Source organism: Telopea speciosissima, chromosome 6, assembly GCF_018873765.1.
Source record: "Telopea speciosissima isolate NSW1024214 ecotype Mountain lineage chromosome 6, Tspe_v1, whole genome shotgun sequence".
In the NCBI taxonomy this organism is placed as follows: Eukaryota; Viridiplantae; Streptophyta; class Magnoliopsida; order Proteales; family Proteaceae; genus Telopea; species Telopea speciosissima.
Window position 1 is genome coordinate 48,401,468 of NC_057921.1, and position 218,692 is coordinate 48,620,159.

Consider the following 218,692-nt stretch of genomic DNA (forward strand, 5'->3'; position numbering starts at 1 on the left):
GTCTCTACCAGAGGTGCCAATCTCAAAAATGGTTCATAAAAAGATGGTTCCATTATTAATGTTGTGGAACTTTTCACTATTAGAAAGCAACATAGAATATGGAAGCTAAGGAGAATCTCATACTTTCATATCCTTCAGTTGCAACAAAACCAGGTACAGAACCGTGCTTGCACTCATTTACTTGGGTAGTAGCTGGCGAAACCATGATGGATTTCACGATTTCACTTAGGGGGTGTAAGTTTGGCCTTGTTGGCCTAAGCCTATCTTGAGTTTGAACAGGGTCTGAGCTGAATTTTTCAGCCTTGAGGGTGAAATTTTCAGGCCTGGGGTCAGGTCCGGTTGGGCCAAGTTGGAGGCCTCAGGCTAAGCCCAGTCCTGTGTTAGGTTATGTTTTACCTTTAAAATTTTTGTTTTAAATGTAATTGCCTATAGATCGACAGTCTGACAAAAGTATTTTAACATTTTAAGTTTTTAGGTTAAATTGTAAGATAACGTCTCACCAGGGCTTTCATTTTCTATAGAATTATGAAAGCTATATGTGTTCAAGATGCGATGCCAATAATGTGTCTCTATTTTTTTAAATGCATAGAATTAGGGTCAATCAAGACCAACTCGGCCCAGCCCGATCAGGGTCAATTAAGGTCGGGCTGGACTGAGTCTAGTAGGGTTGGGCTTGGGCTAAGATATCTCAGCCCAACCTAACCCTGTTTCACCCCTAATTTTACTTCTTCAAACTCCCTAAGATCAAATGTAATGTAAACTTCTCAACATGACGAAGAATTATTGAAGATGAAATAAACAAACCTATATATGGTTTTAGTGCCATCATTAAAAAAAAAATTATAGAAACAAAAGTAAAGGTCCATCGCTTGAAACCTCCATAAGAGAAAATACCATCCAAATACATCAAACTACAATCATAAAACTTGAATACAAGAACATGAAATATATTCTTTGAAAGGGTACTGATAGTTTCGATTCCATTTGACACCTAACCGGTATTTTCGGTACTGGTACCGCTAGAAACCCCGTTCCATAATTGTCCCATTCCATTTATTATTTGGTATCAAAATCAAATCTCAATATTGTTCCGTTTATTAATGGGACTGTCCAATACTAGGTTTTAGCATGATGATTTTGGGACGGTTCTCGTTTCTGGTCCCAAATTGACACCCTTACTCTAGTCTCTCTCTCTCTCTCACACATTAATTCTTTAATCATTATTTCTCTCTCTTCTAAAAAAGTAATAAAATAATTCAATGTGACGAGGCGCAGTGTACGCCTTAGGCTTAGAGAGCCTTTTCCCTAAAAAAAAATTCAAGACTAAAGCTCTTACACACCTCGCCATGTGGATAGATGATGCAACTATTCTAATTGTTGGACAGAAATATCATTGTCTAGATTGTCCACTTGTTAAATTTTAGATTCTAATTCAACCAAATACCTCATAATGTATTGACATGCATTCCATGTATTATGGCTCAATACACCGACAATTATTATGCATTCTCCCATGGCCTTGGATTTTCAAAGCCATGTTTTGGGTCCCATTTGATTAGTCATATGGAAGTTATTGGTTTTTAAACTGAGAATATAGGACAGCTTCCTACCATGGGTGTGTGGGAGCTAGGCTCCCCAACCTTTATTTCAAGACCTTTTTTTTTTATTTTTTATGTGAGTGTAATGAACTTTGTTAACTCATTCTGAAACTTAACATGTGAGTAGAGATTGTGATGCCTTTCTATCCATAAAATTTAGACATAACTGAAAGGAATAAAGAAAGAAGTTGTTAACCTTCCCGAGCTTTCTTGGGTTTCTTGGATTTTAGTAAGAATGTGATGAGTAGACTGAGAAGCAAAAGAAAGGCAACTCCTCCAACAACACCCCCAATAATGGCGTTGTTCTTACTTGAACTTCCTATAGATGAACAAGAGTCCTTCATTAGCAATTTAAAAAAAAAAAAGTAACATTGGGGAACGGGTTCATGAACGGATGTACATGATCATTGAAATCATTCGTCAAATAAAAAGAGGGGGGTTTTGATCATTTCAACCCCCCTATTATCTCCATCCGACATTCTGTGCGTAATTGTGCATGATGCACAACCGCATACAAAACTGTTTGCCAAATTGGGGAAGGGGGTCAGAGGATTGCATGGGCTTTAATATGTCCAAAAAACTAAACTAAACTATTTAGGCTATGTTTAGATGTCAAGAAAAGAAAAAATTCAAAAAAAATTGAATTTAAGGAGAGATAGACACAAATCAATCATTGTATTATCATGATTTTTGTTTCGTAATATTTTTGCTTTTCTTTTCTATAGCCTTAGTTTGAGAAGAATGGACAAAACCTATTTGTAGAACCGTTGACCTAATAAACCAAAACTCTGTAGTTCGATGGTCTGATCTCAACCAAACCGGATGTGGTTCAGTCTCCGGTCCAATTATAATACCAACTTCCAACTTACCGGTGTTCAGGTATTGCGCTATATTCGTTATCTGGTTGTCCGCAAAGAACGCCGTCTGAGAATACCTCATAAAACACCCCGCATCTACAGCCCTCGAATCGGATTCTTGAACACAGATCTCGATGTTCTTATACGCTACAGATAAGCAATCCGCACACCCACTTTCACTCACAGTCTGCGCACACTGAGCCACACCGTACACTGCAGCACCACCGGAAGCAGCTACCGCGCTCTTCACTGCCGCAAAATAACCATTAATTTTGGGAGTCGCAGTTACGAGATCATTCAACAGCGTATTGACGGTAGTCTGAAAACCGTTCGTGCTAGTTGCGGTTTTGTTCCCGCAGATTGCCGTATTGCCTGGTTCAGTAGTCTGGTCGAAGAAGCTGCTGCTCTCAAATCTAAACATAGACAATGTGGATAGAGTCATAAACCAAAGCTTTTTTTTTTTTTTTTGGTTAGAAATAAACCAAAGCTATTTGCTGACTGTCTTTATAACGGTCATTAATGCTTTAAAATCTTGGGCCGGAAAATAGAGAAAAGGAAATTAGCCCAGCACCCAAGCAGGCGTCCGGTGAGGCATTTCAACGGCTGGGCTGGCTGGGTGTGCAGGGATGTGTGCCTGCACGGGGTTTGGTGTGTATCCCAGTGCACCCAACATCCTAGCCGTTGGATGCTTCACTGGGTACTCGTCGGGCTCGTAGGAGAGGGGCCGTATACGCAATCATAAATAAATGGCAATATGTTGGATTCGGATCGTCTCCTTAGAGGGCATCCCCCAATGAGTGCCCAATGAGACATCAAACAGTTGGGTTATGCCGCACACATCCCGGGGCATGACCAGTCAACCATCAAGATGTGTGACTTGGGCGATGCCCTCCAAGGAGATGAGCCTAATCTGTATATGTTGGTTGTATTTAGCATTTCTCAAATGGGAGAATTTGGAGAGGCAAGAAGCTGGTATTGTGGGTCCTGCTTATTACTTTGGTCTCTACCTTGGTTAAACCACCTGGTCCATGCCTGCATGTCCCCAACATTTTTTCAACCGAAAAGTCAAACAGGGCCAGAGAGGGTGTGGACGGCATGAGGACTATGGGGATGCATGATAATACATGAAAGGATATTTGATTGAACAATCATTTGAAGTATGACATGTGATTAATCTACACTATTTCCTAGATATGCAATGGTTTGAATTATTATGTTAATTTTTCATGTATGGTTCATAAATATTGGGATCGGATTGGACGATTCACCCAGATTGGATTAGTATCAATTATGACCGATCTCAAGATACGAACGATCCTTGAACTCGGTCACTAGATTTTTGATCCGATACACGTGCAATGGTTGATTTTTTTCTTAATTCATTCTTCTTGAAAAATTTCCATTTAAATTTATGATTTGGCTTACAATATGTGTCTATTTAGTAACTTCAGCCTAAATGTATAACACTTATACAAATACTTTTTTTTTAATTTTTATTATCTTTCTAACCGATATTAGCTGATTTCAGGATTGATCCAACAAAACCCTAATTTTGACCTATCCTGGTCGATTTTGACCAATCTGGATCAGTATGGGCTTTGACCGATCTTGAGATTACGAAGTGGCAAAAATAGTGCATCCTTTAAAGAAGCCCTTTCCAAGTAATGTGCTTGAACACAAATCTTCCTATTTTTATAGGATCCTCTAGGCGTCACTATGCCTAGTGAAGTAAAACTCTTCACTATTAGCCAATTGGTTAACAAGAATCTGAAATAAATATGAATCATAAAATTGTTATTCCGAATATTTGCTTTTCTTTTTCTTTTTTTTGTTTTTTTTTTTGGGGAGGGGGGGAGGGCATGGTTTGAGGAATCGGTATCAAATCGGCAAATTTGCATCGGTATTTGTGGAGACAGATATCGATTCCTGACCAATCTTGTATCGGTAGATCGGTATGGACTAGCATAGTGCAGTCTATAAGGACATCTTGAAGGTCAAATACTAAAATATCATTATCATCTAATATCTTATTATAGTAGAAGTTAGTGTCATTTTCAAAAAAATTCAACTTTGGACAAATTTTTAATGCATATTGAAATAGAATGTTTATAGAATTCTAAAATGTTTTTTTCTAGAGTTGAAATTTGATTGGTGATCATACCAAAAAAAAATTTTGATTGGGGAAAAGGTTCATTAATATCATCCATAACTTAATTAAGATGTAATCAAGAAAGACAATAAGTGCATTTGCCTACATATAATTAATTATATTTTTATAAAATATTAAACAAGTAATTGCAAAATTATGATGTTCAATGTGAATGTTGAAAATGCTAGCATAGTGCAGTCCGTAAGGACATCTTGTAGGTCAATACAGAAATATCATTATCATCTAATATCTTATTATCGTAGAAGTTAGTGTCATTTTCAAAATTTTCATAATTTTGGACAAATTTTTAATGTATATAGAAATAGAGTGTTCATATAATTCTAAAATGTTTTTTTTCTAGAGTTGAAATTTGATTGGTGATCGTACAAAAACAAAAAAAAGATTGGGGTAGAGGTTCATTAATATCATCCATAACTTAATTAAGATGTAATCAAGCAAGACAATAAGGGCATTTGCCTACATATAATTAATTATATTTTTATAAAATATTAAACAAGTAATTGTAAAATTATGATGTTCAATGTGAATGTTGAAAATGCTAGCATATTGCAGTCCGTAAGGACATCTTGTACGTCAGTACAGAAATATCATTATCATCTAATATCTTATTATAGTAGAAGTTAGTGTCATTTTCAAAAATTTCATAATTTTGGACAAATTTTTTTTTTGGGTACATCTTTGGACAAATTTTTAATGCATATAGAAAGAGAATGTTTATATAATTCTAAATTTTTTTTTTCTATAGTTGAAATTTGATTGGTGAAAGGTTCATTAATATCATCCATAACTGAATTAAGAAATAATAAAGAATGACAATAAGGGCATTTGCCTACATATAATTAATTATATTTTTATAAAATATTAAACAAGTAATTGCGAAATTATGATGTTCAATGTGCATGTTGATTTCACAGAAAAAAAAAATGTGAATGTTGAAAATGCTAGTATAGTGCAGTCCGTAAGGACATCTTGCAGGTCAAATACATAAATTATCATTATCATCGAATATCTTATTATGGTAGAAGTTAGTGTCATATTAAAAAATTTCATAACTTTGGACAAATTTTTAAGCATATAGAAATTGAATGTTTATATAGTTCTAAAATGTTTTTTTTCTGTAGTTGAAATTTAACTGGTGAAAAGGTTCATTAATATATCATCACTACACCGACTACAAGTATGTGTAGAAACAGGGAGATGTTAGCATATGCCGGCATACTAGTAGTGTTCTTCCCCTTCCCCGCCCCCTCCCCCTCCCCAACCCCTACCATCCCCCCCCAAAAAAAAAAAAGGAAAGAAGGATGTCGACTCCCTCATATTCTCTCTCATCCTTGACCATGTGGTTTCTTGATCAAATTGATTAGTGGTTTATTGTGGCATGGAGATTCCCCTCACATTACTGTAAGAATTCCTCTCAAAAAAATAAAAAGAAAGGGAACACTAACCGGTGCTGTGCCTCGGCGTGTAATTATGCCCAGGCATAGCCGTGCATGAAATGACTGGAGGACCCCCTGGAAAGGCGGAAAGGACCAGGGATGCGTCGGTCATTTCACGCGTGGTTGTGCCTGAGCGTAGGTGCATGCCGAGGCACAACATCGGTTTACGTTCCTTTTCCCAAAAATAAAATAAGGGAGACAGATCGCTGACTAGGACTCTAAAGTCTGCACGCGTGTGCTGGCCAATGTGATCGTGCATGCAAGCATCAACTTGGGTGGGATTTCTGTCTTTCCATAGGGCAACACAGTACTTTCACGTACTTTTGTGTCTAGGCATAGGACGCCTAGGAGCCACACAGGCCATGTAACCATGTAGCATTCTTTTCCCCATTTTTTTTAAAATTAATAATAATAAAAGAATAGGGAAAAAGTTTCTTGTGGGAGAAGGGAATGTGCAGCTCACGCTCAGACATAGTGGGGGCCAAAATAACTACCCTGCCTCCAATGGAAAGTGGAAATCCCACCCCCCATGATGCTTTTGTGCACATTCTCATTGGTTCCGTACGCTAGGACCATGCTCCCCATAGAGAATTTCCGGCCTAAAAAAATAAAAATAGAATGTTTTATACATAATCATGGACGTGCATGGTTGAGTTTTTTAATCATTGGATGATGTAAGGGTAAAAATGTAATTTCACATCCCTCACTTTCTTCCAACCAACCATTGAAGGCCAAAACCGTGCATAATAAGTTAAGGCCAAATGTTCATTGTGCCGGAGGACAGGCTGCGCCCAGACACATGGGGATGAGCAAAACACATAAAGATAGGTGAAATGACCACCCTGCCCCTTGAATGGCAGACCCATATGCCTGGGCACAGGCTACGCTGCGGCACACAGAACATTAGCTCATAAGTTAATAACCTTTTGCCATAAAACAAAGGGAACGGTTTCCATCAAAAAAACAAAAACCAAAGGGAACGGCAAATAATAAAAGAGGGCAAGTGAGATTGCAAAAAACAAAAACGAAAACAAAAAACTTACCTCAAGAAGCAGCCGTCAAAGATAACGCGAGCGCCGTTAGCCGCCGAACAGGTTCTGATTAGAGCAACGGCAGAATCGAAGCAAACAAGGCAATCGGTGGTGGAGAGGTAGTTTCTGCACTGAGCCATTCCATAGACTGGGTTCGATGACTGGCCCTGCTGAGACGTAGAGAAAAACGTTTTGTTCGGACCGGCAAGCTGGTTCCGGAGTTCCGTTAACGTGGCGTTTAGGTTGGCGTAGAACACAGGCAGCTCCGTCGCATTGTATTGACTGCAACCTTTAATGAGCAGATTGGTTTGAGGATCACAGAGGATTGGATCCAACCAGAGAATCACAAACATACATAGTTTACTAATTAGAAACAGTCCAATTCTTCTCTGTAATTGCATTTCTGGTTCCCGAACCAAAAAAAGCAGAAATCGAACTCAGAACGTGAGATCAAGAGTTCCAAATTGGGGAATTAAAAAAAAAAACAGAGCTTTCGTGAAAAAGAAGAAGAACAGAGATTTAACTGAAAAAGTCGATAAGGCTCTCTCGCATTTGTGATTCTTGAAAAAAAAAACCTGAAATCGAGATGAGATGTTGAGATTAGAAACGAGAGAAAGCAGACGAAAGCTGCTGAGTTGAAGAATTTCAGTTCTGAGTTTATAATTGATATGATTGAGCACAGCTAATATTCTTTCTATAATTAAGAGTTTTTTTTTTTTTTTGGGTTTTCTACCCTATAAATTGTTATTTGTAAATTATATAATTTAGGTCGTTGGATTGGAACCTCTTGTTTAATTGTTGGTTAGATTCTAATTTAATAGCTGCAGATTTCTGTAATCTAAAAGACGGGTGGTTGCAGCGAATTGACGGTGACAAAAATTCAGTCAAACTACATACGAGGTTCCAAAGCCTCCTGTGCAGCACCTTGCGTCGGCTGCACGTGCAGCGCTAGACACAGTGAGGCGTGAAGAGACCGCCTTACCCTTGCCCGAGCGTCTTGCTCGAGCAGGGGTGAGGTGATCTTTTCATGCCTCGTTGTGTCTAGCACTGCACGTGCAGCCTGGACAGGTTGCTGCACAAGATCCTTTTGGGTGGCCGTTGTGGCCGGTCATTCATAGCCATTATAGTGTATTTAAGTCTAAAGAGAATCTTCTAAATGGTAAAATAAAGCTCTAAAAAAAAATTAAGGACTTTAAGAGGGTTTGGGGTTATACATGGATGATTAAATGCATGAAGGGTATTTGATTGAATAAGGTCACAAAATTTGACATGTGGTTAATTAATCCAAACATAGATTTATATATTCAACATTCAAAATTGTCACATCATTCCGCCATGTGGATAAAATTGGGATCTTTATCCCCTTCACTTCTCTGCCCGACCTAGTTCCCTAGTTCCTCTAACAAGGGGAGAGGGGGGGAGTTGGAATAACCAACCTACCCCTGTCTAAACACTCTGCTTGGGTGGGATCCACCACCCTCTATTAGAGGAACTGGGGAATTAGGCCAGGCAGGGAATTGGAGGAGATAATCGGGTTAAGCTGTCTAATGCCACATTTGCCTAATCTTTCATTGCATAATACAAGATAAATTACAAGAATAAAAAAGGAATGTGGACAAACATATATTTTTTTTTGGTTCTTTTTAGGTTGTCTCAAGTACTTGGCATTATTCTCCTTCGAGGGTTTTGTTACTTGATGAGTTTTTTTTTTGGTAATAGTTGCTACTTGATGAGTAACACATAAAAAACAAAAAAAAAAAAACCCCGTATGTGCACAATTTGGGTGCATGTTGGTTAGTATTATAGGGACATTTCTAAGGTCTTGGTCCCATTGGGGAACTTTTCAAGAGATGAACTCATATACTTTCAAGTTACATTGATCAATATCTTATTCTTGTTTTTTGAGAGAATCATTTTCATTAACAAGCAAATGCAAGAAAAAGCTTAAACTATTCATTTTGAAAGAAGTTTTCCTGTGTGTGTCAAAGAAAAGTGGTCCCATATATCTAGGGTCATAAATGTCTGTCCCCTATTATAGAGGATCGAGAATTCTATTGTATTGTTCCCTGATACCCTTCTCTGCCCACCATCCGAATGTTTCGATCAAGGAATTCTCCATTGACCATGGTTAAAAGAAAACGTTCTCATCCATTTTTTAAGCTCAAGTTCAATATCTCACATTTGAGTTCTTAATTTTTATTTGTTAATAGAGAGTTTTTCTTTTGGAGGGATAGAAATTTTAAAGAAAGCTCTTCATATCCATTAAAACAATTTTTTGTTTTTTAAAAAAAATATTTCAAAAAGGAATCGAGAGGGGGAGCGGAAGACAAGGATATACTATGTGTGGAATTGAGGCTCGAAACTGAGACCGCAGGGAACGTAAGTGCCTACTGCGCTAGCCCATTCCTAGCGCAGCTGTTCACAAACAATTTTTAAAATACTCATAAATCTTTATTTGAAGTTGAAATTACCTCGCAAGCCTCTTCATTTTCCACTGAGTATATATATATTCTCATCGTAATTGTGGGGGTCTTTCATAGTCCCAGTAGCTTGGTGATGTTTTCGTTTGCTTCAAATGGTTAAGTTCTTCTTGAATAATGGAATTTGTTTTGGCACCGATAGCAACTCAAAAGAGAGTGAATTGGCAACCTAAGCTCAGAGGTTTACCTGCATGAAATATATTTTAATTTTTTGAATATTTTCTGCATTTTATTTTCATTTTAGAGTATTATCAAATAATAAGGGTATTCTTCATTTTCACATTTATATACTTTCCCACAAGTTTTATATTTAATTGTTCTGATGGTTTTAATATCAATAAGTATGTTTAGTATATTTTTCTGATTTATTCTATCTTTTCATTATTTCAGGTATTGTTTGGGCACTTTGGGTGTTTCATTAATTAAAGGCTTTTTTTTTTTTTGTATTTAATTAATTATAAAATTTACATTATTTTCATAAATGATTAATTATCCTTTTGTTTAGATATTTTCATAATTGTTTGTGAGTTTTGCATATTGATTCATTGTGACAGCAATGGATTTTTATCCCGTCCTCTCAAATGGAATCTTATCCTCCTCATAAGAGAGAATGAAATATGAAGTCACCACCTAGATTATGATTAAAGACCTACAAGTAAAATATGACTCCAAGGTAACCGTTCAATTGTGAGACCAAGTCAAGTTGCGGATTAAAAAAGGTGTTAGGCACCTTGGTCCACTTGGCTAAACTGATATTTTCATTTATTTGGTATATTTTATTAAGGAAAAAGGTTCTCTAAACCGTTGGAGTAGGAATTGAAATATTATTATTTATTAATAATCAATTCTAGAGGTTTTAGAAATTTTTTGTGTCTAATATTAAATTGTTTAGGTTTTCTGTATGCGACGTTCCAATGGAATAGAGTGGTGACAATAATTAATTCTATGTTTGGTCCCTTATATGATATTGAAAAGTGGAGGAATTGATCGTAATAAATATATTTTTGGGAAGCTTAAATGTTATATCTACTTTAGGTGTCTGTAAGTGTTAGTATATTTATTTAGAAGTAGAAATTTGGGCAAGCAGCTACACACCATTTGCATGTAATGGCATCTCCCACGCCAAACCAATGGACACATGGGAGAAAGTGCCTTACGATTTGTATATAGAGAATCCACATGGTCAAGGAGGAGAGAGTGTGTGTGAGAGTGGTGTACGTACTACATACATCCTTTTCTCTAGAGATCTATACATATTAGGAAACTAAGGTGGTGTTACCAAATGGGATCCCATCTCATGAGTCATTACCATAGTTAGTAAGTTCACGTATTAATTGCTATACTCGATCGTATAATTCAAATTTTCGATTCTTTTCGTATTCTATGGGGTAGCTTAATTCCATATGCAACTTTAAAAGCAATCGTATTAATCGTCGTATTAATTGTCGTATTAATTATTATATTAATACATATTTATGTATTTTATTTTAATTAAACAAAATAAAAAACTAAAACCTAAACCTAAATACCATATTAATTGTTGTCTTAATACATATTTATGTATTAATTGCCATATTAAATGCCATATTAATTGATTGTCTATTTATTATTATTATTATTATTATTGACCGAAACATGCTATTATTTGCTATGGTAGATTGTGGTTGATGGATTACCTATCAACATTTGTTTTAATAGACATGGATAAACTTAATTAATATATGATGTAGAGATCCAAAAGAATGGAAATAATATCAAATTGGAAAGACATATTGGTTTTAAATGTTCATGAATGCATGAGAAGATTAGAATTTAATTACATAAAAATCAATTTTTTCCTTGATTTTTACTAGGATAAACCCGTATTTTTGCTCTCATATTATTTCATAGCAACTGTATTAAAACACGTATTAAACACGTACCAATTAATTACCGTATGTGTTTTATTGTGTCGAATTTTTTAAAACGCACTATTGTCGTGTGAACCGATTAATTGCCGTACGTATCTGTTCCCATATTATTGCCGTACCCGAACTTACTAAATATGGTCATTACTAGTTTAGCAAGACAAGGATTAGGAAAAAAACAAAAAAAAAAAACAGAGGGGAAGGAGAGATAAACTAAAATTCTTCTGATTTCACATGTTTTTTTAAGAGAGGCCGTCAGATGTTGAAGATATAATCTACACATAACTATAAGAGAATCATATTCACCAGACCATAGTTAGAAATCCACTAATTCTTTATTAAATAATAATAATAATAATAATATATTTAGAATAGTTCTTTTAAATTTGGGAAAAGGCTGGCACATTGCTGGTATATTGCAAGCTGGCATCCGTTGTATCAATCTCTCTTTTCCTCTTTGAAATGACTTCCCTATCTCTTTTATATGATGTCTCGTTCTGAGCCTCCATTGGTGACGTCTGTTAGTTTTCTGCACTCGAGTGGTGTGCCTATCCTTTTTCCTTTAAAATTTTAATTAAACTCTGACAAAGAATTGAATCACTTCAATTGATTTCTTATGATAGCAATCCTAGCCTGAAGCAAAGCATCCATGTGAGTTTAACAGAAAATTTGAGTGAATTTAATAGAATTAAGTGAGTTGAAAATTTTAAAATAAAAATAGGTTATAGATTGTGATATTTGTATATCGCTCTCACATTCTCACTCCTCGACCATTTGGGTCGCCCTGTATACGAATTGTGATGCACTCTCTAGCACATACCCATTGACTTGGCATGGGAAATGCCATTACATTATGTGCTATATAATTATTACAAAAGAACATCACTAAATTAACTCCAAGTGGCTAAATATTTCCAATTGTTTATCTCTCATGTTGTCTGTCACACTATATGCTTAAGTGTATACTACACACAACATTTTTTTTTCTCTCTCTCTCTCTCTCTCTCAAGTGGCAAAACAAGGTATTGAAAAAGTATGAAAACATCCAGGACAACCAAGGGACTACATTGAGGTGCACAGATATACACAGTGGGGTACGTCTACATTTGAGAGGATACATTGAATCTTGATGTGAAATGATCGCCCCACCCCACCCCATGTGTCTGGGCCCAAACTACGCCTCTGTGAGCTTCGATGCAGAGAATATTGCCCCATACAAATATATCATAAAAATGCTGATCTAAAGCGCACTCACCTTTTGTTTGCAGATGATGTGTTGATCTTCTCTAAGGCCTGCTCTGGTACCATATCTGACATCATAGAGTTATTGAGTGGCTTTTTAGGCATATTGGGCTGGTCATAAACCATCATAAGTCAGTCATTTATATTGCTGGGGTTCCTGATGTTGAAAATGAAAGGATCCGGGCTATCTCAGGATTTTCTTTGATAACCTCCCTGTCGCTTAACTGAGCTTGCCTTTGATATCTTGTAAGCTTTTTGTGTATCATTGCTTGCTTATTCTTAATAAGCTTTCATAAGAGGCTTCAACTTTGGAAAAACAGATTATTTTATATGCAGGTGGATTGGAATTCATTAGATCAATTCTACATGCATATTAACTTTATTGGGCGAGTGCTTTTGGGATTCCTAGCATCATTGTCTCAAAAATTGAATCTTTGATGTGTTCTTTTTTGTGGAAGGAAAGGATAGCTCCAAGTATCTACACACATGTAGTTAGGAGTCTGTCTGACTCCCCAAAGAGGAGGGAGGGTTTGGCATTAGATGAGTTAAGGAGGTCAATTATGCTGCATTGATCAAGCTCATTTGGAAGATTGCTTGTGAAGAGGATTCCATTTGGGTTAACTGGATCTAATCCAAACCCCTCAAGAGGGATGCTCGATCTTTGGACTGCGTGGATTGCACTTTTTATTCCTCTTGGTCCTAGAGAGAAATCCTTCAGCTAAGATGTTTGGATCGCTGGTACCCTAAATGTGTCCTTCTATCTTGCTTTGGTGAATGTCCGGGAATTCACGCATAGTAATTCCTCTTTTTTTTTTTTTTTTTAGTTCTCACCAGATTCCTATGGTGAGGGAAAGAGACCTTAGCAGAGGAAGAGATCTTCACCATGTTGCACCAGATCTTGAAGGTCGTGCTTGGCGCCAAGTGCTCACTTGTTGAACGTTTGATCACAGGTTCAAGTCCTGGAAACAGCCTCTTTAGAAACATGGGTAAGGCTGCGTACATTTGACCCTTCCCAAACCCTGCTAAACGCGGGAGCCTTGTGCACTGGGTACGGTCTTTTTCATGTTGCACCAGATCTTCTCTCTCTCTCTGTATACTTAGGAAAATCTATTTTTATAACCGATCAAAGAAACCCCAAACCACAAAAAATAAAAGGACTTAAAAAAAAGAGGAATCCAATTGATAAAAAAAAAAGTCTTTTGTACGATTCAAATATCTATCATGTGACAGCTTGAATGAGACTCAAACTTTATGTACAAGCTATCCGAGGATTCCTTACTCACATTTCAAATTTCAATTCAAAGGGAATTGGTCATATGATAAAATAAAGTTTTTAAAATCAAGGGTTTCCAAAAGGGTGTCTAACAATACATAAGAGTATATGATTGAACCAGACTTTGAAATTTTATATGTATACATGCACCCATTGATTGGAATTACCATATAAACCTTCTACGCCAAACAATCAAATGGCTCATTTAGGAAATCCTTCTTACTTGGTTCATGCAAATAACTTTTTGCTAAGGACATCTACTATGGTAGTTGGCTTCAGGGTAGTGCAGTTGAGCCTAGTCTCAAGGAGGTTTTGAGTTTGAGACCGGCCTCTTACTTCTTATCTAGTTTAAGAATCACATACCCCTCTCCCACCCTCTCCCACCCTCCACCTCACAAGAAAAAAGAAACCTTCTGCCTACTTTAGGGTAAAAATGGTAATAAATAATTAGAAAAAGGTTCTTGGAGCCGCTGGGGTAGAATACACTCACACCTTTGTGTCTCTCTCCTCTTCACATGAAATTACCTTTCTGTTGTCCTATGTGCAATAGTGTCTTGTCACACTTCATTGATGTGCTCCCCTACGTCATTTGCTCAAAGAACCTCTCCTAAATAGTTTTATATAATTGTACAACAAAGTATTATGAAATAATTTATTCACATAATTATTACCTTAGTTTGAAGTAAATAATTTATGAGAAGCAGTTTTTTGTGGCGAGAGTGTGGCCTACGCCACCACTCCCATGAGTCTATCTCTCTCCTCTCGGACAGAGTTCTTTTTCCCATAATTTATTTACCTTAGTTTATTTATTGTGCATACCTTACAATAATTGGTGTTGTTCCTATCATCAATTAACCAACAAAATTATTAATTTTTTAATTCAAAAAAATAAAATAATTGAAAAACTGAAATAATTCGTAATAAAATTGGATGTCACATTATCCAAGTGTCGAGCTTGCAAGGCCGTACCGATCTGCAGTGCATTGCAAAGGATTTAAAAACTGAAATAATTCATAATAAAATTGGGAAAAAAATTGATTTGAAATAACTTGGTCCTCAAATAAATAATTGTGAAAATTTTGAAAAAATAAATTCCAGGTTTTTATTATTTGGATTTTCTAAAAACGATCTGAATTTTGTTGGTGGACACACCCATTAACTTGTATGGGTGGGAGTGGGAACCTAAGTTCTTCACATGGAAAGTCTTATAGTGCTGAAATTTTGTGGGTAAGTAGACCCCAAGTAGCTTTGCTTGCATGTTAAATTTCAGTTAAACGGACCTTTCGAATATCATATCGAAAAGAATACCTAGAGTAGGTGTTATAATAGATTTATTAAAGGGAGTGTGAATGACACCTCTATATGTGTATTTAGAATTCAATACCATCTTTTAATTATCTCTTGTCTTATTCTCAGAAGTTCTTTAAGTTAGGGATATAAAAGGATTTTCAAAAATAATTTGTCATTATCAGACGGTGTCATTGTCATGCATATATTTCGAGGACACATGTGAAATGATGGTATTTACTCTTATTGAAAAAAATATGTATAATAATAAAAGGACAAAAAATATATATATAAAATTACAAATTATTTGACATCTCTCATAAGAAAATCTCTTTATTAAATTTAGATTCTCTTCTTAATTACCAGAGCACACAGATAAGGGTTGCAACTTGGGCAAGCCCATAGGAAATCTGGCCTCAAACTTGAACCATACTGGGCCAGCCCTGGGTTTGTGGGCCTTATTGAAAACTCATCAAATGCTCAACCCAGCCCGGCCGAAGTTGATACCTTCTCTCCACTGCACATCCTTACTTGTTTCCCATTTATCTGCTACAGTTCCATAACAACTAAATGGTTAAACATTTAGACTACAAGCACAACAATGTACAAAAGGATAGGAACTTCAACTCAGTCAATAACCTTATTTGCAGATAGCTTGAGTGAAGAAGGATAGAGGAATTTCTTGATTCCAATGGCAATGGCATTAATCAACAACTTATCGGAGCTACATAATTGAATCCGAAAGATAGAGTACACGGCAACCCCATTCGGCCATATCGGGAGTCAATATATTGAAAAGGAACACCATCTTATACCACGACGGTTCGGTGATAGATTTCTTTCCGTGACAAATCCCTTCGCTGATGGCCTTCGCGCACTTCTTTGTACTCTCAACTGGAAAAGCCCTCAAAAGTGTCTGTTCAACATCCATATATTTCCAAATTGATTATCAAACCATGTTAGATTTTTTACAATAGACTTGAGTATGTCCAAATCGGTCGATACCAACCAATACACATCGATACGGTCATTAAAAGCCCATGTGACTATCAAAGTAATCAAACTATGATTTTGTTTTTGAGATCTGAGGTTGAAGGAGATTTTACATAAAAAAAAGATATTTAATAGTAAAAGGTAGGTTTAAGAAAAACTTGATTTTTGTGTTTAAATCATGGTTGTTAATTTAATTTAATTTTATTATAAATTGATAGATTTAAGTAAACTAAGTTAGTTGATACATCAAAGTATCAAACTTGATCATTTGCAACGATTTCTACTCAAATCAATGAAAGTCTCTTGTCTCATTTCACATTGTTCTATTTTTTAGTATTTATGTATGATACATGTTATATGTTGCTTATTTATATTGTTTTTTTTTTTTTTAAGTTCTCTTCAGATTGCCTTTTCCCACATTAAAAATAAAAAAATAAAACAATAAAAAAATAAAAAAAAGGAGAAAAAGAAGAAGAGAAGAAGGAATGGAAAGCGCATCTTACATCAGTGCAGTCTTGATTTGCTTCATCTGTGCCTTTGTGGACATATATTTACCTTGGGTGATTTCTGAACCTGCAAACCCTAGAGTGTCATATATGCACTATCGTGATCGAAACCTCTGGTCCCAATTCGATCCTCAATGTGTCATAAAAGTTTATTAATGCTGCCTTGGTTGCCTACATGCTGCAAAACACTAAGTTTCTGTTATTAAGCAAGGAAATTAATAAAGATCCATTACATAAGTACGATTACAATAAGAGAGAAAGAAAGCTAACTCGTGTTGTGCCTGATTGTGTACCTGCGCCCAGACACTGCCCAATGCGAAAAGACTGGTGCTACCTCCTGAAAAGGTGGAAAAGACAGGAGGTGGCGCTTATATGCCCAAGCACAGCACTGGGTATTGTTCCTTTGCCCTTATAATAATTAATAAGCATTTAAGGCAATTACACAATCATGATTACAAAATTTTATATATTAAAAAAAAAAAAAAACTGATTTTATTTTCTTTCACCTTACTACCAGACTTAGTCGAAGGTAATAATTGAGAAACAATAGAACAAAGATGAGATTTTCTTACTCCATAGATACTCATCCGTGGTGCGAAGATTGACCCGCTTATTGAAGCATATATTCACAATGATTTTGCCTCTGCTCCTTTTGAGGTGAGGAATTGCAAAATATGTTGGATAGATTGATCCCCAAAAATTAACATCATGCACTGAGATTCCAAGTTTTCTAAGGATGGACGTACTAATGTGTTAGTCATAATGTATGTTAGGTACTTAATCGATACGTCAAAAGCTTTAGAGCTGATGAATGACGTTAAATCAAGCCCTTTAGGCTCAGTCTAGTGCTCATACACTAGATCGAGTCACATTAGCTAGGCACATAACAATGTATCTTTAGAATACATATGCACCACAACATGCTTCTCAAAGCCTGGGTTGGGCTATGGTTGAGATTTCTAGGTGTAGGTGCATTGGGGGAAGATACACCCAGGGTTCCCTCTCTCTAATTTTTTGGGAGGAAGGGTCAAGGGGTTTCTTTTGGGAGTCACAAGCTAGATGAAGGTCTAGAATCCATAAAAATGTTTCTCCTTTTCATGAGAGAAAATGAACACTGATGAATAGGCACTAATCAGCCTAGAAATTGGGCAATTTGGATCCTCTATTGTCGAGCTGCCTGGCATGCAAGACCGTGCTGCCTAGACACGGTGCTACGTGCAATGATTGTCTTACCCCTACCCGAGTGCCTTGCCCGAGTGGGGGTAAGGCGGTCATTGCACATAGCACCGTGTTTGGGCAGCACGGTCCTGCCGGGCACGTAGCTCAGCAGTAGAGGATCTGGATCCAAAATTGGGTAAATTTCAGGTTACAAACATTGGAAGTGGGTTAGTCACCCAACCACAGACCCTTTTCGAGGTGCCAAAATTCAGTGTCTACACCAAACCCGAGGTTAGACTACACTAAAGCTAGGCTGAGGCTTTGAATTAGAAATTATTCTATTTTTTGTGTAAATTAAAAATAACATAAAATGACAAAAACAAACAGGTACATGGGAGGACGAAAGTTTCATACTACTCTCTTCAATGAATCTACCACACCTCAAATTTAAGAGATTTGCAACATTGGCTACTTCTTCGAATGCACAGAAGCTCCACAACCCGGCATTGCAGACCAGATGATCCACTAGCAAAACAGAAATTTCATAAATCAAAACACACTAAATTTACACACAGGATATCAATTAATATGCCATAAATTAAAGGCAAGTGTTTCTTTTCTTCGGTGGAGAACTTACATCTCCCAAAGTGTTTAACTGCATGCTTCAGCAATGAAGCTCTTGCACTCAATCAACTTTGGATACATCTGCAGGAACAACCAAGACATCAGGGGAGCCAAGCTGACCAGCCTTCTTTGCCACCTCCTTAAGCTTGTTTTCTCTTCTTGCAACAAGTACTAGATACGCTCATTCCTTCGCGTAAATCAATTTTTTTAAGGTCAGGTAATTGTAATCAAAGTTTTTTTTTGGTTAAATTTTTATATTAAGGGAGGGCAGCAAAAGATATTATTAAGAAAACATTGAACGAGAGTGTCTACGAGAGCCACCACACTTTAGACGACAAACGAAACCTAAATGCACCCGTGGCCAGAAAATGGGCTTCCCTATTAAGGGAATGGGGAACCTACAAAAATCATATCTAACTTGCCAAAATTGAGACAAAAGTTGAAGAACACAATTAATTAGAATGATTTTGTACAAAATATTGAGCATTTGCATGGACTGGTTACCTCGCCAATACCGGACGATGCGCCGGTGATGAGAACTACTTTGCCTTTTGCATTCTCTTTATTGAAGGATCTTAAAATGGAATGGATGAGCTTGAAGATTAAGAGGAAAGGGAGGGGAGTTTTTAACCTCTGCTGTTCGTTGCCCGAACAGCACAGTGCTATCCCCTCACATGGGGCGCGAAATGAGAATTATCAGAGGTACACCAAGTTCAACACCCTCTGAATTGAGTCCATTGGATCAGCAGCAGTAAAAGGCTGTAACCCCTATCTTTCACGCCATCATATTGTGAACTTAATAATCATATCTAAGTTAGTTGGAACTAATTCACGCGATTGTTATGACCATAAAAATATGGCTGCCTAGCATGCCAGTCTAGGTGGGAATCAAACCAATTAAAATTCAATGAGGTTTTGGTTCATCCCACACGTACACGTCATCATGGATGGATATCTCGTTAGATCGGGTGCAGAACCGGGTTGATCTTCTCATTCTCACTTCTAAGATAAAACCACTTCAATCACTAATGGGCACCCAAAAATGATTACGATACAGATTATCTAAAGGTAAATAGTCAATAGCCCAGAGAAGATAGAGAGCAGAGAACAGAAACATTTGTCTGTCGTCCGACGTGGCTCTGAAGCATATGGTTTCTATCATTTCTTTTTCAATGGTGAGCCTAGTGAACGAGTAGGTAAAATTATAAGAGGGTGTAAAGCTGTGGCTATACGTAGTTGCATGGAAATTGAAGGTGAGTACTTGGAAGTACTTGAGAAGATCTACCGGAAACCAGTTATTCCGGTAGGGTTACTTCCACCGGATGGATCTACCAGAGAGAATAGATTATTATGGTGAGGAGTGGAGTAAAACCTTTAAATAAATGGCTTCATGAAAAACAAAAAACCCTAAGTCTGTTGTATTTGAAGGGTTTGGAAGTGCATGTAAATTAAGCAAAGATAAAGTTGATAAGATAGCTTATGGGCTTGAGCTTTCCAATCTACCATTTCCATGGTCATTGATCATCAAACATGAATCAACGCGATCTGAAATTACAGGCGAGGTCGAAATTTTACCGCCGAGTTCCGAGGTATGGTGTGCATGGGATGGGCTCATCAAGCTGAAATTCTAGGTCACCCTGCAATTGGAGGATCTTTGTTTCATGCAGGGTGGGGTTCTATTATAGAAAATCTACAATATGGTCATAGGCTAATTGTGTTACCCTTGGTTTTTGATCAAGGATTGAATACAAGGTTGTTGGTAGACAAAGGCTTGGCTGTTCAAGTTGAGGAAAATGAAGATGGGTCTTTTAGTAGGGATGGCATTGGTAAGTGTTTGAAGCAAGCCATGGTCTCAGAAGAAGGGAAGCAGATAGGCCTCAAAGCAGCAGAAGCTGCTAATGTTGTCAGCCATCCAAGCCTGCATCAAGAGCACTACATAGGTGGGTTTGTCCAGTATTTGAAGACTGGGGTTGCAAGACAAACTTGATCTTCCTTTCCATGGCCTTTTATAATTATTTCTACAATTATATTTTAGGCCGTTGATACATTCAAAACAATTTTACCTAAAAAGATATACATTTAAAACATACAAAAGTAGTATAATGAAAAACCCTAAGAAATCCCTCCCTAGTCCCAAGACGAGAGATATTTTACCAATTAACCACAAAGTCGTAACCCCATCCCACGACTTCGCTTCTGACTTAAGGTTTCTGAGCTTGAGGTCCAAGAATTCCATTAACCACAGAAGTCGCAACTAGAACACCAACGAATTCAGCCCCCGCAACCACTCCAGCCTGAGCGAAACCCCCAAAAGCAGCAGCTCCGATTTCTCCTTCCGCGGCTACAATCTCCATTTCTGCCCTTTCTATTCCTCTCTCCGCGGTCTCCAAGCCCTTCTCCGCTGTCTCAATTCCTTCCTTCAGAATCTCCTCTGCTTCTTCCTCCGCTTTCTTCAGTTTCTTCCTCAATCCGAACAGTGGAATGTCTTGTGCCATTGCCCTCATTTCCATACCCGTTATTGCCGCCGTTGATGCCGTAAGAAGAAATAGTAACCGTCTCCGCCCGCCGGAAATAACTGCATGGTTGTCGGATTTCGGCAGACGATTGGGAGAGGAAGCGATGCGATGCGCCGTCTGGGCACGTGGGAGCGAGCATGTACTGAGTAGAGCTGAGCCTGCTGTTGCCATTACTTCTGTGTGGGAGCAGAGCAGAGCACAGCACAGCAAAGCAGAGCAGAAAGGCTTAAAATAAAGGCTTATCTGATAAATGAATAGCGTGGCAATTGGAGACTGGCAGCATTGGTTGGTTTTGCTCGTCAGGAAGTTAAATTACGAAAATATCCTCAAGTTTTCTTATAATTGACAAATTTCTCTTTTAGGCTCCCCCAAAAAAACACACACAACATTTAACTCGCATTGAATTATTTTAGGTTTTTTCAACCAAAAAAAGAATTATTTTAGGTGTTTATTAAAAAATATATATATTTTAGGTTTGTCCCCGACTCTTTTACATCCTTTTATTTGATTCAAATCACTCATCTGAATTTGAGCATCTGTTGAACATGACAATGCCACCTCGAATGACACTCTTAACTTATCATGTATAGGGGTTATGTCTAACTCCACTAGAATATGATCATTCCTAGTCTTGCCAGACATCTATCTCAACATTCTCATCTTTGCCACATATAGTTTATCTATGCGAACCGATTACACTATACGTCAGTCACACTTCTCCACTTCAACCATCCTATTTTAATTCTTTGAGAAACACCATCTCCTATAATGCCTTCTTTATTGACGATAGAGCTCAAATATCTAAGTAATCAGTTTTAGGTGTCTCCTTATCATCAATAATGACCACCTTGTTAACCGTCATAACATGGCTAAAGTTGCACATCATTATCTTAATATCTTTTGATCTCCATAACTTCAATTGACATTAATCCCTACTTTTGTCTCATCCACCAACACAATATCATCAACAAACTTGCCCTCTAAAAGAACCAATCATACCAAGGCTTTACACATGAATGCAATGGGAATCGAATCCCCCAAGTTTTGGTGTATAACGGTTCAGCATTAAAAGTAAAAAATGAAACTTTCATCCCTCTTATCATGCTAGCATAATCTTTTAAAACAACAAAGCAAAATAGGGTTCAGAAACTTCAACGCTTTGGCTAAGTTAAACTAAAAGCAGTCTTCAGGAATCAACATACATAATTAAGCACCTATGAAACAAAATGCAGAGAAAGATGCATTGCGTAGAACGGCTGGCTAAAGAACTACTTAAATTATTTAAAGTGTTTTTCTATACAACAGAGTAAATTCAAGCCATTCATTTAGACCAACTCATAAGGCAAAACACCTATGATGGCTCAGTTGACTAGGAGAAGAATTCTTGCCACATATGTTACAATCATATCCCCTTTCTTCAGATGTCCCTCGATTCAATACCAGCTTCGGCTTCAGTCAAACGGGCATCGTGCTCAATCAACATGTAATCACAAAGCTCCAAGAGTTGATCTGCCAGGGGAGGAATGCCGGGGTTACGCCCATCATTGTATGCGTGAGCATTGAAGGTGATCTGCCACACATCATGCCTGAATTCCTCTCTGGTCTTGTACTCCATTTTCCTCACCTTCTCCCTAATGGTGGAGAGATCCATTGGGTGTTTGATGATGTCCAGGTAGTCAGGAGCTTCCTTCTTGGACACTGGTTTTAAGAAGAGATATGAAACCTCAAATGAATCTTTAAGGGAATCCACTATTTTTTCCAAGATGTTTGCCAAACCAACCTGCGCAACCACACAAGAATATTTTCATTCATTAAATGCATAGACATGATGAAATGAACAAGTAGACTGCAACGCCAAGGACAATTGGTTCACATTTGTAGTTGCTTAATGGAAATGCTAGGTGCAGTTATTCATTCTCATATTAGTCATCTAAAACCTTTTAGTACTGACCATAGCTCATTACTAGAGGACCTGAGAATATAAATCCAATACTTGCTTTTGGACACAATTGTTTACTATAATTTATTTTCAAAAACTTGAAGTGGAAAGATAACAAGAAAATATCCAAATCTTGTTAGCTTGGTAGGAATATTTAATGGATGATTTGGGGCTGCTGACGGCAAAAGGGTGGGATCACATAAGGCCCCATCTTGCCATAGCATGTGTTGGTTAGGGTTCCAATGACCCTAACAGGATTGGTATGCAGAAGAAAGTGGGCCCTTCCCCAGTTATCTCGTAAAATCTGTTAAGTCACTTCCATGCTTGGTGAGGACAGAGTGGGTCAGGGTTGACCCATATTAAATGGGTTCAGGTCCACCAAAACCAATCAGTTGCCGAACACATGAACAGAAGGTGCCAGTCCAGCCTGCTGGTAAAGACGATGGCTTGTTGCCAGGTCTTGGGATTGAGTCCCCCACTCCCACCTTCACCCTCCTCTCCTCTCTCTTAAATCCTCCCTAATTCCCCAAGTGAATGTACTGATATCACTTTCGCAAAAACCATTTGAAAAATTAAATAAATAAATAACACATGACCAGATTTAGTGGTGCTGTGAGCAGAGTTAAACTTTATGGATGTATGCACTATGCAAATAACAGGGATTTTTAACTTGGAATAAGGCAGGGCCAAAAAGGTTACCTCTCCACCTCTACGACGCTTTGTTTGCTGGGAATTTTCTGTAGCATATCTTCCCACCTCAACTGCAGGACGCCTCTTTGCAGCACGATCCCTTTCTGGCATTCTTCGGTCATTTCTGCTTGCTCTTGGTTCCTCTAAATACTCATCTCTCATCTCTGCTTTTTTCTTCTTTTTCTTATTTTTAGCTTTCTGCCGCTCCCTTTCTTCCCTCTCTCTCCGCTCAGCTTCTTCATTCCTCCTAATCTCAGCAAGTCTTTGTTGCTCTTCTTGCAACCTCCTTTCCTCATAAATCCTCATTGTCCTCCTCTCCTCTCTCATCTTCTCTGCATATCTCCTCTTCTCTTCCTCTTCCCAAAATCTTCTTTCTGCAACTTTTCTCTTTTCTGCCTCTTCTTCCAATTTCCTACTCACTTGCTTTCTTTGCTTCTCAAAGCTTGACAGTTTGATCATTTTCTTAGCCTTTCTATTTTCTTCACCAAGACTGTTGAAAAGTTCTTGCTTGATCAGGTTTGAATTTGAAATCCCCTTTGGCTGTTTAATTATAAGTTTCTTACGAGGTTGATCCTTGTCTGTCTCTGTCACTGAGCGTATCATAATCGAGGGCTTGTGAGGTTCAACCTGTACATCTTCAGGTTTTGTCTTGTTGGAAATTATTATTTTATTAATCTTGGTGACGGATTTAGTAACATTTTCAACATCGATATTGACATGCTTTTCAGAACTCTGTGCGCTCCCAGGAGTAGTTCTCTCAGGAAGCTTGTCGGCAGGGCCACATTTGAGCTTCAGTGGAAGGATTTTTGGTTTTGATACAAAATTTTCAATATTTTCTGGGGTTTCCACTAGAGAAACTTTTGTTGCACCTTTAGGTATTAATTTCTTAGTCACAGTTCTTGGCTGGGGCTGGGCAGAAGGATCTAGAAGGGTAGATTTTCCAGATGCTTTTTCCAAGTCTGAGCTTTCAACCTGCATATCTAAATCTTCTCCATACTTGGGACAGTTTTTGTTGGTCCTCATGTGTCCAAGCTGATGCATCACAAGGTAGATTGTCATTACAAAGAATATGGTAATATCATTTAATTTTATTATTTCGTAATTACTTCACCTACCTGGCCACATGCTCCACAGATGAAATTTTCTCTCACTGGTTTATCCGACGGTTTCTTTTCCTTAATAACCTGGTTTCAAACAGGACAAATTTTCAAAGTTAACAGGGAAAATAATCAACCAATACACAGCACATGCAAGGAAACGTTTAGATGAAAACTTTGTAATTTAATACACTTTTGTTACAGAACCAGAATCCTGTAATCAGACCTAAAGAAAACAGAAGAGAAGAAGAGAAGAGAAAGAGCTGCGATCCCAATGGGGGAGACAGCCTGCACTAGAAGTTAATTAATTCTATCGTGGCTGCTCCCCCTCTTTATATATTGATCATGAAATAAAAAAGGGACTAGTACAGAAATACCCCTGTACCTTAAACAAGAACAAATAACGACTATAGCAAACTAGAAAAAAGAATAATAAGGACAGAAGACAATTCTGCCCCTAATACTCGAAACTTCCAACAGTCCCCCTCAAGCTGGAGCATATATATCACCCATGCTCAGTTTGTTACAAGACATACGAAAAATAGGAGCAAACAAGGACTTAGTAAACATGTCCGCCAGTTAATCTGACAAAGATACAAAAGGAGTTTCGACCAGCTTCTTCAAGACGGCATCTCTAACAAAGTGACAATCCACTTCAATATGGTTAGTCCTCTCCTGGAAGACAGGGTTACTAGCAATATATGTGGCTGGTTGGTTGTCACAGTACATCTTCACAGGTGTTGGCATAGGAAAACCCATCTCAAGAAGCAAGGAACGAATCCACATTAATTCAGCAGTAGTATGCGCCATGGCTCTATACTTTGCTTCTGCATTAGACCTAGTAATGGTAGTTTGTTTCTTACTATGCCATGTAACCAGGTTACCCCCTAAAAGGTACAATGCTCTGTAGTAGAACGACGATCATTAGCCGAACCAGCCCAATTGGCATCAGAGTACGCCACCAACTCCATATGCTTATTATGACGATAAAAAGTTCTTTACCAGGAGCACCTTTCAAGTAACGAAGAATACGAACAGTAGCATTTTAATGTGCCCTCTGAGGAGATTGCATGTACTGACTGAGTACCCCAACAGCAAAGGATATGTCCGATCTTGTGACTGTCAGATAAATAAACTTCCCAATCAAGCTCCTACAAGAGTGCACATCCTTGAGAAGTTCACCATCATTAACTCAAAATTTTTTATGAGGATCCATAGGAACATCCACTGGTTTTGAAGCAAGCATACTAGTGTCCGATAGAAGATCTAACACGTACTTTCTTTGAGAGAAGCTGATCCCCTTTCTGTTTCTGATCACCTCAACACCCAGGAAATAATGAAGTTGGCCTAAATCCTCAATCTGAAAATGCTGCTGTAAATATGCCTTAACTTCTGCAACACCAACTTCATCATTGCCTATTACAATAATATCATCAACCTATACCACCAGGACAACCAACTTGTTACCACGACGACGAACAAAGACGGAATGATCAGAATTAGCATTGAGAGAATCCACATTTGGTCACAGTAGCATTGAACTTCTCGAACCAAGCTTGAGGAAATTGCTCAAGTCCGTAAATAGCTTTCTACAATCTGCACACACGACCACTATTCTCCCCCTGAGCAACATACCTTGGAGGTTGCTCCATATAAACCTCCACGAGTAAGTCACCATAGAAAAAAACGTTCTTAATACCCAGCTGAAACAAAGGCCAATCATAGTTAACAGCCATAGAAATAAGAACACGCACAGAATTTAACCGAGCAACAGGGGAGAACATCTCAAAGTAATCTACACCCTAAGTCTTGGTGTACCCTTTAGTAACCAGACAGGCTTTTAGCCATTCAACCGACCCATCAGAATGGTATTTGATAGTATAAACCCAACGACACTTTACCAAGTCCTTACCAGGGGGTAAATCCACCAACCTCCAGATGTTACGAACCAAAAGAGCATCAATTTCAACATCCATGGCAGCCTTGAATCCAAGTAGAGTAAGAGCATCAGTGTGAGTTATGGGGATAGGATTAGTAGATAAAGACAGAGCAACACCATGGACAAACGATGGAAGATGAGACAATGAAAAACCGATTAATGGGGTAGTGGGGTACACAACCAATGATTTTTTAGTACATGAGCGTGTACCTTTACGATGGGCAATGGGCAAATCATCATGTACGGGAGGACTAGGATCAGCACCAGAGGTTGACATCAATACAGGAGTGAAGGAGGCGGAACAGTAACTTCCGATATAGGCTGCCCCATCGTCTTCCTGTGTTGCCTGGTATAAACCTTGAAGGGGGGGGGGGTCAGGGATAGGTACTAGGGATGGTATGGGAGCTAGGTCAGACTCAGTCCACGTGTCCTCAGACAATGTGGGTTGGTTGGAAAAGTATGATGTGCTTTTAAAGAAGGTTACATCAGCACTAACAAAGTGCTTCTGGGTAGCAGGGTTATAGCAACGATAATCTTTCTAAGTACGAGAATAACCCAGAAAAATGCACTAAGTGGACCTAGGTGATAACTTATCACTGTGAGAATGTAAAATTGTGACCAAAGCACACACATACACACCCAAAAACCCGTGGAAGTAAGCTAAAAGTCAGTAAAGTAGGAAATAAAATAGAGAACGGGGACTTTTCGGCAAGAAGAGAGGATGGCATACGATTAATCAAATAGCAAGCAGTTAAAACACCGTTACACAAAAATTGCTTGGGAACATGCATATCTATCATAATGGCACGAGCCACCTCTAGTAAATGACAATTTTTACGTTCCGCTACTCCATTTTGTTATGGAGGATTGGAACAACTAGTCTGATGAATCATACCATTAGAGGAGCAACAATTAGAAATTTCAGTTTGAACATACTCCAAAGTATTGTCAGAACGAAAAAATTTGAAGGGTAAGCCAAATTGAGTCTTTATTTCATTGATACAAATTTTTAATATAGATAAAAACTCTAAACGATCCTTCAAGATATACAACCAAGTAAGACGAGATCGTCCACAAATGTGACAAAGTAACTAAAAACCATGCCTATTATTTACCTGACACTGGCCCCAAACATCAGAATGAACTAAGGGAAATAAATTAGGACTACGGGAGATGGTTCGAGAGGGAAAAGAAGCACGATGATGCTTTCCCAACTCACAACCCTCACACTCTAAGCTAACCGGCGCCTTAAACTGTGGAAACAAAAGTTTTAACCTAGTTAAAGACAAATGACCCAACCGACAATGCCACTGAAAGGCAGAAACCCCATCAACAGTTGTAGTAGCAGTGGAAGTAGTAAGGGCAACACTAGAAATGTAGTACAGTCCATCTTTTTCATGCCCTCCACCAATCGTCTTCCTCGTATGAAGTTCCTGAAAGACATTGTATGAGGGAAAAAAGGTTACTAAACACTTAAGAGACTTCGTTAACTGACTAATAGACAAGAGACTAACAGGAAATTTTGGAACATGCAACATAGAGGAGAGATTGAGAGATGAGTTGATGGAAACTGTACCTTGACCAATGACTGGTGTAGGGGTGCCATCAATAAGAATAACAGGTAAAGTTCGGAATTAGGGGAAAGAGAACTAAAAATGGAAGACTTTCCAATCATATAGGTAGAGGCACCTAAATCAACGATTCAGGGTGTAGAAGTAGTAAGGAAAGCCGGTGTACCTGCATGGGTCAAAGTAACAACAGAAGAAGATGCCCCAATGGATGTAGAAGTGGTCTAGCTGCTGAACCTCATCATAAAGATTGGAGGTAGAACCATCACTAGTAGGTGGACCAGACTTAGAAGTCATTGGGAGGCACTACATCAAAACCATCATCAGAGTAGGCATGATTGGCCAACTATTTGGCCCATTCGGGCTTTGCAATGCTTGGCCAACAACTATCAATGGTATGACTGGGCTTTCCACAATAGGAGCACTATCTAGGAGAACGATCACCTTGCTGTCCACCATTACTACGCCTCCCTAAACTACGACCTCCACATTATGTACGACCACGACCACAGCCAGCATTAAAGGCAGAGTTATCCTTAGATGAGGATTCAGACTTTGTAGGAGATCCCATGCGCTGCAGCCTGGAGAAAATATCATTCAAAGTAGGGACAGCCTCCCCAGCTAACAAGTGGCCCTTTACAGCCTTTAGAGTTGGGTTCAAACCAGCAAGGAAGAAAGACAGGTAGAATTCATTTCGTGGAGCCTTGAGTTTCTCAACATCAGTAGTAATGGGCTAAAATATATTCAGCTCCTCAACATACCCTTAAAGGTTCTGTAGTATTCTTGTAGAGATTTGTCCGATTGCCGAAAGGAGAACATCTTCTCATATAGGTCATATATACGAGTCATAATCTCTTCCTGAGAATACATCTCGAGGTCATCCCACACACCCTTGGCTGTGGTGTGAAGCATGACGTTGGCAGCCACATCTGGCTCCAAACTATTCCACAACCAGATCTAAAAAATGGCATTATCCTTGACCCACTCATTGTAGTCCTTAGAGTCAGAAGCAGGAGGGTCAGAAGTAATGTAACGCAACTTGTCTTTAGCAATAATATAAACTCGGACAGCTTGAGCCCATAGCAAGTAATGGAGCTGCCCTCCAATTTAATAGAAGTAATCTGAACATTAACTGTATCAGTGATAGACTTAACCTCAGCCATAGTTTAAAGAATTGCCAAAAAATTCAACCACAACAATAATCACCACCAGCAGCAAACTCGATACCAGACAGGGTATGGCAAAAACCCAAATTAGATGAAGAATAAAAAACTTCAGCAAAAACAGCAAAGAATGCAGGTAATGGATTCAAAAAAACAAATAAATAGTAACCAACAGAGGAGATCAATCAGGCAGCCAAAACAAAACCCAAAAACAAACCAACACATAATATCGATTGGTTAGGGTTTTTGAGATAGGCACCAAAATTGATTAACCTGTAATAAGAACTCCTCAATCTTCAGCAGGGTTACTAGGCAGCAGCAATAGGTAGAGTTGATCCACAAAGCATTAGGTAGTAGTCATCAACCAGCCAAGAACCATAGAGATCAATTGCATAGAACAGTCAGGATTTTCTTGAAATCGATTCCAGGGTTTTGAGAGGACAATCTTCAATCACCAGGCATGAGAACTGTGGTAGATAGATAGGTAACACTCCATGAATGAGATTAGAAGTGCTTACTTCATGGTAGAGGCAGCAATAGGTGGCTGCACACCACAGGAAGCAAAACCGAAAAGAAGACCAGCAGAGAGGGAAGAAGAACCAGGTCTGACTACAGAAGCTCTGATACCATGTTACAGAACCAGAACCCTGTAATCAGACCTAAAGAAAATAAAAGAGAAGAAAAAGAGCTGTGATCCCAATGGGGGAGACAGCCTGCGGTAGAAGTTAATTAATTCTATCATGGCTGCTCCCCCTGTTTATATATTAATCATGAAATAAAAAAGGGACAAGTACAGAAATACCCCTGTACCTTAAACAAGAACAAATAAGGACTAAAGCAAACTATAAAAACAAAAGATAAGGACAGAAGACAATTCTGCCCCTAATACTCGAAACTTCAACAATTTTAATGCAGACAGAGCAAAGGAAACAAGAAAGTGTTCCATTTTAATGTGGTTGGATGAGGAGAAATAAACTTATTCTATACACAACAGACACAGGTTTCATGATATTCAATGAAATCCCAATTTCTTTTCTCCTCATGCTTCAAACAAGCAGGAGCTATGTGCACAGAGAGACATTGGATGTGAGAGTCTACTGGTTGGTAGTAACAAATAAAGACAGCAAGGGAAAACCATAAAGAGTTAGAGAAGATACAGACCAGCTATTTGATACTTTCTTGGATAGCAAATAGACAATACACTGCAATCCTTGCTCCTAAAAATGAAACCCTTTTTTTAATAAAATGTGGCAGAAAGAAATCCATCTGTACACTTTCCTTGAACAGGTTTGGAAAAGATGTAAGATGCTCTATCGGTGAATTAAAACTGAAAGTCTGGGAGAAAACTTAGCTTAAAACTTTGAAGAAGTGAAAATAAATTTATACAGTACTAACAGGAGATACAAAGTGAATCACTTTGAACAACAGTTTGTTACGTTTGTTAATTCATAAAATATAGAAGGCAGAGGGTTCTCTAAGCAAGCATAGGAGAGCGCACAAATGAGGTGCGACAGAACAATTTTGTACATAAGAGGGCAGTGAGGTCATTACATGTGAGGAGATAGAGAGGGTGCTAGTGTACCCTCCCTGGTGGCTCAGAGAACCTTCTCCCAATAAAAATTTACTAAATTAGATGCACCTTAGTATTACAAAGGACAAGCTGAGCAATACAAGTGGACGGACGTTTAGGAGGGTGGGATTGTTGAGGGAGAGACCATGCTAACCTTGGATCCATCACCCAATGCTTTTGCTTTCTTTTTTAGCAAACTCATCTGTGCAATATCATTCTTTCCATTTCCTTTTTTAGCTTTTATTTTTCCAGACAAATTTCTTTTAGCAAGAACATTCTCCACCTGCACCCACAACAATGCAGAATTCTTGTAACACAATTCCTAAGTTTGTGCCCTGAAAACAAACATATCTCCACTTTGAAGTAAAAATCTCATCCAAGAAATTGGATGAACAAATAATAGAAAAGCAAGGCAGAGATCAAATGGATGTAGAATGAGAAGTGGGTCACTACTACCTCCTTTGGATCACGAATGATGGTCTCTTTGGATATAAATGACCCATCATGTAGGGCTGTACGAATAACTTTCCTGGTCTGTTCTGTATTTTCAGCACCAAAACCGAATTGTGTGCCCAATCTGACTCCTTCCTGCTTCACATTTTTTGACTTTTTCTTCTTCCTCCACTCAGTCTCATCATCTAAGGAATGGTACACACATTAAACAATACATCATGATAATGCAGTCATCTCTTCATAAAAATGTTCATTTGATATAGGTTGGGCAGTTATTCCATGGTAATCATTCCTCATCTCCATTTAATTTAACATGTTTATAGCTAAAACTTCAGCAGGAAATGAGCAATATAAAAATATTTCTATGATCCTGGCAATAAGAAAGGAATGGCACAGGATAAGTAGTTGATTTGCAAGTCAATACTGGAGGATGAAAAAAGCAGATAACATAAGAAAAATGTAAAGACAAAAAGTAAACCACACCATTCTAGTGTCACAAGACTCTCGACTACATTATGAACCAAAACATTAGGAAAAATGTGAGGATTTGGTCATTGATTCCTTCACTAGCAACCCTTTATGGAAAGTAGGTATCCCTGTACCCCTCAATGCAATCAAGAGCATCTGTAGCTCCAAACAATAACACATAACCTTAGTTATTTTATCACATTATTTATTTATTTTTTTCTTTGACAAGTAAAACTATATAACATAATAAAAAAAAACTGTCTTACAAGGATGCTCTACAGACTTTAGCAAAACGATGTTTCTCTGCTTTTCGAATGAGAAGTTAACATGTTGGTATGTCTTTCAGAATTTGCATTTACAGATAAAATTGGTGTCAGTGGACATGATTCATGAATTTGTAGACAGCTATTTTTAGATATACGTTATTTTTACTAGAGTTAATAAATATTTGACCATGCATTGAGTGGCTACTAAAACAAGTTGAGAAATACAGGTTCAACCATTCTATTGTAGAAGGCCAAAATGAGCGAAATACCAAATGAAATGACCAAAATAAACGAAATTTCGACGAAACGGTGCCTTTTTTAGACTGAAATGAGTGAGATTCCAAAACGAAATGACCGAAATTTCGGTTGAAACATTGTATGTTTTAGGTTTCGATGTTTCGTCTCAGGGGATTCTAGCCGAAATTTCGCTGAGTTTTTGAGCTATGATTTAAGGATGGCTTCCCATTACCTTTTCTAAATGAAATTAGAGGAAATCCTCAGGAAAAAAAATTATCCACCACCTTTGTTTAACAAATTTTAGTTTGACAAGTTTACGATTACATGAAAGTTTAAATAAAGATTCTTTTTTCGATATAAAATTATCCACCACCTTCCAGACTAAATGAATGATAGACCTGAGGATCATCATCCTCAGTAGAATCCAGAATTATACAAATGTCTATTCATTGATCTGTGTCCAACAAAAACTGGAACTTGTACTGACAATTTCCCAACTACTGATCTATTCTTTCTGGTAAGCCATTGATTGATGAGTTAGTAGGGTGGCTTTACCATAGTTAGGAGGGATTGTGGTGGTCTTAAAACTTAGGTCCATAATTATATGTTTATCTAGACATGTTGAAACTCATGTTACAAAACCCAGTACTGTGAAGGAATGTTGTGCAAGTTTGTTATGCTTGTTCAATGTCGTTCTCTGTAATCTGAGAGAGGCGTGAGAATGAGCCACTGTAACCGTATTCTCCATTGATAGTGAAGCAGTACTCATCTCACCGTGGATGTAGGCAATCTTGCTGAACCACGTAAATCCTGCGTTGTGTGATTGTTTGTTTAAAATATTTCCATTCGTTTTCTGCAGCATTTCAGGTATTCATTTCTACAGTATCAAAGCTCAACTTATGTGCAACACAGGTAGTTTCATAAGAAAAATATGTGAGATAGTACCAAGGAACGAATATATACATACCATCCATGAGCATCCTGCATAACTCTGCTGCTTCTGCTGCTTCATCTTCAATTTCCTCCTCCACCTGCACTTCGGATGGATGCTTTCTCATTTTAAGTCCCCTAACCCCTTCTGCCTTGTCATGTTTGGATTCATAGTTACCTTCTTCCCCTTCTTCACACTCTTCTGCATCCAGCAAATTTTCCAGGTCCCCAGCAAAAGAGTCCAGATCACTATTAGCCTCTGAGTCACTCTCATTTTCATCACCCTCAGCAGCTGAAAGACTCTGGACTTGGCGATCCCAAATTTCTTGACATTTTTCTCTTGTTTGCTGCTGAAGCTGGAGAAATGACATCCGCTGACCACGTGCATATTTGCTGATAGTTGTTGGATCTACCTTGACCCCTGATGCAGCTTGTTCACTTGAAAGCTTGCGTATCATAGCAATTCGGTGCCACCTAGTCTGTTTGGCAATTTGTTCCTCAGGAACATCAAACTTAAGGAGAACCTATAATTGAAAAACACTTTGAAGTTAGAAAGATAATACATACAAAAATGAAAAGAAATTAAAAGAGATTTTCTTCATAAAAAAGTAAGCATACCATCAGCCAGACAACGGTATTATCTGAATATGGTCATAGAAAAGGGAAGAGAGATTGAAGAGGATGTTACCTACAGGATCAGAGTTGGGTAGACAAAGTGAAGAGGAACTTTTGAAAATTGCAGTTTGGGTCACATTATTGAGATGGTGCAGGGAAGATTAGCGAGATGGAAAGGACAAAGATTTTCCTTGTACAGTAGGGCAACGCACAGGCGTCAACTAGACGTGCCTAGGCAACATAAAGAAAAGCTGAGGGAATCTAACTATGTAGATTAACAAGAAGAATAATCAGAAAATTGATAAAGATCAGAGGCCAAAGGGCTCGTGCAATATGCAAATTGTACTTGATCAAATAAGAGAGTAATAATGTTCTTTATGGAAACATATTTAGAAAGACTTGCAAACAGGGGTATTTACAATAATTGCCAAATAAAAGAAATAAATAAAAAAAAGGACCATGACTAAAAACAAACAAGAAACTAACGTAATAGCTAGCGGTACAAGACTTCTACTATCTAAGCTCAAAACTACCCACTGGTTGAGATATTGACAGAACTCAAAACTGACCAAACTGCAAAGACTGAGCGAGAGAGATTTGAGAAAGAAATTAGATCTACAACCACTAATTTAGTGGAACCCCTGTTTCTGTTAATCTGCTACTTCCCTGCTCTACTTGGGACACCATCTATTAAATCTGTAAGATTTTTTAAGCTCCAACCTATACAGGTAAGGTCTTGCTTGGTCCTCTACACCATTTCCCCCCCGGTCTGGATAGATGCTTGGTCTTCAATATTATTATGGGTCTACAGGAGTCTTGGAAAACCCAGCCTAGATGAGGTTGAGGTTGAGGTAGGCTGGTACCTATGCTTCAGGCAGCCTGAGCAACCACCAACCAGGCATGTGTCTAGATGCCATTTCTGGTTAGGTGAACTGCATTGTAAGACATTATAACATAAAACTAGAACCAGAACAGGTCTAATCCCAGGCAGGATCAAATAGAAAACCCTCCAATAAATAAGAAAGCATATGAGGGAACCAAAAGAACAATAAGAACTCAAATGAGGGAACAATTTTCTTGGTTGAAGTAACAAATAAAACCCACAAATTTGTAACCTGTTGAAGCAACAATGATCTTGATGTGGTAATCTTCAAGAAATCGATGTAACAATCAGTTGAAAGAAATCCCAGCAGCTTGTAGCACTCTTGAGATCGATTCGAACAAAATTAGGGTTTGGATTCAAGAACCGATGGAAAGGGATGGGGGAATAGAATGGGCATCTCACCTATCCTATCTCAGGATTTCAACATTGCATAAGCAACTTTTTTATTTGTTCAAATTCGTGTACAATGCTGGCCTCCCTTACAAACTTATATAGAAGACTTAAAAATAGACTTAGACACTAAAAATGAAAGGTATAACCCTATCATTAACCATGGAAAGAGAACTCGGTTGAAACCAACCGAAACCACTGAGATATCTCGGTTTCACAAGAAACCAAGACGAGAAGTAGGTGGAGTTTAAAAAGTCACTAGTTTCGACCAGTTTCGAAAGGTTTCAACCTGTTTCGACTTTCGACAGAAACAGTCCATATTTCGCAAGTTTCGACACTCATGCCCATCAAAACTTGAGGAAACCTGGCTTGAAACCAAGACAGACAGTTATTTATGCCAGAGACCAGGACAGATACTTATTTATGCCTTATATCTTCATTTACTTAAGAGTCAACCCTCCAGTTCAAGAACAAAAACTGGATTTTTAGTGGTAGGTGCAATTTTCAACTTTTAAATGTTGGGGTTTTTCTCAAATCTAAAAATGGTAAAACATTACTAAAAACCAAAAGTGCGGTAAAATATTCATTTGTTTTGATGTCTAAATAAAGCTTTGAAACAAATCCAAGATTGCTTAAATCTGATTTATATTGAACGAGTTATGTTTCGGTCAAACCTTATTTGGTGTGCGTGAATGCTATTTAAAATCACTTTGAATGAAAATATTTTTTTTAGACATCAAAACAAGTGAATATTTTACCGCACTTTTGGTTTTTAGCAATATTTTACCATATTAAGATTTATAGAATTTTTAGATATGAGAAAACCTCAACATTTAAAAGTTGAAAATTGCAACTACCACCGAAAATCCAGTTTTTGTTCTTGAACTGGGTGGTTGACTGAAAAGAGAAACATGACGTGCCAGCAAATATGAAACAGGTAATATGCAATGATGGAAAATAACAGTGGGAGGATGTTTGGACAGGTAGGGGGAAGGTAGTCTGATCTATGGTCATATCTCTACATGCTCACGAATCAAAAGAACCTGCCAACAAGTACCCAGAGATAGAATACCAACTACTTCAGCACATTGTTGCCCAGCCTCATGTTAGAGGTCAGTGAAAAAGAGATGGAAGACAACAGAGTCTGATGTCTCCACTGGAAAAAATGCTTCCCTGATACAGCAATGTTACAAGGGTTAAATCAATCAAAGCTCCTGCTACACATTCCTGACTGACTTTGACTCTTTGAGTGGTGATTTCCAGCTGGGTATTTTTATTTGAACGAGAAAATAACAATTGATAATTCAAGGGCTTTATGATGTGTGTAGTGAACAAAGAGTTGGCTTTACAACTGTTTGTGTACTTCCCTACAGAATTTGGTGTGGATCTATTTCATTCGTCTGTTTGGTAGTCAAGAGAGATTTTTTTATGGCCACCAATTGATTTTATGGAAACGTTTGACTACTATTAAAGATGGAGAGATTTTTTTTATGGCCACCAATTGATTTTATGGAAACGTTAACTCCTACGAAAGATGGTCCCAATCACGACTTTTTTTTTTGGGGGGGGGGGGGGGCAAGGAAGCAGAGAAATATAAGGATCTTCAGAGGAAAAAGAAACAGCTCACACCTCCACAGCATTGTGATAAGTAAATCAGTCGCTTCCTTATGAAATTGTGATAAGTTCCAAAAGAAGAATCACAGGGGAACTTTAGAGTTTTATATGGATTTAATCTGAATGAAAAGTCTGGTTATATTCATATCTTTGTGATCTTTTTCAGGATTTTTTTTAGCTTGTGCATCTCAAACTCTGTTTTTATTTAACATGCTTTATCTTTTGCACATAGCATCGCATGGAAATTATGCAGAGATTTACCTTATTGTACCATATATAAATTTGGACAATTCAACGGCCATAAAATAAAGCATCTGCCTAGAATTCAGGAGCACACAAGTGTTCAAATTTCATTATTTTAGAGGTTCCTTTTCACATTTATCAGTTCCATACTTCATTTTGTGTTTAATTTCTTAATTTCCTTCCATGATTGGTATCTGGTGAGCATACAAGTGTTCAAATTTCATTATTTTAGAGGTTCCTTTTCACATATATCAGTTCCATACTTCATTTTGTGTTTAATTTCTTAATTTCCTTCCATGATTGGTATCTGACTATCTGGTGAGTGGCGAGATTGATCATTGAATACAAAAGTGTACCAAAAAAATTGATTTAATAGATTATCAGGTTTAGCATAAATCATACATTGATAATTCATCATAGGAAACCCTCATGAAGAGCAACACACCTCACGTGCTGCCTCCATGCTCAATCTGCGCAGATCAGCATCTGTACCAGTAACAGTTGAACCAACGCGAGGAGCAACTGCCTTTTTCTTGACTACAGCACTCGATATTGGAGCCTTGGAAGCAACACGGACATAACTGAAACCTAAGCCTCGACCAGATGGATCACCAACACCTGTAATTTCCAGACGCTCAATATTTTCCCGGTCCTGTAAACAGAGTAACCATGACAAGAATAAGTAAGGATTCAGCTAATAGAGAATGATAAGCTGATATTGCAATATGTCACACTATTTCAGGGATATATTCACAGGCACCTTAACAAACATGAAACAACCTTAAAAAACAAGGGCATACCCAATGCACGAGGCTTCCGCCACTTAAGGGGTCTGGGCAGGGTCATAATGTATGGAGCCTTACCCCCACTTCGCGGAGAGGCTGTTACCTGACTCGAACCCGCAACCACTAGGTTGCAATGGAGCAACCTTACCGTTGCGCCGAGATCTGCCCTCTTACTCCTTTTATATCTTAAAATTCTACAAGCAGCAGTAGTTTTGTTACATTTATGTATTTATTTATTTTAGGCATAAAAATAAGGTATGAGATTTTATTTGCCAAACAACAATCATCTCATTGGATAAGTATTAGCCCGAAACATATAAGGGAAGTGCCTCCAAAGTGAGTTCCAAATTACAAAATATTTATAGAAATGCCACTACATTCAATTGCAAGGGAATGACATTCTTGTAATATCTGAAACTATGAACTCTCCTTTTAACCATTGTTCGAGAACTCGTTTCGTTTCGGTATTTCGGTCGAAATATTGTATTTTTGTGGTATGTTTCGGTAGGTCATTTCGGTGGGTTTTAGGCCAAGTTAAGGCCTGAAACTTCATGGAAACCCTATTTTAGGGTATATAAACACATTTAAATGTTCAACTTGCAAAAATAGTCACCCAAAATGGTGTTTTCGATACCGTGAAGTCGTAGATCGGCTTCCGGTGTCTAACATATATTTATTTCATCACAAACAAACATATTGATCATGCATTTCCCTAAAAAAAACCAATTTTGAGAATATGATTTTACCTAGAATAGTGGAAAGGCTTCACAGATGTGCTAAGAAGTTTGAATCTTGTGTTCTCCAAGTGGTTCCGGCGTAGATGCGGCAAGGATTTAAATGGGAAGTGGAAGAATGAAGAAGAAATGAGCAAAAACCAAAAAACCATAGCTGTTTTGAAGTCTCGTTTCGACCGAGACTGACGAAATGTGGTCTTTTATATAAAGGGGTTTGACGAAAAATTCGAAATCTCGCGAGATTTTGGAAAAATCTCGAGATATCACGAAATTTCGAGAATTTCGTTCGAGATATTGTCTTTTTTCGATTCGAAGTAGCATTTCGTTTCGAGCAGCTCGAAATTTTTGAAATCTCGATCGAGATTTCGCGAGATTTTGAACTATGCTTTTAACCACACCCAGTTCTTGTTTCATGCTGAGCATGGTTTGAGATCTCGCCGAGTTTCTCGGTATTTCAAAAAACCGAGTCGATACTCCATACGCATTATTTTTTTACATTTTCTCGGCTAGATCTCGGTATCGTCTCGACCCAGCAGCTGTCCCATATTTTGAAGATATTTTCTTTATTTTTTACATTATAAGATTACAATTTCTCAACGAGATCTCGGTATCGGGTCTGGATATGGTTTTGACCCATTTTTTAACCCCTTTTAACCCATCTACCCCAATTTATAAAAGAAGCTACATGGACAGAACTCGCAAATCTCGGCGAGTTCTGTCCTAAGCCTCTAAAAAATAGGAAAACAACCATCTACCTCCATTTTCTTCCTCTTTGCTTCAAATCTTTGGTGGATTGCATGGTTTCAAGTGTGATTCAAGTACTAAATTGAATATTCAACTCCAACAGTCCAAGAATCATCACCCATTTGAAGATTTTTCAAAGGTATTTTGTAGTTTTCCCCAAATCTATTTTTTTCAACAAAATTTGTGCAATCTTTGATAGATTCATGTGGTTTTGAGATATGTTAAACATCTTTGGCCGATCTATCAATTGATGGAGTCGGAATTATTTTTCAGTTATTAAATATTTTATTATAATTTCTGAAAAAATAAATGATTTATTTGAAAAAAAAATTGAAAAAAATAGGATGAATAGTGATTGTTTGAAAATGATTTTCATATATGTTGAACAACTTGGGATGCTCTACAGCCTCATGGATCAGTTTTTTATTTTCACCTATTAAAAAATTATTTTATTTTTCATATTTAATAAAAATATTATTAAAATTAAAAATATATATATAATATTAAGGAAAAATACTTGTTATTTATGGAAAATTATGTACAACATATGTACATAATGTTCAACTTCAAATGGTGTCAAATACATCATTACATTAAATTTTTCTTATACTTTAAGGTATAAATATTTTTAATAAAAATTCTAAATATTATTTTTAATTAAAAAATAAATACTAGAGTTAGGGGATAAATAAGAGATAGTAATTTCATAGTTCTAGTAGCTTGACATTATGTTTAACAGTTATGAATAGCATACTTTAAGTCTTGAATACATTACTTTAAGTGAACCATGGTTATTAATACATGCTTTTTTATGTAACAGTGTAAAATATAAGACATTTTGTACACAATGTCTGATATAGCATGGCAACATGGAGTCCCGATGTCCGAAGACAAAAAGAAGTCCAAATGCAATTATTGTGGAAAGTTGCTATCTGGAGGAGCCACCAGGTTAAATCAACATTTGTCTGGTAGAGGCAAGGATGTTGCCTCATGCCCAAATGTTCCTAGAGAGGCCTGGTGTAGATGTTTGTGGAGGAGATGATACTAACTTTAGGCCTCCACCTGGTGAGTTTCAATCAGAGGCTAAATGGAGAATTTACCAGCAGAGTTTGGCAGAGAGTAGACAAAGTTTGCATTTGAGAATGTAAGAAGATATGAGCAGGCAAGAGGAGCTGGTGGATCTGGCTCAGCTGCATCAGTGCAAGAAGATGAGAGGAGGAAAAGCACTGGGACCAGAAATATATCACGACCCCCAACCCGACCACGAGCACATTCTCCAGATCCCATTTTTTAGCAGGATCCAACAATTTTTAGGCAACAAGATGCCTACCAGCCAACCATCCCGCAAATGTTTGGTGGTAAACAAGAGGAAGCACGAAAAGCCTTCACAGCCTGGAGAGCCTCCAGAATTCTTGGATTCCTTAAGTGCTATTCCCAAAGAAGAAGAAATTGTGAAAGCTATACACTCTCTCAAGGTCAATGGAGCTCCTGGCCCTGATGGCTTTAGTATGGGATTCTTTTTAGCTGCTTGGGACATCATCAAGTTGACCTTATTGCTGCCATCGAGAGCTTCTTCCTTAATCCCAATCAAGTCAATGGGATCAACCACACCTTCCTCTATCTTATCCCCAAAAAGGAAGGTGCTATTGCTATGAATGACTTTAGGCCCCTTACTCTCTGCAATCTTCTGCACAAATTCATTGCTATAATTCTTGCTAGAAGACTCAAGAGTGTGGTGGACCTATTGGTGAGTGATAACCAAACAGCTTTCATCCCTGGCAGGAACATCTCTGATAACATCCTTCTGTGTAATGATATTGTCAGAGATTTTGATAGGAAGAATCACTCTCTGTCGCTACTCCTGAAGATCGACATCCACAAAGCTTTTGATTCTCTTAGGTGGGACTACATTGCTCAAGTGTTGACTCAGATAGGGTTTCCTTTGCCCTTTGTTCACTGGATTAGCTCTTGCATCTCTTCCCCAAAGTTCTCAGTTTTGGTCAATGGCAGTCCGGCAGGGTACTTTGGAGCTTTTATGGGGATTCGGCAAGGCTGCCCTCTCTCCCCTTACTTGTTTACTATTGTCATGGAAATCCTATCCAGGCAGATTCAGCTTTGCACTGACCAGCAGCTCATCACTCCTTTACCCAAGTGTAAAGGCCTAAAGCTCACTCACTTGGCATTTGCAGATGACTTGATGATATTCTCCAATGCATCAATTGCCTCCTTAGAGTCTATTTTGCTTTGTCTCTAGCAATTCAAAGAGCTATCGGGTCTTCACATCAACCCCTCCAAGACCCACATCTTCTTTGCTGGAGTTTCTGATATTGACAAAGCTGCCTTCCTAGCCATTTCTGGGTTCCTTGAAGGTCAGTTGCCTGTCAAATACTTGGGGATTCCCTTGATCCCAGCTAGACTTTCTGCTCACCACTCCACTCCTTTGTTGGATATGATCCGGAAGAGACTTCAGCTCTGGAAAAGCAAGCTTCCATCTTATGCTGGCTCGTTGGTCCTCATTAGATCAATTCTGGAAGCCTCTTATATCTACTGGTCGGGTATTTATGGGCTCCCTCAATCTACTTGATGAGCACATTTATGAGTGAAATCTTAGTGCGTAAAGCATACATTTTACCACATTGGACAGAGTTACTTTGGTGCTTTCTTGTGTTTTTCAGGTTTTGGGCTATTCTGGACTATCGGGAGCTGCATGTCCCAAGTTACACATAAAGTTGTCATTTTTTCTTCCATGACTGTAAAATGACTAAATTTGGAGCAAGTTGGACGTGGCGGAACGCAAGTACGCATTCGTCTAGCCCACCGTACAATTGATTATTCTTTTCAACCCAAGAAAGGATAATGGGTCAGAAAGGAGCTATAGTGCAAGCCCATAGTCAGTCTACCACTGCCCAAGGATATTTTTGACATTATAGAAGATATTTCTAAGCAATGGTGGAGATCTACTGCAAGTACAGGGCCGTTTCGGCAATTTTGCATTCTTGAAGAGAGAGAAGGACTGCTACCCACATGGAGGGACCCACATTGCCATTAGATTCCATTAATTTTAAAGGCCCACAAGGTGTCCACGATTTTTATGGGCTGCATTTAATGCCCCATGATTTTTAGAGGACACATTGGGGATTTTGTTATTTGGTTAAGTGGAATCCTAGTCATCACTCTCTCTCTCTCCTCCAACTTTTCAAGGGCATTCCTGAAATTTCACTTGGGATAGATTTATTTTGAAAGATATTTTCTCATCTATGGAAGGTTGAAAAATCATAGATGCTTTGATTTTATTGCTTGGAGAAGATATCTACAAAGAAAAGGAAGCACAAGTTAGAATTATAAATTTACTTTTCTAGAAATAGAAAGTTTATGTAAACAATATTCTTTTCTCTCCTTTCTTTTTTTTTTTTCTTTTTTCTTGGGATTCAAGGCAATGTAAAGGAGGAAGGAGAAGAGAATATTCTCTTTTCTTAGGGAATATTTCTCTTACACTTCCCTCTTCTCCCTTCTCCCCTTTCCCCTATAAATACCCCCTACCTCTCTTGTAAATTTTGCTCATTCACTTAGTGAAATTTCTTCTCTTCTTCTCCTAATAATAGGTTTAGTTTATGCTTTAATTTCAATTTAAGTCTTCAATTGGGTTGTAATTTCTTAATTCTAGTTTAGGTTTTAAGCCTTCTAGTCTAAGTTCTTAAGTTGATGACAAGACTTGAAGATTTAGAAGAGGAGGCCATGGTAAGTTTATGCAAGTATTCAAGCTTTTCAATTACATTCATGCAAGCACATCCAGGTTTTACTATCTAAACTCTCAATCTCATTCTCCATCTCCTCTATCTCTCTCTATCTTCTTCTTCTTCTCCCTCAATTTCTTTTATTTTAATTTTATATGGTTGTGGTTTGTGGATGCATTTTTATTCCCTTATTTCTTTTTATGTGGTTAGTATGTGTGGCTGCATTTTTATTCCTTTCAATTCGCTTTAGTTTGATAGGTTAGATGCTCATGTGTTAGGACGCCGATTTAATCCCTTAATTTTGTTAGATGCTTATGAGTTAGGATGCATTGATTTTCGTTAGTTTAGTTAGTTTAATTTAACACTTTAATTTGGTTCACTTTGCATTACTTTTAAGTTAGTTAAATAGAGTGGCGTATATCTCCTCGTGTTCGACCCGTAGCTACGATTGACCCGTACGCTTGCGGTTTTATTTTAACTCAAACACTACTATCAAGGCTTTGGAAGCTCTTATGGCTTCATTCCTATGGAAGGGCTCTGACTCCTCAAGGTTCCTTCATCCCTTGAGTTGGACTGCTGTGTGCCTTCCCAAGAAGGAAGGAGGGTTAGGCATTCGTTGTATTAAAGAAGTGAACTCAGCTGGTATCATCAAGCTTCTCTGGAAGATAGCCTAAAAAAAAAAGAGCATTTGGGTGGATTGGATCTACTCAGGTCCCCTCCGCCATGATTCCATTTGGATTGCCTCCGCTTTATCTGATGCTTCTTGGGTTTGGAGGAAAATCCTTGCCAGCCGTCACTTGGTCCTTCAAGTCATTCGCTCCAACATTGGTGATGGTCAATCTACTTACCTCTCGCTTGACAACTGGCATCCTATGGGAATTCTTCTTCACCGGGCTACCCCCAGATCCATTTACTCCTCAGGCCTACATAGACTTTCTTTGGTTGCTGATCTTCTAGACCACAATGGTTGGGCTCCTCCCAAATCTGGCCCTATCCTCACTCCTATCTGGAATGAGCTCCACTCTGTCGCTAGAAGGGCTGCTTCAAGAGGTGATTGTGTTACTTGGTCTTCAAACAGCTCTTGCTCCTTCTCTTCCAAGGCTGCCTGGGATTTTATTCGTCTGAAAGACCCTTTGGTTCCTTGGCATAGACTCCTTTGGTTCAAGCATCACATTCTTAGGCACTACTTCACAACCTGGAGAGCCTTCAACAACTGTCTCCCTACTCAAGCTTTTCTTCGCAGCTGCCAAATCTTAGTCTCTCTTGCTTGCTGCCTCTGCCGGAACAATGATGAAGATCTGAACCACCTCTTCTTTGAATGCCCTACTGCAGCTGCAATCTAGAATGGTGTTCTCCTCAAATGCTGGCCCGCTCGTAGATGTATCCTTCCCTTCTCTAGAGAATGGATTTGGATTGATATGACTTTTGCTAGCTCCTCTACTTGTGACTCGGTCGGGAAGATGGCATTCTATGTTACCCTCAACCATATTTGGATGGAGCGCAATTTGAGAAAATGGACCTCCAACTCTCGGCCTTTCTAGAAGATTTGGGATTCCATTTCCTTTGAAATTAAAGCAAAGTTATCTTTACTTCCCCCCTCTTCTTGCATAGACACCCCTAGGAACAGGACCATTGTTCAATCCTGGGGTCTCTCCAATGTTTCCTTGGTTGCTTTGGCGAACGCTTAGGCTGGCTGCTTAGGCTCTCCCGTTTTGGGGCCCTTTGTAATTCTTCTTTCTTCTCTCTTTTGGTAATGAAATTTTTATTCACCCAAAAAAAAAAGTTCATGCTTTACCATGGCATTCCAGCCAATGTAGCACAAGGAACATACTATAATGCATTCCTTGATGCTGCAGGGAGGGCTGACCCAGGATGGAAAGGGCCTTCACCACATGAATTATACAATGTATATTTGCCTCAGGAGGTACAGGAGCTGAAAGATTACATTGATGGTTTGAAGCCAATGTGGGAGACATATGGGATTACTCTTATGGCTAATGGTTGGACTGGACCTACTAGACTGTCCATCATAAATTTCATGGTGAGTTGCAATGGGAAGACTGTATTCTTGAAGTCTGTCGATGCATCAAAGCATGTAAATACTTGTATAAGGAGTTGAAGCAAGTGGTGGAGGAGGAAGGAGCAAAGAACGTTATCCAAATTGTGACGGATAACGGTTCCAACTTTAAAAAGGCTGGAGAGAAGTTGATGAATAAGAAGAGTAAGAGGATCCGGCTCTTTTGGACTCCATGTGCAGCCCATTCTATTGATTTAATGCTGAAGGACATGGGGAAAAAGACTTTGGTAGCGGGTGTGGTAAATAGGGCAAGACAAGTGACAAATTTTGTGTATAACCATGGTTATGCTTTAGCCTTGTTGAGGGACAAATGCAATGGAGATTTAGTGAGGCCTGGTGACACTCGATTTGCCACCAATTACATTGCATTGAAGAGCTTTCAGACGAAGGTGTTAGATCTGAGGTCTATGTTTGCAAGTGAATAATGGTTTGGTTGGCAAGGTTCTAGGTCAGAAGAAGGAAAGGCAGCACAACAAACCATTGCAAGTGATGGATTTTGGAAAGACTTGCATAAAGTGGTTGCCATATTAGAGCCAGTGGTGGCAGTACTGAGGATGGTTGATACAGAGAAGAAGCCTACCTTGGCCCACATTTATGCTGCCATTCAAAAAATGAAGGAAATGGTTAGAGCTGCTATACCTCAAAGTGCAAAGTCCTACATTAACATCATTGATGAGCGGTGGGAGAAGCACTTGAGTCATCCATTACATAAAGCTGGTGTGTTTAACATACTTTACACTTTAAATGTTAAAACTTTTTTACATTTACATATTCAAAACCCAAAGGCATTAAGTCACTAACCAATTATATTTGTGGTGTCTACTTTACCAGCATACTATTTGAATCCAAAGTATCAGTACTCCCATGATCTTAGGCTAGACACAGATTTGTTAGTGGCAGTTCAAGCTGTTACTGAGAAGTTGGAGCCCAATCCAAAGATACAAGCTACCTACAATGATGAGGTGGAGAGTATGGGACTTTGGTACTTTGGTAGTTAGTTTATGAATGTAATTACTAAATAGCAAATACTAATGCCTCTAACAATGTTTGAAATTTAAAATGAAAATATATCAAATACTTCAGAGAGGCCTAAGCAAGTTTCGGTTGACAAGCTGCAGTGGAGGGTAGACAAAAGTCAGACCCTGGTTGGTGGCATGATATTATATTTATGAATTATAATTTTATCCCTTTAGAATGTACATATTCTTAATATTTTATATTTGTAATGCAGCCGACTGGTGGGTGCTTTATGGTACAAGTTCACCCAACCTGAGAAAAGTAGCAGTGAGAGTTCTTTCACAAACTTGTTCATCCTCCGAATGTGAGCGCAACTGGAGTACATTCTCATTGATACATTCAAAGAGGCGGAACAGGTTGGGTAGCGAACAACTGGAGTAGCTTGTGTATGTGCACTATAATATGAGATTAAGGTTGAGGCACATACGTGAAGGAATTGAAGCCAATGATAAAGAACCCATTGAACAGTCCAACATTTTTTAGGAGGACTCTGATGAAGATGAGGATCCCCTATTCCAATGGGTGAGGGATCGTGGTACACCCGATATGGATCAGCCTAGGGGTAGGCTGGACCCCACCATTACATCTGTAACCAGTACTGATGTTGAAGAATATATGTCGCAAGAGGGGCGTGCACATTCAGACTCACCAAGACCTTTTGAGCCTGCTATAGGAAGTCCTGCTGCTGATGATGATGGTGGTGATGATGACAGCAGTGATGGTGGTGATGATGGTGATGGTGGTGGTGGTGGTGGCATGCAGAGTGGTGGATATTATGATGATCTTCATGAGGGGATGCGTGAGCAGTACCAGCATGAAGTGGGAACGCAGGAGGACCCTGTGCGTTTCACAGGTGAGTCTCAGTTTACGCATGCCACTCAAGATCAAGACCATGGCCACACTAAAACATACAATAGAAAGAAGGGTCGTAAACACTTACATGCTCAGGATGATGACAACAGTATGAACACCATGCTTGCAAGTTTCGGAAGCATGAGTATAGATACTAGTGAGCATCAGTCATGGCATTCATCTCAGCATCATCATGGCTATGACTATGGCCAGGAGAGCACCGGTTCTGAATATAGTGGCTATGGTTAGTACGGGCAGTCAGCAGTTAAGTTTGACAATCAAAGCACTGGGTCAGGTTTTGGGTACATATTCCTAGTCCCAAACCAGCTATACATGCCTCAAACTCAATATAACAGTAGCAGTGGATCTCACACCTCATACCAACAGCCTCCCATGTTCCCTAGGATAGGGAGTTTGGTATATGTTGATTACAACACTTATATGGAGGTTGTGTCACACTATGCGCAACACTTCAGCAATTCTATGACATAGGAATTCTTTGTGGATCAATATGGGGAAGAATTGATTAATCGATCACATTTTATGTAACAAATTCAGAGAACATTGATATAATGTACTTTTTATTTGAATGTTTTGATTGATATGTACTAAATTGAATGTTTTGACTGCTAATTTGCTATGTATTACTAAATTATGTGTAGAGTAGGTTGTTTTAGTACGACTCGTCGCCTACCAACCTATGGTCCAAAGTGAAACTCATATTTGGACTTCTTTTTGGGAAATCTAGGCATGCCATTGTGTTTAAATGGCCTGAAATAGGCTGAATACCAAAATTCAGACCCAAAATATGTGTAAAACCCACCAAGTTGGGGGTCCGAGTAAAAAAAAAAAAAAATGCAGTAACTCGCCAAGATCTCGACTCGTCTCAGTATTTGGCTGGGCCGAGATGCCACCGAGACCCGAGTTTTAGAACCTTGATGCTGAGATTCGATCAGTGAGGTTGTGGGGTCCTCTGCCACTGGACCCACTTACGTGCATACAAGTCCACCAACTGGCAAGAAAACATGCCCTCATGGCAAAAGCAAAAGTCACTAACAGGTCGTTGAGGGGCCGCCGTCACTTGGTGAGATACTAGAAAGCTTGGACTGCCAGTGTGAAGATGCAGTTTGAGTCTCAGAGAAGCCACTTTTACAAACTTCATAGATTAGGGTTATTTTCAACCCATCCCTCCCAAGGACCCCACATGTTACAGCCAAGGTTTAAAATCTCGTTTCGTTCTGACCGAAATTTCTGCAATACCGAAATTTCGTCAAAATATGGTATTTTTTCTATGAGTTTTGCTTGGCCATTTGTGGGTGTTAAATACCAAAATGACCAAGATTTCCGAAATTTCCGAAACAAGATAACTGAAAATTTTGAAATATTGCATTTTTTCAATTCTATGTTGCATTTCGTTTTGACTCGACAGAAATACTCGAAATATTAAAAATTTCGACCGAAACAAAACGAGATTTTGAACTATGGTTGTAGCCCTTTCACCACCAGGTTGTTACATCCATGTTTCACCTTTTTAACTGACCAAAAATCCATCCTTGTGGAGCTTACACATCACACCTTGAGGAAGGGGGAACAATCACATCGTGCCATAGCATGGCATTTACCTGGTGAGTTAATAATAATAATAATTGTTGAAGTATATCGAGCATATAGGGCTTGAGAGAATCTTGATTAGAATATTCCATTGTTCTAATCGAAATTCCTCCCAATATGACTCTATTCTATTGTTGGTTTATGATTAGGTTTAGTCTAGTTTCTATTTTAGTCTCTATTTTCATTCTCCTATTGTAACTGGGTTTTATGGTATGGATCCTAAAATGATTAGGAGTCCTCTTTAGTAATCTAATTTAAATATAAATAAAGGCAGTGAGGGGAGGCTGTAAAGTTCGATCATTCTTGACAGCTCTCTCCTCTTCTTCCTCTTCATCTCTTCTCCTTCTCTTCTTACTCTCGGTTCTGGTTCTCTAAGTTTGCATTCAGATACATGGTATCAGAGCACAGCCATTAGTTGGTTTTTACTCTGCGATTCTAGTTTGAAGATCTTTCAAGTTTTTTCTTAAGGGGTGCAGCACCCTATGCTGCATATTGCTACAAATTAAACCCTAGATGAAGTTTTCAACTGAAAACTAGGTTTCTACTACTTACCTGAAGTACAAGATCAATTGGAGATAATCAATTCAAAGCTGTGGTTTCTTCTTGAAGACTACTGCTATCCTTATCTTTTATCCAGCCAGTAGATCATTATTGAAGACTGAAGATTTTATCTACTCAGGTGCTGCAAGGTATTTCTGTTATTATTTCTACAGTACCCTAATTAGGGTATTATATCTCCAATCGATCCAATATCCTGGTGAGGACTTTTGGAATCTGTTTCCCCTCTTCCAAAACAGCACTCGACTACCTATTTTGCGGACTTTTGGGGTTGGTAAACCCTAAAATTGATACTTGTTGAGATTTGGGTTCTTAAACCCTAATATTCCCCACTGCTGATTATGTTACTGCTGCTGATTTGGGTTCTTGAAACCTAATATTGCTACTGTCGATTGTATTACTGCTGGTTTTGGGTTGTTTTAAATCCTAATCTGATAGCTGCCGATTGTGCTACTGCTGATTTTCGGTTGTTTTCAAACCCTAATCTGGTTCTATCCAAGAGCCAATTGATATATTACTGCTGCTACTACTTTGATTGATCAATCCCCATTATGGCTGATCCTAAACCACCAATGGACAATGTCCAAGTTCAGATCACTACTATTAAACTCTCCGGAGTTTTGAATTATCCCTTATGGGCCCAGGCAGTGCAAGCTTACATTCATGCCAAGGGACAACTGAAATACATTACAGATGATCCTCCTATTGCTGATCCTAAGGACCCTTCCACAGTCACAGCCCATGATGAGTGGATGCGTGAGAATTCTATTATCAAGATATGGTTATGGAACAGTCTTGAACCTGCTATTGCATCCAATGTGATGTTTCATACTCTTGCTAAGGATGTCTGGAATGATTTACATGAAAGTTTCTCTCAAGAAAGAAATATCTCCCGCAGGTATGATCTCTATGAGAAGCTTTTCAATTTCCAACAGGGAGATAAATCTTTAAATGAATACTTTGTCAGTTATAAAGGGCATGGTTGAAGAACTCCAGATACATCAGCCACTCACTACCAATCTGGATCAGTTGAAACAACAAAGAGCTGAGTTCCATGTTGCAAAATTTCTAGTTGGACTATCAATCTGTGAAGGTTCAACTACACACAAGGGAGAAGGTTCCTTCTCTCAATGAGGTATTCTCTCGTATTAATTGTCTGGCTAATCCATCCAAAACTGATACTACACCTAGGACAACTCAGCTTTTGTTGCCAATCGTGGTCGAGGACGTGGTTGTGGCCAAGTCAGAGACCGTGGATGTGGTATTGGTGAACGAGGTACAGATTATCAACACATTGACAAGTCTTCCCACCAATGCACTTATTGTGGCAAACCAAATCATACTGCGGATACTTGTTGGGCCAAACATGGAAAACCTGAATGGGCGAATGAGTGCTAGATCTTGAGATCTCGGTGGGAAATCTTGGTATACAGACACCTATCTATGCAAACCTTGGTATACAGACACATATTTATGCCGGAAACCAGGATAAACACTTGTTTTTGTATTTGTATTTTATTTACTTAAGATATTATTCATAAATAAGCAAATACCCCCAATTTGAATCCAATAAAAATAGTTAAAAATCAAATTCCAAAAGGAAAAAAAATCAACCCCCTAGTTCAAGAACAAAAAATGGATTTTCGGCGGTAGGTGTAATTTTTAACTTTCTAATGCTGGGGTTTTTCTCAAATCTAAAAGTTCCATAAATCTTAATATGGTAAAACGTTGCTAAAAACCAAAAGTGAGGTAAAATGTTCATTTTTTTTTTATGTCCAAAAAAATATTTTCATCCAGAGTGATTTTGACAGAATTCGCGCACACTAAATTAAGTTTGACCAATACATAACTCCTTAAATATAAATCAGATTTAAGTAATCTTGGACTTGTTGGAAAGCTTTGTTTTGAAAGCTTAAGTAAATGAAATACAAATACAAAAGCATTTACTTCAATGATATTAGGCATCAATAAATGTTTGTCCTGCGTCTGTCCTGGTTTCTGGCATAAGGAGGTGTCTGTCCTGGTCTCCCACTAAATGAAACTCCTATTTGGACTTTGTTTTCGCAAAATCTGATAGTGCCATTGTGTTTAAATGGCCTAAAATAGGCTGAGTACCAAGTTTCAGACCCAAACTAGGTCTAAAACCCACCAAAACCAGGTTTCGAGTTGAAAAAAAAAAAATGCACCAACTCGACTGGGATCTCGATTTTTCCCAGTGTCAAGTTCTGAGTTTTAATACCTTGTTCTAAACTATTAGCTAAGTTTCTATTCATAATTTTCTTAGCTTGCAAGTAGTCTATTTCTGACTTGATAGGAAGTCACTGATTTGTGACCCAAGTGTTGGGCTTAATGCCACTCTATAAAATAGACACTTGCAGCCATTCACGCATAAAAATTCTATGAATGCAATCTGCTGTTTCTCTACAAGCTGTGCGGATTCATGGTGTTCATCAAGGTGGACTCCTCAAACTTGGGAGGCTTCCCAAAGGTGCCTCCAGTGGATTCCAGCAATTCATTCTTCGCTTCTCTTCTACAGTTCAATTCCACTTCAATTCTTGGAATCAAGTTCTAAAATTAGATCCAACAAGTCAAAATTCTCTGGTTTAATCCAGGGTTTTAAGTATCAGTAGGTATCAAACGTATCACACCATATCTTGAGGGAACCAACACAATACGATACTATTAATTAGAAGAAAAAAAAATTATCGTATTGCATCGGTTGATATGACTCGATACTAATTGACACGGTTCGCTATTAATCCAGACTTATCGATACTTACCTTAAAAACCTGCAGAAAAACAGAGCTGCGGTAGAGTGAAAATCCGAGAGTGGATACAGGTAGATATGTCCTTTGCTCGGAAGTCTTGTTGTGATGCGGTAGGCAAGCTGGGGTTTGGTGCTGCTATCCACCACATATGGTATGAGCGTAATCACTGTACATGGACCCCCCAAGTCCAACAGATCTGGGACTCCCATCATCTTCGAAGTCAATGCTAAGATTGAGGAGGCTCCTCTTCATGTGTCGTCACCCCAAGAAATAGTCTTATTGTTGCTTCTTGGGGCCTGCCCGCTTCTATTCTCCAATCCATTGACTCCCCTTTGTAAAGGCATGGCCTTGTATATTGTTTACTTCTTTGTTTTTTGGTAATGAATTATTTATTCAAACCCCCCCCCTAGTTAGCAAATTCGAATTCGGGAATTATTCAGACGGAGAATTATTCGGAATAATTTGTTTTGTTAATTTAAGAATTCGGTCAAAAAAGCGGACAAAATAAATTTCAGATTCGAGAATTATTCGTTTTATTAAAAAAAAAAATCGGACAAACAATTCGGACGTTATTTTTAATATTTGTAGTACATGTTTAACATTATCAACCAATTATCATATGTGCATAATATATAAATGATATAAAAATTGGGATAACATTTGTTTCATTAATCAAAAAGCATAACAAAGATTAAAAATCATAACCAATAGGATCTCCCTGTAAGGATCTCAAGTTAAACTTTGGGATGACATACTGTTCTTGACTATATAATTTTTTCCTTGATAAACCTTGACTATATGATTGTGATTAAAACATTAGGTCATTTTTTTTTACCTAAAATTAAAGTTGACACCTTTTGAATTGGTCATGGATATTTTATTGAGTCACGTGTGCCAAAATGTTTGTTCTTAACGATTCTATGGTTTTAAACCATCAAGTTTACCCGACCATTTTTTTTTGCTACTGACTACTAAGTTCTAACCAAGAATTTCTACAAAAAAAAAGGCTTCTAACCAAGAACTACATACTGGATAATTAATTTTTTTCTCTTTTTAGGCAGTCGTAAGTTTAGTTGTTTAATTCGCTGAATAATCCCTGAATTCGAATCTTTTTTTTTTTTTTTTTTGGTTTACCAAAAAAAAGGGTTTTTGAGTGTATTTTTTTTTAATAATGGTCGACTAATTCGGATAAAATTTGGATTCGACGAATAATTCGGTAAGTCTCAATAAAGCACGATCGTTTCCGAATCTTTGATTCCAATTCAGATTCGGTCAAATAATTCGTAAAATTCGGATTCACCAAATTATTAGTGAATAATTCGGCGAATTAAACTAGGACCCCCCCCCCCAAAAAAATGACTCTTGGAAACCTATCCAATCCAATAATTTTGCTTCGATTTGAGTTGGAGATTCCTTTTCTACATAAAAACGATTCTAACCCAGCAAATTGCATCTTGTTTCGATCATTACATCTCTACAAATCTCGGATTTAAGTGTTTAACCTGTCCAAGTGACGTAAGTTCGAAAACCCACCTTTTGTAGTTTTGTTCAAATCTTGCATTTCAACCCTGTTTTTTTGCTGTGAATTAATACATTTTAGCTAAAAGACATGATTCATTGCATCAAACTTGTTTATTTACATGAATTTGAGGATCAATTTGTGATTTTTTTTTTCTAAAAACTGGAAATAGATCTAGATAGGAAAATTTGTTATTTTATTATGAGATAATGAGTTGGAAAAATTATGAGTAACAGAGATGAGATCTATAATAGTGAATTATTGCAGTATATTTTTTAAATTTCTGTATTTATTTTAGGGGCAATTGCTATCACTCCCCTATACTCACCCTATATTTACTCAAAGTCACCTACCTTAAACTTTTTTTCTGATTCCCCCAGAAAAGTAAACTTTTCACCTCCCCTTCTCCCTTGGTGTTTTAAAATGCCCTAGTTACACCACTATTTCACTTGATAAACGTCTTCTCTTTCATTTATTGTTCTTAAATCCAATTGCTTTTTACCAAAAAAAAATTAAATTGCTTCATTCTTTTCACCTGGTAACTGCCCCTTGTCTCTCGGATTCTTGATTTTTAGACGTGGATCGCTTCTCTATAGTTCTTGGAGAGGACAAGTGTGGTGAGGTTCCTACTATGCATCAGAATCTGAAACACTCCCTGTTCTTTCTCTGCTTCTTTCATGTTACGCTTGTTCCCCTACTTAACCAATTCAAATAACGTCTTTACTAGCAGAAGACCTGCTGCTGCTTCGGCTGCTTGTGCGCAACACAAACCAGAGACAGAGACAAAATCATGCCACTACGGCTGCATGACAAGTTCGCACTCAATCAACAATGACCCTTTTCATTTTGCTCTGCTTTCTGTTCCTATTTTGCCTCCCCATGCCCCATCATGCCTGCCAGGAGCTCGATTATGTTTCTCTGCTGTCCTCAATCTACAGCCTCGCAATCCTTCCCAATTGGTTGTCTTCTTCTTCTTCCTCTTCCTCTTCTTTTTCTTCCTCGGATTGCTGTCTTTGGGAAGGTGTTTATTACAATGGCGATGGTTGGGTCACCAGTCTATCGCTTTCCCTCCGAAAGACTCTCTCTCTCTCCTCACCCACCTCTCTTACCTCAATCTTTCTCATTATTTCCTATCTGGCCCCTTCCACTCTACTCTGTGTCATCCTTTGATCACCTAGAGACCCTCTATTTGAACTTAAATCGTCTTTCAGGTGAATTGCCAGCCTCTGCATTCCCCAACCGTATGGATCAGTATGGGGGAGATCACTATGAAAATAATAGAAAGAGGGCAGTTCCTAACCCAAAAATTCAACAATTAAAAAGAAAAGGAAATGAAACGCAGCAACTAAGAATAAAAAAACAACATAGCATACTTGATTATAGATGAGAATAACAGAAACTGCTTGAATCTTATCGTAGTCCGGAAGCGAATCCGTGTTCGGAAAGAAGAACAGAGCATCATAAACAGGAAATTAATTCCCCGCCAACAGAATCAAAGGGAGAAGAGATGCAGGGATTGGAGAAGGACTCCTCTGCTAGGTACCCAATACTGAATCAAATACGACAATGAGATTTTTTAATCGAACAGAGAGGAATGACCTGCTTCTGGATTCTGCTGCTCTTTTATAGTTACTATTATTATAAGGTATGCAAGCAAAGAAAAACACTTCTCTGTTCTCTTTTCTTCTTTCAATCAAAAAACATTTAACATTTAATATAGGGAGGCAGGGACGTGGTCGGGGAAGGAGGGGATGGGGGAGGAATTGGGAGGCAGAGGCAGTGGTAGTGGTTTGGTTGGGGTGGGGTGGGGGGAACTGGCAGCTACTGTAGGAGAGGGGGTGGGCTTACCTGGATAGAGGGGTAATCCTGGGATTTAAAAATATCAAGGGAGAAGAAGAGGTGGAACTTTACTTTTCTGGATGAATCAGAAAAGAAGTTTTGGGTAGGGGACTTTGAGTAAATATAGGGTGAGTATAGGGGAGTTATAGTAATTATCCTTTTATTTTATTTACATATTGAAATTTTTACGGATACATTGATGCAAATAGGTCGAATATTGTTTGAAAATTTGTATAAAATACATTATGGACATTGATTGATTTTAAATTATTTTCTAGAAAATAAAAAATTATGAAAAAAGGAAAAATATATGGATACATTGAAGCAAATGTGTCCAATGTTGTTTGAAAATTACACGTAATATATGAAATACATTATGGATAAATTGCTTCCATTTTTTCTGATAATTTTATATTTTATATTTTTTTGTATTGCATGCATGTTCAGTCTATGCACAACATCATCTTAATTACACCTTTACCTGAGAACACTTCCAACTCTGAGTCCAAATCAGCCCGTAGCTCTTTATGGTATTAGACTATTAGTACATGTAAGAAACCTCATCCTTTATACATAATCAATTGAATACAATTTTTTTTTCTTATCATACCTTGTTCTCCTTTTTATACAAGGTATATTTTACATATTGCTTATTTGTAGGGTTTTATATTTTTTGCATGTAACATTTGCATTTCCATGCGTTACTTGACATTTCCACGAATATCTTTAGCTTATCTTTAGTGTATCTTGCGTCTCTCCAATATGATACGATACGTCTCAAAAAAATCACCCGTCTGATATGATTGTTATCCAATAAAAGGGTGTACCCAGTACACGAGGCTCCCGCCACTGTGGAGTCTGGGAAGGGCATATTGTATGCAACCTTATCCAATACCAATACTAAAATCCTTGTTTTAACCCTTCTAGCTGATACTCTACTTTCTAGTTGTTGCTGCTACCGATTTCCTAGACCAGAACTTGTTCATTCCTGACAAGTTTCTGCTTCCTTTTGTTCTTCGATAGTACTAAATTGCACAACGACTCAATCTGAATTTCAGGTTATTTGGACCTAGGAATTTCAAATTACAGAAAACCTCTTTATAATTATACCCTGATTAACGGGTTAAGTTTCAGACTTTCTGGTTGCTTTATAATCTGTTTATAGCATTCTTATCCCTGTTCTTGAGTTATCTAATCTGTTTATATTATTACAGATCAGTTAGCCCCAATTTTCCTAATCTGCCCCATTCTGGAACTATCTTCCTTTTATAAACCCTTGCAGTATTCCCAAATTCTATCAGAGTTAGGGTTTCAGATTTGCATCAGTGGGTCTTAGCTCCTTGGACAATAAAGCGGTGAGGCTCCTTGACCATTGGGAACTGATTCATTGCCTAATTGGCACCTAACTGGGCATTGAATTATGATTACCATGTTATGATAACATCCAGCCAATGACCACATATTACTTTTCTATCCAAGGGTTGAGAACTATTTTCTGCAGATGCCAACATGATTAAAAGGCTGTTGTCAATTCAGCATAAGTCCATAAATTCACAAAGGATAATGAACTTTAGAAGTTCACAAGTCACTGATTGGCATGAAATTGTAAATATTTTTTTGGTTCATGTTATAAAGGGCTCCCTCACCGATCACCTTGGTCAAATATCAAACCTAAATGAGCATATGTTGTATGGACCATATCTGTGTCCAGAGTAGTACAATATCCCAAGCATGCGACCAACCGTTAGTCTTACAGTGGATGCTTTTGGCACGTAATATTCAAACTTTAATCCATTTTTTACTCCTATTGCATATTCATGGGTTTGATATACTCTATGACATGGACCCAGCCATGTCTAACATTTCTCGCCTCATGGCAACTGATGAACTTCACAGAGTTCACTCTGCTGAAGATTAACATTTTCCTAATTTTTAATACCAAACACGCATCACTGTTTTCTAAAAGTTTTATATTCTGGACAAGAAAAGTTTTATACCCTGTGGATCAATAAATATCAAAATATTATTGGAAAAGAGAACCTAGGTCACATTCCAGTAAGAGGCAAAAAGAATAAGCTTGATTACCTCCAATAAACAATCAGCTATAAAAAGGACCATTTACCCAGTGCTGGTCCTGCCTATGCAGGGCCCTGGGAGGGGTAAGTTTGGAGAGGGTAGTCTCACCATCAATCTTTTTTGCACAAACTAGCTCTCGAGACTCGAACCCATACATTTTCCCTTGCTGCCTCAACCTTTTACCATTGCTCCAAGCAATGGCCCCAAATAAACAATCAGCTATACAAAAATAAATTTTACCTGACTAATACATGCAACAAAATTGCTGCTCAGGTTCCAGGGAGTTATCTGAAGTTCCCTCTCGATATGGGACGCCGCAGCAAGAGCAATGGCTTCATCTGGAAGTTGGTTCATTGCAGAAGAAAGGCCAGAAGGGTTCGTCAACTTGCTTATTCCTAAACGTTTTAGCCGATGGAGACCAGCTAGCATGCTTTCATAGGCACAAACCTGAGGATAGATAATGCATAAGGGCTCATACAATAAATGAAACAGTGAAAAAAAATCCATCACATGACCAATAAATTCAACTTCTCCAGTGTCAGAATGTAGTACCAAATCCAATTAAAAATTGGGGAATTTAAACAAACAGTCAGATGACATAATTGTAACTTCTGATGTAGACAATGATTAAGGGATTTCCTGGTCTAGAAAATCCTCAAACTTGACATAATAATTTACAAACATAATCCACTAAAACATCATATCTTTTTCTGTCTTAAATAACTTAAATTTAATTCTATCCTTAACTTCTCTGTGTTTATTAAGGACTCTGTATTGGTGCTCTAGACACCCAAGACACTTTATGAATACGATGAGAAATATCATTAGTTCACTATTAAACTTTTAAAATTCTAATCCTGTAGTAAACAAGGAGAAAAGATCAACATAACTTACAATATTAGAAAACAAAAAAAATGTTCACAAATTTAATGCATAAATATCAATTAATGATTAAATATGTTTTGGTTTTAATCATGCTTCACATGGTACATAGAGCAGAATGGCAAACAGAATTGGCAAAAGTTTTCCTTCACCAGTGGAGGAGGAAGAATCCCCTCACCCTGGTGATGTGACCATGTGATTGGACTCTTGTCCCATCATATACTCCCACCTCCTATTGTTTGGGGCGAAAGTATCCCTCCCCATGGGCATCCGATTGTACCGATCGATGCCCATGGTCATGGAATTCCACTTCCACATGGATGAAGGGAAACTTGGACCAACAGAATTTGTGTAGCTCACCCAATTAGTTGGTTTAAGCCTTTTAAGGTTTTGTGAAGTTGAATGCGTATATAGTAGAATGTCAAATTCAATGAAAGCTAGTGCATCTGGAAATCTGAGTAGGTCATAGTCATAGCCATAGGAACCCCACATCCATTTAATTGGTCAAGTTTCAGCTTAAAAAAAGTATGCCATGTGGTTAAAAAATGAGTACAATATTACACATAATTACATTAGTGCCACTATAGTTGAATTCACAATGACAGTCTTGTAGTTCTCTGCCTACACACTCACTTTTGAGTGATATGGCATCTGGTGAAGCTAACCAAATTCACTCATCTTTGCTCACATTCTAACTTAATTTTTCTTGGACAGCTATTGTGACGCCAAGGAGTGTCAATTTAACTGTTAGGTATATACGACAAAAATTAGAATACTAAAACTAAAAAAAAAAAAAAAGAGTACTGAATATAATTAGTGAAAGAAAAAATTTCTTAGAGAGCAAAAGACAAAGGTTTTTGTATTGTGAAGAATATTTATATTTACATTGACATACACAGTTACTTATCAATTAACTTATCAATTACAATACATACTACTCCCCAGTATGAGTAAATTCATTCATCCATGTGGATAAACAAAAGTGCATAAAGTCTTCTAAGCAGCATCATGCATGTTTCAAGGAATGAAGGAAATCATCCAGTGGTTAACAATTGAGTATTTTGTATAAAAGAGAAACGTAGGGGCAATGCCATGAAGTATAACTTACATTCTCAGGTGTTACCATCCTTCTGAGTTCTTCTTCCAATGGAATGCGGAAATTGTGTCTCATAACCCAAAACAATCCACTTGGTCGCCTCTGATGGGTCCCATATGCAAAAAGTATTGAGCATCAGTACAGCAGAGCGAGCAGTAAATATTGATAAATAATTAGGAAGTACCATTGTGCTCATAAGACAAAATATGGAAATAATCCCTGGGCGATGACAAATCAGGTTGCGTAAACTGAATTTAAACCAACTAGAGGGTTTCACAAATAAATAAATAAATAAAAAAGAAAAGCAAGTTTGAGACATGTTGGCAAAGCATATCCTGGACTTGAGCAGGAACAAAACATGATCAAAATGGGCCGCAGTCTCAGGCAGGCAGGTTGAATAGAGTTGTCACCATAGTTGTCAAGGCGTCGCCTAGGTGTCCAGGCGGTTTTGTTGGGGCCTAGGCAACAGCCGCCTTTTTGCAAGGTGCTTTGCACTGATTTTTAGTGGTATCGAACCCAGTATTGGCCCTTATTTATGCCAAATATCATTTAAGAAAATGTTATTATATTTATAATTTCATTTACTTAAGATATTATTCATAAATAAGAAAATACCTCCTATTTGAATCCAATAAAAATAGTTAAAAAATCAATTCCAAAATGATAAAAAGTCAACCCCCCAGTTCAAAAACAAAAACTGGATTTTGGCGGTAGGTGAAATTTACAACTTTCAAATGCTAGGGTTTCTCTAAAATCTAAGAATTCTATAAATCTTAATACGGTAAAACATTGCTAAAACAAATAGTGCGGTAAAATATTCATTTGTTTTGATATGTAAAATAATATTTTCATTCAAATCGATTTTGACAGTATTCGCGTAGACCAAATAAGGTTTGACCGGAACATAACTTCTTTAATATAAATCAGATTTAAGCAATTTTGGATTTGTTGGAAAACTGGTTTTGTGCTCTAACTAATACAAAAAGTCTCATGTAAAAAAAAAATCATTTGACTAGTCAAAATTCTTAGAGAACAAGAAAATCTCTCTAAATCGAGAGCAATTTATTTACTTAAAGATAAGATCATATTTTCTAAGAACAGTATAAATCAAATGTATGTTTTGATTGTTTCAAACTTCCAATAGCTTGCTTCTTCAGTTCTGCTGTCTTCTAGTTCTATGCTGATTTTTTAGACTTGATGTGACTTAATGTTATTTTTGATGACTTGATGTGGCTTAATGTTGATTTTTGATGACTTGAGGTAAATTAATGTTGATTTTTAATGACTTGAGGAGGCTTAATGTTGATTTTTTATGATATAAAGTATATATTGTAGCATAACAAAATATTGTAGCACACTAAAAAATGTTAGAAAAGGGGAGAAATAAAAAATAACACTTGAGGGCGCCTCGGTCGCCTAGGCGGGCACCTTGTCGCCTAAGCGTTTAGGCATCTCTCCACTGCCTTGGGTCACCTTGCCGCCTTGACAACTATGGTTGCCACCATTATGCAAACATGCATATCAACAAACAAATTGCTGCAGTGAATCAGTGAGAATGAACAACAAAAATACAAAAAAAACCTGTAAATCTGCACAGTGCTTTAGCCTTTTCCGTAGAAAGGATTCTGACAGATTTGGGAATTGTGCAGACAATTCATCAGCTCGAACACAAGGAAGCAAGCCACGCTTTTCATTGGCACAGAACTCACGGTAAATATATACCAATAGTCTGTTCCCTATATATGTCTGAAGACCTTTTGATCCTGGAGAAGTTACTTCCATGTGAGGCTCCTGAGGAAAAGCATGGTCTAGAACAGTTTAGACAACGTTCTTCGTAAAATGTTTCACAATAAAAAACTTTGTTTGCAAAAAATTAAATTATTTCGTCAAGATTAAAATAAAAAAATCTATGCATTAGAATATGAACTGAAGAAGCAAATAACCTTATAATTACTCCTTGCCACAGGCCCACAAGTATCACCCAATAATAGTAAGTTGTTAGGGTCCAAACATCTTCTCAACAGAAAAGAAATCATAGGTGAGAAAGGTAGATCACTTACTTTGCATCAAAGAATGAATTCAGGTTTGCCCATACTCTTACAACTACATACATCATAATTTCTCACATATAAAGAAGATCAGCTTTAATTTTGAATATTGTCAAAAAAATATTTTTTTCTCTAATACAAACTTAGAGTGAAAAAAAACTATAAAAATAAACGAGCAGTTGAGCACCTTAAGAGGATTTCAAATGTTAGTCGTAACCATAGTTCGAAAACTCGTCTCAAACAGCCGTCTCGACCAGGTCGAGATTCTCGAGATCTCGATCTTGCCGAGACAATTGGTTTTTTTTTTTTTTTTTTTTTTTGGAATGAAGTTTTGGTGAGAAAATGTCCACAGTTGGCTCCGAAACTTTAAGGGAAGTTTGTTATAGGTTAATAAACATATTTAAATCTTCAAATTGATTAAAAAAAAAAAAAAACATTTGGTGTTTCGGATTTGCACCCTTGGTTGGCAGTAAATGCCGAACCCTTAATGTAATATTGCCTATTCTATACATTGTTTGAATGATATGAGACATAATTGGCAAGTAAAACAAGTAAATTATGCAATAATGGATAAAGACACATAATATTGAATAATTATTTAAGAAATAGTTGACTTACAGTAAAAACCTACGAAGTACAGTGAAACAATGCACATTAAAAAGACACCCAAGTACAAATAGTATTATATTATGACTCTATGAGTACTAAGGAGGTCGAGATTCTCGAAATATTCAAAATTTCGGTCGAGTTATTCGAAACTATGCATGTTTTGTGTCTCGTATGTCATATTGTCTCGAGGAGCTCGAGATTCTCGAGATATTCGAGATCTCTCCATGATTTCGGCAAGTTTTTGAACTATGGTCGTAAAATATGCCAAAAGCAAAATCCTAAAAACTGGATTAACTCTTCGTTTTTTCACAACTCTTCGTTTTTTCCCCTGTGACAAGTAAATCATGTGTTGTAATGTAAGAGATTAAATAACGAAACAAGTGACGGTGATTTTCTAAAGGAGAACTAGTGTACAAAATTTGGAGATGGTAATTTTTGCAATCAACAAAGTTGCAATCACTGATTGCAAACTTTCTGCTATTCAGGTTTTGCTTGACCTTTACAGACTTTCCTGTAACTTCAAATAAACCTTGCACTTAAATAAATTTGTTATTCTGGTGCACGTGAAGATGGAGGAAAATAAAAAATACAGCAGGTGATCTGTTATCAGTAAAGGGATTAAGGCCAATTAAATTTTTCTCTACTGTTTGGTTGGGCAATTTGTTCCTGCCAAACCAGCATCAGGTCAAGTGCTTACATTCATTCTCAATCAAAGACTTGGATCTAGTTGTTTCTTGTTATCTACCATCTGATAACTAAGTCTATGGCGTTTATATCAATGGACAAAAGCTTGTACCTAAGAGCAGATATCTAAGATGTTGGAGCTCTTTGCAGGTTGAAGTCTAAGTTTGGTCACTTTGTCTAAGATATCTGTCATGAAAATTATTTGATGAAGCTTGCAGATAAGGGATTGTGGCATAGGATATGTTAATTGACTGAACACAAACGGTTAAATGTGAATTGTCTCTAATGATTGCAGGAATTATTGGAAGGGGGAACAGTTTTATGGTAGTTAAAATAAAGGTCCTATTGAAGCAAGTCCATGAGGGGGAAGTTACAAAGAGATAATTGAGGCTGAAAGTGTGCCAAGATGAAGACTTCTACATGGAATATAAGTTGTCTTTGTGATCCCTTGCACAGAAGCCGTGTACATGATTTCACGAGAAAAAATAAATTATCATCTACAGCCATGGCAAGAGAGGTTGATTATCCAATAGCAGGTGCTACTTTTGGGGCCACCTGCACCTCAGAAATCAGATCAAGGATTTTCTGCTTCTTCTTGTCATGTTCATTATCGGGTGCACTTGGAGCTGCTGCAACATGCTGGTGCTCCTCCAGTTCTCATAGTAAAGCCCTTCGCTTGCAAGTGCCACAAAAATGAAAAAGAGATAGAATTTTGTTTTCAAGAAGCTCTTTTAGGTTAAAAAAAACTGTGAATTGGTTAGCATTGCCTATTTGCCTGCAATGGAGCAGATTTCATTTGAAAGCAGAATTATGCATAACCTACCTCATAATATTTTGGTGAAATTTGAACGATGGGTAAAATCCTAATGACAAGGATTAAACAAATATAGGTCCGAACCTAGAGCAAGTCCCACTTTGAGTCCAGGGAGAGGTGGACCGGAATCAGTTCTATCCCTCTGGCATTTTTGGACAAAGTGACCAACTTTAGACTTCAACCTGCGCTCAAGCCCGCAGCCTGAGCATTTTATCAGTGCACCAAGAAACATCCACTAACAGGAGTTGAAAAAGTAATAAACAAATTATGCATAGATAAAGGAATTTTCATGTGACATCTAATGATAAAAGGTAAATAAGAATTTAAGGCATGTCTATTGTATTCATTTCTGCAGAGGTATCTAAAGAACTGAGAACATGAAATAACCAACCTGTTGCCCAACAACATCTATTCTGTCAATGCGCCTGAGAGAGAGCTTTCCCTTTGCAGAACGAACCAACAAATAGTCAGTTGAGGCCAATTTATGGGGAAATATGGGTGCTCTATACATGTTGGTTTCAAGAGATGACTGGCTGCATCCATGTTTGATATCTCCAAGGAAAGGAGATTTTTCAGCAGGATCAAGTGTGAGGGCAGTCCCCAGACTGTTGATTCCATTGCGCAATGAGGATGCAGTTTGGTCGCCTGGGGCTGATTTTTGATAATAAGTGCACAACCGTGCACCCATCCCAACATTGCCTAACAATAAAGGTCTTTCTTCACAATACCTGCAACATCACAGAAAAATAACCAAATAAATCTAATCTAACAGGGAACTCAACATCCTACTTCTCACCTCACAAGCAGAGTAGGATTCTTTCTTTTCAAGGAGCCTTTAAATGCCAAAGAATCCAAAAGAAGAAATATGAGTGGTTCACAGTCATACAACATGGGGTAGCACTATATGAAGAAGCATGAGATCATAGGAAGCACTCAAACAACAATCTATTTTATAAATGTATGCTTATATGGGTTACTATTACTTTGTTAATGGTATTTAATAGAAACCAGTAGGCTCGGGGGGACTGTTTAACAATCTTTATTGTTATTAGCAACAGACATTAGGTGGGATACTGTGTTAAGTGGTACTAGGGAATCTTTTGATTTGTTAATTCTTAATCTGTTTTTAATCCCTTGACAACTATGGGTAAAATAGAGGAAAATGTTACAAATAGTATTAAAGCAAGGTGGATGAAGTGGAGAGGTGATTCTGGAGAGTTCAATATTCCACTAAAAAGCAAAAGAAAATTAGGACAGATTTAAACTAGTAATGATCTATGGAGCTGAATGTTGGGTGGTCAAGATATAACAAAAAAATTAAATAAGTGTAGTAGTAATGACGATATTGAGATGAATAACTGGATAAGTAGTGACTACAAAGAAAGGATAAAAACTGAATACATTAAAGGTGATTCAGGTGTAGCTCAGATAGCTGTTCAAGGTGGCAGGGACATGTGCAACAAAGATCTCCAAATGCATTGGTGAAGAATGATATGATTCAGATTGCAGGAGTTAAAAGAGAAAGGTGTAAGCCCAAAATGACACGAGGATAATTAGTGATATAAGACACGACACCTAGTATGACCTCAAATTGAGTTGAATGGTGAAACAGGATCTGTGTATCCAACCCCATTAAGTTGGGATAAGGCTTAGTTGAGTTGAGCACTCTAATAACTTTGGACTGGAAGACATGTTTACATAACCAGCAAACCTTTAACAAAGTGTTTCACCATCATAACCTTAAATTCCTCCATCACACCCCACATTTTAAATTTGGTTTGTGAAAAAATCAAACAGAATCTCAATTTATTATAATAGAAAAAAAAAAAAACAAAGAATCCCTAGTCTAAAGAAATAGGTTAAGAAAGAAGTGGTGGAGCAAACCTGATGAAATTTAAATGGTAAACATAATGCAAAGACATATTGACATGACTTTAATTAAGGATCAATTTTTAAGAATCTTGGAATTTACCAGAAGCAATTTCAAACCAATTCAGCTTAGAAGGAGCTAACTTTTCACTGAATGGTAAAAGGATGCATAAAAAGAACTAACTTAATAGAATTGGTTAATTGCACAATAGTAAAAACAGTAAATTGTTGTTAAGAAAATTATATAAACAAACAATGTAAAGGACGGATAATACAAACGGACACAATGTAGAGGATGAATAATACAAACGCACATAAAACTTAGGATTCATCAAGACATCTATATTGACTAACCAATACAACACAATTCTTCGACGAATGTTTCCCTTTTTTTTTAAAAAAAAAATTAACCATTCCATCATTCCTTATGTACATCCAAAAGGGCATAAAAGAAATTCAAAAGCATTACTTACTCCATCAGAAAGACATGACCATCTTTCAAAGAGAGCTCTGATTTCTTCTTAAATGCTCCAGGGGGACGCAGAGACTTATTTTCACCAGGCAACTTTTGGGCTCTTGGCCACAAATGTATTTTTGTGCGCACAAGATGAAGGATAGAATTTGGTCGGACATTTTGTATGGCAAGAGATTTAGCATCTTCCAGTTCCCTTCCTGAATAAAATATTTTTACCTTTTCCGACGGTTTGAAATCTGAGGAAACATGATAGACAATATAAGTTTTCATATACATAATAAAAACAAAAATAGTTCCCATTCTCACAACAATATTAATAAATAGACAATTTTACGAAATAAAACTAGCAAACCAGCTCAGATTGTATAAAATTTCTTACGAAGGGGTAAACATGAAGAGTCTATCAATAGATAAGATACGCAACATAGGAGGGGCAGAGAGAGAGAACCGAGAAGTGTAGAACCTTTAGGAAAAAATCTATGGTTTAGCTAAACCAGATAGAAGCGACAGAATGTAAGGAAGACATGATAAAAGGCTTAGGACAATAGAAGATGGTTGGAGTGTTGGACAACTCAAGATAGGGTTTTAAGTGTGAAAGCACTGCAGGTTAGAACTAGGGTTTAGGAATGATAGGTGAATTGTAATGACAAGTGCCATTTAAGGACTGGAGAGAAGGTCAAGACATATGTGGTGGCTGGAGGAGATTTGAGATTTGCTAGGTTTTGACCAGGAAGTTCAGAAGCTTCTGCTTCACAACCAAGAGTTTTTTATGCAGTTGCCTTGGCCTGGCTGGACCGACATAACCCACTTTGGAGGCCCAAACCAAAGACTAGTCCTAAACCGGTTTTCTGGTCTAGAAAGGGCTGTAGTTCATTTAGGCTGCAATATCTATTTTAGTTTATTTTTATTTGAAATGAGTAGATTACATAGGAGCTTCGTAGGTAGTTTCCTTTCTTTAGCTATGGTCTATTTTGGCAGTTCCTTTTTGGTTTGTTTCCATTTTAGTTAGGTTTCTATTCCTATGCAAGGCTATTTTCTATTTATTCATTGTAATCATAGGAGAGCAACAGATTTGAAGATTTGAGAATTGAATAGTGAAGTTGAACTTGCTGGTTTGTGCAAGAAGTGATTGTGCATGTGTGTTCCCTCCTCTCTCTTTATCCCCTGCAACTCTGATTTCTCCCTAGTTCCCCTCTTCTCCTACAGGCCCTCCACCAATTTGGTATCAGAGCCAGGTTGATGATGATGATAGTGATGGCGAGTGTCAGTATTGCTATGTTATTTGCCCCCACTTGGCTGCGCAGAAAGTTCCTGTTAGAGAATATAGATGAAGAAAACCAGAACCGAGAATGGAGGAAGAAGAGAGAAAGAGAAGAAGATGAGGAAGAGGAGAGAACTGTTAAACTTATCAGTCTCCCTCATAATGCTTGTATTTATAATCTCAAATTACAATAGAAAAGGGAACTCCTAATCAGATTAGGAATTCCTAATCATGATAGGATTCCAAGTTACAATAGGAAAAGAACTAGAACTAACAATTCAAACTGAAACTAAGACTAACAACTCACAGTAGAATTAGGACTTGACATAATTAGAAACTAGGACTCCAACTCGGACTAGGAAAATAGAAGATACACGTATCAACCAAACCACTGTTCACGTGAACAGTGTCACATGAACAGTACTTCAACACTCCCCCTCAAGCTGGATTATACAAATAAGTAAAGAAAGAAGATCCAGCTTGAACTAAAAGGAAAAAAAGAACTCCATAATAATGCAAACACTCCCCTCAAGTTGGCGCATACAAGGTATCAATGCCCAACTTAAACAAAATGAGAAGAAACTAAGTTGCAGCAGAATCCAGCTTGACAGATGAATGTAGCTCCCAAATAAACCTTCAAGAACTTGAAATAATTGATCTTCAAAACCTGGACAGACATGATCAACAAACCGGGACTAGAATTTCTTCCAAAAAAAGGCAGCTTTTAACGATCTTCAATAGCTAACCAATGATGAATCTCAGATTGTCATAATGACATAAAATTTTGAAGTTAAATAACTAGAGCAGCAAGTAGCGGAAACGAGCTGAATTAGGCAGCGGAAAAACACTGTATCAACCCAATTGAAAGTCCTCAAATAGGCAACAACCAAATATCTTCAATACTCTTCAATACTTCAATCTTCCCCTTACGGCAAACTCAACCCAATAACGAAGGATATCCAATGGCAATGGTGGAGAAAACTGATCTTCTATGTTTTGCACCAATGTTCCTGCAAGTTTTGCGTTCTGCAATGTCTGCAGGTGTATTGTACATAATCCCCCCCTCACGTGTAGTAGTACACGTGGACAAATAACGGAGATTATGTCAGAGATAGTGCATAAGTATAAACTTCCAGAATTCTCCAAAGGTACTATGGGTATGAAAAAAGGAAGGAATGGCAAAATTGTAATTTACTAGAAGTTTCCAAAGGTGTTGTGGGTAAATACCAAAGGTATGGGATATGCAGGGAATTAAAATTATTGAAAGAGAACGGTGTTGAAAATAAAGGATGGCATGGCTGTAAGTTGGTGGAAATCCACTTTTAAATACAATCCAAGCCAAAGGGCAAACTGGTAATAAACCAGAATTTTCAAGGGTCAATTGGGTAGTCAAATAGGGGAATGGCAGAATTGTAATTTAAATAAAATCCATACATATATATATATATATGCATAAGCAAGGCCAAATTTAAGGGAGGAGTGGCAATCTAGTAATAAACCAGAATTTGCAAGGGGTCAATTTGGTAGTTAAAGAGGCAATGGGACATGATGGTAATTAAAATTATTGTAAGGGGACAAACTAGGAAGGGACAATAACTAAAGGATATGTTTGAATTAAGGGTAAAAGGAGGGGCATATATGGAATCACAGAAATTAGATAAAGACATGTAAGGGGGAGTCATCTCCTACCTCTTGATAGAAAGGAGAAGGCAGAGAACTGGAACCAGCGTATATCGAGAGAACTTCTCCATTCGACCGCCAATCACCCTGAAATTTTGGGTGGAGAATCGCAACACAATGCCATCTTGAATGCAAGCAACAAAAAGTTGAATAACAAAGGTAAGGTTGAACAAAAAATTCCTGAAACCAGATAAAGCGGTAGTTATGGTTTCAGGTCTGATTTCAAGGACATATCTCACTACTCCCTTTGAGTTTCGACCTAAAACTCAGTATACTGGGTCGCCTCCAAGAGAGGTAATGGTACCCTAAGCCGCGGGAAGAAAGAAGATGCAACTAACAGGATCAACTCGATTCTGTTGATCGACTATTACTGCCACAAACAGAGCATAGTAAAATTGTTGATTCAGCAGCAAATCGAGTAATGATAGCAGATCAGCAAATAGCAGCAATCCATAGAAAGAAATAAATCGTAACTTGCAATAGCCGAATAGCAGCGGAATAGAGCAGCAAATACCTATCGATGGAGCACAACATTAGTTCTTCAACAGAAATTAATAGCAGCCAGATTCAGTAATCGATGCACACCCAACTTCAGGTATGATCTTCAGACACAATTTCAGTTGTCATCGAAACCAGTATGTGAAACCCTAGTTCCTCTTCTTCCTCTATGAACTAGGGTTTCCTTCTTCAAACCAGAATTTAAAATCGACTCTCAAAACAGCAATCTTAGAGAGAATCAGTCATTGGTAACCTAGCTTTGATACCATGTTAGAGAATATAGATGAAGAAAACCAGAACCGAGAATGGAGGAAGAAGAGAGAAAGAGAAGAAGATGAGGAAGAGGAGAGAATTGTTAAACTTATCAGTCTCCCTCATAATGCTTGTATTTATAATCTCAAATTACAATAGAAAAGGGAACTCCTAATCAGATTAGGAATTCCTAATCATGATAGGATTCCAAGTTACAATAGGAAAAGAACTAGAACTAACAACTCAAACTGAAACTAAGACTAACAACTCACAGTAGAATTAGGACTTGACATAATTAGAAACTAGGACTCCAACTAGGACTAGGAAAATAGAAGATACACGTATCAACCAAACCACTGTTCACGTGAACAGTGTCACATGAACAGTACTTCAACACTCCCAATGAGGAAGATAAAGATTGGGGTCGTAACAGTATTTTTCAGACCAGGGTGCGATGCAATGGTATGTGATATGGTGATTGATTCAGGCAGTCGCACCAACGTTGTTGCTGAAGATGCTGTTTGCAAGTTGGGTTTAAAGACGGAACCTCATCCAAATCCCTACAAGGTTGCATGGGTGAACAACACAAATCTCAAGGTTAATGAAAGGTCTTTGCTCACATATTCCATTGGTGGACTGATTGATCAGGTGCAGTGTGATGTCCACCCTCTGAAAGTCTGCCACATTCTTTTGGGACGTCCATGGTTGTATGACAAAAAAGCCTAGCCACTCTGATTTCTCCCTAGTTCCCCTCTTCTCCTAACCGGCCCTCCACCAGTTTTTCAGCATCCATTGTGGGCTGTGGGCTAGGGTACACCCTTTGGACTCAGGGTTAGTCAATAAAAGGCAAGTTTGATGAACTGGACTGGATTAACCAACAAAAAAAATGATAAAATCCCAGGCCCAGAGATAGCAGACAACCAAAACTTAAACCTAAGAGACTCATGGCACGATGCCTGAAAACCTTTCCCCATAAGAAGAGGGAGGGGGTAGGAGGTATCTAAAGGGAAGCAGGTAAGTCATAAATGGGTGCAAAATTAGTGATCGAAATGAAAAAGAGGAAGTTAAGATTTTTCCGTTGCAGAAACCTATGAAACTTGAAAGCACAAAAGGAAAGAAGAAGAGCATATGCAATTACAGTTCACGCATAAGCTGCGGGACCTAGTCTTTTCTAATAAAGCTCCGAGGAAGAGTACACAGGTAAGTAGCCTAAACCTGATCAACATCAATATTACTCTCCCACTTGGTTTTCAACAAAAACAGTAAAAACTACTCAATTTCCCTCATTTTAATTCCTGCTGACTCAGAAACACTACTTTGACACCAACCCCCCTCCAAAAAAAAAATCTGGCTCAACCACTCAACCAATTCTGCATAATCACAAAATTACCATAAATGACTGATCACCTATTAAATTATAAAGTTCCCAGCACTCAAACTATTAACAGCTTTTAATGAAATAAATAAGGACAATCCAACGACTGTATGGTCCCATCAGTTAGGGAAACTCACACTTGGATCATACATCAGAATGGTTCCAAATAAGCACATTTGATTAGAACTAGGGCTTTGAACCCTTATTCATATAGACTTTAATGGGCTGCCCATGATCCTTATCAGACAGAAGGAAAGAAAGAGAGGGACTTGCCTAATTTTTTTGATGCTTTCGCCTTGACAGAAGTGATTGTCTCCTCCGCATCCACATTTAGTTTAGTACCCTTTCCTCCCATGCTCTTCAATAGTACTTTTATTGGTCCCTGCATAGATAGTTTCCCTTGTTCTTTGGCTGCCACTTCATTGTCATGTGGGTACCATAGAGCTTTTGGTCTATGAAAATTAGCAATATCTTTGCTGCGAAACAGGATACATCAGAATCCATGGTTGGCATCCTCTAAGCATGGGATAAGAATGTAGATCAACATTTAATGGCCTAAACGCATATGAATATGAAGCATATATTCCACTGGTATAATATGGAATTCATAACAAGACAATGTATTTAGAAATATCAAAAACAAAAGCACCAACTAATGCTTAAAGATAAGATGCAACTATAGGACACAAACAAAATACTGTCATGCAAACACATTTTAGGACTAGGAAAAGAAAAGGACAAGAAATTACAGTTGCATGGTAGAAGTATAAACTACTACAATTTCCAATACATGTGGCATGCTCTAAGCAAAAATTTGATTACCCAGTAAATCAAGGCTGGTAATGAGCCAGAACATCTGTATTAAATACTTGGCATCTTCCATTGATTCACATGCATGAATCTTAAAGTTAGATCTATGCATCACCTTTGTAAAAGACAGCATGGATCCAAAAAAAATTCATGCGTTAAAATCATACAGATTGAAGCAATAGAAAAGACAGTTAACTAGTGTTAGAACAAGACAAAGATGAGGAAAAAGAAGAGAACAGTATTGAGAAGAGAGAACACTCACAGTTTGGTCAGAATACCAAACCATAACTACCTAGCTGCATTATATAACTTATATGTGAGAGGAAATTACACGCCACTACAGACTACTAAACAGTACATAAAGAACTACAAAAACCAAAACTATAAACCCAAAACATCCCCTGTGTTATCACTAACACTATAGTAACCATAGTTGTCAAGGTGGCGCCTTGGTGTCCAGGCAGAAAAATAAGTACATGGCGGTAGGGCGCCTTATAGGAGTTAAGAAAGGCGACTGACTTGGTCACCTAGGCGTCACATAGGTGGCCAAGGCGACACCTTATCACGCTTTTTGTCCAAGTCAGTCACTTTTCTGTGTTTCAACTTCAAATTTATTATTTGATTTTATTCGATTTCTTAGCTTAACTTTATATTTATGTATTTGATTTTATTCGATTTATTAACTTGTATTGGCGGGTGTATATGGACTATCTAAACTGAGAAACATTGGATCAAGCCTATAAAAGCCATTTCCCATCTTCTCACGTCCAAAACGGCAAAACCCTCGACCTCATCTCTCGCGTGTTTGGGAGAAATCCAGTAACCACTGGCAGTGATGATTTTCTCCATCGATTCCGGCTCGAACAACTGTTCTCCGGCTATTTTCACTGCAATGAGTCTTCCTCCGGCTACACCGGCTCCAGCAAGGTAAGTAAATTAGTGTACTAGTGTTCTTCTTCTTGACTTCTTCTATGTTTTTCGCTTTCTTTTTCTTACGCTGCTCCATGTCCCTGCTCAAGTCTCCCTTCCCTAACTCCCTGCTCATGTCGTCTTCTTCTTTCTGCTCTGTTTTTCTTATGCTGCTCCCTGACCCTGCTCACGTCCCATGCTGCTGCTGCTTCTTCTTATCCTTCTCTGTTTTATTTTTTGTTAATGAACTAATGATGCTAATAGGGGCGTCAAAACATGCACCGAACCGACCAACCCGACCCGAACCAAACCGAGCTCTTATAGGGCAGGTTTCGGATTCAGCAATTGTACAGCCCTCGGTTTAGGCTCGGTTAAGGCTACACCTACGGTTCCCCGATAGGCCTAACTGTCAGGACCGAACTGATCCTATCGAGGAACCGTAGGTGTAGCCTGGGCATCTCACCCATCCTATTTCAGGATTTTCACAAAGGCTCAAGCCAATATTTCATTAATAAAACTCGTTTACAATGTTGGCCTCCCTTACAAACTGTTAGAGTTTATGTACTAGGGGTACTTTAGTACATGTCTATGTCATAAGTCACTATAGTTGTATTTTTAACTTTTATTTCTGTTTCTCTTTTACCTCCCTAGGGAGGTAAGAATGGTTTAATGAAGTAAATGGATGTTAGGAGTAGCCACTTCTAACATTCCACGATTCTCTCCAACTATCTTCTTCTTCTCCTTCATGCTGTAAACCCTTCCTCCATCACTAGGATCGATCATCTGTAAATCTTAACTTGGTATCAGAGCTTCAAGGTCCTCTGGATTGAGAGTCGGCTAGGGTCAGCCTTTTTTCTTTTACCTCTCTTTGGAACCCTTCTTCCCTTTAGGGTTCCATTAGGGGCTGTACAATGTGAAACAATACATCCCTTGGAGTTCCATTCTTTGATTCAATATAGAATGGAGGGACTGCAGATAATAATGAAGAAGAGTTGAAGCTCTAGCAGCTGCACCATTGTTACCACCAGTTTTTCCTCTTCTCTGTTCGATTCTGCCTGTTGGCAGCTTGGTTTGCTTTGGGGCTGGGCCCTTTTGAGTCGCCTTGAGGTCCTCTTTAAGGCCCCTAAGGTCTCAATTGGTACATGAAGCAGGTTTGAGAGCCTTACTCTCATCCACGATGCTGCACTGTTACTGCCAGCAGGGTATTTTCTCTTCCATTTTTTCTTCTGTTGAAGATCTTTATTGAAGCTGTGCTATCTTGTGTGGTTCTTAGCGACTGTGAGTGGCAGATTTGATTAGTGTTATGGCCTTGGATGATATGTGCTGCTGTTGTTTGGTTTGTGGAAGCATTTAGTTTGTTTTTTCATCAAGTGTATGCTCTTGGTTTGCCTGTTGCTTGGTGTTCTCCTTATTGTGGTTGGGTTGAGGTGTCTCCCCATTTATACAAGGCTTTATTTCGCATTCCCTTGAGTTGCTTGACAGTATGTCTACGGTGTCTGGGGCTGATTCTGAGGTCAGTGGACCAATTCCGGCCAGTGGTGTCCCAACTATGGCTTCCTTTGACAATCCCACACCCAAATATCTGTTGTGAAATTGGACAATACCAACTACTTGGATTGGTCCTGTTCAGTGAAGTTGTCCCTACGCAGTAGGGGAAAGTTGGGATACATTATTGGCTCTATCAAGGCTCCTGCTACAACTGATCCAGGCTATCTCAAGTGGGAGACTGGGAACTCCACTGTTATGACTTGGCTGATATTCTCTATGAAACCTGAGATAGGTAGGAGGTTTATGAGTAAGGAGACTGCGAAAGATATCTGGGACTGTCTCCAAGGTTTTTGATAGAATTGGTGATGCAGCAAAAGTGTATCAAATCCTCCAAAAATCATCCATATGAAACAGGGTGATAAGAGTATATCTGATTACTACAACATTGTTATTAGCTTGTGGGAGGAATATGATCACTATAACAACCTCCAGGTGTCCAATTCCGATGATGAGGCAAAGGTCTACAGAAGCTGAGAAAAGGAAAGGATTCTTATTTTGCTAGGTGGCCTTAACCCAGAATATGAGCCTCTTCGCTTGCAAATCTTAGGGAGATCTCCCTTTCCATCTCTGGATGAAGCTACATGCAAAGTGAGGAAACCAGGAGAACTACTATGGATATTGCTCCATCAACAGAGAGATCTGCTCTTGTTTCTAGTTCCAACAGAGACTGGAAAAGTGGAGGAAAAGGTCAAGGGCCAAATCGTGGAGATCACCGTGAGAGGTTTAAATGTGATCACAGTGGAAAGCTTGGACACACCAAGGACAGGTGTTGGGATCTTCATGGGCAACCCCCTGGTATGCGCGGTGGTTCATCTAATGCCCATGGAGGCAAGCGAGGGGGAGCTAGGGCTCACTCTGTGGCATCTGAGTCTGAGACATCTGGACCCCAACCTGCTCCTCATTCCCTTTCACAGGATGACATTGCCGCCCTCCGCCAGCTGATGTCTCACCTTAGAGGGTCAGCTACTGGTTCTACCTCTGGAGGGTCAGCTACTTCTGCCTCAACTCTGCAGGTCTCGTCTGCTCCTACTACTGCACCCACCTGGATTATTGACTCTGGCGCCTCTGATCACATGACTGGTGTGTCACAGTATTATGATTCCTACTCCATTTGCTATGGCCAGGACAAGGTAAGGGTTGCTAATGGTTCCCTTTCTTCTGTCTCTGGTAAAGGTAATGTGCGAGTTACTCCCTCTATTTCCCAGGAGTCTGTCCTTCATGTTCTTGATTTTGCTACTAACCTATTATCAGTGAGTCAATTAACCAAATCCTTAAATTGTTGTGTCACTTTGTTTCCTTCCTATTGTGTTTGTCAGGATTTGGAGACAAAGAGGGTTATTGGCAGTGGGACTGAAAAAGGAGGACTCTACCTTCTTGAACCACTGTTACCTGCTCAATCTACTGTTGCAGCTTATGTTTGTGGTCGGAGTGATCGTAGTACTTTGGAGTATGTAATGCTTTGGCATCAACGTTTGGGTCATCCCTCTTTTGTAGTTACGAGCATGGTACTAAATCTCGTTTCGTTTCGGTGTTTCGGTCTGACCGAAATTTCCGAAATACCGAAATTTCGTCAATTATGGTATTTTTCTGTGGGTGTAAAATGCCAAAAATGTCCGAGATTTCCGAAATTTCCGAAACGAGATGACCGAAATTTCCGAAATTTCATCGAAATATTCAAAATATTGCATTTTTTCATATCGGACTTGCATTTCGTTTCGGACAGGTCGAGATACTCGAAATATTCGATATCTCGACTGAAATTTCGCAAGTTTTAGTACTATGGTTACGAGGAGACAATTACCCCACTTGTTTACTTCTTTTCCTTCCTCTTATGTTTTTCAGTGTGAATCTTGTATTTTTGCTAAACATTGTCGCACACCTTATACTTATCGTGGTAATAGATCTACTGCATATTTTTCTCTTGCTCATACTGATGTTTGGGGGCCTTCTCCTACTACTTCTTTATCTGGATTTCGTTACTTTGATTCATTTGTGGATGACTTCTAGGTCTACTTGGACTGTTTTGTTGAAACAAAAGAGTGATGTTTGTGATGCTTTTAAGGATTTCTATCAACTTATACATACTCAGTTTGGTACTCAAATCCAGAGTGTTAGGTCTGATAAGGGGGGTGAGTACATGTATGGGGGGCTCCAACAGTTCTTTACTGATAATGGCATCATCCATCAACTGGCTTGTGTTGACAACCCCCCAGCAAAATGGGGTAGCTGAGCGAAAAAACCGCCATTTTCTGGAAATCACCAGAGGTCTGCTCTTTGGTATGCATGTGCCTAAGACTTTCTGGTCTAATGCACTTCTTACTGCTGCCTTTCTTATTAACCGGATGCCAACTCCACTTCTTGGCTCCAAATCCCCCTGGCTCTTCTTTCTCCTCAATCCTCAGTTTTCTCCTTGCCTCCAAAAGTCTTTGGTTGTGTTTGTTATGTTCATGTCAACAAATCAGCCCACACCAAGCTTGATCTCAAAGCTCTCAAGTGCATCTTCTTGGGCTACTCTGATTCAACCAAAGGGTATAAGTGCTACCATCCTCCTTCCCGAAGGCGACTTCTCTCCAAAGATGTCACCTTCTTTGAGTCTATCCCTTACTTTTCTTCCCCTCCACTTCCTGTGCAGGGGGAGAGTACTAGAAGTGAACAGGATGTTGATGTCATTCCTTTTCTATCTCCCTTGCCTACCTCCACTCCCCTATTCCTATTTGATATTGGAAAATACAAAGAAGTGGATGTTGTTGATGTTGATGGTGTTGTTGTTATTGATGCTAGTAGTGGTGGTGATGCTAGTAGAAAAAAGGAATACACGGGAATAAGATTCAAAGATGTTGTATTCACAAGAGGTGAATGCTTGTTGAAGGGAAAAGGAAAGCAACCCTAGTATGCGTTGAAGGGAAAGCAACCCTGCCAAAACCCCTCTTTGGATCCACATCCTCAATCTCATCCTCCTCAGTTAGGTAATTCTTCTCCTTCTGAATTAGATCTTTCCATTGCTATGAGAAAGGGGAAGAGAGCCTGTACTAACCCCATGGCCCAGTTTGTTTCCTATGACTCTATTTCTCCTACAGGTATTACCTTTTCCACTGCCCTTGAGTCTTCTTCCATTCCCAAAAATGTCACAGAAGCCTTATCCAATCCAAAATGGATGCAAGCAATGTCTGAGGAAATGGTAGCTCTAGAGAAGAACAATACTTGGACACTAGTTGATCTTCCCAAGGGGAGAACTCCAGTTGTATGGCATTGACTACCAAGAGACTTTTGCCTCTGGAGCCAAGCATAACTCAATCAAGGTTCTTCTTTCAGTGGCTGCCAATAAAGATTGGCCAATGTACCAATTAGATGTGAATAATGCATTTCTTCATAGAGATTTAGCAAAAGAAGTGCACATGCAACCTCTACTTGGTTTTCAGTGTCCCTCAGTTGAAAGGAAAGTGTGACTCTTGAAGAAAGCTCTCTATGGCCTCAAGCAGTCTCCTAAGGCCTGGTTTGAGAAATTTAGACAAGCCATCCTGAAGAATGGGTATTATCAAAGTCAAGCTGACCACACCTTGTTTATCAAGAGAGGTTACAGCTCTCATTGTCTATGTTGATGACATTGTGGTAACTGGGAATGATGTTGCGGAGATAAACAGCATGAAGTCTTATTTGGCTAACCAGTTTGAGATCAAAGACCTTGGACTCTTGAAATACTTCTTGGGTATTGAAGTATCTAGATCAAGGAAAGGAAACAACATCTGCCAAAGGAAATTTGTATTGGATCTTTTAAAAGAGACAGGCATGATAGGGTGCAAACCAGCAACTTCCCCCATTGATCCGAATCATAAGCTTGGTCATGAATGTGGTTCTTCTCTTATAGATGCAAGCAAGTACCAAAGATTAGTTGGGAAACTACTCTAGCTCTCCTTGACTCGACCAGACATCTCTTATGCAGTTGGAGTGGTGAGTCAGTTCATGCCAAGGTTCTAAAACTCGGATCTCGGAACCAACTCGATCTGGGAAAAACAGAGTCAAGTCAAGATCTCAGCGAGTTGGTGCATTTTTTTTTTTTTAACTCGAAGCCTCATCTCGTTGGGTTTTAGACCTAATTTGGGTTTGAAACTTGGTATTCAGCCTATTTTAGGTCATTTAAACACAATAGCACAATCAAATTTTGCAAAAACAAAGTCCAAATATGAGTTTCACTTCGGAGCATAGGTTGGTAGGCGATCATGTACTAAAATACCCTACTCTACACATAATTTAGTAATAGAAAGCAAGCAAAACATTCAATTAATAGCTAAACAACTTAAATAAGAATCAGAAATGTTAAAGTGATATATCAAACTGTTTAACAATGTTACAACTATCATCACATAAAATGACTTTGAATCAAGTATTCAGTCCTCACTAGTGTCACATAGTCTTCCCATGACATAGTGTTGTTGTAATGTTGCATATAGTGCTCCACAGCAAGCATATAAGAGTTCTGTCGAGTTAGATAAGTAAATACATAGTAGATGGGTCATTTCCATGGGTTAACCCGAGACCCGAGATCTCGGTGAGATATGGACAAGATGCCTCATAAAAATGGTTCAAAACGAGATCTCGAACAGAGATCCGAGATCTCGAACAAAGATCCGAGATCTCACACTTTTGGGACTCACCTAAGGTCTTGTCTCGTTTTTTCCAAAAACCGAGAAACTCGGCAAGATCTCGGCGAGATTTTACGAGTTCTCAAACTATGGTTCATACATGGTCCCAAAAGTGGACATCTGGATGCGGTGTATCGCATCATTAGATATGTGAAATCCTGTCCAGGAAAAGGCCTTCTATTCGCCAGGCATAACCATTTGCAGATTGAAGGCTACACAGATGCTGATTGGGCTGGTTCAATCTCTGACAAGAGATCTACTTCTGGGTGTTGTACCTTTGTGGGTGGTAATCTAGTTACCTGGAGAAGCAAGAAACAACCAGTTGTAGCTAGATCCAGTGCAGAGGCTGAGTTTAGGGCCATGGCTCATGGAGTGTGTGAGCTTATATGGCTAAAAAGACTACTTCAAGACTTGAGTTTTGAAACTGAAGGGCCAATGAGACTTTATTGTGACAACAAAGCTGTTATAAGCATTGCCCATAATATGGTTCAGCATGATCAAACCAAACATATTGAGGTTGATCGACACTTCATCAAAGAGAAGCTGGATTCTAGGTGCATTTGTACTCCCTTTGTGAAGACAGGTGATCAAGTAGCAGATATCTTCACCAAGGGTCTCATTTCTGGTCTATTTAGTACCTTATTGTCCAAGCTGGGAATGTATGACATTTATTCTCCAGCTTGAGGGGGAGTGTTAGAGTTTATGTACTAGGGGTACTTTAGTACATGTCTATGTCACAAGTCACTAGAGTTGTATTTTTAACTTTTATTTCTGTTTCTCTTTTACCTCCCTAGGGAGGTCCTTGTAATTTCCAAAGAACAGTTTAATGAAGTAAATAGATGTTAGGAGTAGCCACTTCTAACATTCCACGTTTCTCTCCAACTATCTCCTTCATCCTCCCTTCTCCTCTCTTCTTCTTCTCCTTCATGCTGTAAACCCTTCCTCCATTACTAGGATCGATCATCTGTAAATCTTAACTCAAACTTATATAGAAGACTCGAAAATAGACTTAAGACACTAAAAAGGAAAGGCCTAACTCTATCCTTTAACTAATGACAATAACAACAAACTCAGCCTTATCCCAACTTAATGGGGTCGGCTACATGGATCCAAACAAAACAAAGTATGGGAACCATAGTTTTAACCTAAAAAAAAAAAATATGTGAAAAGAGACGAGAGAGAGATGGGAAATAAATAGAGGAATGAAAGATGAAAGATAGTTACTGCTTATTTATGGTGGATATTGGATCCAACCACCTAACATCCTACGGTCAGACCTAGTTACTGCTTATTTATGATGTATGATGCTTCGAAATAGTAATTTGCATGTATCCTAAGTTATCCATGCATTTTTTAAGCATATCTGTAAAGTATCTTGCATCTCTCTAATATGTCTCTGAGACGTCTCTTACAAACCCCGTTCTGATATGTTGGTCAATATTGATAGACACATAGATGGTACACCTTGGAAGGGCTGACAAACATAATTGCCATAGCACTCAGGCAAACTAGGTGAGGCCAAGTTGACATAGAGGCTAGAAAAGTGTCGTATTATAGGTTCCATATTTCAGGTATATTTCCTTCATCTTATGGATCCGGGCACCTTAAGTTGATTGATCACCTTGGGCATCATGGCATGCCATGTTAGTGTCACCTTGGCATCTTGAAAGCTACAATGACAAACTTCCTCTAAGAGCTTACACTTCAAAATGGAGGTTTTCTACATTTTATCGGAACCAACAAAAATCTTCAGAGTGAAGAATCTAACTTCTACAGACACCAAATTTTAAATCATTCCAACCCAACATGTTTAATAGGCACAATCAAACAATAGCTCAACCACAGACCCTAATCTTGGCGGTGGGTCTTCAGTTGGAGATTGACAGATTCCTGTGACCCTTACAACCACCTGATTTTCTATCAACTCCATAGGTTCTAATCTGAATCTCCAAATGTTTCCTGAAACATCAATGAATATTCAAAGATGCAAGAAATTTTTCAATCATTTTGTGGTCCTCACAAGGTTTACATGCATCTATCAATATTTCCAGCACAATGCTATTATTGATTGACTAGTTTGCCAAGGAAATAAATATTTTAGAATCTAAGCAGAATATTTTTCAAACTCTTGAGCACAAGAATGGATAAGTTCCTTGGAATTTTCACTATGAACTAAGGATTAAGAATGACACAGGAACAAAGTTAATCAATTAATCTTTGTCGTTTTTTTTCGTTTTATCAGGCACTACCCCTTTTCAAGAAAAACATGCAAAAATACAAAATCACTGAACAATTGATTCGTGAAAATTATTACAAAGGTACTGCTTCATTTCTGACGTTCTAAAATAAACAAGAGAATAGCTGCATTTGGCCTGTTTCAACATGAAGTATATACTGGAGACAAGTTTATTTTCTAGAATCTAAGGTTCAGAAGTAATCAGTTAAATAATATGCTCCTGAAATTATATGATATGTTGCCAAAATTTAAAAATTAAAATTAAAATGACAAGAGATAGTGCTCTGAGGAAGGAGGAATACAGATGCGTACTTGCTCAACTTCGGCTTCATTGTTTGCAGTTTCACGGCAGGTATTGAATGCAATACTTTGACACCATGGGCTGCACGTTTCTTAGAATGTGATTTTAACTGTTGAGAAGATTTCCTGTTTGAATAATACTTGTCATTAGAAATATTGAAACGGCCAACAGATTGTCCCCCTTGATTCTGTAGATCAAAAGAATCCCCAACACCAGACTTTAGTGAACGGGTAATTATCATAGCCCCTGCATGAAAGCGAAGATGTCTACTATCTTTATTTTCTAAAATCTCAAAAAGCATCTGCTCATCTTGAAGATCAAGGATCAGTTTGGGCTTCATAATAGATTCATCTTGTTCCCAAATAATGTTGTCTAACCAAGATCCCTCCAGCATATCCATGTTTTGCAAGGAAAGTTTGCTAAACCGCCTTATAGCATCACCTCTGAAGAGCTCTTCTGTTTCTTCCCTAACTTCGGAATTATCCATTTTCATACGAGATTCCAACCTCAATAGTTGTGGATGACAATTCCTTTCTGAGAATGGAAGTTCATTCAATTCTGAAGAATCTTTTGAGCCAAAAGGTTCCACAAGAACGGTACAGCTACGCAGGAAAAGGCTGTGATCCCTCTCATCTGATTCCTTCTGGAGCTCTGGTCTCAAACTCTCTGGCTTTTCCTTCAACTCTGTTTCTGCACTAGTAAAAATTTCAGAGTCAGTTCCAGAGATTACACAACTCTCTGACTCATGCCTCACTGTAGGAGAACTGTCCCAAATAATTCCATCTTCCCAGTCTAGCTGATCAAGAGGGTAGAACTTAGGGCAGGAGGATGACTGCCATTCTGCAGAAAGATCTATAGTTGCACACTCTTTCATTGGCTCTGCACTAAGACACAAGTCTTCCTTTTGTTCATGAAACTGTGTAGGTGTGGTGCCAACGCCTTGCCAGAAACCAAATGCAGCAGATTCTGAATCACCTTCGGTGGCAAGTACATTATCATCTTGATTCACACTCACCTGTTTACCAGTAAATATACTCTGGCAAGAGCCCTTTAGGAAGTCCTCCTCATCCTCTTCCACAATATCAGAAGTATCCATAACCTCATACCTCTCTGAAATCATTGAAGAAACACAATAGTCACCCAAATGAAAGCTCAAAATGCAGATCCTAAGCTGTCTAACAAAGACGAACATCAGAAAGACTAGCATAAATACTCCCAACAGATAAAAATCCACCATGTCATTGCTGGAAAATTTTTACATCATCAATGAAGATGAAAAAAACTTACTCCAAAATACAAGATCTTGCCCACGTACCTTTAGGAATAGAATACCTAGGGTCCCTCTTATCTTTCTTCAAGGGCTCATGAACACCAAAAATTTCGGAAAAACGTAATATCACCATCCCGTCTTCTATACACAAGATGGGTAATGATGTCAAAGCAGTACCATCTAACGGCTCTTGCATGACTGGTTCATCCTAACAGATCATATGCAAGAACATCAGGAGGCAGGGAAAGAAAGGAAATAGGAAAAAAAAAAAAAAGAGAGGAAAGCAAACCAGAATTTAATGAACATTTAAGTAGTTCCGATCATCACTCTTCATATGAAATAATGCAAAATCTTTATAAATCAAACATGATCAATAAATTTGAGTGCAAAACCATAAGCATTATCCATTTATAAGGTCGTACCCAGTGCACGAGGCTCCCGCCACTGCGGGGTCTGGGGACAGTCATAATGTACACAGCCTTACCCCTGCTTTCGCATAGAGGCTGTTTCCAGACTCGAACCCATGACCACTTGGTCACAATGGAGCAACCTTACCGTTACACCAAGGCCTGCCCTCAAGCATTATCCATTCATCCTATGGGAAAATGCCTGACAGATGTATCCATTAACAAAGAAATAGCATGCACACAAATATGAAAAGCACACCAAATAGGAAGTTAGGTGACAGGTAATGATGACAACACCATAAGAAATCACCCATATACCCCCTCTTCCATAGGGTTGGAGTATTGATGATGCAGTATTCAGCTAAAAATAAGAGGAAAAAAAGATTCTCCCACAGTTTGGTTTCGTTTCGTTTCGTTTCGTTCACTATTGAATCAGTTCTCTGGTTTGAACCAAAACTCTGAGGTTCCAGAATTTCCAGGTTTCCTGGTCACTTCAAGAATCTGAAGATCAATCCAGTTGTGGGTTCTATATGGAATCTTATCTTTAGTCTATTTTGTTATTAATATGATAGTGGTTGACTGGATTAGGGACTATAAATCCAGCCATAGTTGTTATTTTTCATTCAGATATTAAGTCTGTTTAGGACTCAGCCTGGGGCTGGGAGGAGCTCCCTACTCAGATTTGGTTACTATTTTAAGTGTCCCAATTAGTTTAAACTCCTCCAAGTAGGCCGGTTAATGGGAAGAGAATTCCTTATTTCCTTGTCAATTTTTAAATTTTGCTTTTCTTCTGGATTTCTGAACCTTGCATACTTAACTTGAGACTGGTTTGATAAAATCATCGGACTGATGATACACTGAAAATTAAGCTTGAGTTGAAAGAATACAACATGAAACTCGATCCCAAGTATTCTATGACTAGCTTTCCCGTCTAGATGATTACTTTGACTAGTTTACCATGACGGAGGAAAGAAAATTGACACTTGTGCCAACTAAATTGATAAGGCCAGCAAGGGAATGGTAGAGATCCTATGAGCATAGACTACAGATTCGTGATACAGCACCTACAACATAGGCAGAGATGGAGGAATTGAAGAATTACTATCTTCCCCCCCACTTTCAGAGCTCGGCTGCACGCAAGCTCAACACCCTTCGACAGGGCAGGTTATAAGTTGATGAGTACAAGGAACAGTTTGATGCTCTCATCTCAAGCACAGGGGTCGATAAAGATAATATCCAGTTAGTCTCGAGATTCAAGTCAAGCCTGCATCCCGAGATTCAGAAGGAGCTTAATGTGCATGATGTGTATGGCATACAAGACTGTTTTCAGAAAGCTCTACTGGCAAAGGAGAATGTAAAGACTTCCACAAGGAGGTTCAATTCTCAAGCCAGGGAGTACTCCTGAGCCCTAGCAGCTGCCAAGCCCATAGGTCAATCATCTAGCACTCCTACAGATAAAGGCAAAGCACCCATGACCAGAGGCAACGATACAAAGTGCTACAATTGCAACATATATGGGCACTTTGCTAAATTTTGCCATATGCGAGTTGCGACTATGTTTGCGGAAGATGATACAGTGGAGATATGTCCACCTTTACCACCTGATGATAATGATGATGCGGACTATGGTGATGAGGATGAAGAGGAAACCAAGGGGTGTCAATGTTATATACTCAATTCCATTGGCTAAAACTGAAGAGGAGGACAATTATGAAGACACCAAGGAATTAGGTGCAGTTGAGGTTGAAGCATTAATTGAAGAGGACGATGACACGAATCTGCATGAGACAATGACCAATACAGATGTTATTATTGATGTGGAGATCATCGAGTTTGTGATTTCACCTCAATTCTTTGAAGAGAGAGCTCCCAGAGTTGAAGATTTTATTCCTTACATCTATGCACAACTAGAATTTTGTGAGGGACTCGTCAAGGCTGCTACCCACATGCTGTTTCCCCCTTGTCTCTCCAAAACTAAAGGTCAAGTTTTTTCAAGTCGAGGAGAGTTGACACAGTATTCAGCTAGAAAGAAGAGGAAGAAAAGATGCTCTTGCGGCTTGGTTTGGTTTGGGCTAGGTTGGATTGGTTCAATTGTGAACAAGTTTTCTGGTTTGAACCAAAACCCTGACATTCCAGAATTTCCAAGTTTCCTGGTCACTTCAGGAATATGGAGATCAATGAGCCTTATGTTTAGCTTACTTTGTTAGTAATGTGATAGTGGTGCACTGGATTATGTACTCTATAAGTCCACCCATAGTTGTTATATTTCATTCAGTTATTAAGTCTGTTTAGGACTCCCAAACAAAGCCTGCGGCTGGGAAGAATTTCCTTTTCAGACTTGGTTACTATTTTAAGTGTCTTAGTTTAAACACTTCCAAGTAGGCAGGTTGATGAGAGGAGATTTAGTTGTCAGTTTTAGTTTTTGTTTTTATTATTTTATTCCTGAACCAATCAGGTTTAGTCTTAGACTCAGTTATAAAAGAATGTCCAACAATTTTCACAAATGAAAGAAGCTTTTGCATTATCAGTTCTGTGAGATTCAGACCATATTTTGCTGTGAGATGCAGTTGTTAGAGTTTGTGCAGTAAGGGTATTTTAGGAATTAGTTTGTTAACTAGTTCCTTATATTATAATTTCCCTTTTTTACCTTTTACCTCCCTAGGGAGTTTTATGTAATTTCTTTCATATTATTAATGAAGTAATATAGGTCTGGAGGAGTGATCTCTCCGACAGACAACTTTCCACTGAATTCACTTCCTCTCCATTTCCTTGTCTTCTTCTTCTCCTCCTCTTTTTCTCTCATCTTCTTTCTTCTTCCTAACTTACATCCATTACCTAAATTCCAACTTGGTATCAGAGCTCTACAGTTCGAGAGTCGTCTTCCTTTTCTTGTTTCCCTATTTCCTCTCTTTGGAATCCTACGGCACAAAAGATTCCAAGGAGAAGGTTACTATGTGAATCGATTGAAGTAATATGAGATAGACCTTGTACAAAGCCTACATGAAAATTTAAAGTTCTCATTTGAGATTTTTTGAAGTCTACATTAAGTTTTTAAGCCCCTAGAGTTACCGCCAGCTTCTGGTTGCAGTGCCTCTTTCACTCTCTCTCGGCAAGTGTTTGAGCTGTGGTATGGCTCATTAGAATCACCCAGGGGTCCTCTTCATTTCCCATATGGTCTCCTTGGTTGCAAGGAGCTGTTAGTGCACAACTCTTCTTCATGTTGACTGCCAGGTACAGCAATTTTCAAATTTTTTTTCTCTTTGTTTGCATTTGGAATGCAATGTATGATGCCTTTCAGCTATGAAATGGTTGTGGAATGCCTCGTATGGTTGTTTGAGTTGTTATGAGATGTTGTTACCCTTCGGACTTTCGGAGGGTTTGTTCGAGTGCAGTTCTTTACATTTGGAGCTTGGTTTTTCCTTGCTGGAATTTTTTTTCAAAGTTAGACTATGTATTTGGATTGAGTGTGATATCCTCATTTGATTGGATATTGTGTATTTGAAGTGGGACTGCTTGGTGTTAGTGAGGAATGTTGTTTGAGCTTCTCTAGTGGTGTGTGATGAAGCTATACTTTCAAGAATGTCGTGGTGTTGAATTTCTTTGAGATGTTTGCGTTGTTTGGTTGCTGGACAATATTCACCAGTGTTTGAAAATATACTCTCATTTGACTTTAGGTGTCACTCCCATCTTGTAAGTGTGTTTCTTCAGCCTGTCTAGTTCAGTGAATTGATAGAGGTTGAATTGGAGAAGTCTTGCCTGAGAAGAACTGTCTTTGTTTGGGTAGTGTGTACTCCTCATTGGATGTGGGCATCATCCCCACTTTTTCCTGTATTCCAGCATTATGTCAGCTATTGGAGGAAGAGGCCAGGTTTCACCCCAAGGAAATGATAGGGATAGATTCAGCTGTGATCATGGAACAAGAACTCGCCGAGATCTCGCCGAGATCTCACTTAAAACTCGCTTTTTTGAGATGGCGAGACGAGATGAGTGGCGATACAGGTTGATTACAATATCTCGCCGAGATGGCGAAATCTCGGTTCGACCGAGATTTCGGTTCAATTAATCATTGGGCCCTTTATAAATAGTCCAGATCTCAACCGAGACTAGTTGAGATCTCGCTAATCTTGCTGGTCTCGGCAGAGAACACACCCCACCCAAATTGCATGGTTTTGCTTCCATTTTCCACTGGAAAATCGTCGGATTGCACGGAGAACCTGCATCCAACATCAAATTTTCTACATCTACAACAAATTCAAAGAATTTTGAAGAAGTTTGATGGATTACAAGGTAGTGTTCAAATCTTGGTGGTTGGGTTCCAAATTAATATATGTGACACATAATTGGCTGACCTATGACTTCATGGAGTTTAGATTATATTTTAAAATTTTTGAATTTCTTAGCAAAAAAATTTGAAAAAAAATAGGGTCAATAGTGATTGGTTGGAAGTGATTTTTTGTATGTTGGACACCTTTGGATGCTCTATGGCCTCATGGAGTCACTTTTTTTTCAACCATAAATTATTTTATTTTATTTTTCAGAAAATATAAATATGATAAAAAAAAAAACCAAATATTAAGGAAAAATATCTATTTTGGTTGGAAAATTATTTGCAACATATGCATTATATATCAAAAATAAAATGGTGTCAAATGCATCTTTCCTTTATAATGTTTTATACTTTAAGATATAATTATTTTTAATAAAAATTATAAATTTTATTTTTAATTAAGAAACAAATACTAGAGTAAGAGGATATATATATGATTTAGCTATTTGCCTATTTGATTATTTTAGTAGCTTGACATTATGTTTAATAGTTACTAATACATTAGATTAAATCTTTAATACATTACTTTTTTTATGTAACAGTGTAAAAAGTAAGAGATTTGCCACACAATGGCTGACCGTGGTGAGATAGCATGGCAACATGGAGACCCAATGTGGGCAGATAAAAATGAAATCCAAGTGTCGATATTGTGGGAAGTTGCTTAATTCTGGAGGGGCCACCAGATTGAAGCAGCATTTCTCTGGTGGGTACAAGTATGTGGCCAAATGCACACAGGTTCCTTATGAGGTGCAGCAGGCCATATCAAAACACTTAAGAGGAGGAAGATTAAAGAAGGTTGAAAGGGAACAGCAACAATGAGAGTTTGATGAGACAGTGTTTGAGAGAGTAGCACTAGAGGTCGATGCAGATGACTCTGATAGTGATTATAGGCCTCCTGGGGATTTTCAGTCAGAGGCTGAATGGAGACAGTACCAGCAATCTGTGGCAGCTAGTCGACAATCTTTGCATTTTGAAAATATGAGAACATATGAGCAGGCGAGAGGAGCTGGTGGATCTGGCTCAGTCGCAATAGAGTCAGTGCAAGGAAGTGAGAGGAGGAAAAAACGTAGACATGGAGAGGGGGAGATTCCTCCTCCTTTTAGGAGAGCACAAAGTGTGAGGGAACCCCCAGCCCCACGACCCCCACCCAAACCACGAGTACTTTCCCCAGATCCCGTTCTTCAGCAGGATCCCACCATATATAGGCAACAAGGTGCATATCAGCCAACCATCCCGCAAATGTTTAGTAATAAACAAGATGCAGCACGAGAAGCCTTTAGTTAGTTTGTGTTCTATAATAGCATCCCACCTAATGTAGCTCAGGGAACATACTATCATGCATTCCTCGATGTTGCAGGGAGGGCTGGCCTAGGAATGAAGGGGCTACACCATATGAATTAGCAGACAAAAGGGTTGAGGGAGATGGGAACCTTTACTAGGATACCATCATATTCCCCAGACGAGGGCTGCTAGCTACATAGTTGTTTAGGCACCTAGGCAAACCAAGGCGGTTGAGGGGGTCAAAAAGCAAGGCGACCCCAACAAGGCCACAAGGCGTCGCCTAGGCAACCAAGGCGCCTGAACGCCAAGGCGACGCCTTGACAACTATGGCTGGCTATGAGAACTGGCAGACAAAAGGGTTGAGGGAGATTGAAACCCAGTGGGAGATCTTTCGATGCCAACTGCAGGGGAACCCAAAGGAAAGCCACATCTCAAGGCGGCAAGGACAGAAGGGTCATCATGAGCTATGCCAAGGCCTGCAAAAGTGACAGAGAGCAGGGCGGCAAAACGATTGTTACTACTAGGTAAAGCAAGGTTAGGGACCATCGGCAGGTTCAGGCGACCCGCAAAATGGCCAATCAGAGACCCAGAAGACAGAATGTCTCTTGGAGGAGGGTAGCAGGTGGGATGGTGGTTTGAAATGGGAGATGCGATCGATAGAGGTTACAGGGTCATCTTCTGGGGCAGTAGAAGCAAACTTTAGAGAATAGAGGTTCGAGTGTGAACAAACAGCTTGCAGACCAAGCAGTGTAGGGGGCTCTAGTCGTCGAACACAATACCATGCTTAAAGGAGTAGTCATCCCCCATCATTCACCGTGATAGTTGAAGGCAGAGGGTCATTGGCGCTAACTTCGACGCAGATCCTTGCATACACAAGCTGGTTGTTCCTCATACTTCTAGCATCAGTGTAGAGAGGGGTTCCCACAACCAAACCCATTGTACTAAGCCCCTCTATGCACCAAAAATGAAGTGGGAGACCAGATAGGGAAATCCACAAGGGAATGGTGGACAGAACGACCCGATGGAACTGTAGCCGATGGTGCCATTGACGAAGAAAAATGGGCTTCTTCCCCACTTTCCATGGACCACCTTCAAGAGTGGATTTTGTCATGTTCATATGAAAACTTGAAAATGAGGAATCCATTGTTCAAGAAGAAGATCTCCAGGTTCCTTTGAACTCTCGATTGTTTAATTAGGGAGAGTTTTACAATATGAAAAAGAGGCCTGGAGCAAATGAACTGGCCAACTAGGCAATTGCCCCACAGTTTCACTTTGTTGTATAATAGTCCAGGGGGACAGTGTGCTAGCTTTGAACTTCCAACAATGGATGGGGAGATGAAGAGGAGTGGAAGATCATCTCTCAGCGGTGGGGCATGACTGAAGAGGGTGCTCCACTGGGGAGGAGAAGGGGTGACGGGTTGCGGATGAAGGCAGAGGAGAAGATGAAGGTTGGGGGAGGATAGCTTGGGGGATGGCAGCAGCACGAGGGAAGCCAGCCAGGATGGCCAGCATTCAGGGAGGGATCAGGCGGAGAGTCTCAGGGGGGGGGGGGGGGGCTTATCAAACTTATTTCTACAGAGATATCAAATTTCCTCCAAATTCACTTTCCATATATATAAATAGAAAGAGATAGACTAGAAACAACATCTCTTATGTCAATAACACCATCCCTGCAATTCTGATTTTCAGTTCGTCTTCTAACCCCTATCCTATTAGGTGACTTGGAATCCCATCAATTGAGATTCAGGAACACTTGGTAATTTGTACTTGTTAAGTGTCTATGATAACACATTTCGGCAATGGAAGCAACTTTATGTATGCTTGCAATATTATATGCTTTCATAATTTGATGAGTTAGATAATTTTACAGCATCGCACCAGGGAGGCCAGCCAGGATTCCCGGCACTCAATGAGGGACCAGGCGGAGGGACTATAATGCAAAAGTCGACCTCGAACCAGGGAAACCAGCGGGAGATCGAGTGCAGCCAGGGTCAACACAATAAGGATGAACAAATTGAATAACAGAAACTTTTACTGCTTTTTTTTCTGTTTACATATGAAAGAAGAAGATAGAAAGGATAAGAAGAAGAAGAAGAGGACATAGATAGATGAAAGGGGGTAGGGTCTCAGCCTTGGGTCTCTCACCCACAGCTATCTCAGCGGTTGAACACAAGTCTTCTCAGACCAAACACTTGCAAACAAGCAATAGAAATTTCATTAATCAAGTCTCAAGTCAAGTACAACTGATGGGGCCTATTTATAGCTTGGCCTAATAAGCTTCACAAAATAAAAAGTCTCAAAAATAAAAACCAAACAAAAATAGAAACTAAATCTAACTAAAAGGACACAAAGGACTGAATTAGAAACTTAACAAAATCGAGACTTCTAAATAAAAGCTAAGCAACTAAAATAGAAATTCTAACTTTGACAAAGTTTCAAAAATAAACACTATAAAATATTCTCAAAAATAGAAACTAGATGTCAAAAAAAAGGAAGCTAACTTGGTCTTCAATCTTCTAGAAGCTGTCCCATCGATCCTGGAGTGTCTTGTTGTCCAAGGCTCTAGAATAGGGCACACCTGATCTAAGCTGGGACCCACAACACTTTTCACGTGAACAGTAACTTTGTTTTTTGAAATCTGTTTTTGTCCTGTTCTTCAAGCTTTGATCTGCATCAGACTAGGGGGTACTGATCAGACTTTTTTTTTTTTTTTTTGGATGAATGAAAACTTAATTACGAAGAAAGGAGAGGGAATATACAAGGCCAAGGGCCAACAAAGCTGAAGCTAGAGACTAGCTAGGGCGCAAAATGGATAGAGGAAGACCCTAGGAGACAACAATGAGCTTGTTCCTTGGGGTATCCTTTACGTCAACAAGGGGGAGGGAACTAATTTTAGATGAAACATTAAAAAAGATGGCCTTCCAAATCTTGTCGAAAGAGCGGGAGTTGGACGTCCATCTTTTAAGGTAACGTTCCATCCAAATGTGGGAGATAGTGGCACAAAAGGCAATCTTGCCAACCAAGTCACAAATCGAGTTGCCTCCGAACGTCATATCAATCCAAACCCATTCCCTGGAAAGGGGAAGAGGCCTTCGGCGAGCAGGCCAACAGTGGCGAAGAACACAGTTCCAGATGGAGGAAGCAAAGGGGCAGGTGAAGAACAGGTGATCTGCATCTTCATGCCCATTCCAACAAAGGCAGCAGGTGGGAGAGACTTGCATGTGGCGATGAATGAAGAATGCTTGGGTGGGGAGGCAGTTTGCTAAGGCACGCCAAGCAGTGAGGTTATGGCGTGGGATGTGCCCTTTAAACCAGACTACTTTATGCCAAGGACAGGGGGTCCCTCTATGTCTAACCATGTCCCAAGCGGAGTGGGAACTGAATCTGCCAAAGGGGGAAGGGAGCCACAAGATGGTGTCACCTCTACCTCCATGACCAGAGGGATAGGGGGGAGGGAACTCCAAAGATCTGTGAGGGGAGGGGGGAGAGGGGGGGACCAAAAGCCTCTGGTGATGATGGAAGCCACAAGGGTTGATCTGTCCATTCCAAAAGCACAGATGTCACGGGGGCTCACAAGGGAAGATAGGACACCAGAAGGGTGCCATTTGTCAAGCCAGAGGTTGGTCTACAAACCATCATCAATCATACAAGATATAACGTCCCTGGCTATGCCTCACTTGGAGGATTCTACGCCAAACCCAGGAGGAGTCTGTCACTGAGCTAACAGTCCAAATAGAGTCTCTACGAAGAGGCCCATCGTACACCCAAGAAGTCCATATGCTGGATTTGTTGGTGAGGAGCTTCTATAACAGCTTGATAGAACCAGCAATGTTCACGTCTTTGATCCTTCTGAGACCAAGACCTCCTTCAGATTTGGGGATGTAAATGGAAGACCAGCTCTTGGGGTGAAGGAACCTGGCTGAATCCACACCTTTCCATAGGAAAACGCACATAATGGTTCGGCAGCCTTGATGGTAGCCTTGGGAAGGCCAAAAACACCATTCCAATAGATGTAGCAGGATTGAAGCACCGATCGGATGAGCTCAAGACGACCTGCATAGGATAAAAGCTTGGCTTTCCAAAGCTGCAGCCTCTTGCGAAGGAGGTCTAGGATGGGGGAACAGTGGTGGGCTGAAAGTCTAGCAGGGATAAGGGGGAGGCCAAGGTAACGGACAAGCAAGGTGCCAAGGGTAAAGCCGATGATGGAGGAAAGGGACACTTTGGTGGTATCAGAAACGCCAGCAAGGAAGATTTGGGTCTTGAGGAGGTTGATGCGGAGACCGGAAAGGCCCTGAAAAAGGTGAAGGGAAGAAATGATGGACTCGATGGAGAGGGGTTCAGCCTTAGAGAATATCATGAGGTCATTAGCGAAGGCAAGGTGAGTCAGGTTAGTAGGCTTGCCTTTGGGGATGGGAGAGATGAGATGGAGGTCAGTTTTGGATTGGATACTACGAGAAAGGACCTCAAGGGAAAGGCAAAAAAAGGAAGGGGGAGAGGGGGCAACCTTGGCGGATACCAACAGAGGAGGGAAAAAATCCAGCTGGGCTGCCATTGAGGAGAACGAAGAAGCGAGGGGTGGAGATGCAGAAGTGGATCCAGTTAACAAAGGAGGGAGGGAAGGACATCTTAAGAAGGACTTGGGAGATGAAATCCCAACGGATTGAGTCAAAGGCTTTGTGGATATCAATTTTCAAAAGGGCTGAAGGAGAGTGGGATTTACGGTCGAAGCCTCGAACAATTTCCTGACAAAAGATGATGTTGTCCGAGATGCTTCTCCCAGAGATGAAGGTGGACTGATTGGAGCTGACAAGGGAATCAATGACAAGTTGAAGGCGGTTGGCAAGAATTTTAGCAATGAACTTATAAAGGAGGTTATAAAGGGAGATGGGTCTGAAGTCAGACATGGTTGAGGATCCCGAAGACTTGGGGATGAGGCAGAGAAAGGTGTGGTTAATGCTTTGGATCTAGTGAGGGTTAAAGAAGAAGCTCTTGATGGCACTAATAAGCTCAGCACCGATGATATCCCAACAAGTGGAGAAGAAACCCATGCTGAACCCATCGGGGCCAGGAGCTTTGCTAGCCTTGTGGGAGCGAACAACAGAGACAATCTCAGAGTCAGAGGGGATGGAGCAGAGGAAGTTGAAGAGGTGGGAAGGGACGAATTTGTTGATTAGGTCATCATCCGGAAGGGTGGATTGGGGGGTGGGGGGGGGGAAGATACCAGTGAAATAGACCACAGCGTCGGATTTGATGGCATCCACAGAGGAAAGAACTGAGCCATTGGAGGTGGTAAGAGAGAGAATGGAGTTGGAGTTGGAACTGGCTTTAAGGGAGCGGTGAAAGAAGGCGGTGTTCGAGTCGCCAAGCTCGAGCCATTTAATCCGGGATTTTTGTTTAAGGAAACTCTCTTCTTGAGAGAGAGCGGAGGACAGCTCGGAGGCGGCAAGGATTTCTTCCTCAGCGAGGGAGGAGTTGAGAGAGTCGAACTGAAGGCGGGATTGGATGGAGGAGAGGGTGTCACGACAAGAGGAGACACGGGAGGAGATGTTTCCAAAAGTGGAGGAATTCCAAGCTTTAAGGGCCAATTTGACATTTTTGAGTTTATTAGAGAAGGAGAGGAGAGGGGAGGAGAAGGACTGGACAGGAATATCCCAACCGTCTTGAACAGTAGGAAGGAAGCCAAGATGGGAAGACCACATGTCAAAAAACTTAAAGGGTTTGAAGCCAAAGGATAAGAAAGGGAGGACAAAAAGAGAGATGGGGGAGTGGTCTGAGAGGCCAAAAAGGTAAAAGAAGGCATAAGAGGAAGGAAGGGAAGAGAGCCAAGGATCATTGGCGAGGACTCTGTCAAGCTTACAAGCTACTCTATTGAGACCAGAGCGCTTATTGTGCCAAGTAAGATCGACACCCGACCATCTGAGGTCGTTTAGCCCAGAATCCTCGAGAAAAGAATTGAAGGCATCTACAGTTTGGTGGTCGATGGGGGAACCACCCAACTTTTCAAGACTATAACAAACGACATTGAAGTCGCCTCCAATGCCCCAAGGAGAGGAGCCCACAGAAAGTGAAATGGTACGGATGTCGTCCCAAAAGGGGATCCTATCCAGGTGACGATTAAAGGCGTAAACCATGGTGAAAAAGAAAAGATGGTTGTGAAGATGGTTAGAAATGCTAAGATGAAGGAATTGGGGGGAAGAGGAGGAGACCGATATATGGAATTTGGAGGGATCCTAGAGAATCCAAATTCGGCCATTAGGAGAGTGGTCGTAGTTGGAGAGGAAGGACCAAGAGGGGGCAAGAGAGTAGGCAATGCGAGACGAATTGGGTTCAAGAACCTTAGTTTCAAGGAGGCAATAGAGGGGGGATTTGAAGGATTTGATGCAGGCACGGATCTCAGGTTGTTTGGCCGGGGCGTTAAGGCCGCGGACATTCCAAATGGTCCAAGGGATCATAAGCAAAGGGGGGGGCAGCCAACCAGAGGTGGAACTAACCCGAGACCCCGGGGGAACACTACGGGGCCACAGGCAGTACGCTCGCAAGGGGGGAAAGCAAACCAGAGGGGAGATGAGGGAGGGAAGATACAAGGGGGGACTGGTGTGGGCCTTAGTGAAACCAATTGGTGGACCAGGAACTGGTTCCTCTAGGTTCGGTCGAGATGGGTAAAGGGCTTTGGAATAAGTTAAATGGGTTAGATGGGTGGGCTGTTGGGTCAGGTCAAGCTAAGAAGTAGAGATATCAGAGGAAGAGTTAAAGTGGGATGGGACAAAAGGGGGTGAATGGTGAATAAATGGGACACATGGAAAGGGTAAAAGTTTACTTTTGGATGCAGTGGACCTCGTAGAAAGCGAGGGGGGGTATGGTTATCAGAGAAAAGGATTTGGTTTGGGTTAACAATAGGGGAAGGTGAAAGGGGTTTTGCAGTTGAGACAGCAGGAGGAGCCTGCAGATCGGTGCCAGAGAACTTTCGGGGCTCGGGAGGAGCATGCGAGACAACGACTTCACAATCGGCACAAGGGTCGAGGTTCTGAAGGGCTGCGAACCTGTTGTGGCCAGCGTCAGAAGATCTGCGTGGTAGGTGGGCATCGGACGACTCGCCAAGGATGGGAACCTTGTCAGAATCACGAAGGCTTTTCCAGTAACGGTTCCTCTTTTTTTCCAGCCATGGGAGAGTAATGGAGAACCTTCAGGCTCCAAAGGTCTGCCGACCATGGAAACCACTATCGGTTGATCTCCAATCGTAACAGCGGCAGAGGCGTTGGGGTTGTCCACAGTAACAGCGTCATCGGCTTCCCCCTCATCAACAGCCAGCGTGGTTGATGCAGGGACATCGACGAAGGCAGCATCCTCTACCACAGGGCCCAAGGCTGAAGTCGATGGAGACTTAGTACCCGAAGGACTAGAGCAGCATTGCTTCGATGGGTGACCGAACAATTTGCAAACGGAGCAATAGTGAGGCAGCCACTCGTAGAGAACTCTTTGAGAGAAGGAGTGTCCATCTTCTTCTTGAATGGTGACAAAATCTGGAGGAGGTTCGTCTGCATTGCTTTCGACACAGATACGAGCAAAGGAAAGTCGATCCATCCTCTTGGTGCATTCGTCAGAGAAGAGAGGCTTGCCGATGGTCGATCCGACGATACTGAGCCCAAAGGCACACCAATAGTGGAAGGGAAGACCCAACAGATTGACCCAGATGGGGATGGACTTAAGGTCGATTTTGCAGAGAGAGGAGCAGTGATCCCATTGCCGGAGAAAGATCGGTTTCTTGCCAACCTGCCATGGGCCACCCTCCAAAGCTCGAGTTTTGACGGATTCATCGGAGAACCTGAAGATGAAGATGCTGCTGGACAGCAGGTAGGTGAAGACAGCTCCTGCAGCACGCCACTGTTTTTGCAGAGGTTTTGACGACATGGAAGGGTGGACGGGCACCAAGGAAATGGCCACGAGGCAGCACTGCCATTTGGAGAGCTCGTCATCTAGCAAACCCTTGGGGCAGAAGCCAACTCTGGACTCATCGATGATAGAAGGGGGGACGAAATGGAGGGAGTGTCCAGCAATGGTGACAAAGGTATTGCCGGTGAAGAGGGAGCTCCAAGAAGTGGAAGAGGGGTTGTGTTGATCATGGACAGGGCTAGTTGGGGGAGAAGTGGGTGGTGCAGCGGATGAGGCAGTAGGACAGGCAGCAGTTGGGGCTGCCGGAGGGGAGGGGGGCATTGTCGGAGATCAGAGAAGGGTGGGCCGGTACTGATCGGACTTATCTTTACAGAGATATCAAATTTCTCGCTTGGCTGGTTCATAGTTCCATCCCTGCAATTCTGATTTTCAGTTCGTCTTCTAACCCCTATCCCATTAGGTGACTTAGAATCCCATCAATTGAGATTCCGGAACACTTGGAAATTTGTACTTGTTAAGTTTCTAGGATAACACATTTCAACAATGGAAGCAACTTTATGTATGGTTGTAATGTTATATGCATTCATAATTTGATGTATTATATAATTTTATGGCTCCTCATTCCCACCCACCCCTTTGCACCTAATGATTAAAATGTGTATCAGTGTTTAAAAAAGTCCACCATTTAGGGCAGATTTCGGCCATTTCTACCAGATCTCACCCTCTCCCTACCTTTGCTGATCCAACGATCTGGAAGGTTGTGGTGAAAAAAATGTTTAAAAAAAATAATATGATATATAAGAGTCACTAGAGTAGAGCACAAGAACAGATCAGAACTAGTGTTTAAGATTCAGGCACCATGATAAAGAGGTTTCAGGTCTGAGATTGCACCACGATATTCACTTAATGTGATATTTTTGAATGAAGAAACAAAGAAAATGGCATAATCAAAAAGTGAGAAAATTTTAAAAATTTACTAAAATTTTACCAAATCAACAATATAAAAAATATATATATATGCAAGATCACAAAATAAATGCTGCCATACTGCTTAATGTTAAAAGAAATTGACTCGGTGACTGGCTCATATAGTTGCCACTACTAGAATAGGGGAGAAAAAAGAAAATTATTACTTGGTAAGCATGTGTACCAATCAACTTATTTGTCTTTAGAGGTGTGATCCACAACTTAATTGGCTTCTTAGCATTCATCCATAAAAAAAAAAAAACAGAAATTAAGTAAAAATAAGTAAACGGACCTCCTGAAAATCCTCCAAATCAACAGCCAGATTTTCATCTTCAAAAGATTCAAGTGAAGGCACATTATTCTCAGGAGACTTCTCTCCCTCAGGTAGTGGTAATTCAAGAGAGTTACCTTGCTCACCTAAAATAACAGAAAATTAGTAAAAGTTGCATTAAACCAATGAAAATAATCCAAAAGTAGCAACAAATAGATTATCTAAATTTTAAATGCCTATGGTATCAAAAAAAAAAAAACATCATTATAATCAATTCTCACACATTTTCAAAATGATGGGATTACAAAGGCCCTCAATTAATATGCATATTTGTCATACGTGCAAGACCGCCTGGGTATTTCTTCCTGCATATATCTTCATATAATGTAGGTATTTTGGCATTCAAAGGATGGGAGAATTGATTACAATCCTCGTTTCCTCTACATTTTTCATTGCCTATCGATTTCATCCAAATATAACTTTTTTGTCTTTATTTTCCTTCTTCCCATTGTAGAAGATTGGAACATTCTCCCCTCCCCCCCCCCCCACCCTCATTCCCATTTTTTCGTTCCTATATTTTATTTTTTTTTTGTAATTATTTTTTTGGTCTGCATTTTACTTCTCTTCCTTGTACAAACCTGGAACTCTCTGGAACTCTCCACCGCCTCCCTCACCTTTCCCTCTTCTTTCCAATTTATGCCACCACCTAATGCAGGCCCAACCAAAAATTGGTCCCATTTTGATATCTATTAGGTATGGGCTTTTAATTCTTTTGGGATCTAAAGAGGTGTATGAAATACATATTTAATCAATAGTGGGGTACATTAAGTAATTTAGTTCAATTTAGTTTAGTCATTAAAGAGTCCTCTTTTGGTTAGTTGTGTGGACTCAGTTATCTAGAAGGATTAGGCTTCAAAAATTCTAATTAAATAAGTATTTTACAGTCCCTGTTAAGTTAATCTAGTTGCCTAAGAATTTTAAATTAAAGAGACTTACTTTTGCTTTCCCAGAAATATGTAATCCCCAGTGATGAAATAGAATGGATTAAATTTGTTTGATTTGGTAACTACACCATTTTTTTCTCTCTTTCCCACCTCCCCAAAGTCTCTCTCTTTCTTCTCCCTATAGCCTGGTCATCAGTTTTCCTCCCCAGAGCTGAAGGGGGTTTAGGCCTTCGCCAGTTCAAAGACTCAAACAAGGCTGGAATCTTAAAGCTTATTTGAAAGATTGCCTCAAAGGAAAAAAAAGTATCTTGGTGAATTGGGTATATCAAAGATATCTTCGCAAGGACTCCATTTGGACAGTTCCTATCCCCTCAGATGCTTCCTGGATATGGAGAAAGATTGTGCAGCTTAGGCCCCTTGCTCTAAGTTCTATTGTTTCCTTGATTGATAGTGGGGCCTCTACTAGGCTCTGGCTGGACAACTGGCATCCTGCGGGTATTCTTCTTCAAGTGATGGGTGACAGAACCATCTATAGCTTGGGTTCGGATAAATCAGCTTTGGTCTCTCACATCATCAGGAGTTCATCCTGGGATTCTCCTTCTACCTCCACCCCGCCTTTGGACCTCATTTGGGCTGCTCTCCCTCATATTCTCAAGTCCCCCCTGGTAGAGGTGACAAAACCATTGGGAAAGCCTCTCAATCTGGCAAGCTCAGTCTGAAATCTGCTTGGAATCTCATTAGAGCTCGGGGTGATTCTGTCATCTACCAAAATTTGGTTTGGTTCCCAAGCTTCATTCCCCGTCATAGCTTCACCCTTTGGCATGCGCTCCGCAAGTGCCTCCCTACCCAGGCTTTCCTCACAAGCAGACACATCCCAGTTTCCCCTTGCTGCATTTTGTGCTGGTCCGGTATTGAGGATATTGAGCACCTGTTCTTCAAATGCCCTTTCTCCTCGAAGATCTGGTCTTGGTATCTTGCTCATTGCTGGCACATCCACCGGAGGATCCTCACTTTTGGAGGCTCTTCATTTTGCGACCGTCTGGGTAAGCTTGCATTTGATGCTGCTATCCAGATCTTTCAATCAGATTTGGGATTCCATCTCCTTTGATATCAAAAGCAAGCTTTCGGCAATCCCTTTCCATCACTCAGGCTCTCCCCGCGACAGTCACATTGTATCTTCGTGGAACTTTGCCCCCTAGGGTTGTATCTTCTTGTTTTCTTCTTGGAATTTTGCCATATTGGGGGTTGTAATTTTTGTCTCTTAGCTCCTCTTGAGCTCTCTTTGTATCCCCTCCGCGGGCTTTTCTCTTTGGTTAATGCATTTTTAAATTACCCCAAAAAAAAAGTCTCTCTCTCTCTCAAGTTGCCTTCTTCTCTCTTTAGACAGGATCCTTTTCCCTCTCTCCACTATGCAATGGTATCGTGCTAGAGGTAGATATCAGATCTATTAGTGGGACTGATTGAAAGTTTTTGGCCTCCAAAATACCAAATAGACTGTAGATATTCAAAGGATCAATTTTTTCAACTCTGTCAACTCAGAAAAGAAAACTAAAATCCTAAACTACCTTTAACAATACAACAAACTTTGTAAATGAAGATTACAGTCGAACATGTTCCAGCTGTTTATTTACCAGAAACGGTGGTTGTGTGACACATTGATGCCAAATCACATTTTAGGGTAAAAAAATACCAGAATGGCACAAGTTGGCATACATTTCTAGAACAGTTCTACCCAAGGTTTAAAGTATCAGTATCGGGTATCATATCGGAAGGGTGATTTTAAGAGACATATCATATCGTATCGAAGACACGTATCATACGCTGCAAATGTGCATAGAAATGGTCAACAGATGCACAGAAATATACTTTTGGAGCAAAAACAATATAAATAAGCAATATATAACATGTATCATGCATAAACACTAAAATGGAGAGAACGTATAACGAAACAAGAGACTTTCATCGATTTCAAGAACACTTTTAGGTAAAAAAATCCCTTCTCAAAAACAATTTTTTTCATAGAAACATGATCTAACCTTGTTCTGTTGACTATGAAATTATTATATGTTATACAATGTCCACTAATCTATTGATTGAGCTTGATTCGACAACAACAACAACAACGTGGTCATTATGATGATCCGGCCCGACACTTGTTTCAGTACGAGCTTGTATTTATTTAATCTATGTGACTATGTCCCTTTCTAAGTTTCGAACACTTGTGAACAAACATTCGAACCATCACTATGTATGATTATGAAATATGAATATGATGCCTAATGCTTAAATGGTTTATGGTTTGATGTATTTTAATTCTTAATGCTTATATAAGTTGTTTTACACCTCTACTTTAATTATATGAGTTCTAAATATTGTGTGCAATAGCCTAGGGTAGATCTCACGCACGCTGTAGACTACCAACCTAGGGTCCGTAGTCAAAGTACCATTTTGGGTTTGAATTTGTAAAAACTAATGATTCCACTGTGTTTAGAAGGCCTAAAATAGGGTGAATGTCAAGTTTCAGGACCTATCTTGGCGATATGGCCACTGAAACCAACCATCGAGTTGAGAAAAAAAATACAAGATCTCACCGAGATCTTGGTTTCGTGGCCTGGCAAAACCAGTGGCGAAACCGAGATCTAAAACCTTGGTATTCAGTACCAATATCACTCCTAAGAATTTTAATAGTAGCTTGATATTATGTCTGAACCATTTTATGAAATAGTTGGAAACAATGGAATACTTCACTCTTATGTTGCATATAAACCCAAGTGATACGAGAATGGTAATCTATGAAAGTTACAAACCAACGATGACCAGAAATGGAAGTACAACAAGAGGGACCCTACACATCAGTATGAACCAAATGAAAAACAGCACTACTTCTTTGATTAACAAGAGAATAAGTAGACCGAGTTTGTTTGGCCATAACACATGCCTCACAAAAAAACTCTGCTCAATTACATTCTCTAACAAGTTTAGGAAATAAAAGAGACAAGATCCCTAGAGGAGGATGGCCTAAGCGGCAATGCCATTGATACAAAATAGTGGAAGAAGCTGAATGAAGCAAAGGAGGAGCTGTATGAAGCTGAGAAGGCAAGGCAATTGATGTAGAAGTACCCTCCAGCAAGTAGAGACCACCATGCACCCTACCCAATCCAATCGTCCTCCCATGCTGCAGATCATGGAAAATACAATGATCAGGGAAAAAGGTTACTTTACAATTCAAATCTCGAGTCAGACTACTAATGGAGAGAAGATTAGCAGTAAAATTAGGAATATGCAATATAGAAGACAATGTAAGAGAAGGAGAGCAGCTTATGGAACCCTTCCCAGATACAAAGGAGAGAGATCCATCTGCTACTCGAACTTTGTCTTTTCCAAATGAAGGGTTATACTTGTGAAATAAGTTGGAAGAACCTGTCATGTGGTCAGTGGCACCGGAGTCAATGATCCACGGAGTGGGAACAACCGATGCACAATGACCACTGAAAGGGATACCTGACTGAGCAAAATGGGAACCTGAAGAGGCTGGTGCAGAGGCAGTAGAGGATGCAGCGGAAGCAGATGAGGCCCTCAGCATGCGACGAAAGGCTTGTAGCTCCTCCCGGGAGAGACCCAATTCGGTAGGGGGTATTGTGGCAACCGTCTCTGTGTGATGAGCCTTGGTCTTAGGTTTACCCTTGGTTGTACGTTTGGCTTCAAAGTCAGCAGGCTTCCCATGGAGCTTCCAGCAAGTAGCCTTTATATGGAATGGCTTGTTGCAATGCTCACATCGCACAGCCTCTTTCGAAGAAGCATCCAAACGAGAGGAACTATCAGTAGTGGGAGTAGGGCTGGCCCCAACCTGGAGGGCTGATCGATCAATAGTAGGAGTGTGCAGCATAGTAGTTCGGCGACTCTCCTCTGAATGGACCAATGTATAGAACTGCTCCAAGGAGGGAAAAGGAGATCTGCTCAAAACTTGAACCCAAATCTGATCATACTCGACATTCAGACCAGCAAGGAAATCATACACTCGAATCTTGACCACACGCTTGCGGTATGAAGCAATGTTCGCAGCATTGGTAGGCTGGTAGTCGGAATAATGGTCAAGTTTCTGCCATAAGCTTCGGAGGACAGCCCAATACTGAGAGACAGATAGTTCCTTCTGGGTGGTGTCATGAACATTCTTACGGAGTTCATACTCCTGGGCATCATTCCCAACCTGACCATATGTCTCCTGCTGCCTTCTTACGGAGTTCATACACCTGGGCATCATTCCCAACCTGACCATATGTCTCCTGCTGCCTTCTTACGGAGTTCATACACTTGGGCATCATTCCCAACCTAACCATATGTCTCCTTCGCAGCAGCCCAGATCTGGGCAGCACTATCAAGCAGCAAATACCCACTAGAGATCAGATTGCATAGAGTTGAGCAAGTAGCACATCACCATGGAGTCATTGGCAACCCATCTTTTCTGATTAGGACCTTCCACAATTGGTTTCACAGTAGTGCCAGTGATGTGTCCAGTGAGGCCTTGACCTGTAATAGTCAAGTAGGTAGATCTGGACCACATCAAGTAGTTGGTGTTGTCGAGTTTGATCGCAGCTGCAAAGGGAAGATAATCACTCCGAGGTTGTCCATCAGAACTAGAGGTAGCGAAGGTAAGGTCAGAACCAGACATGATGATCCAAAATATTTTCAATCAGCAGCAACACAAAAATCGATTTCTGAAAATAGCAACAGCAATAACTCCAAAAGTACTCGATAGAAAGGGCTCAAATTTGGATTGAGTACTCCTCTATGATGAGGGAAGCTTCCCTAAAAAATCAGCAACAACAGACAAGGGGAACCCAAAAACGATTTGAGTGTCATGGTTTTGTTAGGGTTTTGAAAACCCTGACAGTTGAGATCGATTTTTGCTTGGAGGACTGAGGCTGTTGATTGAATGGTGATAAGTAATTAATAGAAACTGTCCAAGGTTTGCGGATGTGGATCTTCAAGAAGAGAAGACTCGATCTCCAATATCTGGTAAGACTCGATCTTCAAGAGATGAAGACTCTAAAATCGCAGAAAGGGGGCAGCAACTATCAATCCAAGAGTAATACTTCTAAAACATAATCTGATTGAGGTAGGTGGAGGACAGCACAAGATCAACTGATCACCTCATAAGTGCTGCCCTTTGTGCAGATTTGGTTCCAAGAAGAAGAGGAGAAGAAAAGGGAGATCGAAGGTGAAGAAGGGGGCTGTTAGAGAGAGAAACGCGGCAAAAGCGTTTGGGATGGCACAGCTAATGGTTGGTCGAATCACCTTAGTCTTTTCATTCATATTTAAGTATGTACCCTTATTTACAACTACCTACCAATAATCTTTAATGCTCTCTTGCAGCTGAATTGTGGTTGCAATATGGCAGAAATTCACCCAACCTATCCAAGACAGCACGCAAAGTGCTATCCTAGACATGTTCCGCCCCTGGATGCGAGCGTAACTAGAGTACGTTCAACCTCATACACTCCACAAGGCAGAACCAATTGGGTCTTACAAGACTTGAGGACTTGGTCTATATGCATTATAATATGAGATTGAGAGAGGAGCACATACGACTTGGCATGGAACACGATACAAGCCCAATCGAGTTGGCAGAAATATTCCAAGTGGACAAAGATGAAGAGAATCCCCTTAATTAATGGGTAATGGATCGAGGTGAGCCTTTATTAGATGAGGTTGGGGGTCGGCCCAACAGCGAGATTGCTTCATAGATGGATGCTGATGTTGATGAGTATATAACAGTAGAGGCATAGTTATCAAGGCGAGTGTGCCTTGCCGCCTTGATGGTGTCGCATTGATTTTGGACCCTCTAAAACACCAAAGTCACCTTGTTGCCTTGATAACTATACACAGAGGGCAGAGTTCATTCACAGATCCCACGTCCATTTGAGGCATACCCAGGTAGTAGTGGAACTGAGGATGATGAGTGGTCCCATTCTTCAGATGCCACTCAACCACCTACCTAAACTCAGGGCCATGGTGGTGATGATAATGATGATTGTGGTGGTGGTGATGGTGGGTGTTATGATGATGATGTCATATTAGCATCCTTACGCGATGAGGAAGATCAAATGATTCAGGAACCAGAGGGAGATCCAGAGCCAGATTCACAGGGGAGACAGTTTACTCATGCAACACAGGATGATGATCATGGTGCGCGTACCTCGAGAGTTTACAGTCGAGGTCCTCGCAAGCGGTTCGGACCTACTGATGAGGCATCTAGGATAGATATATCGAACTTGTCTAGCGCTATGGAAGCCATGAGTTTGAGGGAGACTAGAGGATCTGGGCCTTGGCGTGCGCCATCCTTCATAGCAGAGACCCCCAATCCAACATAACATCATGATAGTGGCTTTGAGAGCATCAGATCAGCATCACATGTTGAGTATGGACCGTACGGTGCTGGTGGACCATCCTTCGAGAGCACCGGTTCATTTGGATATGGTGGTGGCCATGGTGGATCTTCTACTTCAGTTGGATATGGGAGTGGCCATAATGCATCTTCTGCTACATATGGATATGGGGATGGGGTGAGATGCTGGGTCATCTTTTGTCAACAATATCTCCGGGTATCCAGCCCAACCATGTGTGCCAGCTCCATCTTCTTACAATCTTGGTAAGCCAATCCCTAGATGGGATATCTCAGACAAGTTGATGATGGGGCATATAGATGGGCAATTATGGACTTTCAGAATAATTGGGCCCAAAGCATGCCATGGGATACATATGTGGTGCATTCAGAGGAACGACTACGACATCTTCAGTGGTACGCAGCTCGTGGATTGGACCCACCAAGAAACTCCTTGTGGAACTTAGTGGGGAGTGTTGTATAATTTATGTTTTGATGGTTAAAATGAATTATATAATTTTATAGTAGTTTAACTATATGAGAACTCAGTATTTATAATAAGGCTAGTGTACATTGTACAAGATCATTCAGCGTACACTAGTAAACTTGGGTAAAAACCACAGCTACCATTTTGAGTGTTTTTTTTTTTTTTTTGGTGAAAATAGTTAATGTATTGTGTTTAGGCATTTCTATCTTGCAGAAGTACTCCCCAAGAATAGAAACCCAAAAAAAAAAATATCTGCCTCAAAAACACTACAACAGAACGGAAACGTTACCATACAGGCCCAAAGAGGTCGGAGAAAGAAGAGGGTAACCAAGCCAAGAGCATTCGATCGGTTTTGATAAACAGAGCAACAATTCAAAACAAACCAAATTCAATTATTGAATTCCAATATGTCTATGTCAATAGTTGCTTTTATATATATATGGAAAGACTCCTAATCACATCCTAAAACAGAAACTGAACTGAATTCATAAACTATCCTATGTTATCCAACTTCCATAAAACAAGAAAAAATAAATAATAAAAAAATCCCTAAACATCCCTTTTTGGACTGACCAGGTTTGTATCTAGTTCTTCCCAATATAGGTTTCCATATTGGGTCATGCCGTTCTAGTCACGATAATGCTACTGCATCAGGAAGACAGATTGAAGATAGAGAGATCTGGTGGCTGTTACTGAACCAAAGCAATAGCTGATGCCTTCTCAATGGAAGATATGATTAATCACGTAGCGTGAAGTAGCTGTGAAACTGATTACTTTCAGAAGCAGAGTCTCCAATCTCGAATGGTGGGTGTGCCACAGCCTCACGTTGAGCCTTTTTTTATTATTATTTCCTGCCATGAACAGTAACTTTCCCTCAACTTCCCTACAAGAATCTGATGAATTTTAATGGGTTTTTCAGACGGTACGGTGGGAAAGAAAAACGACCTTAAGGAATAACACTGGGAATCTAACCCAACACACCTTAACCAAACAAATTCATTTTTGAAATTCCAGGGAAAGTTGACAGACTTTCCCATATTGTAGCTTCCCAGCCCATCACCCATCCCCCATCCCCCATCCAAAGGCTGCTTAATGGTTACAGAGAATTGAAAAAAATATTAGAACTTCTCAATAACATAGTTTGATCACAGTTACCACATCAGCTATATATGACTTGTAATTCAACAGTTCTTCAGATTTTGGTTAGGTGATTCTTTTTTTGCAGTTTTTTTTTTTTTTTTTTTTTTTTTGGGGGGGGGGGGGGGGGAGAGTAAGGAAGAAATAGGATAATGCAGCACAAAAATTTACTTAAGTTTAAAATGTGCAGGTGGTTCAGCCATTAAGCATGTAGGTAACCATCGAGGAACCAATGTGAACCATTTATAGATATCAGATCCTTCAAAAAAAATAAGTCATGTGTGCCAAGGAATATTATCTAGCCAGGTGGAACAAAAAAACTCATGTCAGCATAGACCAAGAAAATATTGACAACAATGAAATTATTCATAGGAACTATCAAAATGACAGTCAAATTATATGGTGTTACCTGATGCGATTGGAGCTTCAGAATTGGTATCTAATGTAGCATTTTCTTTCTCAACATCCTCATCCTCATCCTCATCCTCATCATAATTTTCCTCATCAAACACAGAAGCTTTATTCTCCAAAGTAGACAGTGAAACATCAACAGAGAGATACTCCTTTGAGAACAAATGGTCTTCCTCAGTGGTCGCCTCAATCTCAGGCCCTTCATACTGTTCATCAATATCTTCGTAGTCAACAGCATCTTCAGCCTTCTCATCATAATCTGACAGCGGAATGATAAACTTAATTTAGTGAAGGTTATGAAAGCATGCATCAAAAAGATAACCATGAATTAGAGTAATTCTGTTTAAAAAACTGTCAAGAAACTAGTACAGAATCAAATGTTATACAGGTGACCTCTAAGGAATGCAAATTGGGTTCCTTCCAATTGATGGAGTGAGGTCAAGGACATGGATACGGCCATTGAAATTGAGTGGTGGTCATTGCGAGGGGAACATACAATTAATTTCATGATACCTCCTGACAAATCTTGTCTCTATTTTTCATATCACGAAAATCTGCAGGTGATGCATATATACTGTCCATGTCATTAAATCCAACATTTATTGTGAAGAAAAGGGCTTGGAAAAGGGAAAGAGAGGAAGAGAAAAGATTAAAGATGGCCCTCGATGCCTCGTTGTGGAGGAAGGCATTAGAGGAGGAGGGGAGAGGAGACGTAGAGGTAGAAGACGCAAAAACAGGAATGGTCGCCCCGGAAGAAAGGAGAAGGGAGATGATTTTATAGAGGAATATTGAAATGACCATTTTACCCTCATTTTTTAGCTATTAAAACATGTGTTCATAAGTGTTCAGTGCATAAAGAGAAATAAACACATTATGCAAATAAATCATAAACAGCTCCCCACCTCTTTATGCTTTTTAATTTATTTCTATTTAAAATAAATAAAAATAAGGGCTACATATCATACCAAGCACCCATGTTTATGTTTATTTGTCAGATAAACATAAATATAAATCATTCCAAAGATAGACTTAGATAGCAACCATGACAAAAAATAAATAAAGACTTGAAAGCCATCACAGTAATTTTTATACAAAAGCTTCCAAAGGCTTCTCACAAGAAAAAAAAAATGCTTAAATTGAGAAGCGAGTGTCATATTTCTTTTCTTGTTTGAGTTACATTCATCAATGAAACTTGGTTTATAGAAACAGAATTTTCATTCAGTCCCATTTGATTGAGTTGTCCTTCCTCAAAATAGGAGCCAATATATTGCATCAACAAAACACCACTCATATAGGAACTAATGGATCAATCATATTACTCAGTTAAGCATGAAACGTTGACCAAAAGCATCAGTTTTAAAAACCAAGAGAACAAATAATGACAAATATGAGATAATTCTGTCCAGACATAAGATCACCTTTCTCAGAAGCATCTGTAGGTGTTTGCGGCGATCTCGATGACAGCTACAAGTGGAACAGCTTCATTAGTGTAACAGGGTACGAAAAAGCGTGAAATACTAAGTCACCAGTTCATGTGCCACCCTAAATAGTCTACCCTGATTTCTCTAATATATTTGAAATAACAGCTACGATGTACAAAAATTAGAGATCTCCATAGTCCATACATCAATATCTGTCAATGATGGACCCAGTTTGTCAGCGAGTGCAGCAAGATGCTCCTTTGCGTCCTGAGTAGAAAACATTGCATTTCCAGCATCAGTTTAAAAAAACCAATTGATTTTTCAGAATAGTAACTATTGTAAGCCGATGTCATAACACATCTTATCATCAAATGCAACTATGCAACTAGGACAAGTTTCTTCTAACTAGTCCCATAAATGGCCCCAACCAACTCTTCAATCCATGTTTTCCAGCATTCCAACATCTTTTGTTACAGACATCCCCATTATTAAAATTGCAGAGATGAATTAAAACATGATGAAGGACAATGTCATATCTTCCAGGTAACCCTGGTTCAATCCAAGCAACTTTTCGATTAGAATGTCTACAGCTTAAGAGCAATTATTATTTAAGGGAGAAAGAACGCTAATTGGTGCTGTACCTCAGCGTGTATCTGTGCCCAGAAACGGCCCAGCGTGAAAAGACTGGAGCACCCCTGATCCTTTCCGCATTTCCAGGGAGGTGCACCGGTCTTTTCGCACTGGGCTGTGTCTGGGCGCAGGTACACGCCGAGGCACAACACCGGTTAGCGTTCCTTTTCCCATTATATTAAAAAAAAATTTTAAAAAAAAAACAATTAGTTTCAGAACATAAATGAATGTAAGTTGGATCAGTTTACATGTCATAAACTGTGTTTGAAACATTTTTCCTCCTATAGAAAACACTTAACAGTGACATAATGCAGAACATTGGCAATGATATACAATATCCTATCTTGATCCCAGACCCATAGCAAAATTGCAAAAGAGATGGGGCAAAATAAGTTCCAATCAGGAGAATGCAGACTTTACAAAATTTAGGTTTATTTCTTGGATGCATTTTTTACATTGTAAACCCCCACCCACCCCCCTTTAATGAATAACAGCAGAAATAGGGGGAAGAAATTACATTATCTCATTATGTAGAAAAGCATAGTTCAAAATTTCACCGAAATCTGCAAATTTCACTAGTTTCGACATGCCCGAGATGAAACAGAAGGTGAAACCTAAAAGCAGCATAATTTCAGTCAAAATTCCACTAATTTCGGTCACAAAAAATGCATTGTTTCATCGAAATTTCGATCATTTTTTTCATCCCAGTTGAAAAATTCGGTCATTTCGTCCGTTAGCCCCCAAAAATGACCGGTTACCTCCAGTATGTAGATGAGATCATTTACAGGGCAGTTGTGGAGACTACAAGCGTTTCTTCTCACATACTATCATGTGGCATGCTTTTGTCATGTAGTCAGAGAAAATGCAAGTCGGCTCCATCGGACCATGAGTGGACTCAATCTAGCTCGTCATAGTTTGATTTAGCAAACAATATTTTATTGTTGGGAGACTTGGGACTACGGTGTCTATGTTAACTGTAGTTTGTACTATTTCATAAATAATTAATCAATATTATGTTTCTTCATTCATGGTGCATAATTTACTTGTTTTACATGCCTATTTTGTCTTGTAGTACTAAAACAATGTGTAGAATAGGCAATATAAGGTATACAACCAAGGGTGCAAATCCAAAACACCACTTTGTGTAATTTTTCTTGCAATATGAAGTTTTACATATATTTATACAGGCTAAAAAAAGTATTCCCTGAAGTATTGGAGCCTAATATGGCCGTTTACCCACAGAAATGGCCCAACCGAAACAGTCTGCCAAAAAATACACTGTTTTCAAAGAAATTTCGGTATTTCAATCATTTTGGTCATCTGGCCTACCGAAACAAATTTTTGAATTATGTAGAAAACCCAATATAACAGGATGGACTGAACATACATTTCTTTCCATGTGCTGTGACTCATTTTCATTTCCTTAAGCTGCCTTTCCCACCAAAAAGTTTTTGGTTATATACTTCCACTGTCGGTACATTTTTATTTCATTCTTTCATCGCTAACCATATGCTTCTATTTAAAAAATTCCCATTATAGATGCTTGAGCAGCTTTGAACTAGTTTAAGGTAAGTATTATCACATTAGTCAACCAGTACCGTCAAAAATACTCCTGCTTCCCATAATTGAGTAAAAAATGGTTTACATAAAAGACTGAAGTGCTCAATATGATCACACAGGAAAGAGGTGAAGTAAACAAAATTAATATCAACATTCTTTTCCTTCGACTTCTCAAAAGCCAGCTTGTGTGCGATAGTACACACAGACCAACTCCTCTTGTTACCTGCACAACCTCCAACATGTATTTTGAATTTTAATATAACAAATAAGCACAAATAGCAAACAGAAACTGTTTTATTTCTCCTTTATTTGACAACTCTGAAGGTTGATTAGCGTCCTCTTATTAGGGGAAGAACATGATTCTAAGATGTCTTGAATAGTTCCTTATATATCTTTTAAGTAATGATGAGCCGAATGGTCCCGGCGGGGTTCGAACCCGCGACCTTCGGCTCATAAGACCAACGCTCTAACCAACTGAGCTACGGGACCTGCTTCTAGATTAATTGCATGAGTCACATAAACTCCCTGCTTTACCTAATGTTCATAGAATTCTACATCATAACAGGAAGCAAATACATCACAAAGCAAACATGGCACAGATTTGTTTGAAGAGATTAGTTTTGGGGACTAAACCTATTGAAACCCCCTCATTTACTGAGGTGGAATATGAAATGAACAAGATTCTTGAGGTCTTGAAAGGGTATGATAAGCTCACTTATTTATTAAAAAGAAAGAAGAAAGAAAAGGATCGAGGCAGTATAAGACTACTTAGAGGTTGCTATATTCAATCATGATACTTCTTGATATTGTATCTACCATTAGAGTTGTAAGCAACTTTATGCAATCATATAGAAAATTGCATTTAGATTACAATGGTTCAGATTCAAAGGCAACTAAAAGTGCTTCTAGAAAGGTAAGAAAGAATGCATGGCCATAGGGAACACAACCATTTAAATGATGTACATCGAATCAGTTCTTCAAGCGATGGGATTCAAAGTTTCTGATCCTGTGAAGATGCATTTAATGATTAAGCTACTATCTATATGATGCAGGATGAAAAAGGAGAACAAATTTGGTAGGTTCATACAGTTTAGAAGTAACTTAAAATAAATGGTGAGCAGAAAAGGGAAATTCATAAGACTTCAAGAAGCCAAATTAGATGTGTTCAATTTTGAGGATGTCCTTCAAAGGATCAATCTGACAAGTAAGCGTCATCCCGGTTAATTCCTCTCAAGTATCAAGACTTCAAGAAGCCAAGAAAGCCAGATGGTCACTGACCGATGAGCGTCATCTTAAACCTCCAACAGCAACAAATTGAAAGATCACGTCGTATGGAGATCACCATATGAGCTCAAGTAACAAGGATGTTGTGTCAACTTCTTCAGCAAGCGCAACAGCAACATTGTTTGAAGAATAGATGCTTAGGTTTCTAGAATTTAGGGATCGCACTTTTACTAAATTTTTTTAGAAATCCTAAGCTATAATGTGATTCCTCCATTAGTCTGGCTTAAATTGGACCAAGGGTTAAAACTTTACCTAAACTGGACCAAGAGTTGGAATCTTACCTAAACTGGACCAATGGTTGAAACCTCACCTAAACTGGACCAAAGGTTGGAACCCTAACTCTTCCTATGCCAAACTTGACCAAGACTTGACCTTATACCTTAGAATGGTTGACCATATGTTTGGACAAATCAAAGCGGCCTAGAATATCCTTGAACATCACTAGGTAAGTTGGTCAAGTCACCCGCTGGAAAAGTTATGCCCAAAAACGTATGGAAATATAAGCGTAGACCTTGAGGCAGAACCTCAGGTCGACCACAAGATCAAATCTGCGAAAAAACATATGTTTTAGCGGTTCTTTAACCGATTGACCACAAGTGGTCAAGGTCGACCGCAAGAGAGTCTGGGTAAAAATATAGCTGTTAGACTATAGGTCTATAAATAGGTGTTCCTCTCTATATTTAATAATGATGAACAAAATTGAAAATTGATCATATCTGTTGGACTATAGGTCTATAAATAGGTGTACCTCTCTATATGCAATAATGATGAACTAAATTGAAACTTGATCATATCTTAATTAAGGAACATCCTTGAGTATTTTGAGAGAAAGACCCTAAGATGTTGAAGACCATTCATCTACTCTTAAACTGAGTATCAGAAGGACATTCTAGTGGGATGTGAATGGTGCCCTAATTGCAGGTTTCTCAAACTTTTATGGTCTTAGTAGCAACACAATTGCTGAATTAAGAAGCTTGTGCGATGGTTTGAAGATGTGCGCGAGGTTGGGGCTTTAAGGACTTCCACGTTAAGTCTGACTCAACTACAGTTGTTGATATGGTTGCAAAAAGGTTCTGCGGCCTGTGGGGCGGCTGGTACTGGTTCATGAAGATCATCAGCTTGTGTGATTCTTTAAATGTGAGGGTCTCTTTCATTTTTAGAGAGGGAAACCGGGTTGCTGACTGCCTTGCTAACGTGGCTTGCGTCCGTGGGTAAAACCTAGGGGTTACGGAGGGGATTTTGTGTCCCATAATTTTGTTACTTTGCTTAGAGAGGACAAGGAAGGTTGCCCAGTGTTAAGATTGTAAATCTCTATTGGGAGGGTGAAGAGTTTCATAGAGAGGGTCTGATGCTATTGTTTTTGGTTTAGGGGTAAGGCGGTCTATGTCCCCCCCCCCTTGTAGCTTCCTATTATTTTGATTTAACAAAATCTCAAGGGCCTCCCCGGGTCCTAGTTAATATTTGGGATAAAAAAAAACAGGACATTCTAGAGGGGAGTCAAAGTAAATTATCTACCCTATCAAAAGGTTTATTTGCTTATGCTTTAATTTGCTTACCCATTAAGAGTTATTGAATGTTGAGTCGAAAGACTCAATTAGCATCACTTGTAAAGTGAGTGTGAGGGATTGATCCTCCGAGTAAGGATTGGGTTAAAGTTGTGATCCCAGAATACAACTTCGTAAGAGTTAAAGTTGTGATTCTAGAAAACAACTTTGTACAAGTTAAAATTGGAGCCCAGAAAACAACTTTGTAAGGGTTTAGTTGTAAGCCCAGGAAATAACTCTGTAAAGGTATTGGCACCAAGGGAAGCCAATTCGTATAGTGAAAAGCCAAGGGTGAGTAGCCCTTAGGAGTGGATGTAGACCAAGAAGACCAAACCACTATGAAATATTGTGTCTTCCAGTGTGATTGTTTGTTGTTTCCATTTTCCCTCTTAGTCCTTAAGAAGCATCAAAAAAGTTAGCAAATACATCAATACCCAGTCCCCCCTCCCTCTTGGGTTACCATACAACAGTCCAACACCATGTGCTTGGAGGCAACAGGCTTCGATCCTCAAAGGCATTTTACCACTATGTGTAGACATACATACTTTTGTTTACCACTATGTGTAGACATACGTACTTTTGTTTAGTCACAACAGGGGAGTGTCCCTATTGAGATATGTTTGGTCTTCTTTAGTTTTACTAGTTGGAGTCATATTAGATTAAGCTGTGCGTGTGTCTTGCATAGTTGTCAGTCACAGCGTCTAGGTGACCCAAGGCGTTGGAGAGGGCCCAAAATCAAGGCGAACAAGGCATCCCAGGCACCCGCCTGGGTGCCCAAGTCAACCAAGGCGCCTAGACACCTTGACAACTATGGTGTCTTGTAACCTACTCAGAGCCAGACTCTGATTTTGCTTGTTATTATAAATAGTTCATTGGCAGACCATGATAGGTGTGTATAACCTATCATGGGTTTAGCTCTCTCTTTTCTCCTCTCTCTTCTACTTTACAGATATTGGTTACAGATCCTAGTTTGTTACATGGTATCAGAGTTGTAACCAGTACTTGCTTTCTCTTTAATAGTTGTTTTGAGAGTCGTTCTAGGTTTCTAGTTTGAGGTGTACAACCACCTATGTTGCCCATCCCTTTTCTGAGGTTTGGGGTTGCAATTTTTTGAAAATTGATACTTGCATGGCGTGATGGTTGTTATTGCAATTCTTGGAGATTATTTACTCAGATTTGTTTAAATCTGACCATCATATATTTTATTTTTCTGAAGTTTTTTTTTTTTTTTTTTTTTTTGATGGAAGTGTAATCATACAAACCACACACCAATCCCAAAAGGTTAACCGACTTTTGTTGTCCAAGTAGAGTATAGTCTAAGTGTTAGATGTGGATTCATACTTAGAGAAGAAGAAGACTAAGAAGTTGTTGTCTAAGTAGTATAGTCGTAGTGTTAGATGTGGATCCATACTTAGTTTTTTTAAGAGTGTTTTTTATGTTTTTAAATTGAACCGGCCCAACCTGGTTGAACCAGTGGTTCAATTTAAGTGACCTGAGTCACCTTTTAAATTATGTAATTTTTTCTTTTATTTAAATCCACTCCACACTCCCACGATGTAAAGAGGGAGTGTGGGTTTAGTTAGTCGGCTAGGGGTCATTAAGACTCCTAGGCTGAGTAGGAGTAAGGCTTTTAAACGTATTTAAGTTAATAAAATTGTGGAGCTCATTCATTCTCCACTTTTTGAAATTAAAAACTGTTGTTTGCAAGCTGCTGCTTCTCTTCTCTTGTGAAGACTGCTTTGGGTGTGATCAAAGCAAAGTGGGATTGGTGTGTGATCCAATCGACACCTTGCGGTGTGAAGCCCGGATGGTTCGAACAAGCTTTCTCTCAATTTCTCTTCTTCAAGATTCGATTTTTATTCAAGTTTCTGCAGCTGCCTAGCTTCCACTGCATCTCCAAGTAAGTTTGAAGCCTCCCCAACCCCAATCTTCTTCTTCTAAACCCTCTACAGCCCAACCCTAACTTTCCATTTTTATTTTCTTCAATTTCCCTAAACCTAATTCACTCACGGCCATAACCCACCATCAGAATTCAACCAAATTTGGACCACAGCATCCTCACAACACCCCTTCCACTCGACTTTGACCTCTGCCCCATCCCACCATTAAAAACCCTAAATTCCCTTAAATCTTATTAAACCCAAAATCCTAAAATACAGCCCAGCCACATCCAGTCATCAACAGACCCCCATATCCTGGCCGAGTGACTCTCACCATGACTAGAGAACTCAAATTTAAACCACCTGCCCTAATTCCATTTATAAACCACCTGCCCTAATTCCATTTATAAACCCTAGATCCCCTCACTTCCATTCTTTTTAAAAACCCGAAACCCTAACCTGCTGTCCTTTGAATTCTCACACTTCCACTCATCAAAACATCACTGGACCAATACTGATAGACTCCCCTACACCTGCCTAGCAGAATCATACCCTCAAACCTTAACCCTAATTTGTACTAAAACCCTTTTTCTGCCCAATGAGACTACCTGTTCATAGCAGATCCTGTTGCTTTGGCTCCTAGTTGGTCTCCCTACCACCTAGTACTACATTAAGTAGAGATTACTTTGGGATCTTAACTCTAATTTGTACTAAAACCCTTTTTCTGCCCAATCAGACTGCCTGTTCATAGCAGATCCTGTTGCTTTGGCTCCTAGTTGGTCTCCTTGCCACCTAGGACTACATTAAGTAGAGATTACTTTGAGATCTTATTTGCGGTTGCTCCTGATTATGTGATTTATGTGATGCTCATCCTTCGTGATGCTAGTTCTAGCGGCCATATGAGAGTTGATTATTCTCTATTGCATCTTCTGCATTATTGGTTCAAGTGTAATGTTATAAGTGAGGGGAGATTGAAGATTAGTGTTATTATCTACAAGATGTCATTCCAAACATAAAGGAACTGCCGGAGTTCTACTACGGCTTGAAGATGGATGTGCACAACACAACACTCTTTCCTCTCTCTTCAAAATTCAAGGTCGAATTTTTTCTAAGAGGGGGAGAGTTTATGTAGATCGAAATATGAAGAAAAAGAGGCCAAAGCACTGTACACGTGAAAAGTGTCACAGCCCCTTATTTTGCCTTGGTGTGAATGCTACTAGAAGATCTTGTGGGGCCCAAGCCCAGATCATTTGAAGACTTTATTAGAAGACTCAATTTTGTCTGTGTGTGTGGGAATTAGGAGTTTAGTTTAGTTTCTATTTTTAGAATTATTCTCTTAGATATTTTCTGGTTGTCTATTAAGCAACCTTAGATCTTTAGTTTCTAATTCCAGATTTAGACAGTAGGTTTAGCTTTTATTTAGAAGATTCTATTTTTAGTTTGTTTCCTTTTCTTGCAAGTTTCTAATTTTCTCTTACTTGTAAGGGAAGCATAGCTGCTCATAAATATGTAATGCTCTTAGAGCGCCCCCTCCCCCAACCAGCGCCCCCCCCCCCCCAACCAGCGATTTAATGAATGATTGACTTATTGAGTATTGCTTTGAGCAAGTTTTTTATCCCATTGCGAGGATAAAGGGCAGGGAGCCTGGCTGGTGAGAGCCAAAACCCTTAGGGCTGAAAGAGCCGATCTCCTTATCCCCTCTTCTCTTCACTTCTATCTTCTCTTCCTCAGTTCCTCCCTCCCTTACTCGATCAAAACTGCTGTGCTGCTTCTGTGACTGCAATTAATCACTGTGATAGTATACATACTTTGAAGACTAAATCAAGCCTCTGTCAAGTTCTTATCAGTTGCTGCTGTTATACAACCTGAGGAGGCCCAAGAACACCTGTGGATCTGCAGTTTCAGCCCACTTTCTCCTTAAACTTTGAGCCTTGATTTCTCTGCAACCTGTACTCTGTTTCAGCAGAGATTTGGAGGACTGGATCTCACAACCCAGGGCTACACTCGATCCTGACTTGGAGTCCAAAATTCCCCTTGGTTTGCAAGATCTCCACAGACTGTATTTTTGAATCAGTCCTATTTATCAGCAACCCTGGGTCAGAATTGAGTGAGATTTGGAGGTTTTTCTACTGCTGTCTAGGCCTTCACTCGATTCCAGTTTGAGCACCTGCTGCTGGTTGGCTTGGTCTGTAGTACTTACTTTCTATTTTGGAGGCCTACCTTCTAATTTCAAGTCCAACTCATAACTCAACATTCAGCCATCAGAATTGGCTGTAATTTGAAGCACAGGACCTGATCAACCTCACCTCCACTCGACTTAAGTTCGGTGAAGTGCTATTGGCTAGTTTGCTTAGAATTGCTTACTTTCTAATTTCCGCCTTTCTTTCTAGTTTCTGTTCTGATTTACTTTCATTATTGATGAACTGCTGCAACTATTAACGATCCCCCTGTAGAATGGTTCTTTGTGAACCCTTTCTACATTATTTGGTATCAAAGCCTATCACCTCCATGCTAGGTTGATGTTAATACAAGGAAGATGAGGTCAGAAGTTCCTTCCTTCACTGAGCAGAGGGATCTAGTCTTCTTTGAAATTTGGACTGAAGCTTCTTTTCAGCCTCTTCTTCATTCCACCAAACTTTGGAGACATTCTACAGGCTGGATTGGTTTGAAACCCTAACTTTCTAATTCTGCATTTGTTTCTAATTTTGTTAGTGGGTGTTATTGGGGCTAGGTTAATCCTAAATTAGTCTGAGTGTCTTGTTAATGTAGTTCTAGATAGGGTAAAGCCCTACTAGAAGCCAATTAAACCAGGACCAATAACAAGAAACAAAGGGGCTGCTGGTTCTGCAGTTTCAGTAGGACAGAATGGCAGTTTTAGGTCAAATCTAGGGCTTAATGGAGTTAGGGTTTATGGGATTCAAACAAAAAATAAAGGGGATCAATTGGGGGAAAGGATTAGAGGGTCAGAAGAAGAAATTGGGTGTCAAACTTACTGGAGATTCCATTGGCAGTAGCTTGAATAGATGTGAAGGATAGAACCACCTTCGAATTGAAGAAGATCCTCCCAACCGTCACGGCGTAAGGAGTCAACCGGATTCCACCAGTCCCTTTCCACCTTGATAGAACCACAAGGATGCACACTCAACAGAGTAACACTCAACAGAGCAGGGCAGCAGCTATGGCAGCAAACAAAAAGCTTTTCATTAATCAAATTCGTGTTCAAGGCTTTGCCCCCTTACAACCTTATATAAAAGACTCAAAAATAGACTTTTACTCTAAAAAGGAAAGCCCTAACCCAATTCCTAACCTATTAGGTAACTTAAACTGACTAGGAAACTAAAATAGACTCAAAATAGAGTCCTAACGACTTAAAAACAACTTAAACTACTTAAAATAAAGAAGATTCCCTACTAGCCAATAGGATATAAGAACCTCTTAGCCAATAGGATCACTTCATTTAAATTAGACCAATTGAACCAATTGGATGCAACCAATTTAAACCGGTTCAATTAAAAACATAAAAATAGACTAAATATTGGGCTAATCCCGTATGCAACCTATGTACCCCTCTTTTAGGCCCATAAAAGTGGCCTATTACATAGAAAACCCATGGGATCAAAGGCCCAACATATATATAACCCAACCCTAGACTTATTTCTAAAGAAATAAGCCCATTTCGGTGACGAATCTGCATCACTTATAACCTACTCAAAGTCTGACTCTGATTTTGCTTGTTATTATAATTAATTCATTTGCAAGTATTGGTTACAAATCTTGGTTTGCTACAGTGTTTCTCCTTGTGTGGTGTTGTTTTCCATATGAGCACATCTTTTGCAATGTGGAAAAGTGATATGGAAATTCTGACAGCGGGATGTGCAGAGCATGAAACAAATCTGACATTCGATATAATCCTCTCATTTGAAGGAATACCCTCCCATGTCCATAAATCCCTACTGTAGTCCCATGAACATTCTTTGTAGTTCCAAAGGTTTCAATTTTCCAATTTTAGCACTTCGTAAAGTAGTCTAAATCTGACATGTGAGTAGGGGGCTTTGGGGTCCACAGCCTACAAATTTTCAGCCCCATCTGAACTGCCACATGGCAATCATAAAAGAATATGCTGCTTCAAAACCAGAACCAGGCCGGGCACGTTGATTCCCTGCTCTCATAAAATATATCATTATTCATTAAAAAAGTACATATATATTGAACACGGGCTTTGCTGTTCAGCAAAGTGTTTTGGGTCTCTAAGCCAGTTAAGCCAATAGGCACGAGGGTAGTCCCAAAGCCCCAACCCATGAGTTTCTTTAAGGAGATTGTTTAAGTCAGTAGAAGCCTTGTGTTGATTCAAAAAGGAACCACTAGACAAGTTTAAGTAGGTTCAGAATAAAGCAAGGTCTATAAAAAAGTTAAAATCCAGTTTGGTATTTTTGGTTTTATGGTAAAAGAGAAAAGGGATTCCTTCTTAGTGGGTTGATGGGGAACCTGATTTCTTCATGTTGCGGAGGTTGAAGAGAAGCATCATTCTACACATGATTACACCAAACAAACTTTACTGTTGCTGTTTCGAATCTGTCCTAGAGCTTTACTGTTGTTAGTAGAATCCAGCTGAGGAAGATTTTGATCAGTACATCCAGCTACCTATTGCTAGTCTATGTGAGTTCCATACAGCTATATTTCACAGAAGGACGAAACATAAAGAGGTCAAGTAGAAACATATTCTTCAGTTAAAAGCTTGTCATTTGTTGTGCTAAACCAAAAGAGAATCAGCCGATTTATTTACTACGAATTTAAGAAAGAAACACTTTGATTACACTTGTAGCAAGGTTGGGTGGAGTGGAGTGGATAACCAATCTTTATTTATTCCCACTACGATAATTATTTCCATGCCTTCTTTCTAAATTTCAAAACATAACGAATAAAGTTAAATGGGCTTGTCGATAATTATCCAGCAATTATTTCAGCAATGTGGGGCATTTAACTGTATTCAATCAAATTTCTCAAAGATAGAGAAAATCAATACACACACACACAAACATACCACTCATTTACATATAAACCAATCCACCTAGAAAATAAATCGAGGCGATTAGCTCTTAATGCCAACCACAGTATCAATTATGCTCTACTGTATACATGGAAGAATGCATTCCCAAGGGACACATGGAATTATTTCAATTTCCATAACCTATGTCAATCATTGGTTCTCTGAAGACGACGAAAACAAAGTATCTCAATTATGCTTGGACTGTAAAAGGACGAAGACCTAAAGGAGAAAGAGATTTGCCTCATCAAGGTAATCAACATCGAGATCGCCTGAGTCGTCAACATTTCCAAACATAAATCCCAAAAGCCGGTTCCCTCCACCAGCCTCCTCATAATCATCCTCGTCATCTGTAAGGCCAAAGATTCAACCCGTTCATGAGAGTATACCAAACGAAACCTTAAAAAAAATTGTAATTAATGAAATCTAAGGTGGATGCTATGTCGCTCGGGTCCTTTACTCGCCCGCCCCCCCCCCCTCCCCAAGTACCCGTGTCGACACCAGTCATTGGCCACAGACACGGGTGTGGGGTACGAGTCATGTGCTCCTCATCTACATCGGACACGGCTGTGTGTGTGAGAGAGAGCAAGAGAGGAAGTAACAGGGGAACAAGGGAAGAAAATTTAAAAGGGAAACCGTTGCAGTACAAAAGAGAAGTAACATTGGAAGAAGATGCGGGATAAAAAAACTGGGACAAGGAGAAGAAAAGAAAAGTTGCAAGGCGTACCTGAATGTCGTCGCTGCCCCCCATCCATCCGGCGGTCGGTACTAAGATTCAACTCAATTGTTGTGAGTATCACCTTTTTCCATTGGCGTTGGTAAATCGCAAGAATGAATGTGATTCCCTGTACTCACTCGTGATGAAAGAATAAGCCATTTCATCGGGTATGAAATGTCTTCTTTTGCTCAGTTGCTTCGCCATATCAAATACTCTGATAACATCAGAAGTCCCATTGGAATCTACAACACCAAAGAGCTAATGCATTTAGGGCAATTACAAATCCGATGGAAATTTATGGAATAAATTAGAAGATTTTGAATCGGAAAGTTGATTCTAGTCTAAAGGAAGAAATGAGAATTTGAAGGAGGAATACGCACAGGGCCTAGGACGACGGTGGGAGAAGGGGAATGAGGGGGCGGGGGTGGGGGTGGGCTGGGGATGAGGCGGCTGTCGGGCTGCTGTCGGGGAGAAGTGGGGGAGGAGATAAGAGGGGACTGGAGGGTAGAGACAGCGGGCGTGTGGATTACAACGCCGGAGATGCAGGCGTTTGCCGCGGGAGTCGATGCGGGGAGAGAGAGAGAGAGAGAGAGAGAGAGAGAGAGGGGAACACTGCCGTAGGGTTTGTTAATTGCTTCAATATTATGAATGAAATAATGGGCACAAAAGGTATAGTGAATCAATTCACTTCACTTCCCTTCGTGACACAGAAGATTATCCTAAGACCTTATATTTTTCTTAATTTCAGTTAGGGAGAAAGAACTCTACTTGGTCTAGGAGACGACGCATCTTTCTAACCGTTGGATTAGGACAACTCATTTAACACTCTTGATTTAATTAAAGGAATAAAAAAACTAATTCAATTAAATCATTAATCAATTTATAAATAAAAAAAACTTTTACAAGTAACTAGTATTAAGGTTTACAAATAAACGCTGATTTAATTATGGAAAGAAGAGAGAGAGGATTCATTTATCTACCTTATTATATGTTAATTCCTCAAAAATTTGTGTATTTGCACCCTTTTATAAATTCCAGAGGTGAAAAATTTGCAAATAGGGGCTTCAATTTTTCCCATTGTTAGGGTTCATGTGTGAACCATTTTTTTAGGGAAATTTTCACGGACACCCTCTGTATGTATATGAAATATCATGAACACCTCAAACTATATCAAAATATCATAGATAACTCTTACTCTCTAATTTTATTTCAACTTAGCCCACTCTGTTAGGTGTATGCAGTTAAGTCATTGTTAATTATTTTATAATGATGAAATTACCCTTACCATAGGATGAATTTCCCATAATACCCTTAAGGGTAAAACCCCAAATTACAAACCACTCTTCATCGTCTTCAATTCGTTGGTCTAAGGCAGAAGAAGCAAGAACTGGGAAATTGTGGTAAACCAATTATACAAATTACAATGGATGCAAGGAAGGTTCCCACAAGGATCTAAGAAAATTAAGCTCAGCTTAATCACTCTGGAGCTTCGTCTTTCCCTCTTGACTAATTAAGCAATTTTAATTTTGGAGATTTAGGTATTGGGGAGTTTCGAAATTTAAAAAGAGGCAGCAAAGGAGAAAAGATGGAAATTGTTGGAGGACTTCTTCTGGCAATCATTATCCTCTCCTGTAACTGCACGGTGCAATACTGCATCATGCGGCGCAACAAAGGCCATATGGCACAGTGAACCCCACATGGTGCACATGTCCTCTGCAACCACCGCACGATGCAGCATTGCACCGTGCAATAACTGCATAGGATAAAAATTCCTTCTTCTGGGGCCAATAGAGCAAGAATTAGTGGATGCGATTTTAGTAACCAAAAATAGAGTTCATCATTTCAAAGATAATCTGGAGAATCTGCAATCCACTCTGCAAACCATAATTCCTCTGATTGAAGAAAGCGATCATCTAAATAAGCAGATAACAACAGATCATCATCTTCATCTTCACCGTCCAAGAACCCGTATCGAAAAATTAAAGGTAGAGTTGGAGAAAGGGAAAGAGCTTATGCGGAATTGTTTGAAATTATCATTCTGGGACTGCTTCAGCAAGGACAGATACTCGCAACAAATGGTTGAACTGAATAAAACTTTGCTTGTGTGTTTCCTTACGGAAGTTTTGGCAGATACATGGCTTGTCAGTTAACAGATCCTTGTTGATCTCAGAGAAGGAAGAAACTTGATCAGTTCGAGACCAAAGGTTTCATGCGCTGATCAGTTTGGTCGGCGGCCATTTTTTTCTCTTACCATTCGCATACCACGTACCAGCAGCCCAACCCATGGCAACAGCAGTTAAACCCATCGCAACCTGAGGCCGAGAGAGCTGCTAGCCTGCGGTTGCTTGACAATCGGCCAAGGGCGATTTAGTTTTTTCTGCCATTTGCAGTCTGCGGTGACCTATAAATTCTAAAGTTGATATTTTAAGAATTTTTTTAAAAAAAAAAAAAGGAAGGAAAGTTGAAGAAGATGGGAGGATGGGATTCTATTCTTTATTTTATTCATTTAAATAACTACTTGCGGGTTAAAATGGGCATTTCAACTTTGGCTGCTAATTGTGCTTAACGTCAGGGGGAAGGTTGATATTTTGACATAGTTTGGGGTGTCTGTGATATTTCAAATACTTTTAGGGGGGTGTCCCTAAAATTTTAACAAAACAAAATTTTTTTTTTTTGATGAAAAAGATACAATAGCATTAAAATTAACCAGGAAAGCCTATACAAGAAGTATCGATAATGTTAACCCAGCGAAATAAAAGGTTAGAAAAGTTGTGTGTTAGGTCAGTAAGTTCAAAGAAATAATGTAAGCTGCACCAAAGCAAAAAAGAGTAGGTATGTTTTGTCAAAATGTCAAAAAGAGTCCTATTGCAGCACCATATCTCCCTTAGATCGATATGTTCTGCAATCGCAGCCCGCCACCCATGGAGGATCTCATAGAGCTCTGCTTCCAGCTCATCTGCAGAAGATGTTCGATCGGACATGGTCTTAACCCTGGTCCCTTTATAGAACAACGAAAATGTCCACTTGGCTATTCCAAGTTCGGGATCAAAAACTCCTGCGACCATCAAACCATGTAAGTCCATTGTAAGGTTATAGACAGAATCAGCAGAAAGTGGTGGTATAGGTGTGTGGGGTAGTGGAGATTGCATGTGATTCAAAACATGTGTGGGGGGAATCAAATTTAAATCACAAATCCACCGATTGATAAAATGGATCACTTGCATAGGGTCGGCCTGAAGGCCCCCAAATAACACTTTGTTCCGTACATGCCAAACAGAATAAAAGGTAATAATAAAAATAGAGAAAAACCAAACAAAAGATTGTTTTGTCATGGCCCTGGAGCCAGGAAAAGAAGCACATAGACATATGAGCGAGGGAGCAAACAAGTGTTCGGTTCTTAATCCAAGTGGGCCAGAAGCCCAGATTCGCTTTGTCCAATCACAAGATAGAAAAAGATGCCAAAGTGATTCCTTGTGAAAGCCACATAATACACATGAAGGCTCGACATGTATCCATTTCGGAAGCGAATCTCTGACAGAAAGCCCTGCATTTAAGACACGCCAAAAGAAAACTTTAAGTCGTGGATGTAAATTTAGTTTCCAAAAAAACTTCCACCATTGGCTAATCAGAGGATTCGGCAGAAAAGAAGTTGTAAGTTGCGTAGCAGCTAATCTGGTGGAGAATCTGCCAATGCTAGATAAATTGCAAAACCAAACATCATTGTCAGTGGAAATATTAAGTTGAAGAATCCTATTAACTAAGATAGCATAAAAGCAAGACCTTAATAAGTGTCCATTCCAGATATTGTTACTCGTGAAATCCTACACCAAAGATAGGTGTGTATACCCAGGGGGTTGAGGGAGAGGAGCAGTACCTGAGACTCCTGGTATCCAGGGATCATTGTAATCAAAGTTGGTGAATAGTTTTTGGATCAAGATCTGCTACGGCCCAGCTGCCCGTAGTAGCCTGTGCGACGTGATAGGGTCGTGCACGCAATGACCTCCTTACCCCTGCTCTGCAAGGCGTTGGGCAAGGGGTAAGGTGGTCATTGCAAGCACGGCCCAGTCTACGTCGCACAGGCTGCTACGGGTAGTTGGGCCGTAGACGATCTGTATTGATGGTTTTTACGTGCGAATAGTTTTTTTTTTTTTTTTTTTTTTTTTTGGGGTGAAGTGTGTGAATAGTTTTTTGTAAAGGTTAAAATCTTGCTATAATCAAAGTTTGGTGAAAAAATTGTAACCTCAGGGAAGAAATGAGTAAACACGAAGGAGATCAGAGTCACTAAAATTAGGATTTCCATATTACTGAACAAAACCCGGTATGAGAAGGAAACAAGGCGTTTACTTCTCTGGCGGAATGAAGAAATTATCTTTGTTTACTGGTGGAAAATCATCTAAGTCTGAGAGCAAATTTTCAATTTCGCAAGGCTCCATCGACCATTCGCGCGAGACAATTCTAGGACATTAATTAGGAATGTCCTAGAATTAAGCCGCCTTCATAGAAAAAAGGGTTGTTGTCGGAAAAAAGAAGGTTGGAGGGCCCTTATTAGTAGAGAGCTCTACGCTGGAAGCATGGGTAAGTAAATATTGTTTGCTTTGAGATGGTCGATGCAATTGTAAGAGGCATGTCTGAACCTGGAAGATCGAGAATTCGGTGGTGGTTGATTAAGATGATAGGAATACTGCATTTTTTCATACAGTTAGTCACCTCCAGAAGGAGGCATTTCAATATATAGAATTGTGAGATTTAAGGAACAACTCTGCGATTTCGTTAACGAAACATAATAATCCTATCTTTTTAACTCATATTTTGTCCCACTTTGATAGTCTATTATTCATCAAACCCTGTAGGCATTGATGAGTTTTATTGCATGTGTCTTCCCTAGGATTTATATATATATGTAAAATATGGGCCTTTAATTGGCAACCTTTTTCACTTTGAAAATTTGGGAGATTTTTTTCCAAATTTTGGCCTATAAGGCCCCACAGACACGGGGCTGTGCGCAATTACCGCCTTACTTCTACTCGGGCAAGGTGTTTGGGCAGGGGTAAGGCGGACATTGTGTGCTACCCCGTGTCTGGGCAGCACGGTCCTGCCGGGCAGCTCGGTAGTAGAGGATCCAAATTCTGGAATGTCAGAGAGGTTTTATCAATCCAATTGGGATGTAGTTGGGCCTGTACGTAGTTGTTGAGGCAGTTAAGAGATATTTTTCTCATGGGCATATGTTTAGCGAGTTTAGTAAAACTGCTGTTGTTTGTGCTATTTTGTGTACAAAGTTATCGTCAAGTGCTTAGTAAATAGACTGGAACCCACCCTTAACTTTTTGGTGAGTCCTTTTCATCCCAAAGCAATTTGGATCCTCTACTGCCTAGCTGTCCGGCAGGACCGTGCTGTCTAGACCCGGCGAGGCGTGCAATGACCGCCTCACCCCTAACCGAACGCCTTGCCCAAGTGGGGGTAAGGCGGTCATTAATGCACGCCTCACCATGTCTAGGCAGCACGGTCCTACCGGGCATGCAGCTCGGTAATAGAGGATCTGGATCCTTTTCAAAGTGCTTTTGTACCATCTCGATCAATTTTTTTATAACAATTATGTATCTCGTGAGCTTTTAGATGAAAAAACCAAAAGAAAAGGGGGTTTGTTGGCTTTAAAAACTGATTTAAGAAAGGCACGTGATAAAATGGAGTGGTGCTTTACTGAGAAAACTTTTTATAAAATAGGGTTTGATGGGATATGGGTAAACTAGATTATGCAATGTATTACAACTGATGAATATCACATTAAACTTCATGGAAAAGGGGGGTTGTTGGCTTAATGAATAAATGTAGAATCATTATCAATATTTTGCGAGAGTTGTTTAGTGTCAGGTCAAGAGATTAACTTCCAAAAATCTAGTGTTAGTTTAAGTCCTAATACTCGATCTTTAGTTAAAAAGGATTTTTGCCATTTGTTTGATGTTGAGGTGTCGAGTCATGGTAAATATTTGGGCATGCCTATTAATTTTGGAAAATCTTTAAAAAAAAAAAAAAAAATTGTTTTCCAATATTTTGGAAAGGGTTCATAATAAATTGTCTAGTTGGAAGAGCAGTTTACTCTCCCTTACTGGTAAAGAAGTTATAATTAAAGCATTGCTACCTGATTGCCAACATATGAACATTTGAAAGCTTCCAATTTTACCAAAACTTAAGCACTTTGTTTGGAAATGTTGCAAGCATGCTATTGTTGTGAAACTCTTATTGTATAAACGAAATTTAGCGATGGATTTCCTCTGCCCTGTGCGTTCTAATGACAAGGAATCTATCGAGCATGCATTGTTTGTATTTTTTTTTTTTGGGTTCCTTGCTTCGAATTGTTGGAGGGCTTCCCCTTTTAGACTTGACACAAGGTGTTTCAAAGGTCTTGAGATGTAGAAAATTTATTTTTCCCAATTCCTTGGTTGGGTAGATCAGTTCCCAGGTAGAAATGATGTTATTCTCCAATGGGTTTCCTTGTTATGACAGATTTGGAAAGCTAGGAATGATTTTTTTCATTTAATCATACTAATCTCTCTCTTTTCAGTCTTTCTCTCATTCTATAGAGGAAGGCCGCAAAGTAATTAGTAGGAACAAGGCTAAGTATAAAGTCTCTCCTATTGCTTTAAATATTTGTTAAGAACCTCAAAGAAAAGTTTGTGACAGAAAAGTGTAAGCATGGATGTAGCATTTCTGTAACATCTATGAAGGCAGAGGCGGTCAGAGATGGAATATTACTTCCTCATAGTCTGCAACTTCGACATATTATTATATTTTTCTGATTCTAAAACTTTAATCACCTTTCTTAATAAAGGAGATGTTTGTCTGGACTGGGCAATAGAGTTGATTGTTGTGGATATCTTGTCTTTCATTAGTCCCTTAAATGTGGATGCTCAGATTTTGGCTGAAGGAGCTTCTAGGTTGAATCTTTTGGTTGTTTGGTAGTTAAAGCCACCCCCTTTCATTGTAAACACTAATCTCATTTCAGGGAGGAACTTCTTGTCTCTTTTCAATTGAATTAGGTCTTGTACCCCACAAAAAAAAGAGTAAAATCTTGTCATTTCACTTAAACCTCTCTCTTTCTCTCTGGATTGTTGGTTCCTCTTATTGGTAAGGATGAATTGTTGGAAATATTATCAAATAATAAAAAATATAATAAATTTACCTCAACCGCTTAGCACTTGAATGAAGCAACCACGTACAGTATGAGAGCTTGATGCACGAACAATCATGAACGCTTGGTGGGGTTGAGTCGTGCCACTAGTCACTCTCCCTAAGATCATAGACACCCTATAGTGTAATACATGTTCTTTGCCAATCGAACTCCTAGATGAAACAGCCCCTGAGGCCTCTAATAGTAGTCACACTCACTTACTGGGTCACGTCAAGACACGCTTAAGTTGTACCCAATCAACCCAAGGAATGGAATAAAGAACTCTCAAAACAGTAAGCAAGAGGCCAAATAAGGCAATTAGAGAAAGGGAGAGAGAAAATGAGTGTGAGAGAGGTAGAACTTAGAATATCTTCTAAAGTGTCCATGACATAAACTATGTTGAGGTGTTTTGGTACAACCTAGAAATCAAAACCATTGTTCTTGATGTGATTAGGTGTTGATTTGATTAGCGGTGTCTCCTTCAACCATATAGAAAGCTTGCCAGCAACCATGGTAGATGTTGGTGATGATGTTTTCTAGGGGTTACTCAGTTGGATTGGTTGTTGTCTGAGATGTTACTATTAGGTGATTGCTTCATGCCAATGTCCAAATTTATCGATTCATAATTGCAATTCTATCACGAGATTGCTTTCGATGAATCATTTTACAGACAAATACTTTTCCTGATTGACTACATTAGGACTGTTCAGGAATTTTATCAACCTGGGAAAATTAAATTTAACAATTAGAGAGATGTTGGTTTTGTGCTCTCCTGTCCATTGACATCCTGATGCAGCAGAGGATGCATGAACTTACAATGGGCACAACGGTCTTAGGTTTCCAGTTAACCAGGTGGACAGGGTAAAAATTATTATGGAATTAAAATGGATGATGTGAGAGACAATTTAATCTGATATTAGTGAGGGCTTTGATCTGTGAGGTTTTTGAACCTGATATTGTTATTTTGTGTGCAGGACTTTGATTTGAGAGGTTTAAAGCTTTCATCTTCATTCTATTTGGCTTTGTTTGGAGCTATTGCATCAGTATAAAACCTAATGATAATCTACTACTAAAAATTATTTATGAAGATCGCATTTGGGTTAGAGATATATTGAGAATCAATCACTCCGTTACCTTGTGAATAGAGTTTGACTTCATATTTGGTAAGACTTTAGATGGTTAGATTTTCTTTTGGGTTTTGAAAACCAAAAGGAGACAATCTCAGTTCTGGTATTATAGAGATGTGGTACTGTTGCAAACTTAAATTTACCTTCAGATTAAACTTTTAAGAGCAAGTTTTTGTGTCATGCATAATTGTTCGATTGTCAACCATAAGTAGATGAATATTATCGGTTGATGTACAGAGCAATGTAGTTTATTTTTGTTCCCTGAGAAACCATGTTACTGCTGAAACTGAAATCAGAAACCATCTAAGAAAAATGGATTCCTTCCTTCTACAGTTTTACTTGTAAACTTTTCTTGAGCTGATAAAGGAAGAAATCCCTTTAGATTTGGATAGTAGAATTTTGTGGCTTTCAGGCCTCTAATCTTTATTTGGTATTCTGGATTTCTGGCGGATCATTTACTCGTGAGGATTTTTATCATAAAAACTCTTACCTGATTACCTAAAACCTACTAGCACATTGCCTTTAAGAATACCTTCTGCAATTTCACTTCTAGATCTAGATCTGTAATTTTACTTCTGGATTGGGACCATTAGTCTTGACTCTAACCTCAATTAGTGACCTCTTATTTGAATGAACCCTATTGCAATTCAAGGTCAGTAGGACTATGAACTGAAAAGCTATACTTTTGGATGCTAAAAGGCACTGTCTATATCTCTTCTGATTTGCGTAATCCCATGTCTGTCAATTCTCACGATTTGAAAAAATACACATATATTCCTTATAATGAGGTTATTAGTTCCTGTTAGGCTGATGTGACTGCTCATAACTTCATATTAGATTCTCAATAGGGTTGGATTGATGGGTCTGCTCATAGCATTCACATAACATTTTGAATAAAGAGGGATCCTCCTTTTATCGCAGGTTCAATTTTATGCTTTTGCGTGTGTGTGGACTTCTGGTAGATCAGATTGTAGGAGATTGTTTTCCTTCAGCTCCTTTTTTCCAACCTGAATCACTATAACTTAGCCCAGGATTCACATCTGAGCTGAATATAATTAGTTGAAGCATCAACCATGCACTCTACTTTATTCATTCTTTCAAAGAGGCATTTAAAGAGGTCGCAGCTCTGGGATGGTAGGGCTAGGTAATAAAATTAAGAGATTGGATATATAGCAAATAAAATTCACGGATCAGTATCAAATGTTTTGTAAGATACACTGTATTCACACTGACAAATCTGGCTGTATCACTCTCTCAATAAATGTACACCGAAAAATTATTGAGTAATGTACAAAAAGTATCAATCAGAAATTTGAAAATCAAAGCAACCCACACAACCCATGATCACCAAAAGTCAGTTAATTAAAATATGCAGCTAGCACGACTGTTAGCAACAGGAAAGTAATAAACCTTTCCACATCCAGACTCCAAGCAGAAGAAGGATTAGCGGGAGAACCTACTAGAGATGTAGCTCCAGATGGACCAGTCTGCAGTGCAATGCTGGAAGAACCTGCATTAAACATGACTAAGTGATTAAAAAAGCAATATCCTGAGGTGCAGTCAAATCTCTGGCAATTTCTTTATACTAAATAGCAGTGAACTTTCATATCCTTCAAGCACTCTACTGCACCATTGTTCATGAAATTTAATAATAATAACAAGGGAAAGAATTCTGACCATTGGATATTTTGGAAGTGATGTGAATTAGTCACATGTTTCACAATGAGATTCAATGTATCTCTCATATGTAGGCATACCCTCCCCTATATGTCCATGCATCTCATATAGTCCCTTGGTAGTCCCTGAGTTTTTCAATACCTAGTTTTGCCACTTGACAAACTCAGACTGGGCTGAAACTTGCTTGACAGGTGAGCATCGGACATGATGATTTCTTAAAGTTTCATACATAGAAGTAGAAAGAGAGACTAGAAACAACATCTCTTATGTCAATGACACCAGGTGATATTAAATGAATTGAATTGGGAAATGGGTGAAACAATACTTAAATAGCACCACTTCGATGTTTCTATGAAATGAGTCATGGAAAAAAGCCACTACGAAGAAGTTCCAAAGTAAGCTTCAGGTTCATATTGGTTGTAGGTTTAGAACAGGATTGAATTCTATGAGATCTAATCTCTGTTCCTTAGCAGCTCAGTGGTAGAGGCGTAGAGGCAGAGGACCTTCAAATCCACCTATAAAAAATAATTTCATTCCCCAGCAGAACTGCCACATGACAGTTATTTGGAGAGCATGCTGCTCTACTTTCAGGTGAAGGCATGCTTAGCCCCCCCGCTCCCAAAGATGATTCATGCTTCAAAGTAAAAATTTCATGGAGAGGGTTTCCCAACCCAACAGTGTGTGTGTTGGGGGGGGGGGGATCTCTGACCATACACCGATCATGGCATGGAATATGGAGAGAGAGTGTGTCAGTGCAAGACCCAATTGCTCAGGATGTGAAAGGACATGGGAAAGCATCGCCACACTAACAGTTTGGGAATCTTTTTCCAAATTTGCACCACTATCCACGGATTAAGTTCACAATGATCAAATACACACTTCTTAGTACAGCAACTAGTCCATTACTGCCAGGCATTCTACTAAGACTGATGCAGATAAATCACACAATGGGCTTATTTTATTGGAAATAAACCTTGGGTGGGGTTATTTATACATTGGGCCTTTGATTCCATGTGTTCTCTTTGTAACGGGCCACTTTAATGTGCCTAAAATGTGGGTACAAGGGAGACATACGGGATTAGGCTTAGTAGTAGCTTATATTCACGTTCCTAGGTTAATTAATGTAGTGGGTTTTACTTCCCTAGGTAGGATTAATTAGTCTTTTAGTCTTCCTAGCTTAGTAGTCATTATATCTTGTTTGTAGTTCCTATGTCTTGGAAACAACTTTCTAGGTCTTGGGGATAGTTTCTATGTCTAGGATTTGTTTTCTATGTATGGGAAATTCCAAAGGGGTTTTGGAATTCTAAGTGTCTCTTTAATGTTAGTGCATTGAACTCAAGATTTCTATCTCCATATAATGCAAATCCTGGCTGCTCTCAAAAGCAACCCAGACTTTTGAAGAAAAAAGATCCTCTTTTGAGAACCCTTGTGAGAAACAAGAGTTGTGAAACTCAGCAACCCAGGTGGGACTCCTTGCGGATTGGCTTAGGGTGGGATTCCTGCGGCTGGTAGACTGTTGGGACTCCAGCTCTACAACCTAGCTATCTATTTTCATACCTACCTATTCTATTCCAGATTTGATCTCGGCTTGCTTACCCTCTCGGGTTTGCATCATTTTGGTATCAGAGCATGGCTGAACAAGAGAATGACCTTGATTTAAATCCCTTCATATTCAAGACCGGAGTTCCACTGCCTAATGGAAGAACAGCCTTGTTGGTTGTTGGTGAATGATGGCGTGACAGCACCATTTCACAATCCGTTGTGGATATGTTGTCTCAAACAGGCGAGATATAGTCATCGAGCCTGCCAATCAAGTGATCGTTGAATTTGAAATGACCTCATACTATGACAGCGCTCAATGCCGAATCTTTCCAAGTTCAAAGAAAATTATCCGAGTTGGTCGTGATTGGCTAAAACAGAGAAAGGGTGAGATTGATCCGACTGACAATATTTGTATCCTAAGACCCTCGCATCTATGCAAGACTCAAGTTTTGAGAGGATTAAAGCCAGTAATGACCACACCAACCGTGCAACCACAGGAAGAACTGACTAGATCAACACAAGAAAAAGAAGCAGTGATTGAAGCATTGTCAACGACAGTTGAACACATCGAAGATTCTATTGAGATAGCATATGTTGAAGAAATTCAAGAAGAAGAGCAAGCTGAAATAGTAGATGAGAACGTGATCGATACATTCAACACTTCCACTGAAGCAAAGACTGTTGATGCAGAACCGAAGATTTATAAGGATACTTTTTCCACTATTGAGATAAAGAATAGTGAAATAATTTCTGAAGAATATGTGGTTACTCCCTTCGTAACTAAGATTCAACCAGAGGTGGAGGCTGAGAATATTGATTTTATTTTTCCGCCCAACTGTTTTGAGGAACATGAACCACAATTGCACGAACACATCCTTGACTTTAGAGAGCTGCCAGAACATTGTTATGGGCTGAAATCTGATCTCCATCACACCAAGCTGATCCCTTCCTTGACCAAAACTCGAGGTCGAGTTTTTTCTAAGAAGGGAAGAATTGATGTAGATAAGTCACATAATGGGCTTATTTTATTGGAAATAAACCTTGGGTGGGATTATGCATACATTGGGCCTTTGATTCCATGTGTTTTCTTTGTCATGGGCCTAAAATGTGGGTACAAGGGAGACATATGGGATTAGGCTTAGTAGTAGCTTATATTCATGTTCCTAGGTTAATTAATGTAGTGGGTTTTACTTTCCTAGGTAGGATTAATTAGTCTTTTAGTCTTCCTAACTTAGTAGTCATCATATCTTGTTTGTAGTTCCTATGCCTTGGGAACAACTTTCTAGGTCTTGGGGATAGTTTCTATGTCTAGGATTTGTTTTCTATGTATTGGAAATTCCAAAGGGGTTTTGGAATTCTAAGAGTCTCTTTAATGTTAGTGCATTGTACTCAAGATTTCTATCTCCATGTAATGCAAATCCTGGCTGCTCTCAAAAGCAACCCAGACTTTTGAAGAAAAAAAATCCTCTTTTGAGAACCCTTGTGAGAAACAAGAGCTGTGAGACTCAGCGACCCAGGTGGGACTCCTTGCGCATTGGCTTAGGTGGGATTCCTACGGCTGGTAGACTGTTGGCTTGCTTACCCTCGCAGGTTTGCATCAAAGACTGACCTAGAAGCTTTGCAGAGAATGAATACTTTTTTCCTCTTCAAACCAGTCATCTTAGTGGGTGGTTTTAAAATTGAACAAATTTGCTCTACAAACTGGGGATGCCAAAGGTTTTATGGATGATCCCGTCCATAGAGTATCTATGGAAAGAAAAGAAAGAAATCAGGCCAAAATTTTGGAAATATATTGTTGAATAAAGGATTGAAATAATGGTATGCATGTGCTCGCTAAAAGCACAATATACTTCGGGAAAAGGACAAGAAACCTTATCATCTTCAGTTGGCCATCCTCATCTATAATATTCTCTCATTGACTGAAAAGCTTTCAGGTGTTTCTGTCTCTTCCCAACCAAAAAACGTTTAGAGATCTCAGCTGTCTCAACCAAAAAACCATACCTACTTTAAAAGATTGGGATACCAATATGGTGTGGAACATGTATTTCAAGTTCAACTATGATTTTGAGCTAACAGCAGTCATCCATGGTTGACTATCTCTGCTAGTGTCTTTTGTGCTGTAAGTCTCGAGCCCACATAAAGGAGGAGGGTTAGTGCCTCAAGTCGGCAAAAACCTTTGCCAGACCCCTAAAACATAAATTCTACACATTTGATTTTATTTCAACCATATGTTAGGGCATCTCTTGGAAGTGGCACATTGTATCATGAACTGGGTCATATGCCTGCTTTGGACCCAGTTGTGGAGGAAGGTTGCAAAGGTTTCAAAAGACTTATATGTCTTACTACAGAGGTAATTTCATTGATTTTCTGCTATTTTATTGACTAAAAGAAAGAAAAAATGGCCAAAAATGAAGATCAAAGAGCATGCCGAGCCAATTCCAAAATAGATTGTAGAAATTAACATTAATCAGAATTGGGGTTGGCCAATTCCCATTCGAATTGGCGGATTCCGGTCGATTCTTGAAATTATGCTAATGGTGGATAAAGAATGAAGTTGTAGATGATCAATGAAATGGGGATAGCATAATATCAGTCGAACATGTATTAGGAAAAGAGATAATAAATATTGTTATCACTTATGCAGAATTTGGATAATAGCCATTTTTAAGATTCAAAAGTTTGATGACAATAAAAGCCTTGATTATCTATTACTTTTAAATCCATGGAATTAAAATATATTATATTATAAAGAGACAAGGGTAGGCTAAAATGAATTGAGGAGAATTGGTGAGGAACAACATGCATAGCTTAGGACTAGTAACAAGTATGGCTTTGAATCGAGCTGATTGGAGAAAAAGTATCTATGTAGCTAACCCCATTTAGTTGGTATAAGGTTTAGTTTTATATAATATAAATACAAAGAGACACTTAAAGGTTCCATTTATTAATGATTTTTACATCCTATAAATTAATCAATAAAAAAATCTTGAATTTACATGACCCTCCCCCCAAAAAAAAAAAACGTACACTTTTTAACCCAACTTAGATGCATGCATCATAAACAACCTTTGTAACCACTCCATGTATCTTTGACTGAAAACCATGAATTTATCATTTGATAGGAAAAAAAATTATGGCAAATAGAATGTTATAGCTAAGACCAAAATTCGAGTTAAATCCTTTGGTCTCCACTTTGAAGATGTTTTCCTTTGATAGACCAGTTCCTTTGCTGTCATTTATGCATCTAGATGAAGTAAAAGCCTCAGATGGAAGAAAGCTGAGGGAAAATGGGTTCTAAAGGGCCGGTTATCAAGTTTAACAATAAAAAACAAAAACAAGTTAGTGTATCGATCCATGGGTCTCAATATGCATCAGTACAGATACATTCAATACCAATGGATACAGATCGATTAAGAATATCTAGGATTTTTGTGTACCCGCATTAGTAAAGGGACAAATGGATACATATTGGTTATTATTGACAGATATGTATTTGTAGTAACCTCGAATTAGTGGCTGGTTTTCTCAAAGACTGCCTTTTGATTATGTTTTCATTAATGCTCTACACTTGGATGATTTTATGTACACATAAAGTTAGTGTAGCACATGATATAGTGAAGAGAACAACAATGTACAAACTGAACACCAAATGGCACTTTTTTTGTGCATGCACGGGTGTGTGTGCTTTTGTTGGTGTGTTTCAAAGGAAAAAAGCAATCAGGCTGGTACTTACAGTTGTATTCAGTCCATCCAATGGTACTATTTTCGAGATCATATACTACTAGCTTATTTGATAAGACTAAATCTGCAAGGACAATGTCAATAATCAGGTTGACTAACTAGCCAATGAAAATTTTATATCTAGAATCGAATTCCATTCATTGTTCTTGAGAGTTTGAGTATTAATCATCATGACTAAGATGCTACATCAAATATATGAAAAGCCATTGAACTAAGAAATTGGTCATAAATGCTCTATCACATTAAATGAAAGAACAATTCAGATTCTACAATTTTGAGTTGGTTCAGCAATTTTGCTAGTGAAAGCATTTCTTCTTGGAAACTGAAAATTTCCCCCATAGCCTCCCAGTACTGATGAATTAAAAAAAAAACAGAGAAAGAAGCAATGTTCTTAAATGCTAAATAGTGATGTGAGGTGCCCATTTTATTTCTCATCTTTTTGGTTGATCAATAAAATTTCTAAGGGTTGCCTGGTTTTCTGGAGTTAGGAGTTTAAAAAGGGGCAAAAACTGGAACATTCCCTGCCTAGTAATTAAAGAGACAAGGCTTGACGCATTGAGTGTAAACCCAAACAAAGAAAAATTCTTCAATAATTAAATGAAAATATAAAATACATAGACATTCATATAAATGAGAAAAAAACAAAAAAAAAATGGATTAAGGGAAACATATAGCGTATATTACTATAAATGTTTTTGAAGAATCAATGACATTGAAGCATATTGCGCCAACATTTCATGTTTCGATACATGTGTGTCATGTATGTTACACTTGAAGCATAAGCCTCAAGTACTGAGGCTATTTTCTACATGCCCCACTCAAGACAAGCCTAAAGGTGTAAGCCTCATCCATATCAAAATAACGGAAAAAAGTTGCTGAGCAGACACTGCAATCCACACTGATCCCGTGAGATATTAAGACCTCCAGAAACTAGAGATATGGGAAGCTTTAGTTACATAATTTATTTCATTTCATTTTACTTCTAAATGCTTCATAAACCTAAATATTAGGCTCACAAAAATATTTGGTTCGAAAATTGTGTTCTTCCAGTTTGTTTTAGCCAGTTCCACTCAAACTATCGTAAAATTTGGAAAACTCCAGCTTCTTGATATAGTGAATATGTTCAGAGGTATACACAGAAATGAGAGCTTCAAGTAGTATTGACACATGAATATATACCTCCCAAAATGTTCAAGTTCATTGCCCCAGCGGCCAAACTTGAAGAATCTTGCCAAAGAATACACCATTGACCTTGCTGTGAAGATGGGAAAAAAATAGTACACAAACTGAGTATTGTAAATGATCACACAGAAGATTAACAAAGGACACTGAAGAACAGAAGAAAATCTACAAATGAGAAATTTAAAATATTAACAACATTGACTAAAGATATACTAATCCTAATTAACAATCGTCGGCCATTTTTTATACAACAAGATGATGAGCAATTTTAGTTCAATAGAACAATCAATCTAGAACAGTAGCAAATAAGAATCTGGCAATGACAAAAAATAGTAAAACAAGATATTAGAATAGAATTATGTTTGAAGGTATCCTTGAAGGATAAGCTGAGACACATTTCCCAGGGTAATTAAGGACCTTTGAAAAGAGGAAACAGACAAATCTGGAGGCATGCCATATATCTACTCTTTAGGTCATCTTTTCATTCTTCTATAATTTTCAGTATTTGTATCTATCAAAATGTCAATGTTATATCTTCTTCTTTTCTTACTCCTTTCTAATTTCTCTACCATGAGAGGCCAAACTTTCCATACGCTTTTACACCACTATCTCAAGCTCCAATACAGGAGAATGGAAGCATTAGGTTGGGAGTCAGTAATCATTTGAGGATAACTCCTGAAAATCCACTATTTCATCCTGATGCAAAGATGTACCAATAAATGACGTCAAAGTGACCTTAACACACTTGATATGCAAAAACTGTTAGGCTCCCCATCTCTTGATTCTATCAAGTGGAACTTGGAAGAATGAATCTTGTGGTGTTTCAAGCCTATTTAAGACCCACTCTTCTAAAAGGATGGCACACACAACACATATTTTCGCTTACTCAAGACCAGAGGGAGAGCAAGATGTTGTAGCATGACCCTACGGTCCCTACCTACCAAAAAGGCATACCCAGTGCACGAGGCTTCTGCCACTGTGGTGTCTGAGGAGGGTTATAATGTACGCAGCCTTACCCCCGCTTCACGGAGATGCTGTTTCCTGACTCGAACCTGCGACCACTAGGTTGCTCCATTGTGACCCTACCTCCTTAAGAGATATAGTTCTATTCCTTGTACCCAATTCTTTTGGGTGCTTCTGGATGAGGTGGACCCAAAAGTAGAGCGAGATCTAGGATTATCCTCTAACAGCAGACCAAGATATTTTGAAGGCCAACTTATAGGCTGAACTTCCTAAAACAGGAACAAACTGCTCAAGCTCCTAATCAGCAAGGTTGACACCCCCCGCCATGCAGTTTGTCAAGTTTGTTTTTCATATCTATAATTTTCTGAAAATTGAAATTGCCAATTAGTCATCCTGTCAGAGAGAAAAAACTAAAAAGAATCATAACATCCACAAGTTGGAGATATGAGGCCTCCACATTTCCCTTTTCCAACTCTAAAACCAGTAATAAAGCCCACCACTAGCTCTATCCAAAAGTTGGCACAACACATTGCTAAAATCAGTGAAAAGAAATATGGGCAAAACATAGTTGTAGGAGAACTCTCGACCATAACAGTGAAGGACCATTTTCATTGCAACTCTTCATCCATCTCCTCCAACTCACACCAAAACCTTAAGCCTTGCACGCAATGCCTGCAGGCCTCCCGGCATTCATTGGGGGGGGGGGATGGGGAAGAGAGAGAGAGAGAGCACATCTAATTAGGACATTCATTGGACATTTGAAACTTAATACTTACGTCATAAATCATATAATCATGAGGATACACCGTCAATGATAGTGAATTTTGAAAATTAAAAGTAACAGTTGGAAATCCAGTGTCCACACTGCAATAACAAATGAAAAGAATTATATTCCCCCCCAAAAAGGGAAAAAAAACAGTTCTTGCTGCTTCAATTTGAAACAAATATATAGAAATAGTAAACAAAACAGTGTTACAAATTGCAACTATACATCCACATGTAATAATGTAGCAAGAATAAGCATTGCAACAATACATCCATATGTAATAATTCAGCAAAATCAGGACTAGAGTGAAAAGAAAGAAAGTGTTTTATCAGCAAAATCAGGACTAGAGTGAAAAGAAAGAAAGTGTTTTACCTCAAAGGGAGGGAAGATCATTCTTATTATGTCTGACCTCTCTACCATTTTGACTTCTGATATGCCCTTATTCTTAATGCAGCATTTTTACCTCTAAATTTGGAAAGAATGCAGCATTCTTTGGAGGAAAGAAATGCTGCTTCAAGAAAGGGCCGGCAAGAAGGTGGGTAGTGATGATACAATTTAGTTTTGAGAGGATTGTTTAGGCCTGTTGGGGAGGGGGGGTAGTAGAAAATCTGAGACACATGTCCTTGGGAAGGAAACAGTAATCAACCATCATGACCATGGGGTACAGGAATTTTAAACTGGGCGTCTTGTAGGGTTTCCTGAGTTCAATAGGAATTTGAAAAGTAATCTAATCATGATCATGGTCTACGTGAATGTAATTGAAACTTTTTGTTCATTTTATGGAATGGAATAACAAATTTTGAGGAATGGATCCATTTCTCTCTAGGTTTGATGGCTAAGCCTACACACTTTCTATGATGAATGGTACTTGCTTTCTCTTTTCTTATCATTAGTTTTCTACATGTCCATTGCAGATACATGCTTCTTTTGCTTCTGATCAGTTTATTCATATTGCTTTCACATTAGTTGATTGGTTTTACCATTCAAATATGTATTCTCTAGATTCTTTTTAGTTTGGCTCTTAAACCTTATTTCAGTGATACGATTCAGATTTCTGTCCATGCCTTATTCAACTGGAACCTATTTCATTCTAGCATTCCTATTTTGACCCGTTACCTGCAGGGTCTCCAATTTTCCTTCATTACACTAAGACTTTGGCGGGTTCTCTTTAGTACCCCAATCAATCCATGAACAATGCCCTTTTTGACTAAATGGCTTTGGTACTTCCGCTAAAAAAGAAAAGGCAGAAGAAGTTCAGTCTCAAAAAATTAATAGAACTTTATATTATAGTCGGTTGTATCAGTTGTATCCAAGTTCTGTAAGTTTCAATTGAGAGGTTTTAAGAAGGATTGAAGAAAATTTATTTTCCAAATTTCTGATTTTCTGTTTTACACTGTTCTTCTCTTGAAGAGGACTTGCCTTGGGGCAACGGTAAGGTTGCTCCATTGCGACCAAGTGGTTGTGGATTCGAGTCAGGAAACAGCCTCTCCGCAAAGCGGGGGTAAGGCTACATACATTAAGACCCTCCCCAGACCCCACAGTGGCAGGAACCTCGTGTACTGGGTACGCCCTTTCTTTTATGGTTATTCTGTTGAATACAGGAATGGTTTCCGCCCACTTTTATATAATCTCTTAGTTGAAAATTATACTTCAAAGAGTAATCAATAAACAGTAAATCTACAGAAACCATAATTAGAAGAAACATTTCAACCCAAGAATATCATTAAGCAGAGGATGGCACATTGGATGGTAAAACATAAATAAGCATGGAGATTTGCAGTCTTTAACACTATAAGAGACTTAATAAACTTGCTCATGCCAAACTGCAAAAGCAATAATAAGATTGTTGATGCTGTATCAATATGTGTCCTAGAAGTAACTTACAAGCCTCTTTGCGAAAGCAGGGGTAAGGCTGCGTACATTATGACCCTCCCCAGACCCCGCAGTGGTTGGAGCCTCGTGCACTGGGTACGCCTTTTTTTTTTTTTTAAAGTAACTTACAAGCAAATACATAAATATAAAACCTTAAACTTATGATGCATGACCAATATCCTATTGTAGAAGCACAAACCCAATATAGGGCTATGTGGTTAATTGATAGCTCATACCTTCCAGCATACGGAAGGCAGGGGTAGGTTTGATTCATCAAATTAGGGTATTGAGCCGTTACCTGATGAAAATATAAACCAAAATGAGCAGGAAATCTATAGCAAGTATCTTGAACTGAAAAGGCTTAGAAAATATCACATACCGCATTCATCAGGGGCACATAAATCGCGTCTGTAAGATAGGCCAAGGTTGTACCACTGTCGATTATAGTCTCTTGGTTTGTAAATGCACTTGCTGGAATTTGTAGAGCAGTGCCACCGACGTCAACTGACTCCATATTGACATTGTAAAGCTCCCTATCATAACAATAAATCCCTCAAACATGAAAATACCCTAGGATCCAACAACTTCAAGAAAACAAAATGAAAAAAAAATCCTGTTGGTGCAGAGAGCAAGATATAAAACAAATTAAATTACATGCATAAACATAAACGAAACAAATCTTCTCTTCACAACTGATAGAAGCGAGATTTCTAAAGGCTTCACTCTACAATTTAATGTTTTATGCCTTTCGTGTTTCATTTCTTGGTTAGATGGCTGTTGGCTGTAAACATGCTACAGGATTAAGGAGAATCATGGAAGTATTTTCCTCCAAGTGATTTTAACATTCATGCTTCCTCATTATAGAGGTTGAAAATCCAGAGCATCTTAGCCTGTCCATTGGAGATTTGAGTAACATTAGTCATCATTTAACAGCATCATCTTGCAAACATGAAATTAAATCCTAATAGCTAAATAATGAATATCAAGGTAATTGATTCATAACACCCCCACACACCACCACCCCCACCCCCACCCCAAAAAAAAAAGAAGCAGCAAGGTAATTATTCCCCCTCCCCTGGCTACCAACCTATTATGCACCATTGAAGGAATAAAGCAGCTTGCATTCATTTTCAATTTGCAAAACATTTGCACCTTGCATTCATTTTTTCCTTGCAGAAAATGTCACAGTAATTCAATTGTTTCAGTGCCACCATCCATAGGAAAGGTTTGAGTTTGGAGTGTTTGTTGGATGATATGTTCTTTCTAAGAAAGGCATCTGATCGAGACTGACATTGTCCAAATTCTATAAACCCAGACAAAAAGTGTTTCAGTAATTCAGGGAAGCAAATTCTGCAGTAACTTCTCTCTCTATTTCCTCCCCCAAGAGATCAATAGCAGACCACAATGCCCCATTGTCCATCGAGAATTTTTGGAATAAGGCAACGTATCTAGCTAGCTAAGAAAAGACACAACAAGGATGCTTACAGCCCAATAATCAATTAGATCCACACTCCACAGTACCTAGAAGAAAAAAAAAACCCCAAACCCCAGGTAGGGCACATCTAAGAAACACTAGAAAAATGATCAGATCTTTTTTCTCTTCAAAAAACCCTATCAGAAGAGGCTCTTGCAGTTCTTCAGTGACCCTTTGTATTCCCTTCCTCAACTTGTATAAATTCAAGTTGAGTTTTTATAGTATTTGACACAACAGTAGAAATTCTTTAATTTCCTTAATTTCCCATTACTGTCTTGCTGAACATACCTCCCCAAAAGCCAAACATGGAGTGGATTAAAAGCATGGAGCTGGATTGGAATCCGTAGTTACAGCATAACAATAAAAAATACCCCTGTACTGTGTGTGTGTGTGTGTGTGTTGGGAAGGTGGGATGGCTCTTAATAAATAAGGAACTTAAAAAGAAGAATTTAATAAACTGACACAAGAAGTAAGATAACATTACGTACTGATTCGGTATCAATGGAGTTGAATTTACTTTGGGCTGTGCCACTTCTCCAATAACAAAGATTCCATCTCCACTAGCACCAGCTAAGCAGTGAGCAAATGTGTCACTAACCAGCCCAGCTGAAGCTAACTGTGAAACAAAGGACGTCTTTGCAGGTCCCATACCAAGTATCCCATCAAGTGCTCCATTAGATGAAGCTAGATTACCGGTACGTGTATCAGCACACCTATCACAAAAAAACGAAAATGTAGAATTCTATATGTTAATAGAAGCAATTTACCAAGGAATACTCTGTAAGGCACAAATTGGTAAAAGCAAAGTGGCAACTGGCAAACACCTTTTAAGAATGTAACCTCAGGATATAATGGAAAAGAGAGCATAAAAATAGAATCTTGTTGGATAGAATCGCTGGGTTTTTTTTTTTTTCTCTAATCTGAGAGCCGATTCTAGGGTTCTTGGAAGTTGGAACCGATTCCAATCCTTGTTTTAAAGCTTTGTTCTCTTTCCCCCTGGACATCGCCACTCTCCATTGTTGTTGTGCTTTAAAGTATTGAATCTCAATCGATGTCAAGGGTGAACACGTATCTCTCATTCCATGTTGGGGTGAACCCTATAATCAAAAGGCAAACACGACGACGCTCAGAATTAGCGTGAAATTAGGCATTAACAAATCTTGTATTTCCAATCATGGTGGTTTGGGACTGGTACCATTCCCCAAATCCAAATCCGATCCTGCTTGAGAGTTGAAATCTGGGACTGAGATAGAGTGCAGGTTGGAAACTCAGACAACTCAAACGAACCATCACCACCACCACCAGCCCCCTGAGACTACCAAGCTTTGAGGGAGAGAGAGAGAGAAGGAGAGACCGCAGGGGATAAGGTTGATGTGACGATGTCAGAGAGTCGAACTGGCGGTTTAGCCTCTGGTTATGGATTCGGGTTTTGTTGTGCATGTGGTGCGAGCGGCGAAGCCGAAGATGGTGGTGGGATGTAGGGGTGTAAATGAATAGTCGAAATCCGTTTCCGTATCCGTGTTCGTATCTATTTAGCACTATTCGAATTCGTTCGAAAGCTAAACGGATGCGGATACAGATAGGCTATAGCTATCCGAAAAGCTATATTTACATGTAATGGATAAAATATCTGATCCGTATCCGTTTAGCACTATCTGAATCCGTCCGATAGCAAATCGGATGCAGATGCGGATATAGCACTATCCGAGCCGAATCTGATCCGTTTACAGCCCTAGTGGGATGGTTGGGTCAGGGTTTCAAAAATTGGAAATCGGACAATTCGTAACAGAATCGTGTCACCGATCTTAATCACTGCAGCTTGTGAGCTTGAATCAGAATTGGAACGTCGATTCCCGTTTCATTACCATTTCCTTTTGTATTTTCAGTTTAATCAGACCATTTTCTTAACTGATTCCCAACTCCAGGGCCGATTCTATTTCCATGCTATATTGTTAAGAACCGATCAGACCGATCGATTCAAGACGATTTGGATCAGAATCGGCTCTGAACGATTCAACGCCGATTGTGTGTTTTAAACAAAAACCCTGGGTTGGGTGTCAAGGAGGCAACACTAGGGCTGCTAAAAAGAGGGTGTTAGAAGGATTAGGATAAGGTGAAAGGATTCATCCACGGTTGAATATGGGAAAGGAACCATTCGTCTAGGGGATCTTTATCACCTCCAGTTCCTTGTCCCGTTCAGTTCCCCAATTCCTCTAATAAGGGAGGCTGGAATGACCACCCTACCCCTGCCTGAATACCCTGCCCGAGTGGGGGTCCATCACTCCCCTATTAGAGGAACTGGGGAACTGGGACGGGCAGGAAACTGGAGGAGATAATTTTCCTTCGTCTAGTAGGAAGGATTATTGATCATTTCGACCTCCTATTGTCTCAATCTAACTTTTTGTGCATGACCGTGCATAATGCATAGCCATGCATAAAACGTTTCAACCTAAGAGTAATTTAAGAATTTTAAATTATTGATGGAAAAAGAACCTAAAAATTTGTCTTTATTAGGTGATTAGAAAAAAAAAAAGGATTGAAAGTTTGGGGAAACATAGGACAAATACAAAGGAGTGATAACTGATTCTTTTTTAAAAAACCAGATTGAATTTGAAAACATGACATAAAGGGACCTTGGGGTCATCTGTTCAAAAAAAATTTGGTCTCATTAAAACCTTGCCGCAGCAAAAAATTGATGCTACGTGCTACTCTGATGGAATCCGGATCACCTACTTATACATGCATGTTTCATGAACAATTAGATGATGACATGTGTCTTTTTTTATTTCTATAAATATTTTTCTATTAATTTTAATAATAACATGAAAAAGGCATTTACGAAACAAAAGGACGCATATCATCCCCTAACTGCCCGTCTCTATTTTTTATATGAAAAGAGAAATCAATCAAGGCAAGCAAGGTTGGCAAGAATGGTGTCATGTAGTTGAATTTTTATGAGATGTAGAATTTTGCAAGCAATATGGCTTTACACAACAAGGTGATCGAGGTGAAACTGGTTTGATTTATCGTTGGCAAGGAGTTTTTATATAATTAATCTAATAGTGTGAGCTTATTGATTTGGTGCATTAATTAGCTCATGAGCATCTATACCTTTCAATAATGTATTGGTCTTTTGGTGTGAAACTTTACCAATTTTCGGTTTAGGGCAAGTCTACGTAGCAATGGTCGAGGCAGGTTCACATCCACAGATGTGAACTTATGAGAACGGCTCACAATCGTTCAGATGGAATCCATCCTATGGGACCCCCATGGAGTGGATTCCATCAGAATGGCTGTGAGCCGTTCTCATACGTTCACGTACGTGAACGTGAGCCCAACTTGCAATGATCTAGGCTAGGTGTTGGGTGTGCTATATAGTTGAGATAAACCACAAAACATACTGATGAAGATGAGGGAGCCGACGATGGAGAGGCTACTGCATTCACCTCTGTACTTCAAGTTGGATAGTCAACACAAGGTGAGGCCAGCTCTCCAGCATAAGAATAGGCACATCAGCCATTCAGCTCTCTACGTGGCAAATCAGGTTGTCCATTAAAAGATACAATCTAGTGTACAAAGTCTAAAGAAACTTTTGCCTAATATATTTTTGGGACAAGGTTCCCCACGATGCCAATGTGAGGGAATCTCTCATGCCACACAATGGTAGTTCGAAGAAGGGTATCATCCACATGGGACCCACACAATCAAAATAGAAGAGAGAAAATAATACAAAAATCCATGTGAGGGCGATAGTACATTGGCATCATGAGAAACTTTTTCCTAATAAATGTCAATTGATCTGCATAGTTCAAAATCTCGATAAAATTTTGTCAAAATCTAGAAAATTTTGAATATTTTTGAACGAACAAAAAGAGAAGGACAATGTAACTTACCCAAATATCAAGCTTGTGTTTGTTGGTGAAGTTCCATTTGTAGTCACTTGGCCGTATTGTATAACATCATTCACATAATATCCAGAAGCTGAACTCCCATCCCCATATGTCAAGGAAAAAGAACAGGGCATGCTAGAACTAGCAGTGCAACTGGGAACGACTCCATTTGCAATAGTGCAGAACTGTTGCTGACAACTAACATCTTGTGCTGTACTTGATGCCTTTGGATCATATAGCTGAAGATTTACCTGTTCAAATAATAGAAAAATTAATAACATACGTACATACACACACACACACACACATATATATATGGGAGAAAGAACGCTAACAGGTGTTGTGCCTGGGCGTGTACCTGTGCCTAGACACAACTCAGCGTAAAAAGACCAGTGCACCCCCCTTGGAAAGGAGGAAAGAACAGGGGTAGCGCCAGTCTTTTTGCGTTGCTGTGACTGGACATAGGTACACACCAAGCACAACACCGGTTAGCCTTACTTTTCCCTATGTATATATATATAATCAAGAATAAACATGCTAGTGGAGATATTCAAATGAAGAAGCCATACGCCAAGACTGCTTGAGGTTGGACATTTTTTACATCCAACACAATTCACCCATAAAACATCACTTCCGGTGTCAACTTGAACATAGTAGGTTTTTGAAGGAGTGCCGATTCCAAATTGAGTATAGTAAAGCCTAAAAGAAGCAAAAAAAAAAACCAGAATAGTTATATATAATTGAACAATGAGATCTTGAGAGTTAAAGAAGAAACTAATTCCACCAACCAAATACAACCAATACCTTTATAGTTCTAAACTTCTTTTTGGTGCCCTTTCAGTTTCTTTACAAAAATAAAATATGTTGGTATATTTAGTGATTTTTTAGTCAAGATAAATGTATTCAAAAAAATATATATGTATGATAAAATTAAGAAAAATATAAATATTTTTTCTTGAACACACTAATAATAGGATAATAAACCACATCTAAGAAGAGAACTTAACTCTTGTGTTGTGTTTGATATGCATTTCAATTCTAGGATGATAAAAATAGTTGTTTTTATTGTCCAAGAATGAGAAATCGACCTAAAATGCATTTCAAATACAACCTTAATCTAAAAGATTAGGACAAAACATGAGTTTTTTAAATGTCCCTACAATCCCAATTTTTCCACAAAAAAATATGAATAAAAAATAGCTAGAAACAACAAAAGTAGACCAAGATAGACTGAAATAATCAAGCAAGGGGAAAATAATTCACAAAAAGACTGACGGGTTTCAGGGTTTTTTCTCTCTCTTATTTTTGGGGGGGTGGGGTGGATCAAATACCATATCTCTTCCTTATTTTAATTTTCACCAAATGAATTCAACAAGGAAAAATGAAAGCTAGAATTCATCTCCAGAATTCTGAAACTAACCCAGTGGAATTCACAAGTCCATTTCCCTCCAATGGTAGATTAACATCATACAGAATTCGTTGGTGACGAAGACTATCATGTTCTTTCATGGCACTCGTTGATGGTTTTTGACCAGCAAACTTGTGTTTCACATTCAATACCATATTAGCAGAGACATCACAGACTACCAAGAGAAACAAAATGGAGAACCCAAAGAGAAATCTTTTGACATCCATTTCTCTTTGTTTCTCCAATTCGAGTTTCCAATTCTTATAGTTTCGTGGAGGGAAAACACAATAATAAAATGAGTCATGACTCCCTTTCAAACCTGACTCAACATGACTCATCACCATCACCACCACCACCACCACAGCCATGACTAAAGAAATAAAGAGCACAGCATTGTTGATTAGTCACACCAGTTTGCTAATTAAATCAAACTTTCGTGATCACGTGGTGAAGCTAATGCTTGATTAGCTTTCTAATCTCAACAACTACATTCTCTTCCACACTTAGGGGTTAAAAGGTGTTTCAAGAAAAGTGTCAAGTTGATTTTTTAATTTAATGTTCTTTGTTTGTTTACAAATTTTAATTAACATACAATTGCTTCTCAAGTAACGGTTTCTTCCGAATTCTATCTCTAAAAAATAATCAACAATAATATTCTAGAAATTATTCTTTAACTCATCTTTGTACTATGCATAAGGAACACATATTTTGGGAAAGTTTCCTTGAAATTGGTCATGTTCATATATTTTTCTATTCAGATGAGCATGAGAATGCGCTTGCATATTAGCTATCATGGCATGTGTTTTGCTGAATTTATTTTTATTTTGACCATCCAACTAGAACATGATTCATGTTATAACTATTTTAATGACTTTTAATCACACACAAAAAAAAAAAAAAAAAGTTTAATGATTGTTGTGTCCAGAAACTATCGATAGGTCCCTCTCGGATGAAACCTGCAAGAAAGGATCAAATGAAAAGGGAGAGCCGGTCTTCTCCGATGGGGGACTTTTTGATGCCTAAGTTAGGTCTTTGATAGAAGCAGACAAGTTAATAGTATTCAAGATGCTTGTTGTGATCTATACCTGAGAATATATAATGTGGACCGTAGGTTGAGGCGGTAATGGAGAGTCATGTATAATGAGTCTTCTATTCATGGTAGGAGATCTTGTTGCAGAGTCCTTTTGGGAAAATGCTTCCCTAATTGGTTGGAGTCCCTTAATGTTAGGAGTTTCCATATTTCCGTTTAACGGAGGATAGGGTTTCCTTATAGGACTGTGATGCCAACTAATTGTGATATATTAGGATTTGGGATAGATATATATGTTGCCCGCTTTATGGGGACCTTATCCTCTCATGACTGGGTTTTCGATTTGGGTCGGTCGGGTGTTGTGCGGGCTTAACCCGATGAGCTTATCCATCAGACTTTCCATGGTGATTGCCACGTGTTATGTTACCATTGATTGGTCACATTTAGGTATATCAGTGACATTTACTTAGTTTATGTTTAAATTTTTTTAATTATATTAGAAATTCATATGGTATATTTATTCATGATGAGCTAATAGGTATAAAATATGTTTAGATAATAGGTCAGTTGGGGCTATTGCTTTTATTTTGTTTGAATCAAAGGTCATAAAATATGTAATAATATAAAAACAAATCAACAATAAAATAATGTTTAGTAACACCTGATTTCAAGTAATATTTTGGTTAACACCTTGGTTAGATAAATAAATCATTGTTGTCACAAGATTCCTTAGAACAGCTTGAGGGAATTTCAGGGCCATTCATAATTTGTAAAAAATTCTGTCCAAGAGATCAGGAGGAATCTTTGTTATTGAATACGTCCCACTTCCAACATCACACTTGAGAAACAAGAAATTAATTTAATGATGCTTAACCATTTGGCTTTTTAAAAAAAAAAAATTTATAATTTGAGTTTCTGAAATAAAGGTACAAGATATTAATCATATCATCCAGCTAAATTTTGACCTAGGCAATATCTTCACTAGCATGTCTTGATTTGGCCTTTTATGGTTTATGTGACATTGACCAAAGACTTCAACTTTGTAAAGCAAGTAGAGACTTGAAGCAAGAAGCAGGTTATTTAGTAATATCTTCTGAAGTGAGTTGCATGAAAATTGCTTAATAGACACTTCAAAAGGTTTTTATTTTTTTGGCTACCAAGAGATTCCAAAGAGTAAAATAAAAAGGATTATTAGTGGAGATAAAAATTCAATCATTAGGATGAAAACCTATCTATCTTCTTAGGATTTATTCTTCCATTACCACTAAGATAGTTAAGTTGTTAATAAAATATTGGTGTATTTGAAAATTCCAAAAACATTCATGATTATTCTTCAAATAATAACCCACAAGCTTAAGCTATCAAGTGGAAAACCTCAATTGGCATATGAAGTCTATCTAAATTTCCAGAGTTAGTCGATGTGAAATTATTTTTAGCATTCTCCCTCTTTTTGTTGGCTGTAGACGTGGTACGTGTGACTCCTCTTTTTTGATAGTTGTACACAAATTTATCGTGACGAACTCTTATCTTACCGTGTTGTGATACCATAATAAGCAAGATATGTGGAAGATGCAATTGCATTGTCTGACTTTGTATTCAATCTCTAAATGAATATAAATACATTCTTTATATACACTACCTATGGTATGTACAATAAAGAAAAAAAAATATACAAAGGAAGAATGCATGGAAATGAGATCAATTATAATCCCGTCACCACCAAGAATGGATCCCGGATTAAGATGCAGTGCACACAAGAGGGCAAGGCCTAAAATTGGACACATCAACATACTCCTCAACTAGTTTGGAACCTCCTTCCTCCAACAGGCTCCGGGTACTGCACAAGTACCGCAATCTTCCTCTCCGATGGCGATTTCAACTGCGAGTCGATGGTAATGGCCTCGAACAACGCGTCCTCAAAACCCTCTTCGTCGATGCTAACTTCAATCGTCTCCCACCCTTTAAAATGGGCCTGCACCATTTGCGTTTCTCTACTCTCCAAAGTCCCCTTCATCACTGATAACATTATTACAAACTTGTAACACTCCCCACAGCCAATGTCCTGCACCATTTGCATTTCTCTACTCTCCAAAGTCCAGAGCCTTCCCTTCGTCACTGATTACATTAATACAGACTCTTAACACTCCCCACAGTCAACTTTAACACATTTTACCAAAAAAAAAAACTTTAACACTCACACATACACACACATACATAGAGAGAGAGAGAGAGAGAGGTATGCGAGAGAGAGATGGAGATCGCAAAAAAAGAGATTTAAAGTTCGCAGAAGAGTAGAAACGTCCGCAGGATTCAACCTCCTAGCCATTGATAGGGGGATTCAGATCCTCTATGGCGTGGGCTGCCCCAATGTGGCGCCATACTGCGCAGACACAGGGTCGTGTGCAATGACCGTCTTACCCCTGTCCGAGCGCCTTGCCTGGGTGGGGGTAAGGCGGTCATTGTGCACCGCCTTGTGTCTGCGTAGCACACGGTCATTGGGGCAACACGGGTAGATGATCTAGATTGTTGATAGGTATTTCAAATAATAACCTCCCATCAGGATGACAGTCGGTTTTCGGTTGAACTAGGGGAAGTCATTCAATGAATCAAATTATGCTTGGTGAAATCAATGGTCACCAAAAAAGAACGTTCTGCAAACCTATTTCACACGTACGTATCGTGACCACTCACTCAAATAGTTATGTTATGACCCATAAAAATTCTACCCAAAAAAAAATTATGACCCATAAAATAAAAACAAAGATTTATGTCGTAAATTATATATATAAAATGTAGGAGTAATAATATTACTTTATTCCCTTGGATGAGCATGGGATTTGAAATATCTTAGCTTCCACCATAGGTTTTGCTATGTTTGTGTTGGATCACATTAATTTTCCAAGTAACTAGGACATGATTTATGTTATATACTTATATCTAGTTTATTAGATTTTATCAAATTGTCTTTTGATTTTAAAAATCCCCCTCTAGCTCTACGTGCTCTAAGGTAGTGAGTGAAATAGGTGTTCAGCACTACTCATACATATAACGTGCATGTACGTGCAGCATAATCCCACCCATATGATGAAATTCAGGAAAAACTTGATCTTATAAAACAGAGGTTTGCCCATTAAAAATAGGATCGAGTTTCTCTCTACCCGGTGAATGGGTGACCGGGATCCCATTCACCCATTCACCAAGGGGTGAGAGAGGGTGGGAATGGGTATCAAGAGGATATTTTGGAACATACTAACCCTAGGAGGGGTTTGTAAACCCTAGAATGGTGGGTGAAGTGTCCTCTATGGATGGAGGAAAATTTTATCCTTAAAAATATATACATTTGATTGAAATTGTTGATGAGAGTGATTCTTCTTAACCTGAATACGTACAAATCTGAACATAGTTAGAGTTATAGAAGTGTTAAAACCATCATTGCCTAATATCATGGAAAATTATCGCCCCCAATATTGGGGGCGGTGCTGTGCGCATCGTGCGGTGCAGCACCGCCCATGTGTGCACAATGGGCCCCACCGTGCACACATGGGTGGTGCTGCGCCACATGATGCAAACAGCACCCCACTAGTACTGGGGGCGATAAGGACCGAATATCACCATTAAACTACTTTGTTAAATCTCCAAAATCTTTCCGTAAATCTACCTCTTCGAATCACAATACATCCAAAGTCATCTTTCAATTAACATTGGATTTACATGCAATAGTAGCTAAATTATAACCCACATACAAATAGTGATTGTCTTTAATTTGAATATTTATAGTCCAAACAGTGTTATAATTTTGGGTTTTTATCAAATGCCCCCTCAAATTATTCATAATTTTAAATACACCTTTGAATTTTTACCATTTCCAAATGCACCTCTATTTTAATTGACAATTGACTTAGCCCTGCATTTGACATAACTTCTGCCAAAGAAAAAGAAATGGGTTTGTACAATTGTCATTCCAAAATCTTTTATATTTATTATTATCTTTTTTCAAAAAAAACTTTGAAACAAGTGTTACCCTCCTCATTTGCATACTAATAATTAACTAATCCCCACTATTATAAACCTGTAATGGAGAGGGTTAGTCGTGACAGTGTGTCTTTGACACCGATTTTTTAAGACCAAAATATTTTTTTGGGATGATAATTGTAAAAAACTCCCACCCCATCACCGTCCCTTCTCCTCCTCCTTCTTCTCCTTCTTCTTCTACCTGCTCACATTAACCGTACGAACCTCCAAGGGTGGCCTTCTTCTTCTTCTTCTCCTTCGTCTCCAAGGATCCTATGATGGAGCAGGAAGCTTGCTCTGAAAAAAAAGTGGGTGCAAGAACTGGAAGATGGTCTGTTTTGGGGACAAAAGCCAGATGCGAAGACCGAGCAATGGGTGCACCGCAGTACAGAGACTACCTTGACCGAGATCAAGGCCACACTTTCCCCCATACCCAAAAGTAAACAACCGAAAAAACCCCATTGCCTCTCGCATCCGCAGAGTCTTTGGAAGCCGGACTAGCACCGTCAAGGCAAGACCTGGGATTGACCACCGGGAAAACAGAGATATAGAGAGAGAGAGAGAAAGTGGGAGACAAGATTCTGAGGTTTCGTTCTGTCGTTTCAAACTTTCAAATCTGTCCCCTTCTATACCCTATTTACCAAAGCACCACTCAAGGTCAGTTCTAACTCAGACGCTGAGTCTTTATTGGTTTTAACTTTTAACCCATCGCCAAAAGCTCCAAACTTCAGTTGCGTTTAACAAATACCATGGTTCTCTTATTTCAGGAAATGGTTTTCAAATAAAAAAATTAGAAAGTCGCTGATTCAGAAGTGAAGTGATCCTTTCACCCCCTCCTTCTTCTTCTTCCTGCAACCCCACCGTCCCACCCCTACTGCATCGCATCTGCAACAAGAGGAATGGGAAGAAAAAAATTTTGAAATAACCCTATGAAATTTCCAACCAGTCCCCGACCTCCCCCCTTTTCCTTTTCTAGATAGATCGTTTTTCCAAATACTTCAAATCCCCAAAGCATTCATAGCTTATAACCAAAGTTTCTATCTGGATCTCGATTTTAATTTGGTCGACCTCGATCATCAAAGTCTGAAACCCTTAATTCACTCACTTGTCTCTTTCTTAATTTATTCTCATGGATCACCACAGAGATCACCCAATCAGATATTTGCTTTTATAGTGCCCTTTAAATGTCAGTCTGTTTCATGAAACACCACATGGTCTGATGGTAAGGAATTAAGGATCCTTGAAGTGAAGCTCCAGCCCTGCCTCATTCCGTATTTCTTATTGTAGACGAAGGAGAACGAAGGCCACCCTTGGAGGTTCGTACGGTTAATGTGAACAGGAAGCAGAAGAAGAAGGAAGAGAAGGGACGGTGAGTGGGAGTTTTTTATAATTACCACCCCAAAAGGGCGTTTTGATTTTAAAAAATTCATGGTAACGGCACATTGTCACGATTAAATTTTTCCGTTACAAGTATATAGCAATGGGGATCAATTAGTTATTAATATGCAACAGAGAAGGGTAATAAATGTTTTAAAAATTTTGAGAGGGATAATAATAAACATGAAATATTTTGGGATCGTAATTGTAAGAAACCCAAAATAAAAAGCATTTGACATAACTTTATGCCATGAGTCAAATTGCCAAAGAATTTAGCTTTACAGCTGGCAATGGGTTATCTGAGATAATGTAATTCAGAATTGAATTTCCGACCACTTTCCTCCCTCCATCTTCCAAACGCGGACACCACATGACTACATGAGTGGCATGAAAAGTGCTCAAAAGGCAAAAGGAAGATAGCTAGTGATGAATAAAAGGTCGAAAAAGTCAAACACTAAAATATGTTCAAATTTATGTGATATATATATATATTTTTTATTTTTTAAAACTAAGTATGAAATAATTAGATTTTTTTTTTTAGGGTGAGAGTATGAGATAGTTAGATTGTTGCTAAATTAAACATAAAAGAATAAGGGGAGAGTTTTTGTACACGATCGTGCATTCAACTATTGGATGGGCATGATTGGTCTCTATAATCTCATCCAATGGTTGCAGGCACGTTCGTGCACCATGCATGGTCAAGAATTATTTTTTGGATTGATTCTTATTTGGTACAAGATACAATATATGTAAGCCGAAATCAAATAAGAGATTATTTCCTACTCAGAATCAAGACGATTCGATTCTTATTTGGTTTTGATCTGATTTGTATTATGTTTGAGCTCTATATTAGGATGTTGGGCCAACATTTTAAATCTTCACCAACAAAAAACCCTTTATTTGTTAGGGTCAGAATCCATAAATTTTTTTTCAAACATTTAAAAAAATATAATTTATTATCCACATTGATTACAATATCAAAAAAGTTATATTAAATATAAATGAGTTTTAAATGTCTTTACCTTGTTTTTGAAATTTTGGTTTTCCCTCCCACAAGCTTGCACTTTTGCCTTCATGTGTTTTGCTTTTAGGCAATACACTTTTTGTGAAATGTTTACTTGTTTAGTCCCACATTGGAAGTTGATGAAATAAAGTTAGAGGCATATATATACATGAGGTATGGTTCTATAAGGGTGTAAGTCCCTTAGAGGAGAGACTCTCCCTCCATCCATGTGTTGGGCGGTAGGGGTGTCAAACGGTCGGTTCGGCTCGATTTTCCTCTCGGAATGGTGAGACCAAAACCAAATTGTTAAGAAACTTCGAATTTCGATCCGGTGCATTTTCGATTTATTTCAGTTTTTCGATGTCTGGTTTATACCGGTTTAGATCATTTTTTTAAGGTTTGAGCCACAATGAAATCTTAAATTCATAATTTGTAGTAAGAAAAAAATTCAATAAAAACACTTCAATTTACCTTCCCAAGTCAAAATAAGTATACAAATAAAAATAAGAAAATTGATTTGATATGCTCATGTTGTAATCCGAACAAAAAAGAATAAATTATATGGGGAAGAATGAAAGCTAATTAATATTCACATCAATGGATAAATAAAGTTTGTAGAGAAATCATTGTTACAAATCATATAATTATTTATCATTATTTGTAAGGGAAAGATAATTAAAATTGAAATCAATGAATAGTCATTGAGAAGATAATTAATATTGAAATCACAAAATGAACCTTACTATCAAATCAATTTCATTTTTTTCATAATCTCATACTCATTGATTTGTAACAATTCCCCTTACAACCAGAAATTTGCTCAGTAATATTGAAATCAATAGATAATCAATTCACCTATTCATAACCTTATATTTAATAATTTTTTTATCGGTTTCATTCGATTCGATTTTCGATTTGTTATCGGTCGATCCGATTTTCAGTCGGTCTTATCATACCCCAATCCAAAACCAATCCAATAAAGATCGCATCGGTTGGTTCAGGCTAGGTTTTGACACCCTTATGTTGGGGTTTGAGGTGTTTTTTCACACACACACCATGTTGAGGCAAAGTGTATTTAATATGGTTTTTTTTTTGTGTGTGTGTGTTTAAAATGGGTCTGGTTTTGGGTTATTCTTTTTTGTTCAAAGTTATTAAATGGACATGCCTCTTTATGAGACATATCAATTTGCACAAGTGCATTCATAGCACTCGGATTGAAATCTTTTAATCCAATCCGTTGGAACAAAAAATCAAACCTACATCATATGATATCTTCAAGGGACACTTACATCATAGCCATTGGATTGAAATCTTTGAATTCAATTTGTAGGAATCAATAAGTATAAATATAGGAAATGAGTGCCTTCAAAGGTTACACACAAATGCGTGTTCCTCTCTCTCTCTCTCTCATACATACTGTTCTGCTGCCTATGCGCATAATTGTTTTTACCGACTCCATTACATTTTTCATACATCTCGTGTGGCCTGAGTGCAACTTTGACGTACTCGAAATAATTGTTTTCACCGATTGTATCACGCGAGTGCACGTTTGTTGATGGAAGCCAGAAGCTATTTTAGCTTAGAGCCAGTTTTGCATTCAAACCCGATTCTACCAAAGGGGCAAATACTGACTTTAGGAGAGTATCAAGTGGCACGTCTCAGCTTTCATCAACATATATCTTGGAACAAGTCAAGTTCTACACTCTCTCCTTCTACAACATCTCAGCAAAATAAGTTATCCTCACATACAGTCCTATCATTTATTATAAAAAAAAAATAATATGATTTGATTTATTCGAAAATGGGTAATTCGATTTGACGGTTTCAATCATGAAACTGAAATCGAACCAAGAAAATATTTTAGACTTTGAAACAAAATTGACTCGATTTGTTTCAGTTCAATTTTAATGACTGGTTTCGATTTTGGTTTATGGTTCTATATTGACCTCCTTAACCAACCTATACCAATACCTATAATGTTGATCATTAGTGTGCGTCCTAGTTAGTCGACCTGGTTAGGTCAATTGTGGAAAAAGAGTATATAGTCACCTACATTAGAAAAATGACAATCCAGCTGCCCAGACACGGTGCTGCATGCAAAGACCACCTGACCCCCACTCGGGCAAGGCGTTTGGGCAAGGGTAAGTCGGACATTGTGCGTAGTTCTGTGTCTGGGCAGCACAGTCCTGCCGGGCAGCTCGGCAGTATAGGATCCAAATTCAAATCTTTATCATGTTAAAATGGCCTCTTCGTGATCAAGTAAACATAGTTGAAAAAATAGGTTTTGACTCGAGTAAGTAAAAAAAAAAAATGAAGCCTAATTTGAAACCTAGTTAGTCATGAATATTCGTCTAGATTTAAGTAATGATCAGACCAAGTCAAAGTTAGTCCATGTTTTCATTGATTTTGTGTTTTTGCCTGAATTATACAAAACTCATCGAGTCTTTTTTTTATTTGCATACAATATTCAAAGATCATAAATTTGATCTACACCTAAACAAAACCTTAAATTTTTTGGTCGTTGTCTTTAATATTAACCATTTTTTTTTCACCTATAAAATAATTATAAAAAAGATATTAAAACAAAACAAAATTCACCCTAATCAATTGACACCATGTAGTTGTTAATGAAATTAGATTGCTTGTTTCTTTTTGGTACTCCACTGCTCTTGTTTCATTTTGTTCCTTCTACTAAAGATTTACAGTTCACGAGAGGTTGAGAAACCCTTTGTCATTTTAAAAAATAACAGGCAGAAGTAAGCCAGTGTGAGGACTATAGATGGAATGGAACACCCACCCTCCATTTCAGAGTTTTTGCACTTATATCTTTTTGGTTCTATTTTTGATATCTTAAACACTGAAAAAATTTTGTTGCTATACTTGTAGCAGGAATGTTCCTGTTACAAAGCTAGCAACCAAGGAAATGGAACAATTCACTTCTTCTTTGGATTCATAAATACCCTCCTAGGTTTTAGTATTTCTTAAAATACAAGTGTAGCAGCAAAATTTCGTCCCTTAAATACATCCTCTCCTCTCAAGGCGAAGAATCACAAGCTTCGTGATATCGTGAATTTTATCTTTCGCAACACCTTCTTATGACACTTCACCCCACCTTTGCCCAAATTCTCACCACCCTTCCCATGACTAGAGAACTTTGGATGCTTTATCCAAAGTGGTTTTATGTAAGATCTTGATCGGGAGGCGAGTTCTACTTTGTTGTTGCAGAAGCATCAGAGCAAGGAGAGAAATCAGAGTGAGCAGGAGAGAATGATAGAAGTAAAATACTTGCTGAAATCTGAGAGAGAGAGAGAGATTGGGTCATGGGACAAACTCATGACTTGCTTGACCATGGTCGACGAAAGAGAAGTGGAGACTGGAGACAATGTCCAAACCAAACGCAAAGGAATTTTGAAGAAGAGAAAACCATACAAGAATCTGTACGGTTTTCTTTTCTTTTCTAGGCTTCCAATCACAGTCTAAGACTACATTTAGATGTCAACAAAAGAAAAACAGTCACCGACGGTTGGACTTTGGGCCGATTTGGCAGGCCAACCATTCTCCTTCTCTCCCGCCGAAGGAAATTTCTTTGGACTTCAAATGGGCTCTGAATCTTGAGACGTTGGCTGCTGGTTTTAATGGGAAGCCTCTTTCAAGCTTCTACACTTTGTATCACCCTGTTATGTTTGGGTTTTCTGTTGGGTTACCTAAACCAAACTCGGATACCCTGCGTAGCCTCTTTCTCCGTTTGTGGGCTCCTCTCGGGGTGACGGAGATTACCTAGATTGGCGAAGATATGTTTATGGTTCATGTTTCGTGCATGGTGGCAAGAGACCAGTTGTTGTCCATGAGCCCGTGGTGGTGTGAACATTCCCTCATTCAGTTGGTCCCACTTGCACTAGACAATGTTATCTATGCTGGTGAACGTGAAAATTTATATATTTGGATGCAAGTCCCTGTCAACATTTTTTCTTATGAGAGCATCAAGCAGGCAGTCTCGTGTGTTGATAAAGTGATGAGCCTGTACCTCAAGTTTGACCTTGGCTTGCCTAGAAAAGTAGCCAGGGTCAAGGTTAGCATGAAGTGGAAGAGACCAGTTTGTACACATTCAAAAATCCAAAGTACTAGGGGTGATCTCTTGCCAGTCGATCTATTTTATGAAGTGTTCCAGATTTGTGGCCTGTGTGGCCGGTTCAATCATGGCTCTGCTGTCTGCCCTTCCTTTGATGCCTCAACCAGTGATCCTACTTTTAGCCCTGGGGGCCTCTTCGATAGGGTTCTTACGCATCCGTTGCAGATAAACGCCACTGGCCTTGAAAACTTATCACCACCAATGCGGGTTGGGACAGGGGGTACGTTGTGTATCACGGCTATGTCTTCGTCTGGTTCTATCCCACTCATCACCGAAGTAGATGACGATGATGCTACGCTACTGTCGGAACAGGGATTGGCGATTGCTGATATGGAGTGGGAGGTTTCTGAGAATGAGGGCACTGGAATTGGGCTTAACGCTGGTTGCTTTGATCCTGTGGTTCGAGCTCTTTCTGATGCTATGCCTAATCGTCGCAGTGCTTCTCCTACTGATGAATTTTTCTCAGCGTTGCTGGATGAACACAGCCCGATTATATTACCTATGGAGCTTTCTTTGTCTGACAACAATATTGGCGTTGCCGAGTTTGTGGGGGGTGCTTCCTCAACCTTTTGCTCCACCACTTCTGGATGTTGACCCTTCGTTCGGTGTGATGTCCAACCCAATTGCCTTGGATGTGGATGTTGGCTAGCCTTGTATCTTTGAGGGGAACCCTATGGAGGGTCCTCCTTCCAAATAGCGAAAGTTTTCCCACCCTTCGGTTGCCCCGTCCCTTGTTCGCGAATTGGCTGACTTTTGCTCTGTCCTGGACTCGGCACTAGCCCGTTCCTGCGACCCTGATGCTTTCTTCACCCTGCTATTTGATTGGCTTCTGGAACTGCGCAACAAAGGTCAAACTACTCCTACTGCTCGCTCTGATCCAAATATCGCGGTGTCACCAATTGCGCTTAATCCGGTCAGTTTCCTTGACCTGATCCTCTACTTGTTCGACCTTTACTGTGTTTTCTTTGATGTTTTATTATTCACTGCTTACGGACTTCTTGAACTGTATCGATGCTTCTTTTTTCGGCATTTGGTTGCTATTAAGATTTTAAGATTCTGTATGTACCCCTTCCCTCTGTTCCTCTTTACAATGCTCTTGTTTGCTTGGAATATCCGTGGGTTAAACAATAGATTTTCCATTAAATGTTTAGACTTTCACCTGTGCAAGTTGCATCCTGACATTGTTTTTCTATGTGAAACCAAATGTGTGGACCATGATAGTTTGCGGTGCAAGAACCCCTTCTCTAGATATACCTCCATTAATATATTAACAGTGAAGGCTCACAAGGGAAAAAAGGTGGACTTTGGGTGCTAGCTCAGCCCTTCGTGAAAATTTTATCTTGCATCACTTTGGATTTTGTGTTTGCTCTCCTGATCTCCGACAGTGCCTCTGCTGTTTGGTGGTGCATCTGTATATACGCACCCCCTCAACCCTCACCTTGCATCTCTTTCTGGAACAAGTTATCAACTTTCCTTGGTTCCTTAGAGCATCCTTTCTGAATTATTGGGGACTATAATGAGATTCTTATGGCATCTGACAAAATGGGTGGTGCCCCTTTTCACTGCACTCAATCTGGGATGGCCCTTAAGGATATCATTTCACAGTTCTTTCTAGATGAGATCCCTATCCCAGGCTCTAAATTCACCTGGTCTAATAAATAGAAACCTCCTAAATTAATCAAAGAATGTTTGGATAGGGTCTTTGTTGGTCCCACTTGGTTTGATTTGTTTCCTTTAGCTTTCCTATCAAAGTTATCCCCTTTGGGCTCCAACCATAACCCTATCTTATTGTCTTTCTCAGGTAACAGACTTTCTTATAAAAAACTCTTCCATTTCTAATAAGCCTGGTTGCACCACCCTGATTTTTCTAAGTTCTGTCAGTCGACATGGACCTCCCTTCCGTCTGGAAACCTATGTTCTAAGCTTTCTGCCCTCTCTTTTTTCTCTGAAACGATGGAATACCGATGTGTTGGATTTTTATGCCGATGAGGCGTTCTGGTTACAGAAATCTAGACACTTTTACATTAAGGATGGTGATCGCAATACTAACTTTTATCACTCTGTAACCAAGGTGAACCTAAGGAAAAGGAGAATTGATTTTATCTGTGATGACAAGGGACCAGAATTTCTGACCCTAAGGCTATGGCTCATGTCTTTGCTAATTTACTTAAGGACTTATTTGTGACCAGCAACCCGTTTGATGCTAGCTTTGTGGAGTGCCTTTTTCCACCTATTTTCTTGTTGGCACCACCTGAGCACTTGGTTTCTTTACCCGACTTGGAGGAGGTTAAGCATGCTCTTTTTTCTATTGGGGCACTGAAGGCTCTTGGGGCTGATGGTTTTAATGTGGGGTTCTTTCATAACTGCTGGGAGTTTGTGGCCAATGATTTACTTTTGTTTACCATGGATTTTTTTAACTCTGGTTTCCTCCCCCCTGGTACGAACCATACTCTTATTTGCCTCATTCCTAAATCGGATAAGGCAATGCGGGTAGGAGACTTTAGACCTATTAGTCTGTGTAATGTCATTTACAAGATTGTTGCTAAAATCCTGGCTCTTAGACTTAAAGATACCTTGCACTCTTTCATTTCCCCTTTTCAAGGGGCTTTTATCCCTAGTAGACAAATTTCTGATAATATTATAATTGCTCAAGAAATTTTCCATTTTCTTAATCATCATCATGGTAAGCAGGGGTTTGTGGCCATTAAAATAGATATGTCTAAGGCCTATGACATGATTGAATGAGGACTTATCCTTTCCATCTTTAGATTTTTGGGTTTTGGGGAAAAATGGGTCAGTTTAATATCCACTTTAATTTCATCTACTTCCTTCTCCATCAAGATGGATGTGAGCCCTTTTGAATACTTTATTGCATCTAGATGCATTCGTCAGGGTTGTCCCCTCAGTCCTTATCTCTTTCTTGTGGCTATGGAGGTCCTCTCAAGACTCCTCACCACCTATTGGGATTTGGACCTGTTTTGGGGAATTAAAATTTTCAGATCTGCCCCTGAAGTTTCTCACCTCTTTTTTGCTGGTGATATTTTTATTTTCTACCGTGCTAATGCTGACGACCTTCTAACCATTAAGGCTGTTCTTGACTTGTTTTCGGACTTGTCTGGTCAGCAGATCAACCTTTCCAAGAGTAGTTGTCACTTTAGCAAAAATGTTCCTAATGACTCTAGGAAATCTCTCTGCTCCCTGCTTGGGATTAAAGAAATGCCTAAAGACTCCATGTATCTTGGTACTAATCTATTTCATGGCAGGTCAAAGGTGAAAGAGCTGGAGAGTATAACTCTTCGAATGCAGAGGAAATTAGCTTCCTGGAAGCTCCCCCATTTTGCAGGTCTAGGGGTCCTAATCCAATCTGTGCTTGCCTCTACCCCGGCTTACCTAATGAACTGTTTTCGGTTTCCCCTTTCCACCTGTCGTAAGATTGACTCTATTTGCCTCAATTTTTGGCTAGGTAATTATGGCAGGAAAAAGAAAAAGGCTGCAATGGTGTCTTGGGAAAAAATGTGCCAACCCAAATCCAAAGGTGGATTGGGGTTTCGTAAAGTTGACACCCATAACAAGGCTTTGCTTCTGAAACTTAGTTGGAGACTCCTCACTGAACCGCAGTCCCTATGGGGCCACGCCCTTAAAGCCAAATACTACCCCAAACTTTCTTTTTTGATCCTTCAACTAGAAATAGGAAAGGTTCTTGGGTGTGGAATAGTATCTCTCAAACAATCCTTGTCTTGGAACAGCTGGTGGTCAAGAAGATTGGTAATGGTAATTCTACTTCCTTTTGGACTGATAGATGGATCCCCACCATTCAAGGTAACCTTCTTAACTTGACCCCATCCATTGCAGTTTCTACTGATAAATCTCAGCTCGTTAGTTCCTTCATAAATGAGAAGTTGTGGAACTCTGATTTAATTAATTCATGTTTACCTCTTTTTGTTTCTTCCCATATTCAACCTGTGCTAATCTTTGAATCTGAGGATAAATGGTGGTGTTCACAGGCCAAAAATGGAACCCTTACCTTACTACTAAATTATCTCATATTGAATTACATTGGTGGAAATTCTTTTGGAAACTTCATATTCATCCTAGATTTAAAATTTTCTTTTGGCGTTTGCTACATGCAGGAATTCCGACAAGGTCTCTCTATCGAGATGGATCCAGATTGACTCCTCGTGTGCTCTTTGTGGAAATGGTGTTGAATCCTCATGACACCTTTTCATACATTGTGATTGGGTTAAACACCTTTGGGCTGCTGGACCCCTGGGGTTAAGAATTGACTCCCTGAAGTTTGACAATATCCGGTCTCTCTGCTTGTTTTTTTATCCTCTCCTCCGGAAGGATAAACTACTGCTAGTGTGGGTTTTTAGTGTGATTTTGATTACTTGCTACTTCATTTGGTCTGCTAGGAACAAGATTACCCATAAATCTGAGACAGTTGATCCTCTGTGGGTACTTCGATGCACTCACAATTGGATCTCTTACCAAAAATTGCTTCCCCCCCTCCTTTTATTCCCTGGATGTAATTGATGATGATACTCCTATTTCTCTGCACAATGTTTGTTTCCAATTACCTGTGCTCAATGATCCTGTTTTGATTTGTGCAGGATACATCTCCACAAGACTAATCCACGCTGGGTGGGCTTATTTCTTTTTGTTAGATGGCAGTATTAAGTTTTTTGACGCAGGTACTATTGGTCGTAGGGACGACCTTCTAGCAATCCTTTTTGCAATCCAAAGAGGGATTGATCACGCAACCGGCATTGGTTTGAAGATTAAAGACGTCTGGAGTGACAACTAGTTCATCTCTGATTCTCTTCCATCTCCCACCAAATGCTCATGGCCATGCGACTTTTTTCAAGACTTTTTATATATATTTGACCTAACTCAAGAAGTGAATTTTGTACAAAACTGTAACCTCGTTAAATTAGCTAAGAATATGGCTAGGAATGCTTGTACTACCAAACACTATGTATAACGTTAGATATTTGTCTTTTTCATAAAAAAAAAAGAAAAACAAACATAATGAGACAAAAATCATGATGATGCAATGATTGTTCTATGTGTCTATCTCTCTTCTCAGATTAATTTTTTTTTCTTTTCTATTCTTCGCATCCAAATGTAACCTAAAGTTTGTTGAGGTGGCCCGAGTGACAGCTTTCAAATGTTTTTTTTTTCAAAGTGATTGTCTTGCTCATTGGATTGGCTTGCTGGATTATTTAACCCTTTTATTTTTTTAAAGGGGGTTGTTTTCTGAGTGGGACACAAAGGCTATTCCACGCATGCCAGCCAATGAGAGCGCACGCAGTGACCCAAAAGGAGGTGGAATTTTCACCATACATGGAGGGTATGACAGTCATTCCAGCCCTTGTTGTGCGTGGGCGTGGCCTGTGCGTCCCACCCAGAAAACATTCTCCCTTTTTTAAAAAACCTTTCTATTTTTTTTGAAGTATTTCAGCCCCTCCTTGCCTCCAGCCGTTGGATGCACTTCGAAGAGAATCCGGGTCCCAAAGATGATATGCTTTTCTACCACGTGGTTTGATCATAGCCGGACCGCCCACTCCAAATCCTCTCTAACGTGTATCTGATGGAGGCTCTCGGGGTACGTGTCCAGATGTTCTCAGTCGTCAGATGAGCGCTGTAGGGGGCCAGGGGCTGGCCGCTGACATGCTGGTGAGATTCCGGGTCCGCCCACTCCACGTCTCCATCTTGGCCCATATCCAATATCCAATATCCAAACCCGGGACCTGGCGAAGCCACCTGACCTAAAATCAACGTCCTCAATCTAATCTGGTATTCCCAACGTATCGAACGATCACGATGAAACCACTCAATCCGAGCTCACCTCATTACAATTTACAAATCTGGGGGAGAAGCCCTAGCCTATCTTCTTGCTTGGCCGGAGGGAACTCAGAAGAACACTGTTTTTTACTCTGAAGAGGTACGTCTCTGGTCACTCTCTATTTAGATCCTAATATTTACAATTTGAAATCTGCAAACATTCGTCGTTTTTGTCAATATTTCTTGTAGATTTTCTTTTGTGATTCCATTGGAATAAGTTATAGAGCTTAACTCTGGCATTTAAACTAAATCGTAATCTCTGTAGCTAGGGTTTCATCTGGTAAGGTTTTGAGTGGTAGTGAATCATTTCTTGTTTTGGCTATTTATGGGTTCAGTTTGGTGGAAGTTTAGGGTTTGAGTGGAACTAAATCAAGTAGGACGAAGCTTTTTCTTGGTATTGCTTGAATGCAAAAATGGTGGTACCTTGAATTATTAGACCTCGTGGGAAAGAGAAGACATCCACTGAGTCTAGTTGTTAGGGAATGTACTATGTATATGGCGGTTAAGGACCAATCATGGTCCTTTATTTGATCAAATGGGTAGACTTATTGAGATATAGGAATTGCCTGTCGGTGTTTCAGCTCTTGAAGTGAAACAGAGTATCTGTTGTTGAAGATGTTGATGATAGGACTTTCTGAGTTGGCAACGTATTGGGTATGTACTGTCAATTTTGATACGTAAAAGGATGGAATTTACAATCCAGGCCTGGCATGAAGAAGATTAAGCAAATCCTTTCGTGATATGTTGTTTCTATCCCTCATGATTTTTGGCAACCGAACTAGTTGCATGAAGCTTTGCATGAGTGTTAGGTTATGTGAGTTATCTGTTTCAGCTGATTATTACTATTTGTGGAGTCTTGAGGGCGGCCACTCTGTGCAAAAAATGCCTAAGGTTAGGACTGTCTCCAAACTCACCCCTCCCAGGACACCGCATAGGCAGGACCAGCACTGGGTAATGGCCCTTTTTTATTTTATCCTTAGTGTGTGTGAACTATTCCAACTTGTCATACACAGATTGGTGTTGAACATTTTCTTTTTATATCTGTTTAGGAAATCCTCGTTTTGTCCTCCTCATTTTTGTTCAACGATGCCCTTCATGTGGATTTTCCTTTATAATAATAATAATAATAATAAAAGGTCTTACAGTGCACTAGGCTCCCTACTGGGTCTGGGTAGTGTCATAATGTATGCAGCCTTATCCTTGCTTTGTAAAGAGGCTGTTTTATTATTATTATTAGGGGTCAAGATTCGTGCACGGGAGATTCTCCCATCGAGCCTGTCTTTATAGGGGGCAGGGTTTTTTTTGTCATTTCGGATTGGTATTCATGCCCATCCAACTGTACTCTATGCAGGCCGTGCATGAAAAATATTGCCGTATTATTATTATAAGGGTAAATTACAGATGAGGTACCCCTTTCCTTTTTAGAGTCTATATTTGAGTCTTCTATATAAGTTTGTAAGGGAGGCCAGCATTGTACAAGAATATGAATGAATAGAAAAGTTGTTTATGCAATGTTGAAATCCTAAGATAGGATAGGTGAGAGGCTCAGGGTGAGATGCCCATTCCATTCCCCCTTCCATCGGTTCTTGAATCCAAACCCTAGTTTTGTTCAAATCAATCTCAAGAGTGCTACAAGCTGCTGGGATTTCTTTCAACTAATTGTCGCATCAATTTTTCGAAGATTACGACATCAAGATCATTACTGCTTCAACAGGTTACAAATTTTTGGGTTTGTATTTGTTATTTCAACCTAGGAAATTGTTCCCTCATTTGAGTTCCCATTGTTCTCTTGGTTCCCTCATATGATTTCTTTTTCTTTGGAGATTTTTTTTATTTGATCCTGCCTGGAATTAGACTTATTCAAGGTCTAGTCTTACATTACTTATTTAGCCAGTTTTTTCCATGACCAAAAACATTTCCATGTGTGCTCATGGCCAGTTATCTCAATCTACCCTTCCCCTATGTTATTCCTCCCCCACCCATGCCCTTTGCCCAAGCCTCGAGCCTCTAGCCTCTGCAACATTCTATAAATAATTAAATATCCCCTTGTTTCGCTGCATTTTGTGCATCTTAATGATTTACTGTTCTCATGTTTACTGTTGGGGGTGGGGGAGGAAGAATAGAGGGCAGAGGAAGTGATAGAGGTGCTGGGTGTGGGGTGGAGGTGAGGTTAGAGGTGGGAGTGAAGGGTTGAGAGAACTGGTCATGGACAAAGTTGGAAAAATTCCCAGTCTTCAACATAACTGGCTAAATAAGGAACCCCAATTATAATATTTTAAACATGAGGTACCCCAACTGTCATATTGGTTAACTTGAGAGCTACAATATATATCCTTATTATCTTCATAACCTAAACTATTGCTCATTCAAGACAATTTTCTTTTGCATGCAGTTATGAGTTATGACACATTCCATGGTTATTGTCTTTCAAAATTGCTGTTTGATATGAATTCGTTACTTAGAAATCTTCTTCTGCCATCCTCGCTGCATGTCAGCACTTTTACTTAATGATTAGGAGCTTATAACTCTTAAACTAACAGGTCTCGATGGGGCAAGTTTAACTTTACATTGGTCCTGAGAAGTATTTGGATAGACAGGTCCTTCTATTAACCATCTTATTATATCAATGAAATAGAAAACTATTAACTATGAGAAACAAGTAGCAGTGGTTGATTAGATAAGTTGCCTTTTGGAATGCTTTGTCTTGTACATAGACTTCATTTATACTGCACTTTTTTGCATGCTTTTCTTGCTAATTTCAATCTGCTTCTCTTTTGTAGTTGGTCAGCTGAGCAAAACTTCAGCTCTTTCAAATGGCTCCTCCTGCAAAAGGTATGCTACTGCTTTTTTAGTTGGCCCTTCTTAAGCTTTATTCTTATGTATGTGCACATCTTTAATAATTATTACATGGCCGTGCTAAATAATCTCTAGTTTATCTCCCAGAGGGTGTTGAGTTTTGCTCTTCTCTCCACTCAACTCAGCCTTATCCCAACTAGATGGGGTCAGCATGAGTTTTGCTCTTCCAGCTCTTTATGAATTTATTCTTACTCTTTGTACCTCTCTCACCCTTACATAACCCTTTTCTGGTATGGATGGTGTTGAGTTTTGCTCTTCTCTCCACTCAACTCAGCCTTATCCCAACTAGATGGGGTCAGCATGGGTTTTGCTCTTCCAGCTCTTTATGAATTTATTCTTACTCTTTGCACCTCTCTCACCCTTACATAACCCTTTTCTGGTATGGAGTGAAATTTTGAATGAGGATATTCATCCTGTATTTTTCTAGCGTTCTGTTTCTCTCTCTATCAACTGGAGCCTTGACCTCTTGCAATTGTTGACTTACAGCTACTGCCAAGAAGCCTGATGCAAAGGCGCAGGCATTGAAGGCTGCCAAAGCAGTGAAATCAGGGGCATCTTCTCTGAAAAAGAAGGCAAAGAAGATCCGCACCTCAGTAACTTTTCACCGACCAAAAACACTCAAGAAAGAGAGGAATCCAAAGTATCCCCGCCTTAGTGCTCCGCCAAGGAACAAGCTGGACCACTATCAGATTCTTAAGTATCCTCTCACCACTGAATCTGCCATGAAGAAAATAGAGGACAATAACACACTTGTCTTCATTGTTGATATCCGGGCAGATAAGAAGAAGATCAAGGATGCTGTGAAGAAGATGTACGACATCCAGACCAAGAAAGTCAATACTTTGATCAGGTAAACAAGTGTTCTTTTGGGATTATAATTGTAAACTAAGTTTTGGTGGAGTATGGTGGAGTATAGCATTTTTATTTGTGAAATTTTGCAAATTCTATTGCCACACTTAGATACTGTATCCTTTACTCATTTTAATTGGTAATCTTTTTATGAACCTATGTTCTCAGTTAGTGAGCGAAAAAGTTCTTCATATAACCCTATTTCTTGTCATTTTTTCTGTGATCCATTCTTTAGTACATTTCTACATGTTTCAGTTATTGAAATCCTTGATTTACTTGCTTACTTGGCATGTAAGAACTTGTCCATCATTGCCTCAAGGTGGTTGTCTATGTCAAAGCCCTACATAATTAAATTTTCCTATTTGTACTTAATTTATAGGTAATGGATCTCTTTTCCACATGATGTTAGTTCTCCTCTATTCATGTGTCCATTTGTAAGGATGTGCTTTGAATTATATGTTGGTGCATTTTACAGGTTCTTGTGTCCTCTGTTATGGTAAATTTTTTTTTTTTTTTTTTGCATGGGGAGGGGGGGTGTTGGTGTGTTTTGTTTTTAAGCTCATTTAGTTTGAGCTCAACTGATAGTCTGCTTTGATATGCTTTCCAGTTCTGATCATTTCTTGATTTCCTATTTTTGTGTTTTGTTAACAGACCCGATGGTACCAAGAAGGCATATGTGAGGTTGACTCCAGATTATGATGCTTTGGATGTTGCCAACAAGATTGGCATCATTTAAATGGAGATGAGATTTGCTTTTTGTCTGTTCTCATATTTGCTTTTAGTTGGAATTCTATGTTAGTGCTAGAGAGATGCTATGCGTCTGCATTTTTTCAGTTGGTTGCCATGTGTAGTTATTGTTTCCTAAAAGAAATCTTGTGTACGTGGACAGAAGCAAAATCTCCTATACTTATCTTCTTTGGAGTTTGGAATGCTAAGTTCACAGAACCCAATTTTTTCACCCCTTCCATTTTGCTGCTTTTGTAGAATATTAGTCTCTCACCCATTTTGATGGTTGGGGTGTCTGGGAGGTTTTTGTGACAAGGATTTGAACTGAAATCAGATCTTGTTATTTTGTTACCCTCCCCCCCCAAGAAAAAAGGATCCATTTTTAAGAGCAGCCATCTGGTTGATGCTGACAATGAAACCAGATCAGTTGAAGCCCATGTCCCCATGGGCTGGATCAAGGATTCAGCATGACTGGTTGTTTGTTGGATCGCTGACACTCTTTCTATCCTTGCTACAGGGATTATAACTCTGCATTTAAATATCTTCTTGTTCTATGTTGAAACTTATCCTGATAGGGCGTAGGTTCCAGGGGTAATGAACCGCCGGAGCTTGGTTATCATGATATGAATCCTCTTGAGATATTCGTAGATCAGTGTTTTTTTGCCCTAGTTTGTTTCAGGAGCAGCTAGGATTAGTTGGGAAAGGCAGGGACAACACAAGAAGATCCACAAATTTGCTTTTGTGTACAAGTTTACTATTTTTATCTCTGCTTTTAAGTCCCATCATCTTGGTTCAGTGGGTTATACTGTACAAATACTTGTGTTTGAGAACAAAATCTGCTTTATTTCCCCAAAATTCCAGTGGCCGCCAGGGTTTTAGTAATAGGTGTCGGTCTCGACTGATACCGATACGATACCGATCCAAATTTGCCCGTACAATTCGGATTGGATGGTTTTACCCTTTAATTTTAGTTAAAAATGATTTTATTTACATTTTACCACTGGTCTGTACCCCTGGAACAGTATTGTATTGGTCTCTACTCATGAATCGGTTGATATGGCCGATCTGATTCAGATTCCTTAAACCATGGTGATCACAAGAAACTTGGTCTGCAGAATGATTTAGAAGACTTTGCTTGGTCTTTGTCAAGCCATGGAACATAAAAGAGTGCATATTTGGCATAGGTTCTGTATGGTTGCAAGGGAAATAAAGGTTAATTGAAGTCAAATTAATACTAGAGTGGGAATTTTTGTAATCATTATCTTATATGATTAACTAATTTTAAAATATTTCAAATTTTTTTTATTTAATTTTAAATTTGCTATTTCAATTTTCACAATCAAATTCTTTTGATTTAAAAAATAAAACAAGGATTACATCTTAGGTAAGTTACACAATCATGATTAGCTGAGGGTGGGCCTTGATGTAATAATAAACTTGATCCATTGTGACCAGGAGGTCATATAGATTTGAGTCTGAAAACAGCCTCTTTGCGAAAGCAGGGGTAACCCTGCAGTGACGGGAACCTCATCCATTGGGTACGTCCCCACCCCCCATCTCCCAACAATCAAGATTACCTAATTTTTCAATCTAAGTTTTTTCTCTCTCTCTCTCTTAAATCAAGTTTTCCTTCAATGGTGAAAGAGGAATTCCTTCACCATGGCCGTTGGTATCATCAAATTGGTAATAGGGAGGGAAAATTTTGACAGTGTACAATAATAGTGAGACTTAATGATGACACATTGTTTGGCTCTTTTTCCGGTTGCTCAAATAATCGGTCAACTGTAGAATCGGTCTACTGTATTAGTAGAGAGCGCGGGCGTAGTAGAGTCTACAAGACTCAATGAGGAAGAAGTTTGCACTTCTGATTTCAATCCCTTAACCAGTTGAGGAACCGTTTGAGCATCATGTTCTCTTAGTTACTGTAAGCTTAATGAACAATTGTGTTTCTATTCATTTAGAGTAGTAGTCTATAACAAGTAGGATATATTCATGTGGGGCTATATATGTCGATGTATTTAGTCCATGATTTGTTGTGCTTGCTCCTTCATGGAGAATGTATTGGATAGCCAATCACCTATTCAATTCCTCAGAAAGAGAGATCACACGCCCTTTCTCCTTAGGCACCAACCACACTCCACAGATCTTGTTGATCACTAGTGCCTGAGGAACCTTCATGGACACCTCTAACCCATTCATCAATCACTTCTTAGTTACATCTACGGGTGTCAATTTCAGGCCCGTCCCGACTGTTTAAAACCCAAACCGGCCCAGCCCAATTAATAAATGTGTCAGCCTCAAGCCCAGCCCGTTTATAATCGGTAGTTCTCAGTGCAAGGGTTTAGCTCAACGGTCGCCCGACCCTTTAATCACTATATGAAACTCTCATTTTACCCCCGATGCCCATAAACTAAAGATAGACAATGTTAAAACATGCTTTTAATATAAAAAGTGGTGGGGGAGATAGGTTAATTGATCTTTACCTTCGGCCAAATGGTTGGGGGTTGAGGATTTGTCGCATAACACATTAGACATGTTTTTAGTCACAACCCATTTACAATTAAACAGACATTTAGCCCGTTTAAAGTCCGATTAAGGCTCCGTTAAGGAAGCCCGATTAAAGCCTGAGCCCGACCAACGGACCAAATATAAACCATGCCATGCCCGTCCAATGTGTTAAAAAACAACGCCCAGAATTGGGATTTGCAGAAGAAAATGAAAATAGAAGTCAAACACACTAACACACAACACATAGATTGTACGTGGTTCACCCCCAAGAAGGTAGGCTACATCCACGGCCGGGGATAGAACTTGGTTTCACTACCTCTCTGAAGAATATTACAAGCCCTCAAATCTCAACACACATCTCTCAATGAGATAAGGACACTTTATAGAAAAACCTTAACCCAGAAAAGTACAGAAATTCCCCTAGAAGCCCAAAAGACCCACCTGTCAGGGTCGCATTTGAACCTAAGTTATGTTGATATACATATCAAATCAAAGATCTAGACGAGCTCTACAGGACTCACTACCTCTAACAATGATGTATGCACCTTTTAATCCATCCGGACGCGTTTCGAGACCGAAGCAACCCTCCAAAGATTTCTCACAGCACTTTCTGGACTGAGATCAGGCTTCACCAATAGCATAATGTAAGTCCGATTAGGTAAACGGTTGGGCACGGTGTAGGGCTTCAAAATGGTCAAGCCCGATTAGGCCCCATTGAAACCGGCCTGACGATTGGCACCCCTGGTTACATCAACAAACCCACCTCTCCTTCTAGTGTGTACAAAGGTGTAGTCCCTGTCATGGACTTCTCAATGAAGCTGAGGCCTACACCTCCATATTCATTAGCACCATGTTAAACCAATATTTTGAGCGTTGGCAATTAACCCCATCACAACCAATCTGGGTTGGTTGTGAAGAACAATCGCCACCATGAAACATTTTCTTGATTGTAGCACACCAAAAAAGCAGAAAATAACGATTCTTTTGTCCCAAGATCAAGAAAAAGTCTCATGGTGACGATGAAGAGTTTCTAATTCACAACCAACCCAGATTGGTTGTGATGGGTTTAATTCCCATTGCTCAAAATATTGGTACTGAAGCTGTTTTTAGAAGAAACATTGGAAGGTTTTTCTTCCCTTGCTCTCTTTCTCAAAATTCCACTATATTTTTTTTCCCAGTTTTTCTTTGCTTCTTTGATTCTTTGATTCATCAATTATGTATTTCAGTTTTTGGTTTCTGGATATAATTGTTTTTTTTTCTGTTTTTCTTCATTTTCTTTCTTTCTTTTTAAAATCCTTTTAGGGATTGGTGTGTGCCCAAAGACGTTGTCATGGTGGTAGTTTGATAATTTTCTCATTCTTTGAACGCTAACTATTAGTATTGTTTCTATGAGTTTTTCAGCTTAAGTATGGGATTTTGTGTTTTGATCCATTCATCTTGTTGGAAGAATTTATAGGTAGGTTTTCCTTCTTTTTTGATTTAAGCTATGTATTTATTTTCTATTAGAATCTTATAAAGCTATTCGTCTGGTTGGTTCTGCAGTTAATGTTCCCGCTTTATTTACTTATCAACCTTTTAGAGGTTTAAGAATCTTCTCAATTGGTGTCCATTGTCCTTTGTTTCGATTTCTTGATGTACTAATTCACTTTCTGTTATTTCAGATTTTTAAAATGTCACATACATGTGGGAGGTATGATTTCTTGGTTCCCAATTCACTAAGACAACAACTCAGATATGCTTTGATTGGAGGACACCTCAAGTACAATTAAGGTTCTAACTTGTTCAAGTAAAAAGTCATTTTAGTCCCTGCTGCTGCAGCAGCAAAAATAATAACGATATGATATTGGGTATAAAAGAGGCTATAACTTAGGACAGATTTTCTCTCCGCCCAAGGTGAATGAGATCCCATTCATTGCGGGCGAGAGAGGACAGGAAAAGGTATCATAAGGGTATTTTGGAACATACCAGAACCTTAGGAGGGGTTTGTGCACCCGTATTGTGGGTGAACTATCCTCTATGGGTGAAGAGAAACTTAGTCCTATAATTTTTTTTTTGATAACAAACTTAGTCCTATAACTTAAGTTGTAAAATGTAATCATATTTCAGTTACAAACAGATTAACCATTAATGGGAAAGTAACACGGCTGTGTAAGCCGTGTATGTGAGAGGGTCTCTCACAAAGAAATGGAAAAATCATAAATCCCCACCCATTAATTAATGTCTTAAAACTCCCACCTTCTCACATACACGGTTTATACGAACCGTGTGTGAAAACTTTTCTCTAAAGTTTATGAATAATTAGATGTTATGATTGTTTTCAAATTTGAATGCAGCCATTAATGATGTAATAATGATTCAATTTACATTTGTATATATCATTCGTTCCATTTCCTTTTTAAGCCATTTAAAATGTAGGGTAATGTCTTCAACAAATTTTTTTTGTCATTCCATTTCCTTTTTAAGCCATTTAAAATGTAGGGTAATGTCTTCAACAAATTTTTTTTGTCATTCCATTTTAACTGTTCTTTTTCTTTTGAGCAAATTACATGTGCCTCCCCTGTATTTTGGTTACAAGCAATTACATGGACCTCCCTTGGACTATGATGGGGCTTACAAGTAAGTCCATTGCGTTTAGTTGAAACAAAACATTCATAAATGACCATATTACCCTTCATTATTGTAGTTTTACCCTTCTAGTTTTACAAAACCCAAACTCATCTCCTCAACCTCCCATCATTCCAACCTCATCGTTCATTTCACCTCTTTCTTCTCCGGCGATCCGACGATCTGTGAGAAGCTTCACTCTCCAATTCGACGGTCCGTCTAACTTGACGAATGCGGAGATTTACTCTCTACAATCGTCTCCGAACCCAACACCAAGAGAGTCGAGCTTCAATCACACCGATTTCTATTCAATGATCGCCAGTGGTCGAAATTCCAATTTTGGCACTTCATATGCTTATGGGCTGCTTGTAGCTTCAAGAGGGCCAACCCCAAGGCCGTTGGATTACGAAGAAGACAATAGTAGTTAGGCGAGGTTCCATTTGTAAGGCTATTATGATAATATCCTTTCATTTGTTCTAATATAATACTACTTGTATTTAAAACTCAGGCTGTGAGGGGCAATCTAGTAACTAGTCCATCTAACCTAAATCCTATTTTTCTTACAAATACTAACTGGAGACAGCAGCCTGTATATTCCAAACTTGATACACAGGGTGTAATGCTTTAAGCAACAAGTGCTTAAACCCTAAACCCTAACAATCTTAATATGAAATCTGGAGAAGGGACTAGAGATCTTCATATGTTTGTGTCGAGTTCTACTGCTTTTCCTGTTTCAAATGTGTTTGGAGGTCAATAGTATGGAGTTGAAGAGCAGACGCTCAAAGAAGTGAGAATGGCTGTTTCCCCTGGAAAAAGGTATATAGGTTGATTCATTAATTAATGGGCTTTCACCGATTTTCCCTTTTTTTTGTTTTCAGTTCTGATTTTGATACTCATGTGGGACAGTGGGAGTGGTTTTTTGTTGTTGGGTGATTAGTGGAGAATTACAGGGAGAACCAAGAAGAATACTTGGACAGGGACAAATTCGGCTTTGGGAACAGAGGAGTTGACAGGGAAATAATTAAACAGTGGAGGGACAACAAGGATGATTGAAGCTAGGGTTTGCGATTTTGTGCGTTCGAGCTGCACGAATAACATAGCGTCTATTACTTAGTTGGAGTTTAATAATGGTGGAATCCGCAACAGGGTTGCGGACGGAATTGCAGGAGGAAGAAGAAAAAGAAGAAAGAAGAAAGAAGAAAGAAGGGTAAAACTGTCTTTTACATCTCAAAATTAATACTTCACTAATAATCAACCTTTATAGGTACGGATGTAATTGTTCAAACAATGAGGGATTTCTTGTAATCATGGTTGTCACAGAGTTTAGGGACCAAGGCAATGGAGAGAGTCCAAAATCAAGGTGATACCTATTAGGCAATCAAGGCACCCCTACCTAGACGCCCACAACTATGGTTGTAATTGGACCAAACGACATGGGAGATCACCATCCAGATCATCCATGGCCTGCCTGCCCGTAGCAGTCAGAGCAGCGCACTAATGAGGTGCGGTGCAATGATCATCTTACCCCTACGCGGTGCCAGAGTAGTGCACTGATGAGGCCCGGTCATTGCACCGCGCCTCATTAGTGTGCTGCTATGGCCGCTACGAGCAGCAGGCCATAGAGGATCATGCTCCTAGGAGATCATGGCTTGAGGTATCGGATTGGCCGATATTGGCTAGATCAGATCGGTATCGGTCGAGGCCGATCCCAAGATTTGGTTGATACAACAAGGTTTGATTGGATCACCCAACTCGGTTGGATCGACTTATCCAAATGGATATTTTTTTTTTTTCAAAGTTTTTAAGTTTTAATTTTTTAGTTTTTTTTTTAATATTATCTTGACCGATATTGATCGATACCAATCGATTTTAACCGATTCGATCTAGATAATATCGATCAATCCGATCCCGAGATCACAACACCCATCAACTCTAGCCGATACAAGACCCGATCCATAAAAAACGATTTTAGGGGGTTTTTTTGACCAATCTTGGGTGATTTGGACCGATCCAATCCCAATCCGAAAAAGTTTCGGCCATGACCGATCCCAAGTCCGATACCTGGATTTTGAACCTTGTGGGAGATACATGTAATTTGCTCTTTTCTCTTTAACTAACCCATCATGTCACAAGGCCATAGGCTAATCAGAAAAAATTTTGTTGCTACAAGGCTGGCAGCTAAGGAAATGGAATAGTTCACTTTCCGTTTGGGTTCATAAATATCCTCCTAGATTTTTGTATCTTTTTAAATACCCTTAAAAAATCCATTTCCTTGATTACCAGTATTGTAGCAGGCACATTCCAACTACAAGTGTAGCAGCAAAATTTCGTCCCAAGGCCATAGATCATATAACGTGTGTTTTTTTCTTTTGTTGAAAAGTAGGCTTATGTTTATCTACTTGATCATCTTGCGTATATAGTAGCTAGGCGTTTGATTAATCATATATATGACTCGTAATCTTCTTTTAAAATTATTTTCCTAAAAAAAACACACCATGTCACGATCACACCGCCTCCACCTCCACACACAAACCAAATATTAATACATCCTGTCACGGACTTACGATTCCCCCAACCATCCCATGGACCCGGATCATTTATGGCGCAGTAGGGCGTTTGGGGCACATCAAACAGTCAGAGAACCTGGGCACGGAGCCCAACACACGGCCACCTGTAATGATGCCATTCTTTTGACGTCATTTTAGGATAAGACATTACATCAGCTGCTATGCAATGTAAGACATGGGTCCCCTGTAACGCGACACAATATGAAGCGTTTCATTCAATGGATCGCAATGCTTGGACACGCAGCCCAACACAGACTTGAGATTTTTGTAGCGCAACATAATGTGTAGCGCACATCCAATGGGCTGCAATGCTTGGGCATGCAGTCCAACACCCCACCGTTGTGTTGTGTTGTGTGTCCAAACATTGCAGGCAGTCGGATGATGCGCTACACATTGTGTCGCGCTACAGAAGAGCCCCACGCTGCAATGCATGGACATGCAGATCGACTCCGCCTCCCCCCTTAGAGCCACCCGCTTGAGAGGAAACTCCCTGGTGAACATGGGGACCCATTATCTCTTGATTCGAGTGTGATACGGGGTCGTGCACGAGCCCTCTGGGAATTAGTTGGCCAAAGGCCGAACACCTCCAATTCCAAAAAAAGAAAAAAGAAAAAAGAAAAGAGAATACTATAACTATACTTCCATCTCCATTCTCTTCGATTGATCTCCAAACACAATTGTTGAGATTCAATTTTTAGGGTTCTTATTCCAACTCCTAGATTATGCATGGCTAACTCAAAGGTATTATTGACTGATCTTTTGCACTCTGGCATCCGCCATGTCCCTTCGAATTATGTCCGACCAATCTCTGACCGGTCAAATCTTCTTGACGTTCAATCCTCTCAACACTCAATTCCTTTCATTGATCTCCAAGGCCTCAATTGGTCCTAACCATTCTCTTATAATCAAAGAGATTGGCCAAGCATGTCAACATTATGGTTTCTTTCAGTTATGTTTCTCACTTGGGGATTCTCTCTCTCTTTCTCTTTATATTTTTATAATTAGTTTCCTGCTTGTATGTATTACTATATATGATAGGTGAAGAACCATGGGATACCAGAGAGGGTGAACGAACGATAACATGTTTAGGGTATCTAACGAGTTCTTCCAAATGCTTGAAGGTGAGAGGTTGAAAATCTACTCCAGTGATACTTCCAAGACCGTGTGACTCTCAACCAGTTTTAATGTGAAGACAAAAACAATTGCAAATTGGAGAGATTTTTTGAGACTCCATTGTTACCCTCTTGATGACTATATTCATGATTGGCCTTCTAATCCTCCCTCTTTCATGTAAATTAGTCATCCCATCCCCCTTCTTGCAGGAAAGGAAAAAGGCTTTCAAAATTGCTTGAAATTGATTTTTCTTTTTTTTTTTTTTTTAATGAAAAGAGTAACAACTTTTGAAAAAGGGAAAAAACCCTATCGTCAAGGTGGGTTATTTGATTGAGATTTAGGAATCAAAAACACCCTCTTCTTCAATCACATACACAAAGGCGTTCCATGATTGTGGTATGCTTTGGTGCCACTCTGCTCTAGATTTCAGAATGAAATCAAGGTATAGTGTTGGTGTCCTGATAAATACTGTAGACTTGATGCCCATGCATTCTCCTATTATTCTGATCTCAACCACATGTTTCTCTACTCTATTGATGTCATCTTCCCTGAGTAAGTGTTGGTATTTGGGCTCAATCCTGTTGCGAATTACCTATAGGTTGAATTTGGTTTTAGAGACTGACTGAATGAATGTGGTGGATCAACCAACAAGAATTAAAAATACCAAGAAGAAGAAACAGAGCAAATTGACATCAGTTGATGAGATCTTTTCTTATATTTTGTCTTGCAATGACAAATTGATACAATGCCTCAATCCCCTCCGGAACCCTTCACCAACAAGCATCTCTGACTAAACTATACCCCTACCATCAGACTATCCACTGAAGAACAAAACATGGATCATAACAATGAGGAATGAGAAATATGCATCAAATAATTTTAATTTTAGGGAGAGAGGTTCGATTGGTAATTAACCAGAATCGATACTTGTACAACACCAGTTCTAATTTTGCCTTCATTTCCTTCAAAATCTTGATGAATAAAAGTTCCTCGCAATCCAAGAACCATCACCAATTCAGTTACTCACAATTCAAACTCCACACAAACAGATTTTCAAAAAATGAATTGGGAACCAAGAAATCATACCTCCCACGCGATGTGACATTCTCAAAAACTGAGAGAACAAAAAGTAAATTACAACTTGAAGATGAAGATTATAGAACAAATATATCAAGAAATCGAAACAAAGGACAATGGATTCCAATTGAGGAGATTCACAAAGTGGGTTTAGTTATTAATTAGTTCGGAAAGCAGGGGAGGTACGTATTATTTTCCAAATCTTATGGGTGAAAGTGTAATTAAAGCAAACCTCAGGGAAGGTACATGTAATTTTTTTATTTTTTTTTTCCCTGATAGATAATATCAATTTATTGCCAAAAAAGAAAAAGAAGAGGGGGTGGAATTTGAAATTGGTCATAATCAAATTAATTAAAATTTTCTTTATTTTATTTTGTTAGTTCATAATCAAATTTCTTTTAAAGGTCCTAAGAAGCATAGACCATGGGAGTTCTCGAAAGAGTGCAAAGAGCAAAATCATTAGGAGTCACAAACTTCGACATCTAGACTAACGAATTTTTATCCTGTTCGATTTCCTGCCCGGTACGGTTGTCCAGTTCCTCTCATAGTGAGGCGAAAAGGATGACTTAATCTCACTCGGGCAGTGTGTTCTGGTAGGGGATTGGGTCATCATTTCCGACCCCCTATGAGAGGAATCGAACGACTGTACAGAATAGGAATCGGAGAGAATAATGATCCCTGAACTAACTGTAAAGAGGTGGTAGAGTGGATTGAGCAGAGCATGATTTTTTAGTGATGGTGGCAATTTCTTAGTATTTTATAGGATATTTATGTGTTTATGAAACAATTTAGAACCACAAATATGTTGAAAGTTGACACAGCTTGGATAGGTGTGGCCCATCATAAGCTTGCAAATAATGCTAAAGTAGATACGAATAGATAAACTTAAATGGTGGATCTGAAGAATGCTTTATTAATTAATAGCAAGAGATCATTGTTTGATCACATCGTCATGCACTATACGAAGATTAATGAGAGCACACGTAAAGACATCAACATGAATTAGATTTTTATTTTATATGATTGGATCATCTTTCCCCCCTCCATCAGATCTGGCTCTTCTCTAGGCGTGATGGGTGATGGGAGGTGGGGGTCCAGCCCAGCTAAAAAAAACGGGTTTTAATCATTTCACATGTGGGACATGGGTCCCCCTCCAACTAAATGCTAAATAGTAGGACAACGTACACATCATGTCACCCCCACCCCCACTCCCACTCCCACGGCTTATTCTTAAGTCAGTCAATACTTGTAACAAACTTTATGTAAACAAAGTCAGCATGGCATGGCATGCACGTATACCCATATTTCACCTCTAGTGATGTCATCCTTCTGATATTTTTGACGTCATTCTAGGATAAGGCATCTTACATCAGCTGCATTTCAATGAATGGATGGATCGATCGATGCCAAATATAAAAGAATACTATAACTAGACTTCCATCTCCATTCTCTTTTCCATTCTCATCTCCAAACACAATAGCTGAGATTCAATTTTTAGGGGTTTTTCTTAGTCCAACACTTCTAGAATTTGTATGGCTAACACAAAGTTATTATTGACTGATCTTTTGCACTCCGGCATCCGTCATGTCCCTTCAAATTATGTCCGACCAATCTCCGACCGGCCAAATCTTCTTGACGTTCAAACCTCTCACCACTCAATTCCTTTCATTGATCTCCAAAGCCTCAATGGTCCTAACCATTCTGATGTAATCAAAGAGATTGGCCAAGCATGTCAACATTATGGTTTCTTTCAGGTATATATGAATTTCAGGTGACTTAATTTCTCTCTTTTTGCTTTGGGTTTACAACTAATACCTCTTCTCTATGTATTAATTATATATGATAGGTGAAGAACCATGGGATACCAGAAAGGGTGAACAATAACATGTTAAGGGTATCTAACGAGTTCTTCCAAATGCCTGAAGGAGAGAGATTGAAAATCTACTCCAATGATCCTTCCAAGACTGTGCGGCTCTCAACTAGCTTCAATGTGGAGACAGAAACGATTGCAAATTGGAGAGATTTTTTAAGACTCCATTGTTACCCTCTTGATGACTACATCCATGAATGGCCTTCTAATCCTCCCTCCTTCAGGTTATTACTCATCCCCCTTTCTTGCAAGTTATATAATTAAGGGAGAATGTTCTCTATGCCGCAGCACAGCCTGCACCCAGGCACATGGGCAGCCTGTGCAGAGGGGGCAAGGTGGTCATTACACCCACCCCCATGTGCCTAGGCGCAGGCTGCGCTGTGACACAGAAAACAGCGCCCTATAATTAACTATGGGTTTGACCTCTTTCAGTTTCAGCCTTTCGTTCTGCAACATATATGGCAGTATCAATTATTACCTTCAAATCTTGTGGGTTGGCCACGTTATGTTTTTCGAGTTCAATTAGTTTCCTCATACCTTAGAGTCAGACTTTAAAATATTGTAGTGCAGGAAATAAAAAAAATAAAGCTTTCAAAATTGTTTGAATTTACCGCAAGAGGGAGCTCAATTGGTAAACACCAACACCTCATAATTAAGCGGTCATGAGTTCAAATCTCTTTGGGGTCTATCTATAAAAAAATTTGGTTGAATTTTTTTTTTTACAAAAAGAGTATAAGAACTTTTGAAAAGAAGAAAAAGCCATATACGGCAAGGTGGGCAATTTGATATGTGACGTATTTGGGTAAGTAGCTTTCTATCTAACGGTATTGGGTGATAGGGGATCTTTATCCTCTCAATTTGCCTGCCCATACTTAATGTCAAGTACATCTAACAGAGGGAACAGAAATGACTATCCTACCCCCTACCCGAACACACTGCCCGATGTGGAATCCACGTGGGGTTCACCTCCCTTTATTAGATGTACTTGACATCAAGTACGGACAGGCAAATTGAGAGGATAAAATTCTGGTTGATAGAGGCCGAAGACCTTTCACTTCTGAGGAAGAAGAGGCCATTACTTTTTATCATTTTAAAGGGTAAGAGAACACTATCTGGCCGGTCACTCGCGTGCAGTGTGCAGCCCTGTACCCAGACATAGGGCTGCTTGAAATGATCACCGTGCCCTTAGAGATTTTCGCCTTTCCATGGGAGCACAATAGTCATTAATTTCATGTGACCCTATATCTAGGTGTAGGGTCACGCACCGCACACGACCAGGTAGTGCTCTTTCTCCCAATTTTAAAAAGGAGAAAAGTTGTCTATGAAGTGTACCACGCACCCCATCCCCCATGATGCTAACATACGCGTGCGTACAGATGTCACACTCTCCCACAAAGATACAAAAAGTACTTTTAACTTTATAAGAAAAGTATTAAGTAAACCCTTTTTCACATTCCTCTTTTTTGTTCAACAGGGAATATGTGGCTGAGTACTGCACAAATGTGAGAAGCCTTTCACTAAGATTGCTCGAAGCAATTTCAGAGAGCTTAGGCTTCCAAAGTGATTACATAAATGAAGTATTACAGAAACATGCACAACATATGGCCATCAATTACTATCCCCCATGTCCACAACCGGAGCTTACTTACGGATTACCCATCCATTCCGACCCGGATGTAATCACAATTCTTCTGCAAGACAATGTCCCTGGTTTACAGGTCCTCAACAATGGCAAGTGGATTGCCGTCAACCCCATTCCTAATACCTTCATCATCAACATCGGTGATCAAATTGAGGTGATGATCGATCAGACATAATTTAAAGATTTATATATTTTTTGGGCTGATGGTCTCTGTGCCGTGCCCAAACACATGGGGTGGGTATTTCCTTCCATTCAGGGGGCAGGGCAGTCATTTTGCCCACCCCCATGTGTCGGATTGAGCTCCTCTCTAGGGAGCCCAACACTCAGAGAGTGCCTAGAGAGGCATCCAGCCATTGGGTTGTGCCGTACACATCCCAATGGCTGATTGGGTGCCCACTGGGATGTGTATGACACAGCGCAGCCCTTGGATATGATGCCCTCAGGCACTCCCTGGGTGCTGGGCTCCCTAGATAGGAACCGGATCCTCATTTATTTGCGCACACATACCCTGGCCCCCGGTACAGAGAACATTTGGCTATATTTTTTTGTTTGAGTAACTTGTCAACAACTAATTAAAATGTATTTTTGTTTTTTCAAATCTTTATAGGTACTTAGTAATGGAAGGTACAAAAGTGTGCTCCACAGGGCTGTGTTAAACTGCAATGAAGGGAGAATCTCAGTCCCAACTTTTTATTTCCCATCACCTGATGCAGTGATCAAACCTGCACAAGAGCTGGTGGACAAAGAACACCCAGCCCTTTACAGAAGTTTCACTTATAACGAGTACTACACCAAATTCTGGAATCGAGGACTTGCAACTGAGAACTGCTTAGATATGTTCAGAGCTTCTTCAACGTAGATTGGAGGTTCATTGGGTACAGAGATACCCTAGCTCATCATCTTTGGATATCAATAATGTTGGCTTCTCATTGTTTGTCTTTCTTGTCTATATAGGACTATTGGTCTGTTGTCCTCTTCGGGATACTACGAGGAAGCTTCCCTTCCTGGTGTACTTATCCCTTTTTTAGGGTGATTTAGTTGTTGTTTATTCTTCCTTCTTCAACCACCCCCCCCCTTCTTTCTTTTTTTTTGTTTTGTTTTCTTCTCTTTCTTTTTTTAATAAATGTTTTCTTATCCCTAAAAAAAGGACGAAAAAACAACTAGATGCTTGAAAATAGGGATGTAAATGGGTATCCGAAAATCTGAATCGGATTCGCATCCGTGTTTAGAGATATTCGGAAAAACATTTGAATACTCTGATAAAACTCCATTTGAAAAAAAAAAATTGAATACATAATAATAAAAAATTAAGTAAATATTGATCTTGAGAGTGAATTGTATCCGCTAGGGGGAGGAAGATCCGGGTTACACAAGGCAGAGATGTAAATGAATGGTTGAAAATCTGAATTCAATCCGTATCCGAATCCATCTGAATCCTTTTAGAGGTATCCGTATTCGGCTAGGGAATATCCGGATCCGATCACACCCAATCCGCATCCGAACCGAATCCCATCCGTTTACATTCCTACTTGAAAATCCTTAAAGAGATTATCTTTGTAGGGAGAATGTACTCTGTGCCGCAGCGCAACCTATGCAGGGGGCAGGGTGGTCATTGCGCCCACCCCCATGTGCCTGGGCGCAGGCTACGCTGCGGTACAGAGAACAGTGCCCCATCTTTATATTCAACACAAGGAAAAAAATTGGGCACACCGCAAGAGTACCTAGCTTGTATCATCCTCTCTTCTCCCTTTTTGAAAAAGACCCATTTAACCTCCCCTATCCATTCGATCTTATGACTGGTGTATGCCACTAGTTTACAAAAAATTGATGACAAAACCCTTTCCCCCAAAACTATTTAGCAAAGTTATTTAGAGAATATGTTGTGCACCCTTTTCCATTTGGTAGCACATGAGTTGGTCAATGTGATAGAGGACATCACATATGTTTTAATGACCAAATTTTAGTAAAAAATAAGCAAGAAAAGTTGCACAAACTCTGATTCAAGGTTTTAGTAAAATTATCAAATCATCAATATAAAAAATGGTATCTTTTGTAATTTTAGCTACTGCCTCTAATCATTTTAAGCTGAAATTATACCAATGAAATGCTTGTTTGGTCCTCTATCAAATTGATGAGGTGGGATCCCGAGAATAACTATGAACCGCACAAATGGAATCCACATTGTGGGACCCACTGTGGGTGAATTCCATCTGTGCGGCTCACAGTCGTTCTCGTACAAAAACGGGATCCCAACTCCACATTGAATAACTCATATACTGCCATGTGGCAAATGGTGAAGGATTATACTTCACTAAGCATAGTGATGAGGAAGAAAACCCTTTGTTTATATATAATTCAAAGCTTTATATAATTTTGATGTACAAAAGTCCCTTTGGACTAAAACTCAATTACACACCAAATTATGTGGTAGGAAAATCCAAACGTTTGTAGAGCATCCTTGAGAGCTTGGAAGAAACCCTCATAAGAAATACTGAGTACTTCTACAGCTTTTCTGCAAATTATTGTTTTTGTTTTACAGGGCTAGCTATAATGTACAAGTTCAATACTTATAGTCCAGATTTCTTTATGTTATGTGCTTAATTTCTTAGGCAATCGCTCATTTCTCTTCCTATGTTAGTATTTTCACTATTTTTTCAATTCATATTTATTTTTCCTAATTGCTTTCATGATTTTGAGTGCTTTTATTTTGTTATAACACTACATTAATCCTTCGATGAACAGTAGTGTTAATCATGGCGTTTTACCTCTTTGCCATAGAAGGTTTGATTATGATTTCATCTATGTCACAAAAAAGGTGACATAGATGATGTTTCACAAAGAATTAAAGTAGGATAAATGAAGTGGTGAGGTGCGATCGGAGTACGATGTGACCAGATACATTCCTTTAAAGTTTAAAGAAAAGTTCTACAGGAGTGTTGTCTGACCAGTTATAGTGTATGGGGCGGAACGTTGGGGAATTAAGAAGTGACATATAACGAAACTATGTGTTGCAGAGATGAGGATGTTAAGATGGATGTGTGGCAAAACTAGGAAGGATACATTGATGAACGAACATATTAGAGCTAATGTGGGATTTGCCATGATCAACAACAAGCAACGAAAATGTCGTCTGACGTGGTTCGGCCATGTGCAACGGAGGCCTGGGGATGCCCCAGTAAGGAGGAGTGATCTGATTACGATTGAAGGAGCTAAAAAAACTAGGGGCAAGCCTAAAATGACCATAGGTGAGGTTGTGAAGAATGACATGCATAGTCTGGGTCTTGTGTCAAGTATGACCTCAGATAGAACCTATTAGAGGGCAAGGATCCACGTTGTCGATATCATGTAGCTGAGATTTTCTTGATTTCCTAAGCTATCCACTTTCCTCTTTCATTTTTCATTTTCCTTTTCTCATTTTTCTTGTCTCATTTTTCATTTTTATTCTTCAATCCGCTTATTTTCCTTTTCCTTTGTGAGGATCTTAGTTTTTCTTACTTTGTTTTAAAGGATCCATGTAACCGACCCCATTTAGTTAGGATAAGGTTGAATTTTATTGTTATTGAAGGTAGATATAAAATTTGTATATATATGGTGGCATTATTGGTAGTTTTGAGCATTGATGAAATTACATATTTTCTTGTATTTTTTAAAAGTTCTAGTGATCTTCACATCAAACCAAAACAACCCCTTAATGAGTTGACGTGAGTTGAGTCTTAGGCTCTTCATGCTCAACTATTCTAGTGACGTTAGAGTTATAATCCTTTAAGAATTTTCTTCCTTTCTTTCCAGGTCTCTGATGCATTGCTTGCAATGATCAAATCAACAACGTACGTATAAGCTGGATGCAGTAAGTAATCACTACATAACAACTCTATTATTCACTCAGGCAAGAGATCACTCTCTGGTCTTGTAGTCTTGGCATCAACGCAGAGGCCAATGAGAATGAGCATAGAGACATCAACATGGATGTGTTTTTTTTTTTTAATGAAACTTTTGATTTCACAGGGACGTGGCGATAATTTCACACACTCCTGTATTTAGGCGCAGGAACCATGTGACTAGTCAGCATTCTTTTTCCCTATTCACTTCCACTACCCTTACCCTCATTTTTATACCATTCTATAACTCATTTCATGTCCAATCAGGGAATGTTTAAAATTTTTAGATCTCGCACACGAGCGAGTGAGAAGAGTTGGTTTTGGAAAACATTTATTTCAAAATATCCATATGAAATACATTGTAACAGCCATCACCAATAGGATACGAGACACATCACGAGAAGAAAAGGAGAAAGAAGAAATCAATTAAAGACTCAAACGGATCAAGCAAGGAAGGAGGCCTGAGGAACTCTATGTATAATCCAAGAGACCCTGCAGCCCAAATACGTTTAGAGATGGAGCAAGAAAAAAATATATACCACATGGTTTTATTCTCAACATGACAAAGAGGGCAAAAAAAACAGAGCAAAGAACTGCACAAGACGGTGGGCTTTAGTAGAAAAACCATTGTTTATAGTAGGGGTGTCAATTCAAGGCCCGGCCTGGCAGAATCGACCGAGCCTGCCCAACTAAAGCCCAGCCCTACCTGGCCCGTTTACTAAATGTGTCGGGCTTAAGCCCGACATGTTTAGTAATCGGACGGTCTCAGTGTGGGGTCTTAGCCCGCCGGGCGCCCAACCGGACCGACCGAATGCTAGCCCGACCGAGCCTAGCCCGACCTTGATGCATGTGTAAAGATATCCCAGGAACATCCATCCTCTCCTGCTGCTCCTTTCACCTTCAACACAGAACCACCACCACATATATACTCAGTATTTTCTTATCTATGATTTGAATAACTCCTCCTAATCTAATCTTCCATAAAGAAACAATTCAGTTTCAATTTGATGACAGGAGATCTAATATAAGGTTCTTGATGATACTATACCTGATAAGCCAAAGTTAATCCACCAAAGACGAAGTCGGAGGGGAAGTCATGGCGGCTATATTTGGGTGAGTTTTGACAGCTATATTTGGATGAGTTTTGGCCTGAACCCACCTCTGATGAAGCTAATAGACAACTTGCAAATGAAGAAGAAGAAGAAGAAGAAATAGCCAGATTGACTACTCCTTTCCTGAACCCACCTCTACTATTATTTCACTAAAATCGTTCACTGTTGATGAGATGGAACCCATTGAAGGGTATATGTTGTATTAACATCAGTGCTGAGAAGTGTCAATTTAAAAAGATTGAATCCATTACATGACATTTGGTCTGAAACATCAATTAGCCCGACCGTTTAGAGTTAAATAGGTCATTAACCCGACCGAGACCGGTTTTAGGCCCGTTTAGTCCAAATAAGGTTGCACCGATTAAAGATCGAACACCGATCGACCGAAATGAAACCGTACCATGCCCGCCCAATGCAAACCCGAATGCCTAAATGGTCAGACACGATGCAGCCTATAAAATTGGTGAGGCCCGTTTAGGCCCGACCGAGACCGACCGAGCCCGACCGGTTGACACCCCTAGTTTATAGGTTTCCAAAACAATACGATGAAAATTTCTTAGGGCAACAAGTGAAAAAAATTCCCCCTTATGTTATTTTTTTTTTTGGGAAAATTACTTGTACACCCCATGTACTATGGCCCAATTGTTTGATCACCTCAACTTTTCAAACAATTACTTGAACACCCCCTGCATTTTAAGATTTCTTACAACTAGCCCCTGTTCGTTAGTCAGTCAACGTTTAGTGATGACGTCATGAGTTAAAAAAATCATAAATATTCAAACTAACCTTTAGAGTTATTCAACTGAAAATTATGAAGTTAAATGACCAATTTACCCTTCTTCTTCTTCTTGCAACCACACTTCTTGCTGCATCAACTTACCCCCTGAACTTCATGCCACTCTCGCCGCTGTCCTCACCACCCCTGCCCCTACCACCCCCATCACCCTTGCAGGCTAGAAAACTACCTCTCGAGGAATCCGCTTGATCCCGTCAATTGTTGTCCCAATCAGCAAGTAAAGAAGAGGAATTTAAAGTTTGAAACGACCGCCCTGCCCCTTAGATGCCTGAAATGTCTATTACATCCCGCCCAATGTGTTTGGGCACAACCTTTGCCCCCCATGCACTCCCGATCAAAGAAAATCACCCCATTATCATTTGTTCCATTTAATTTCTAAGCCAGTTTAAATGTATAGTCTTGAACAAGATTTTTTTGCCGTGTTCCATGAGTCCGTTTGTTTGTCGGGGAGGATGGGATGGAAATATTATGGGCTGGGTCCCACAATGTAGTAGATTGGGGAACGAGGGTCAGATTTTTTATTTTTCCCATGAACAGTAACCTAATTTGGTGGGACTTTAGATAGAATAAGGGTGAAATTATTAAGTGTCACATCAGCAAACAAAACATTTGATGTTGTTCCTTGAGCTTTTGTACGTTCATAACTGCATATTAACCAAACAAAATTGGAGTAAGATTTTGAAATATCACAAGAGCACTTTTCCACCCCAATTCTCCCACCCTACCTAAGCCACCGGCAAACAAACTATCCCTGCTCTTTAACTAACATGTCATGTCACAAAGTCATCGACCAGACAACGTTACTTTTCTTTTGTTGAAAAGTAGGTCTATGTTTGTTCAGTTTAGGGGCAATTACTATCACTACCCTACACTTAGCCTATATTTATTAAAATACCCTATCTTAAACTTCTTTTCTAATACTACCCTGCTTTTAAACTTTTACATCTCCTTCTACCCTCATGTTTTTAAATACCCAGATTGCCCTTCTTTTTTACCTAGTAACCTGCTAATCTATTTAACCTACCATTCATCTTCTACTTTTTACTCTTTTTGTCATTAATATAGTACAAAACAAAAGCATCCACCCACTTCTCACTCCCATTTTTTACTCAATTTGGTTTTTTTTTTTTTTTTATTTAATTAATTTTTTATTCAACATTTCATCCTCATCATTCTTTTTTGAAGAGATCATGGTTCTAAGTATCGGTATTGTATTGCTAGTGACTGATACCGATACCGTATCGGTAGCACTGTACAAATAAGGGGTAAAATGGTCAGAAAACTCATTTTTTAAGGAGTTTCAGGGGTAATTTTGCCCGATACAGGTCGATACCGTATCGGTATCATATCAGTTTTGCAGGTTATCGATACCCGTTCTAATACCGTGCACTAAAACCATGGACAGGTCAACTCTCTTCAAAAATAGTAAAAATTAAATTGAATAAAAAGAGGAAGAGAGAGAAGAAGTGGGGTGCTTTGAAAAGGGTCGATCTGTTCCATGGTTTTCGTGCACAGTATCGGAACGGGTATCGATAACCTGCAAAATCGATACAATACTGATACGGTATCGGCCTGGATTGGCTGTATCGGGCAAAATTACCCCTGAATCTCCTTAAAAATGAGTTTTCTGACCATTTTACCTCTTGTCCGTACCGTGTTATTGATACAGAATCGACACGATATCAGTATCGATGACTAGTAAAACCAGTACGTATCGCCGATACGATACCGATACTTAGAACCATGATCTGTTCGAAAAAGAACGATGATGATGAAATGTTGAATAAAAAATTAATTAAATAAAAAATTGAAAGAAAAAAAAAAACCAAATGAAGTAAAAAACGGGATAGAGAAGATGCGGGTGGGTGTTTAATTTTTTACTATTTTAATGACAAAAATAGTAAAAAATAGAAAATAATGGTAGGTTAAATGAATTAGCAGGTTACTAGGTGAAAAGGAAGGGCAATCTGAGTATTTAAAAACATAAGGGTAGAAAGAGATGTAAAAGTTTAAAAGTAGGGTAATATCAAAAAAGAAGTTTAAAGTAAAGTAGTTTTAATAAATATAGGCTAAGTGTAGGGCAGTGATGGTAATTGCCCCTTAAGTCTAAGACAATCGAAGGTATGAAACAAGATTGCTTTCTGATGTATCTGGTTTATCGTCTTGCTATAGTAGCTAGATCTAGGCATTTGATTGGTCATATATATGTAAATGACCTGGAATTTTTGTTTTTTTAATTAGTATTTTCTTTATCGTATAAAAAACACATTATGTCACGATCATCCCCCACCCCAACCAAGCAACTAACACATCATGTCACGACTTACAAGTTATAATCTCGCCCCCCCCCCCCCCCACCTAGGGGTCTCAATTGGTCCAGTTCTGGGCTATCGGTCCAGTTCTTTAGCAGTTCTGGCTCTGAGATGTCAAGATCAGATTCGGACCAATAAGCTCACCGGTTCCATATCTGAGATCCAGGACCATTAAATGATTGGTGGTCCGGTTCCGATACCTAAGCAGGTCCAAACATTATTATAATGTAGAGTCCAAAGCAAAGACAATAGGAGTTGCTCTAGAAAAATGGTAGACGTTCCAATGTGTCAATGTATATATTATCATCTCATGCGAACAGATATGTTATTAGACTTGAATTAATTTGGATGTCTACAACTTTCACACAATTCCTCATATTTAGACTTTGTTTATGCAGAGAAAGAAAGAAAGAGAGAGAGAGAGAGAGAGAGAAAATAATAAATTATTATAATAATTCGTCATCTGTAATCACCAATTTGGTGGTTCGTGAATAAATTTTTTTATTAAAATAATAATCTAGACATAGCAGTTGTTAAGTATGAGTGGAGATAATACCAAAAACACAGCTTCTAAAGTTGTTTTTCTTTTGTATGATATCATTCATCAGATTTTATCAGATGATAATACAATCCTGGTCATTTCTTATGGTTTTAACGGTTCTTGAGACCATACCAGATCTGGACCAATAACGTATCACTAAGACCAGATTCAGACCAATAAACTATTGAATGGATCGGTTTTAATTCCTAGCGGGACGGTTGCAGTCCGATTACCGGTTCCAATCCAAAATTGACACCCCTACCCCCACTCCACTCCATGGACCCGGATCCTCTGTGGTGCAACAAGGTGTTAGGTGCACATTAGACAATCAAGACCATCCAGGCACGCAGCCCAACACAAAAGCGCTGGATAAGGCTGGGCACAATCCCTGCCACTCCACAGAGGAGCCCCATCCCCACCTCCACCTCCACACCAGTTGGAAATCATGTAGGGCGTTGCTTACTTTTAAATCAGTCAATGATGTCACTCACCCTCTTGACGTCATTATATGATGTAAGCCGTGATGTGTAACAATATTGCTCCTGCATTCTAACAACTGTTGGATGCCAGCACGTACCTCCAGAAACCTAATTTTCCAACTTTGTGGGTATATGTCACTAAAGTGATGTCACCCATTTGCATCAGCTGCATGCGCAGATGCTCAATATATAATAGTACTACCCTAACTTTAGACTTCCATCTCCATTCTCATCTCCAAACACAATAGCTGAGATTCAATTTTTAGGGGTTCTTCTTAGTCCAACACTCCTAGAATTTGTATGGCTAACACAAAGTTATTATTGACTGATCTTTTGCACTCCGGCATCCGCCATGTCCCTTCGAATTATGTCCGACCAATCTCCGACCGGCCAAATCTTCTTGACGTTCAAACCTCTCACCACTCAATTCCTTTCATTGATCTCCAAGGCCTCAATGGTCCTAACCATTCTCTTATAATCAAAGAGATTGGCCAAGCATGTCAACATTATGGTTTCTTTCAGGTATGTTTCTCACTTGGGGACTCTCTCTCTCTCTCTCTCTTTATATTTTTATAATTAATTTCCTGCTTGTATGTATTACTATATATGATAGGTGAAGAACCATGGGATACCAGAGAGGGTGAACGATAACATGTTAAGGGTATCTAACGAGTTCTTCCAAATGCCTGAAGGAGAGAGATTGAAAATCTACTCCAACGATCCATCCAAGGCCGTACGCCTCTCAACTAGCTTCAATGTGAAGACAGAAACGATTGCAAATTGGAGAGATTTTTTGAGACTCCATTGTTACCCTCTTGATGACTATATTCATGAATGGCCTTCTAATCCTCCCTCTTTCAGGTAAATTAGTCATCCCCACCTTCTTGCAGGTTATAATTAATTATGGGTTTGGCCTCTTTCAGTTTCAGCCTTTCGATCTGCAACATATATGGCAGTATCAGTTATAACCTTCAAATCTTGGGATTAAAATCCTCTGCAATTTTTACCAAAAAAATAAATCCTTGCAATTTGGGCCTGAAAACTCGACATGTGGAAGATGCCTTATCCAACGGTGCGACTCTCTCGCTTGACCCAGTTTTTTTTCCTTTCTTCTCGAGCTCGATACTGTTGGATGTTGAATCGACCCAAACTACAAGGCACCCCAAGATTGCGACACTGTGGATGATTTTTTTTTTCCCCCAAATCTTGTGGGGTGGCTATTTGATTGAAATAGGATAAAAGTTCGATATGTGGCATATCTGGGTGATTACCTTTCTCTCTATCGGTTGCAATAACCACATATAACTGCCATTTGTCAAAATTGGTTGATAGAAGCCTAAGAACTTTAAGGAAGGTAGGTCCATTTTTTCTATAATTTAGAAAAGACAAGAGATCTCTACTTGGTTGCATGGTCTCTACACAAGCGTTTGGATCAATGGGGGAGCACGTCTAGGTATCTTATACCCAGGGGGAAGAGGCATCATTTCACGGTGTCTTCTGAGAGGGCGTGGGAAACATCATAAAAAAAAATACTAACATTCTCGAATGTCTATGTATGGATGCAATGGTGTTAAACCGGGCTGGGTTTTGAAAATCAGGGCCTAGCCCAAACCCAGCTCGACCTCGGGCATGATATATTGTATTGGGCTGGACTCAAACCAATACCTCAGCCCAGGCCCGGTTCAACCATGGGCCTGAAATTCCCAATCCTAGCCGAAACCAGGCCGGAATAGGCTTCAGGTGGGCTCAGTCTTGCCAGGCCAAAATTGCATCCCCTACTAACTTGCGCGTCAAAGGCAGTATCTGGATGTTTGAGGAAGTGGAACCCATGTAGATCCTTGAAATGTATATTTTTTTTTGTTTTTTAATTTAATAAATTGCCTTTTCTAATAAAAATATGTTTACTGTTACAAGAAAAGTAAAAACTAAACCCTTTTTCACATTCCTCCTTTTTGTTAAACAGGGAATATGTGGCTGAGTACTGCACAAATGTGAGAGGCCTTTCACTAAAATTGCTTGAAGCAATTTCAGAGAGCTTAGGCTTACAAAGTGATTACATAAATGAAGTATTACAGAAACATGCACAACATATGGCCATCAATTACTATCCCCCATGTCCACAACCGGAGCTTACTTATGGATTACCCATCCATTCCGACCCGAATGTAATCACAATTCTTCTGCAAGACAATGTCCCTGGTTTACAGGTCCTCAAGAATGGCAAATGGATTGCCGTCAACCCCATTGCTAATACCTTCATCATCAACATCGGTGATCAAATTGAGGTGATCGTTGATCAGACATAGTTTAAAGATTTTTTTTTTTTTTTTTTTTTTTTTTTTTGAGTAACTTGTCAACAACTAATTAAGTGATTCTTTAAAATGTATTTTTGTTTTTTCAAATCTTTATAGGTACTTAGTAATGGAAGGTACAAAAGTGTGCTCCACAGGGCTGTGCTAAACTGCAATGAAGGGAGAATCTCAGTCCCAACTTTTTATTGCCCATCACCTGATGCAGTGATCAAACCTGCACAAGAGCTGGTGGACGAAGAACACCCTGCCCTCTACAGAAGCTTCACTTATAACGAGTACTACACCAAATTCTGGAATCGAGGACTTGCAACTGAGAACTGCTTAGATATGTTCAGAGCTTCTTCAACCTAGATGTTTGGAAACCCTTCCTCTTCAACCTAGATGCTTGGAAACCCTTAAGAGAGATTATCTCTGTATTCCAAAACTATTTAGCAAAGTTATTTAGCGAACCTGCGATTGTATCTGCAACTATTCCCTCCCCCCCCCCCCCCCCCTCCCTCAGGGTAGAAGATTTAAATCTTGTATCTCCAACAGTTGGGATCCCATCAGCCAAAATCGAATTTTAGAAGATTTAAATCTTGTATCTATTTGTGACCTAGGTAGGTTACCTAGGTCACAAATGACTTGTAACTTATTTTTCAATACCCTTCAATGCCCTTTAGTTAAGATTGCTATTAGCTGACACGAAGACTGACAAGTCATTTCACAGATTTAAATTAAAGGGAAAAATGAAAAAAAGACTATCTAGGAGTGTAGCCTCTGCGTTAGACACACGATGGTTTAAAATGACTGCTTCACCCCATGAAAGGTAGAAATCCCATCTCTGTTGATGATTTCTTGTGTGCTCCCATTGGACCCTGTGACTCTTCTCCTAAATTAAGAAATGATAAAAACTGAGATTCTTTCACTTTCATCATTAAATGAAGTGTAGAATTGGTGCTCCAGTGCAGTTACAACTTACAATTCAATTCATCTACTCCTCATCCTCTGCACACTCAGATTACAGTACAAAAAGACCTTCAATCAGGGTTTTAAAACACTGAATCAGGGAATGGAACGTCTCATCGGTGCTCAAGTACCCTAGAATCGATTCTCAAATCCAAAAACAGAGAATTTCTAGGGTTTTGGGGTGTGAATCAGCAGTGTCGGATAGGTGATAATCGGAATTGGTCATGGCCCAATTCACCAATCAGATTCTGAATTCTTAAAACCCTGCTTGTTTTGTAATTTATTTTCTCTTATCTAGTAGATCTAGGCAATTTTCCCTAAAAATAATCCTATAAGCTTAAAGCTTTAAACATAATATGTAATAGTTATATAAAATTAGGGTCGGGCTAGGACGGGTCAGGCTTAACTGGGGCTTCAGCCTAGGCCTGGCCTTGCACCTGAAAATCCTAGCCCAGGCCCACCCTGCGAGCTGAAAAGCCTAGTCTAGACTCCAGACCCTGTCTGAGCTCAGGACGGACTCATTTGGGCTCTGGTTCATAGGACCAAAAAACAACTCAAGTTATGAAAGAGGATGGATTAAGGTCAGCTGTTAAAAAGAAATCCTCATAGAACAATCCTAAGATATACTAGTTATTCATAAGAAACACAATTCATGCCACCTGAATCTTGTCAAAGAGAGAAGTAATATCAGAAGAAAAAAAATTCCAATTCAATGAGGATGTCCAAGGGGATTTAATCCATAACAAGCTGCTGAGGCATAAAACACCCTACCTATCGGAGGTTGCCACGTGGCTGATCCGACCTCAGTCCGAGAACTGAGTTGAGCCGAGCAGGAGAATGGGCCGACCCCATCTTCGATAAGTCATCTGACAGAGCTAGGCTCGAGCGAGTTGGCCGGTGGTTGAGGCCGAGCTCATACAGGTCAGCCAGACTCCTAGCCGAGCTTGAGGCCGAGAACCACCTCTCGGGCCGACCTCCTCTGCCGACCCCTTGGGCTGACCTCCGAGGCCGAGCCCTCCTCCACTGAAGTTGCCATAGTAACCCGCCGGGGATCTCCGGGCCACATCAGCACATCCCGAGAATCACGGGATAGGGATCGAGCCACGATCCCAGCACAACACGGAATCGCACTCTACATGGACTCTTACCTTAATAAGAGTCCGACCCCGAAAATGACTCTCCACTCCGCTCTACGCGGGAGAACCTTCCGAAAGAAGGATTCCTACCATACTAGGACTCTTCCAACCGTCTCATCTCCTCCTCACTCTATAAATACCCAGGTATGGAACACTATTCCTGATCTCACTTTGACTAGCAGTTACGCTGTTGCATTAGAGACCTGACTTGAGCATCGGAGAGTCCTAGGCCGGAGCCACACCGGCCCTCTTGTGCTCATTGCTTGGTTTTTGCAGGCTCATCCGCGGGCGAACCAAGCACCGGAGGTTTTCACACGCAACAGATTTGGCGCCGTCTGTGGGAACGACATCGGCAAGCATCGTCGTTTCTACCAATTCCAAGAGCAGTAATAATGGTGCACACGAGGTCAGGGCAGCATGGCTCGACTTCCCGGACGGACGAGCCGCAGCCTGTTGGGCAGACGAGGCGATCCCCGCCCCCCGAAGCCTCTCGGCAGGGGATAAACAGAAGACCCCCTCGGGCAGGGGGTACGCAGCCCATCACGGGCACCATTCCCCCACCGGATGGCGGGAATGGGGGAGCGGCGCTAACCACGGCCGCGGCTGGCCGGATACAGGCCGAGGCAAGCTTGGATGGGATGGGCCTACCAGCGCCGCCACCCTTGCCGGAGAGTTTAGACCCCAAAGCCCCAACAAATAATCGACAGGTTATGGACTTGCAGTTGCAGATGCTCCACACCAACGAGATGCTGCGCACCTTCATGAACCAGATGGCCCGAGGTGGGCTGATGGGCCAACCGCTGGCCGCACCCCCTCCAGCTACGGTCCGCGCAGAGAGGAACTTGCAGCAAAATAGTGGTCGGCATAGGACCGAGCCAAGCCGAGCCTCATCCTCACACCCGTCTCGTCAGACGACCCCACCTCCACGCCCTAGAAGAGCCGCTCGGCGGGATGAGCCAGAACATCGCCCAAGTCTGCGAACAGGACAGGAAATCGAACCAGTCGGCTCGGTAGCAAGGAGGTTGGTATTTTTTGGGCGGCTCAGAGAGGACGAACAATCGAGAAAAGTCCAAGAACAAGGGAAAGAACCGAATGAATGACGCGCCGCGAGACGAGGAGAAGGATCTCGTCATAACCCCCGGCGTCAAGGCTCGCTCGCCCGAGAAGAACAGCAGGGGAGCCCCCGTGGGTCCAACTTCTAGGAGGAAAGAAGAACAAGAAATGACGGTGAGGATCAAGCAGACCAGAATGGCCGACCACAATGGGATGGCCGACCGTACCGACCACGGGCTGAGGAGCTAGGCGGCCGAGCACCCGAAACTGAGCTGGAGAGGCGGCTACGGGACTTGGCGGAGCAAGTGAAGGGGTTGAAGAAATAAGCGACCCCGGACGCCTATTCGTTGGTCAGGCGACACCCATATCCTCCCGAGATCATGACCGCGCCGCTACCAAACGGGTTCAAACCTCCCCCATTCGACTGATACGACGGGACGACTGACCCGACGGATCACATCAACTACTTTAATGCGATGATGACCATGTACGGAGGTACCGAGATCGTTTCTTGTCGAACCTTCCCTGCATCCCTCAAGGGCGCGACGACCTCATGGTTCTCCTGGTTACCACCGAACTCCATAAAAAGCTTCGTTCAACTCTGCCGAGCCTTCGTCACACGCTTTCAGAGTAGTATGAAACACAAGAAGACAACGGTCAACCTACTCAGCGTGAAGCAAAGGCCCGACGAGTCAATCTGAGCATTCGTCTCCCGCTTCAACAAAGAATCCTTAGACATCAAGGATTTGGATGAGGCCATGGCCCATACGGCTATGAGCAACGGGCTCGCCGACATGGACCTCATCAAGGACCTGGCCAGGAAGCCGACAAAAAACCTGGCCGAGCTCTTGGAGAGGTGCAACGAGTTCGTAAATATGGCCGAGGTCCTCTAGGCCCGGAAGGGAAACGAAGCCGACCCGACAAGAAAAGGCCGACAACGGACGATCGTAGGGAAGACAAAAGGCCCAGGACGGATCGTAGAGCTGACAGGTCGGATCGAGCCCGGAGCCCCGACTACACTCCACTGAATACCTCGCGCAAGGAGATCTTGATGCAAATACAAGAGGGAGGGTACATCCGTCGACCCCGACCAATGCAAGCGGGGTCATCTCGGAATCCCAACAAAGTTTGTCAGTTCCACAAGGACACCGGTCACGACACCGAAGATTGCTATCAGCTGAAAAGAGAAATCGAAGAGCTGATAAAAGCGGGCCACTTGAAGCTATATGTCAAAGGAGGCAGAGAAGATCGTGGAGGTCGGCGGCCTGAAGACCGAGATCAAAGAAGAGCCGAGCCTAGGGCCGAAAATAGGCGAGATGAACGAGACGATGATAAAGTCCGAGCCGAGAAGAAAGAGGATGGATCCGGGCCGAGCAGTGACAAGGGAGCTCCCATATACACTATCCTCGGAGGGCCCGGGCAAGAGACTACTCGAAAGGCTAAGGCAAATGCGCGGTTCATCGGAGTGGCCGAGATGCCCGCCAAGAAACTCAAGCCAGCGGCGACGATCTCCTTCACCGAAGCCGACCTCGAAGCTATAAGTTTACCTCATGATGATGCTTTAGTGGTGCAGGTAGAAATTGTGAACAGACCAGTCCACCGTGTATTGGTTGATACCGGCGCATCCGTGGACCTTATGTCACTAGAGGCGTACCGACAATTTGGCTTCGACGACGAAGCACTCAAGCCAGAAGGCACCTCACTCCACGGGTTCTCGGGAGCTACCGCGACCATCAAAGGCTCAATTGACCTGCTGGTCACGATGGGGCAAGCTCCATGCCAGGCGACGATTCAAGTCAAATTCATGGGGGTACGGTCGGTAGTGGCTTTCAACGCCATACTCGGTCATCCTTCATTGACCGCCCTCCAAGCCATCATCTTCCCGACACACTTGAAGATGAAGTTCCCCACCGAGAACGGTGTCGGTGAGGTCCGAGGCGACCAGAAGAAGGCACGGGAGTGCTACGCTACTTTCGTCAAGAAAAATAAGGGTAATGTTCGAGGAATGGCAATGGGCATCGAGCATCTCCCCGAGGATCAGCGGGATGAGCTTATCGAGAGGATAGGACGACCCGTAGAAGACCTGACCCCATTTCGTCTCAGCAAAGGTGACCCAACAAAAGTGGTCCAGCTTGGATCATTATTAAATGAAAATCAAAGGAATCAGCTCGGAGTTTTCTTGAAGGCGAACGTCGATGTCTTTGCCTGGTCAGCTGCCGACATGTCGGGCATACCCAGGCATATAGCTGAGCACCGACTCCACGTAGATCCGGGTCGAAAATCAATCTGGCAGAAGAGAAGGAACTACGCACTTGATCGACAAACCGCGATCAAAGAAGAGGTGGAAAAGCTTCGCCGATCAGGGTTCATCCGAGAAGAAAAATTCCCGACCTGGTTGGCTAACGTTGTCATGGTCCCTAAACCGAACGGGAAGTGGAGAATGTGTGTCGACTACACCGATCTCAACAAGGCTTGTCCAAAAGATGAGTACCCGCTACCTAGGATTGACCTCTTGATCGATGCCACGGCAGGTCACGAGATGCTGAGTTTCATGGATGCGTACTTCGGCTACAACTAAATCATGATGCATGAGGAGGACGAGTCATACACGGCATTCTGAACTGACCAAGAAAATTTCTGCTACAAGGTCATGCCGTTCGGATTGAAGAACGCCGGAGCAACATACCAGCGCCTCGTGAACTATATATTCCGTGGGCAGATCGGAAGGAACATGGAAGTCTACGTGGATGACATGTTGGTGAAAAGTTTGAAGGCCGAACACCACTTGGCCGACCTGGAAGAAGCCTTCGGTGTATTAAGAAAAAAACCAAATGAAGCTGAATCCCACCAAGTGTGCATTCGGCGTGACCTCGGGAAAGTTCCTCGGCTTCATGGTCTCTGTCAGAGGCATTGAAGCCAATCCGGCAAAAATCAAAGCCATCCAAGAGATGAGTCCTCCAAGGACGATCCGAGAAGTACAGAGGCTAAACGGGCGTGTGGCGGCATTGGCACGATTCATGTCGAGATCGGGAGATAAGTGCCTACCATTCTTTAAAGCCCTCAAGAATATCTGGAACCCAAAGGACTTTGGATGGTCGGACGAATGCCAGGAAGCTTTTGAAGAGCTGAAGAAATATTTGGAGAACCCGCCTCTCCTTAGCCGACCCAAACCAAAAGAGGAGCTTCAAGTCTACTTAGCCGCTACCCCTGTGGCGGTCAGTGCGGTGTTGATCAGAGAGGAGAGTCGGACTCAAAGGTCGATATACTGCATCAACCACGTTCTTGTCGATGCCGAGACAAGGTACTCCGGGTTCAAAAAAGTAGCATTCGCTCTTGTTACGGCTGCAAGGAAACTAAGGCCGTACTTTCAAGCTCATCCGATCGCGATACTGATCGACCAGCCACTTAAGAAGATATTGCACAAACCCGACGTTTCGGGACGGCTGATTACCTGGGCGGTTGAGCTAAGTGAATACGATATAAGCTATCGTCCGAGGACGGCGATAAAAGGACAAGCCCTTGCCGACTTCATCGCCGAATGCACAGGACCCGACCTTGAGGTCGGGGAGGAAAAGACAGTAGAAGAGGTTGGGGCTACGGCCGACCCGACATGGACCATGAATGTCGACGGCTCAAGCAACTCCGGAGGAAGCGGGGCCGGCCTGATACTGGTAAGCCTCGAAGGGTTTCTGATCCAATATGCCCTGAGGTTCAAGTTTCCCGCCTTGAACAACGAGGCTGAGTATGAAGCCCTTCTAGCTGGACTTCGAGTCAGCAAAGCAATGGGCATAAAGCGGTTGAAAGTGCGAGGAGACTCCTAACTCGTGGTCAACTAGGTCAACGGAGACTATGAAATGAAAGACGAAAGGATGATAGCTTACTTGAACCGAGCCCGAGATCTGATTTTCGAACTCGAACACTTTGAGATGACTCGAATACCGAGAAAAGAAAATGCCGCGGCTGACTCCCTGTCCAGGTTGGCCGAGGCTGACCTCCAATATCTGAGCCGGTCAGTATACATAGAAATCTTGGAGAAGCCCTCCTTACAAGAAGAAAGCGTAAAGCACATTGAAGAGGACGGGCCGACCTGGTTGGACCCCATTGTCAACTACTTGGAGAATAACCTGCTCCCGGAGAACCGAGACGAAGCAAGAAAGGTCAAGATCCGAGCTTCCAAGTACGCCATGATCGACGGAGTGCTCTACAAAAGAGCAATCTCGGCCCCTCTTCTCCGATGCCTTGGACCAAAGGGGGCCGAGTATGCATTGGCCGAGGTGCATGAGGGAATATGCGGGAGTCACATGGGTGGCCGAGCTCTTGCATACAAGATACTTCGACAAGGATTCTATTGGCCAAGAATGCAAGAAGAGGCCATGAGGTATGTGAAGACGTGCGAGAAGTGTCAACTGTTCACACCAATCCCAAGCCGACTCGCAACAAAGTTGACTTCAATGCTGAGCCCAATCCCATTCGCTATGTGGGGAATGGACATTCTCGGAGATTTCACCCCCGCATCGGGGAACAGAAAGTATGTGGGAGTCGCGATCGATTACTTCACCAAGTGGGTCAAGGCCGAGCCCCTTGCCACCATCACCGAGAAGAACATGGAGAAATTCTTCTGAGACAAGGTCATCTACCGGTTCGGACTACCGAAAGTGCTCATCACTGATAATGACACCCAATTCAACAACCCGGCCTTTCGAGAATTCTGTGAACACTTCTACATTGACTTTCGACCCGTCTCAGTAGCTCATCCACAAGCAAATGGACAAGTAGAAGTGTCCAACCGAACATTACTCGCCGGCATTAAGAGAAGGCCAGATGAAGCCAAGGGGAGATGGGTGGATGAACTCCCAAGTATCCTATGGGCATATCGGACGACAGTAAGAACTCCAACCGGGGAGAGTCCTTTTTGCCTCGCTTATGGGACCGAAGCCCTCGCTCCGGTTGAAGTTATGGCCTCGTCGTACCGAGTGCTCAACTTCGATGAGAAGACCTATCAAGATGGATTGAGAGCCAACCTTGACTTCCTCGATGAAGTTCGAGAAAATGCCCTACTTTGGAACGCGGCATACCAACATAGGACGGAAAAGTACTATGACTCAAGAGTAAAAGAGCGGCACTACCGTCAAGGGGACCTTGTTCTCAGAAAGCTTAGCGCATCCCAGCCGAGGCAGCAAGGAAAGTTAGCACCAAATTGGGAAGACCCATACATAGTCTCCAAGCAAATTCACCCAGGCACATATCGCTTGCAGACTCCGGGGGGCAAGAAGGTACCAGACCTTGGAACTCGAAAAATTTGAAGAAGTTTTTTCAATAACTGAGAATCCTTGTATTCGGCTTCAGCTCCGACATTTGATTCAATAAAGTCTTTCTCCACCACTTAACGTACTTGCAAGCTCCTAAAATCAAAGTCGTAAGACCGGTTCTCATAAACCTGGCCGACCTCAAAGACCGACCCTCATAGGTCGGCAGCCAAGTTGTAAGACCGGTCCTCATAGACCAGGCCGACCTCAAGGACCGACCCTCATAGGTCGACAGCCAAGTCGTAAGACCAGTTCTCATAAACCTGGCCGACCTCAAAGACCGACCCTCATAGGTCGGCAGCCAAGTCAAAAGACCGGTCCTCATAGACCTGGCCGACCTCAAAGACCGACCCTCAGAGGTAGGCAGCCAAGTCATAAGACCGGTCCTCATAGACCTGGTTGACCTCAAAGACCGACCCTCAGAGGTCGGCAGCCAAGTCATAAGACCGGTCCTCATAAACCTGGCCGACCTCAAAGACCGACCCTCATAAGTCGGTAGCCAAGTCGTAAGACCGGTCCTCATAAACCTGGCCGACCTCAAAGACCGACCCTCATAAGTCGGTAGCCAAGTCGTAAGACCGGTCCTCATATACCTGGCCGACTTCTCAAAAGCAGACATCCCCCTTTTACCCGAGCCTAACAAAGTTCAAAACTAAGCTAAGGCATTAAGCTCGGCCAGGAAGGATGCTCAGCCACACATCCGTTTATATGATAGCTTGTCCAATAGGACCAAAGGGAACGACGAATTAACCAACTAAGGCAAGGATCACATTGACCTCGGGCATGGCATGGCCGAGCCGCCGACCACATGAGGGATGGGCAAAAAAGAGACAAGTTCCTAAGCTCGGCTAGCAAAATGACTCGACAGTTCGGCCACAAATAGAACAGAGTACACAAAGAAAAAAAGGTGGAGAGCGCCGAGCTAAAACACTTAGACAGATTCTGGCAAAAATAAATTTTTTCATTCATTATAAGAGGACAGATCGGCACGATTACAAAAGGGCAGTCCGGCCACCATAAAAAAAAATTAAAAAAAAAATTAAAAAAAATAAAATTTTGCATCTCGGTCTCCTCGGGGTTGGACTTGGAGACAACCTCGGAAGTGTCCGTGGCGGTAGGCTCGGCAGGAGGGTCTTATGGTCCAGCTTCTAGAGGGACGACGTTGGCCAGAGTAGGTTCCTCAAGGGGCAGAGCCTGGGTGACTTCGACCCCCTCCTCATCTCCCACCTCCCCGGTAAAGGTAGTCGCATCATCATCAAAACGGGAGAGGTTGAGATCCGGGTACACTGCCTTGATCTCGGCCAAAAGTTCAGCTCGGCCTACCTAGAAACCCTCGGCGTATGGAGGCCTCCTGATCTCATGGCAGACATCAGCGTACTCCTCCGATTGAAGATAGTCGCTGACCGCCTCGCTCCGAGCCGTAGCCAGGTCTTCCTTGACCTTCTCCTTCACCTCGGCAAGCTGAGCCTGCAGAGCCCAAACCTTTTCTCTCTGCCTGACCACCTCAGCCTGAGAACTCTCCACCTCGGCCTCGACAGCAGTGAGCCTCTCTTGGGTCTCTCGATGCCTCTGAACGACATCCTGGGCATCCTGGCAGGCCTTCTTGCACTGGACGCCTAAGGAATGGTTCTCGATCAGGAGCCGCTCAAAACGGAGCATGGTCTCCACTGCCTTGGCGAAGCCCTACAAAAAGGAACGAGAACAAAAATCAAGACAGACAACACAGATCATATCTAATCACAAGAGCCGACCAGGAAACTTACCATGTTGAAATCCTGGAACAGAGTGGAGAGGAGCTCCGGGTCAGACAGCGCCTCGAGCTTCTCCTTGTCGGTTGGAAGCCGACCTGCATCCAGCCATTCTTTGGCGTGCGTAGTCGACGTCAACGCCGAGTCCCCGGGGAAGAGGCGCCAGGTCGGCCTCACAGGAACGTTGTTGGCCGAGGCCCTCCCCAAGACGTATCGGGAGATGTTGGCGAGCGAAGCCACGGGCGGAAGACCACCACTCGTCAGATTAACCGAGAGCTTCTGAAGCTTGCTGTCTCTCGGCGGGCTCCTCTCGCCTTTTCGACCTTTCCCCTTTCTCGGAGACCCCGCTGGGCCCGTATTCTTCTCGGTCTCAAGGCCGACCACAGCATCCGAAGGGCCCTGCATCACGGCCTTACCCTTGGGGGCCTTGGAAGATTCGGGCCCCGGGACTTCTTGTCCAAGTTTTTCTTCCTCCGGTCTGCAAGGGTCTCGGCCCTTAGCCGAGCTGTATCCATAGGAGGAATGTGGCCAACCACTGCAAGAGAAACCGACAACATAAAAAATAAGTAGAAACGGAAAAGAAGACTAAGTAAGGGGGTCAGCTCGGACCACATAGACGGTCTCAGCTCGGGCTCGTACCAGGGGTCATATGGCACCTCTGAAGAAACCCCTCGTCCTGTAGCTGGAGGACATCGAAGGGCGAACGCTGGAGGATCAGGTCCAACGAGGTCATCTCGTTCTCGGTCAGGGGTAATACCCTATTGACATAGTTCAAGTTCATCTCCTTCCACTCGGTTCGGAGAGGGCTGTCGGGAATGGAAGCAAAGAAAAAATGAGGCTTCCAATACTTATTAAAGGTCGGCGTGCCGACCAAAAATTTGTGGCCGCCCAGCGCCGTACTCTTCCCTGATCGGCGGCAGAAATAGTACCACCCCTTCTCGGGGGACTTCTTTAAGAAGAAGAGCCGAGAGAAAAGCGCCACGCTCGCACCTCGGCCCATCTCGTAAAATAAGGCGTGGAAGCCGTACACGGCCAACCACGAATTCGACACCAACTGACTAGGAGACAGGTGGAAGTGGTCCAAGATCTGGTCCACCAGGCTGAGAACGGGGAGCCTGAACGCATACTTGAAGGGCGTCTCGTACAAAGCCACCTCGCCGGGCCTGATGAAGCAGGCCATCTCCCCAGGGCTAGGAACTCGGAGCTGAATGTCCTCGGGGATGGCATAGGTCGCCCTAGATAGTCGAGGTCGGCCTCCGTGATCGTGCTCGAAATGGTGCCGACACTGCCTTCCTCGGGCTCAGGGGCGTCAGCAGATGAGCTGACCGAGCCAAGCCCCACCTCGGACAAATCTCCCTTACTTGATTCCTCATCGGATGAGGACGATCGGGAGTTCTCGGCTCGGTCTGTGGCAATGGATTAGGCCGCGTGGTCAAACTCCATGAGTAACGGAGGCTCGGTCACCTCGGCCTGACGAAGCTCCACTACATCGAGCTCATCTGTGGTCGAGCCCAACAGGTCTATAGTGGGAGAACGAGCGGGGACCTCTCGGCTCGGACTCGCGCCCTCTGCCGCCCTGGCAAATAGCTCGCCCATGGGACTACTACCAACTGACATACTGGGCGGAGAAGACTTACTGGTTGAAGAAGAGCTGGGCGCGAACGAAGCAAAGGCCGAGCTGATCGCGAATAAGTAAACATCGAGCACTGTCGAGCTGGAGAAATCCAAGCTTGCTGAGAAGTCAATAACTTAGAGCAGTGAGGAATGAATAGTTAGGAGTCGCGTACTTATAATCCTTGGGTCTTACTGATCCAACGGCTGACCAGAGCTCAGCATAATTCAACGGCCCAGATCAAAGGACGTTTCGAATTCCTGAGCCTGCCATAATAACTCTGCTGATGTGGCACGGACACCCAACTGTCAGACCGTGCAACGTCAAATTTGTGCCAAAAAATAAGCCTGGCTCGACCGCATAAAATCTTCCAGACAAGCCGACCTGGGAACCTCACTCATCAGTGTCGAGCCGACTCCTGATGAGTGGGGGGGCCTGTGATGAGGCATAAAACACCCTACCTATCGGAGGTTGCCACATGGCTGATCCAACCTCAGTCCAAGAACCGAGTTGAGCCGAGCAGGAGAATGGGCTGACCCCATCTTCGATAAGTCATCTGACAAAGCCAGGCTCGAGCGAGCTGGCCGGTGGTTGAGGCCGAGCTCATATAGGTCAGCCAGACTCCTAGCCGAGCTTGAGGCCGAGAACCACCTCTCGGGTCGACCTCCTCTGCCGACCCCTTGGGCCGACCTCCTCGGCCGAGCCCTCCTCCACTGAAGCTGCCATATTACCCTGCCGGGGATCTCCGGGCCACATCAGCACATCCCGAGAATCACGGGATAGGGATCGAGCCACGATCCCAGCACAACACGGAATCGCACTCTACATGGACTCTTACCTTAATAAGAGTCTGACCCCAAAAATGACTCTCCACTCCGCTCTATGCGGGAGAACCTTCCGAAAGAAGGACTCCTACCATACTAGGACTCTTCCAACCGTCTCATCTCCTCCTCACTCTATAAATACCCAGGTATGGAATACTATTCCTGATCTCACTTTGACTAGCAGTTACGCTGTTGCATTGGAGACCTGACTTGAGCATCGGAGAGTCCTAGGCCAGAGCCACACCGGCCCTCTTGTGCTCATTGCTTGGTTTTTGCAGGCTCATCCACGGGCGAACCAAGCACCGGAGGTTTTCACACGCAACACAAGCTCATATAAGATTATTAAGTTAATTCCAACTTAAAACTGGAAGAATGTTAGGTTCTCCTCATTAAACTAATTAAATTCATAATGGAAAATGAATTGCGTGCTTAAATAATCAAATTTTGGTAACTAATGAAAAAAGAATGTGAAAAAATTAATTAATCACTTATATGCCTGCGACGAATTGGCTTTGTTCAGCCATAAGATATGTGTTTCTCAATCCTGATAGAATAACCAGAGTCTTGAATATCTGACCAATGATACTTCACTGATTCAATGGGAAGGTAGATTAGTTTACTTATAAAACATGAGGAAGGTGCAATCATACCTGGTTTGGTTACTGAATCAAACTTGTTAATCCAATGATGCCAAAGACTCCGACCGATAATCTCACAACAGCAAAATCCCGAGGTGCTCCTGATTCTCTCACGATCACGGGTGAAGGTAGCCATAGACTCAGTCAACAAAGGGGTAATGGAGGAAAAGGGTCAGTGACAAGGAAAAATCATCCGTTACAGATGGCAAGCAGTGATAGAATAATTCATGCGGAACACTCATGTAGATCAATGAGCATACAAATAAATCCAGGGGTGTGATTGGCGTACCTGGATCCATGGTTGTGGAAGCTAAATTCTTGACGATCTCTGTCGCACATGAACAGCATTGGTCTAGTCTACCCTCTTCCACTCAACTTTTGGGTTTTCTTAGGTTAGTCACTTAATGGGCCAGTGGCAACTATTTATAGTGGTGAGGGTAGGGACCAACCCTGCATAGAAACTAGGGTTTCCTTCCCATTAAGGAGACAATACCTTAAGTCCACACATAGTAACTGGACTCATACTATTAAGGCAGCTCCCATCAACACAACTAAACCGGCTTTGTTAAAATAAAGTGGGACTATGCCAGCCCACCTTATGGAAATCTTACAAGCAGAGCTTACCTCAGAAACAAGAAGTGGAGCCTGTCAATGTTGCCAAAATCGTTAGTAGTGAAGACAAAGACAATTGCAGAATGAAAAGCCCTAAATCCCTCGCCTTCCTTGTTGGAATATGAATTGGACAACCTTTTACTTTGCTTCCAAGGATATCGATGCAGCCCACCTCCAGAAAGTTCTAGGGGAGGCTGAGCTCAGTTGAAAACGAGAGAGATGTGAAGAAGAGAAAATTATGGCAGAAGGGTTCTACACTTTTACTCAAATTGATCGACAGCACAAAAAATTATCTCAATCCGGATCGTCTACGGCCTGCTGCCTGTAGCGGCCATAGTAGCGCACTAATGAGGTGCGACGCAATGACCGCCTTACCCCGGCTCGGGTACAGTGCTCGGGCAGGGGTAAGGCAATCATTGCGCTGCGCCTCAACAGTGAGCCACTCTGGCCCCTATGGACAGGCAGGCCGTAGACTATCTGGATCCAAATTATGTCCTCTAGTTCCCTGCCCGATGTAGTTCCCAGGTGCCCTAATAAAGGGGTGGTGGACCCCAGCTAGACAAGCGTTCGGGAAGGGGTAGGATGGTCATTGGGATTTGGATCCTCTACGGTGCGGCTGCCGTTCTGCCTGTGCTGTGCAAACACAGGGCCACGAGCAAAGACCGCCTTAACCCCACTAGGGCAAGGCGCTCGGGCAGGGGTAATGCGGTCTTTGCATGTAGCCCTGTGTCTGTGCAGCACAGGCAGGACGTGCAGCTGCGCCGTAAAGGATTTAGATCCTAGTCATTGTGACCTTAGAGACACTGGGAAACTGGGCCGGGCATGGAACTGGAGGGGATAAAGATCTAGTCCTTGAAAGCACATAGGAACTAGGAGAGATTTTTATCCGCTCAAGATCACCTGGTGCAGTACCAGTGCATATCTAATATATCGACACGTGGTTTCTTCAAATCGAATGACCAAATTTGAATGTCTATTAGTGTTGAATTGAAGAGATCATTGCATAATAAAACTGTTTTTCCAGTTCTTGATAGGGCTGAGTTTATGCTTGGGAGGAAACCCCTGTAATATAACATCTATTAGATTCATTATAGTTCATGTGATCTGTTTCTTCTTCAAGTTTTCAAAACTATGCAGGATTGGTGACTAAGGTGGTGAATATCGACAGTAGCTAACTTCATTGCACGTTGGTAGATGCTCTGCAGGTACTGATTTTGAGTAATTGTAGAAACTGGTACTCTTAAGACTGAAGTTTCCAATGCATGTATTAGTTTATCTGGTCATTAGTAACCACGAGACTTGCTTAAACCCATCCAAAGACCCCAATGGACATGATTGAGGCAACCAATTGAGTTGCAATTAATCCATTAAAACCCAAGTTTTGATGCATACATGAGTCTATCTCCATTCTTAGTCATTGATGAGCCATATCAATCCTAATCTCCATAGGATCAAGGAGCCCTTTAAGAGTTTGGATGAGGAACAACATTATGGACGTGGGTAACACCATAAGCTATAAATAAACGGTCTCAATATATTAGGGGGGGACCTTCTAATAGTTTGCGAGTCGTTTCGTAATTGTACAAACTTTAGCTCTTCCAAACCAGAGCCTAGCCCACTCCAAAACCCTTACATTCTTCACAAGTTTTGTTTCTAGGGAAGTCTTCTTCCCCATTGCTTTGTTGCTTCATTCAATTTGATTGACTATGCTTTGAGATATTCATCAAACACTGTAGGTACGTCGTTGTTGCCCACAATTGGGGCAATAGTGACATGCCATAAATTGATAGATGTCTAGGTAGATTTTGATAGGGATTTATGTACAATAAGATTGTAGGCTCTACTAGCTTTCATCTAATGATTTATTGGTATTTTTTCATTAAATTTTAATTTTTTCCCCTTGAATTTTCATGTTTCTTACAGTACTGTTATATATATATATATTGTTTAGGTTTTGTTTTGCCACCTTGCTTTGTTGCTTTGACTTTTTGATGATGACAAGCCATTTATTTGTGATGTTTAGTGTTGTATTTGATGGTTCTTTCATCAGTTTATTTTTCATTTTTATTTATATGCATGCATATTATGAATTAAAGGTTTTTCTTATGCACGAATTTTGTTTATTTTTATGGTTTCTACTATTTTTTGTTGGTGTTCTCTAAATGAATCATGTCATGATAGGTTAGGATTCCTTGGTTTAATTTTTCTTAAAATTTCCTTTGCATGATAGGTTAGTTTTTTTTTTAATCAGAAATAAAAATAAAAAAATAAAAGGCTAGTTTTTGCATGTAGGAGTATTTTGATAATTTTTGCCTTTCTTTTGCATGTGAATGTCATGGTATCTTCTTCTTGTTATTTTCAAGGTTACTCTCTGCTTCAGAGGTGTGTTATCATTAGTGTATGGTTTTAGGGTTATTTGCATAGCTTTTTCTTTTATTTTTGTTGATAATATATCATGTTTTGTATGTAAAATGGCGTTTCTATAAATGTCGGCGAGTGTATACTAATGCCTTTGTATACTGATTAGAGGATTAATAATAGCTTAACATAGGGTTTACATTTTTTTAGAATGTGTTTATTTATTTATTTATTTTCATGTATATTAACTGTTGTGTTATAGCGCGACTAGGGCTGCAACAGGGTCGGGTTGGGCCGGGCTTTATAGAACCCTAGCCCAACCCTAAGTCCCCTTAGCTAGGCCCAAGCCTGACCCGACCCGACCCGACCCTGACTTAGGGTCAGAAAAATCCAACCTTGACCCGCCCTCAGGGTCGGGCCGGGCCGACCCTAAGTGGCCCTGATCATGGAGAGGGGGAAAGAAATGCATGGGTTGGAATGGGTTGGGAAGAACTTATTAATTTTACATAAAATAATAATATAATAAATTATATTATAACACTTATTGTCTTCATATATAGTATATTATATAAAAAAATGTGGGTGAAATTTAAAGTTCATAATGTATAATTTATATCAATATATATTTTATAGTATAACTTAAATCAGGGTCGGGCCGGGCCAGGCCAAGCTTAGGTCGAGGCCTCAACCCTAACCCGACCCGACCCAACCCTAACTCAGGGCCAGAAGTTTCCAGCCCTGACCCGCCCTCAGGGCCAAATATTTCAGCTCAGACCCTGTTCGGGCTCAGGGCGGGCCAGGGCAGGTTCGGGCCGGCAGGGCCAAACTTACACCCCTAAGCGCGACTATATAGAGGTGTGCATGCTTTCTTTGTACATTATCTTGCATAGTATATCATGATCCATATGGTTTATTATATTTATCATACATATGGATTAGAGTTTAGTTTAATCGGATGGACCGAAGTGCCTAACACCATTCTCACACCGTAAACCTAACATGGATACAACCTTTGATTGAACCAGTTCGGAGTGGAGTCTACAGTTTTATATATAGGTCTTGGACCCTAATCTAGATGACGACTCTATGTTATTGAGGCCCAAAACTTTCGACTCTGTGTTTGGTCTACTGTTCTCACAGTCTCCTACTCACATATCAAATTTCGCCCAACTAGAATTAACCAAGTGGCAAAACAAAGTATTAAAAAATTTAAAACTACAAGAGGGTGCATGTTAATACATGGACGACTAACAACTTACCAATTCATCCCCTTTCAAAACAATTGTGAGTCTCCATTGCCTTGTTTTGGAGTATTCCCTTTCTTCATCAACACCTGTATATTGAGGCAATTTTTTCTCCCTGAAACTAGGTTTCTTCCAACCAATGAACGTGTAGATTACCTGATCAAAATTTTCTCCTAAAGATCTGGTTCTGATTCTAGCCGTCGCTTGAAGGCAACTGAGATTAGGGTTTTCCTGTCTCACCCAATGATGTTTCAGAATTGAAGATATTCATGATAACCAAGTAGGATCCCCCTCTTGCAACTTGCTGCACAACGAGCGACTGATATGCTTGTTGGGGGTAAATTCCACACATCACCCATTATGGTTTTGATGATAACAAATAAGTTAGTTGTACTAACTTGTGTTATATTGTATAGAGAGACTTCATAAGAGATGAGCATCAAGTAAGGGAGAGCATGTAAAAGCTTGATGCACCAAGACAAAGATTTCAAAGAATGTTGTGAAGTGAAGGACTACTTTCAAGACTTCTATTCAAGCAACTCTTTGAGATACAAGACCTTAAGAACTTGTTTATTCTTGTATCTAGTTGTATCATAATTTAAATTCACATTTGATGTAATGCACACACATGCATGCATTCATTTAGATGGACTTTAAGAGGTTTAAATTAAACCCAATCCATGTGACCAAACCCAATTGGAATCATCCAAGTAAGTCCAATAAATGACTTAACAAATTTCAGCAGAAATTTGGTGAAAAGGCATACCGAATCAGGTGAACCGGCATACCGGATCATGAAACGGCATACCAGATCAGCGTTGCAATCTCAGGAAAATGCCTACAATAGCCTTCCAGCCCACGCCGGATTAGAATCCAGCATACCGGATTATATATGGCTTTTAGAATCCAATCTTAATTAAGATTCCTAATTAATTCAAGTCACCTAGCCTATAAATATCCACTTGTTTAAGGCTCTAAACACCATTGCAAAACATAATTAAGAGCCTCCAATACAAGTGACTTTCATGTGAGAATTCAAGCAGTCATTCAAAGCACACTCTCTCACAAGCTCCTTCACTTAACATTAAGCTTCAAAGTTGAAAGGTAGCAAACTCTACTAAGGTTGAGGTAATCCTAATCTTTAGTCCCTTTTATTTTATATATTTGTTTGAGTCCTCTTGCTCTCAATAAAGATTTGTACGAGTTCTCTTGCTTATACTCAAGATTTGGTTTAGTGGAATTCTCTCTAAGGTGAGAGGAGTGGACGTAGGCAAGTTTTGGCCGAACCACTATAAATTGTTGTGTTATCTTTAAAATTTTAATTGTATCTTATTGATAACTTTTTTATTTCCGCATAAGTTTTTATATTCCACTACCTTCACCTATTCAACCCCCCTCTAGGTGAATTCATAATGCTCTCTTTCAAGCCAGAGTTATTGCGCCGATGAGTTTGTTCAGGATTCGTTCAAAGGCTAAGCACTAATTATTATCTGCTCCTCCAAGTTGCAATAAATCAGTAAGTCTCGCTTTACTCTCTTGGTTTTGCATGTGGTCTTCTGATTTGCATTTAATGAAGTTCGAAACCCCCGATAAGATCCAACCTATAGTTGGCCGATCTCTGAAGATTTGCCTTGATCTGGATATGCTCTTGTTTGCATGTACTCATTATCACCCTATACTCTTTTCCATTCGACATCATGAGATCTACGGCCTCCTTTCTTGGAAACCTATATTGGCAAACCTATCGTCTTCTTCTCTCTCCCCTGGCTGATGGGTATAAATGGGAGGGTGGTTAAACCTTCTGTTAACCCCAAGACATTTCTCTTGTCTGTGATTGCCTTTGTGGTTAAGTTGTGCTATACTACCTGTGCTCCCATGGCTTTTCTTTCAACCACTCCCTCATCTTCTTCTTTCTCCTTTGGCGAGTATTCTGGCACTAAGGTTTTTGAAGATAAGCTGGCTACTGAGTTCTCAGCCAAACTCGACCTCCCTCACATGCAAACTCCTTCAGTCCATTTAATTGAGCAAGCCCTTCTCGAGGCCAAGCAGAACTTCTAGTTCTCCATCATAGGTTGGGTATTTGATAAGGTTCGTGTTTCTGCTTTCGAAGTGAGCTACATGTTCAATCGTGCAGGACATTCAAAAGTTGTATGTGTTGACGAAATCCACCTTATGGACCACGCACCTGATCGTTTTATTATTAAACTGAAGTGTGCAAGAGACATGCATGTTTTGTTGTTCTCACAACCGTGGACATACCAGGGACATCTCGTCGCCTTGCAAAAATGGGACTCTGAAGTTCCAGCGGAGAAAGTAGTCTTCACTATGGCCATCACTTGGATCCAGATTGAGAAGCTCCACTGGAAATTTTTCGACAACGACATAATCACCTCTATTTTTTTCAAAGCTGGACGTTGCCTGGAGATAGAATGCCCCAATGGATCCATCAGCTCTACCAATAATCCTGCTGCAAGGGTTATTATTCCTCTCTCTCACCCTTTACCTATCAAAGTTTCTGTGAACCTAGGACTGGCTGGGTCATCAGAGGTGGTCTTAGCTTATGAAAACAGACACTCTATCATCTGTCCAAATTGTGTTCAGATCGGACATATCGTGGATGACTGCCCCTACAAGCCAAGATCGGAGTATTTGGATGCTATGTCATAAGCCGACCCTAATGCTGAGCTCTCGCTGATCCCGACGGCAGCCATACCACCTCGCCTGTTGAATCTTCTTGAAGAGGTTTGTGGTGTCTATGACGAGTTCTTCCCTGCACCTTTGGAAAATAATTCGAGCAGGGCTTAGGAAAAAAAGGAGGAAGCACAACCCGAGTCCACTATACAGAAACACAAAATAGACCTGCTGAGAGCAATCATCGATATTGCTCACACTCTCAGTATTGATCTTCTACTTACCTCTAGCAACACTCGAAAAGTCATAACTGATCTCCTCAAGAATTCTGCTAACAAGCACCCTCCTCAATCAATTCCACAACATTATCATCCCAATGTTGGTATCAGCTTGTACCCTATGTTTATGAGAAGCCACAATCCCTCTTCCCCCAAACATGGATCATTCCAGGTGCAAAAGAATGCGAACGTGTTTGAGTCGGGGACGCTAGCTTGCATTCCTGCCTTTGTCTTCCACAATCAAAACAGTACTAATACTTGGGCTCCCAAGGCTGGGGCAGTCACTCTTTAGGGTTTCCTTATGCATCATGGCCCTATCAAGAATGAGTTCATGCCCCTTCCACCCAAAAAGAGAGCGGTTGTAACTGAACCTGAAGACTTTCTGGCTCTTCAACTTTGCTGCCCAAACCAAGGAGAGCACTTGAAGAAAGCTAGGCAAGACAAGGAAACTGATATGGAGGCTAAGACTGAGGCGATGGTGACTGGCCGCAAACAGTCACCCGGGGGAAAATGAAGTTAATGGCTCTTAATTGTCGGGGGATTGGTCGACCCTCGGGAAAGCGGGAGATCCGCAATTTAGTAAATAAATAAAGACCGAAAGTTTGTTTTCTGTCCGAAACCAAGCATGCTGGCCATTCCTTGCACCACTTTTGTCGTTCTCTCAAATTTACTACTTTTGATTGCTGCCCAGCAGCAAATAGTGCAGGGGGCCTTGCTCTTATGTGGTCCAACAACATCCAGTGTATTGTTCTTTGGAAATCTGACTAGTGTATTCATGTCGATATGGATTTTACTGATATCAATCAACACTGGACGTTGACTTTTGTCTACATTAGTTGTACTGAACATGTCAAAAGATCTCAACTGAATTCTCTTCTCAATATTTCCTCCTTCATTTTCAAACCATGGCTCATAGTTGGAGATTGGAACTCTTACCTTAGCAGAGAAGATAAATTGGGTGGGAGGTCACTTTCTCTATCTCAGATTCATACTCTAAATGACTTCATAAATCAAGCATGCATCACTAAAATTCAATAGGTTGATTACCCCTTCATGTGGGACAATCGTCAATATGGGGAACGAAAAATTGAGGCTAAGCTAGATAGATACTTCTCAAATGTTGATTGGTTTGATTTATACCCCAATGCAACTGTCACTACTGAGATTCTAGCGTCTTCTGATTATAGGGCAATTATTCTTCATACGGAACGTGACACAATCAGATTGACCAGGCCATTCTGATTTGAAGCGTTTTGGCTCACTGAACAGGGATACTCAGAAGTTGTTTCCTCTTCTTGGTCTTTTCTCAACCCCCATGGCTCTCCATCTTATATGATTTGCAGCAAGCTTAAAGCACTTCAACACATTCTAAAGGACTAGAATAGATTTCAAGTGGGGAATATATTTCAAAATATGGAGCAAGCATAAAGGGAGTTATCTTTACTGTACTCTATCCATCCTACTGTAAGGACTGATCGTTGGTTCATGGATGAAAAGCACTGGCTAGCGTGTTTAAAGAAATCGGCTCATCAACAAGAGGTTTTGTGGCAATAAAAATCCAGTTCCAATTGGAACACACAGGGCGACAGGAACACTAAGTTCTTTCATCATATGACTATGAGAAGAAGGGCCAAAAGTAAGATCAGATTCATCAATATAGGGGGAAACACCATCACTGATGAGGAGCAAATTGGTTATGCATTTACGGACTATTTTAAGAACGTATATGCCTCTTCTTCACCTACTCAAGAAGACTCATATTTTGAGCATATCAGGGGTAGAATTATGAGGGAGGATAATCATAAGCTTACCAGACCGGTCACTGAAAAGGAAATTAGCACATGCCAACTGATAAAGCCCCGGGACTAGACGGCTTTTCAGGAATATTCATTCAAAATGCTTGGACCATGGTTGGTGAGGAGGTTTTTGCTTGCATTAAGAAATTCTTCACGCATGGAACCTTTAGTCTGTCACTCAACCAAACATATATATCTCTTATTCCCAAAGTTGACCACCCCTCCTCCTTCTCAGAATATAGGCCGATCAGTCTCTGCAACTTCATCTATAAGATCATCTCCAGGATTCTAGTCAACAGACTATGCCCAATCCTCAACAGAATAATGTCCTTCAGTCCAAGACAATGTCCTTATTTCTCATGAATTGCTCCACAAAATCAAAAAGACAAGAAGAGGTAACAAGGGGTTTTTCTCACTGAAGATCGACATGCAAAAAGCGTATGACAGGGTTGAATGGACTTTCCTACGCAACACTCTGATGTACTATGGATTTGATTAAGAGTGGATCCAAAAAATCATGTTCTGTGTGGAGAGTACCCAGTTAAGTATTTTGCTAAATGGTACTCCACTTACTTTCTTCAAACCTACCAGAGGCCTCAGACAGGGAGATCCCCTATCTTCCTATTTGTTTGTTTTGTGTGCGGAACTCCTTTCTACTAAGCTAGCAGTGGCTCATCAAGAAAATAAAATCAAGGGAATTCAACTATGTAGAGGGGGAGAGCATGTGTCCGACATGGCCTTCGTAGATGATCTTATTCTGTTTGGAGAAGCTTCTATGACTGAAGCGCGAGCTTTGAGTGAAGTCCTTGATACCTACTGCAGATTCTCAGGGCAACCTTTAAACTTACAAAAAATAAGAGCCCAATTCAGCCCCAATGTCTCTTCTGCAACCAAGAGGCAACTGCGCAAGTTTTTCCAAATCATCCCCACAACCTCTCTGGACACATATTTGGGCATTCCATTCATAAATGGGAAACTCTCCAAACATCACTACAATAATCTGATTGATCAAGTCACAAGGAAGCTTCAACACTGAAAAACTCAGTTCCTAAGCCCTGCTGGAAAGATCATGCTTATTCAATCCACCCTCTCAGCTATGCCTCTCTATACTATGTCGTGCTTTTGAATACCAGCTTCAGTCCAGAAGGTATTGGACAACACTAGTAGGAATATCTTCTGGTCAAGTGGAACCAAACCATTGGTGCCAACAATCTCGTGGAACACCATCTGTCTACCAAAAAGTAGAGTCGGCCTCAATGTTAAATTATCAGCTCCGATGAACATCGCTCTCCTAGCAAAAAAAGGATGGGAGCTGCTATCCTCCTCTACCTCAGTGTGGGCGAAGTTGATGAAAGAAAAATGTTTTACCCTCACCACCTTCCTTCATGCGGCATGTCCCACCACATCTTCTTGGGGTTGGAAATCGATCTGTTCTTCGAGGGACCTTCTCAAGAAAGGGTCATTCTTCCAGATTGGAAACGGTCAAAGTACCAATCCATGGCTTGATTATTGGACCCCCAATACCCCTCCTCTCCAAGCGCCATTCCCCCTCCCCCTTGGAGCTCCCTCTTCGGTGGATTTCTTTATTGATCAACAATCGGGATCCTGGAGAAGGGATCGCATATTCCACTGGTGGCCACTTGATACTGCTCTTACCATTCTATCCATTCCTCTCCCAATCTTCCCAAGTCAAGATAGAATCATATGGTTAGGTACTTCGTCAGGCAATTTCTCAGTATCCTCTTCCTATCAATGAGCTATTGATGC

The 218,692-nt window shown here is 39.9% G+C and overlaps 7 protein-coding genes, 1 long non-coding RNA gene, 1 other non-coding gene and 1 pseudogene across 11 annotated transcripts in view; 4 read left to right on the plus strand and 6 right to left on the minus strand.

Annotated features, from left to right (window-relative positions):
- Positions 1 to 7,498, minus strand: part of LOC122663592 (cold-responsive protein kinase 1-like) — a 24,205-nt gene extending 16,707 nt beyond the window's left edge. The window contains exons 1-3 of one of the 2 annotated variants that reach the window (XM_043859186.1): positions 7,102 to 7,498; positions 2,468 to 2,865; positions 1,795 to 1,917 (exon numbers count right to left, since the gene is read on the minus strand). In XM_043859186.1, coding sequence (XP_043715121.1) covers positions 1,795 to 1,917; positions 2,468 to 2,865; positions 7,102 to 7,493 — 913 coding nt within the window. In that variant the 5' untranslated portion in view covers positions 7,494 to 7,498. The remainder of the gene's footprint in view (positions 1 to 1,794; positions 1,918 to 2,467; positions 2,866 to 7,101) is intronic. The other variant, XM_043859187.1, reaches the window with a different exon arrangement.
- A 9,366-nt stretch (positions 7,499 to 16,864) lies between these two features.
- Positions 16,865 to 18,758, minus strand: LOC122665862 (annotated as a pseudogene).
- Positions 18,759 to 20,707: 1,949 nt separating this feature from the next.
- LOC122664669 lies at positions 20,708 to 21,359 on the minus strand. Its single transcript, XM_043860601.1, has 2 exons — positions 21,313 to 21,359; positions 20,708 to 21,270 (listed from the first exon to the last, which is right to left on the minus strand). Exon 2 carries the CDS (start codon positions 21,247 to 21,249, stop codon positions 20,764 to 20,766), a length of 486 nt encoding a protein of 161 aa, XP_043716536.1. The 5' UTR covers positions 21,250 to 21,270; positions 21,313 to 21,359; the 3' UTR covers positions 20,708 to 20,763.
- A 963-nt stretch (positions 21,360 to 22,322) lies between these two features.
- On the minus strand, positions 22,323 to 121,339 carry LOC122663843 (transcription initiation factor TFIID subunit 1). The gene is made up of 21 exons (XM_043859491.1): positions 121,308 to 121,339; positions 120,824 to 120,930; positions 108,843 to 108,905; positions 108,636 to 108,681; positions 107,216 to 107,476; positions 97,878 to 98,002; positions 82,760 to 82,922; positions 81,456 to 82,554; positions 71,274 to 71,476; positions 65,933 to 66,170; positions 63,982 to 64,318; positions 61,017 to 61,226; positions 59,448 to 59,537; positions 57,698 to 57,904; positions 37,589 to 37,795; positions 33,436 to 33,922; positions 31,501 to 31,682; positions 31,199 to 31,327; positions 24,823 to 24,891; positions 23,717 to 24,739; positions 22,323 to 22,858 (listed from the first exon to the last, which is right to left on the minus strand). The coding sequence occupies exons 1-21, from the start codon at positions 121,333 to 121,335 to the stop codon at positions 22,496 to 22,498; spliced, it is 5,637 nt and encodes a 1,878-aa protein (XP_043715426.1). The 5' UTR covers positions 121,336 to 121,339; the 3' UTR covers positions 22,323 to 22,495.
- TRNAI-UAU lies at positions 111,244 to 111,317 on the minus strand. The gene has a single exon. It is a non-coding gene; the product is annotated as a tRNA-Ile (tRNA).
- LOC122663845 lies at positions 118,221 to 136,610 on the plus strand. Its single transcript, XR_006333233.1, has 3 exons — positions 118,221 to 118,231; positions 130,875 to 130,878; positions 136,531 to 136,610. It is a non-coding gene; the product is annotated as an uncharacterized LOC122663845 (long non-coding RNA).
- On the minus strand, positions 130,762 to 148,339 carry LOC122663844 (aspartic proteinase 36-like). Its single transcript, XM_043859492.1, has 10 exons — positions 148,118 to 148,339; positions 147,267 to 147,396; positions 146,701 to 146,948; positions 143,296 to 143,520; positions 141,713 to 141,866; positions 141,570 to 141,631; positions 139,472 to 139,559; positions 137,730 to 137,805; positions 136,543 to 136,614; positions 130,762 to 131,100 (listed from the first exon to the last, which is right to left on the minus strand). Exons 1-10 carry the CDS (start codon positions 148,330 to 148,332, stop codon positions 130,949 to 130,951), a joined length of 1,422 nt encoding a protein of 473 aa, XP_043715427.1. The 5' UTR covers positions 148,333 to 148,339; the 3' UTR covers positions 130,762 to 130,948.
- A 17,140-nt stretch (positions 148,340 to 165,479) lies between these two features.
- Positions 165,480 to 170,257, plus strand: LOC122663688 (60S ribosomal protein L23A). 2 transcript variants are annotated; one of them, XM_043859310.1, is made up of 4 exons: positions 165,480 to 165,599; positions 168,280 to 168,331; positions 168,842 to 169,205; positions 169,856 to 170,257. In XM_043859310.1, exons 2-4 carry the CDS (start codon positions 168,313 to 168,315, stop codon positions 169,938 to 169,940), a joined length of 468 nt encoding a protein of 155 aa, XP_043715245.1. In that variant the 5' UTR covers positions 165,480 to 165,599; positions 168,280 to 168,312; the 3' UTR covers positions 169,941 to 170,257. The 2 variants fall into 2 exon arrangements, with proteins under 2 accessions (XP_043715245.1, XP_043715246.1); XM_043859311.1 differs by having other exon boundaries at positions 165,531 to 165,610.
- An 11,074-nt stretch (positions 170,258 to 181,331) lies between these two features.
- On the plus strand, positions 181,332 to 184,171 carry LOC122665101 (protein DMR6-LIKE OXYGENASE 1-like). The gene is made up of 4 exons (XM_043861163.1): positions 181,332 to 181,553; positions 181,646 to 181,893; positions 183,144 to 183,465; positions 183,919 to 184,171. The coding sequence occupies exons 1-4, from the start codon at positions 181,332 to 181,334 to the stop codon at positions 184,168 to 184,170; spliced, it is 1,044 nt and encodes a 347-aa protein (XP_043717098.1). The 3' UTR covers position 184,171.
- An 8,558-nt stretch (positions 184,172 to 192,729) lies between these two features.
- LOC122664046 (protein DMR6-LIKE OXYGENASE 2-like) lies at positions 192,730 to 208,634 on the plus strand. The gene is made up of 5 exons (XM_043859728.1): positions 192,730 to 192,951; positions 193,043 to 193,290; positions 194,393 to 194,714; positions 194,841 to 195,094; positions 208,624 to 208,634. Exons 1-4 carry the CDS (start codon positions 192,730 to 192,732, stop codon positions 195,090 to 195,092), a joined length of 1,044 nt encoding a protein of 347 aa, XP_043715663.1. The 3' UTR covers positions 195,093 to 195,094; positions 208,624 to 208,634.
- Positions 208,635 to 218,692: the final 10,058 nt, after the last annotated feature.

Bases quoted from the DNA above. Each gene is read 5' to 3' on its own strand.
- LOC122664669 (XM_043860601.1), bottom strand. From the start codon at position 21,249: ATGGCAACAGCAGGCTCAGCTCTACTCAGTACATGCTCGCTCCCACGT.
- LOC122663843 (XM_043859491.1), bottom strand. From the start codon at position 121,335: ATGGATGGGGGGCAGCGACGACATTCAG. The intron at 57,905-59,447 runs GTAAGTTATACT...ATCTATCCTCAG, and splicing joins GGATGGTAACACCTGAGAAT to GTTTGTGCCTATGAAAGCAT. The intron at 37,796-57,697 runs GTAAAATTTATT...CTCTGTTTACAG, and splicing joins TTGTTGCATGTATTAGTCAG to GACCGGGAAAATATTGAGCG.
- LOC122663844 (XM_043859492.1), bottom strand. From the start codon at position 148,332: ATGGATGTCAAAAGATTTCTCTTTGGGTTCTCCATTTTGTTTCTCTTG. The intron at 143,521-146,700 runs GTAAGTTACATT...TTTTTGTGATAG, and splicing joins AACACAAGCTTGATATTTGG to GTGTGCTGATACACGTACCG. The intron at 141,867-143,295 runs GTACGTAATGTT...TTGTTATGATAG, and splicing joins ACTCCATTGATACCGAATCA to GGAGCTTTACAATGTCAATA.
- LOC122663688 (XM_043859310.1), top strand. The intron at 169,206-169,855 runs GTAAACAAGTGT...TTTTGTTAACAG, and splicing joins AAAGTCAATACTTTGATCAG to ACCCGATGGTACCAAGAAGG.
- LOC122665101 (XM_043861163.1), top strand. From the start codon at position 181,332: ATGGCTAACACAAAGTTATTATTGACTGATCTTTTGCACTCCGGCATC. The intron at 181,554-181,645 runs GTATATATGAAT...TATATATGATAG, and splicing joins AACATTATGGTTTCTTTCAG to GTGAAGAACCATGGGATACC. The intron at 181,894-183,143 runs GTTATTACTCAT...TTTGTTCAACAG, and splicing joins TCTAATCCTCCCTCCTTCAG to GGAATATGTGGCTGAGTACT.
- LOC122664046 (XM_043859728.1), top strand. From the start codon at position 192,730: ATGGCTAACACAAAGTTATTATTGACTGATCTTTTGCACTCCGGCATC. The intron at 192,952-193,042 runs GTATGTTTCTCA...TATATATGATAG, and splicing joins AACATTATGGTTTCTTTCAG to GTGAAGAACCATGGGATACC. The intron at 193,291-194,392 runs GTAAATTAGTCA...TTTGTTAAACAG, and splicing joins TCTAATCCTCCCTCTTTCAG to GGAATATGTGGCTGAGTACT.